This window comes from Schistocerca americana, chromosome X, assembly GCF_021461395.2.
Source record: "Schistocerca americana isolate TAMUIC-IGC-003095 chromosome X, iqSchAmer2.1, whole genome shotgun sequence".
Classification (NCBI taxonomy): Eukaryota; Metazoa; Arthropoda; class Insecta; order Orthoptera; family Acrididae; genus Schistocerca; species Schistocerca americana.
The window spans coordinates 374873400-375161757 of NC_060130.1; the positions used below are offsets into that span (position 1 = coordinate 374873400).

At 40.6% G+C, this 288358-nt stretch overlaps 1 protein-coding gene and 1 pseudogene across 6 annotated transcripts; both read right to left on the bottom strand.

Moving 5' to 3' along the window:
• Positions 1–42248: 42248 nt before the first annotated feature.
• Positions 42249–227319, bottom strand: LOC124555187. 6 transcript variants are annotated; one of them, XM_047129029.1, is made up of 11 exons: positions 227027–227319; positions 208864–208962; positions 208221–208526; positions 174646–174789; positions 147463–147721; positions 141752–142267; positions 115945–116258; positions 115652–115792; positions 106592–106929; positions 77614–77810; positions 42249–42775 (listed from the first exon to the last, which is right to left on the bottom strand). In XM_047129029.1, exons 4-11 carry the CDS (start codon positions 174649–174651, stop codon positions 42606–42608), a joined length of 1941 nt encoding a protein of 646 aa, XP_046984985.1. In that variant the 5' UTR covers positions 174652–174789; positions 208221–208526; positions 208864–208962; positions 227027–227319; the 3' UTR covers positions 42249–42605. The 6 variants fall into 6 exon arrangements, with proteins under 6 accessions (XP_046984985.1, XP_046984982.1, XP_046984984.1 ...); XM_047129026.1 differs by lacking the exon at positions 174646–174789; XM_047129028.1 differs by lacking the exons at positions 174646–174789; positions 208221–208526; positions 208864–208962 and adding an exon at positions 172170–172284.
• Positions 227320–265386: 38067 nt separating this feature from the next.
• Positions 265387–265505, bottom strand: LOC124557605 (annotated as a pseudogene).
• Positions 265506–288358: the final 22853 nt, after the last annotated feature.

Below are 288358 nucleotides of genomic sequence, written 5' to 3' on the forward strand. Positions count from 1 at the left end.
GTCAGAAAGTGTATCAACATGGTCACTGACTCTGCCAGCCTGTTCTGCCATGAAGAGACACTATGGTACAGCACTGCAGCTGGGTGCATCTAGATGCAGTTGCAGCTGGCATTTGAGTGCGCACAGTGTAGCCGGCAATTAGCCATGTCATTGCTAAAGCGGGCATGGTACCAGCAGAATTGATGGCTGCTCTGACATTGGTGGAATATGAGAATGGCTGATGGTGCATTGCAAGTTGTGCACACTTGGCTGCCTGTAGCTGGATAATCTGCTGCTATGGTGCCCCCTGTTCTCTGTCCATGAGAGCACCAGCTGGTTGGCCCTGTGTGCTGCCACCTAGGTAGCCTTGCAGTAATATATAGTCTAAAGATGTATTGAATAGTAAGCTACACGCTACCACACTTTTCAATACAAGATCTGTAAATTAATTGCAAATGCTTGAGAAGCACATCATTTCACAATGTCTACAATATTATGAACTATGAAAAGGTACATGGTTTATTAAGAAGTTAAGATGTTACAGTACCATGTGTACAAAATCAGAGTTTTTAAAGACATACTTTCTTCAAAATCGAGTGGGAAACATAATGGAACCAAAAACTCATGACAACTGGTAAGTAGGTGCTTCGCTTTTTCACAAGAAAGGTACGGATTTTAAGGAAAATGTAAGTTCATAAAATTGATATGCATAACCTAATATGCCCTCAAGTGATTTTACAGTGTGAAAATTAGAGAAATGGATTTTCCCACTCTACCCCATCCTGGACTATAGTATCAACAACCTGGACAGCAACTTCAGCTAGCTACACATGCACCAGTTCAGTATGCCCCATCCTGGTGTGCAGTGTGAATGCAGCCTAAGGGTACATTTATGCTGCAGTCACGCTACTGCCACATCGCTGCTCATATCTACATCTGCATATACAAGGATACTCTGCAAATCACACTTAGGTCCCTACAGAGGGTTCGTTGAACCACCTTCACAATAATTCGCTATTATTCCACTTTCCAACAATGCACAGGAAAAACAAACAACTGTACCTTTCCGTGCAGGATCTGGTTTCCATTATTTTATTATGACGACTGTTTCTCTCTATGTACACTCCTGGAAATGGAAAAAAGAACACATTGACACCGGTGTGTCAGACCCACCATACTTGCTCCGGACACTGCGAGAGGGCTGTAGAAGCAATTAATTACACGCACGGCACAGCGGACACACCAGGAACCGCGGTGTTGGCCGTCGAATGGCGCTAGCTGCGCAGCATTTGTGCACCGCCGCCGTCAGTGTCAGCCAGTTTGCCGTGGCAAACGGAGCTCCATCGCAGTCATTAACACTGGTAGCATGCCGCGACAGCGTGGACGTGAACCGTATGTGCAGTTGACGGACTTTGAGCGAGGGCGTATAGTGGGCATGCGGGAGGCCGGGTGGACGTACCGCCGAATTGCTCAACACGTGGGGCGTGAGGTCTCCACAGTACATCGATGTTGTCGCCAGTGGTCGGCGGAAGGTGCACGTGCCCGTCGACCTGGGACCGGACCGCAGCGACGCACGGATGCATGCCAAGACCGTAGGATCCTACACAGTGCTGTAGGGGCCCACACCGCCACTTCCCAGCAAATTAAGGACACTGTTGCTCCTGGGGTATCGGCGAGGACCATTCGCAACCGTCTCCATGAAGCTGGGCTACGGTCTCGCACACCGTTAGGCCGTCTTCCGCTCACGCCCCAACATCGTGCAGCCCGCCTCCAGTGGTGTCGCGACAGGCGTGAATGGAGGGACGAATGGAGACGTGTCGTCTTCAGCGATGAGAGTCGCTTCTGCCTTGGTGCCAATGATGGTCGTATGCGTGTTTGGCGCCGTGCAGGTGAGCGCCACAATCAGGACTGCATACGACCGAGGCACACAGGGCCAACATCCGGCATCATGGTGTGGGAAGTGATCTCCTACACTGGCCGTACACCACTGGTGATCGTCGAGGGGACACTGAATAGTGCACGGTACATCCAAACCGTCATCGAACCCATCGTTCTACCATTCCTAGACCGGCAAGGGAACTTGCTGTTCCAACAGGACAATGCTTGTCCGCATGTATCCCGTGCCACCCAACGTGCTCTAGAAGGTGTAAGTCAACTACCCTGGCCAGCAAGATCTCCGGATCTGTCCCCCATTGAGCATGTTTGGGACTGGATGAAGCGTCGTCTCACGCGGTCTGCACGTCCAGCACGAACGCTGGTCCAACTGAGGCGCCAGGTGGAAATGGCATGGCAAGCCGTTCCACAGGACTACATCCAGCATCTCTACGATCGTCTCCATGGGAGAATAGCAGCCTGCATTGCTGCGAAAGGTGGATATACACTGTACTAGTGCCAACATTGTGCATGCTCTGTTGCCTGTGTCTATGTGCCTGTGGTTCTGTCAGTGTGATCATGTGATGTATCTGACCCCAGGAATGTGTCAATAAAGTTTCCCCTTCCTGGGACAATGAATTCACGGTGTTCTTATTTCAATTTCCAGGAGTGTAGGTGAGAATCAACAAAATATTTTTGCATTTGAAAGAGAAAGCTGGTGATTGAAATTTCATAAGAAGATCCCATCGCAACGAGAAACACCTTTATTTTAATGATGTCCAACCAAAATCCTGTATCTTGTCCGTTACACTCACTCCCCTATTTCTCGACAATACAGAACACGCTGTGCTTCGTTGAACTTTCCCTATGTACTCTGTTAACTTTATCTGGTAAGGATCCCACACTGTGCAGCGGAACTCCAAAAGAGGACAGACAGGGAAGTGTAGGAACTCTCTTTAGTAGATCTGTTGCATCTTCTAAGTGTCCTGACAATACAGACTTTGGTTCACCTTCCCCATAACATTTTCTGTGTGTTCTTTCCAGTTTAAGTTGTGAGCCTTTTTACATATATGCAGTAGCCTCACCGCTGGCTAGGAGTAATTACTCTGCAGCATAGCCAGTGGGATGTTACCAGAGTCAAACATGGCATGGCTGGAGTGACCTTGAGCAGCCAATTATGACTGAAGTTTCAGGATGCATGGTGATGGTTGTGGCATGAAACAAGAACCAGCTTGATATCATCACCTAGTGAGGATCACAATTGGCAGTGGGGCAAGCAGTGATGGTGCAGATTAAATCAGCCTGTAATACTTAGTGTGCTGCTTTCATCATCAGCAGGCCATGCCAGTGAGCAGCGAGGTGGCAGCTCGTAACAAAGAAAGCGGTATTCCCACACATATATTCGATCTGATGGAGACACTGAACAAAACCACTTTGCCCAACATAACTGCACTTCGCAGTAATCTTACAGGCAATGTCGTAATGGATGCGGAATATGGGCATGTGGTGAATGTTTGGCAGAAGCTTAACAGCTCTGATTTTAGGGGGCTATGCAAGAACTGTTATGAAAATGGCTGCATGCTTACTTGGGACATTCTGGAGAAATTCCGGAATGTGCGCATGGAAACATATACGGTGAATCCTGTGCTCTACTACACCATACCAGGGCTTTCGTGGGACACAATCTTGAAGAGCACAGATGCGAAATTGAACTTTTAACAGACATCGATATGCTGCTGATTTTTGAGTACAGGAACTTTGGCAATGTTTCAGTAGGTACGCTAAGGGAAATAAACAAACAGTTCAGTGCATCCAGCAATTTGAGTTACATCCTATATTTGGGTGCACACAATTTTAGTGGCATGTCATACAAAAATCCTACCAATTGGAGGGTTCCTGTGACTTTCCAACAAGGAAATCGTCAGATTAAGTGTTTTCAGTGATGTGGCAGTGGATTCTGATGTAGGATATGTAATGGAGGCGGACATGCATATCCTAATAGTCTGCATGCACACAGCGATTTGCAGCTATGTTCAGAGTACCAAGTTCTACAAAATGGTTCAATCTCCAAGCTGATGAGGACACTGGGAGATAAAAAGGATAGATACTGCTTTATAAAAACCTCCAGCAGTGTTGCAGTTTGGGAACAAAACAGATTAGAGACATCCATACAACTAAATTCGATCAGTCAGTCTGGTTGAGGAAATATATGAAGTTCATTGAGAAGGCTTCCATGACGTGTGATTTTGAGAAAGATTTTTACAAACTTATGAATAATGCAGTTTTCGGGACAGCAATGGAGAATGTTAGAAACCACTGCGAAATTCACTTAACTGGGTGGGTTGGATGGCGCAAACAATTATGTCGCTATGCCAAATTCTAAATAGCTCGCAGTCTTCACCAAAGAATTCCTCACTCAGGAGATGGCCAAGTTTCTCGTAGAGATCACAAAATCAGTTTATGTCAGTATGTATATATTTGACCTGTCCAAGCTCCACATGTACCAGTTTTGTTATGAGTACGCAAAATTATATTTTGCAGACCCAAAATTACTTTAGATGGATACAAACAGCTTCATCTACTGGTTAAAAGTTTGGAATTCGTAAAAAGTAATAAGGCGCCATTCCAATACATTTGATATGTCTGGATATATAGTTGATGATCCTTATGACATATTACCAGCAAACAACAATGTTATTGGTGTAATGAAAGGTGAATGGATTGCAGATTGAGGTAGGCCTTAGATCGAAAATGTACGCATGCCATACAGTGAGAGGTGCCACCCAAAGTTGGGTGACAGGTGTGTGGCATGTGGGCTCAATTGCTCTCACCACTAACAATTACTTGAGCAGTGGTGTTGGCAGTGCTCCAACTCCTCTTTCACACATGGTTCACTAAGTTGAATATTCTACATCTACATAATTACTCTGCAATTCACACTTAAGCGCCTGGCAGAGGGTTCATTGAACCATTTTCATACTACTTCGTTACCATTCCACTCTCGAATGGCACGTGGGAAAAAGGAACATATAAATCTCTCCGTTCGAGCTCTGATTTATTTTATTATGATGATCCTTTCTCCCTACGTAGGTGTGTGCCAACAAAATATTTTCGCATTTGTAAGAGGAAGTTGGTGATTGAAATTTCGTAAATAGATCTTGCCACAAAGAAAACCACCTTTGTTTCACTGACTGCCACCCCAACTCACATATCATATCAATGACACTCTCACCCATATTGCGCGATAACATGAAACGTGCTGCCCTTCTTTACACTTTTTCGACTTCCGCTGTCAGTCCTACTTGATAAGGCTCCCACACCACGCAGCAATATTCCAGCAGAGGATGGACAAATGTAATGTAAGCTGTCCCTTTAGTGGATTTGTCGCATCTTCTAAGTGTTCTGCCAACAAAGTGCAGTCTTTGTTTCGCCTTCCCCACAATATTATCTATGTGGTCTATCCAATTTAAATTGCTCGTAATTGTAATTCCTAGATATTTAGTCGAATTGACAGCCCTTAGATTTGTGCGATTTATAGTACACCCAAAATTTATCTGATTTCTTGTAGTACCCATGTGGATGACTTCGCACTTTTCTTTGTTTAGTGCCAATTGCCACTTTTCGCACCATACAGAAATTCTCTCTAGATCACTTTGTAATTGGAATTGATCGTCTGATGATTTTACTAGACAGTAAATTACAGCGTCATCTGAAAACAATCTAAGGGGGCTGCTCCGATTATCACCTAGATCATTTATGTAAACCAGGAACAGGAGAAGGCCTATGATACTACCTTGAGGAACGCCAGATATCACTTCTGTTCTACTTGATGATTTACCGTCTATCACTACGAACTGTGACCTCTGTGAAAGCAAATCACGAATCCAGTCACACTACTGAGACGATACTCCATATGCACGCAGTTAGATTAATAGTCACTTGTGAGGAATTGTATCAAAAGCCTTCTGGAAATCTAGGAATATGGAATCGATGTGAGATCCCTTGTCGACATCATTCATTACTTCAAGGGAATAAAGAGCTATCTGCGTTCCACAAGAACAATATTTTCTGAATCCATGTTGGTTACATATCAATAAGTCAGTTTCTTCAAGGTGATTCATAATGTTCAAGTACAGTATATGCTCCAAAATCCTGCTGAAAATTGAAGTCAGTGATATGGGTTTGTAATTCAAAGGGTTACTCCTATTTACTTTCTTGAATATTGGTGTGACCTCTGCTACTTTCCAGTCTTCAGGAACAGACCTTTCGTCAAGTGAGCGGTTGTATATGATTGCTAAGAAAGGCACTATTGTGTCTGCATACTCTGAAAGGAACCTGAATGGTATACCATCTGGACTGGAAGACTTGCCTTTCTTAAGTGATTTGAGTTGTTTTGCAACATCTAACATATCTTCCTTTATGTCACTCATGCTAACAGCTGTTCTGGTTTCGAATTCTGGAATATTTACTTCGTCCTCCTTCGTGAAGGAATTACAGAAAGCTGTATTTAGTAACTCCGCTTTAGTGGCACCATCATCGGAAACATTTCCATCGCTATTGCTCAGTGACAGTATTGACTGTTTTTTTGCCACTGGTGTACTTTACATACAACCAGAATATCTTTGGGTTTTCTGCCATATATTGAGACAATCTCATGAAGCCATGAGATGCATACTCTGCCTGAAAACTGCCCTGTCATCTCATGTCGATAAGTGGGTCATTTGTGAGGATGGTGTAGTGGATTGGGGATGCTGTGACTCCTACTAGTTGGTGGGTTGTGTTGATTCGTTGGGAGACAGGAGTGACATTGTGGGAAGCTGCAGTGAATATAAACAGTCCTTTATTAATCAGCTCAACGGTAATAGACATTAGAGTATTCCATCATATCTGATGTTGTTTCACATTGCAGTGAATGCGACAGGCAGCCAGTGGTCCTTTGCAAGCAGCTGAGAGACAATCTGGTTCCATCGGAAGGGAACGTGCTGACTCAACACTGGCATCTGGCCACAGGGTGCGACTTTCGTGAGGACATGAGGTGGCCAGTGACATCCTCTAATGTTGTGGCATGGAGGTGAAAGCCCGTAATTTCGTGCATCAGACCAAGGGGTGGCAGCATATATATCGGTGAACAGTCTTGTGGAGACAGCAGTATAGTGTTGGCTGTCACAGGCCTGGACAGTTGGGCAGTGGCCGTTGGGTGAAACCAGGGTTTGGTGATGGTGGCTGCCTTGTGGTTACAGCATAAGCTCCAAGGCAGCAACCGACGCCGGATGGGTGCAACAGAATTGCCCAGCCAGTCAAGCACCAGACCTGACAGATAGCTTTTATACACACTTTAGCATACCTCGTTGCAGTGATCATGTATGTAGCCTGCCAAAGGCCATCACAATGTCGTAAAATACCAGTATGGCCTCATCAATGGACGGAGCTTCAGACATGGTGTAAGTGCTAAGCTTGCAGTGTCAGCAAGAGTTCAGATTTCGCCATTGGGCCCAAGCTTGTGGCTCTGCTACTACACTCCTCCCCTCCAGGGGTATTTTTGGCCCACAGAATTCTTGAATTGCTAAAATTTGGCTGCAACAAAGGAGCTGCTCCTACAGTTCATATTTTAATACACTCTAGTCTGGAGTACAAGTTCTGTCAGCTTCCTGTATGCGTGTTTTCTTTGTTTGCCTACTTACATTTATACTGTTTTCACTGTTCCAACTTCTTGGGCTGAAATACAGTTATTAATGGTAACAAGTCTCTCTATATTTCGTGTCAATGGCTGGTTCTGTAAACTATAGACAAATGTCTGACGCTACGACACTGCTATATCTGACATGTGTTACTACACTTGACTTTACTTGTTCCTCTTGTCCACACCATTCATGCTGCAGTTCCCTTTTCAGAGGCCACTCACTAGTTACTGCAAACTTTTCTATGGTGTCCCACTGAGTCTCTACCTGAAGCTAGTTCATAAAACACGCATGACCCATGACATTCACTTGTCAATTCTACAGTAGTGTTAAACTATCTCATACGGATAAGAGTACGGGGATATGGGAGGCATCCTAATGCTTTAAGAAACTATGTACCCACTGTTATTCATGTGCTGTCCTCTTTGGCTCTTATACTTAACCTTAAAAACTTACCACTTATCCTGATCTACCAACATCACACTCCTAACATGACCAATATGTCACAATACACAACATCAATGCTTCCCTACCAAACTAAATTGAACATGCTAAAACACACACACACGCACACACCAACACACGAACACACACACACACACACACACACACACACACACACACACACACACATACAGAATTACACACTCCTGGAAATTGAAATAAGAACACCGTGAATTCATTGTCCCAGGAAGGGGAAACTTTATTGACACATTCCTGGGGTCAGATACATCACATGATCACACTGACAGAACCACAGGCACATAGACACAGGCAACAGAGCATGCACAATGTCGGCACTAGTACAGTGTATATTCACCTTTCGCAGCAATGCAGGCTGCTATTCTCCCATGGAGACGATCGTAGAGATGCTGGATGTAGTCCTGTGGAACGGCTTGCCATGCCATTTCCACCTGGCGCCTCAGTTGGACCAGCGTTCGTGCTGGACGTGCAGACCGCGTGAGACGACGCTTCATCCAGTCCCAAACATGCTCAATGGGGGACAGATCCGGAGATCTTGCTGGCCAGGGTAGTTGACTTACACCTTCTAGGGCACGTTGGGTGGCACGGGATACATGCGGACGTGCATTGTCCTGTTGGAACAGCAAGTTCCCTTGCCAGTCTAGGAATGGTAGAACGATGGGTTCGATGACGGTTTGGATGTACCGTGCACTATTCAGTGTCCCCTCGACGATCACCAGTGGTGTACGGCCAGTGTAGGAGATCGCTCCCCACACCATGATGCCGGGTGTTGGCCCTGTGTGCCTCGGTCGTATGCAGTCCTGATTGTGGCGCTCACCTGCACGGCGCCAAACACGCATACGACCATCATTGGCACCAAGGCAGAAGCGACTCTCATCGCTGAAGACGACACGTCTCCATTCGTCCCTCCATTCACGCCTGTCGCGACACCACTGGAGGCGGGCTGCACGATGTTGGGGCGTGAGCGGAAGACGGCCTAACGGTGTGCGGGACCGTAGCCCAGCTTCATGGAGACGGTTGCGAATGGTCCTCGCCGATACCCCGGGAGCAACAGTGTCCCTAATTTGCTGGGAAGTGGCGGTGCGGTCCCCTACGGCACTGCGTAGGATCCTACGGTCTTGGCGTGCATCCGTGCGTCGCTGCGGTCCGGTCCCAGGTCGACGGGCACGTGCACCTTCCGCCGACCACTGGCGACAACATTGATGTACTGTGGAGACCTCACGCCCCACGTGTTGAGCAATTCGGCGGTACGTCCACCCGGCCTCCCGCATGCCCACTATACGCCCTCGCTCGAAGTCCGTCAACTGCACATACAGTTCACGTCCACGCTGTCGCGGCATGCTACCAGTGTTAAAGACTGCGATGGAGCTCCGTATGCCACGGCAAACTGGCTGACACTGACGGCGGCGGTGCACAAATGCTGCGCAGCTAGCGCCATTCGACGGCCAACACCGCGGTTCCTGGTGTGTCCACTGTGCCGTGCATGTGATCATTGCTTGTACAGCCCTCTCGCAGTGTCCGGAGCGAGTATGGTGGGTCTGACACACCGGTGTCAATGTGTTCTTTTTTCCATTTCCAGGAGTGTATGTTCAAAAGAAGAGGTGAACCCAGCCTATTCACAAGAAGTAAGTAATTCATGGTAGAGTTACTACAATTGCATTATAATGCTCATTGGAACTGGAGAACTATCACTTAAACCTTAAATTGTATCTCTCATCCTGGGATACTCGTCCAGTGTATCATGTTCAATGAGCCTTGCGATCTCTCTGACACATTTCACTACAGGCACTTTCCAAGCTATAACCTGTGTCCCTTAATACTACTCAACAATACTCGATAATCCTTCTTCGTCATAACTCCCAAATAATCACCTTCACTGTCAGTCCTGAATAATTCACAATAAACCTCAATGTCTCAACTCACATTTACGTGAGAGGCTAGTCCAGCATATTGTGATGCATGAACTCCTGATAATACACCCACGATTGTCCAAAAACCTCTTAGTACTTAATACAATCTCCCTCACTCTAATTCTAACAGCTATCCTACGCGGATTTTCTGCTATCGTGTGCACAGTTTCTTGCCAAACATAGAGTGGTTTTATTTATGAACTAAGAGCCATTGTCTTGTCTCACATTCATGTGTGGCCTTCTGTATATTGCTGCTTTGAGTCAGTGCCACATAATGCAAAGACAAAAACCCAAACCATAGGAAACTGTTGTGACACTGATCTATGTTTCAGCTTGTCGGTGCTGTTGTATAGTTTTCAAATATCTAACTAGAAAATGAAATAATCAATATGAGTGTGGCATGGGAACAAAAAGGAAAATGAATTCTGCTCATGACTCAGGCACTCTGTCGATGTGAACCACATATCTACTGGTGTAGACCACTGGACAAACCTTTACCTTGTAACCTACAAGGACATGCTGAAAAGTAATGCCTCCAAAATTCTTATGTGAACATTCTTAAAGCTTTTCAAATAGAACAAATGTTATTAACATTATGCATCTTTATTCTTCATGTCAACAAATTTATTTCTCAATATAGTCACCCCTGGCGACCAACACATTTCTCCCAATGAGAGACCAGTTTGTTGATACTGTCACTGTAGAATGTTTGACTCTGTTGACAAAGCCACAATGACACCTCTGCTTGCACTACTTTGTCATTATCAAAGTGATGTCCTAGTAGGTGTTCATTAAGTTTTGGGAACAGTTGAAAATCGGATGGAGCCAAGTTGGGACTGTCAGATTTTGCAGGTGTTGCAGCCCTTGTATGTGGTTTGGAAATGTCATGCTGAAAATGAGGGTGTTCCATGTATGGATGAACTCTTCGAAATCGAAACTCCATTACAGCACGCTGTTTCTCATGCACTGAAGTGGTTACGTTACACACCGCCGTGTTACACAGTACAATTTGGAGCCTTCTAGCAGTAGAGGTCTGCAAATATGTAGACGTAAATGATAATGACATAGGATGTTCATAACATTTGTCATATTTAAGAAGCTTTTAAAAGTTTTCACATAAGAAATTTAGAGGCATTACTTTTCATGACGCCCTGATACATGACAACAATAAATAACATCTCCTCTCGCCTACTATTTACGTGGTACTCTTCTACTTACACTTAGGTATACTTCATCAACATACCCTTACCTTAATTCACAACATATTATACACAGAAAGGAACAAAAAGGAATGGATACAAAACTAAGAAAAATGGAAACAAGAACCTCATGAGTGATTACAATAAACGCATGCTTCTACTTAGTTGTGATGCCAATGATCATAGCACTTTTTCCTGGCCCGCTGCTGTCATCAAATGTAGTGGTGCAGCAATATGGATAGTTGTGTGTGCGTGTATGCCCCATATTGTGTGCCAAAATGTAGCAGGTCGTGTTTGCAATGATCACTTCTGGTTGGTGGGTTCTCTTGATAGCTTGGCAGGCAGGAGTGACATTGTGGAAAACTGCAGGCAAACAATCAGTGAACAAAAACAGTTTGTTATTAATGCATTAAGCCCAAAAATCATTTGGGTATGTCCTCATCTCTGGCACAGTTTGTCACTGCCTCATAACATCTCCACTTAGTGTGGCAAATGAGGCAGGTGGCCAGTAGCACTTTGAACACAATATGGAGGTGAGCTGTTTAAACAGGAATGTGCTGATTCAGCAGTGACGTTTGACCATTGGACATGACTTTACTACAGACACAACGTGACCAGTGGACTCTTCCGATGCTGTGGTAGGCCACAGCACAGAGTTGAATACCCATCTGTTCATGCCTCAGGCCAGGAGATAGTGGCAGATACATCAGCGAGCTGTCCCATGCATACAATGGTATAGTGCGGGCTACCGTGGGCCGGACAGTCAGGTATTGGTTGTTGGCTCAGAGCAGTGTGTGTGTGTGTGTGTGTGTGTGTGTGTGTGTGTGTCTGTGTCATTTAGTTCTCACCCAACTTAATAATAGTTTTACATTATCTTAAGTACACAAAAAAGTTTGAAAAAATATTTTCGTCTACTTTTTTCATACTTCTGCTTAAACCAACAGAGGGATTGGCACCCATACGATTCCAAAGTACAGTGTGATTGTAAATATTATGTATCCATAAAGCCTTCTAGATGCCTTTCATGTAAAAATTGTGTCTATATGATCAAATATATCTCAGTAATTTATCCTGGGATCATTCCAACGTATTCCATGAAAATTATGCATCAACCGTAATGCAGTTTCTTGTGTCTTGGCACACTTCATTTCTCTGTATGGTTACTGTCAGGTAATTATTTGGGGAGAATGTTATGAGAACATGTCAAAAATTTGTGAATTCGATCAAGGCTGTATCCTTAAATACAAACTGTCTGCATTCATCACAGAAACCTTGATTGTCTGTAATGATGATTGCACCTTGAGGCATCATCTTGAAATGCTTCAGATGTGATGCAACGCCTGTTCCTTCACTCAACTCGTTGCACAGTTCCAGTGAGACGTGAATAATTATTCACACTGGCATGTACTGTTAATGTTAACACTGCAATATCACTTTGGGGGAAATTTTCTGAAGATTCAAATTATCTATGGAAATCTATCAGTCCTGATTTCACAGTTTTATTCTGCTTTGAGCAATCCATGACAACAATAGGTGCAAATACCTTAAATTTCTGTGAGCTCAGCATGCAGCCAGGTTGGTCTTCAGTAACACTCTCATAGTAAGAAGGGTGAAACCTTGCATACATCTCAAACAATAAGCTGTAAACGTTATTACCACAGTTCACCAATTAATAATCATATGGGTAGGTCTCCGAATTGAGGTAAATTTGAGTACTGATTTGACTACAATAGTCGAATTTCCTGAATCACATTTCGAGCTCAACTTCCTGTCAGTCTGCAGGGCTAGTATAATGAATCGATGCATTTCTAATTGAACAGCTGTTCTAATAGCCCATGTCTCTAGGGCTGTAGGCGGTAGTGTGGGGTATCCAAACACTTCCTATGAATTAAAAGTTAATGGCTGTTGAATGCTGACATTCAAAACCTTTAAAAATTTTAAACAAACTTTGCCAACTACAGAAACAGGAGGTATTTTCCATACTGGTTTGGCAAGCACAATTGTATTCTCTTGTACGTATGAATTATTATCTGAAGTGGATGCAGAAACATTTGTTTTACGAGTTGATGTGATTCCAACATTTCTTACATGGTCAATGTCGACACAGTTCACGTGGTATCTTACTTTTTGAACAGGGAGATGAAAGCATTATGAGTCAGTTGTGCTGTCACTGTAGGGTGTCAATCCATTTTCGCAAATTATCCTCCCAAGTATGGAAAACTACTGCTTGGAATTGTTAAAGCATCCTGGTGCTGAATGAGAATCCTAATCTCATCATTATTATTAAATATCGTTACCACATTGTGTGTTCACTGGAAAGTGATGCACTGATGGCTGTGTGCATTTACATCCATTCTGCTCGTGCTTTTTATGTAGATGTATTGTGATTTTTTTCGCCCCCAAAAGTCAACTACAAGCCCATCCTGCTGTGCAATATTCAACTCAAGTTGGTTTACAGTCTGGACAGTCACTAGAATGTGCATCAATGAGCCAAAAACATTATGACCACCTATTCAATAGTGTATTGTTACACTTCTCAAACTTAGTACAACAGAGATTTTGCTTGGTATGGATTCTGCAAGTCCTTGACAGGATTCTAGAAGCATGTGGCACCAGATGTCTATGCCTAAGTCAAGCAATTCCTGCAAATTACAGGATGGTGGTTTAAGGGAACGCAGCTGGTGCCCAATATGTGTTCCAGTGGGTACAGATCAGGCACATTTGCTGGCCAAGACGTTTATTTATTTATTTACATTTTCTTTGCGTGGAGCCATCATAATGATGGCTTTTGCAAACGTCAGACTTAATACTATGGTTATATTTACACTTATAAAATAAACTTTATTCTGTAGCTGCTGATTCTTATGTCTATTTTTTTACACTTATCACATTACAACTGGATGTTACAATCACTATCTTAAAATTCGTTGAAAGAATACACATTTTTTTCTATTAGAAAAGATTTTAATTTTGTTTTGAAAACATTTCCCGTGTACGTTCTTTGAGAGTTTGGTAGCTTGATATACCAAATTAAGCCACTGATATATGGAATTCTATCAGTCATTTTTAACATTGTTCTGTTACGGAAATAGTTACACTTTGTTCTAGTGTTGTGATCATGTACATCACTCCCCTTGATAGCTTCTGTATTTTGTCTTATAAAAAATACAACTATTTTGAAGATGTTCAGAGAATATATTGTCAGATATTTGTGCTGCACAAACACTTCACGACATGAATTTCTATGTCCCATCCCATGTATATGTCTTATTGCTCTTTTCTGTAGTAGTAGTATTCTTTTTAAATGTACATCAGCTGCACTGCCCCACAGTTCAATTCCGTAATTGAGAAAGGGGTAAAGTGTTCCATAACATACTAATTTCAGTTCTTGGCTAGGAACTATCCTTGCGAGCTAGATGAGGAGATATATGGCACTACTGACTTTTCCGCATACGAAATTAATGTGGTTTGTCCACCGCAAATTTTCATCAACATACACACCAAGGAATTTACAGTTACCATTTTCTGTTGCAGAGATATTACACACACTACTCATATTGTTGTGGTGAGAACTGCCTGTTTCAAATGTCAATAGTTGAGATTTGGTGACATTCACCTTGAGCCCCCTGATCGTTGAAGTATTTTGTTACTTCTGTTACACCACTAGTAGCAAGACATTCTAGCTCATTAGATTCACTCCCATAGAATAAGATTGATGTGTCATCTGCATGGCTTACAATATGGGAGTTAATGGGTTGTGCAATGTCGTTAATATATATAAGGAAGAGAAAGGGTCCTAGGATTGAGCCCTGTGGTACACCTTGTAATACAGGTTCACTGGTGGACTGGGAGTTCAGGATTTTATTATTTAGTTTGTATGACAATTTAGTGCTTTGCTTAGGATTCAGCAGGTATGTGGTTAGAAGATTCATGGCTTGGTCCCCAATACTGTAAGATTTTAGCTTATTAAGAAGTACCCTATGGTTTACCGTATCAAATGCTCTTGTCAGGTCCAAAAATATACCTGCAGTCTGCATCTTCTGGTCCAACAGACAGTAAACTTCATGGATGAACTGTATAACTGCTGTGGTTGTACTTAGCTCTTTTCTGAAGCTGTGCTGCGAATCTACAAGCAGTTTATGTTTTGTGGAAAAGTAATTTAGATGAGAAACGATAATGGTTTCGAATATCGTACTAAAAGTGGGAATTAATGATATTGGTCTATAGTTGGAGACATCTTCCTTACTTCCCTTTTTACACACTGGTTTAACTACACTTATTTTTAGAACCGTTGGATACATGTTTTCTCCAATGCTGCAATTAACCAGGTGAGTAAGATGTTTAGTGATTTCTTTTAAGCACTCTTTAGTAATGGCGCTGGATATGCCATCCAATCCAGATCAAATTTTTTTCTTTTGCATGTATATTGCCCTGCAAACCTCCTGCTCATTCACTTCCACAAATTCAAATTCGGTGAGATGGCATTGGGTCTCTATCTGTGAATCTACAATATGGGTTGATTGTTCACCAGAAATGTACCAGTTATTAAAAATATTACATATAGTATCTGGGTTTTTTTATAATGTTACCACCATGTCTTATGCTGAGTGGTTCCATGTTCATCTTGTTGGGACCTTTTCAGTGTTTGTCAATCAGCTTCCAAGATGCTTTGCTTATGTTGTCAGACTGTTATATTGTTTTGCTATTAATCTGCTTCCTTAGGTTAACAATTTCAGTTTTAAAAGTTTGCTTAGCCCTATTGTATTTTTCCTTGAAAACCTGCATAGTAGTAGCTTTGTAAAGCTGGTTTAGATCATGTACTTTCTGCCTAAGCCTAACCAGATTTGTTGGGAGTTTTAGTCTAGGATTACTTCCATTTTGACAGTGTTTAACTACCTTCTGGATTTCTCTGACTGGACAAGTATATTCATAATGATGCAGCAGGGTTGAGTAGAATTCATTCCATTTCTCATTCGACCCTTTTACCTGGTACACAGAATCCCATCTCTCCTTCGCTAGTTTCTCTTTAAGAGCATTAATATTTGAGGTATTCAGCATTCGTTTCTGTAGCACAATTTTTGTTATTTTAGACACAACTGAATTTATGTATTCTATCACCTGACAGAAGTGGCCAGAATAAAGGAAATCTAAGTTACTGTAATTTACCTTATCTATAACATATTTGTTGATTATAGCATAATCTATTCTAGTGGAACATATGTCCGTCACTCTGGTGTCAGAGTTCACCATATTTACAAGATTGTATGAGGTCAGTACATCACTGAGTTTCAAGTTTACTATGCTATTTGAGTTTGCATCTGTATTAAAGTCGCCTAATATAGTAAGGTCGTTAGAACTGGCCTGACCAGTAACACAACAAAGTTTATCCATAAGCAGCATTACATCAGCATTTGGTGGCCTATACACTCCAATCACGTTATGCTTTGGTAACTTAAGATCATTACTGTGGAGTACAATACTTGTCATTTCAATTGATCCTTCTTTGGTGTGGTGTTCAAGAAAGGAAATTTTTTTAGCTTCTATATCCTTATTAACATAAACTGGCACGCCACCACCTTTATGGTTTTGCCTACAATAATTATTTGCTAGTACGTAACCTTCTAATCTATAATATATTATTTCACTGCATTTTAGCCCATGTTCTGTTATTACTAGTACATGTGGCAAGTGTTCCTCTATGAATATTTGTAGAATGTCTAGTTTGTTTCTGAGATATTGCACATTTAAGTGCATTAACTTTAAGGGTGTTATCCATTCTTGTTTATTTACCATCTTGCACGAATAAAAATTGTTTGAGTTACACTTTTTACATACACTGTTTTATTAGAACTGTTATGCAATGACTGATCACTTATTTCACAGCCTGGGTTTCCTTCGCGAGAACGGGACTCAGTAACATCCGAAATACGTCCCTGAAAACTATTATTATGGCCCTTTATTCTAAAAAAGTCTCCTGGTTGTAGCCCAGAGCAATTGGAGCTTTCTCCACACTGTCTTTCTCGCAGTTTGCTTATGTGGGAAACTAGCTTGGCCTTCCCTTTCCTATTTAAGTGGAATCCGTGTTTTGTGTGTTCATCATGACTCATCTTACTTAAGTCTATCAAATGTACATGGCTAAATTTATCACACAGTTTCTTTAGCTCGGAATTGTAGTATCGAATCTCTTTGTTTACAGACGACCACAGAGGTAAATCATGTCCACTAGCACGTTTGTGATGACAATGTTCGTTTGAAATAGTTTTGGTAATATGTTCATGAAACAGCATCGCAGGGCTGTCTTGCCTTCGTTTTTGTATACGTCGTTGCCTCCGCCAATAATCAAAACGTGAGCGTCTTTGTTCAATTGACTTGTTTCTGTTGTAATATTCTCCACCACTGCATTTAACAATGCACCAGGCTTGATTTTCGCAAAAACTGAATGCTTTGAAGGCTTACTTTCGCGAAAATGTTTGGATAGATCTTTTCCATGACTGTCAGTCGGCATACAGGAGCCGTTTGGTGCATCTTAAGGTTGGCAAGTTCTTGGTTCTTTAGCGGGAGTTTTGTGATTACTTTCTGGTTCGTTTGTATCTGTTGTGTTACCACAATCCGCTACTAGTGCTGAGAATTTGTTTGATAATGTTATCACTGAGGCTGTACTTACTTGTAGTTTGTTTTTTTCGGCACACGCCACATTTTCTGCGCGGAATGACTATTAACAAAGGGCGTTGTCTTGAGTTGGGCGATAATTCCGATCCACTGCTTTATGTTTAGTTTCCAGCTCTTAATATTTTGTATTGATTGACACTAAATCTCCTGTTAACATGCTTATTTATTATCTTTTTTTTGTCTTTAGCGTGTTCGTTATTTTGTTTTCCGCGACACTTACGAAGCACTGTCGGCATGTCCAGTCATGTTCGTCTTTTATACATTTATCGTGGTACCAGTACTTGCAGTTGGCACACAGGATACCTCTTTTGATCTTCTTCACGCAAATTTTACAAACCTCACTATCACTTTTTAAAGAAACTTAGACATCACTACACGAAAAATGTTCACTCGACGCCATCTTACTCGAGTCAATGTGACTTCACTATAATGCCCCTCAAACCACTGTAGCACGATTCTGACCTTGCAAACATGGATATTTATCCGAATGAAAGATGTCATCTCCATATGAGGAGACTTCAAGCAAGAAGCGATACAGGTTGTCCGCAATAATGTTCACATAGTTCACTGCTGTCATGGTAGCTTCAGTTACCACTATAGATCCGCCGGGAGTCCAACTCAATGTACCCCATAACATAGTTCTGCCCTCACTGGCTTGCATCTGTGGGTGGTGCATGTTTTGTGGAGCCATTTGCCTAGATGACGCCATGTAAGAACCCAACCATCAACCTGGTGTAACAAGAAATGCCATACATTCGACAGGCAATGCGTTTCTGCTGATCCACAGTGAAAACTTCAATCATAACTGACAATGTCACTGGGTCAACACAAGAATACATAGGGGCTGGGTAATGTGGAGCTCCACATTCAACAATGGTCTCTGAACGGTGTTCTCCACAACACTTGTGCCTGCACTAACATTGCACTCTATCATTAGATCTGCTACAGATCGCTACCTATCCTGGTTTACACAGTGGGGGATCCTCTGACCTCTATGTTTTGTGATGAGACATGGTTGTCTAATACCATATGACCTACTCATTGTTTCACCATCCTTCAACCACTTTCCATAGGTCCTCACAACAGCAGTACACCAATAGATGACCAGCTTCGCCGTTTCAGAAATTCTTGTATCCAGCCACAACACGACAACAATGTGCCATTTGTCAAAACCACATACATAAGTGCGATTTCCGCATCTGCGGTCCATATCTTCACTATAATGACTGCCAATTCATCCCTCTTTCGTTCACATTGTTTCTTTATTCCATCACGTGCCAGCAACACCACCTCTACCAGTGGGCGGTGGTCATAATGTTTTGGCTCATCAGTATATACGGCATCTCAGTTATTGTATATCCTGGACCTATTACAGGGAAGAATCCATATCTTGTGTGAGTCAGTTTACCACAGAAAAACCCAGTTGTTGCAATATTACACTTGACATGAGATGTGCTAAGCTGTATCATCTCTACTAGTTAAGTTGAACCATGAAATTTATTAGAATTCTTCTCCAAAAGTTGATGTCTTGAGGCACCTAATAGTTGGCCTATTGAACCTTTATATCAAAAGTCAGTTGCCTGTTCTGCTTTTTTTTTTAAACTCTGTTTTAAATGTACAAAAAAAATCGCAGCACCAAGAAGGAGTTGTGAGACATAAATGAAAGTTGGTAGGGTGTTTCTACATCTGAAAGATGATGTCGATTCATATTTTGTGTAACCCGAATGAGAGTGGCACTAGCAGCGACACTAACTGGATGCAACTCAGGTTTGCTTTAAACACACGCTGTAATGGATATGAGCATTACTTTCAGATTGGACATACTGAATTGATGATAGTCAAGAATGTCCTTAAGGCGACAAAGACGCCATTACCAGCACCTCACTGAGTTTGAATGGGGTCATGTAACAGGGCTACAATGATTGCTGGCAGTGGTGGTCATGATAAAGTATGATCGCCAGAACATAATGCTCTAGGTGGCCACATGGCTCTACTGAGAGGGAAGATAATCGTGTTCAGCTTATGGCTCTGGTACGTTGTACTGCATCTGTGGTAGCAATTTCATCTGTAGTTTTCACCACAGTGACACAATGAAGTGTTACAAATCAGTTACTTCAAGGACAGATCCGAGCCAGATGCCCTGTAGTGTGCATTCCATTGATCCCGAAACCACTGCAATTTGTGACTTCAGTGGTTTCAAGTGAGAACTCACTGGAGAGCAGGGTGGTCTGTGATGTTTTCTGATGAAAGCTAGTTCTGCCTGGGTGCCAGTGGTAGCCATGTGCTGGTTAGAAGGTCAGCTGAGAGCTTGTAACCAATCTGTCTGTTTGCTAGACACACTGGCATTGCACCTGGAGTTATGGTCTGGGGTGCAATTTCATATGACAGCAGGAGCACTCTCGTAATTATCACACACACCCTGACTGCAAATTGGTATGTCAGTCTGGTGATTCGACCTGTTGAGCTGCCATTCACAAACAGCATTCCAGGGGTGTTTTCCAACAGGATAACATTTGTCCACATACCTCTGTTGTAACCCAACATGATCTACAGAGTGTCAACACATTGCCTTGGCCTGCTCGATGAGCAGATCTGTATTCAATCAGTATTGGACAACAACTCCAGCTTCATCGATGAACAGCATTATTTTTTGTGTATTGATCAACGAAGTGCAACACGTGTGGAATGCCATCCCACAAACTCACATCCAGCACCTATAAAGCACAATGCGTGCACATTTGCATTAAATGTTCTGGTGGTTACACCGTTTATTAACATACCTGCATTCCACATTTGTGCAATGGCTTTTCTCACACTTACATGAAGCTGTGATCTTGCAACATTAATCACTTAGATGTATGACCTAGACAAATGTATTCGTGAAATTTCATTACTCTACATTAATTATTTTTTGATGTTTTGATTTTTTCCATCAGTGTATTAACGTTTGCACAAAATTCAAACCCTTTTACAGATCGTTTTATAAATGCATTTAAATCATTAATATTTTATCAGCAAGGAGGTATTCCCACAAATTTACCACTTTCTAGACTTGGTTTGTTGTTTGCCTCAGCAGTATTACGAATGTTTCCAGCCTTATGAGTGCAATACACCATTCCTCTATACTTAAGTCAGCTGATGTAAAGTAATTCACACACAGAACTAATTACCGTTTCTTTAAAAGTCAGTGTGTACATCACATCTAATCAACAAATGATGCAGCGACATGTATGGTGCTCGTTTTTATGCACTCATCAGGAGGACGACGAGGCATAAATATACACACAGATAATGCTGTGGTTCTTCAGGCAGATATAAGTACCTGAACGAATCAAAGTAACTGGCATAAGGCTGTTTTTTTTTATTTTTTCAAAAAATAAAATATTCAACCTAGTCAGCTCCAGGTCACCCCACATTCTTAAATTTCCAGAGTCATAGGCACGTACGAGGGTCATTCAGTAAGTAATGCCCCACATCTTTTTTTCTCAGAACACATTTATTGTTAAGAGTCAGAATTTGGTGACAATATACATCAACATGTCTTGTCCATGTCCTGTTTTTCTACGTAGTCTCCATCACGTTCTATGGTCATACACCAACATTGTGGAAGAGCATATATTCCCTGCTGGTAAAAGTTCCTGTCCTGTAGGCATAGCCATATTTTCACTGCATGGCTGACACTCTCTTCATCTTCAAAGTGTTTTCAGCGTAGAGAATCTTTAAGTGGCCCAAAGAGATGGAAGTCCGAGGGTGCAAGGTCTGGCCTGTAGGGTGGATGAGGCAATGATGTCCAGTCCAATTTGGCGATGTGTTCCCGGGTTCTCATACGTGTGTGTGGGTGTGCATTATCATGTTGGAGCAAGATTTCTGCTGGATTCTTGTCTGATTGAACATGTCAGAAACGATTCTTGAGTTTATTCAGAGTCTTCACATATGCCTCTGAATTGATGGCTGACCCTCTTGGCATTACATCCAAGAGAATGACGCCATCACAATTCCAGAAGACTGTCACTATGACTTTACCGGCAGAGGGGGTTCTCTTGAATTTCTTCTTTAGTGGTGAATCAGGATGATGCCACTCTGTGGACTGCCTTTTTGTTTCCGGCACAAAGTTTATATATTCCATAATGAAATTTGTCATTAAAAATATATAACTTTTTCAAACCAACAGTTTAATTCATGGAATCAATACTGGAAATAAGAATAATCTTCACAAGGATTTAAGTGTGCATTATTCAGGAACACACATTTTCAATAACTTGCCAGCAACCATAAAAAGCTTAACAACCAATGAAATTCAGTTTAAGAGAAGCCTAAAGGATTTATTGGTGGCCAACTCCTACTCCATTGATGAATTTCTCAGTAGAACCAACTGGTTTGTGTGTGTGTGTGTGTGTGTGTATGTGTGTAAGTACAACCTAACTTCTGCACCATTTCAGTGCAGTAATGTGTTCATTGTAAATAAGTGTTATAGTAGTTATATTACATGTTTATTACCCTCTAAGTAAAAAATAACCTTTTTTATTATAAATTCAGTGCATTAGTGTTTGTAAAATGAGTCTTTCATACAGTGTTCACTAAAAAAGAATTACGATCATTCCACTTGAGACCTGTGGAATGGTACATAGCTTATTTGTTTGAGTTGTAAATATTTGTCATGTATTATTCCTTTTCTTACATGTTCTACATCCTGGAGGAGCTCCTCACTATGGATCAATTTGAATGAAAGCAAATCTAATCTAATCTAATAGTAATTCATTCATCTGGGGGTATTCTTCCTAAGTACGTTAGTCAAACTTAATATTTCAGCATCAGAGGTGTACACATTTCACTGTTAATCTGACCAAGCTTGTGCGTTAGCCACGCAGGCAAGTTGCTGCACCTTATCAGCAGGCCCTCTACTCCCAACTGAGCCAAGCTGTGCCCAACCCCAGCAGGCTGCAGAAGTCTTGCTTGCCTGCCAGTTTTTCCGCTGTGGTACACTATGTAGCAGTTTATTCAGTATGCATTCATTGTAGTGTATGAGTGGGGCTTGAAAGTTGATGGAAAGTCTGTTTTTACCTAAGTATCACAAGACGAGGCTCAATGAAATATATATTAATTTTATGTCAATGTAGATCAGAAAATGGTGGATTTTATTTGTTCTTTTTTCCTTTTTGACATATTTCAGGATTATTTATTTATTTATTTCGATATGCACAGTTTTCTCTGCAACTTCACCCTCTTCTGACTAGTGCTGGATATTCTCAATTTGAACCATCATCAGGTCATCTCTAATACATGTTTTCTGTAGTAATGAGAACCACATCTGAAAGTCGAGATACTTTGAACCAAAGAACCTGAAGATATGTATTTTACTGCAAGGCTAACTAAAGTAAGGTTTGGAAGTCTAGTTTCTGTAACCTTAGTGTGATCCAGCCACATATGACTCCAGTTACACCAATTTAATAACTTTTTTCTGGATGCGTATTGCAGTTTCTCTGAATTCATATTAAGTAGCCATTTTTAATTCCCCAAATGCATTTTAGCAAACACAAAGTTAGTCTTTCATATTATTGTACAGGATGGGCATAAGGGAAGGCGGTGGACATTATGGAATGAATAGGATAACTTTTAGATAAAGGCCATTTATTGGCGAAAGCATGTTATAAAGGGGTCACATAGCCAGGCCTAGGGAGGTGAGGGTGAGCGAGTGTAGAGTTTGGCGAAACATAGTTCGCGAAGCTAACGAAAGTTGGCGTCAGCCAATCGAGACAGTCCGAGCGGCATGTTGGCTGTGAAAACTAAGTCCCCGGTGCCGCAGCACCGGGAGAAGCAGATGTTCACTGCTACACGGCGCATGTCCGATAGAGCGGGCCTGGCGACGGACATCTTCAACAAACCACGCGGCTTCCTCCGCCCTGATTGGTCACGACAGAGAAACCCGCGGGGGTGGCAATGGAACTTTCCAGAGCAACGCCTGCTATGCTCCGCATAGCGTACCCTCGTCAACACACGAGAGAGGCGTGGTCAAGGTGCCCTTTCTCAGTGCTGACTTCCTGTTACTAGACCGTGGGATGAAAGAATTTCCAGGGAGCCGACTCTGCTGGCCGAGGCTTGGCCGTTATAGAAAAATGAAGTTACCTCTGGGAGCTAATAAAATAAATTAAAATTTCCCTACCAAATGGCTCATCCTTTATACTCCTCCCCCTTCCGTGGGAGCGGAGAATGTAATTGAATTCGCTCAATGTAATTATTATTTAAATGTAAACAATTTTAGTTTGCAAAACATAGTACACATTACTTGATTATGAAAGACCCTCACAGAAGATGGCAGGGGTCTAAACCTATGGGAGGGAGTAGAGACTGTAAAGACCTCCTAGGGGTCGCAAAGGGACTTACGTACTTCAACAATATTATATGTTTTCAAAAACAAGAACAAGTATTAAAAAACATCAAAACAAAATTACAAGTGTAACAAAAACGCAAAGAACAGGGTATGAATATTCTAAAGTAAATAAACATTACAAAGCATCACTTTAGCGTGAACGTGAAACAAGTGTCTCCGAGTGTGAATCAACGGATCTAAACAAGTGTCTTCAAGTATATTCAAAGATACACAGAGTTCACCACTGATGTCCACACGTGAGAAATACGTTGAACAATAATAATAGTTTGTATGTAGCATTTATGCGAAAAAATGTTTTTGTTTTTCCCTTTTAAATGAGATTCAGAGATACATATCCCACTGGTGAGTCACTGCAGCGGCGAGTGGCGCGAGGCAGTGTTGCGTTGAGTTGTCCTTAGGGGGAAAAGTGCAAGCTGCCGGCGAGAAGGGGGGCATGGTTGTGGCCAAACCTGCTCACTGGAACTCAGTGCAGGGGGGGGGGGGGGGGGTATGAGGGGAGATTAATATGTTTGCACACATTTAGAAAGGGAGTTATCACTAAGGTAACACTTCACGATGCTATACTAGTTTTTCCACATCAGTTGATATCACAATTGCACTCTTAAAACTAAGGGAGGGCACATGACTGATAGGTTCTTGTTTTCTCTCTCTCCCTCTTTTTTCTTTTTAGGTTCATATCAGTACAATAATAAGAATAACAGTGACTGGGGTTACCGTGGCACAGTGTATAATGGTTGTATATAGTTTAGTGGCTGTTTGCCATTCATTTAAATGTGCAAACAGGCGAACGTAAGAAATTTGTCCTTTTTCATGTTTTAGAAGGTCATAAATTGACAATAGGAGGTGATCATTTGATACATTAGACAAAACCAGCAAGTTAGCTGACAAGGAAATCATGAACAAGCTTCCAGGTATGAAAAACATGTGAATATTAGGTGAATAAGCCACAGTGGCATGAAAGGTTATTAGCAGCAGAATAATATCACAATAAGAACGGTTGTAACAAAGTAAGGCAAGTGTGTAACGCTGTGGTAGCATTAATAAGGCAGGTGGGAGTGCAGCAGCTGACCGCAAGGCTACATTGTGTCAGCCACGACAGCTGGCTACAAGGCCGAATCTTGCGCTACGTCAGAATGGCACACGGCAGATGATTTCCAAGGCCAGCGTGGCAGCTGAGAAGCGATGCTGAGCATCAAATGGGAAGCGCACGTACTGTGCTGTGCGAGGAACACAACACAACGCTGCACAAAAACTTCTGGATTGGAGTAGAGATTTATGGGATTCAGAATGGATAGTGATGAATATAAATGTCACAAAAAGGGATATACATTACTGAATAAAGGGGAATAGATATGCGTAATTGATATGGTTTATTCAATGGTGACCAACAAAACGATAATTATGGCGCTACGTCAGAGCGGCACGCGGAAGAAGTTGGATTATGTGTGACATCACACTAGACGTGTTGTTACAGTGGGTTCTGTTTAAAATCACATTATGCATTAGTAAACTGGTTCATAAGTGACAGATATGGCACAACAATTATGTAGTTAGGTGTTATGCATAAACATATTCAAATAAATTCAATATTTTCAATAGTGCAGATATGCTAGTTTGTAACCCGGATCCTCCTATATAATAGGCTGTAGTCACTTCAGAAAGATGACACGGTAAATGGGAAGGGTCTCAGCAATAGAGACGTATGCATGTGGACAGAGGGAAGGATAGCTTGGTACTCTGACGAGAAGTAAGAAATGAAATAGAAGATTCGGAGTGTTGACGTTGAAGAACAAAAGATGACAGACCCCAAAGACAGGAAACCCCCACCCCAAGATCCCCTACTGTTCCAGTAGTTCACTGTGGTGCCGGAGGGAGAAGTGTGTTCAGCATTCCCTGCAGAACGACTTGTCACAGCTTCACCTTCCTAGTCCCCGAAAATTTACCCCAACACTCCTTATTATCTGACCATTGAAGGGTAAACAATTAGAATTCTGCAAGACTAAGTAATTAAAGTTTTTAACATTATGTCATCCCGTTACAAAAGTTCTATGAAATCCATTTTAGCCTAAACATAATTGTTACATAAACATGAAAATATAAAAATGAAGTACACTAATATCATATTACATGGCTGCACATTGCTAAAAACTCTGTCTATCCTTGGGTATATCGCAGTGTCCTGAGACATGTCGTACAGTTAAATGTTACTACTTCAGTAGTCGGCATGCAACACAAAAACAGTTTCAAAGAAGGCTCAAGGTTTTGAACGGTGATTTCCGCTTACTGGCGGTTTAGCTGCAGGCTAGACGCGGTTCATGTCTGATGATGCCTGATCAGCTGTTGTCAGAGAGCACAGAACACTATTCTCGTGAACTCTTCTTCAACATGAAAGATTAAAGTCTAACTGTGTTAGTACACATGGGCTGGGTAGTTTTGTGTTAGGATACACCTGGATAATAAACTCCAAAAGGCGCTGTTCTGTTGAAAGTTGGCAGATGAAAGTGGTTAGGATAGTCTATGCCGCGAAACTGAAATGTGAAGGAACATATTTAGACAGCTAAGGGTCCACACAGGCGCCAGTCGCGTCACGTTAAGATATGTGCCCCTGCGGGTGTGGTTCTGTTGTTCATCCAACTGCTGGCGAAACTTTACTACAATTCTCTAACTGCTTGGTAATAAAACTATATTCAAAATTAACAATAATAAAATGATACATGGACCTAAGTAATTGGAAGCAAGTAATTAGACATAAGTAATTGGCAACATGTCAGTGATGCAAGCGGTGGCAAAACCGCAACAGAAACAAAAGTACAAAATATCATTTCCTTTACACAAAATTCCCTTTTCCTCCAGTTGCATTTCATAGCATAATAAGTGTAAGTATTCTCTGTTATTCCCTTATGCTCTTGTTTATATTTCCATACCAATTGATAGTCTTTGGTTCTTCTACCTACATGAAAACTGTCGTTAAGTCATGGTAATGTTATGTATAATGGTGTGGAATAGTGTAATGTCACGTTAATACTTCCTTTAATAAGATTCTGATGAAAAGTGGTTTTATGTCTCCTTTAATGAAAAGACCAATAATTATTAAACATGTGATATGCTGTTTCCTGTGTTGATTTGTATTTGCAAATATTGGTGATTATCAGTCTCCCAGTCAATCGTTCAAGGGTATGGTATGATTGTTGTTCCTTTTGTTAATTCTCTCACCTACCTGCTTCCATATAATCATTATTGGTGGCTCGACGAAGCTAGTTGCACCTCGAAGACGTCGATATGACTTACCTGTCGGCGCTTTTATTTTTAATAAAATTAGAGTCCAATTGTCATGTGTAAAGTGTATAGGGAGGAAAGTAATTTTCTTAGTACTGCAAATGGGTGTAAAGTTTGTCAAAGTATTCATCATATAATGGTTAAGAATTCTGTGTTGAGATTCAGTGCAGCTGGAGGTGCTAAGGTGCGACAGGCGTCGCCCTCGTGAGATTGTAAGTTGCTGACACTACAGCTGACAGTACGGCTGCATCCGGTTTCAACTGGCTCAGCGGCAGAAATGGCGTTGACGCTGGGTCTGTCCTCTTGCTATGTGTGGAGTTTAGTTCCTCAGTATGGTCACAAAATTTCTTTCCAGAGTTAGCTCATGTTGTTCACGACAGTTATGCATGGAAGATGTTTTCAAAGAACTCAGATAACTCACTCGTTAAAGTTCACAAAACTATCATGATGCATTTATACACTTATAAATACTCTGTTCTTCTGAAATGTACCTAATTTATGAATTTTTATACTTCTGTATGAATTGTGAGGACGATTTTGGTCTCTCAGAGGTCACTTACTCGAAACTAGTGGCTAATAACTTCTGAACTAGACACTAATGTTAGGGTTGTTACTCTGAATTAACATTAACTTGGTTTTTACGGGTCTTTACTTTATGGTACGATGGCATCTCAAATTTGTTCCTTTTGCTGACGTGGTTCCCACACAGTGGTCACTTACAGAATAAATATCACGGCAAGGGCTGGCTTCCTTGACGCCATATAGACCTGTTTATTAACCGCGAGAGTGGTAATACAACACAGCTGGAGACCAGTTTGAAATTCCGATGTCTCCTACTTCTGGGCGGTATAGGCAATGTTTTCAAGGAAAAACTTATTTTCTCTCTTGATTTTGTTCTTTACTGAAAATTAAAATAAACGACACGAATAGATTTTCATAACTATCTTCCTGGATTTACAAGTTACGTTGCAACCGTAAGATCGCAGGTACGGGAACACAGCTGGGTAGCTTACTTCAGCGTGACTGTGGCACGAGGCCTGCAGAGCGTGGGGGGGGGGGGGGGGGGGCAGGTGGTGGTGTTGGCCGTGGCTGAGAGGAGGGGCGAGGGGAAAGGTGCAGTTGTTGCGCACGCCAACAGCTGAGGTGGGGGCCGGGGGAAGGGGAACTGTAATGGCCGCTCACTCATCTCCATCTACTCAGCGAGAAGACGTGCGGGGAGAGGAGTGGGGGGCGCGGCGTCGGTAAGCGGTGGGGAGCAGGGCTTGCTGTATGTAAACAAACTGCATTGACTGGTGTTAACCGAGTGACTTCCTCCTTGGCATTTAATATGCAGTAACATATATTATCATAAAAACTTACCTTGTTGATTCTCCATCACTGTCTTATGATAACATTAAAATACCACTTAAGGAAGATTCCTTCACTTTTAGAGTAACATATTTGTTGTTTAACTTGGACCTACCCATTCTTGTTATTATCGTTGTGTGATCATATTCTTGTTACTATCGTTGTGTGATCATTTAGCAAAACATACATGTAATGGGGCGTATTTCAAATGGCAGGTAGATGGCAGCATGTAGTCACTGATTTACTGGAAGTTACAAAGGCGTGTTCCTATTATGTTTTTATGGCAAAGTTTCATCAACTGTGTCAGTTCACTATTCTCTAAATCAACAGGTGAAGCGTGAATCCATTGAACATATACAAGATTAACTGATTCCTGCGTGTTCTTTTGACAAGGACAACTTCCCCCTTAATTCCATGATCAAAGAATATTTGTGTCTTTCATTCTCGACTGCTACGATAACATTACTGGAGACGTTAAATGACACAAGACAAAATTATTACAAAACTTCAATCACTTCCATTAACATGTGACATCATCAATTACCAATGGTTGCCAATTCTTATGTGTACTTATAACTAACATGCACAACATAAATAAATGTATAGTAACGACGGTGTTTTCCATCAATTAATTGCCTTACTTCACTCAGGAATTTTCCAGCTGATTACATGTCACGTTGGGCCTAGCGGCAGCGGCCGCAAATTTAGTGAGAAAATAGTGACTTTGTGGGGCGAACATTATTGGTATTGCTTACAGTCTGGCACCATTGACCAATAGGTCATCCGGCCAGGCATACGTGCGACCCACATCGTGAATATTCTCTAGGAACATGACCACATTTTCATGGAATTCCCAGAAAAGGTGGGAATGAAATCAGACCCAGGAAAATTGCTTACAGTCGCCATGTTAGTAGCAATTGTGACATTTGCATTAGAGACAGAATTAGTGTTGGCACTGTTTGAGCATTTGTTACAGGGGTGGAGCTAGCCACAGGTACGGAAGTTCGCACACTAGCTTCCAGCGTCTGTTTCAAGACGCAGTTTTGTTCAAGTAGCTCCTGATTTTGTGGGAACAACTGGTGCATTTGTGGCTTCAAGTGGGTCTTGCGAGGTTGGTGCCTCTGCGGGAGTGTCTCGTTCCATCACTCGTGTTCCCATCGGCATGTTTACAAATTTAAATATGCGAGTGAAAAAAATAATAATAATAAATATAAAATAATAATAATTGTTACAAAAAAGGGTGGCCACAAAGTTTCCTAATACAGCGGCGGACGATCGATGAAGTTAATGTGGAAAGCATCGCGACGACATACATAGTAGTGGAGTCGGCGCACCTGGCGGCGATGGTGTGGCGGGTGACAGTGGGCAGTGGCGGCATCCAGACCCTCGTCAGCACGGAGGATGCTAAGTTCACCGGACTAGGATACCATGTGACGTCATTATGACGTATACACGCTACATCGAAAACGATAGAAACCGTATATCGACTATTCGACTTTTGTGAACTTTCGAAAGGTTGTGACAGGGTAGCGCTGTGCTCTGTGCCGTTCATTTCAATGTGTTTTGCGTTCCTTGCGTTTAAATCGTGTATTGTATTGTGTTTGTGTCCTGTGCGTTGTTTTTCGTTTGCTCGTGTCTAATTATGTGTTCAGCATTCGAGAGACTAATGAGAGAAAAGCTCAAAAGAGTTCAGCATCGATGACGACGGGCAATTGTCTGGTTATTGTGAATCTCAAGCAGAAATTGATGTACTTCTGACCCAGCTGAAGTGCATCGGTTATTCGTACTCGGTGAGAAGAAGCACTCAGCAGGCAAAATCTTTAGATGCGTCCAAGACACTAACCTTTGGTTAAGATTACATTGAGAAATCCACTTCCCCTCGTATTTCATCTCCGGTCAACGATTTTTCTTCAACAATGCCTCATATTTTTCTTTTTAAGTCCGAAATTCAATCATGCTACACACCACTCATTACTGGACACTAAGGTACCCGTCTCTGCGTTCCGAGTGTAAAATTACTTGGAATTATGGTTGATAAAAGACTATCTTGGGATGGACATATAAATTACTTAGCTAACAAACTTGCACGAGTTCTCTTTCAGCTATATAAATTAAGAAAAGAAAGTCAGCAACAGTATGCTGCCACAATCTAATATGTACTGACAAGACCAATTGTATGAAACCATACAAAAATATTGATAATAAATAAATATTATTTTCGGCGTAAGCGTTCAATACAACAATCACATAATCTAATCTGGTCGGGACATAAGAAGACTTCACTTTTTTACGAAACGTGTTGTCCGTGGTGTTTTCAAGGCCGCGGTCAGGAATATTTCTATTAATATCCAGCTCTTTTACTTTTATTTTGGCGAAATACATATACGCTGCCACACTGAGCTGTTATAAGAATCGCACGTGTCAAAACAAACCACTAGCTGACAGTTTAGAATCTCGAACGTTCGTAAAAGTCGATAGGTGTGTTAATCGACTAAAGCGTATTACGTCACATCATATCCAGGTTGGGTGAACTTAGCATCCTCCTCGTCAGCACACGAGAGAGGTACGTGGTCAAGGTGCCCTTCCTTACTGCTGACTTCCTGTTACTAGACCGTGTGTCAAAAGAATTTACAGCAGCCGACTCTGCCGGCCGAGGCTTGGCCGTAATGGAAAAATGAAGTTACCTCTGGGAGCTAATAAAATAAATTAAAATTTCCCTACCAATTGGCTCATCCTTTACATTATGTTAATCTAAAAAGTACATGTTTGAAAGAAGAAGATCTTCTTTCATACTAAGGTTTCTTTGCACTATGTTGCATACCACCAGAATATGGTTTTTGATATTCACTGACTCATACTTTTTTCATTTTCAGTCAATGTCTGGCGTAATTCAGAAAGACTATATACTGCCAAAGGGTCTCAAGTCTTTAGCACAGATTTCCACACACTTGTAAGTCACAAAGTCTTTGTCTTCTTTCAAAATATTTATGGCTTTAGGAAATTGCTGGTCAAATTTACAAACACGTCATTGGTCAAATTTACAAACACGTCATAACATACTTGAGCTTCCTGAATGAGTGTATAGTAACTGTTTACAAAATTTACATTGTGAAAGACCTACCACTTTATCTGAAGCTGCGGCATTAAGATGTGACAACTTTTCCCCTGCGGGACTTGTTCTGTTTCATGACTGGTTTATATTCTCCAATTCTTAATTTCTCCTCAATCCCCTTTAAGTTTGGTTTATTCACTTTGCTGCTTCCGCCGTTATGATAAATGAGATGCAGTGAAACTACCTATGAAAACATACACCTGGCTGTTCTGCAGTCATGTTGGACTGATAGTGTAACCTGTTATCAGGTGCAGCAGGCTGAACAGGTCCTGTGATGCTTGCCAGACTAGTGGAAACCCGAGCTGGTCTGCTTCAACCACAGTGCTTCAGTACACATGCACTCTTGAGTTCCTGTTGCAGCAGTGTGAGCTGTTTTAATGGCTGAGGTGGAGACAGAGGCAGGCAGGCTGAGAGGAGAATTCCTACACCTCTGTTCAGCATACATTTATACCTCTCTTAGAAAATACTTGTTGGGGCTCCAAGTTTTTAAGAATATTAGATCCTTTAAACCAGTTGTTCTTTAATTCTCTAGTCCCAACCTGTATCGCATGCTTGGTTAAACTTACAGGTTACGTACCTAGCATATACAGTTCTTCCCTGCTGATCCCATATTTATGTTCTATCTAGCTCAGTATCTCTGTGATGGTTACCGATATCGGTAATACTATATGCCTATCCTCTTCCTTCTTCTCTTCTGCCTTCGCCCATCTTATCAGGTGTATGCAGGAGTCACTTAGGGCTTTCAGCTGCAAGCTTAAATGTTTCCTAGAGAGAATGAATCATTTCAACTGTCCTAATTTTAGCAGTAGTAATTTCTGCTGAACTCCATGCCTCAACAACTTTGCTCTGTTGTTTGTTGACATACTACTGCATACTGAACTCACTTAAGGTATAATCACATACACTCAGACTAACCATGTGGAAGGTCTTTCTTTATATCTTCCAGAATTTTTTCAATTTCACAAAATTCTGCATTTACTGAATTATGTCCATTATAATTATCCGGGCTGTTATGCTGTGGTCGGTTGATGAATTCTGAGGCGATTCCCAACGTTTCGTCTCCGCTGCGGGAGACATCTTCAAGGGGGTCCGTAGCTTGATGGAAGGTCCAACACACACACTGGCTCGCTACTCAAGCTACGGACCCCCTTGAAGATGTCTCCTGCAGTCGGAGACGAAACGTTGGGAATCACCTCAGAATTCATCAACCGACCACGGCATAACAGCCCGGATAATTATAATGGACATGATATTTCCGGCCGTGAAAGTTTACATTTTAGTATTTACTGAATTCATGTGAGCAAAAACATCTCAGGTATTGTTCTCTTCTCAGTTTATAGCCCTAAATCTCCAAGTGATCAATGTAACCAAGCTAGAATGGGTTATGAGAATTTCAGTGTTGATTTGAATCTCCGTATTATGATATTTAATATTTGTGCTGAGAGTTTCAGTGATTTGAATTTTTGTGTTACATTTTTTGATACTCTCACTCAATAGGTTTCAGAAGTTCACTGATTGAGTTTTTGGATTTTGCCTTCCAATAGTATAATTCATTATTTGCATTTCTGTAAAATGATACATTCAATTTTTGCATCAACATACAAACCCTCTCAGAATGAAACCAGGAAATTTGTGCATAATGTAATGAATAATTATGTAATTACCTTTTATTGTTAATTTCATATGTAGATTAAGGTCTGCAATGTATTGATACAGTTATGCATTGGTACATTGAATTTTCACAAGAAACTCCTGGGAGTATAGTCTATATTGTCTGTCATTCAATTTTTATGTTTTATCAATACCCAGAAACCTGTAATGTGTGATTACTGTCATCTTCACATACGGTTACAAATTAATTTAATGACACATCAGTTCCTACATGTGTTTGAAATTCATATTGTCTTGTTTGAAAGCTACAATAAAGTTCATATTATCCCTTACCAGCTGCTTCAGAAGCCTAGACTATGTCTGACTCAAATAAACAAAGTCAAACCTCATATGATGACTGAAACAGAAATATTTACTTAATTGATCCTGGTTTTCCACAGCAATGTCATGAAATATAAACAACATGTTTGAAGTTACTCTTTCCAGTGGCAGGATATCGCTGCTTTACCAGAATTTTGTGCATGTTACATCATCAATGCTGGACATTATTTTTTGTAATAGCAGGTAACTGGGCACAAGTATTGTTTTTGAAATTATACGTACATGCTCGAAACAAATGTTATCAAGGTGACTTAGCAATGACAAAATAACATTCGTCTTTCTGCTATCTGATGGATTAACAACTACTGATAATATATAATCAGGAATGAGTGTACCATTCTTCTTCTTCTTCTTCTTCTTCTTCTTCTGCTTCTCCTCCTCCTGGTTTTCACTCGTATTGCAGCACCAGTCAGTTACTACAAAGTCCTTGTTGATGACTATATGTTTTCATAAGCATAAAAGTGATTTATAGAAAAAAGCATGTACCTGTGGCTCATACACTTGATCTACAAACTGTTACATATATTTTGATATATGAACACGGGTGAATAAGAATATAATTCAGTGCCTACATCTGGCATGGTAGGTTCAAAGATATTTCCAAGTGTTAATGCCCAGCATTTGTCACAAAGTTCAACGAGCATCTCTTCTGATGGATGTTTGATGCACTATCTCAAACAAAATTGGTCCTTAGTTTCCCACATAACCTGTACACATATAGTTGACGGATTAATCTTTTGTCTAGAGCATACTGGAATAATAACCAGCAGACATTAAATTTTGAACATTTAGTCTTACAGATGAGTGCAGTGTCTCTCTTTAAAAGGTTTAATTGATTATGGGAAGTTCCCTCTGAAGATCGTATGATCATATAGTTTCACAGAGGGAGTTTGAGCACTTCTGCTGAACATGTCAACAATATGCATTTAAGTATCACATAGACGAATTCACTCACCAAGGATAATGTCACTTTTGTATCACTACAGTGAGGATTTTTGTAAACTACCACTGGGTAGAACTCACGACCTGACACCGCCACTGCAAACTATATATTACATTATTTTCACATTAGACAGTTTTAAGGATTTTCCATCACCTGCACAAAAGAAAAAGAAAAAAAAGCAATAATGAGTTGAATATATACATACTACATTCTGCTGCTATCACCATCATCACTAATACTTACATGATTGCTGTGTTTAGGAGGGGATCTATGTTGCTGCTGCAAGTCTCAATATGTTCACCCTTTGTGAGTTTTTATGTGACTGCAAAAATGCTTATTCAGCTATTGTTAATAAATATCATTCACAGCAGTTTATGCCACTTTAAAACACAGAAAATTTACAACTACACCTCTGATTTGGGTATCAGAGACACAGAGGCCAAGCTCTACAGCCAGTTCATTGCTATTGCTCCACTGTGACTATAGATACTGTTGAAAATGAATAAGGTTACGATTCTCAATGCCAAATGTGAGAAGCAGAGAGCAGTAGTATTAAACTGAAGCATGTTTCAGTATTTTGAACTCATTCATTAAGTCATTGCTAAAAGAGAATGATGACTGCAAGAAATTGGTGTTTTCATGAAATCTACTAAGACCCATCATCCCAAATATTCTGCAACAAATTATTCCCACATAGGTAACAATGCTGCAACTTGAAGACTATGGATTTTATGAGGAGAAGAGTTAATGCTTACTCGAGTGGTCTAAATCTAGGAATGTGCGTAAGCTGCATTTTGAAAAAATTATTAAAAAACTAACAGAAGATTGTCATAATTTGAATGTGATTGACAATTATTTGTTTCCTAAACAAATGATGCTGTTTTTGTATATTATTTCATGCAGCTTTCAGAAGTTACCACAAGTGTTTCAGAGTGATGTTCTTATTTGTAAGTAAGATTACTGTTATAAGCATTATGATTTGAATGGAGAACGCCAAATTGGCAGATTTCCCCTTATTAAACTGCACAGTGTGGGTTGTAAAAATTTTTTTATTCATTGTATTGTGAACGTTTTTCTTTCTTAAAATCCTTACAAAAGATAAGCAGTCGCTATAGCTTAGCCAGTGGGGACAGGATAGTAATGACACAGCTGTATTTTGAGTAAACATCTGCAGTTGCTTTACTGAATGAGGTGCGATGACTGCAACAGGATCACACAAACACATTGTCATTTGACTGTCACACACACTCCCACATGGAGAACAAAGAAACAGACATGCCTGACAGAGAGAGGCAACCGAAAGAGTTGAAAACAAATAAGTCACCAGATTCAGATGGAATCCAAATTAGATCCAGATGGAATCCAAATTCGGCGACATCAACTCTTTACTTAGCTTGCATTTATCGTGAATCTTCTGCCCAGCCGAAAGTCCCAAGTGACTGGAAAAAAGCATAGGTGACTTCTGTATATAAGAGAGTAAAAGAAAGGATCGGCAAAATTACAAACCAATATCCTTAACATTGGTTTGATCCAGAATTATGGAACATATTCTCAGTTTGAATACAACAAATTTCCTGGAGGTGTAAACGCTTGTGTTGACACATCACAAACATGCAGCGTTCTAGAAAGCATCACTCATGCAAAACTCAGCTTGACCTGTTCTTGTGATATCCTGTGAACCATGGATGAAAGTTAACAAACAGACGTTTTATTCCTAGATTTCCAGAAAGCGTTTGACATGGACTCCCCATTGCAAACTGCTAACGATGGTACGAGCGTATGGAATAGGTCTCATATATATGAGTTGCTCGAAGACTTCTTAAGTAAAAGAAACCCAGTATGTTCTCCTCGATAGTGGGTGATCATCAGAGACAAGGGCATCATCAGGAGTGGCCCAAGGAAGGGTTATAGGATCACTCTTATTCTCTATATACATAAATGATCGAATTGACAGGGTGAGCAGCAATCTGTGGTTGTTTGCTGATGATGCTGTGACATATGGCGAGGTATTATCATTGAGTGACTGCAGCAACATACAAGATAACTTTGAGAAAATTTCTATATGGTGTAATGAATGGCAGATTGCTCTCAACGTAGAAAAATGTAAGTTAATGCAGATAAGTAAAATATCTGGGTGTAACATTGCAAAGTGATATGAGATTTGAATAAGCACATAAGGACGGTAGTAGGGAAGGTGAACGGTCAACTCCATTTAATTGGGGGAATTTTAGGGAAATGTAGCTTGTCTGTAAAGGAGAGGGATACAGTGTATAGAATGCTAGTGCAACCCATGCTTGAGTGCTGCTCGAGTGTCTGGGATCCCCACCAGGTCAGATTGCATCAAAGGAATTCAGAGGCGTGCTGCTAGATTTGTTACCAGTAGGTTCGATCAGCACACAAGTTTGGAGGTGATTCGTAAACTCAAACTCAAACAAGAATCCCTGGATGGAACACGACATTATTTCAATCAGGCAGTATTGAGGAAATTTAGTCTAGTAATAGTTTGGCGAGACAGGCTCATATTTGAGAAACCATTGTACGGAGGAGTTGAGAACTTTTCAAGACAAATATTTTTTTGTGGAATATAAAACAAAAACCATATGTCTGATATGTGGGCCTTGTTTTCAATCAACTGAACTAAATCTTTGTGTTTCCCAGCCATTGCTGGAGCACCATTCATTGTTAGCCCCAATAGGTTGTTAAGTTTCAACGAAAAGTGACTTAATGTCAATATAACTGTTTCCAACAAATCTCGTAACTTCATGGTATCCTAAGTGGATACAATACCACAATTCTTCTGTTTTATTAAAATGGCTGTCAATAATGCTGACATAAATCGCCAATTGGCCGGTGTCCGCCATATTTGAGCATTCATCCAAAGTTAGAGAATAAAACAAACTCAGGTGCACGACTTGTTAAATTATCTTCAATTTATCTTCTCATGTTGTCCACATGTCCAGTAATAGTTTGGCGAGACAGGCTCATATTTGAGAAACCATTTTACGGAGGAGTTGAGAACTTTTCAAGACAAATATTTTTTTGTGGAATATAAAACAAAAACCATATGTCTGATATGCAATGAATTTGTCTCAGTTCCAAAAAACTTAATGTCAGACGGCATTATGAGACTAAACACACAATTTCAATGACAGTCTCTAAGCATTCCGTAACTACTGATAAAGGTTTCTCGGGTCTACAGCCAGGTGGTAGTGTTGATATATTGCAACATTTCAGGAAGAGTCATACCACCCATCTTCTGGTGGAGATGGGTAGTATGATCTTCACCAGAAGATGGGTAGTATGACACTTCCCGAAATGCTACCACCCAGCTGGAGACCCGAAAACCTTCATCAGTAGTATATGCTGGGAAAGCCTAGTCACATATTCCTTAAATATTTCGCCATCTGAATATGGCTTTGATTTTTTTGCCAGTATCAGAACTACTGCGTAACTCACTTTCATACAGCATGTTGACTATGAATTTGCCCTTGTAAATATCTGCTATTCAGCAGAAAGCTTCCTTTTTAAGTTGTTTACCTGGTCTTGTTGAATTGACCCTTGTACTTATCAAACATACCTGCATGTTTAGTCTCATAATGCTGTCTGACATTATGCTTTTTTGGAACTGAGACAAATTCATTGCATATCAGACATATGGGTTTTGTTTTACATTCCACAAAAAATATTTGTCTTGAAAAGTTCTCAACTCCTCTGTAACCTTCCTCTTCTTAGGTCCTATTTGTTTACTAATAGATACCACACCAAATTTATGCCTTGAACTGAAACAGACTTTTCCTGACAGAGAGACCACACAGTAATCAGAGTTTCATAATTTTTTATATATATGGTACAGGAAGTTCAGAGTCAAATATTGGTTATCTAAAGTAGTTTGATGCAACTCTCAAAAATTCCCTAGAAAATCGACCGTTAAGTTTCCCGAAGTTGTTTAACACAGTAAAGCAAGCTGACTGTTTGGATGGGCCGTATGGCTCAGTTATAGGATGCCTGGTGGGCTTCGATTCCCAGTTTTGGTAGATTTTTAAACAAAGGTTCATGTTCCATGGGCATTTCCGTGTAGTGTAGCATACGATACATGACGATGGAAAAAAATTAATTTGAAAGGTTTTTCTTTTTTTTAAACAACCTTATATACAAAGGACCCGTGATTCAGGATTTCTATCTCCAATGAAAAATGTATATTTCTGTATGATATGTAATTAAAAATAAGAAGACATGCATTTTTCATAAAATGACTATTAAATATGTGCTCACAAGCATATATTTGTATGATGTAGGTATTCGAACTGAATGTAAAAAAAGTAATGGCAGAAACTAGACCTGAACCAGCAATCCAGCAATGCCAAGTCTCAAGTGCTGGCATTTTTTTCCCAATATTTATGTATTGCACACTTCATGGAAATGCTTATAGAGCATGTGACTATGTTTAAAAATATACTTCACTATGCATCTACATTTAAAAATATAACCTACTTGGGAATTGAACCCTGACCCTCCATATGAAAGGCTAGCATCATACAACACAGATACACTGCTCATTGAGTTGTCGGTCTTTCATTTGAGTATTATACGCACTTGGAAAACTTCATAGGTTGTTCTCTTGAGAATTTTTGAGAGTGGTATTGAGCTGCTCTAGGAAATTAATATTTTACTTCTGAACATCATGTATCATATAAAATTACATATGCTTTGCTTAACTTAGCAGCCTAACTTTAAAATTTCAACCCCACTTCTTTCATTATGTTTATTTCTTAAAACTAGTCTACACTTCAGGTCGATAAATAAGAGAGAAAGACAGATGGATGAAGTTGCACTTTTATTTTATTTTGTCCTACTAAAATTAAAAGAAGGTACTGAGGCAGAAATCATTGCTAATGTCTATTGGTGTACCTACTCACCATAACTGAATACATAAAATAAATGCAAGCCTACTAAAATTAAAGACAAGCATCACAGATTAATTGTAAAAAGATAAAAGCTGGCTTTACTTTGCTGACGTGATGATATAGGTCTATTGCGATCAAATGTGCACCACATACACACATGAAGGGCTGTAACTTTATGGCCGGTAGTTTTTTGAGATTGCTGTCAAATTAAATAAGGAATATATTGTATATGCCTGCCACTCGTCTCACTCACGCAGTGCAACAAATGTATCCGGTTGCGCAGTCCATACTCCTGCTGATTGTTGGTTGCATATTGCCAAGGCAAACTGTATTTTCTTCAAGATGGCACACGGGCTTATCCAATACAGTGATTTTTTTCATACAGGAGTATAGACGAAAATTTAATGATAGCTGAACCAATGAACTGAGATATTCCTATTGTAATTGGATATTGTATGAAAAACACTTGATGGAATGCTCTTTTGGAGGTTTGATGTGAAGTTTTTCTTTCATTTGAAACATATCCATGGGACAAAAATTAGTGTCCCGCGGGTCACAGCTTGGCCACCCCTGCTTTGGATCATCTTACAAAATTTCAATTCTTCATCAATGAACTGAACAAAACTTTTATGAAAAAAATATTATGATCCTGCCAAAATACAAAGTATCGATGAATCTCTAATACACTTACGGGGATGAATTATATTCAGCCACTATTTGAAACAAAAGAGACACAAAAATGGCACCAATTAGCTAAACTGTGCTGTGATAATGGATACTGCTTTGTGGTATCCTTTCACTAAATCACTAACTAAATCCCAAAGAAATTGTAACAACGAAATTGAAACTTGTTATTTTAAACTGCAGGCAACCACAGCCAAACTTCCACATTTTCAAAGAAATAATTCACATTGGCTGTATAACACTTTTAATAAAAAGTTATGGATGGTTTTGCGCCACTAGAAGACACATCCTCAGATGATTGGCACACATAATAAGAAAAAATTCTTTTACAAGGAATCCTTAACAATGGTGCAAAGAACAAAAGGATAATGAAAAGTAGTATTATAGAGCTGTGCTTGAAGAATACTCACAAAGATTCTTGTTAATAGGTCACTGCCTTAGAGCCACTCCACAGCATTCATGTCATGTTTCAAACAAATTGCGCTCTAAAAGCTACCCTTATTTAAAACAAAGGGAGTACCAGAACCTATAAAAATGAAATGTGGATAAAAAATTGATGGGCCAAGCCAAGCTGTAAACTAGTAATGCACTGAGACAATATTAAAGTATGAACCCAGTAAACAAGAAGTGGTTTGCCACACCACAAGCAGGAAGGTCACTGAGCAGCAAGCAAGTCAGTACAGACTGCTATTAAATGGAGAACATCTTTACAGATAGCGTCAGAGGTGATACAGACAAAACCAATACCATAGAGGGTGTGAATGATGGGGTGGGTGGGGGGGCTGCACATGTGCTAAACTAATTAAAAAAATGAAAAGGAATGAGTCACATTTACAAAAATACTGAAAGCAGACAATTAAAATGCAGCACATTGATAAAACCAGAGTGATGCTATAAATTCCCTCTTTCACAAATACAATTTATAAAATACTGAAAGTGATGAGTTAAAATGTAAAATACTAATAAAGCCCAAGTGGTAATACAAATTCCTTCTTTCACAACTACAATACCATATTAGCAGTCAAATGTAAAGGGCTAGTTTGGGAAACTAAGGACATGTGATAGTAAAATAGTGGCCTATAGCAATAATGTGTATGTGTCAAGAACTGGAGATAGTTTATTATAAACATTCTTGGATTGGGAGGATTTTTGTTTCTTTCCGCTCAAGAGTTGTTATCTTCTGGGAGACCACTCCCACGGTTTGTTGCTCAGTACCAGCCTTATTTCTAGCCTGACAAGAGTTGTCACTGTGAAGGACTGCTGATAAACACATACCTAGCATTTGTTTGCCTACAGTCCTCAACTAATGGGAGTGTGGGAGAATGATCAAGTGAGGACTTAGTAGATGGGAGCGGAGTGCTGGGCCCAGCTGGGCTCGCTTTCTCTGCAACCAGCTCCCGACCTAACAACACGTTTTTCTGCACCCTCTTGATCATTTAGCCATAATGGCTCCTGCCCAACTGTTGGTGTCTTTCCCAGGCGCACCCTATGCACCCCTAAAAATGAGATGCACATAGATAATTACTGAACAGTCTGCTCTTCAGCCTGACTCCTCCCATCCTGTACAATACAAAACAAGATAATATTGCCAAATTTTGTGGAATACCCAAATGTAGGTCACAATTTTTCATTTTGTGTGAATTAAGCCATACACAGAACACCTAAACTTTCAAAAATTGTAAAAAATACACAATACATATCCTAATGTCAGCACAAGGAAGGTCTGGACTCTGCTGGAGACAAATGTTTCCAATTACAGGCACAACTGAGTCATACGACTCTAATTTGATACAACTTACTCATAACACAGGGTTACAGTACAAGACTGCATAATTTCATATGTGACACACATTTAAACATTGTAGTCTTCAAAATGGACATTGCCCATAACTTACACATGCATATTTAGGATATACTTTAAAATCTGAGCATTATCTGTATTTCATGCAGTACATAATTCAGTCTGTATCACTCTATAGCCTTGATACAATTTCATAGTCCTGCAATAAACTCAAGTCTCTATATGAGCAGGCAAATTTCGGTTTTTTCATTCATTTTTGTCAGATTACAATTACAGACAAGAAATTTCAGGACATTCAAAATAATGACATGTTTACTCAGGGTACTGAAAGATGGTGATAACAATGTCCTGTACCAAGAACCATAACTTCAAAAAAATTTTGAGTAATGCTTTCCTTTGAGAAGATACATTAAAGCTGTACTCTTGCAGTCTTCTGGCAGAAGATTCATGCTTTCCTCTGAATCACTCACTGGGTGGGAAACATGACCCACAGATCCAGTTTGCATTTTTTGATACAGCATAACAGCCTCTGGATGCCCTGAAAATTGAAGAGAACATAATTTTAACACCACTGGCATTACTTGACTCTCTCTCTCTCTCTCTCTCTCTCTCCCTCTCTCTCTCTCACACACACACACACACACACACACACACACAGAGAGAGAGAGAGAGAGAGAGAGAGAGAGAGAGAGAGAGAGGGATATCAGTGTGCAACACACAGAATTTGTACCAAATAATATGAAAGCTCATATAATATGGTGTACAGCCAAGCTTTGGCATCCAAAATTAGCTAAAGCCTCCTGGGTATAAATGCATGTAAATCCTGGATACAAGCCAATGGGATTTTTTATATTATTTTCTACAAAGAAACTGTTTCAGTCCTTTGTCAGTTGTAAAACTATGACAATGAACCCTGATTGTTTTTGAAGTACAGAATTACAAAGTCTCCATACAATCAAAATCTGCTGATTATGGAGATCAGAGAAGATTTATTATTTTAGTGGTTGTCACAAAATCAGTCTTTGATATTTACAACCCTATGAGGAAAGGCTGTATCTTGGAAAATGCAAATTCCTACTGGGAAGAATACCACTGTCAAAAACAAACTGTTCACATAATATTGTTCAACAGACCTTTTAGCAGCAACCTCTACTTCCTGTACCACCATAAGATCAACAGACAAGATTGATATGACTGGTCAAATCATCAGAGAAAAGCTACATTGTTTCACAATTGAAAAAAGGCAATCTGGATTTAATGCTTCATATGTAAACATACACAGTAGTAGATAACAATGTAGAAGCAGAGGTGCTGCTGTAGCGTAACCAAGTATCAAGACAATTACACCATGTCTCCTACCACTCACTTTGCAGGCAATCATATGTCGTAAGCAATCTACAAGCATAATGTTAGATTATTGTCAATATTATTTCTGTGTTTTTAAAATTAGAAATGTGTATTTAAATGGTTTGTTTTGTATCTGTTTCATGTCATGGGAGAGTGCAGTAACACAACAACAGCAGCAATTTTGGCACAGCTGCCAAGCACAGAGCAGACTGTTATTGTCCCCCAGATGAAGGTCATCGTGCAGTAGAACATACTGTTGACATATGTTATCATCTTATGATTTAAATAAAATAAATATGTTTAACTGTAGGTAATTAACAAAAATGGTTTATCGATGTTGTTCAGTGTAGTTCAGTTCTTGTTCTGGTCTTGACCAGTTATGATCAACATTGATGTTATTGTAAGGGCTACGTTCTAATGGAACACACCATATATATATATATATATATATATATATATATATATATATATATATATAAAAAATGAAGTGAACATTTATGTGGAAGAAACTTATTCACTTTTCAATCTGGTTTCATGATAAGAAGATTGATTTTTCTTAATGATTGAGTTCTGTTGGGAATACTAGAATTAATGGAGTTTGAAAAGAATCAGTTATTAATATCTAAAGGCAAGAGCGGAGATAATAAACCAAATGTCAACTTTTAAGAAGCCATGGAACTTTTATGAAACTGATGTTACACAAATGATTCAATTTTGTATCTCTCTACTTGAGGGTTAGCAGAAAGTTAATTTGACCAGTTCATTGAAGTAATTCGAATCTGTTGTGGTGCACGCTTTGGAAAAGAAGCTGGAACAGTCAAGCTCAATCATTACATGTACCTGATTGAAAGCTTTTGTCACTGGATGTTAGGTACGATGTCTGCTGATGTTGTCTATTTAAATAATAATATTTAAAATGGGGGTGTGGTGCTGCATGTGGTGACCGATACAGTGATGTGTGAGCATAAATTCAATCGATCGAAGGTCATTAGAAGAGAGAAAGCTTATGAAATGCAAGAATAGACACTGTTTGAGACATAAGTGGAGAGGAGTGAGTGTGAGTTCACGGAGAATGCTGCATTCCTTATGCGGCTGGTGAGTGATGGTATATATATATATATATATATATATATATAAAAATGAAGTGAACATTTATGTGGAAGAAACTTATTCACTTTTCAATCTGGTTTCATGATAAGAAGATTGATTTTTCTTAATGATTGAGTTCTGTTGGGAATACTAGAATTAATGGAGTTTGAAAAGAATCAGTTATTAATATCTAAAGGCAAGAGCGGAGATAATAAACCAAATGTCAACTTTTAAGAAGCCATGGAACTTTTATGAAACTGATGTTACACAAATGATTCAATTTTGTATCTCCCTACTTGAGGGTTAGCAGAAAGTTAATTTGACCAGTTCATTGAAGTAATTCGAATCTGTTGTGGTGCACGCTTTGGAAAAGAAGCTGGAACAGTCAAGCTCAATCATTACATGTACCTGATTGAAAGCTTTTGTCACTGGATGTTAGGTACGATGTCTGCTGATGTTGTCTATTTAAATAATAATATTTAAAATGGGGGTGTGGTGCTGCATGTGGTGACCGATACAGTGATGTGTGAGCATAAATTCAATCGATCGAAGGTCATTAGAAGAGAGAAAGCTTATGAAATGCAAGAATAGACACTGTTTGAGACATAAGTGGAGAGGAGTGAGTGTGAGTTCACGGAGAATGCTGCATTCCTTATGCGGCTGGTGAGTGATGGTATATATATATATATATATATATATATATAAAAATGAAGTGAACATTTATGTGGAAGAAACTTATTCACTTTTCAATCTGGTTTCATGATAAGAAGATTGATTTTTCTTAATGATTGAGTTCTGTTGGGAATACTAGAATTAATGGAGTTTGAAAAGAATCAGTTATTAATATCTAAAGGCAAGAGCGGAGATAATAAACCAAATGTCAACTTTTAAGAAGCCATGGAACTTTTATGAAACTGATGTTACACAAATGATTCAATTTTGTATCTCTCTACTTGAGGGTTAGCAGAAAGTTAATTTGACCAGTTCATTGAAGTAATTCGAATCTGTTGTGGTGCACGCTTTGGAAAAGAAGCTGGAACAGTCAAGCTCAATCATTACATGTACCTGATTGAAAGCTTTTGTCACTGGATGTTAGGTACGATGTCTGCTGATGTTGTCTATTTAAATAATAATATTTAAAATGGGGGTGTGGTGCTGCATGTGGTGACCGATACAGTGATGTGTGAGCATAAATTCAATCGATCGAAGGTCATTAGAAGAGAGAAAGCTTATGAAATGCAAGAATAGACACTGTTTGAGACATAAGTGGAGAGGAGTGAGTGTGAGTTCACGGAGAATGCTGCATTCCTTATGCGGCTGGTGAGTGATGGTGATGAGGTGCAGTGTCTTGGTGGTGCCAGCCAACACTGTGAACAGTGACCGAGAGGCACAGCGCCCTGGTGGTGGCAGCTGACATCAAGGGCAACTACTACAAAATGCAGTGTTTGTGTGGTGGCAGCTGAGTGCAGTTGATGGAGAAATTTAGCAGTCTACGTAGTAACATCTGGGGGTTCATGGCATCAAGCACTGCATCCTACTGAGGGCCATTACAGAGCATTGCAACTGGGTAGTAAAAACCAGTTGAACTACAGGTACTGGTAAGTTGCAGATTACACCATGAGCCAATTCACTGTCAACAGAAGTTTATTTGGTGGGTGCAATTCATGTCAACAAACAAATGCAAGTGTTGGGTACTGTGTCAGGAAAACAAGCTTAACTTGGTTAGTTTGATTGATGCATTATTATAACTGTAAGTCATACAGCAAATAGATTCAAGTTTGAGTTATTAGTAATCATGTTGGAAGACAGCATAGTGAATATGGATGACTGGCATTTGTGGGCCAGAGTAATTAGTCAAAATATAACCAGTTTAAAGACCTTTTATATAGAGATGAATCAGAAAACAGAGAATTTGAATACCGAGATTAATTCTGAATTAACTAGCTTCCGTAAGACAGTGAATATGCATTACAGGCTAGAACGCCCTATTCACAAGTCTAGGGAAGAGAAGCTGCCAATGAAACAGGATATTTTTAACTTGTCTTAGCAGGCTGGGAGTATGAAACTTGTAGTTCATGTGGAAATTAATAAAAATAATATTGTCATGTGCCAAGAGAGTGTGGATCAAACTGACCATGTACATGCTGAATTATTAATATGTATTAAGGATGCTTCTGCTGGGTATGCCGAATGCGCACTATCTCTGAGTGGGGAGATAGGAGAAATCACTAATTATGTAGAAGAATAACACAGAGAAATTAAAAGCATAAGTATCTGAAAAGTGTAAAGAATTGTACAAGTTAAAACATGATAATCATGGAGAGTGTTCATACAATGGTGGAGATCATGGAATAGAAAAGGCAGCATTGCTAGGATGAGTAGAATGGACAGAGGTGCTTTTGCAGGAAGTATGTAAACAGGTCTCAGACTTCACAGTATCTAGGAACCCTTTTGCTATAGACAGTAGTATTAATGTAGAGAGGAGTGGCATCAAGTCATTTTTGATGGATCAAATGAAGTGACCGAATCAGTAGAACTTGGGATAAGCAAAATCAGTTCACTGGCTTAGCACAAACATAAAGAAGGTAAACCCTATTTGCCAAATGAATTGTGGCAGGAATTTAGTTTATCTAACATTATTCATGTGTCTCATCAGTTCCTGCATTTCAAACCAAAAGGAGAACTACACCAATAATATTTTTAAGAATTTGTGGGGGAGCTTTGCCATCTAGATGAGCTGACAGAAAGAAAACACAGTTTGTGATTGATCATTTAGAGGCTGAAGCACCCGAATGGGTGGTATTTCATAAACATGATTTTAAGAATTGGTCAGATTTTGTACAACAATTTAAACACAAATATACTTGTCAGAAGATGAGCAGCAGAGGCCTACACTGAAGTTACTGGTTCCAGACCCTTACAACAGACAATGAGGCGAGTTTAGAAAATTCTTTGCATGGTATTGAAATACGAGTAAACTGATAACGAATAAGCTTTTGCTTCCAGCAGATATCTTTTGAGATGGAAATAAACAACTTTCAAAAAATGTTACAAAGTGTGACTGAGAGAAACAGTGTTTACCACAATCTATTGTTGGTATGCGGACACCATTAAATGAATAACAACCAATCAAAAAAGGTTTTTCACAAGTACAAGGGACCGAGGGGGATGGCCAAACAACACTACTGAGGATTTGATGAGCTAAATGAAATTTCCATTTAGTGTGAATTATATTTGTGAGTTTTGTGTATTCGATACCAGGAGAGAGAACTGATGCAGAAGTGTAATTGAGCGTATTGTGTGTTTCATGTGCAGTAGAAAGATGAAGTGCACTGCTTTGATACGTTACTCTCTTATTCAAATGATGAGTGGAACGTGATTTTGGTTCATTTGGGAAACAGAATACTGGGAGTGTACAAGATTACTAGTGAATTAAGACTGAATTAACTTCCAGATTTGAGATGGGTTTATCCCCCTTAGAAACAGTAGGTAAATAGATAACAGATGAACCACTGTTATCAGCATTTCTCTGGCTGCCAATGGAAGAAGCAAATAGGCAGGTACAGGCTGAAGTATTACATAATACAATAGGATTTTTTTGAGGGGGTGGGGAATCAGGTTTCTTTATTTATGATAATATGCAGTCAAATCACAAACAAGTTTTACAAATCATTTACAACACACATAAATAGCATCATCTTGATCCACTTTACAATGTTCACGAGTCCTCAACACTAAAGGCATCACACAATGAAAACAAGACATACCAATGTCCTGTTTAAAAACTTCACCAACATTAAAAGCTTGGTAAGTAATGACATCACAGTTATCAAAACTTTCAACGCCACCAATACTCCCAACAACTCCAGAGTGAGAAATAGCCATTGTAAGCCATCTAGTAGAATGACTAAATTTATAATCCTTTATACGGGAAAATTTCAAAATATCACTTGCAAAAACACAAGGACCATCTAGGACTGCATGGGAAGCAATGTCTTTCACCTCCACTTCATTTTTCTCTTTGGCCCCAGTACTGATTTCCATGTTATCAATGGCCATTGGAGAAGTAGGTGCTCCCATGTCATTGTATTGTAATTATGTACATCATTATTTCTTTCGAACTGAAGTGGATTATTTACAACAAACTTCATGAGGGAATAAATATACCGTGAAGCAGTAGTCAGAATGCCCAACTCCTTAAACAGTTGTCTACTGCCACAGGCCATTAACACCCAATCTCACTGCACTGACCTAAGGGATACATTCGTTGTATGCCCCACGTTGATTTCTATGGTTATTTCAGGTAGTGTTGCTTGTCTGTTAGCACTGACAACTCTACGCAAACATCACCACTCTCGCTCATTAAGTGAAGGCCGTTGGTCACTGCATTGTCTGTGGTGAGAGGTAATGCCTGAAATGTGGTTTCTTGGCACCCTCTTGACAATGTGGATTTTAGCATATTGCACACTCTATCGATTTCTGAAATGGAACATCTGTTGCATCTAGTTCCAACTACCATTTCACATTCAAAGTCTCTTAATTCCCATTGTGCAGCCATAATCATGTCGCAAACCTTTGCACCTGTGTACAAATGACAGCTCCACCAATGTATTGCCCTTTTATAACTTATGCACATGATACTACTGCTGTCTGTGTATGTTCATATCATTATCCCAAGACTTTGGTCACGTCAGTGTATGATGATATGATGCACAATATTGACTGAGCGTGGTTTAATAATCATTATAGAGGAAAAAGAGGTAGCCATAATTCTCAAATAAAGCAAAAGGAGATAGTATAGTCTTATCACCTGCCAAACTGAGCTAGCAAGTGGGGGTGTTGTGTAACCAAATATCAAGACAGTTACACCAAGTCTTCTGCCACTCAGCTTGCAGGTAATCATATGTTGTATGCATTCTGTGAGCATAATGTTAGATATTTAGTAAGATTATTGTCAATGTTATTTGTGAGTTTGTAAAATTGGAACTGTGTATTTAAATGATTTGTTTTATATCTGTCTCATGTCATGGGAGATCAGAGTAACACAATGACAACAGCATCTTTGGTGCAACCACCAAGCAGGGAGCTGACCACTATTGTTCACCAGGCGAAAGCCATTGTGCAGTAGAAGATCCTGTCGGCACATGTTATCGCCCTCTGATTCAAATAAAATAAATGTATTTAATTGTACATAACATGCAAAAAACGGACAATCAGTGTTGTAAAGAAAAATGTAATGGTAGTTAGTTCAGTTCTTGTTCTTGCCTTGGCCACCTAAGATCAACTTCGATATTATTGCAAAGACTGTGTTCTAATAAAATACGTCATTGTAAGTGAGAAGTGATTTATTTATTTATCAAGAAAACTGAAGTGAAAGTTTATGTGGAAGAAAGGTGTTTGCTTTTGAACAATGTGTTTTATTAGAATGCAGTCTTTATTACCCATTGTTACAGCTTTCAGTGACTCAGAAAAAGTGTTAAACATGCAGAAATTTGTTTTTTGATTATTTGCTCTATAACATCAAATGTCTAACAGGTAGAAAAGCATGTTTTAAATCTAATTTAAAAACATTTCTCCTGGACAACTCTTTATATTCCACTGATGAATTTCTGCTTAAAAACTGGTAGCCAGTAAAAAAAGTGTTGTTGCATGAGTAGGACTAAAAATAAAAATGTGTTCATTAATGGTAACACTGATTATGTACACATATCCTGTAAACTGACTGTTCCACATCATTTCGATTAAAGAATTGTTCAAATGATCTATGGAACATGTAACTAACTAACAATAACACTCATGATGATGATAAACAGTCAAGGCAAAAACAAGGACTGAACTAACTACCATGACATTTTCCTTTAGAACATTGATAGTCTATTATTTTGTTTGTTACATACAATTACATACATTTATTTTATTTCAATTAGAGGGCAATAACACATGCCACCAGCATCTTCTTCTGTGCAATAGCCTTCGCCTGGTGGACAATAGCAGTCAGCTCTCTCTTGGCAGCTGTGCCGCAGATGCTGTTGTCGTCATGTTACTCTGCTCTCCCTCAACATGAAACAGATAGAAAATACACCATTTAAATATACAATTCCAAAATCACAAAGGCATAAATAACATTGACAATAATCTTGCAAACTATCTAATGTTATGCTCGTAGAATACATACAACACATGATTACCTGCAAACTGATCAGTAGAAGACATGATGTATGTCTTCATATTTGGTTACACTACACTCACATGCAGTACTGTTGTGATTAAGATAATAAATAGATACTGGAATTAAGTAAGTGCTAAGTTCTTGTTTTAAGCAGAAACAATTAACTTTCGACATTATGTAGGGTGTCCCACTTATCTTGACCACCCTAAATAACTGTTTGTCCAGATGCAAATTACAAAAAGTTTCAAGCAAATTTTCTTTAGCTGTCAGGGGGACATCAATCAGCAAGATTGCCTTAGTTGTAGCTTTGTTTTTTACAAAGATATGAACAGCCATATGGCTTTTTTAAATGGCACCCTGCATTTTTTATTTGGTAATTCATTTCCTCTCTTAAAGACCTATTAAAAATGTATCACAGTGTATCATTAACTGCAACACAACGTTATTAATTACATAACACAATATTGACATTGACACTCCCAGAGCTTAGTGCAGGTACTGGGGATAATGGAACACATCCATGTGCTGACGTTGACAGAGGACAAATGTAAACATAAGTAGAATGCACACCCAACATTCCATCAACCATTGTCAGTTGCAGAGTTGTGCCAGTAGAATGTACACCAATGAAGACAAGGTAGAAATGCTACTCATCTATGGGGAATGTAAGTTAGCAGAACAGTAATTGCAATAATGTTTTCTTACGTATGGGTACATTTAGTACAGTAGTTTAGTCCTTTTAAATACTGTTGTGTAGAGTATGCCTACAGTAAAGGCTATCCTTCTTACAAACTGCATCAACATAACGTTTCTTTTATTGTAGTTCTTGGTGAAGGTAGGCAAAATGCTACACAGGCAGCGGAACTGTACAGAGCGATATCCTGACGAGAACCTACCTTCCCGAAGGATGTTTTCTCATCTTGTTGCGACGCTTCAGGAAATGGGAAGTTTCAACCCACAACAACGCAATTGTCATAGTGCACAGACAAAACTGTCGAAGATACTGTTCTTGCTTCCGTTGCTACGACTCCACATGTGAGTACACGACAGCTTGGGCATGAGATTGGCATTCCTAAAGCCAGTGTACATTGTATTCTTACAAGTCACTGGTTCCATCCTTACCATGTACACCTACATCAAGAATTGCATGGAAATGATTTCCAGAATCGTGTACAGTTCTGTCAGTGGGCAAGGCACCAAATCCTCGCCAACCTGAACGTCTTCTCCAATGTTCTATTTGCCGATGAATGTTCCTTCTCTAACAAACGACAGGTAAATACAAGGAACATGCACTATTGGTCCAGCGACAACCCACGATGGCTTAGACAGGTGGAACATCAGCGTCAATGGCGAGTTAACGTCTGGTGTGGGATGCTTGGCACTACAATTATTGGCCCTTATTTCATCAACGGTAGTCTAAACGGCACAGCGTACGCCAACTTCCTCAGACGAATTCTTCCTTCTCTTCTGGATGAAGCTCCGTTAAGAACCAGAATGCTTATGTGGTATCAACACGATGGATGTCCAGCACATAATGCCTTGCGTGCACGTCGTGTTCTGAACTGAAGGTATCCTGCCAGATGGATTGGTCGAGGAGGAACAGTTATTTGGCCTGCTAGGTTTCCTGATTTAAATCCTCTGGACTTTTTTCTTTTGGGATGCATTAAAGACATTGTCTATCGTGATATTCCATTAACTCCAGAGGACATGCAGGAACGTATCATGCTTGCTTGTAATTCTCTTCAGCAGGTAACACTGGAAGTAATAAATAATTCTTTCATTCAACGAGTGCACCAATGTATCAGTGTTCAGGGTCACCACTTTGAGCACCTTTGAATGTTCTATTCCTGGACAATGGTACAGGAGAGTCAAAGTCTTAATTAATAATGTTGTGTTTCAGTGAATGGTACACTGTGATACATTTTTGAATACGTCTTTAGGAGAGGAAATGAATTACTGTATAAAAAATACAGGGTGTCATTTAAAAGAGTCATACCACTGTTCATATCATCGTAAAAAACAAAGCTACAATGAAGGCAATTATGCTGATTGATGTTCCCCTGATGGCTGAAGAACATTTGCTTGAAACATTTTTTAATTTGCATCTGGACAGACAGTTATTTAAGGTGGTCAAGATAAATGGGACACCCCGTATTATAAGCCTGAAGCACAAACCAATAGGCCTAATTTTTGGTGCTCACAAATAACAAAAGTTTATGTAGGGTAAACTGGGAACAGATTTAATTCATTTTTAAGCATCTACTCTGTGTTCCAATGTGTGATACATGTGCGTATTGTTATAGGATGGTAAAAGAGGGAACGGTATGAGTAGACTGTAGATAGGAATTTCACTGGGGAACTGATTGGAGAACTCAACAAGGCTCTCCCTCATGAAACTGTAGGCTTTGCAAGAAGGACAAGAGAATTACGGAGGAGGCGGCAAAGATTTGTGCCCTTCAGGCTGAATTAGATCATGCAAAATTTGAAAAAAAAAAATCTTGGGATCTTGGTAAAGGTAACAAACAATGGGCAAAAGGAGAAAAGCTCTTCAACTCCATCTACATTTGAGCTAACAATATCAAATAAATTTGACTTGTTGCCTGATCTAACATAAGAGAACTCTCCTTCAATAAAGCACCTTTCCTTCTGCTTCACATTCTGTTAATCCATAATTTCATACCAGCCTTGTCTATACTCCCCTTGTCATGTACATGAACAACACCTGGCAGTATTTCAGAAGGTTTCGGCATTGCTTTGTGCTTGAAAATGATTATTGGATAAAGTTTAGTACCATCAGCACAACATGAAAGGACAGCAGTGTAGTGCATTTTTTCATGTCCACTTGTTTTTATAGTTACAGTTTTAGCACCTTTCATGGCAACAGTTCTGTTACTCAGCACATCAAATGTCAGAAGAGTTTCATTCGTACTGGCTAAATAGCCAGTTCCACAATGGTTTTCTTCCAGTGTTCAATAATAAGGAAATGGAAAGATAATATTCTCTCTTCATACTCTTGTGGCATTTTCTGAGACACTTTGGTTTTGGTTCACATGTTAAGTCCATACACTTCATAAACCAGTAGCACCAAACACCTCCACCCTTACATTTTGTTAAGTCCCACTGTAGTGCTAGCTTATGAACATGTATTTGAATCTTTCTGTATTAATTCCAACGTCATTTTGACAATGTCCTTGAATATATTTCAATATGGCATCTTATAGTTTTCGCCATTTTGCATTCAGTCCTCTATTTGCACATTTAGTCATCATTTTTTTCAGTTCTTCTTTACTACTTCATCAATCATGAATTGTTTTTTCCGCTGGTGGGGGGTCGAAATGCTGCTCAGCTGCTTTGTTTCCATATGCTTCTGCAGATGCTATTAATTTCAATTTACAGACCACATGAATAACTTTTATTTTTTTCCATTACAAAACTAACTACTAACAAAAATATTGCACTGTTACCAATGACACAAATCACTTTCAATTCAAGTTTACTGGCACCATAGACTGTAATGATGCATTATAGGTGAGACAGTGTTCTGCGTTTGCGATGGCAGGGCAGGAGGGCGACAGTGTTAGCAATCTTCTGAATCCCCATAGCTTATTTTAGTCACGTTGGTGCATTGCTGCTGCCAGTTGAATCCAGTGTCACCAGATAGATATAAGTTTCCTGTGGCATCGAATATATGGCCATTTTTAAGACTGGTGAGAATTTTAAATCAAACACTGGACTTTTTTATATTAATTTAGAGTATAAGATGCACCTGAATTTTGAAGACAATTTTTGAAGAAAAAAAAGTGTCTTACAGTCCATGAAATATTGTAATCGAAAGGAAACTAAACAGACATGTAGGAAACTGTGGATCACTAGAGGAATCAAAGTATCTTGTGAAACAAAAAGGTAAATGTATCTTATGGCGAGAACAAGTAGAGATTCTCTTGCAGTTGTTCCACACTACAAAAACTACTCAAAATTACTGAGAAATGTTATTACAAAAATCAAGGATTATGTGAATAATGTCAGAAATCACTAATTCTGGCAAGAGATTAACGTTATATGGAATGTAGTGAAACAAGAGACAAGACAACCAGCCACAGAAAAGGGTAACATCACTAATTACCTGAATGGAAGGCTATAACTGATGAGTCACAGGTAACAAATGTGTTTAATAATCATTTCTTAAATATAATAGGAAGCATAGGGACAAACAATTGAAGAGAAAAATCACAGCAGTATGTTGAAAAAAGTAACACCCATAAAATTCTGTCATATGAATGTATCACCAACTTCTCCTGAAATTAAGAAACTTAGACATTCTCTCAAAAATACAAGCTTAGCTGGTTTCGGTGGTGTTTCCAATAGTCTACTAAAGAACTGTTCTCATACAACAAGCACTGTCTTACTGAAATATGTAATGTATCACTGACTGAAGGCAATTTCTAGAGAGACTGAAAATGCCATTGTTAAACGTCTCTTTAAGAAAGGTGATAGCAGAGATGACAATAACTACTGACCTGTTTCGCTGTTCACATAATTTCCCAAAATTTTTGAAAAGGTGATGTATCACAGAATAATATCTCACCTTAGCGACAATAATGTCATCAGCAAATCACAGTTTTGGTTTCAGAAAGGTTACTCTATTGAAAATGTCATTTACATGTTGAGTCACCGGGTTTACAAATGTTAAATAATAAAAGAGTGTCAGTTGGTATTTTCTGTGATCTCTCTGAGGAATTTGACTGTGTGACTCAGAGAATTCTCCTAGATAAATTGAAGTTTTATGGGACTGATTGTAGAGCCAAACAATGTATAATGCAGTATCTAAGCAAAAGAATGCAGGAAGTTGTACTTAGTAAGTCAACCAATATAGTCAGGGGACATAATTCTGACTGGGGAGAAATCACATATGAGGTCCACTACTGTTCCTCATATGTGTAAATTATCTGCCATCTAATATACAACATGCAGAATTAGTTCTTTTTGCATAAGAGACTATTATTGTAATCAATCTAAGCATATATATACAGAAACAGAAGAAATAGTAAACAACATTCTTAAAAGTATGATTGACTGCATTTCTATAAATGGTCTCACCTTCAATTTTAAAAAGACACAACATACTCAGTTCTGCACATCTAGGGGTACTACATCAATGATAAGGGTAACACGTGGTGGGGAAATAATAAATAGGGTGGAAACTTCAAAATTCCTAGGTGTTCATATCACTGAGAATTTAAATTGAAAAAACATTTTGGAACTTGTAAAACAACTTAGTTCAGCCACATCTCCACTTAGAATCAATGCAAATCTTAGTGAAAGACAAATAAGTAAGCTGGCATATATTGCGTATTTTCATTCAATAATGCCATATAATGATCTGGGGTAATTCATCTTTCATACAGAAAATCTTCATTATGAAAAATGTGCTGTAATAATAATATGTGGTGCTCACACACGATCATCTTGTAGACATCTGTTCAAGGAGTTGGGCATTTTGACTACCACTTCACTGTATATTTATTCCCTCATGAAGTTTGTTGTGAATAATCCACTTCAGTCCAAAAGAAATAATGATGTACATAATTACAATAGCAGAAGAAAAAATGATATTCGTTACTCCACATTAAGGTTATCTTTATCACAAAAAGGGGGTGCACAATGCTGCGACAAAAATTTTTGATCACTGACCCAATGATATAAAATGCCCGACAGACAAAAAAGTAAAACTTGAAAGCAAACTGAGAAAGTTTCTCCTAGACAACTCCTTCCATCCCATAGAAGAATTACTATTACTGTACATGTAAAAGGATAGGCCTTACTAACTCACAACATCTATATACCTTAGAAATGTTAGAATGCAACCATATATACAAATTAATTTGCAATGTGAATGTAAATGATTTGTTCCACATCATTAAGATCTATCATGAAAAATTATCCATGTAACATGGAACTAACTATGTCCCCACTTGCTAGCTCAGTTTGGCAGGTGGTAAGAATATACTACCTCCTTTTGCTTTATTTAAGACTTATGATAACTTCTTTGTTTTCTCTATAGTGATTATTAAACCATGCTCAATCAATAATGTACATCATATCATCATATGCTTCTGAATACAGCATCCATTATCTCTCTCAGTTTACATTAGATTCTTGAGCTTCTAGCTCATGTTTTAAGGATCACACTATATGTTTCCTACAAAGAAACATTTGGAGTTTCTGCATTCTCAGTCAAGTCAGTATCCATTACCACCTAGTTTTAATCAACCATTGAATTACACTGTTAATTAATGAAGTTATTCCAGATGTACTGACAATATTCCCTTCAGTTATAAGGTTTCATGTTACTCCTGTATCTCGTATTGGGACAGTCCTCTGTAGATTTATGTATCCAATATAAATATGATACTCTTTAATATTATAAGGTTTTCCTCAATTTTTAAAACGTCAGAACATGTAATTACGATTTTTGCTTTTACCTGGATACCCAGTTTGATCAAATAACTGAATCTAATCAGCTCTATTGAGATAGTCCATTAAAATACATCATATTACCTTCTATCTTCTTTCCACTTTTGCCATTTTAAGCAGTTGCTTCTTCACCTGCATTTCACCTACATATATTCTGAGCATTCATAATGTGATTTACAGTGCATGAAATCTTACGGTTCAACCTGTTGTTACAATTAACCTAAATAAAGCCCGAGTTAAGAATTGGTACCAGGAAACTCTACTCCCAACAATATCAAGGTTTCTCCCATACAACAATGACAATCAACTTGTAAGATCGGACGGCAACAACTTTCACATACACTTAGGTCTGACTCAGTGTGGTACTGCACTACTCTAGTACGGCTCTTAGGAAATGGGAGATGTCTCTAAACATAACTATGAGAAACATGACAATAGTGCACAGACATTTACATCCCAAATCCCAGTGGTTCTTATTATTTTCTGCTCACCTCTCGAACTGCCTTTATAGTTTTTCATTTTGCTAAAATAACTACTTTCCAGGACAGGGTCTTCAGACATTCCTCACCTTATGAACTAGACTTCATACCTGCATATGCCTTGTAATCACACTGCTCCATTGTATTTATTTACAGTTTATCAGCTAATACACATTTCTGATTAATGGTTTGGAGATCTTTTTCCTTCCTTTCATAGTTCTCCCCTACCCTTAAGCACTACAGGAAATCAGTTCTTACTCTTCTTGTATTAACTGCTTAGATTATTAACAAATTTTAATTATTGATGGTCAACTAACTTAAATCTATGAATAACTTTATTACTCTTCTTGCAAGGGGTATGCTTCGCACTCTTATTTGTTGAGAAATTGTTTAGCTTGGTCTACACTATACAGGCCTTTAATAACACTTAATACTGGCTCTTTCAGTAACAAGGCTTTTGGATGAGGCATCACTTGATCGAACGTAATACAGTTAGCAGCTTTCTATTATGATTTTGGTGTTTGGAAAATAAACTTGAGATTCAGTTCTGTGTTCCTCTGTAATGATAACATCATTCATTTTCACTGGTGGTTGGAATACCACGTCAGATACTATATTCTGCTCTCCTTTAATATACCTTATTTCATAATCAAACTCTCGTAGACAGAGCACACATCTCAACAACCTATGGTATAATAATCGACAATTTGTCAGGAATGTCAAAACTTGGTGGTCTGCGTATACTACTGTTTTCCTCCAGGCTAGTAGCCAAAAAACCTCTTAAAATCCCACACTATCATGAGTGCTGCTTTTTCTATAATGTAATAGTTTCTTTCACGTTTATTTAGAACATGATTCACTAAAGTGTAGGATGGTGTAAACCTCTGTCATTATTTAGCTCTCTTTGAAATATGACACAGGACAGTCCGTAATCTAAAGCATCTGTCAACATACTGAAATACTGTTGAAAATTAGGGTGAAACAGAATTGGTGCATCAACCAAGTCACATTTTATATTATTAAAGTGATCTCTTGCTCCTCACCCCACTGCCATATTGTTTTCTACTTTATTATATCTAATAATTTTGGGTGAGTGAGATCTGTTCCTGGTACAAAATGCCTAGAAGCCAACCATTCCTGAGAAAGATTTTAATTGTTTGCCACTCTTTGGGCTTGGGCACTGAGCAATTGCTTCTGCTTCTACATACAAAGGATCAGGTCTAATAAATGAGCTGCCAATTAAGTGGCCCAAAAACTTTACCACTCATTTTACAAAAACAAATTTAGATAATTTAAGGGTAATTCCCTCATCCTTTAACCTCAAGAACAGTTCATCTAATTCATCAATATGTTCCTCCCAAGTTTTGGTTATAACTAATACAATGTCTATGTATAAGATTAGTTAATCTAAAACCAGTCACACACTGCCTTGTGCTTTCTCTGCCACTAACAATGGACTATTAAATGCACTTCATAATCTCTCAATAATGCCCTGGTTAATCACTCCCTTGATTTATCTCACAGTTCTTCTAGTTCTACTGGTATAGGATATGGTCTCTTGAAGACTAGCTCATGATTCTTAATGTTCAGCTATGTAGGTCTTTAAAATTTGTCCCCTGTGAACACCTCTATGTCCATCATGATAGTACAGCACATAACCATATATATCTTGGCAACTCATAACAATTCCACAGGTGTTTCAGAACAAGATGAAAATAAAAGACAATGCCATTGTGTTATAGATGAGTCAGGAAACAAGCCATAGAAACAATATGTTTACAACGGGGTGCTAGTATTATTTTGTCCAAACCCAATAAAGATATCAGATCTGTATTTTTTTCCTTGCACAAAACAACACACTTCAATTTACTGTTATATAATAAGTGACAAGAAAATATTTGCAAATGACAAATAATGGTGTGTGTGTGTGTGTGTGTGTGTGTGTGTGTGTGTGTGTGTGTGTTCCATTTAAGCCATGAAGTGCTAGATCTACATGTCTAGTTCGAAAACCATGGAAGTATGTGGCACAGAGTGACATTAATTCTAACAAATACTGCAGCTTCTTTCCATTTTTCCACTCTTGGGACATGGGGAATAATTAGTGCTTTCATGTCTCTGTGGAAGCAGTAATTAGACAAATCTTATCACCAGAGATTAGATGAAAGTGATATGTAGATGACTGAAGAATAATTCAAGATTCTATCCCAAATACTGGTTTTTGGGATTTTCTATATAGGTTTTTGTGAGATTTGTAAGAATCTTTCTTCAAGTGTCTACCAGCTGAGTTCTTCCAGCACTTTAGTTACTCTTTCCTAAAAGACAAACACTATTGAGCACATCCACATACCAGTCTTCTTTGCATATATTCTACATGATAGTAATATTCCATATAAGCTTTACATGTACTGTAAGAAATCTCTCATGTAGACAAACTGTAGTTGCCCAGTATCCTACCAATGAAACAAAGCCTGTCATTTAAGTCCTACTAGGCCTAAGTGATTATTACACTTCATATTTCCATTATTGCTACTCCAGGCTAGTTGTTCTAGCTGCACATCAGTTGGAGAACAACATTCTGAGACCCTGGCATCACTGAGACTGAGATGTGTCAGCCTCAGATGATGCAGTGAGTTGATGGTACAGGTGCAGTTGGGATTAGAGTCCTGTGTGGGATGGGCCCTGCAAATGGGCATACAGGGAAAAGGAAAACATATTGCTGGAGACTTGGAGAGTGGTGATGTGAAGATAGTAGCCAGACAGCTGGCAACTATCAGCATGGATAGTGGCTTTCTTTCTTTTTAAAAAAAAAAATACATCATGGAGATGACATAGGGTAAGTTCAAGAGAACACCATCCATTGGGGCTGGACTGACAAAAACTACATGAAATTTTTTTCCCATGGCCTTGGTGGGACAAGCTATGCTATTGCTTGGTGCTAAACATGAATTTAACATTCTCAGGTCAGCCATTTGCACCATTATTATTGTGTGGCCAACACCAGCTAGCCTACTGCTTTGTATGGGTAACACCCAAATATCACTGATGTTTTCACTGAATAGCGTCCCTTATAATAACGGAAACATTGCTACCCAACACACACTGGAGGGTGACAAGTAGAACAACACTGTGTTGCATGTAAAAGTTAAAAATACTAGTCGACAACTACGTCTCTTATATGTCTTTTTGACAATGGCCATTCCCAATGTACAAACTGGTGGACTTTCTACAGTGGTGGATTCTGATCTCTCTGTAGAGCAATCTTAGGGAAATTTTTCACACATTCAATGTTCCCTGAATGATGTGTTCTGTTCTCCCTACAGGAAAGACAACACATGAGATGATAACGAATTTCATAATTGTGATCCACTAAGATGACAGTCCACCACTGAAGATGCTAAGCCATTCATTCTGGTGCATCTCTGGCATGGTTAAAAACATCAAGCAGCTACTAGTTTTCTATGAAGAGATTAAACTCTACGTCAGGGGTGATCTACCTTTTTACCTACTGGCCACTTTTGTATCTCTGTTAGCAGCAAATATTTTTAACCAGGCACCAGTTCTACAGTAATGATAACCTATGAAGTAAAAAAGTAACTTCATGTTATAAAATCCATAAAGCAGAGCTGCAGCAAATTAAAGCATATAATAATAATTATTTATCCAATATTTTATGTTAAAATTTTATGAAAAGCTCAACCCCGACTGCCTACCCTCCACCACGAAAGCTGGAACACCGACTAGTGGGCAGTACGGACCCAGTTGACTATCACTGCTCTATGGCATGAAAATGTCAGTGGATTTTAGTTTTGTGAGAAAATAATTGGTACTGTCTCTTTTTCAATTTGGGAATTAATATAGTGAGTCAGAGTATTTGAGGAGGAAGCAATATGGTGGTTTGATCTGTCCAGTTCACAATAGGAGACCACTACTCAAAAAAAGTTTGTGGCTATATGTAGCTATGGATGATTTCCCAGATATGAAATGCACTAAATACAGACCTGAGAGCAACACTTGTTTACATCAGCTGTCCGTTTTTGCATTCTGTGAACCTCAAAGACAGAGCATCCTTTTAGCAGTAGCAGTTTGGTGGAGATGATGCTGTTCATGCAACTGGGATGAATTTAATGCAACTATTTGATTTGTCCATGAATGACAGGAGATCTTTTATGTTCTGTGGTGATGATCGTTTATGAGATGGCCCAGTGAGATCACAGGTATTTTCTTTGTCCGCTAAAAGAACTTATTTAACAGGAAATAGTGTCAAATTCAAATTATCTTTGTTTCGTATACTTGCTATAGTGTCCGTTCTTGTCACAAAACTGAATATTAGCATGCCAGCAGAGCTTGTTTTTGAAAAAGCTTTGTTTTAGCTGAAGTCCCGATAATCATGACATAATTCGAAATTTTGTGTGACATAAACACAAAAAATTGTATCCAAGTTTTTTGATAGTGCAAAATTCGTTACAAAAAGACAGCTACTAGTTTCATCGGTGTCTATAGTCTCAATAAGAATGTAATCAAATGTTTCTAAATTGTGTTTAACTAACACATTTTGTATTGTTTACTAGTTAGATAGATGCAATCTAGGCCTAAATTTTCCAAGTTATAAACATTTAAAAAGCTGACTAAACATGCTTGATAATGTAAATTTTCCAAAGCTGCACATAAGACCTTTGTGTCATTTTTTGTTTACATACAGCTAATCTCGCATCCTTGACACATTTAAACATTCTTTAAACTTAATTATTCTTTTGAAACTGACAGTGAGTAAGAAATGTGGGAGCTGTCATAGTGTAGTGAGTAGAGGGATTTGTTGCCAATCTTGAAGGAAATATTTTCACTGGGGGGGGGGGGGGGGGGTTGGGAGAATGTTGGGAGAACAGAAGAGGCTCTCTTCTGGAACTGCAGAGTATGCAGTAGGAACATTTGGACTGGGGAACAGGAAAGGAAAATCTGTGCCCTTCAGGCACAGCTGGAGGAAGAAAGGAAGGAACTGATAAGGATCAATGGAGATAAGGGGAAGGAGGGTGGTTGGGAACTGGCAGCTGGTAGGAGGACAGGAAGAAAGAGAACACGATCTGACAGTTTCATCATCAATACCAAAAACAGGTATCTACCACTGTCAGATTTAAGTGGAGAAGAGCCTCAGGTAGAATGAGGAGCAGGAAATGTGTAGCACACTTCACCCGAGGCCAAGGAGCCTAGAAATGTAGAAATTGTTTGGAAGAAGAAAGTTCTGCACTAAGTAGTAGCCATGGGCGAGGTGTAGGCCCTCAGTTACAGGAAAGTTTAGGGGCAACGTACCAGGCCACCAGTATCTTCAAGCCAAATGCACGCTAAGTCACGTGATAGGACTTAGGGTCTTTATGTAAGGACTTTACAAAAGAGGACCATGTAGTGATAGTGGGTGGAGTGGGAAACAGTTTGGACAGGGATGGGGCATATGACATAGGTGGTGACCTGGACAAGATAGCTTCCCTGACTCATGATACCAACATACACTTTGTTGAGCTGTTCCAGCATCATGATCGACCACACCTTGATGGAGTTGTTGGGTGAATCAATATGGGGTTGGGAATGGCTCTGAGGGCAACCAACTTTGCTCATGTTTCTCTGGTGCCCACCGGGACTATCAGCAGATGGGGTTTCACTAGGCATGGCCTACACCTAAACAGGACTGGGAAGGGAAGATTGGTACAGCCGATTCATGAAAGTATATGGGGGTGGTTCTCGGGCCACACATGGTCAAATACCTGTCGTCATGGGTAGGAAAAGTAAGTCTTTTTTAGGATAAATCCAGACAACAGGTTCCCCTGCCTAAAGAGTATCTCCAGCAGTTTAAAAAATACTGAAACAATCACTCACAATAGAGATTTTAACACTCCTAATACCACACATACCAGATGTCACAAAGAAAAACAAACCACTGGAAAGATTAACAAGAGGCATTTCACAGACTTAACAATACTCCATCAAAACATGCACTCAATAAAAAATAAAATACAACTATTAGAAGTTGAGCTCCAGTCTTTGAACTGCACAGTAGTTTGTGTTACTGCGCACTGGTGTAGAGACACAGAAATCCAACATGTAGTATTAATATTGTACGAAAGAGCAAAATGCATTTATATCAGAAAAGGAGCACAGTTTGTAACACCATAGCTTACACACTACATACCTTTTGTTGATTCATATAGATTTCTATTTTGTTCAACATCCCATCGTTGAACTTCTGTAATTAGTGTATGATTAATTCGGTACTGTAATGAAGTGTAATCTCTGTAATATGTACAATATGAGCAAATGATCTTTTGTCTTCCTCATATAATCTCTTTGGTTATCTTTAAAATTAAATAATTTTATTTAAATAATTTTGTGTAGAACTACCAATATATGCAAATGTTCGTTTTATTTAAAATGACTGTTTGCTGTTATGTAACCTGCTGATCTTCACTTAGGGTTCTTAGTTATTTTGTATGTGAAAGGTGTTGTGGTTCCCCTTGGGAACGGAACTGTGTAGTGCACGCAAATTGTGGTTGGCCTAGGTAGAAAAGGTGGAACAAAGAGTCAGTCAGGGACAAGCTACCAAACTATCAACTGCTCATGTAAAAGTTGTGTATTGTGCTGGTTCCGAGAGAGGCTTTTCCTGACGCTTTCCAATGCCTCGGATGGATGGATAAAGAGCTGGAACTATTCTGGAATTGGTATCATCATCGCTACCAAGAAATGACAGAGTTCAGCAATTCTACCTGCAAATCCACCTACCAACATGCAATCGCCACCACATTGCACAATCACTGTAATGGAACACTATACTAATGCACAGTGAAGGATCAGCTCATATGATGTTATAGTGTACCCAAATATAAGGTAAAATTTGACTGAACTCTTGCACCTACCATGATTTATCCTTAGTCACATATCCACTTAGGGTCCCTCCCACGCTAAAGTGTTTGTCGTGTGTCCTTTATTGAAGGCATATTAAAATTAATATGGCAATAGAGTGTGCTAAAATTAATATTGTTTGTTGAAAGGATCTTACGAATATCTCAAATTTGTGTTTCACTGCAGTAAAAGTTCAGAACTGCAACTGTTGAGAGTTATATGTTCATGCTTGCTAAGTACTTGTTTCTCTAGGGTATTGAAAATGTGTTTACTTTGCTCTGCTACAGAGGTCAAGATTAAGGGCCCCCTCCATAGAAAGTAGTTCAAATGCACCAAGTTAGTTAATTAAAGAAAGTTTTAATTACTCTTGCTATTCAAGTCAAATTCTGTACAATATTGGATTCCTCCTGTGTATTAAAAGTGCATATTAATGTTGTAACAGGATCAACAGTTTGCCTATTGTGTTTGTGCTAGGTAACAAGTAACAGAAAAACCACTATCTATGAAAACAGTAACTTCTTTATTAAAAGGACAGCGAGAAGTAATTTGTTAGTGAACTCCATTTAATTTTCATTCTAAGTAGAAACGTGTTTGGTAGTGAGAGAATTAATCTATGTGCAGTAACTAAATTTGCTGTGAACCATATCCATATTTCATGTCAGATAGGAATTTGTTTGAAAAGTAATACTAAACCTATGTCCAATTTACAATTCTACAGTGAATATTAATAGTAGTGTTATTGAGACCATTCAGTTTGACTAAGTCCTCAAGGTAATAGTATGTTTTATCTGTTATATTTATGCAAATAGTTTGTTCTGATCTGTTACCTCCAAACTTAACGTGAACATATTGTCTTCAGGTGCCACAGTTCATTACACTCACGTGTGGCAAAGTATAGGTTGTGTTTGTCCGTTAAAAGTTACTCATACCTACTTTCTTGAACAAGAAAGTCAATCATTCTCTTGCCTAATTAGGCTGGCAACCATTTTCTTTATTCTTTGGACAATGTAGCTAGGTAAAATATTGTTTGTTACTGAAATATTTATGTAATTCTGACTTTCACTTCCGATAAGCCACCTCCGTTAGGTACAACCCGGTCAACATAACAAAATTCCTCTCAGAGGGTAACACTGCTCTGTTGCTTTATACCATAATTGCTTTAATAAGATAGTTTTATTTCACGACCTGACTCCAACTTTAAAGTTATGATATAACAGTAGCAGACAGTAGTGTTGTAAGTTCAAATCAAGACCTAACCTCAGTACAGTACGTGAAGACAAACACTTTGAAATATCAGCTATTGAATTAACAGGGCTTGATATCACCAAGAAATTAATCATTTTGTGTGTGTATAGATCTCCCAGTGGTAGTGTGGACACTTTTTTCAATAAATTAACAGAAGTTCTAGATAAAGTCTCAAGTACGAAGGTCAACATAATTCTGGGTGGGGACACTAACATCAACACTAATATCATAAATGAATCCAGCAGCACCCTCATAAATATCCTTCAAAGTTTTGGCATGTCCCTATTGGTTAATAGTGCAACAAGGGTTACTATAATGACTGCATCAGTAATTGACCATGTCGCCACAAATATGGACAGGTAAAAATGTGATGTAGCTGTAAAATAATAACAATAGTACAATCAGGCATCAAATCATTCCCTAAACTACAAGCCAACAAACGACATCTATCAGAAATCAAAATAAAAGATCTTTCAAAAGAACTAGCAAAACAAAGCTGGGATGAAGTGTGTAAGGAAACCAATGTGAGTATGAAATTCTCTAAATTCTCCACATTATTTAAATTGAACTTTGAAAAGGCATTTCCACAAGGATACATGTCTGTATCAACATCTCACAAAAACAGATGGACAACAGCAGGCATTAAGAAGTCCTCCCAAACACTTAAATACCTCAGTTCCATGAAAAAGAGTCACAATGATCCAGAATTCTTAAATTTCTACCATAGATAAAAAAGATCTATAGGAAGGTGCTGATTGCTGCAAAAAAGTCATTTAATGACAAAATAATATATAATGCAGAGAATAAAAACAAAGCAGTCTGGGATGTTATAATAAAGGAAACAGGGAGAGGCAAACAAACACAGAATAACATCTTGCTAAGGGAGTGCGATAAGGTAATAAATGATTTGCAACACTTAGCAAACTATGTAAATGAGCATTTTTCAAGTGTTGCAGAGAAGTTACAGCAAAAACTCCCCAAAACTAATATAACACCTGTAAGTAATGTTGCACTAAATACAATGATGTTACTTACAACCACAGAGAATGAAGTCAATAAAACTGTTCAAAAACTTAAAAATAAAAAGTCAGTAGGCTTAGATGAAGTACCGATGTGTGTACTGAAACAATGCATAGAGATTATACGAGGCCCATTACCAACTATGATAAATGGATCCTTTACATCAGGGACATTTCCAGAGCTGTTAAAACAGGCAAGAGTTGTACCTTTGCATCAGGAAGGATATGCAGAAGACATAGAACATTACTGGCCCATTTCCCTGCTGTCACCATTCTCAAAAATAATAGAAGCAATTATTAAGACAGATTAATGAATTACCTGAATAAATACAATCTTTTAAAGCGAACCACAGTTTTGTTTCCGAAGTGGCAAAAATACGGAGTCAGCCATAGAAGAACTCAAAAAAGTTGTACTTGATACTCTTGACAAAGATGAGTGTGTCACAGGCATTTTTTGGATCTGTCTAAGGCCCTTGATACAGTTGACCATAAGATTCTATTAAATAAATTATAAGCATTAGGCATAAGAGGGGTAGCTAATGACTGGTTTCGATCATACCTAGCAGATAGGGTACAAAGAGTAGAGATAACACATACTTCAAACAGATCTAAACATTTAGTAAAACACTTATCAGAACCAAAATACATTAATATAGGGGTTCAACAACGTAGCATATTAGGACCAATACTATTCCTGATATACATCAATGACTTTCCCAGTAGTGTTAGTCATGGTGAAAAAATTCTCTTCGCTGATGACAGCAACATAGAGAAAGCAAATGAAACTCTCAAAGAAGTTTACGATTGGTCAATAACCAATAAAGTGACATTGAACATAAAGAAATTTCAGTTTGAAGAGGGAAAATGACAGACTGTGTACCAAATGCAAAATTTCTAGGAATGAATATTGATTCTCAGTTGAAGTGGTGTGAACACACAAAGGTACTTGCAAACAGAATGTCATCAGCATGTTATGCCCTTAGAATCCTATCATCAGTCTGTAACATGCAGTGTCTTTTAGTTACATACTATTCATATGTACACTCAATTCTTAGCTATGGCATTCTTTTTTGGGGAACAAATGCACAAAATATGAACACAATTTTCAAACTCCAGAAAAGAGCCATAAGAATAATAACCAAAAATACTAGTTGAGCTCATTGTAAAGATCTGTTCAAAACACTCGGGATTTTAGCTGCTCTGTGTGAATACATTTACCAGTCAGTCGTACACATAAAAAATAACATTGGTAATTACTGCACAAACAGCTTCTGACCATGACCATCGAACAAGAGCTAGACTCAACTTACATTTACCAATAAAAAATAAACATAAAACAGCATTTTCTACCAAGGAATAAAACTGTATAATAAATTACCGAAAGAGATTAAAGAAATTGCAAAAATTTAAAAAGGCAGCTAAAAAGTACTTGTTATGCAATACATTTTATACATTGAAGGATTACTTAGATAAAACAGAGTAGGGGTTTGATAAGAAAAAATGTTATAGAAATAAATAATAATAACGATTATAAAATATCCAACGTTCCACATAATACCTTTACAATAGGTTATTTTCCTTCTTCTTTCCTTTTCTAGAAAAACAAACCCCCAAGTTATGCATAGCACAGTACTAACATCTCTTCCTCTTTCTGAGCTCAACATCTCACTCATTATAGAGGGATGCTCACTCAGTTTTTCGGGATAGTAAATTGGAAGTTGCGGTGCAGAAAATGGCCCAGAGATCACCAGTGTGTGTGTGGTTTTGTGTGTAGTGAGTGAAGGGTTATGAAACAATGTGTATATAGCATGCCCAGTGACTGATAGTGAGACACGAGTGAACAGTGTGGCATTACATTACTTAATAGGTTATTTGCAAAAAAAAGTATTGTATACCAGGAGTAAATCTAATGATGTCTCAACTAGAAGTTAATATGAATACGAATTAGCTTATTTTAAATTGGTCTAAACCTGTAAATACTTTGACGTGTCCTATATCCTTGTAAAAAGAGATCTACGGATGAGTATAGCTACCACGACCACAACAACAACAACAACAACAACTACTACTACTACTATCTAGTTTTTTTTAAGTGTTTGGAAATTGGACAGATCCCTGTTGTGTACACAATGTGCCCCAACTACTTGGTTTCTGGGCACAAAAATGTGTTCTTAGACGGTCTGCATTTCAAGGAGAATCTTGCAAGTTGTTGAAAACGTGTTCAAGATTTTCATTTACATTCTTCCTGATTGGCACTTGTGATGATGTCATTTAAATAATGTACCCAGAAAGGAACACGATGATGCCAGCTGTTTGTTAAAACTCTGAAACATTAATGGGGAACTGGTTATTCCAGCTGGCTGCTGCTGATTTGGTTTAATGGGACCCTGAGATAATCATCTGCTAGATCCAGTTTCAAAAAGCATTTTACTCTAGTGACCCCAGTTAACAGTTCTTCAAGTCATGACCATAAATCCTAAATGTTCCAAACTGTGTCTTGATAGTGGCATTCTTAATAGCAAACTGTTCGTCTTATATGTTGCTATGTCCCTTTGAGACGCCATCAGAGGTCAACAGAAAAAATGAACAAGTGTTCTAGGTGAGACATTCATGCTGACAACATGAGACAGACAAATGAATAAAAAGCGAACAGATTCCACAGAGTGGTCAACTGAGTAACCAAGACAATCTAATATGTAGTACAGACAATCAGGAGTCAGTAAAGATGGCTATAAATATACAACAGAAACTAGCAACAGGTTGATGGATCGCTGACCATGGAGCCATATTTATCTCAGCCACGGTGAGAGATACTGGCTGCAGCATTCACATGAAGAAGTATGGAGGGCATTATCTGGCCACTGTAACACTTCACAGGTACTGCCACTACCTATTGGCCACCTCAAGTGGGCTTCCAAATTCACTGGACTGGGATACCAGAAACAGGCTGGACACTGCTTAATTGAGATATATGAATGGAAGTTCACTGTACAGTGCAGATCAGCATATGTGTTACTCAATTTGTGTAATTCTTAGAATGGAATGTTCCGAGGTACTAAATTTGCTGAGTCACAAAACGAAAATCCAAATGCTGTTAAGGCATCCATGTAAAGTGCGTTCACCATATCATGTCCCTTTATTACTTAACTGCAGGTGTCTATTGAATGCTTTATACTCTGCATCTACACTTAAGTGCCAAAGAAACTGGTATAGGTATTTGTACTGAAATACAGAGATATGTAAACAGGCAGAATATGGCACTGTGGTCAGCAACGCCTATATGAGACAACAGGTGATGGCGTAGTTGTTACGATTGGTTACTGCTGCTAAAATGGCAGGTTATCAAGATATAAGTGAGTCTTAACGAGGGTGTTATAGTCGGCCCACCAGCGATGGGACATATCATCTCAGGAATTCAGTAAAACATCAAATCTTCAAAATCACTCCGGCCAGGAAAAGATCATGCAAGAACAGGACCAACAATGACTGAAGAGAATTGTTCAATGTGACAGAAAAGCAACCATTCTGCAAATTGCTGCAGATTTCAATGCTGCGCCATCAACAAGTGTCAGCGTGCGAACCATTCAATGAAACATAATTGATATGGGCTTTTGGAGCCAAAGGCCCACTTGTGTACCCTTGATGACTGCGTGAAACGAAGCTTTATGTCTCGCCTGGGCCCATCAACACTGACATTGGACTGTCGATGACTGAAAACATGTTGCCTGGTTGGAAGAGGCTCATTTCAAATTATATTGAGCAGATGGAAGTTTACGGGAATGGAGATACCCTCATGAATCCATGGACCTTCACGTCAGCAGGGGCTGTTCAAGCTGGTGGACGCTCTGTAATGGTGTGGGGCATGTGCAGTTGGAGTGATATGTAACCCCTGATACATCTAGATACAACTCTGACAGGTGAGACATACATAAGCATCCTGTCTGATCACCTGCATCCATTCATGTCCACTGTGCATTTCGACAGACTTGGGCAATTTGAGCAGGACAATGCAGCACCCCACACGTCCAGTATTGCTATAGAGTGGCTCCAGGAACACTCTTCTGAGTTTAAACACTTCGACTGGCCACAAAACTCTCCAGACACGAACATTATTGAGCATATATGGGATGCCTTGCAACATGCTGTTCAGAAGAGATCTCCACCCCCTCATACTCTTATGGATTTAATGACAGCCCTGCAGCTCAAAAAAGAGTTGCTGGCATCATAGGGGAGGTTTTTTTTGTGCCTCTTAGTATTTATACATTGAAATAAATTATGCAAAAAGAATCTGAAGAGTAAAACTGAGATACGGCCAGTAAATGCAGGCAGTAGTGTAAATGTGATCATTCAGCTAAAAATTAGATGTGTGCACGTTTTCCTTCATATTTCAGTAGTGGAGTATAATTTTCCAAGTCAATGCAGGAGCAACCATGTCTTTGATCAATATAGTCATTTCTTAAAAATTACACTGCTCGCCTCTGCAGCTTGATAGCAGTTCCCTCTTAGGCTGTGACAATAACAGGAATCCACCCTGAAGATCAGTCATTCTACGCTGAAGAGCCAAAGAAACTGGTACACCTGCCTAATATCGGTAGGGCCCCTGCAGCATGCAGAAGTGCCGCAACATGACGCAGCATAGACTTGACTAATGTCTGAAGTAGTGCTGGAGAAAATTGACTTTTACAATGTGTATGTTAAACAGCATGCCGACAAGTCGGAACACACGTGCAAGCAAGAAGTTAATCATCTGTGGAAGGAAGCTAGGACGAAATTCATCAGTAAGAATTCTCAGAGTGATTATACAAATCAAGATACTGAAAAACTGTGTAATTATATTGTTCAAAGGAAGGTACAAACATTCTTGTCTTTCATCTGCAAAGTAAGTAAAGGTTCAATGACATTAATGTGTATGATATATTAATAAAAGGTCAACTTTTTAAGAATCTGTCAAAACAGTTAATACCATTTTTGTGTAGCCTTTTTGTGCATGTCTCTATTTGCATGTCCCTTTTCATACTACTCATAGTTGGTGTGTTAACAACAAAATATTTTTGGATATGTGTTAAAACATTGTTTAATACACTTTCTACATAAAATAAATTTCTATTAAAGTGTTTCAATTAATGTTTAAAACAAATTTTAAAAAGTAATTTTTAGATACGTTACCCGACTACAGGGTAAATCTGACATGAGGGGTACAGAGGAGGGGTCCAACCACATGCCACCAATTGGGGAGGAGGGGCGGGGGTCCAAATGAAAATAAAAAACCCTTCATGTAATTAATGGACGTCTCCTTGTGAAAATGGATGCGCACAAAATAGCTGCGTTAACCCTGTTAGCAACTGTCAAAGAACAGTGGAGGAAATCGCGAAGACGATTCTGGAATCATCAATGCCTTGAACAGTAAGTAGTGCTGTGCAACGCATATACTAGTAGAAGTCATTCTTTAACTCAACTGAATCTTCATCCCATTTTTTGTTTTAAACTGAATGTAGTTATACTGTATAATGTCAGCTTGCACACACGTAATACCCATATTCTCAATGTTACACAGATTACAATCACTCTGAAGTAATGTACTTCACCATATAGATCGAGATTTGTTCCATAATTTCATTTGAGTGGGGGAGGAGATTTTTTCAAAGCTGTGCACCATAACAGAAAACAGACAAGATACAAATGCAATGAAGGCCTTAAAAAAATATATAGCAAAAATTTTCAGTGCATAGCTTAGGTTTACTTTCTGACATAGATTGGCAGCATTTAGAGTTGTGGCTGCTGGGTAAATGTTCCAGTCAGTGGTCTTTGTAATACGAATTGGAACAAATATATTATGTACAATAAGTAACATCAGATACAGTAATCAGAAATACCCAGAATCTTTTAGAAAACAAAATGAGGTAGAAGGAAGTAGATAGAAACCTACTGTCACATGCTTTACAGTTCACAATGCTATCAACTTAGCTACAAATTCAACTTGGCCTCTGTATATGGTATACACTACCTACGGATTATATCTATAGATGTCATTACTATGAGAAATTGTATCAAAATGACACACTTTTGATGTATCATCATTGTGCCCTTGCTCTTAAATGGTATACTTTCATAGCACACAAATTACAACAGTAAAAACATCAAATAGAGGAAGCCTTTATGTGCTGATATGTAGTTGTCTTCATTTTATTACAACAAATCATAGCTAAAATGATGACTCAATTTGCTCATTTTTGAAACAGCTTATACTCACACCATGTGCTCTATGATAAAGAAATCCCGTCTCATCATACTATATGGCAGCTCGTATGTGCAGCTTGTGACATAAAAACATTATCACATCTCCAGAATGAGATTTTCACTCTGCAGCGGAGTGTGCGCTGATATGAAACTTCCTGGCAGATTAAAATACCAGACTTGCTAGAGTTTCAATGAATCTCACAATCTGCAGACTGTCCCGAGAATAGATCTGGTTCTGAGACGAGTGGAAGACTTGGACCAGGTACTTGAAATTCTGAGACAAGCTGGGCTGTGACTTTCCAGACTTATCCCAAATGGTTAAGATCTGTACAGCACCCCAAAATTGGTCAGGCGTGTACTACATATCCAGAACCTGTACTCAGGTAGCTGTATGTGGAGCGCAACAAGGTTTTTTATTTTTTTTTATTTTTTATTATTATTTTTTTTTATTTTAACAATTGAATGGCAACAAATAGACCTGGTCTCTTTGAGAACGTCCACATCAAAACTGGTTATCAGTGACCCTGAGGCATTTATGGCACAATGATTACTGATGTAAAAAGGGCAGCTAAAACAAGCAGAAAGATATATCTGTTCAGTAAACTAGATAACAAAAACAGTAAAACAGTTATGTCGTATCATAATGAGGAACTTGAAACTTTTATCACAGGACAGGAGCATGTAGATTGTAGAGGGACTATGGCTCATGGAGGAGGAGGAGGAGGAGGAGGAAATTAGTGTTTAACGTCCCGTCGACAACAAGGTAATTAGAGACGGAGCACAAGCTCAGATTAGGGAAGGATGGGGAAGGAAATCGGCCATGCCCTTTCAAAGGAACCATCCCGGCATTTGCCTGAAGTGATGTAGGGAAATCACGGAAAACCTAAATCAGGATGGCCGGACGTGACTATGGCTCATGTTTAAAAAATAGTTGACCATGCACTGGACAGATATGTACCCAGTAGAACAGTTCATGATGGTAGGGTCCCTTCATGGTACATACTCACTGTACAGAAACTTCTAAAGAACTGACTACTGCATAAAAAGTGTAAGACAAAACATAGGGGTACAGACAGAGAGATGCTGAACGAAATTTGTTTAGCTGTGAAGAGATCAATGAGAGAAGCATTCAGTGACTACTGCAGCAGAATACTCTCAAAATGTATTTCACAAAACCGAAAGAAATTCTGGTAAAATGTAAAAGGCTGTTACTGGAACTGAAATTAGTGTCCACATACAAATGAGACAGGAACTGATATTGCGGGTAGCAAAGCAAAAGTGCTTTAAACTCCATTTTCAAATGTTCCTTTACAAAGGAAAACCCAGGAGCATTGCCCCAATTTAATCTCCATACCTGTTAAGAGATGGATAGATATCAGTGTCAGAGGTTCTGAAAAACTGCTAAAATTGTTGGAGTTGAACAAAGCTCCAAAGCCTAGTGGAATCTCTATCAGATTCTATACTGAATTTTGGGCTGAGTTAGTCCCCCTTTTAACTGTAATCTACCACAGATTCCTTGAACTAGGAAAACTGCCCAGCACCTGGAAGGAAGTACAGGTCAAACCTGTCTACAAGGAAGGTACCAGAAGTGATCCACAAAACTGCTGTCCAATATCCTTGACATACATTTGTTGTTGAGTCTTACAACATATTTTGAGCACAAACAAAGTTACGCATCTTGAACAGAATGACCTCCTTCATGCCAATCAGCATGGATTCTGAAAACACTGATCATGTGAAACCCAACTTGCACTTTTCTCACGTGCCATACTGAAAGCAACTGATCATGGCAGTTAGGTAAATACATTATTCCTCATTTTTTCAAAAGTACCCCACCTATGTTTATTACCAAAAGCATGATCGTATGAGGTATCAAGATAAATTTGTGACTGGATTGAGGATTTTTTTTTTTTTTGATGACACAGAAAGTTATCCCAGATGGAGAGTCATCAACAGATGTAAAAACTTAGGGTGTGCCAATGGGATGTGTGCTGGGACTCGGCCTGTTCATCTATACTACTATATGAAGAGAAGTTTTAACGTGGTTACCAAAAATCTTGAAAAATATGTGACCAATCTGCTTAAAATTTTTACATGATACTCTAATGAACATTCAGTTGTGTATAAGCTACAATATATAAATATGTATGTAACATATAAAAAGGAAACATTGTTACCAAAATTTCTGAAAAATACTTGCCCGATTTACTTCAAATTTCTACACAATACTCTAATGAACATTCGGACAGACAAAGGCCACATTCTTTTAATGATGTATATTATATAACTATGCGTGTAATATATAAAACGGAAAATTGTTCCGAAAAATCTAGAAAAGTTCTTGAGCAATTTACTTCAAATTTTTATGGGATTCTCTAATAAAAATTAATACAAAAATAGGGTGTATATTTTTTTTAAACAACAATGTATAGATTTTAATATAAAACAGGGGGCGTATTTATGGCTGATCAGCTTATGATTAGAATACAACAGAATCTGAATAGTCCAAATCTTTGTAGTCCTACTAATTCACTGATTAAAATTTTATTACATACTGTCAATGAAACTACTGCCCTCACAGATCCAGCAGCAGAAGAGGAGTGTCTCATACGACATCTACCAACGTTTTCAACGAAATTTACCCATTCATTTTCAGTGACTTCAATTCCCAATCAAGGTTTGATTTGCAATAACAATAAACAAGGCTTGAGATCAGAGAGAGGGGTAAGAGGACAGAGAAATAGACGTTGGGGGAGGGGGTGGGGAGGGCAGGGAGATATGGATAATAGACAGAAGGGAAGAGAGGACTGATATATACAGGAGGGAGGAGGTGATGGACAGGGAGAGGGGAAGGTGGTGATGTACAGACAGGGGGGGGGGGGGGGGGGGGAGAAGGGGGGATGAAAAAAGAGAGAGAGGAAGAGAATATGGGCAGAACAAAAGGGGAGGGGGGGGGGGGAGCTTAGGATATTTATCAATTCCCATACACATTTAGCAATTGTGAAGCACTGCCAGGTTTGCCAGTGTTGTACATTAATGACTTTGCAGACAATATCAATAGTAACTTGACTTTTTGCAGATGATGCAGTTACCTACTGTAATGGCCTCAAAGGTTTCTGGTGATTCTGTGGAAGTCTAGTAGTAAAGCACTGCAGAGGACGGAGGCAGCTGGTGGGTGCAGTACGTCAGCATCCTGCTTGCAGCAACAGAACTATATTCATTCTGAGGCAGACCACACAGATGTTGCTGCAGCAGGGTTAGCCAGGGAATTACTACACTTTTAGGCCAGGATACTGTTTGTCCTGTAGGTGGCCCAAAGTGGTACAACATCATAACAACTGAGCTATTGACTTGTATACAAACCAATCAATTTCAGATAAAAGTATGAGCAATCCAACAGGACCTGTTGGGACTAGAGGACTACACTGTGTGACGACGGAACATGGACCAGCCAGCAGCTACCATCAGTTTGGGCCTTTGCCATTTCGTTGTCATCTTCTGGTACTTATCCTTCGCCTGGGTCTCAGTACTGTAACACTTGGGGGCCTTCTCCTGTGCCAAAGCAGCAGAAGATTACTACCTAAGGGGACAGCAGGTTGACTCCAGGGCCACACTGTCGCTCACATGTCTTCATTGGTGGAGGTGCCATGGCACCTCGTGCTGCTGTTCATCAAAGTGAAACTTCTCACAGAGAGGCTGGCTTTCCCTGCCAGCATTCTTGCCATCTGCAGCACCACCGATGCCACTAGTTTGCCATCCGGTCTGCCGTACTGGGTCGCGTGTTGATAAGCTGGGCACATGTCACAGCCACAGGCCACACAGACACTGACAAGACACTGCACGCAGCAACTGACCATGTGCCGAGAGGGGGCGTGGTCACTGCACCACAGCGGCCACCTGTAGCTACATGAATCATAGTAAGGAACTTCTCTTACTACTGTTTCACCGAAGTCACCAACGAGCAAACCGGGCTCGAGGTGGAGATCAGATGATCAGATCTGCATGCAGCATGGTGTTGCAACTGCAGCAAGGACTTCCATCACAATGTAGTGAGTGAGAAAACTGTTGCTGTTCTTGTGGGTGCGGATATGGCAGAGATGGGATCTAGACAAGATGTACATCATAATTTGAGGGTTACTTAGTTCAGGCCAACAAAACCAGTTAATGTGTTGTGGTTTGTTGGTAATTGTAAGGAGACTATTTACAGCCTGTTAGATGTATGCAGTTTAACTTTCTAGCGCATACAACACCATGTGCACTAATCTTCACCCTCCACAATTTCTTGTTTCTTGCAACTTCCTTAAGTTCTTAACAATATATTCCTTCCCCTGGAACTCTCGAGATGCCATATTTCCCTCTATGTGCCTATCTACCAACTGTCACTTTTCCTGTTTGTTTTGCAGGTGGACAAAACTGTTCTGCATCAAAATACCTGGTTTTATTTCCAGTGATCGCTGTAGAAAACAAGAAGCTTCTATCATCAAATGATTTTGTAAATAACATTCAGCAATCTGTAGATAAACTTTTGCTAATAATCCATTAAGAAGTTCATTTGCTTTCAGTTTATAACAATCTGCATCTCTACTGCTCGTTAGATTCAGTATGCATCCAACTACAGCCTCCATGGACCTGGAAAAGAAGTAAATAAATGAGAAACATGCCATTAAAATACTTGAAAATTATTGTTGTAATTGCTTGAACTATGAAATAACATCTAGGCTATTTAACTATTTAATAATTTCATGAATCTTAAGAGATTTTTATCTGCATTACTACTTCAGATCAACAAGAGTATCACGTGAGTTCTGATAGCTATGAATTACTGAAAGTAACCAATAAAGTGCATGCATAGTATGAGATAGTCTATTGCTTATCAGTATAAAGGAGAGGGTATAGTGTCTGTCAAGTGTAGTCACAAGAGAAACCCTTTCACACTTTATCCTTCTCTTCACTGAAGCTGCTCTTTTTGTAGGACCATAACTCCTTAGCTAACTGAAATTTTCTTAGTGGTGAGGTTATTCCTTATTTTTCACTCCTTTTCTTTCTGATCAGGTAACAAAGCTATGATAGAAGGGGTTTCAGTAGAGTTACCTGGTTTTCCTCACATGTTGGGCCATCAGCTGACTCACACTAAATGTTTGCTGGTGGTGTACAAAAACTAAACTGGTGGAAGGGGGTGGGGGAGAGGGGAGGAGGGGGTAAGCAGATGTGTTAGTTCTAGCACTGCTGGTCTCTTTCTCTGTGGAAGCCACACACTACAGAGTATGTGCACTGTAAATAACATAGTTCATGGGAAAACTGAGACTCTAAAATCCATATCCAGACCATACTCTAAGATGATGTGAAACATTAGTTTAAGGTACAATGGTGCAATGGAAGACAATAATAGGAATTTTAGTTATTAATAAATCTGGAAGTACATTAATATTCTGCAAACAATTGTGAAGTGCATGGCAGAGAGTGCTTCCCATTGAGCCAGTTGGTAGGATTTTACCCCATTCACATATGGAGTGTGTGAAGAATGATTGCTCAAATGCCTCTGTGAGCACTGTAATTAGTCTAATTTGTCTTCGTGATCCTTGTGGCAATGGTATGTATGGTTTTGTAGCATGGGGTGTCCATTAAGTCCTGCTAAAATTTCAAAATTCAAAAAATCAGATCTTGGAAACTATTACATAGAGAGAATCATGGTTTGCTGTAAAGCACTTAGCAGCTCTTGTCCATTGTCCTTTGTTGTTGAATTGACTTGTGGTCGGCACCATCAGCAAAAACAAAGCACAATCAGGTGGTTCAAAAACTTTAGAGAGCGAAGCAGTGAATCAGAGTCTCGCACAGTTTAGTGACCGTGTAGGGAGCAGATTTACATCAACATACACCCTCCATAAGTCAGTGTATGGTGAGTGGAGAAGGATATCCCACGCCACAATTAATCATTTCCTTTCCTGTTCTACTCGCAAATAGGGCGAGGAACAAATGGCTGTCTATATGCCTCTGTATAAGTCCTAATTTTTCTTATCTTTGTGGTCCTTATGCAAAATGCACATCAGTGGTAGTAGACTTGTTTTGCAGTCAGCTTCAAATGCTAGTTCTCTAAATTTTCTTAATACTGTTTTTTGGAAAGAATGTCACTTTCACTCCATGGATTCCCATCTGAGTTCCCAAAGTATCTCTGTAATACTTGCGTCCTGTTCAAACAACTTAGCAACTGATCTCGGAATTTCTTTTATGTCTTCCTTTAATCTGCCCTAGTGCAGTTCCCCAACACTCGAGAATTACTCAAGAATTCCATATAAACGGATGTCGACCATTCGCCTTCCCTACAACAAGCTTTATGTGCTCATTCCATTTCATATCACTCTGCAGCATTACACTTTGATATTTAAACAATATAACTGTATCGAGTAGATCACTAATGCTGTATTCGAAAATTGCAGTTTTTTTCCTACTCATCTGCATTAACTTACTTTTTTTTTAAATTTAATTTAGAGGTAGTTGCTATTAATCACACCAACTAGAAATTTTGTCTAAGTCATCTTGTATGCTGCTTTAGTCACTTAGTGATGACAGCTTCCCATACACCACAGCATCATCAGCAAACAGCCGCAGATTGCTGCCCACCTTGTCCACCAGATAATTTATGTATACAGAAAATAATAGTGGTCCTATCCCACTTCCTTGGGACCCTTGTCTCTGATGAACACTTGCCGTCGATGGCAACATGCTGGAATCTATTATTTAGGTAGTTTTCAAGCCACTCACATATCTGGGAACACATTCCATATGCTTGTAACTTTGTTAACAGCCTGCAGTGGAACAGCGTGTCAAATGCTTTTTGGAAACCTAGAAATATGGTATGGTAAGCTGAGTTTCGCACAAGCAATGCTTATTCGTGGACATAAGCTTTTTGGTCTCAAGGACATTTATGATATCTGAACTCAGAATATGTTCAAGAACTCTGCAGCAAACTCCTGTTAAGGATATTGATCTGTAATTTTGTGGGTCTGTTCTTTTACCCTTCTTATACACAGGAGTCACCTGTGCTTTTTTCCAATCACTTGGAACTTTGTGAGAGATAAATGCACGCTAATTAAGGGCCAATGCAGCTCAGTACTTTTTGGAAAATGGAATTTGGATTCTATCCGGACCTGGCAGCTTATCTGATTTCAGCTATTATAGTTGTTACTCTATGCCGGGGATGCCTATTACTATGTCACCCACACAGGAGTCTGTGTAATGGTCAAATGACAATATGTTTGTACAATCCTCCTGTGTGAACGATTTCTTAAACAGGGTTTTCTTTTTGTTGTCTTCTGCTGCCACACCAGACTGGTCAACAAGTGACTGGATAACAGCCTGAGACCCAGTTAGCGATTTTATACAGGACCAGAATTTTCTTAGGTTATTGGCCAGATCTTGTGCTATGGTAGTACAGTGGTAGTTTTTATATGCTTCATGCATATATCTTTTTGCAGCCACACGAATCTTACTAATCTTTGCCGGTCATCATTTGTGCATTCTTGTTTTAACCGAGAGTGCAACAGCCTTTGCTTCCTCAGCATTCTCCAAACTTCAATGTTAAACCATGGTGGGTCTGCTCTGTCCTTAATCCACTTGCTAGGCACATACTTCTCCAGAGCACGATTTACAATCTGTTTAAACTTTGCCCAGAATTCCTCTACATCACACATACTGGAACTAAATGATGCCCATTCGTTGCCTAAGGGAGATGCTAACAACTGCATATTTGCTCTTTCTAACAGAATTTTTCTCCTAGCACCCTCGGCTAATTTATTAATTTTAGTAAACATAGTCAATATGATGACATCATGATCATTAATGTCAGGCCTGTTTGTAGCTACAGAGTCTATACAATATTTCCACTGCGTGTGGGCTGTTGAGCTAGTTGCCCAAGACAGAATCTATAGATGCCTAGTCTACACTCGGTAGGTTAAAGTCACCTCCAACTAGTGCTGCATGATCTGGGTATTTACACACTACTGACCATACACTTTTTTGAATGACCCTAAAACTGTCACAGCAGAATTGAGTGGCCGGACAAAACATCCAACAATTAACTTGATTTCATGTAGACCTGTTATACAGAACCAGATAACGTCACTGTCACACTCAATTTCAACTTCAACAAAGACAATATTTTTGTCAATTGCAGTGAACATCCTACTCCTATGGCATCTAATTTGTCTTTCTGATACACATCTGATGACTCGCTAAATATCTCAGAGCTTTTGACATCAGGTTTCAGCAGCTCTCGGTCTCAAGGATAATCTGAGCACGAGAACTTCCCTAGGGGGCAGTAAATTTGGGAACTTTGTTACAAACACTTCGACAATTCACTGACAAAATTTTGACAGTCAAAGTGTCTTTCCTCTGAACGTGGTCTGATTTTGCTATCTGCATATCGACGGGTGAGTATTCATCAGAGTACCTCAAACTACGGCCTAGCCTAAGAAACCACCATTGCACCTATTTCCTTTGTGTAGTGCACTCCTGATCTATCAAGGGGAATCCTACAATTCCCCACCTGATAACACAGATTCCATGTCTTGCGCCATTCAGTGGAGAGGTGTTGGGATCTGTTTTATAGATCAAGGGTCCATTGCACAAAGCAGGTAGCCACACAGGTAGTAGGGGCTGTGCAGAGTGGACTGAGTGGTTTTGGAGGTTAGGGGTCTTTGGAAAATTGTTCAGTCACAAAAGATGCAAACCAAACACAGGACATGGGTTGACCTCAGAAACATCAGTATCATAGTTGAAAATTGTTTCTGTTGTGTTAGGATAGAAACAGAACTATAACTGCTCACACAAAGCATTGAAGTAGGAATCATTACAGATACTGAAAGTTGGTCAGGTTGCAAATAAGTTCAGCCAAAGTTTTTGCCAAGGAACTGATGGTTTTCAGAAAGGATAAATTAAATTCAGGTGGTGAGGTGGTGGTGGTGGTGGTGGTGGTGGTGGTGGTGAGTTCATTGCTGTTCTTGTAGCGAAACTGAAGTAGCTGGTTGCTGTGGATTAGTATGGGTAGTGGTAATACTCATCAATGCGAATAAATTCGTTTCGTTTACCAACTGTCAGACTCAGAAGATTTAATTCAAGGAAAATTTGGGTCTTAATTCAAAATGTAACCAACTCATACAGTTATAGTTGGTGGTGACTTCAATCTACAGTTGATATGATGGCAAACATCTAACGCCAGAAACTGTATTCAGTGCAATGCTTTCTCCAAAAATCAGTTTGAGTAATTAGTTCAGGACCCTACACAAAGTGCAAGCATCGCATAATGACAGAAGCCATGAGAGTAATGGAGTTTCACCACCACTGGCCCCATGTCAGGTGGAGGTGCGCGAGATCACACAAGTGAACGACCAAGGACAATGAGATATTGCAGGAGATGCCCCAGTAGGGGGATATCACATATGCAATGTTTTTACAAACAATAACAAGCTCAAGACAACAGTGACCAGTACTGCGATGACCTGAAGTTGTCTAAAAAGGCAGACAATCGGTGTCTCCTCACTGAGATAGCTGTGGAAGGAATTAAGATGAGCATGACTGGACTCTGTATCAGAAGTGACAGCACTTTCGATGTCTTTCCATGCAAAACTGGGGGAAAATGGTAGTAAATTAGCTAGCTATCTGTACAAGGAATATCATTAATTCTCACTTGTGGGGCAAAAAGGAAAAAGGTAGAAAACCGAGTCTTAGTGTCGCTAAGCAACAGAAGAAGTGGCTTCTGGGTGAATTCAATTGTCATCGGATGGTTGTCGTCAGTTTGTATAATCTGTAATGACATACTCTCAAGTAGAGTGTTGATCATGGACTGGACCACTAGAACTGTGGTCAAAAATCCAATCGCATAGTGTGCAGAGAACACTAAGGGCACAATTAACTTAGTAACACGTAAGGAAGACAATGAAATTTTCACAGATGGGCCACGGGAGCTAAAAGGTGATTTAGCAGAGGGAAAATGCATTTCAGATGAAGTCAGTCTGCCATCGGCAAGTTGTGATGGTAATTCCATGCACACAGCTGACGAAAGAGAATCTGATGAACATGACACGTTGTGGGTTAGTGATCCTCACACATATACTTTTAGGATTTAGAGGGCAAGAGGCTGTTAGGGAGTATGCTCCTATGACACCCCACATTGCCCATGTGAGTGCAGAAGACACACTCCAAAGGGAACATAATAATATGCAGGGAGAGATCACAGTTAAATGCTGTGAAAATAAATGCACCTAGATGATGACAAAGGTTGAAGGTGAAGGTCCCACAGCAACTGATGATCTCATGTGGAGTGGAGTACACCAACACACAACAATGGAAATAGACGTAATCTGCTGAATTAAGGACCCCTATCACTGACACCTATTTTCACTAGGTTTTTGAAAAATACACTATTAGATGAGAAGTATACTGACACCTCTAGATAAATGAGGAATTGTCCACTAGACATCACAAAAGGAGGACCCCACCAGTATTAAAGGATGTGGGGATTATTGTATTGTCTGTAGAGAAGCAGTAACAGCAGAACATGTTGTTTGTGAGAGCTCGGTGATTTCAAACATGGACTAATCATTGGACATCACCTGAGTAACAAATCCATCAGGGACACTTACCACAAGCCTTACCATTAGGTTATCTGAGCACGCATCACGTTCAGACCCAAACTAACACACGTTGTCAACCATATGTCTACAACATGCACTCGTACAGCCATTATGTATATTCCTGTACAGAGGAGACATTTTAATTGAAAGTCACCCAATATTGACAGATAAATACAACATTACAGAGCTTGTGTTATTCAGAAGTATTATGCAATGTTCCTTCAGATGTGCATGCATGTCCGAAGGAACAGACACTGCAGTGACTACAGCTGTTATGAAATACAAGAAATGTATTCACAATTCCGAATATTGACAACCATCATTTGTATAATTGAATGAAGACAATAAAAATTTGCGGTGGACCAGTACTCAAACCTGGACTTCCCGCTTATTGCGAGCAGTCACCTTACCATTAGGCTATCCGATCATGCATCACAGCCAGAGCCTAACTAACGTATATTGTCAACCACGTGTCTACAACCTGCAGTTGTACACTCGTTATGTACATTCCCATACAGGAAAGACATGCATGCATGTCCAAAGGCGCAGGCACTGTGACAACTACAGCTGTTATGAAATACATTCGCAGTTGTGAATATGGACAGTCATCAGCTGTATAATGGAATGACGACAATAAAAATTTGCAGTGGACCAGTACTCAAACCTGGACTTCCTGCTTATTGCGAGCGGTCACCTTACCATTAGGCTGTCCAATCATGCATCACAGCCAGAGCCAAACTAACGCATGTCGTCAACTACATGTCTAAAACGTGCACTCGTACATCCATTATGTATATTCCTACACACGAAAGACATGCATGCAAGTCCAAAGGTACAGGTACTGCAGCAACTACAGCCATTATCAGACACATGAAATGTATTTGCAGTGGTAAAATGGAATGACAAGAATGAAAATTTGTGATAGACTGGTACTCCAAACTCCAACCCGGATTTCCCGCTTATTATGAGCATTTGTCTCAAACTATCTGGGCACCCGTCATGACCACACCAAAACTGACATATATAATCAATCGTGTCTACAACCTGCACTCGTACATCCATTACGTATAATCCCGTACAGAGGAGGCATTTTGCAGCTTTCAGTTACAAGTGTCTCCTCTGTACAGGACAACACACACTGGATGTATGAGTGCAGGTTGTAGACACATGGTTGATGACATATATTAGATTGTGTCTGGCATGATGCATGCTCAGATAACCTAATGGTAAGGCGATCGGTCACAATAAGCGGAAATCTGGGTTCGAGTACCAGTCTGCCACAAATATTCATAGTTGTCATTCCATTATACAGCTGCTGCTTGTCAATACCCGCAACTGTGAATACATTTCATGTGCTCATAACGGGCGACATCACCACAGCACCTGTTCCTTCTGATATGTATGTTCAAACGAATATTGCATCATACTTCTAAAGAAAACAGGCTCTGCAATATTGCCAATAATGAAAGGTTACCAGGTGCAAACAGATAAGCAGGTAGGAGTAAATTACCCTCACTGAGTTTCCTTACAGGAGCGCTGTTCAATAAAGAATGATCATAAATTTTTTTACAGTCTCGCGCTTAAATTTAATCTTATGATATTCTGTTAGCTTAATGTGCAACAAACACGCTGTAGTAGTTTCATTGTTGGGACTCCTGGTTTCCGCCTGTGGGAGGTAGGCAAGGTCTGACATGTTCAGTATCACCTACCGCTGCAACGGAGGTAAAAAGTGTGGCACAATTTGTGGATTTGAAATTTTGCTTTTGTCTCAGCAAATCTACAGCTCAGGCAAATACAATGTTACAAGAGGCATATGGAGAGTCTGTTCTTCCCTAAAGCACAGCTAGAAGATGGTTTAAAATGTTTAAAGAGGAGAGATAACCAATTTCAAAGGAAGGGGGACACAGTCCTCCAGTTACTGCTCTTATGGAAGAAAACATCGACACTGCTGCTGTCATTGTGAAAGAGGATCGACAAATTACCTTAAGATAACTTTCTGAAATACTGAACATTTGATTGGACGCCACCCACACGTTGGCGACAGAAAAATTACACATGATGTGTGTTTGTGCGCAATGGGTTCCTAGACTGTTGATTCCCGAACAAAAGGACATTCGCGTGCAGGCCTGCATGCAGTTAAAGTTGATGTAACCACTGCTGATGAAACATGGCTACATCATTTTGATCCTGAGAGCAAATAGCAAAGCTCAGTGTGGAAATCTCCTTCATCACCACCCCCAAAAATGCAAAAGTGGTTGCTTCTGCTAGGAAAGTTATGGTTGTCTCATTCTTTGATATTCATGGAATGATTTATCAGCATGTTGTACCTGCACACACAACAGTAACTGGACAATACTACAGGGATGTCCTGAAAACATTGCAAGTCCATATCAGGAGCAAAAGACCACATTTCTCTGAAGCAGGTTGGATGCTGCTCCACGATAACGCGTGGCTGCATATTGCCAACCCTCACCCTCCCTATAGTCTGGATTTAGCCCTAGGTGACTTTTTTCTATTCCCTAACATGAAGAAACACCTTCATGCGAGGCATTATCAATCATCAGAAGCAGTGGTGAAGGGAGACTAATTTGAGAAGGACCATCAGAATTATGAGGATGAATAAAAGTATGTTGTCAAAAAAAATTAGTATCATTTGTTATTGAACAGCCCTCGTACAATCATATTACTGTGGTATACGGTTGCCTTATCAAAAGTGAGCCTGTCTTAGGGTTGCCATGGGTTTCAGTTTCAGTAAATGAGTATGGGATCATCGCACGGCAGAGAAGAAATGAATCCAGAAACCTCTGCGATAAAGGAGGACACAGAATTGCTGCATGTGAGACAGTCGCCAGAGTAAAAGGGACTGGGCATGTTCATTTCTCCGTGTATCTAGAGTGTAAGATAATGAGTCACGAAACTCTCACAGTTTTCTTGCAACCGTTACTGCAGTGCTGCCAAGCATCTAGCATGTATAAACACACTACAAAATGATTGTATAGTGTATATGGAGTGTGGAAGCATGCTCAAAACACAAATCTAAACTCAGTGTTTCACATTTTGAAGAATGTAATAATTTTCACTAATAGTTATTCAGAGGCATCAGAAGTCAAAATATTGAAATCAAATTATGAGGAATTGTCATTATTACTATCCCTGACTGTAACCCGTAAAATTTCTTGAAGTTGTGAGTGTGTTTGGTCCCTTAGGATTGGCTTTAAATAGCCATAAATGTACCATCCACAAGATTCAGGCTGCAGTTTTACGCAATAAGGGTTGGTAGCATTAAGCCACAAATTTTTGTTTTAATGATTTCAAGTAATGTGGAAACATATTTGAATTCAAGCTTTTAATTTTTTTCATATACTGTACATTATCTTTTTTGGCTGAATCATTCGTTTGGAAAACACAAAACCTTATGTCATTAACACTTTTGTACTGCTTTATGCCACACAAAAGAGCAGTAAACTCCTGAAGCAACTAAGCTTTTTCCGTCAATGACAACATCAGTGCCATCTGTAAATGACAGAAGTTTTTTTGTAGATTTTATTTTGAAACAGTCTGACTTTTCCCGTATTGCAGAAAGCCACAGGGGCATCACAGCCTGTAAATGCATGGAATGTTGGTACACTAAGACATAATGAGGATTCTAACTTTGATGCTAATTCTGTGCAGTTGATACAGTTAATTTCTTTATTGTTTTTTGCCTGAGAAACTTTATGCATATTGGCCAGCAAAATTCTTAAAACATCAATATCAGAGGAATTTACTAAAATTTTTGAAGTTGGTGGCACATTGCTAACATGAAACATAATCTGTGTACTGACTTCTTCATGTTGGCATTCACAATTTCTTCAGTGTTTACAAAATGATTTTCATTACAAAATGAGATTTTCACTCTGCAATGGAGTGTGCACTGATATGAAACTTCCTGGCAGATTAAAACTGTGTGCTGGACCAATACTCGAACTAGGAACCTTTTGCCTTTTGCGGGCAAGTGCTTCTGTGAAGTTTGCAAGGTAGGAGACGAGGTACTGGTGGAATTAAAACTGTGAGGACAGGTCGTGAATCGTGCTTGGGTAGCTGAGTTGGTATAGCACTTGCCACGAAAGGTAAAGGTCCTGAGTTTGATTTTCATTCATTTGATAAGAATAGCACTGACTTCCAGAGGTTATAAAGACTTCCTTACTTTGCATTATTGATGCCAAAAGGTCATTCTCTCAATAACTGGCTAAGAACTGAAATGATAATTCTTAAGACTTCCCTAAAAGCTGGTAGGTCTAAGTTGTTGAAGTCCTGTAACTGTAGAAGAAATATTAAACACTTGTCAATTTTAAGATTCAGTATCTTTGAAGGTGTTAAATAGCAATGAAATGTAATATGTATCTCTGCAGCTTACTTGAACAAAGTTTTATGAGAATAGATTCAGCTACTTTACCACAGCTTTGTAGCAAGGAGTATCAAAATCTGGTATAAGAAGTAAAATCCATCCACTGTTTCAAAGTTGATTTGTGTGTTCTGAACTACATGGACTTGACATTTGAATGTCTTGGCTAATGTGGACTTTGCTGTCTGCAACATTTCACTGGTAAACAAGAAAAGAGCAGGTGGCATCGGTGCTAGTGGAAATGTCAAAGAGTGTTCTATACTGATTTTTTTGTCAAGGCTAATTGTGAAATATGACCAACAATTTCTCATTCCTTTTTCCATACTGCTCATTTATCTACATTCGCCTGAACTCTGGAGGTGCACTGTGATGTGAAATTAAGAATTCTGTTTCGCGGTACCAGTTTCTCAAACATTCCAATAACAGAATTGCACTAAGAAATAAAACTTAATTTTTGTTGACTCCCAACTGACTTAACAGTACGCAGGAAATCAGTAACATCGGATGCTGCTGCTTTACCTGTAGAAATGTTAAATAAAATATTTCTATCGTTGCTATTATCATATGGGTTGATGGAATTTTTTATTTATTCTGCTATTATGTAAAGAATATGCTTTAGTATCTTTTTGTGACAAAGCAAGATCCTTCTTGATAGCAGTCAATATTTTAGTTCTCTTACCACAGCTGAGAATCCATCTTTGACGTGCAAATAAGGAGTCCACGGTAATTTTATTAGCTGAGTGCAGATTTGCATTTTGAGCATACTTCTACACTCCATATACATAATACACAATCATTTCATAGTGTGTTTATACATGCCACTCACTTGGCAGCACTGCAATAATGGTTGCAAGAAAACTGTGGGAGTTTCACGAGTCATTATCTTGGACTCTGGTTACACAGAGAAATAAGAATGCTCAGTCTCTTTTACTCGGTGGCTGTCTCACACACAGCCGTTGTTCTCTGTCTTTCTCTATCGAATAGGTTTGTTCATTCAGTGTTTCTCCAGTGCACCACCCTCTCATACTCAGTTACTGAAACTTAAAACCATGACAACCCTAAGATGGGCCCACTTTTGCTAGGACACCTTTATACTATAACATTTGCAATAGAATCATATACATTTTATGTATGACTGTATAGCTCCATGGGAATAATTTACTCCTCCACACTTGCCTATCTGCGCCTGGCAATCTTTCACTGTTCATTACTGCCTGGAAAAAGGTAGGCAACCTTATTTTGGCATTTTATTTACCTCTTTTACTCTTGACTGATGGTAATTTTTTACCAAAAAATGTAATTAAACAATATTTAATTAAAAATAACTGTGCATGGATATGGGGCGGTAACCCTAGCAGTTATGTTTATTTATGCATTATAATGTATCACATATACATTTGATTAGGAAACTTGATGAGGGAAGGTCAGTTTAAGTCGGGATGTTAAGACTATTTCTGTAGGCCATGCTAAGCTATGCTTGTGATGGTGTAAAGACTGGATATGAGTGATTTGGAGTGATGAATCAAACTGCACCACATAGCAATCTGACAGAAGGGTTTGGGTACATCAAATGCCTGGAGAACATTACCTGTCAACACGTGTAGAGCAAAAAGTGAAGTACAGAAGAGGTTGCATTAAGGTATGGAAGTATTTTTGTGCTTAGTGTGGAAGGATATGAAAACTTTTTACAGCACCATGTACTGTGTGAAGTACAGAAACAGTTCAAGGACAATAATTTTTATCAGCATGACAATGACCCATGTCATAAAGCAGAATATGTGAGGCAACGGTTTGTTGTCAAAAACATTTCTTACATGAATTGGCCAGCACAGAGTCCTGACCTGAACCCAGTGGAACAGCTTTTGGATGAATTAGAACACTGACTTCACTCCAGACCCCATGTCAAACACCACCCTTGTTTCAGCTCTGGGCTGCCATTCCTCCACAGACATTCAGATATCTGATTGAAAGTGTCTCCAGCAGAGTTCAAGCTGTCATAAAGGTGAAGGATGGACACTCCCCATATTACTGTCCACTAATAGAGGTCCAGATACTTTCGATCAGATAGTGTACCCCATCAGTCCGATATGTTTTGAGACTGGATTAATAAAAAAGATGAGGAAAGTTAAGTTGGTGGTTGTAATGTTTCGGGTGTTTTACATAGTCTCTGTCCAGTTGAGTACACTGTATAGAATGATCATACAACCACGTGAAACTGCCAGGAAAGTCTTTCTTTAAGATGATGTGCATCACATGGACTTGAATGTTGGTAATGTTGTGGAAACAGTGACCCTTCAGGTGAATTTCTGCACTTTTGTCATTTGTGGTAAGTTCATATTAATAACACCAAGTTGCTTCCCCTGTGATAATTTTTTTGATAACACAATTGTCCGAGTTTAGTCAAGTTGTGGCAGGTGGTTCAGTGTTGTTGGTGATGTCTCTGATGCATTCAGTCAATTCATAACTTTTCTTTATTGAGTAGTTGGTTATAAACCTATAGGATTTACTGAAAATTCATTAAGTTTTTTAGTGACTTTTTACCTGGGACTATTTATTGAGTTAACAATTGGACATATTTAGTGTCCATGTTTATGACTTTTGGGCTGTGATCTGAGCTTTCGGGCTGTAACTTATTAAAGAACAGCAACTTCCTTCTAACATCCACAAAAGCCAAATGCTGCATAATAATAAACCCCACAGCTCCAAAGCTCAGTTCACAGCCCAAATGTCATAAACATGGACATCATACCCAGATCAGGTAAGTTTACATCCATTGACAAGGTTAATCTGTACACCAACATACTTATGACACAATCCGAATAATAAAAGACAATTTATTGCATCATAAGGAGCTAAGTAGTGCGGAAATCTACAAACTAATGAATTCACTTGAGTTAGTGCTGTCTCACAAATACTTTACTTTTGATAGCATTATCTGTATTCAGAATGACAGTTTAGCAATTGGCAGCAGCTTAATTGGCCAACTTGCTGACATTTATATTAATGAAATAGAAAAAGACAAAGTCATTTATTGAAAACATTATGCTGATGATACTTTGATGCTACACAATGGAACGATCACTGAAACAGAGAGCATAGCTGATAAACTTAATAGCGTACATCCCAAAATACAGTTTACAGTTGAACACCAAGCGCAACATTGAATTATTTTTCTTGACTTAAACAGTAAATATCACACCTGTATCTATATGATTACTCCACAATTCACTGTTAAGTGCCTGGCAGAGGGTTCTTCGAACCACCTTCAAGGTACTTCTCTACTGTACGACTCTCAAACAGTGTGCGGGAAAAAGAACACTTAAATCTTTCCATGCAAGCTCTTGATTTCTCTTATTTTATTTTGAAGATTATTTCTCTCTATGTACGCGGGCACCAACAAAGCATTTTCCCACTCTGAGGAGAAAGTTGGTGATTGAAATTTCATGAAAAGATCCTGTCACAATGAAAAATGCCTTTGTATTGTAGCAAAATGGGAGAGAGTGCCAGAATTTCTGAGTTTAAAGACTTCCGCTGGCCACCAAACTGCCCAGACATGAACATTATTGAGCATATCTGGGATTCCTTGCAATGTGGTGTTCAGAAAAGATCTCCACCCCCTTGACCTCTTACAGATTTATGGACAGCCCTGCAGGATTCATGCTGTCAATTCCCTCCATCCCTACTTCAGACATTAGTCGAGTCCATGCCGTGTTGTGCTGTGGCACTTCTGGGTGTTCGTGGGGGCCCTACATGATATTAGACAGGTGTACCAGTCTCTTTGGCTCTTCAGTGTATAAAGTAACTTGTGACAACTGCTCCTGCTACTACATAGGGCAGACGGGAAGAAGATTTGAAATCTTATACAATAAGCATAAATAGTTTTGCTGCCCGACTACCACAAGACAGTCATTCCACTAAAATTTTCATTCGCCGTTTTAACTGTGTTGAGTGTTCAAGTGGATGTTGAATTTTCGGTTTTAGCTTATAATTTTGTGAAGTTTTGTTGGTATTTGTGTTAGCTATGGTGTAGTAATATTAATGCAAGTAGTTGCTTTCTTAGTAGACAGAGAATTTTGAGACTGCTATTGTTAGTTCTATCAATAGTTCTACTGGTTTGACTGAACTTCAGTAATGTAGGCATATAGTTTTTCAGTAACTGTAAAATTTTACCATGAGTGAGAAGTGTGGGCCCTGTCATAGGTTTGTGAGCAGTGGGTTACGGTGTGGGATTTGTTCAAAGTATTTTCATGGGCGGGAATGTAGTGGGGAAGCCCGTGGGCATTCTAGCGAGATCTTCTCCTGGGAATGCAGAATCTGTAGTAGAAATAAGTCGATAGAGGAGCACGTACGTAAGATCTGTGCCCTTCAGGTGCAGTTACAACACGCAAAGGAGGAACTAGATAGGTTGAGGAGGGTGAAGGGTGGTGGGGAATGTGAACTGGCAGTTGGCAAGAAGGCAGCTAGGGAGAGGAGGTATTCAGACAGTTATACTTTGTGTATATACGTAAAAAGATTTGACAAACTGTCACAGCTGAGTGGAGAAGAGCCTTGTGTAGCTGTAGATGAAGGGAACATGCAGCAGTCTTCAGCAGTTAGAAGGCCTAGAACAGTTGCAAAGTCTAACAGAAAGAAGAAGGTTCTGCTGCTACGTAGTTCGCATGGTAGAGGTGTGGGCCAGCAGTTGCAGGAAGTGTTGGGGAATGAGTACCAGGTCACCAGCATTGTGAAGCCTAGTGCAGGCTTGGCTCAATTGACTGACATCATTGGGGAGTTATGTAGGAATTTTACGAAGGAGGATCAGGTAGTGATAGTGGGTGGTGCAGGGAACAGTTTTGATAGGGATCGGGAATATGATGTAGGTGGTGACCTGGTAAAGATAGCTACTCAAACTGGTGGCACTATGTGCATTTCGTACAACTTGTTCAGCGTCATTATCAGCCTCATCTTAATGTGGCTGTTAGGCGCATTAAACATGGGGCTGGGGAGAGCGTTGACAGCAGATGGCATGGGTCACATCTCAGTGGTGCCAGTTGGGTCTATAAGTAGATCGGGATTCACTAGGCATGGCCTGCACCTCAATAGGTATAGGAAGGGGAGGCTGGCAAACCTTACAGGTGACAGTGTAGTGGGTGGTGGTGGTGGTGGGATCACTCACAGAAAAATTCCTGTAGTAGTCGGTGTTAGAGTTGCACATTTTTTAGACTGGAGTCAGCTGATAGGTATACCTGCATAAAGGAAGTCCCTCTAAGGGCTCACCTTCTGAGGCTGTAACATTTCCAAGTAGAGAGGGAATTAGCACAGCCGGCCGGAGTGACTGAGTGGTTCTAGACACTACAGTCTGGAACCGCGCGACCGCTACGGTCGCAGGTTCGAATCCTGCCTCGGGCTTGGATGTGTGTGATGTCCTTAGGTTAGTTAGGTTTAAGTAGTTCTAAGTTCTAGGGGACTGATGACCTCAGCAGTTAAGTCCCATAGTGCTCAGAGCCATTTGAACCATTTGAATTAGCATATTTCATCAAAATATAAGAAGTATTAGAGATAAAGTTAGTGAACTGCTTATAGATGTTGACTCTGAAATTATTGGTACATCAAAGCACCACTTAAATAATTTGACAATTCAGAGGCTTCCTTTACCAGGATACAGATTAGCTGGCTATTTTTCAAGGAGTTCCTTGAGGGGTGGGGGAGTGGCTACGTATGTAAAAAACAGTATTCCATTTGAGTCCACAGATGTATCGTGGCACTGCACTGAACAGATATTTGAATGTCATGCAGGGGCAGCTGAATTTAGTGAAACTAAATTTCTAATTGTTGTTGTTTATAGGTCCCCTAGGGAAACAGTAGCACAGCCATAACCATGTTTTTATTCATTCTTGATTACTAGATGGGCATTCTGTTAGTAAAAGGGTGAATGGCCTTTCAGACAATGATGCACAAATTTTAACACTAAAAGGCATTAGTACTCAAACAAATGTCACATTTAATTATAAACTTTGTAGGAAAGTTAATCCAGAGCGATAGAGAGTTTTTTAAACCTTGTACAGGAACAAGTGTGGCAGGATGTTTATAGTGCCAATAACATAGATGATAAATATAATGCTTTCTTTAACACATTTATCATGCTCTTTGAGAGTTGCTTCCCATTAAAAAGTTCTAAAAGGGGTACTAGTAGTATTAGGCAGCCCAGGTGGCTGACTAGTGGGATAAGGACATTTTGTAGAACAAAGTGGGAATTATATAAAATGTTAGAAGTAGTCACAATCAAGCTACAGTAGCCTATTAAAAACAGTATTGTAAGGTGCTTAAAATGTTATTAGGAAGGCAAATGGTATGTGGTATGCAAATAGAATAGCTGATTCACAGGAAAAAATTAAAACCAAATGGTCAGTTGTGAAGAAAGTGTCTGGTCAGCAGCACAAGGTAGACGATATAAAGTCAGTTCGCAGTAAAAATATTTCTGTTACTGATAAATCAGATATATGTACAGTATTTAACAATCATTTTCTGAGCACTGCTGGTGAATTAAATAAAAATTTAGTTTCTACGGAGAATCATATAATTTTCTTGGCAAATGTTTTTCTGAGACTGTCTGAAATACTCCTCTGTGATACAGGCAAGAAGGAGATTGAGTCAATAATTAAATCAGTGAAGACTAATGACTCTCATGGTTATGATGGAGTGCCTAGCAAAATATTAAAGTACTGTGCTGCACATGTTATCCCTGTATGTAGCCATATTTGTAATTTTCCCTTTAGGAATGGTCAGTTTCCTGAACGATAACAGTACTTAGTAGTAAAGCCGCTTTATAAAAAAGGAGAGAGGGATAATGTAGATAATTTTAGACCTATTTCTATGCCATCAGTGCTTGCAAAAGTTATTGAAAAGGCTGTGTACGTAAGGATAATTGATCATTTTATATCACATGATTTGCTATAAATTGTACAGTTCGGCTTTACGAGTCATTAATCAACAGAAAACGCTATATTCTCTTTTCCCTGTGAGGTACTGGATGGGTTAAACAAAAGGTTTCAAATGCTAGGCACATTTTTTTATTTAACTAAGGCATTTGATTGTGTTGATCACAAAATATTGCTCCAGAAGTTGGACCATTACACAATACGGGGAGCAGCTCACAATTGGTTCACTTTTTACTTTAGCAACAGACAGTAAAAGATCATTATTCACAATGTTGAGAATGGCTGTGATGTGGGGTCTGAGTGGGGTATGGTCAAGTGGGGGGTGCCCCAGGGATAAGTGTTGGGGTCACTCCTGTTCCTTATTTGTATAAATGATATGCCCTCTAGTATTACAGGTAACTCTAAAATATTTCTGTTTGCTGATGACAATAACTTGGTAGTAAAGAATGTTGTGTGCAACACTGGATCAGTTTCAAATAGTGCAGTTCATGACCTAAGTTCATGGCTTGTAGAAAATAAAATAACACTAAATCACAGTAAGACGCTGTTTTTACAGTTTCTAACAAACAATTCAACAAAACCTTGACGTTTTAATTTCACAGAATCGGCATATGATTAGTGAAACTGAACAGTCCAAATTTCTAGGTGTTCAGATAGATAGTAAACAGTTGTGGAAAGCCCACATTCAGGATCTTGTTCAAAGACTTAATGTTGCCATTTTTATTATTCGAACGGTATCTGAAGTGAGTGATTGTTCGACACGAAAATTAGTCTACTTTGCTTATTTCCATTCGTTTATGTCATATGATATTATATTTTGGGCTAACTCTTCCCATTCTAAAAGGATATTTTTGGCTCAGAAATGGGTGGTTCAGGTAATAAGTGGTGCAAGTTCGCGAACCTCTTGTCGACACCTGTTCACTACTCTGGGTATTTTGACATTGGCCTCTCAATATATGTACTCTTTACTGTCATTTCTTGTTAACAATATCAGCTTATTCTCAAGAATAAGCAGCTTTCACTCAGTTAATACTCGGCAGAAATCAAATGTGGATTTGAATCGGGCTAAACTCTTGTGCAGAAAGGTGTGCAGTATACTGCTGCATCCATTTTCAATAAGCTACCACTCGAATTCAAAAATCTTAGCAGTAATCCACACGCTTTCAAATCGAAACTGAAGAGTTTCCTCATGGGTCACTCCTTCTGTTCTGTCAAGGAGTTCCTTGAAAAATTAAGCTGATACTTGTTGTGTTGTTGATTGCGTTTACTTAAACTTATGGTCTGACTTTTTTGGGGTTCATAAACATTTATTTTTATTTGTTATTACTTTTATTTTATAATTTCATGTACTGACACATTCCATGACCTTGGAGATTTGCTCCTCAATTTGGTCCTATGGAACTTGATGTGTAAATAAACAAATAAAACATAAAGCCCAATATCCATATTCTACACATTGTAGACAAGGGAATACAACATGAACCTTCTGAAACAATTGGAGGTTTTAACTCATAACCGGTGCCCGCTCGTGAGTATACATTCTGGGTGTTCACAAATGTTTAGATTCAGATAAATCTGAGAGTTTGAAATTAAGAGCATCTGCTGTACTGCATTTATCAATAAGTTTATACAGCTACAGCCACTGCCAATAATAACAGCTGCAGTAATAATAATAATAATAATAATAATAATAATAACTTATCTGGCAAAAGAAAGAATTTTATTGTTTTGTACATAATTAAGTACAGTTTAAGACAGTAACGAAATAATGTGTAAGCTTTCACGACTCTCCGGTTCGTATTTTTGTTTAAGTGGGCAAATGTACAAGATCCCTAACATGTGTATTAATTCACGAATTTACTTCCGGGATGAACATCAGATATTCTTACGCTACACCCAAACAACAACTTGTGCTAACGGTACACTCCCTTGTTAAATGATGGCTTGTAGTCACGCTTATTTGATTTTGTCACTATCTCAGTCCGTTCTCGGAGGCCCTGGTTCCTTTGAGGCAAACTTTTCCTGGTAATTTACTTTTCTGTTCCCAGAATGAGATTTTCACTCTGCAGTGGACTTCCTGTCACATTAAAGCTGTGTGCCGCACTGAGACTTGAACTCGGGACCTTTGCCTTTCGTGGGCAAGTGCTCTACTGACTGAGCTACCCAATCACGACTCATGACCCATTCTCACAGCTTTACTTTTCTGTAAGTATTTAAAATAGATTTAAAATAGTTCATGTTTACACTGAACACGAAAGCCGATTACCGCACAGCAAACAATCAATTCCAAACGCAAACTGCCGTTTGTGGAAATGATTAAGCTCAAGTAGTGATGTCTACTAACATGCTCACCTGAGTAGAATACAAATGAGGTGCTGAGGTCCATAAGGCACACAGCCATCGATCCCACATTTAAGTGAATACCAGAGAAACCAGTGATACAGCTTTTCGTGACTTTGCAAATATAGATTATGGGCCTGCAGCACAAAAAATCTGATTCACCATAAGATCAATAGATTTCAGAAGCGTGAATAAATGCAACATTCTAGCAATAGATGGTGATGAGCTTGAGGCTCTTATGATTCTCAGCGCCTCAAATGGACTACTGTATGATAAAATTCATAACGTAATGTACTATAACTCATTCAGAAACCAACAAAATAGGTTTACTGTCAGTACAACTTTAACCTATACTGACATCCAATCTAATTTTAGTATATAGGGAGTGAATTAGTACATCTGAGGAATTTTCTATCATCTAGGAGGATTTATGCCAAGTGAAGGGGGATAAAAATCTGCTGCAGTGTTCTACCGCCTGGTGGCACTGACGTAAACTTCTACACGAGTGGCCAGGGCTACCTGTGCACATTGTTTATCAGATCCATTTGCATTTGGCCCGTAAGACAATTACATCACATGAGTTGCGCATGTGCAGGAGCTCCTTAAAACGTGCACAGCTGAAGGTGTGCTCACGACACTGTTGCTAAGTTTCAAGGAGTCTATAGGAGCGATAGCATGATAGATTATGTGCCGTGTCTGTCAGATTGCAGCATCTGTTATGTTTAACAGCATTCAAAGAAAAATAATGAATAAATTCACAAGGTGTCGAAAGTTGGGGTGTTCACGTGCTCCTGTGCTCTTACACAACAGCTGCCACTGATCATAACCATACATCACCTCACACCATCTTAAGTGAACAAATTGACCCAGCAAACAGCCCATTTTTTCAGGATTTTTAGGGAAAAAAAAACACCTCCAAGCCCACTTCCTCAGAACACCACTGTCCATGGCGCCTCTACTTACCGCCTCCCTTTACACAGACTCTCTCTCTCTCTCTCTCTCTCTCTCTCTCTCTCTCTCTCTCTCTCTCTGTCTATACAACCCTCCAAAAAGCACACATACTTTAACATAATTTCAGTACAAAAAATTATAGAGGAAATATCATCCTAAACTTAAGTTTTATAGATTTTATAAGTAGCACATATTAATTTTCCAATAATGACTACAAAGTATGTCATGTTACTTTTGTAATAACGAATGTAATTTAAATCAGTATATATATATTTAGTGTCATCAATGTGCAACTTTCGAAAATGCAAGTGTTGAGCAAAGAAAATCTCTGCTCTAATGCAATTCCTTTGACCATCATCTTCAGCCACACTGTTTGCTTTGGTTACATATGTAAAGCACATGGGAGTTGTTGCTGGTGGCAAAATTTGTGTAGTGCTGAAGATGTAACATAAATTGTGTTTTCCAGAGTAATGAGTGCACTAGGATGAAACCCATGAATGCTAGCAAACGTAAGTAATGCCTTCAAATTAATCTTATTATGTAAATAATTCCAGATATCGCACTGTAGTTAATACGTATTTGATTTGTTTTTCCTATTTTGCCACAGCTACATGACCCTGCAAGGAGAATGGTACAATAAAAACTGAGCTATTACAAAAGATGACTGGTTGTAGTTTTTCTGAAAACCTTTATTGGTTGGCTCTGAGCACTATGGGACTTAACATCTGTGATCATCAGTCCCCTAGAACTTAGAACTACTTAAACCTAACTAACCTAAGGACATCACACACATCCATGCCCGAAGCCCGATTCGAACCTGCGACCGTAACAGTCACACGGTTCCAGACTGAAGCGCCCAGAACCGCACGGCCACACCAGCCAGTAAAACCTTTATTCATCACGGTTACAGTGTTCCACATCCACAATGGATATAAGTTTTAAAGAGGCATATGTTCCCAGGGAGGAGACATAGTGCTCCAGGCATTCTTCATACTGTGTTTTTTATTAGATAGTGAGACTTACTACAAAGTCTCTTTAAAGTGAGGAGGAGGGTCTGTGAAATATGTCACTTGAGATGTTGCAGGGCTCTTTCGCAATGCTCAACAGCTGTTGCAAAGTCTTTTGTCCACTATGGCACCACCTGGTGGCAAATGGGGCAATGTGGATGATCACACTGAAGACATCTTCTGTAACCTTACTGACGCAGTCTGACAGAGAGGGGGCGAAGGTGACAGCAGAGGTATACAACTACCAGTTGGTTCTTTGTAGCATCAAATGGGGTAATTGGCCAAATGGGGTGGTGACAAGGAAGTGAAAGGATCAACGAAAAGTGGTCACTGTCACAAAGATCATCATGTAGTGATCATTGTACCCACGCCACAAGATTGGAGAAGTGATTGTAAGGCCAACAGCCGAAAAGGTGCCATGACCTGCATTGAAGTCTGTGGAAGAACTGTCACAGAGGCAACACCTATCAAGATTGGAAATAAGCTGGTCATTCAGAAGGCCCCTACCAGACAAAGGGGTACTTCGGCACATTGTGTGATGTAAACTGAAATCCATAAGTAGGAGAAAATGGGGGCCAGGGAGGGGGTAGCAGGGTGTGGTGGGGTGAGGGCTGTTGGCTTAAGATAGTCATCTCAATGTAAGTAATTGGCCTGGCGGGAGGTAAATAAATGTTACAAATAGTGATGGCTGGTGTTGTTTGCGCTCGCCCTGCTATTGTGTCCAACATGTTATGAAGAGGAATCCACTGACTGAAGACAATTGTGGGAAACAACGCACTGACCCCCCAGATGCCCTCTCAAGGTCAGTATAGTTCTGACAGAATGGACGGTAACCGCAAAGCATTGGGGAATAGTCATTAGTGAAGCGTGTTTGTTAAAGAGCAACATGGCAAGTGATAATAATATCCATTACAGTTCCAGTGGACCATCACACTGAGGTTATCCTGGATAGGTGTGAAGGTTCCAGGAGGACAAATCACATCCCAGGACCACTGCCTGTCACTAATGCGGGCAGAAAAGTATCAATGAACATTGGTTAAGAACTCGATGGTGTGGGAGGTTCTGGACCCCATACCCTGAGATTTCCTTTTTTTTTTCTATTTTGCAGCTTTTGGTGGTCGAGATTCTTGTAAGGGCCTATCCATTGTGGGTGTAGAAATGGAGGAGAGGAGGCAGCCCAGGGACCCACAATCCACGGCTCTTTCAACCATGGGCTGGTATTGGGTCTCTGATCTATGGATTTCTAGGGAGAGAAGTCCCGAAAGGGAGACATTTCACTGATATGTGCCAGAGAGGGACACTGCTTCTCTGGTTGGGTTTGTGGAAGATAACTGGTCATCCTGTATTCAGAGTTTTACGTCAAGTGATGGTTACTGGTATGTCATCCACCTTTTAGTTGTCTGAAGTGCTTGAGATTGTACAGCAGAGGCAGCTTTAATCAAAAGTGATCTGTTTCAAAATTTTCCCAAGGAGTCCACTCCAAATTCATGGTCTATTTCTTCCAAGAAAAGTAATGATTTTGTTGCTGTAAAAGTATCTCCATCTGCTATAGTACACAACAGTACATTGTTTCATTGCCTGTATTCTGACTTGTCCCTCTTCCCATTGGGTAGTCAGGGTAGGGACTACAGTTGGATTGTAACTATCTGCATTGAAATATTTATACCTAGACAGCTGTTTCAGTACAGCCATCATGTTGGTTAATTTGATGTGTGAAATGTCAGCACTACTACCATTTACTTTAATTAAGGGCTCTCCCCATATGCACCACCCAGTTGTAGCACAGGTTATTTGGCAAGACACCTGTTGCCAGGAGTTCTGATGCCCCACGAAGATGGGCACTGACTATCTGGCGAGCATGGAAAGCAAGTGGGGCTCAAGCATCAGAAGTGTCAGCACCGCATTGTCAGTGGGTACCATGGAAAAGGTACATAATGATCTCACCATGTAATATTGACTACTGTGTTGGCTTTTAAGTGCAGTTACTATACCCAGATAATCTTTAACACTGTATGCAGTTGGTGTTAGTTAAGGTGTTCTTCCCCAGTTGGTCTACACTACAGAAAAAAGTTTGGAAAATGAGGTCAAATGCAAAAGTTGATAGAAAGTACTTCAGCCAAAAAATTATGTAAGTGGATAAAAATGTAAATTAAAGAATGTGGAACCTAGAGAAGTAGGTGCTTCAACAACAAATGGTGCCACTACGAGAAACAAAGTAACAGGAGTAAGGACTGCCAGAGATGGGACATTGCAGAACAAGGAAGGAAGTAGATGCTGCAAAAGCCTGGGCCCTCATGTTGCCACATACATACTCACAGAAATCATGAGCTCCCTGAGGGGGTACTCTTGTATCACAAGGCAGGAGCCTTGTGATGTAAGACATTTGTACTGCATAAATTTATGTCATAATCTGAATTTTTGAGGTCAACAGAATACAACAAAACTGGGAGACCCATCATCACAGAGTCACTTTGATGTTGAATCGTTGGAAATGAGAAGCAATGATATACCAGTTTCCCAGGGCATTTAACATACAACTATGAATTCAACTTCTTGATGAGATCAAGGCGAAACAAATTCCTTTTGATCACAATGCAAAATATCAGTACCAATGAACTCCTATCAGTACATTCTTGTAGGTGAAGAGAAAATGAGAAATTGCCACACAGCTATGGATATTGCTTGCACAGCTCACCTTCAATTGAGGTTGTAAAAAGGGTTTCCTTGAGGCCATGTTGTAACCTCACTTCTGATACTGAATGATCCATTATAGATCACTGTTACACGTGGCGCAAATTGAGATGTGTATAGCGCGTGTGGCATGGCGCAGTGCAGTGCGCATTTTTGTAACTTTGCAGGTTGAAAAGGGACCACGCAAATTGCGACGTGACACAACTGGGATGTGACACATGCCTGCATCAGATCACGCGGCATTGTGATTATGGCACAGTTCCTTGTGGAGCGCGTCACGCGAGCACTGCCATATGCTCACTTCGGCATGGTGCATATGGGTGGTGGAGGTATTGCTCATCTGAAAAATATAGCCTTACAGTATACTTAATTTTATTGTCACTGAGTGGTGTTTTGTTTTTGCCGTTTACATGCTCCATCTCTTTTCGTTAGTACATAACAGTACTGTATAATTTTTTGTTTTGTTAATACTTCTGTCAAGGCCAATGCACAGTTCAATAACTGGTAAGCTATTATCCACTGGAATTATAACTTTTGCCTCGACAGCGTTTTCTGATTGTAACAAGGGACAGATGATTCGTTGTGAGGGTAGGGAATAATGAACTAAGGAATATTATAAAATCATATTGTCTAGAAGCAAGGCAGAAAAGTAAAACAAGGTTATGCACTTGCTACTTAGTTACTTTCATATTCCATGGATCATTTTGCACGATAAATTGTCATGATGTGTAATGAGTCATTTTACATTCATGTTGTAAATTAATTTGTACAGCTACTTGTACTCTAAACATCACCATATAATTATTTTATATTAATTTTTTTGCTGCCTGTTATGCTGATGTATCTCTACGATATGTTACATAAAATCGAAAAGGCATAATTTTCAAAGGTATGACCCCCTTTGTGCTCCTGGTAAAAAACCTCCAAGATATGAAGTACGTAAGTTTCACAATCATTATTTGGATAGGGACGTAATAAGAGACATTATACTACATACAGGTGGATGCAGGTGAGAAGCCCCCACGAATCATGATCTTTTAATCGGCTCGTCATGACAAGAGAAAGAATTTCTGTGGTTGCATACACACTATCAGCTTTAATAAACTAATTATACAACAGGCTACACAAATGAAGTAATGGTCGGTATTATTCCAAACGTGAACTGTTCCTCTCACAAAGCGCACTTGGATAGCTTCTGCATTCCTGTCCCGCACATTGATCTCAGGTGCTGACGATATTCTGACCATTGTGTTGTCCCACGTATCAATTGTCGTACTTTTCTCAATAACAATTACTTTTTTCATGAATCACACGTTGTCAGTTTGGCAAGCCACAGGTGAGCAACCAGCATTTGACATTATGCCTGAAGGGTACGCTCGTCATTATTTTAATACTGCGAAGATGAAGAAAAGGAATAAAATCCTTTGGTAAGTTTCCATTCCAGCAGTTCAGTGTTAAAAATACGATGGGTTATGGGATTCAACCAAAATTCCAACAGAATTGGCAATTTATTTTTGTGTGGATTGTTAACCTTTTCTCATCCAAAGAAGCATCACCATTTATGAGTAATGGCCACATTTCTCTTGTTGACAGGTTTCACAGTACTTCATTTGCCAAAACACAGTAAAATTTCCACAAACTCATTTTTGCAGCAGCTATTGTGAAAGAATTCTGGAACAGAGTGACTCATTAAACAAGTAATTGGCGACCAGATAGCACAATAGCTGACAAAAAACCTCATTGTGTCAGTTTGTGGTAACATAAGAGAAGAAATTTCATGTTTATTTTCATACTAGGAAACTCTTGCCTCACCATCTTTTGATAACTCTTAAAGAATCAGACATGGGAATGAAAAACATAAAATAGAAAGTACAACTTCTGATATATCGCCTCAGATAAGAAAGTTCAGTGTGTTTGCGAACTGGCAAAGGACTCTCCTCCCTGTGTGCCGTCATTCACCAAAATCTCGTTACAATGCCTTGAGTGGTTTAGGAGATATGAGGGATGTTCTAAATATTTCATTCCCATGGGTGTGAGATTGGGAGTGAACGTGCTACATAGGATCCATTTTCTCGAGATCGGAGACAGATAGAGACCTCCTCCCAAGTCTACACAAAAATTCAATATGTTAGCTAAATTTCATACGCAGCGACATATGGTGTAATACACACCAAACACAAAATTTCATTGCAAACTTTTCGAATTTTGTGTAGTGTCTTACTAAAATGTGTATATTACAATAAGTGTGACCATTGGCGAGATGATGGGCACTTTGCCACAAAGCTCACATATAATGCCACCAGTAAGGCACAAATCAATTATTTTCACTGAATAGTTTCTGTAAAATCGTTTGAGGAAGATTTCTGGGTGCATGCACTTCGGTTCTGTGAGCGCAGAGCATCGCCATCCGGCGGGTGCGAAGTATGTGTATGTGTTGCAATATGCACAGGGCTACCACAACATGTGTGGAACGTGTGCATCGCGCTGCAGTGTCATGTCACATCACATGTGCTATACATGCCTCAATTTGCACTTAGCCTTACTCTAGGGCTACAATATATAGCATAACAATAAGGGAAAGTCTTGGATGGAGCAGTACATAATATGGAAAGACAACCACTTCCCTACAGTGGACCAGTGTGTGAAGCATAGAAACATGTAACGGGAAATACAATTTACACTACCTTTTGAGCTCTTGACTTTTTCTAGCAAAAGTATACACATTCACACATGTACCCAACTATAACCCATAACCATGGGAGTGATCATCTGGGTGCCTGTGTTCTTGTGTGTGTGAATGTGTGTACTCTTTCTAAAAAAGAGCAAGAGCTCAAAAGCTGTGGATGCTGTTTCCCTTTCGCTGGTTTCTGTGCTACAATCACACTGGTCAGCTATAGGTGAGAGATTTCTTTCCTTCAATATGTAGCATAAATTGTGTTGTAGTCTATTTTTTTAACTGTTGCTCTCATGTTGGTAGTCTACAATACATTTATACTCACTGATGGCACTTCAAAACTCTGCCATTTTTGATAAAAACATTTTCTGTTTTACTTCAAGTCAGGACAACTTTATGGATTAACATATCATACACTGCAGCTAAAAACGACAGCCATAATGCCTGAATTAGTGTAACCACCTCAGACAGCTGTCATTTTTCAAAATCTAGATTTTCTCGTTATTCCGATAACCACTAGTATTTATTCATAATATGTGCTTATTTAAACTGACAATGTACGAAGACCGAGTTACTGTTCAAATGCACCGCGAAATGGACGAACGAGGAATACTGTTATAAGATGAGGTATTAAAAACTGAAATTGCCCAGGAGGGCGAAAACTTTTATGCAATTGTCGGAGACAGGAGGAGGCGGAGGAGAAGTAGCAAGAAGTGTCATTTGCAGAAGAAATTCACGGTGACTATTATGACGATAGAATAATTGGGGCACTCAATAGCAATGTTAGCAGTGCCTTTACTAAAATATTTTAAGATGCACATGGTTAAAATGTCAAGAAATCACACATCCACTACCTTCATGAAAACCTGGCATTACCTCACATTTTAATTTACTTGTTTCTCTGTTGGGTACATGCTAGGTTGAGTTACTTGAGAGGTACTCAAGAAGTTGGAGATGATACGGAATTTCGGTGTACACTATGTGATCAAAAGTATCCTCACACCCCCAAAAACATAAGTTTTTCGTATTAGGTGCATTGTGCTGCCACCTACTGCCAGGTACTCCATATCAGCAACCTCAGTCGTCATTAGACATCATGAGAGAGCAGAATGGGCCGCTCTGCGGAACTCATGAACTTCGAACGTGGTCAGGTGATTGGGTGTCACTTGTGTCATACATCTGTACGCAAGATTTCCACACTCCTAAACATCCCTAGGTCCACTGTTTCTGATGTGATAGTGAAGTGGAAATGTGAAGGGGCGCGTACAGCACAAAAGCGTACAGGCCGACCTCGTCTACTGACTGACAGAGATTGCTGACAGTTGAAGATGGTCATGATGTGTAATAGGCAGACATCTATGTTCTCTTTCACTCTCTTGGAGTCCCAAAAATAGTACATTTAAAGACACAGTTCACCTGCAGGTTATATACTGACAGTTACAGAATATAAAGACATTAATATAAACTACAGAGTATAAAGGTGGTAGGCTGAAAAGATGTCTAATGTTACCTGAGGCACAGAAAGAAGGAACAATTAAAATTTAGTGTCACTGATTATCAATATGTCCAACAGAAAAAGCCTTTGTAAGTATTCATAACAGCAATACACGATGTACACTTTCAGTGGAGCAGTACGACATTGTATTTACTAATTTATTTTAACTGTCATGCTACATTTTAGTAGAATGTAAAAATACAATGACATGAAGTAACAATTAGAATATGCCAACACATTCACATAAAGAAATGTAATAATGATATGAAATAGAAATAAATGTGACACTGGGCTTTTCAGAATCAGAACTAGAGTCTTTGTACCTCATCAAGATGTCCTTCGCTTCATTAGTTTTCCCCATAACCATGTAGACTTCTGCAGTCAGCATCATTGCAATGACATCATCTTTCATACGCAGTATAAAAGCTTCTGCAGATTCTACTCTTGTGGCAGGGACCGATTTCTGATCTGTGCACAGCCTGCATAATAAGAGCGCAGTCTCCAACTGTGAACTCTTCATATGCACTAATATTGCATCATGGATGATCAAACGAATATTTGTAAAAATATCTTGTTTCTGTGAGAGTCCACTGGCATTATAATCCTTTGTCAAGATACTTCCAAGCAATGACATGTACTCTTCCGATGCAGACAGATAATTCTGTAAAAAAACAACTTACTGCTCTCAACTGAAAAGCATCAGGACAAATCAAAAGTCATTAAGTAGTAACTGTGTTACAGCACAGTGGCAAATAAAATTCGATGTAGGATTATACTTCTGTAAGTGGATCTCAACTGTAAACAATAAAATTATGGTGCACGCAAAAAATATGGATATTATGGAATCAAACAAAAAGTTTACTGTTACCAGCCACTGTGTGTCTTTTTAACTGATAACAGTGAACTTGTTTCATTTGATATCAATAACATCACAGAAAAGCATTAGCTAAAAGGTTTGCATTTAATTGATGTTATGATCATACAATACAATAGTGGAAAAGGAAAAAAAATTAGATTGTGGCTTACTATACCAAAAATTTTTTTCCGGCAACTGTCAACAGCGTTGATATACACTACGGGGTCAAAAGTATCTGGACACACCCAAAAACAAATGTTTTTCATATTAGGTGTATTGTGCTGCCACCTACTGCCAGGTACTCCATATCAGCAATCTCAGTAGTCATTAGACATCATGATAGAGCAGAATGGGCCACTCCGTGGAAGTCACGGACTTCGAACGTGGTCAGGTGATTGGGTGTCACTTGTGCCATATGTCTGTACGTGAGATTTCCACATCCTAAACATCCCTAGGTCCACTGTTCCCAATGTTGATTAACTCTCTACAGTAAATTAATTTCTTAGGATGGATAGGATGTGTGACTGCTGTGTACGGACGCAGGAGGAGCTGGCCACTGTTTGCGAACAGCTGAAAGTGTTGATGGCCGCGGTCAGGGAAGAAGGCCAGTGTTCACTCTGTCTGTTTGCCGGAGGGGTCTCATCCAAGATGTGGAGGAGGCCCTGCTGGCGGCGATAGAGAGCACTGGGTGCACCCAACTGTAAACTGTTGCTCATGTCGGCACCAATGACTCCTGCCGTCTGGGTTCAGAGGTCATGCTCAGTTCGTACAGGCGGTTGGCGAAGTTGGTGAAGGCAGAAAGCATCACTTGCGGGGTGGAATCTGAGCTAACTATTTGTAGTATCGTTCCCAGAACCGATCGTGGCCCTCTGGTTTGAAGTCGAGTGGAAGGCTTAAACCAGAGGCTCAGACGATTCTGCGGAGACCTGGGGTGCAAATTTCTCGACCTCCGCTATCGGGTGCTGAAATGTGGGGTCCCCCTGAATAGGTCAGGCGTGCACTACATGCAGGAAGCGGCTACAAGGGTAGCAGAGTACGTGTGGAGTGCACATGTGGGTTTTTTAGGTTAGAGAATTCCCTCCCTAAGCCCAACAAGACGCCTCCTGAGATGCGGCAAGGTAGGAGTAGGCAAAATGCAACAGGGAATAACAATATTAATGTGCTAATAGTAAACTGCAGGAGCATCTATAGAAAGGTCCCAGAACTGCTCTCACTAATAAACGGCCACAATGCCCACATAGTACTAGGGACAGAAAGTTGGCTGAAACCAGATGTAAACAGTAATGAAATTCTAACCTCAGATTGGAATGTATACCGCAGGGACAGGCTGGACAGTGAAGGGGGAGGCGTGTTTATAGTGATAAGAAGTGCAATAGTATCGAAGGAAACTGACGGAGATCTGAAATGTGCAATAATTTGGGTGAAGGTCATGGTTAAAGCAGGCTCAGACATGGTAACTGGATGCCTCTATAGGCCCCCTGGCTCAGCAGCTGTTGTGGCTGAGCAGCTGAAGGATAATTTGGAAAATATTTCGAGTAGATTTCCCCACCATGTTATAGTTCTGGGTGGAGATTTTCATTTGCCGGATATAGACTGGGAGACTCAAACGTTCATAACGGGTGGCAGGGACAAAGAATCCAGTGAAATTTTTTTAAGTGCTTTATCTGAAAACTCCCTTGAGAAGTTAAACAGAGAACCGACTCATGGCGATAACATATTAGACCTTCTAGTGACAAACAGACCTGAACTATTTGAAACAGTTAACACAGAACAGGGAATCAGCGATCATAAAGCGGTTACTGCATCGATGATTTCAGCCATAAATAGAAATATTAAAAAAGGTCGGAAGATTTTTCTGTTTAGCAAAAGTGACAAAAAGCAGATTTCAGAGTACCTGACAGCTCAACACAAAAGTTTTGTCTCTAGTACATATAGTGTTGATGATCAGTGGACAAAGTTCAAAACCATCATACAATATGCGTTAGATGAGTATGTGCCAAGCAAGATCGTAAGAGATGGAAAAGAGCCACCGTGGTACAACAACCGAGTTAGAAAACTGCTGCGGAAGCAAAGGGAACTTCACAGCAAACATAAATATAGCCAAAGCCTTGCAGACAAACAAAAATTATGCGAAGCGAAATGTAGTGTGAGGAGGGCTATGCGAGAGGCGTTCAATGAATTCGAAAGTAAAGTTCTACACACTGACTCGGCAGAAAATCATAAGAAATTTTGGTCTTATGTCAAAGCGGTAGGTGGATCAAAACAAAATGCCCAGACACTCTGTGACCAAAATGGTTCTAAAATAGAAGATGACAGACTAAAGGCCGAAATACTAAATATCTTTTTCCAAAGCTGTTTCTCAGAGGATGATTGCACTGTAGTTCCTTCTCTAGATTGTCACACAGATGACAAAATGGTAGATATCGAAATAGATGACAGAGGGATAGAAAAACAATTAAAATCACTCAAAAGAGGAAAGGCCGCTGGACCTGATGGGATACCAGTTCGATTTTACACAGAGTATGCGAAGGAACTTGGCCCCCCTTCTTGCAGCGGTGTACCGTAGGTCTCTAGAAGAGCGTAGCGTTCAAAAGGATTGGAAAGGGCACAGGTCATCCTCGTTTTCAAGAAGGGACATTGAACAGATGTGCAGAACTATAGACCTATATCTCTAATGTCGATCAGTTGTAGAATTTTGGAACACATGAAACTTCCTGGCAGATTAAAACTGTGTGCCGGACTGAGATTCTAACTCGGGACCTTTGCCTTTTGCGGGCAAGTGCTCTACCAACTGAGCTACCCAAGCACGACTCACACCCCGTCCTCACAGCTTTACTTCTGCCAGTACCTCGTCTCAGTTGGTAGAGCACTTGCCCGCGAAAGGCAAAGGTCCCGAGTTCGAGTCTCGGTCCGGCACACAGTTTTAACCTGACAGGAAGTTTGATATCAACGCACACTCCGCTGCAGAGTGAAAATTTCATTTGAAACACATATTATGTTTGAGTATAATGACTTTTACGGAGACTAGAAATCTACTCTGTAGGAATCAGCATGGGTTTCAAAAAAGACGATCGTGTGAAACCCAGCTCACGCTATTCGTCCACGAGACTCAGAGGGCTATAGACACGGGTTCTCAGGTAGATGCCGTGTTTCTTGACTGCCACAAGGCATTCGATACAGTATCCACAGTCATTTAATGAACAAAGTAAAAGCATATGGACTATCAGACCAATTGTGTGACTGGATTGAAGAGTTCCTAGATAACAGAACGCAGCATATCATTCTCAATGGAGTGAAGTCTTCCGAAGTAAGAGTGATTTCAGGTGTGCCGTAGGGGAGTGTCGTAGGACCGTTGCTATTGACAATATACATAAATGGCCTTGTGGATGACATCGGAAGTTCACTGAGGCTTTTTGCGAATGATGTTGTGATATATCGAGAGGTTGTAACAATGGAAAATTGTACTGAAATGCAGGAGGATCTGCAGCGAATTGACGCATGGTGCAGGGAATGGCAATTGAATCTCAATGTAGACAAGTGTAATGTGCTGCGAATACATAGAAAGAAAGATCCCTTATTATTCAGCTACAATATAGCAGTTCAGCAACTGGAAGCAGTTAATTCCATAAATTATCTGGGAGTAGGCTTTAGGAGTGATTTAAAATGGAATGATCATATAAAGTTGATCGTTGGTAAAGCAGATGCCAGACTGAGATTCAATGGAAGAATCCTAAGGAAATGCAATCCGAAAACAAAGGAAGTAGGTTACAGTACGCTTGTTCGCCCACTGCTTGAATACTGCTCAGCAGGGTGGGATCCATACCAGATCGGGTTGATAGAAGAGATAGAGAAGATCCAATGGAGAGGAACGCGTTCATTTAGTAATCGCGAAAGTGTTACGGAGATGATAAACTCCAGTGGAAGACTCTGCAGGAGAGATGCTCAGTAGCTCAGTATGGGCTTTTGTCGAAGTTTCGAGAACATATCTTCACTGAGGAGTCAAGCAGTATATTGCTCCCTCCTACGTATATCTCGCGAAGAGACCATGAGGACAAAATCAGAGAGATTAGAGCCCACACAGAGGCACACCGACAATCCTTCTTTCCACGAACAATACGAGACTGGAATAGGAGAACCGACAGAGGTGCTCAAGGTACCCTCCACCACACACCGTCAGGTGGCTTGTGGAGTATGGATGTAGATGTAGATGTGATAGTGAAGTGGAAATGTGAAGGGACATGTACAGCACAAAAGCGTACAGGCCGACCTCGTCTGTTGACTGACAGAGACCGCCGACAGTTGAAGACGGTTCTGCCTGCCATTCCCCAAGAAACCTTCCAGCACCTGATGGAACGTATGCCTGTGAGAGTGGAAGCTGTCATCAAGGCTAAGGGTGGGCCAACATTATATTGAATTCCAGCATTACCAATGAAGAGCGCCACGAACTTGTAAGTCATTTTCAGCCAAGTGTCCGGATACTTTTGATCATGTAGTGTACATGGAGAAATGCAGGATTACTGGTTTTGATCACGGCTCATGTTTGTGTCAGCTTCACATGTCATACATGCCATTTACTCAGAAAAGTATATGCCACTGCTGATTTGAAAACACAAGACAATTATACTTACTGTCATAATACCAACTTAAGAAAGCAGAAAACACTGAAAAGATAAAAAGATGTAACTACATTAAGTGCACAGCACCACTGCTTAAGCAATGCTGCAATGCAGTTAGTAAAGTATACTACTTAGGTGATTTCGCAAAAATCGCAAGAGAAGTTTTGCATATCTATGATGTACTTGTGGGTTCTGTCACAGAGCACAACATGGTGGTGGTCATGTGGTCAGCATTCCAGCTCTACGACTGGTGGGTCACTGGATCAATACCCTTCCTCCTCCTCCTCCTCCTTCTTTCTCTCTCTCTCTCTCTCTTTTCTTTCTTTTTTTTGTGTGTGTGTGTGTGTGTGTGTGTGTGTGTGTGTGTGTGTGGGTGGGTGGGGGGGGGGGGGGGGGGGAGGAACCCCTCGTCATATTATTACATATATATTGCATCCGAAACGTAATATATTGAGGCAACAGATGTATCAGCATGAATTTTCACTGATGTTACAATGTTATTTGGTTGTTTACTAATTTTCATTAATACAACAAATATTATATTTATGATTATCAACCAGTAAATGATCAAACACAGAAAGTTTTCCTGAAAATCCACACCTGGTGTGATTCACGAACTCTCTTTCACCTGCAACGAGGTAAGGTTGTTTTTCCTTAGAAACTGTGAAGATTCCTTGTGCATGCTGGAAAACTGCATTCATTCGATGTACTAGATGTCACGTTAATTTACGTGTTCTGTGTCTGCGTGAAAAATACCATCCAGCAACATGTAATGTCAAAAGCATGTCCACTGATTAATCATACATTATCTATATATTCTGTCATATTGTGAGTCATTGTATTAACGAATCAAGTTATTTGCTCCTTTATTTATCAATGTTTGACTTGGGCTTTCCATGCCTGTCCCTCATGCTTGAAACTTCAACACCTACATACATACTCAGAAAGCCACTGTATGGTGCGTGGTGGAGTTTACCGTGTTCCACTACTATAATTTCATTTTCTGTTCCACATATAAACAGAGTGAGGGAAAACTGATTGTCTACATGCTTCCATGAGCCCTAATTTTGCTTATCTTATCTTAGTTGTCTTTACACAAAATACGTGTTGGCACCAGTAGAATCATTCTGCCTTTAGCTTAAGGTGTAGGTTGTTTAAATTTTCTCAATAGTGTTCCTCGAAAAGAACTTCACCTTCCTTCCAGGGATTCCCATTTTAGTTCCCAAAGCATCTTTGTAACACTTGCATGTTGTTTGAACCTACTGGTAACAAAGCTAGCAGCTTGCCTCTGAATTTCTTTGCTGTCTTTCTTAAATTGACCTCGGATCCTAAACACTTGAACAGTACACACAAGAATAGGGCTCACTATTGTCCTATATGAGGTCTTCTTTACACATGAACCGTACTTTCCCAAAATTATCCCATTTATTGGTCAACAATCACCTTCCTTACCACTACACTCACATGCCAGTTCAATTTCATATCACTTTGCAGCGTTACACTCTGATATTTAAACAACATCACTATGTCAAGCAGGAATCTATCAATGCTGTGCCTGAACATTACAGGTACATTTTTCCTACTCATCTGCAGTAACTTACATTTTTCTGCATTCAGAGCTAGCTGCCATTCATTGCACCAACTTGAAATCATGCCTAAGTCATCTTGTATCCTCCTACAGTCACTCCACTTCAGCACCTTCCACAGCATCATCAGCAAATAACTGCAGATTGCTGCCCTCCCTGTCCACAAATCATTTACATATGTAGAAAATAAAAGCAGTCTTATGACACTTCGCTGGGCCACTCCTACAGACACCCTTGTCAGTGATAAACACTTACCACTGAGGATAACATACTGGCTTCTATTACTTAAGAAGTCTTCAAGCCACTCACATATCTGGAAATGTATACCTTATGCTCGTACCTTTCTTAACAGTCCACAAATTCTTTCTGGAAATCTAGATATAAGGAACCTGCCTGGTGACCTCCATCTGTAGTTCACTGTAAATCATGTGAGTTTTGTACGAACAATGCTTTCTAAAACTATGCTCATTCAGGGACATAAGCTTCTTGGTCTCAACAAAATTTATTATATTTGAACCAAGAATATGTTCAAGGATTCTGTAGCAAACAGATGTTAGCGATATTGGTCTGTAATTTTGTGGGTCCTTTCTTTTACCCTTCTTATAGAGATGAGTCACCTGGACTTTCCTTAAAGTTGCTTGTGCCTTTGCACTGGACAAGTCACAAAAATGCAAGCCTGCAAGGGGCCAATGCCGTAGAGTACTCTTTGCAACATCAAATCCGGATTTGATCCGGACCTGGCAACTTATTTGTTTTCAACTCTTTCAGTTGTTTATCTATGCCAGGGATATTTAATACTGTGTTGTCCATGTGGGAGTCTGTTCAATGGTCAAGTGATGGTATGTTTGTATGGTCCTCCAGTGTGAATGATTTCTTAAATGTGAAATTCAAAACTTCAGCTTTCATTTAGCGACTTCACATAAAACCAGAATTTTCTTGGGTTCTCTGCCAGATCTTTTGCTAAGGGGTGGCTGTGGTAGCTGTTGAATACTTCACACACAGATCTTTTCACAGATGCATGAATCTCTACTAACCTTTGCTAGTCGTCATTTGTACATTTGATTTTGAACCACAAGTACAACAGCCTCTGCTTCCTCAACATTTTCTGAATTTCTTTGTTAAAACTTGGTGGCTCTTTTCTGTCCTTAATCCGCTTACTGCGCGCACAGTTTTTCCCACCTTGATTTACAATTTGCTTAAACTTTCCTCATAATTTCTCTATGTCCTTTATACTGGAACTAAATGATGTTGATTCATTGTCTAATGAGGTGCTAACAACTCCGTATCTGCTTTTCCAAGCAGACATTCTCTCCTAGCCTCCTTGACTAATTTATGAAGTTTTATAACCACAGTTGCTATAATGACACCATGATTACTAAACCTGTCTCTATACTGACATTGTCGATAAGGTCCAGCCTATCTACAGATACAAGGCCTAAGATATTTCCACTGCATGTAGGCTGCCAAACTAGCTGCTCAGACAGTTTTCAGAAAACATGTCCAAACGTACTTCACACGACTGTCTGTCCATACCAGCAATGATTCCATAGACATCCCAGCCTATGCTCAATAGCTTAAAGTCACCTCCAACTGGAATTGTATGATCAGAATATTTACAGGCTATTGACTGCAGACTTCCTTTTAACGACTTTAGAACTATCAGGAATCAGGTGGCTGGTAAAAACATCAAACCATTAACCTGTGTCTGTGGGTCAAAGCAACAAGGTGCCAAGCAGTTCTGGGTACCTTACCCGACTGCAGATCTAAGAGGTTTTGCAAATCATAATAAACATACATTTTCACAAAAAATTATGTGTTTGGTCATTTACTTGCCAATTATAATAAATATAATATTTGTTGCAATAATAAAAATTATTAAACAGCCAAATAACATTGGAAATTCAATAAACGTTCATGCCAACACACGTTTTTTCACTGCATTATCTTTTAAATGTAACACACATGAAATAATATGACTAATGTTGGAAAAATATAAATTTAAAAAACACATCAAAAACAAAAGTAATGTGTGGCACACCATCTTGCGACCCACCAATTATGGAGCTTGGACATTAACCATATGGCTGCCATCATCTCATGCTGAGCAAGCCAATTCACCAGTACATCATTGAGGCATAAAACTTCTCTTGCAATTTTCTCAAAATAGTCAAAGTAGTACACCTTACTATTTGCACATCACATCGTACTAATGGACTACTAAAAGTTCACAAAGTTCAAAGAAAATACATGATCCAAAGTTTTGACCAACCCTTGTTAAAACTGGATTTATATACTTTATGATATTTGTCAAAGTGAAAAACTTACCTGACACTTTGTGTAGGCCCTGGCCAAATCATACTGTAGGGAATACTCTGAAAACTTCGGATCTTCATACAAATAACTGATAACTGTGAATTCAAAGTTCACATTATGTTTCGTTGAACTTATCCAACTTCCACGCAAAGCCTGAATGACAAAAACATTAAATTGAGGGACAAACATACATCTATTTCAAGAGTAATGCTATTTGTCACTTCATTAACAACATATTTACTATCTACAAGCATAACTGTAATTTTCTTTGTGATTACAATAGCATAACCAATTTAGTGACTCACACTTTTTGATGTTTTTAACAGTTGAATGTAACAATCTAAGAATCCTGAGGGGCTGCTTCCAATCTTGTCTTTAATTTCTGTTATGAGAAAACTGTAATTAGAACAGAGAAGTTGAAGAGCTATCATCATCCAGGCACTTTCTATTGATTTGACATATTGCTTATGGGCAGATGAGTAAAATCCACTGTTCTGTAAGTAGTAGCCATGCAGGATGTGAACTGCCGCTTTCTGGCAATCATCTAAATTCAACTGGGTAATGGCCCATAACTGAACTGAACTCTGCTTCAGTTCTGCCTGGCAGATAAATGCAAATGCTGAAACAAAATGTTTGGTGGGGAACATGTTACATTGGTTACGCGCATTACTAAAAACAATATAAAAATCTTTTCAAGTTAAAATTGAATGACTTGTCCTCAAACATTACAGTGGCTCTTTAAGAAAAAATATCATGATCAACAACTATTATGATGAAAACGTGTTGAATGTGAAAGAAATGTACAGATATAAAGAAACAACAACAGTCAAAAGGAAAAACAGGAGGAAGCACTGCACTGAAAACATTTAATTTTTTGACAAAATACACACTGTCTGATGATGAGCAGATAACAACACAGGAGGAGCTAACAGTGTTTTTAGTTTTTAAATTTTCTTAGCATTTGATCAACAAAATGACCAGTTATAAGAATACAAGCATTTGACAATTTATAGTAGCAGTTGACATATAAAAGAATTTCTAATAAATACTGGCATTGTTAACACAAACATGGAAAGAAAAATACTAACAAAGACGTTTTAAAGAATCGTTATTATGATATTTGATGATAGCAGCATACAAAATGTGTTTATCACCATGCTTGCAAAAACTATTTTAAACTTGAAATGTTAACACACTAGAACCAATGAAAATAATTACAAAACTTGTTATATATAACTCATACAACACATTGTGTAAAGATAAGCATTAACTATAAAGTGGATGTATTGAGCAGTGGACAGGTATCGAAATCAAAATATGAACATTTTAACTAAACACTCAAATTTGTGTTGTTATTCAGACAGTGAACACGTGTGCACGTGCATGACAATCCCCCTGCCCCCTCTAACGCGCGCACACACACACACACACACACACACACACACACACACACACACACACACTCTCTGACTGACTCTCTCTCTCTCTCTACACACACACACACACACACACAAAACAACTGACATCCACAGGTGTATATATTCTACAACTAGACTTTCCCATGCATAAGAATGTTCATCCTGAATGTTTTGTACTTTCATCTGTTACTCTCCATTATAATGTATCATACTGGTCCTTTTTTATCTCTTTGATTCTAACAAATAGCTGCCTTGGTCCATCTAGCATCCAGTCAATAGTTTACATGACCACTTCCATTTCATTGTCATCACACTTGTACACACATTGCCTGATTCAGTTTCTTTTCTTCTCCGTCCATTTTTTTGTTCTCTCTCCTAGCAGTAATTCCTATCGTACACCTTTCCATTCACTGAAACATAATAGGTTTTACAGCAGTTTTGAATTCACTGCTGCAACTCAAAACTTGGAACACACACAGATTATTCACTTTCCTTTTCAAATGCACAACAAGCTTAGTACTGAATACCGTACTTACTGTTATATATTAAGAGAATAGATAAATAAATAAAAATTACAAAAGAGGAGGAGAGGGAAAAACAGTGTGGATGAAGGAAGTAAGATTAGGATCTAGCATTTGATTGACAACAAATTCATTACAGACAGACTGGAGAAGAAATCAGCTGTGCCCTAACAAATGAAACTTCCCAGTATTTACTTTAAGCACTTCAGAGAAAACATAGAAAACCTGCATTTGGATGGCCAGACATGGATTTAATCCACTGCCCTTCCAAATACAAGTACACTGTCTCAACACTGCACCACACCGCTCTGGGTGTGTCGATGATCATTTATAGAACTGATTTATGGATCTAACTATAGACAACTGAGATTGAGGCCTGGATGATCATACGACTAAAGGATTTACATTGTCACTGAAGTTGACCATGTTGTGATAGGATGCATGCTTTGCCACTGTTGTTGTTGTTGTGGTCTTCAGTCCTGAGACTGGTTTGATGCAGCTCTCCATGCTACTCTATCCTGTGCAAGCTTCTTCATCTCCCAGTACCTACTGCAGCCTACATCCTTCTGAATCTGCTCAGTGTATCCATCTCCTGGTCTCTCTCTACGATTTTTACCCCTCACACAGCCCTCCAATACTAAATTGGTGGTCCCTCGATGTCTCAGAACATGTCCTACCAACTGATCCCTTCTTCTAGTCAAGTTGTGCCACAAGCTCCTCCTCTCCCCAATTCTATTCAATACCTCCTCATTAGTTATTGATATACCCATCTAATCTTCAGCATTCTTCTGTAGCACCACATTTCAAAAGCTTCTATTCTGCTCTTGTCTAAACTATTTATCACCCACGTTTCACTTCCATACATGGCCACACTCCATACAAATACTTTCAGAAACGACTTCCTGACACTTAAATCTATACTCGATGTTAAAAAATTTTTCTTCAGAAACGCTTTCCTTGCCACTGCCAGTCTACATTTTATATCCTCTCTACTTCAACCATCATCAGTTATTTTGCTCCCCAAATAGCAAAACTCCTTTACTACTTTAAGTGTCTCATTTCCTAATCTAATTCCCTCAGCATCACCCGACTTAATTCGACTACATTCCATTATCCTCGTTTTGCTTTTGTTGATGTTCATCTTATATCCTCCTTTCAAGACACTGTCCATTCCGTTCAACTGCTCTTCCAAGTCTTTTGCTGTCTCTGACAGAATTGCAATGTCATCGGCGAACCTCAAAGTTTTTATTTCTTCTCCATGGATTTTAATACCTACTCTGAACTTTTCTTTTGTTTCCTTTATTGCTTGCTTAATATACAGATTGAATAACATTGGGGATAGGCTACAGCCCTGTCTCACTCCCTTCCCAACCACTGCTTCCCTTTCATACCCCTTGACTCTTATAACTGCCATCTGCTTTCTGTACAAATTGTAAATAGCCTTTCGCTCCCTGTATTTTACCCCTGCCACCTTCAGAATTTGAAAGAGAGTATTCCAATCAACGTTGTCAAAAGCTTTCTCTAAGTCTACAAATCCTAGAAATGTAGGTTTGCCTTTCCTTAATCTTTCTTGTAAGATAAGTCGTAGGGTCAGTATTGCCTCACATGTTCCAACATTTCTACGGAATCCAAACTGATCTTCCCCGAGGTCGGCTTCTATCAGTTTTTCCATTCGTCTTTGTCACTAAGTGGTCTAATTTACACTTGGCCATTGTTCGGCAACTAGGTTGCGACCGTGCTCACAAACCACATGAAACCTGGCAATCTGCAGCACAATATAACTGAACTGATCAATAAAAGTAAAGTCTGTGGCACAAGCCTATAACCAGGCTACTGGCCTGACTGTAGTTACAGTGAAGCCTTTCTTCACCATGGCACAAGGAGATGGAGGTGGCAGGCTCCACCACCCAGGCCACCTTTTAAACGAAGGAAGATACCTGGGACTCATTTCATAACAGGCCGAGTGTGCCTGGGGCCGTCCTGCAGGAATTGGAATGAGGAAAAATCCTGCTCCTGTCCAAGATCGAACCTGAGCCATCCAGGGGTGGTGTCAAGTGTTCTACCCACTAGATGAACACAGCCATGACTGGATCAATGGAGGAGGATAAAAAGTGAATTCCGAAACTAAAATTCTTGAGGTTGGTTCTATACAGATCACTTAGCTTGGATTGTGCAGTAATCTAGTACAGGCTTCAAAAGTGGGAAACCACAAGATATGTCTGACAGTGGGAACACTTTAATAAATAACAAGCATGAATTGTTACATTCCATGGTTCCGTATCATCAACGAATAGAGTGTTACACAGAAGCATGTAATAAAGAAAATGCATGGTTGTTACTCTAGAATCTCTTGTAGAAAGCTCCTTAAACAGATGGGCATACTGACAACAGCCTAACAGTATATTTATTCCCATATGAAGTTTGATGTCAAAAATAATTACAATTTGAAAACAACAATAACTTTCGTAACCATCATATCAGAAGAAGACATACAGTGGATTGTATTTGAGCACAAATGGAACCTGTGCAATCTCTTCAATATATTTCAAGTTGCAGCTGTGGTCAGAACAGTTATGTCGGAGTTCTGTGCATTCAAATGCTGGCAAATTGTTGGTGCTAACATGCTGGGTGCTTCTGTAACCAAGACAGCCAAAGTATTTGGTATTTCAATAGGCACCATATCAAAGATTTACACTGCATACATGGAAAGAGGAAAAAGATCATCTGCTAAGTCACAATGCAGACAAAAGTGACAGTGTAATTGTGACAGACAATCACTGAAGAGTATTGTGACAGAAAATACGAGGATGACAGTTCCAAAAGACACTGTGGAACAAAATGTCTCACTCGTTAGCACTCAAACAACATGAAAGGAGTAACATAAGCATGGAACAGCAGGGTGAGGTAGAATTCTAAAGTCCCTCATCAATGATGCAAATGCGAATAACAGGAAAATGTGGTGCTGAAGGCATGAAACCTGGACTATAGAGCAATGGAAGAAAGTGATTTGGTTTGATGCATCTTCTTGCACACTGTCTCTAACTTCTAGCTAAGTTTATGTTACACGAGTGACACATGGCGGGGCTTTGGCCATGGTTTGAGCTGTCATATTGTGCTATTTCTTGGGCCCCATTGTTACTCTGCAACATTGCACTACTGCCAAGGTGATCATTTTGGCTGATTAGGTCTATCCCATGGTAAAATGTTTGTTCTACAATGGTGATTCTGTGTTAAAAGACGACAGGGTCCCTATTCACACAGCCTGCATTATCCAGGACTGGTTCTGTGAGCATGAGGATGAACTGTTGCATCTCTCTTGGCCACCACAGGCAGCAGATCTTAATATTATTGAACCTTTCTGGTTTACCTTGGAGAGAAGGGTGAGTGGTTGCTACTCATCTCCATCATATTTACCTGAATGTGCCACTGTTTTGTAGGGAGAATGGTATAAGATTCCCCTGCAAACCATACAGGACCTGTATTTATCCATTCTGTGATGACTGGAAGATGTTTTGAATGGCAACAGTTTTCCTTTGCTGTATTACGCATGGTAACGTGTTGCGTGTTTGGTGTTTCCGTATTTATTTTTGTCCAACCATTGCATATCAGTCAGTCTCAGTGTGGCACAGGAATGAGTGAAATATTAATCCACAAAAACCTTTGGACACTTACCAAGTGATGTAAAAAATTTAATAATCACAATCAAGGAAATGGTCAGCGTGTTGTCATTTTTTCTTTCAGAAGTGTATCATAATTGTAAAATTGACTTGCTCCACTTCAAATCTTCAAATGTGTGTGAATTCCTAAGGGACCACACTGCTGAAGTCATCGGTCCCTAGACTTACACACTACTTAAACAAACTTTTGCTAAGAACAACACACACACAACCGTGCCCGAGGGAGGATTCGAACCTTCGATGGGAGGGACCGTGCAATCTGTGACATGGCGCCTCAAAACGTGTGGCCACTGCGTACAGCTGTTTCACTTCAAAGTGAGATGTCAAAATTATGATCCATGAAACATGGAAATAACTAAACTGTACAGATTCCAAAGTAGAGTAAAAAATCTCATTTTAATTGTGTGCTTCACACACAAGCACGGTATCTCTCTGTTTCTGTTAATATAAACTGTGAAGTTCCTAATTTGTGTGGGCTGGTAACCGAAAGACCTTTCTTCTGCTGCATTGCTTGTAAAATTATGATCTACAGTGTGTCAAGCCTTAGTTCTCAGTGTATAGAGCCTATCTGCAAACTAATTATTTGACACTGCAATTACACAAGTGTTATCACAGAATTACACAAAAATATGAATGTGGATCCATAGCTTTGCATGCTCATTGAACACCAGCAACCCATTCTTTTTTAATCCCTTTTATAAGGCCTTTACATGTAGATGCACATCACATCAGCTTACATTTTCACTGCTCAATTTAAGCATACAGTCCAGTTATGCTGTAATGGTTTGGTCATCTCAAAAGAATGTACCCTTCAATAACGGCTAGAGTGTGGTTTGATAAAGAATTCTAATGCATGAAGCCAAGAGGGTGTAAAACGAAGAGATGGATCAAACACATAAAAAACAATGGATCAAACACATAAAAAGCAATGGATCAAATACATAAAAAACAATTTACCAAGCCAAAGTCTGGATTTGCAGCAGATTATGAATGCAGATACCTAACCAAACTCATGTAATTGGAGCATGTTACATGTTATTGACCACTCCTGCAATATTCGAGCTGGTTCAAGATGAGGAATTGTTGCTCCACAGTAGTACAAGAATATACAGCTCTGAAGTGCTACAGTGCAATCACAGTAAACTGAGACTTGAAAGTTCAGCTTGATGGAGGGGACATCGTGCCACTGACTAGGTGAAACCAATGACGAGCCAGTTTCTCTTCTGCACCACAGTGAGATCAACAGGTATAGTGTACCATGCTGCTGGACCATTAGAAAAGAGTAGTATGTGATGTTAAGCACCAAATCTTTCCATGTTCCCCAGTTCTTGTCGTGAAGTTTCGTGTTTTCGAACAATGGAGTGTGTTGCATGTGTTAACTCTGATTGTGAACTAGTGTTTTTGTACTGGTGTTGTTCTAGGAACAATGTGACATGTCTTAGCTCAGGTTTGTCAGAAAGGAGGTAATCAGTGAACATGTTCGTGGCATTAGAAGGTATCAAAGGTTGAGAGGGGATTTGTAACCCACAAACATGGCCGTGAATGTGTGAGCCTGTTGGCAAGCACATTGAACTCTACTGCAATTATGTGGCTATGATTTTAGATGTTTCAAGAGTGGTGGACAGTTGACGCACTAAACATTCATAGAATTATGGTGCTGAGGATTGGAAAACAGGAAAGAAAGGAAAACGAGAAACACCAGACAACAAAGAAGTTATGACAGATTGATATCCAAAATGGACACATTCCAACAGGATGCTGTAAAAAGACATTTATATCATTACTAGCTGTGCACTGTTACCCATGTTAAAGAGTTGTTTATGAACATATGCCTGGCTATGTATTTATTCCAGTCTTTTAATAGTCCATATCCTCCTTTGCTCTCTCTCTGTCCATACCCCACCTGGTCCATCTCCACCTCTCACTCTCCGTCTATCTCCTCCTCCCTCCTTTCTTTGTCCATTTCCTCCTCCCCCTCTCTCTGTCCATCTCCTCCTCCCCTTCTCTCTCCTCGTTATCACCCCTGTCTCTGTAGGAGGCTCTGGTGGTTCTTACCCCCCCACAGTATTTCTTTCCAGATTGTAACTAATATTAGTACCAAATTTGGTTGAAATCATTCCAGGAGTTTAGGATGAGTTTTTTAATCATGCTTTTGCCCATGTACACATGTCAAATACATTTCACATGTATTTAACATATTTCATATGTATTCATACATGTATTTCACATGTATATCTAGTGAATTTCATCTGGTAGTTTCACTTTTATGCAGCTCAATGTTTATAACATCATATCACCTGAACTATGTAACAAACAATGATATATTTTTACATGTATGTTCAGTGGCATATGTGGACACTGTCTGCAAAATGTATTGCAAATAGAATTAGTAAAGAAGTAATACATGAAAATTCTTCATTTGTGTGGCCATACTGTCCATAGTTGCTTTACAGTTCCTGAGGTTATTTTTGTTCTGTCGTTGCAACTACAAGAAAATGCGTGTTTTTTTCACCAGAGACATTTTGCTTTATTGAGGTAAAGCATCACCAGTGGTTTGTAATTAAAGATACAAACAATATGTTAACATATTGTTAATGAACTGTTTTCCAATCTTAAAAACAAATCAAACTGTAAATATGTTTAATTACAGGCCACTAATAATGCTTTAACTCAATAAAGTGAAATGTGTCTAGAAAAAAACCACACATTTTCTTGTAGATGCAAAGACAGAATGAAAATACCATCCGGAATAAATCAAAAGGTCATGCATGATATGGCAGCTTTTTGCGTATCTCAGATCTCAGTGTTTGACATCTTAGCTCCCAAACTGTGTGTTGTAAAATTGTAAAATAATGTATTTTTGTATGTATGTTTAGTGGAACTAAGCATGTGGATGTGGATACTGTCTGCAAAACGTGTTACAAATAGAGTTAGTAGCAAAGAAGTAATAAATTAAAACACCACGCATGATGCAACAATTTTTCATGAATCTCAGTATTTGACATCACATGTCCTGAATGATGTATTGTACAATGATATAATTTCACTGGTACAGTCAGTTGTATATGTGAATATTATCTGCAAAGTGTGTCATGAATACAGTTAGTAGTACAGAAATAGTAAATTAAAATTTCATGCTTCATGTGGCACATTTACTGCATGAACAGCAAAAATGTAGTAAGCAAGAAACTTTTACCCTTTTCATCATTTTGTTGGGGTTGTCAATGAGAAAAAAGTTTTGTAAAGGTTTGATATTATATGTAAAGTATGTTGCAAGTCACTAAAGGCTCTCATTCTCAAACACTGGATGAATAACGTATGGGTATTCGCGTGTCATGGGCTACACTTCGTTTTTGCCCCAACCCCAACCCCTTTGACATGTAGGTATATACAGGGTGCGGCAGCGTTCATAGCGTAATTTGACTTGCGTAGTACAATGATGTACTGCAGGAATGCGCGCCAGCTCGTGTTGCATTCGTGTACTAATGAGCTGCCATTTCGAATGTGACAGTGATATGGAGCGGTGGAGTGCACAGCATCGTGCCTTTGCTGTTGAAAGTTATTTCAAGAATAACAACTCTGTTATTGATATGCAGCATCTATTTCAGCAACATTCCAAATTGGGACGGCATGGGAAAGTTCCAGATGGACGGACCACTGTGAGGTGGGAACGTGCATTTCAAACAACAGGTTTTGTTTGCAATGGCAAACTGGGAAGAAGCGAAAAAACTGTGCGGACACCAAAAGCCGTGGAAGATGTTCATGCTGCACTATTGCGTAGCCCAAAAAGATCTGCTTGTCGTCATGCACAAACTGTGCATATGTCCGATCACCCATTCAGGAGTATATTGCACGAAGATCTCCATTTTCACCCATATAAGCTGCAGATTATTCAGGAAATTAGGACTCACGATTGGGTTGCACATGAAACATTCTGCTTAACCGTGTGTGATCTTCTTCGCCAAAATCCACAAATGTTGCACACCATCCTGATGTCAGATGAAGCTCATTTCGAGTTATGTGGTTCAATGAATAAACGGAATATGGGTTATTAGAGTGACGTAAACCCGCATGAACTACACATCAAACCCTTGCACAGTTCTCATGTCACAGTGTGGTGTGGAGTTGCTTCCTTTGGGGTTATTGGCCTTTACTTCTTTGAGGATGATAGCGGTGTGGCTGTAACTGTCACCAGTGAACGCCACCTAAAGATGCTGCAAGACTTCGCTCTTCTGCAATTAGGTATGGTCGATGTGGATGTGGAACAATTATGTTTTCAACAAGATGGAGTGACCTCGCATACGGTCAGAATTTGCATGGATTTATTGCTACAGACATTTCCCGGTAGAGTAATTTCCCATTTTGGTGACATTTCCTGGCCGCCTCGCTCAACTGACCTTTCAAGTGCAGACTTTTTCCTTTGGGGCTACCTGAAGCAAGAAGTGTTCTGAACACATTGTGCCACCATTCCTGAGTTGAAGGATCGCATCAGAACTGCCGTCGGCAATGTCTACATCTACATCTACATTTATACTCAGCAAGCCACCCAACGGTGTGTGGCGGAGGGCACTTTACGTGCCACTGTCATTACCTCCCTTTCCTGTTCCAGTCGCGTATGGTTCGCGGGAAGAACGACTGTCTCAAAGCCTCCGTGCGCGCTCTAATCTCTCTAATTTTACATTCGTGATCTCCTCGGGAGGTATAAGTAGGGGGAAGCAATATATTCGATACCTCATCCAGAAACGCACCCTCTCGAAACCTGGTGAGCAAGCTACACCGCGATGCAGAGCGCCTCTCTTGCAGAGTCTGCCACTTGAGTTTATTAAACATCTCCGTAACGCTATCACGGTTACCAAATAACCCTGTGACGAAACGCGCCGCTCTTCTTTGGATCTTCTCTATCTCCTCCGTCAAACCGATCTGGTACGGATCCCACACTGATGAGCAATACTCAAGTATAGGTCGAACGAGTGTTTTGTAAGCCACCTCCTTTGTTGATGGACTACATTTTCTAAGCACTCTCCCAATGAATCTCAACCTGGTATCCACCTTACCAACAATTAATTTTATATGATCATTCCACTTCAAATCGTTCCACACGCATACTCCCAGATATTTTACAGAAGTAACTGCTACCAATATTTGTTCCGCTATCATATAATCATACAATAAAGGATCCTTCTTTCTATGTATTCGCAATACATTACATTTGTCTATGTTAAGGGTCAGTTGCCACTCCCTGCACCAAGTGCCTATCCGCTGCAGATCTTCCTGCATTTCGCTACAATTTTCTAATGCTGCAACTTCTCTGTATATTACAGCATCATCCGCGAAAAGCCGCATGGAACTTCCGACACTATCTACTAGGTCATTTATATATATTGTGAAAAGCAATGGTCCCATAACACTCCCCTGTGGCACGCCAGAGGTTACTTTAACGTCTGTAGACGTCTCTCCACTGATAACAACATGCTGTGTTCTGTTTGCTAAAAACTCTTCAATCCAGCCACACAGCTGGTCCGATATTCCGTAGGCTCTTACTTTGTTTATCAGGCGACAGTGCGGAACTGTATCGAACGCCTTCTGGAAGTCAAGAAAAATAGCATCTACCTGGGAGCCTGTATCTAATATTTTCTGGGTCTCATGAACAAATAAAGCGAGTTGGGTCTCACACGATCGCTGTTTCCGGAATCCATGTTGATTCCTAGATACTAGATTCTGGGTTTCCAAAAACAACATGATACTCGAGCAAAAAACATGTTCTAAAATTCTACAACAGATCGACGTCAGAGATATAGGTCTACAGTTTTGCGCATCTGCTCGACGACCCTTCTTGAAGACTGGGACTACCTGTGCTCTTTTCCAATCATTTGGAACCTTCCGTTCCTCTAGAGACTTGCGGTACACGGCTGTTAGAAGGGGGGCAAGTTCTTTCGCGTACTCTGTGTAGACTCGAATTGGTATCCCGTCAGGTCCAGTGGACTTTCCTCTGTTGAGTGATTCCAGTTGCTTTTCTATTCCTTGGACACTTATTTCGATGTCAGCCACTTTTTCGTTTGTGCGAGGATTTAGAGAAGGAACTGCAGTGCGGTCTTCCTCTGTGAAACAGCTTTGGAGAAAGGTGTTTAGTATTTCAGCTTTACACGTGTCATTCTCTGTTTCAATGCCATCATCATCCCGGAGTGTTTAGATATGCTGTTTCGAGCCACTTACTGATTTAACGTAAGACCAGAACTTCCTATGATTTTCTGTCAAGTCGGTACATAGAATTTTACTTTCGAATTCACTGAACGCTTCACGCATAGCCCTCCTTACGCTAAGTTTGACATCGATTAGCTTCTGTTTGTCTGAGAGGTTTTGGCTGCGTTTACACTTGGAGTGAAGCTCTCTTTGCTTTCGCAGTAGTTTCCTAACTTTGTTGTTGTACCACGGTGGGTTTTTCCTGTCCCTCACAGTTTTACTCGGCACGTACCTGTCTAAAACGCATTTTACGATTGCCTTGAACTTTTTCCATAAACACTCAACATTGTCAGTGTTGGAACAGAAATTTTCGTTTTGATCTGTTAGGTGGTTTGAAATCTGCCTTCTATTACTCTTGCTAAACAGATAAACCTTCCTCCCTTTTTTATATTCCTATTAACTTCCATATTCAGGGATGCTGCAACGGCCTTATGATCACTGATTCCCTGTTCTGCACATACAGAGTCGAAAAGTTCGGGTCTGTTTGTTATCAGTAGGTCCAAGATGTTATCTCCACGAGTCGGTTCTCTGTTTAATTGCTCGAGGTAATTTTCGGATAGTGCACTCAGTATAATGTCACTCGATGCTCTGTCCCTACCACCCGTCCTAAACATCTGAGTGTCCCAGTCTATATCTGGTAAATTGAAATCTCCACCTAAGACTATAACATGCTGAGAAAATTTATGTGAAATGTATTAAAAATTTTCTCTCAGTTGTTCTGTCACTAATGCTGCTGAGTCGGGAGGTCAGTAAAAGGAGCCAATTATTAACCTAGTTCGGTTGTTGAGTGTAACCTCCACCCATAATAATTCACAGGAACTATCCACTTCTACTTCACTACAGGATAAACTACTACTAACAGCGACGAACACTCCACCACCGGTTGCATGCAATCTATCCTTTCTAAACACCGTCTGTACCTTTGTAAAAATTTCGGCAGAATTTATCTCTGGCTTAAGCCAGCTTTCTGTACCTATAACGATTTCAGCTTCGGTGCTTTCTATCAGCGCTTGAAGTTCTGGTACTTTACCAACGCAGCTTCGACAGTTGACAATTACAATACCGATTGCTGCTTGGTCCCCGCATGTCCTGACTTTGCCCCGCACCCGTTGAGGCTGTTGCCCTTTCTGTACTTGCCCAAGGCCATCTAACCTAAAAAACCGCCCAGCCCACGCCACACAACCCCTGCTACCCGTGTAGCCGCTTGTTGCGTGTAGTGGACTCCTGACCTATCCAGCGGAACCCGAAACCCCACCACCCTATGGCGCAAGTCGAGGAATCTGCAGCCCACACTGTCGCAGAACCGTCTCAGCCTCTGATTCAGACCCTCCACTCGGCTCTGTACCAAAGCAGCCATGTCAGGCCGAAGATCAGTATCAGCCTGAGACAGAGCCTGAAACCGGTTCGTCAGACAAACTGGAGAGGCTTTCCGTTCAGCCCTCCGGAATGTCTTTCGCCCCCTGCCACACCTTGAGACGACCTCCCACTCTACCACAGGTGAGGGATCAGCCTCAATGCGGGCAGTATCCCGGGCAACCACAGTCGTAGTCCGATCAGGGGATGCGTGGGACGAGCTGGCCGTCCCCGACAAACCCCCATCCGGACCCCCACAGTGATGCCCATTGGCAACAGCCTCAAGCTCTGTGACCGAAGCCAACACTGCCTGAAGCTGGGAGCGAAGGGATGCCAGCTCAGCCTGCATCCGAACACAGCAGTTGCAGTCCCTATCCATGCTAAAAACTGTTTAGCAAAGAACGTCTGAACTAATCTACAGAGAGCGCAAACAAATCGACAAAATTTAAGCGGTTATTAAAATACAAGATTGCCTAGTAAATGCAGTAATGCTGCTACTTGCGCACTGCTGACACTGCTCGGCGGCGGAAGGAGACTATGTGAATTTACACTATTCAGGTACTAAAACGCGATGCTACACTCTCAAATACTATAATACACCCGAAATTTATGAATTAAACAATGCAAGTACCAAAAACACGCAAAGAAATTAAGAATTAAACTATGTAACAAATGCGTGAGCTAGGAGTATACGACTTGCTGCTGCAGCTGCTTATCCAACGGCGGCAGGGAGCACACTCCCATGGAATACGTTACGCCGAATTATGGAAAGCTTCCAACGTTGCCTAGATGAATGTGTGGTGCAGAGGGGGCATCATTTGACAGGAGTTATATTCAAAAAGCAATCCACACAATGGACAATGACTTACACATTAGTAAATGGCATACCTTTAACTATTAATTGACATAAAAGGTAATAAATAAATTACAGTTACTGCCTGATGGTGTGTTTTTAATATCCAACTATGAACGCTGCTACACCCTGTATAGTATAAGGTAGCCTATGTGTTAACTCAGAGTACAAGATATCTCCATTCCAAATTTCGTCCAAAGCCATCTCTCTCTCTCTCTCTCTCTCTCTCCTCTCTCTCTCTCTCTCTCTCACACACACACACACACACACACGCACACACACACACACACACAAACACACAAACTTTCGCATTCATAATACGTCCTCAGCTGCCGCCTATTCACATCTCCAGAGTGGAAAGTTATGTATTTAGCTTTCTCTGTTTTTCGTAACAGCAGATTTTTCAAATTTCATGAATGTTTTTCTATTTAAAAAGATTAATCTGGCATTTTGTAACTGTAAGTGTAAATTCAGGCCCTCTGTAGTGTAGCAGTTGTTCATTTATTTTGTTTCGAAGTGAAACATCTGTCATTTAGTAAACCAGTCAGTCAGGCCCTCAGCTGTTGCCTGTTCATGTCTACAGGGCAGTGAGTTACATATTTAGTTTTTCCTGTGTTTTGCTAGTAGTATATTTCTTAAAGTTAGTGCAGTTTCCCTGTTTATGAGGTTTAATATCATGTTTTTAATTGTAAGGGTAAATTCTGGCAGTCCGTAGTGCAGTTTTCATTCCTTCTGAGCAGCCAGTTACACAGCTCATTAAGGCTTCAATGTCCATTGGTGACACATCAGGAGGGTAGCAAGTTGCATATCTACGTTTCTGTCTGCTATTACAGTTTGAAGAGTCTTTCTAGGATGGGTAGGGTGTGTGCATGATGTGCATGGACGCAGGAGTTTGCGAAAAGCTGAATGCCTGTTTGGCTACTGTCAGCTGCCTTCAGTCGCGTCACATGAGACACCTCAGATTTCACTTTTTTTGCCCACAGGCTCTGTTGCCGAATCACCTTCTAGTGTAGATGATGCGGTAGATCTCCCTCTCCCCACAGCTGAGTGGGAGGCTGGTGGTAAAGAATCTGCATCACTCAAGGCAGAGGGCCAGTGTGGAGGCTGACCATCTGGCCTTGTCTATTTACTTTCTGAGTGAACAGGTGGCCATTCCTTCAGCAGTGCTTGAGAAGGCACATGTGGGTGGTGGTTTGCTAGTTATTGGGAGCTCCAACAGCAGGAGTGTTTGGAGCCCCTAAGGAAGTGTGCATTCAGGGCTGGAAAGAAAGGCAATGTGCACTCGTTAAGTCTGTCATGGGACCTTGCCTGCAGCTATCGAGCATGCAGTGCACAGTTGTCTGCAAGCTGTGGTTCATGTCGGCACCAATGGAGCTTGATGCATGCATTTTGAGGCTGTTCTCAGCAATACAGGTGGATGGCTGTTGGCCTCCTGCACAGGGCACATGCAGAACTCACAATTTGCAGCTTTGTTCCCAGAATTGATTGGGGTCCTTTGATTTGCATCTGAGTGGAGGTTCTCAACCAAAGGCTCTGTCGACTCTGTGACGGACTTGGCTGCAGATTTCTGGACCTGCATTATTGGGTGGAGAATTGTAGGACTGTACCCGGTAGGTCATGGGTGCACTACACAAAGGAAGCAGCTACTCGGGTAGCAGAGTACTAGTGGAGTGGACAAAGGGGGTTGTTTAGGCTAGGCGGTAGTTGGAGGTATTCTGATAAAACACTCACCAGTTGATACGCAGATAGCAAAATCATACTGCATTCAGAGTAAAGACACTGTGACTGTCAAAATTTTATCAGCAGACTGTCAGATATTTGTAAGGAAGTTTCCAAATTTATTGCCCTCTATTAAAGTTCTCATGCTTAAATTATTCTTGGTACTGACAGATGGCTGAAACCCAAAGTAGAAGGCTCTGAAATATTTAGCTAGACATGGAACGTATATTGGAAAGACAGATTAGATGCCATAGGAAGGGGAGTGTTCATTACAGTTGACAAAAATATTGTCTGCACTGAAATCGAAATTGAGTGTGACAGCAAAGTTATTTGGTCCTGTGTAACTAGTCTAGGTGAAATCAAGTTAATTGTTGGATGTTTTTACTGGCCACCTAATTTTGCTGTAACAGTTCTAGAGTCACTGAAAGAAAGTCTACGGTCAATAGCACATAAATACCCACATCACACAACACTAGTTGGAGGTTACTTTAAACTACCGTGTATAAAAAGGGATGTCTATGGATTCATTGGAAGGGGTATAGACATACAGTCTTGCAAAGTACTTTTGAACAAATTTTCTGAAAACTGTCTTGAGCAGGTAGTTCGGCAGCCTATATGCAACGGAAATATCTTAGACCCTGTAGCTACAAATAGGTTGGACCTTACTGATGGAGACAGTATAGGGACGGAGATTTATGATCATGATGTCATCATGGTGACTATGTTTGTTGAAGTTAATGAATTAGTCTAGAAACCTAAGAGAGGGTTTTTGCTGGAAAGAGCAGATAAGCAGTTGTTAGCATCACTTAGACAATGAGGAGATATCACTTAGTCCCAGCATGATGGACATAGAGGAATAATGGACAACATTAAAAAGATCATAAATCATACTTTGAAAAAGTACCTGTATGTGTCTAGTAAGTGGATTAAAGACAGTGAAGACCCTCCAGGGTTTGCCCATGAAATTCAGAAATTTCTGAGGAAGCAAAGGCTGTTGTACTCTCACTTCAAACAAGAATGCGAAAACAAAGAGCGCAAAGGATAGCAGAGATTTGCGTGCCTGTGAAATGAATTATGTGTGAAGTGTACAACAACTATCACCGTCATACCTTAGTGAAAGATCTGGCCAAAAGCCCAAGAAAATTCTGGTCCTATGTAAATTCACTGAGTGTGTCTAAGACTTCCACCCAGTCACTCATTGACCAGTCTGTTGTGGCAATAAAAGATAGCAAACGGGAAGCCAAAGCTGTAATTTTCTCATTTAACAAATCATTCAGATAGAAGAATCATACAAACCTACAATTATTTGACCATCACACAGTCTCCTGTACAGACGATATGGTAATAGGCATCCTTGGCATAGAGAAACAATGGAAAAAGTTGAAAACAAATAGGTCATCAGGTTCAGATGAAATCCAAATTCAGTTTTACAAGGAGTACTCTGCGGCAATGGCCCTCAATTAGCCTGCATTTATTGCGAATCTTTCACCCAGTGCACAGTTCCAAGTGACTGGTAAAAAGCATAGGTGACTACTGTATGTATGAAGGGTTAAAGAATGGACCTGCAAAATTGCAAGCCTACGTCCTTAACATCAGTTTGCTGCAGAATTCGATAATCTAAGTTTGAGTATCATAAATTTCCTTGAGAACAAAAAGCTTATGTCTATGAATCAGCATGGTTTTCGAAAGCGCCACTCCTGTGAAACTCAGCTTGCTCTTTGCTCATTTGATATACTGCAAACTATGGATGAAGGGCAACAGGCAGATTCCATATATTTCCATTACCGTAAAGCATTTGACACAGTGCCCCACCGAAAATTGTTACCAAAGGTATGAGCATATAATAACAGAAGCCAGTGTGTTGTTCTTGACACCGAGTGTTCTTTAGAGATGTGGGTATCATCAGCAGTGCCTTAGAGAAATGTGATAGGACCACTATTATTTTCTATATACATAAATGATCTTGTGAGACCTTAACTTTTCCGGGCAAACTGAATGTTCAAATAACTTACGGGTTTACTGCCGGGTGACATCCTCGAACACTGCCGATATTTCGACAGGAGCACACCCTGCCATTCTCAAGGCACAAATGCAAGGAAGAATAAATGTGCTAGCAAATTTAATACCTCGGTCCACAGAGGAGAAAAAGGAAGACACCACACACAGAACAAGTGTCAACACAAACAAAGATAACCAACATCAGAAAAACCGATAGTTACTATTAATCAACAGGTGAGGTAGCACTAATTCTGTCCTTCTGTTCATCAAAAAACAAGTTCAGGTAGAATCAATGTCGAATTCATACACAGTCCTGCAGCAACTGTCCTTGTGATAATTGCTATCTGGTAGCAAGAGAGTAATGTCAGTCTGGAGTAAAAAGATTGGCTCTATGGCCTGAGATGACCATCTTTATACGGAACTTGTAGTTCAAGTACTGGTGTTGCTTGACCCAAAGAGTCCAGTTAATACAGAATGTTGTGTCACAGGTGGTGGTCATAGTGCCATGACTGGTGAAGCTTGGTGACCTTATAGATAGCACACTACCTGTATCAGAATAATATGTAATTTTACTTCTGATTGCGATGATAGATAAAATAAGAAACATATTATTATGATTTGCTCTGCTTCACTTCAGTAAAACATTAGTGACGGCATCTATCGGAAATTTTTAGAAGGGAATTTAAATAGCTAAAATAACTACAGGTTTGGAGTTTATAAGTTGCAAAAGGAGGAAAATATTAGTCACTTGTGATGTCAACTGAGAAGCTATTTAAACGAGAAGTAGTGGCACCTGCAGTAACCTGCACATTACTCCACATCTGCCACCACTACTGTGGTGCATGCCAATGACCATGTCTTTTATTGTATTTGGAGTTAGAATACAACTGACGATGAGCAGAACTCAACTGAAGTCACTGTTTTTATGTGTAACTTATCCATAGAAGCAGTACTTCAATCACTTCTCCAGTAGCAGCAATTTACTATGGCCACCTTGGAAAAACTCGTGGTTACGTTGACATTCCAGGCTTTACTGTCTCATATGCACCCGTTGCTGTTTCCATCACACAATGACTCTGCTGAAGATTGGGAAGCTTCTGAAAAATGGCTCCACCAGCACTTTGTTGCATTTAGGGTGACAGATGAAGAAATTTGAGAGGCTGTGTTTTTATCATGGAATCCTTCTTACAAGTACCAGTTGTTATGTCAATTAGCCTCTTTGCAGGAATGGGTCTCACTCTCTTTTGATGAAACATGTAGTTTGATATCTTCTCTTCATTACAAGCACATCAATTTGTAGGAGCTCAGGCATTCCTTGATAAAATAGCATACTATCACATGTTCTGGTTGCAGCCACTCTGGCTTGCCTGCTGCATCAGTTGCTTGATAGAATTGTTCATTTCCAGTGGTCACCCGCCTGTGAGCATACACATGTCCAACTTAAAAAACAAATTACACTCTGTACTTTGCCTTGTGGCAAACATTTAGTCTTGGCCACAGGTACATCCCAGTATGAGGTGGAGGCAGGTATGGCACATAATCATATGGGTGACTCTGTGAAAACTACTGGTTTTGTATTAAAATGCTGAATGCAGCTTGGCAGCACTATTTGCAAGTGGAAAACAAAGCCCTTGAGATCGTTTATCCCCTAAAAGAATTTCATGCATTCTTATATGGTGCAAAATTCCCCTTAGTCACAGACCAATAACCTTCAGTTTCCTTGTTTCGCCCTTCAACTGCATTACCTAACAAAGCCACTCATTGTCTTCAATGATAGGCCTTATTTTTGTTGAGATATAATTATGAGATCCACTTCTGTCCCACACTGAAGCACTCAAATGCATATGCATTGTCTTGGCTGCCCATGGAGCCCGATTCATTGTTTGATCACGAAGAATTGTTTTGTTTTCAACATGACAGCAAAGCAAGACAGGTCCTTGATAGTTTCCCCATTACTAGCTCCAGGATTGAATTTGCAGTAGCTGCAGACACAGCACTTAAACAAGTTGTGTGGGTGATCCAACATGGGCATCCAACCCATTGCGGAATTTCTATGCTATCTGTCATCATCTTTCCCCATTAGATCCTGCCATTCTCACGACGATCGAAGGGGGTACACCCATATTGTGATTCCAGTAACGTTGAGTAGAGAGGTCCTCAACCTGTTATATCTAGGTCATTGGGGAGCCTCCTACACTAAATTATTGACACGTCTGTACATGTTCTGGCCTGCTACTGACCATGAGGCAGAGCACCTTGTTGTAACTTGCCCCAAGTGTTCAAATCAACAGGCGGCACTACACACTGTTTTTCCCCTTTGCCAGTGCCCACACTATCTTGGGAATGAATTTATATCAACTTTGCTGGTACTTTTTAGACAGTTTTTGATTATTGGGTGTTGACGCCTTTTTAAGTACCCTTATGTTGTTTGTTGTCCATCTACCACAGCAGTCGGGAGTGCCAATGCACTGTCAATTTTTTGTTTTTTTTTTCAGTTGGAGGGCTAGAACATACAGTGGTTTTGGACAATGGTCCTGAATTTTTGTCTCAATCCTTTACAGATTTTTGCACCCACCATGGCATCTGCCATGTCATGGGGCCCTCTTTCATCCACAATCCAATGGTGAGGCAGAATGTCTTGTGCAAACTTAAAAACGCAAATATGTAACGGAATTTCCAGTGGAAGAGGCCCTTATGTTCTTTCTCAGTTCTTACAGAACGACTCCAATTGGGGACAAGAGCCCGAGCAAACTCTTACATGGCGAGCAGCCGCAGGCTCTGCTCCATCTCCTGCTGCCAGACAACTACCCCGAAGCACCACTGATATCATTGCAGTTTGAATCTAGAACTCCAGTCTGGGCTCAAGGATTCTGATAACACAGGTACTCGATTCCAGGCACCATAAACAGCCGGTGCAGGTGTCTTGTGTCCATGGGGCATATAGATGAGTGCCCTGTTGAGCGCGCTCAGTTGACCTTGGATGGGCATAGGCCTTCCTTCCACCATCATAGCAGTTCACAGTGGGCAGCACACTGCCTGGGCTCTGCTTGTCCACCCTCCCAAAGTGGTCTCTGGTTTCTCCACCAGTGGATTAGCCCCACACAGACAATGTTGCTCAGCCTCTTGATGTCCCTGCAATGCCATCTCTTCCAGGGGAGGGCATACTGGGGCTCTATCGGTGTGCCCACAGGTGCCTCCTACACTAATGACACCCACTTGCTGGCATCACACATGCTATCTTTGGACAATGTGACTCTCTAGCTCACAGAACCTAGAGAAGAGTCCGATGTCAACATGACTGCTGCCGATAGGGTGTTGAGGTCATCCGCCTGCTCTCCTTGTGGGGTGTGAAGATGTGCACATCCATGCTTACACCACTTCGATCACCACTCGCTGGTTCACATGGACTGGGAACTGTTTGCATCCAGGATAATCGCTTCACACAATATGAATGTATCAACCATCAATGTACCGTGGAGGAGCCAGCATTTGGTCACTCATCCTCCCACAGAAGGATGTGTGAAGTAAACCTCACATTACTGCATATCCGTCACTACGGTGCATCTCGATAGGGGCACTCATTTGAGCAACATACCCTTCAGCTGCTCTGGGTTGCTACGAAAGACCGCCGACCTCGTTCCAGCATCTCTATCACCTGAATCCGATAGCAAGCAGCCCCTGGTACGCAAATGCTTCTTATACGGCCATATACTAGCTCCCACCAGCAGTCTTCTGTATGTTCTCTAAACTGTACTGTACTGTACTTATGCTGTCATGCCATGATTTAATAAATAGTTTGTTTCTCACAACTGTGCCTTTTATTGTATTTGGAGTTAAAACAGCTCCAAAGTCTGGAAGGCTGACAATGGCAGGGATAGCAGAGTGTTCACCCTATGCCCCTCAATACTGCACCCAAATGATGCCATCTGCAAGATATGGCATGGCAGCTGGCCACCACTGCATGGACCTCCAGGTCTGATCACTGAATTTGTAATAGACTCTATGGCTGAATCTAAAGCCTTTACAGAAGAGCAGAATAACAGTAAGAGGTCATTTCTTCATTGAAAGACAAATATGGGACAGTTACTGGTTACATATAAAGCATTACAGTCTTTTCTGTATCTTTCACTTACGGGATAGATACAAGTTTCATATTTATGCAACTGAATGCTGCTCTGGCATTCACTGTCTCTACACGATTTACATTATTCTATGTATCAGTAAGGAGCATGATTAGTATCATACCCTATATTATTTTATAAAAAGCATATTACAAGAAGTTATAACAAATATAAAAAGAGCATAACTGTAAAACTGCTTCTTTTTTCAATGAGACTAAGCAATGTTCTGTCTTTTCTACATGTCTGCCCACTGCTCAGAAATTCTTCTGTTTGACGAGTAGCACTCTATGCTTATATATACATATTATATTCCATCCTGGAATTTCCAACAACGCACATTTGCTTGAGATCTGGCATTTTTCACCCATCCAATCAAGAGCTTTTCTTCCCACTCCATTTGCCATTATTTAAAGTGGAAAAAAAGAACTTCTCTATTCTTTGCTATTGCTGTACCAAAAAGTGTGACTGTGACTAAACTACTACCATTTCATCTAAATTGCATTTTGATAGTACAATAAACTGCCAATGTTGTACATCCAAGTTTAATCATGTAAAAGCAATATTAACTGAAGTCTTCATATTGTCTCATCAGATCAACAGATTTAGGTATTTTTCTTGCAATATTTGTATGTACATTAAAAAGAACAAAAGATTTATATCACTGCATTCTGTCTGATCGACTTTCCTGTCAAATATACAGCTAGAATTTTCCTCACACTGTAAATTTCAGTTACACATTGTTCCATAACTAGCATTTCCTTTACTATGGATTCTTATCTATCAATTTTCTTTTGTCACAGCACAGCATCTTTAAAATCTTCATCACATGGAAGCTATGATTCGGAAGTTAAGTTCCCCAGAAATGCTTAAAATGCCTATAACAATCATTAATCAGGTCAGTATAGCTTTTATGTTTCATTCTCTTTCTATTAACACTGAACATTCTACAGTCATTGAAACCTTCTAGGGTGGGTGATAAGACTGCTTCTTCATAAAGATGTGGAAGGAAATTGCTAAAGTTTTGTTTAAGGAAACATTACTGCACCTGGAGTAATTTAGGAAAACATTAAAAATGATCAAGAGAATAACTGTAACAGAATTAAAATCTAACACCTCCTAAAGAGACTATAGTCAGCATAATTGTCTTGAGTAATTCACCCCCTGTATACAAGTAGATACTCAAGACAATTCTTATTCATTGTTCTGTCTCAGTTGCACACTTTTATAATTTCATTACGTGTTTTGATCTCACTGTATCATCTGATCTAAAACAAACTAAAACTAAATACATACCATCTAATACTTTATAATAGCAGAAAAGAAAAGAGTTATACATAAAAGAAGAATTACCTAAGTAATTACATCTTGTCTATTCAGAAAAACATATCAGAGTACGGTATTTTGCTATTGCAGTTGATGTTTTAAATGGGTAGATGTCATTGGAGGTACAGGGCAGGAGGGGGGAGGAGAAATGGAGTAAGGCTGATTGGAGGAGGTGAAAGGAAGCAGGGAGGAAGTGGTGAGGGTGTGACGTAACAAGAGAGGTAATATTAAAATTAAAGAACACATAATTATTTAAAAATTCTCATTAAAACACTAATAGTGTAGAACAATGTATCTGTAAAATGTAAGCGGTATAAAATAATGAAGTCATAAAATGAACTGAGGGGAGATTGACAGTGGGCAAAGAAGGCAAGGGAAGGGGTGGGAGGACAAGGATTCTGTGGGATCAATAAAAGAGAGTCTTACACAAAAGTTCTAGAAAGTCAATACGTAAAAACTTTCTGTTAAGATACCAGAATGGATGCATAAAGCTGTAAAAGGGGATGAAATTGAATAAGCCTCTAAAGATATTCAAATTGAGAAACTTTGGAAATATGAAGTCATAAGTTCTTACTCTGAATGTATATAAACAAAACTGTAAAAAGATTTTTTTTGTTAAAATATTAAAAGTATAAGCCTAGAAGAATGGATGTATAAATAGTGAAAGACTTGTCTACTCAGAACAACATATTAGAGTACTGTATTTTGCTACTGCAGTCGATGTTTTAAATAGGTAGATTTTGTTCGAGGTAGGGGGCAGGAGGGGGGAGGGCAAATAGAGTAAGCTGATGGCAAAACTACAGAAATGGAATTATGTAGAGGACCTAGAACTGTATGAAGTGTCATTAAATGTTATGCGTTAGAAAACGGAAACAAGCTGTAAAAAATTCAACAAAATTAATAATAAAAATGAAACTACATTCAGCAACTGAAGTTATAGGGATGGAATGTGACAGTTATGGTTAGTTGCATTTCCTTCTGCTTGGTGGCATTGTATGGCACACAATTTTGCAGAATTTATGGAAACCAGTCTGCATGCCGTCCTGCTGCTAGGACATTGTCTGAGCCAATGCACTGCTGCTGTCTCTTCTTAATGAGTGGAGCTGTTGATAACACATGGGCTGCGGTGAGGTGAATAACTGGAAGAGGCTTTCAAAGTTTCTAAAAAATTGACGAATTTGGAAGTGCCACACAATGAACCGAAGGGACACCATGTGAGAATATTGGAAGACATTGAGACTTTAACACAGCGTCTGCAAGAGCCTGGCATCACATCACATCAGCACAATTAATTTATTAACAGCGCATTTTTCCAGATACTCTGAAAGCCTGTCAGTACAGCTACATGAGTAGGCAGGATGACTGCTATCATCAGCTGGCTGCATGTCATGAATCACAGTTTTCACAAGATTTACAGGGTAGTGCAGCTATAAGTAGCCCACCTCTCCTTTGAATGTGAACGCAATATTTTGACTTATGAAATAGAATAAACAGCTACAACAATGGGCAGTTTTAATGAATACTCGATTGTTCGCATTCTTCTGTCAGCATTTCAGTGCATTTCATCAGTAAAGTTAGATGTTTCTCTTTGCAGTATGCAAAATTACATTCTCAATAGAAGAAAGAACTGAAATTGTGGAAGCATATGTGAAAACAGTTTTGACCCAGGAAACTCCCAAAATTTTCAGGGTTAGGTATCCAGGTAGAAGACTACCAGCAAGGAGAGCAACACAGAGTGTGTATAAAAATTGGCACACCTGTGGATTTGTGTAAAATGTAAAATGACAAAGAATTCCTTTAGTTTGCAAATGCCAAAAGTTATGGTAGACATTTGCCAAAGAAATATTCAGAGCCAAAATAAGTCTACAGGTAAATTGGCCCAACAGGTGCCTTAAGTAGGAGGAGTTACCAGTGGATATCGAAAAGTCTTAATCTGAAGCCACATTGTGTGTTGGTTGTGCAGCAATTATGGGAGGATGAGAGTCAGAAATATGTACATTACAGCAAATAGCTTTTGAATAATATCAACGATGGTTTGTTAGACACTTTGCATTACATCATGAGTGATGAAGCATGGTTTCATCTTTCAGTCATGTGAATTCACAGAACATGAGGTACTGGGCAAAAGAGAATCCTAACACCGTGTGTCAGAAACCACTCCATGATGAAAAAATTGGCACTTGGTGTGGTGTAACAGGAATGTGCATCATTGAACCGATATTTTTTGACACTATCCTCAACATGGTTGCGTATATGGAAATTTTGGATACACGATGGGGCAACACGCTACACACCTAAGATATCCCTGGAATTAGTCCATGACGCCTTCATTGAGGAATGAACTGTTAGTAAACATTTATGGCCACCATGTTTGCTGTGACACTTGAAGAGCAAGGTCTACGAAACAAATCCACACACAATACAGGAACTGAAAGACATCAGTCATGAAGTTGCCGTCACCAGTTTCCAGACTTTACACTGGATGTATCTGAATATGCTTAGACATGCACAGCTGTGTATTCTATAAATGCATATTTCATTGTAAATAAATAGTAAGTCCATTTCAGGTCTATGTTTCTATAATTTCACTGCATTTCCTTTATACTTACATGGTCTACTTTTATCAGCATTATCTTGTATTAGCAGAAGGATTTGGTTTCCTGTACTGCAGAGCTTTTACCATAAACCCCCCCCCCCTCTCTCTCTCTCTCTCTCTCTCTCTCTCTCTCTCTCTCAAGTGTGTGTGTGTGGGAGGGGGGGGGGGCAAGAACAAACATATGCAACTTCTCTTTTTACAGGAATAAAAAAGAGACATCATAGCAAAATATTTTAAATTTCTGACTCAGTGACTAACAATAATAAAAACACCCAAAATAAAATCATGCTTACCTCTTACATATAAATTGATGTAGTGGAAATAAGTCATATTTTCAACAGGCAATGTTAAGAAGGCCACAGCATTCTCTCTGTTTTTCAGTTTAGTGCAACACAAGTTCCGTAGGACTTGTAAGGTCTCACTTAAAACTGTACAGAAACTCTGGTGATGAGCAGCACACTGGAGAAAATCAAATTGTGAAATAGGTAGTTTCTTCTTGTCATCAGTCCCAATTACCTTTGTCTCCTTGGGATCAGACCCCAATGAACAATGAGCTTTTTCTGAAAGTTTTTTTGATATGTTCCATGAAGTAGTAACCAAATTAATGCATTTTTCTAATAGATCATCTCCTGGATCAAATTTCAAAATATACAAAACACTTAGTATGCACAGTTGCAGTACCTTCCTGGCATGAATGACTGGTAATGACAATATTTTCTCCAGAACAAGTTCCATGTAACTGATAATAAATGTATTTCTTCCATTTAAAGCATCAGGCCATACTTTAATCTCACCAAGCATCCCTATGCCTGGAAAACAAAAGTAATGTACAATTAAACTCAATTCCTTCATTTTCATCATTTATTAAGACGGGCGAAAACTACGAATAGGTAAAAGTAAGCTAAAGCCCATTTTACACAATTCATGAATGAGTGAACAAGAGACCAGATCTCACAACTGTGTTCATTGGAAAGCTAATTGGCCAATAAGCATGAAAGCAAAGCTATCTTCATGATTATTGGCCAGTCTGCGGCATATAACACCCTACTATGAGGTCTTCTCATTGATTTACTGAAACAACCTTAAGGAAACTTTATTGCATAAAAAATTCACAGTGATGATTTATTTACTTATTTTTTTGCTCAAGAATATCCTATAACATAAATAACAATATAAATTCAAAAATTCTAATGGATAAATATTCAGGTAACTATTTCCATAGTTTTTATTCAATTTGATTTTGAATGGTTTTGAATTCTTCATGAGCAACTGCAAAATCAGTTATTCTATTATGGTTCTTTTATCATTTCATTCATAATAAAAGCAAAGATTTGCATAATAATTCACTCCATCAAAACTCTACATCGCCATAAGTATCCAAAAAGTCCAATCAGCACAGCACCTGTCTTACCTAGAGACATCACGGTAACCCCTGGAATCATGTATGTCCCATCAGACTGTTCAAGTTTTGAAAGGTTGCTCTTAATGTGCAGGGACTCACTAGATTCATGCCCATCTCTGACAGTCATAGCAAGGCTCAGCAAGCGTGTCAATTTGTTCACAGCGATCAGACACTGGATTTGTGGAATAGTTACTAGTTCACTGAGGACTGGTTCTTTACCACGAAGAGTAATTTATTCACGTCTAAATCACGCTGTCATTCATGGTACCAAATAGAAATTCTGTTCAAGTAATTCTGTACCCCACTAACACCACTCAACATTTTCCCATTTCCAACAGCATCATCAGCAAACAGTCTCTGACTACTATCCCCACGCCACGAGAAGTAACAGCAGCTTGTAGGCATGTCAATTGGTGCCAACACTATAGCCTTAACTGCTAACATTGACCCACTTACCACACACATAATGAGAAGGCAAATTTTTGTTACCAGGGCCTGGCTACTTGTGTTGCCCATGTGCACAAGGCACATTCCTCTTACTGTGCCCATCACTCATCTGAAAGTGGACATCTTGTATCATGAGCATAGTACTGGCCACCCTATCCAACAGATAGTTTATGCAGATGGAAAACAAGAGTTGTTCTATCACAGTTCCCTGGGGTACTCCTGGCACTACCTTTGCCTCTGATAAATGCATTCTGTTCAGGATAATGCACTTGGTTGCATCAATCAAAAGTCTTTGAGGCAGTTACATATTTGAGAATTTCTCTTGTACACAATAATTGAAGCTGTAGACCTCAAACTTCTGAGACTGAGTGCAGATGGGAACTTCTTATGAGAGGCACAGATTAATAACCTCATGCAAATAGTTCGGTGTCTATATTGTCACTGTCAGAACCTGCAATAAATTCACCAGGTTTGCTTTGTAAATTTTCATTTCTAAATATCATTTGCATCAATATTTTGGGGCACCTCGAGCTGCACAAAAAGTTTACATCCAGGGTATATATGGTATCAAATCATGAACATCACGTGTACATCTACTCTCTTATAAGCTTTGTTGTTTACAACATCAACTTGTTTTAAGGGAACTGCTGCATACATTGACAGAGAGAGTGAATGAGCGAGCGAGCGAAAGAGAGAGAGAGAGAGAGAGAGAGAGAGAGAGAGAGAGAGAGAGAGAGAGAGAGTCTACGTGCAGAACATGACCACGCCTGTGGTTCAGAAAAGTGTGTGTTACTCAGCAGTATGCATTTTCAACAAACTTTCCCAAGAATTAAAGATGCTCTGTGATGAACAGCACATTTTCAAGCTCTATTAGAAGGTTTCTCTCTTTGCAAGCACCTTTCCCCTAGCAGCAATAGATGACATCAATTTAACTGTGATTGTTTTTATTGTAATGTACTAAAATAAATGACACTAAGGAAATATTGTTTTTGTACTGTAACTTAAAAGTATAAGAACCTGAAAAAGCAAACTATAGACCTGACCATAGCGATAATCCAATCACATGACAAGAAAAACTCACTTTCAGCTAAAAGTTGTCCTTATCATTATCTCAGCTAAAAGGTGTACTTATCATTATCTTGCAGTGTAAATGAAAACTAAACTCTAAAAAGTCTTCACGGACAGGTAAGACAGCTTAATATTAACTTCATTTCATTTACTGATGATGAGAAAGGGGTGATGGTGTCAACAGCAATTAAACAGAGACCAGGATTATCTCCTGATATAGTAATAAATCTTGAAAATGTTACATATCACAACAATAAGAATAAAACACCTTTCTCTAGTTCATAAAAATATACAAATCCATTCTTGGTTGGCTAGTAATCATATGCTTTAAATCTAAGAAAATATGAGACTTTGGCATCAGCAAAAGAAATTCAACCTTACCTTCTCCAGCTTAAGCTTGGGCTTTCCAGGCTTTCCCAGTGAATCAACTATTTGTACTGCTGTCGGGTGTCCATCTGGGTGCAGTCATTTTCGTAACAGGATATTTTGGCAGTGTACCTTGACATCAGCTTTCAGTGATACCTGGAGAATGAGTGTCTTTGCTACATCCCACCTTCTTTATACTCTTATCCCCCCCACCCCTTCCTCCAATGCCACTTTCATGCTGCAATGCGTGGAATGGTAAGGGGAAGGGGGGGGGCGGAGGGGGACGTGCTGCTGGATGCTGGGTACGGATGCTCATTCCTCGCTATTCCTTGGCCTGTGTCAGGCGTGGAAGTCTCTCTAAGCTGACACTGTGATTTTAGCTGGGTAAGTGCTGGGTCCCAAGCTTTGCTGAACCCAGTGTTTGTGGATCAGCCACTTGTATTTCAATAGCCTCCTTCAGAACACAGTCCCAATGTTACGAGGCCTTTCTTAGCACTTCCATTTTTTTGTACTTCATGGAGACCCCTGTAACCATACAGTGTTCTGCAACTGCAGTTTTTGTTGGTTGCTTAGGTTCAGTGTATCTTCTGTGTTCCTTGCATATTTCTTTGATTGTATGTACAGTCTCCCCAATATACGCTTTACCACATTTACATGGAATACGGTAAACTCCTGGTTAACAGAGCCTCAAGCCATCTTTCACTGTGCCTAACAGGGCATGCATTTTTGGAGATGGACGGAAAATGCATTTAATTTCGTGCACAATATCGGACGAAGAAAGCCTACTGAGGGAATTTAACCACCTTAAGCATGTTTTCAAGAAGAATGGATACGATGAGAGAGAAATCCAAAGTGCTTTCAGGTAGAACGTGGCAGCCCAGCAGACAGGAAATTCTGACTCTACATAAGATAAAATGTGTTTTCTGCCCATCTCCAAAAACGCATGCCCTGTGAGGTACAGTGAAAGATGACTTAGAGCTCCATATCGTATTCCGTTTGAGTGTGGTAGGGCGTATATTGGGGCGACTGTACAGACAATCATACAAAGATGCAAAGAACACAGGAGACATACTGAAGTTACACAACCACAAAATCTGCAGATGTGGAACACTGCGTGGCTACAGGGGACTCCTTGAAGACATGGCAGTTGAAAGGCAGACCTTGTCATTTTCAGTTGTGGTGTGCGACTGGCAGTAGAGGAAGGGGTGGGGGTCGAGGGGGGGGGGGCAGCGGGGGGTGTGATAAGAGTATAAAGGAGCCAGGATGTAGCAAAGACACTTATCTACAGGTATCACTGGAAGATGACAGCAAGGTAAAGACACTCATTCTACAGTTATCACCGAAAGATGATGGCAAGGAACATTGTTGAAATATCATGTTAAGAAAATGACTGCACCTGCTAGACATTTGACAACAGTACTAACAGTTACCTTTTCCTGTTTGCAAAATTTTGCAAGAAAATGAATTATATAAACGTGATGTAGAATGTTGTAAATAACAAAATATGTAGTCATAACATATTACACATCTCAATCTCAGAGCTGAAAAAATAATGGCTGATACTGTGAGGAAAGATCTGTCATTATTGGCTGTAATTTAAATGGCAGATCATGAATTCACACACACTGCAGGTGAAAGCAGTGATATTGCTTTGGAAGGTAGTTGTATGTACATGGCCAGCAAAATATCATGTGCAGTCCATAAAAGATAACTATATACCTATTCTTAATTTTGTTACAAATGAGCATTTCATTCAGTGAGAGCCATCTACACACTTTGTATGTAATGGTGCTCTACTTGTAAGTATGCTGAAGTGTATTCAGTTACTATTTCTCCATTTCTCTCTTTGATGTAAACACAGCAGTGATGCTACTCTTGTCACATCTTCAGTTGGCTTTGTTGATTCAGCTATTCTGATTTCCATTTTTCAAATAATTCGAGGTTAATGCTTCAATAACTTTTGAATGACTTCCATGCTTCCTGAACATAAGTTGATTTGATGCAGTTTGAGTGGCATGTCATGACTCTATTTAATCACTTATCTTGAAATACTGTTGCAGATGTCTGATTTCACAGGTCTCTCATATTCATAAAACTTGAAACAATGTGCCATAATGAACCAGGAAATGGATAAGTTCATCAAAAGCTAAGGCAGGAGTGTTATGAGAAGTCCAAATCCAACAAAAGTCCAGTGTCAGAGAATACACATGAAGTATGAATAGCAAAATAAACACAGTCCAAAGACTGCATAGTGTGTTACAAAGGACACTCTGAGATCACTGCAGAACGCTGGCAGAGGAAAACAGTGAAATGGCTTACAACATCCTGTGGCTGGCCTTTTACTAGTAACAGCAGCTAGCACACGCAGTATGGTGCAATCAGTATCGTACCATGTGCTTGCAGTGTCCCAGCCAGACATTGTAGCAGTGACACAGATCAATGATGTATTTTTCATGCCAATTTCTGTTGGGACTACTACAATTTACATTGCTTTTTACTGCACAAAGCTTCCAATGCACATTATGTCATCATTCCCATGCTTCTGCTATTACCCTGTGATACAAAAACCTCTCTCGCTTTTGCATTAATTTCATCATATGCCACTACACTCTAAAAATCTGTAATATCATATACAGTATCTACAAGTCACTTTAGGCAGCAGCACTACTTCACAGTGACTATCAATAAAACATATGAAAAACATTAGATTGCAATACTTACTAGACAACAATACCATCTTCAAATTTTCATCAATTTTGGTCAAAAGAACAGAATCATACAGTTCGTAAAATTTGTTGTATGTCCAGCATAGCCACAAGATATTGCACATCACCCCTAACTTTAAGTCAAGGTATTCTTTAGTTACTTCTTCCTTATTCTGGGTTCTCTCGTGGACCTTTAATCTGTCCAGCAAACATAGGAAACCATTTAATTTCAAGTTTATTTCCTGCCGTTCAGTAATAACATGGCTATATTTTTCCTGAAAGAAAATAAATATTTTAACTGTGAGATATTAAACCTTCAGTCAAAAGAAACTAAGTCAACATGATATACAATGTTTCCTAAAATTAAGAACAAAGATTAGGGTTTACTGTATTATCAACAACGAGGGCCTTAGAGACAAAGCACAAGCTCAGATTGGACATGGGCAGAGCAGGAATTTGGCTATGTTCTTTATAAAGAAATTATCCCCGCATTTGCCTTAAGTGGGCCCAACATTACAAAACCAGAATCTGCCTTTCACAAGCCTGGATAAAATGTCAATGATAGGGGAGTAACACCTCTCTAAAAAACCTGGTCCAGCTGCCTGGCTGGCAGTATCTTGCGAAGGGCCCTTGTTACAGGCGTGAATGGTAAACGTTACTGAAGACAGAAAAGGACCCTGCATTCCATTGATGAATAAAGTGGATGAACTATCTTCTTCTGCTTTCTTGCTGGTTTGATAGGGGACTATCAAAGGCTAAGATAAAAAATCCCAACAAAAAATCAAATGCTGGTCTGTATAACAAATCTGTAGTACAGGGACTTCTATTCCAAAGTAACATTACAAGAAATATCATATACATGTGAATAATCCATGCCATCAAATAATCCCCACACCCTAATTTTAAGAGGACAGAGAGGGGGGAGGGGGGGGGGGGGAGGAAAGAAATATTGGTTTTAATTTGTGTTTGTATATGTACACCATCTATTGCATATACTGCTGTTTATGTGTACCTATGAATGACCGACTCATATACACATAGTAGTTGCAGGACAGATGGTAGACCTCCAGGGATAAGACCAATTCAGTTTTCCCTTCTTGTAACATGTCTCACACCTCCTCAGTTATTATGTCTGACCGACACGTTACATAAATTCAGTAATGCACTAAGGCAATGTTGCCAAACATGTGTCACCCAGTCAACCATAAGGTCACTCAAAGCAGTCCATCCAAGATTTCGGATTCACTCTAATCAGTATCTAAGGCTCTCACCAATATTCCTTTCACTGATATTTTTGAAACAGTTTTCCTTCTAAATATCACATAAGGTGGTAGATTTCGTGCATCGCTAGCTACACACATCGCTCTACAGCTTTGCTTTTCACTACCGCCAGTTTGTATCATGATGCTGGATACCTCTTTTGGTCTGCATTACCAATTTGCGATAAAATACAGAAATGTCCGTGCCATAAATTTATCACAGAGCAATGAAAATTCACTACTTTCTCCTTGTAATTGCCTGGAATCCATTGAGAGTTTTCCTCCAGTAGCCAAACCCATTTTGACTGAAAAATCTTTTATAGCCAGTCCCAGCTAGCTTTGAAATGGGTGATGCCTAGTTCTTTGGCTAAAGCTAATGCTTTGAGTTGGCACATTTCACTGGTCACCTTGTACCCATACTGTCACTTCTCATTTACATAATCACACAGCCTTTTTTCGAGGTCTGGATGCTTTGCTTTTTGGCTGTGAAATGCTTGGCGGTTATCATTTATTTCTTGAAGTCGTATTTTGTTTTTTCACCAGTCATGAATACAACACTAGCTCACACTGCACTTCTTCCTGCTGCACTGTTTCCAATGTCCTCTGCCTTCGTCAATAATCTGAAGTTTTTCTTTAACTGTGTATGAGCAATAACGAGAACTTGTAGCCATAATTAACAAGCTAATACAAGGTTAATACATCACTTATATCGTGTTACTGACATATCACAGACTGAGACTGCAACAACGCTGTAGTATAATGCGATCTGTTGCTGGAGGTGGAGCAGTACCCAACATTACTGCAATTTATCTATGCACCCCAGTTTTTTGTCCTTAAATTTGGGAAAGAATATGTGCAGATTATTTGCATGTATATGGTATTGTGATTAATGAAATCTACAATTCAATCCATTTTAATCTACAATTCAATCCATTTTTCAACTCTATTTTTTTGGATATTTCAAATCTCATATTCAATAGTGAAACCTCTGGTATCAACGTTTTGTATATGAACATTTATTTGAAATTTCTTTCTTTTTCATATTTTCTGCAATATTTTGGAAATGCATCTTCATCTTTGACTTTTAAAAATGTTAACTATCTTTTAAATTTTAATTATTTCTTTCTACTGAAACTGGCACATATTTTACATTGTGAATATATAACTCTGAAAAATCTATCGCATCATTTCACTGTTAATAAAAATAAAAACTGTTATAATTTAGCGCAAATACCAGAAAAAACTGTAATGTTAATATTGAAAAAGTATGACTTAGAAGCTTAGCACCAATGAGTTGTGCTATCTTTGGTTAGTTTCAGATCCACAGTAGTCTTTGAAAGTAATGGAGAGAGGATAGTTGTAAAAAGTCAAGTGTTGGACTAATTTACATGTGAAATGGAGTGAAGTTATATTTTTGTGAACTGATAACTGTGAATATTGCAACCAAGAAGAACAATCTTTTTTTAAATTCTACCTCAATGAAAAGAAATATAATACTGTCGCAGAAGAAGTCGAGTAGCACCGTGGTGTAGTGGTTATGATACTAAACTGTTGCATGAAGGGTTGTTAGTTCAAATCTCATGTGGACTGTACAATTTTAATTTCTATATTCAGTTCGAGTACATTCTAGAAGTATCCACAAATGTCAAGAATTATTGTACTCTAATGTTCTGTAGCTGTATATATACTGTATGTGTTCTGGCCGGGGGCAATTTGCTCCGTGCTCTTGTATGTGTAAGTGCTGAATAAAAGATCATTAAGTGAAGTTAGTGTTGGTCATTCATCTAATTACACCTTCTTCTACATGACATTATTCTGGTGGAGGCACTGGGTACTGGAGCTTGTGATAGCGCACATTACCGACGACACAGTGGCTCCCATCAGGCCATGACAGAGCCGCGGTTTACATGGCGAGAAACCCGAGTTCATATTCAACATATCGCAATCTATCAGAGACAGAAGAAGAGGAGGACGTTACGATGACAGCAATTGTGTGCCATCACATGAGATATCCTTCCGGGTTCTCTAGTGATCATGGCCAAGATCGAAACAAGTGGCTGAAGGCATATGAGTGTATAGCCAAATTTAACAAATGGGATGACACCGTGTGTTTGGCTAACGTGTTGTTCTACTTCGAAGGCACTGCCGAGCAATGGTATGAGAACAACGAGGAGAAGTTCACACGCTGGGAAGTATTCCAGGCATAACTGAGCACGTATTTCAGAGACACACAATGACAGAAGTCCAAGGCTGAAGATAAACTAAAGTGCAGGGCACAGCATCCAGGAGAAACTACAGCATCCTACATTCAAGACGTCTTGGAGCTGTGTAAAATAGTGGATCCTAGAATGAAGGAGGAAGAGAAGGTTGCAAACCTCATGAAGGGTGTTGCTGAGGACATGTATCAAGCCCTACTCCTGAAGGAGGTTTCGACAGCAAACAACTTCATAAAATGGTGCCAGTATATCGAGAGAAAGCATCAAAAAAAGAATTACATGCAAGAAGTTTGAACGGCTTCCAAACGTTGTATCGATGCCTGTGATGGAGGAAGCAACTCAGTTCACAAGAGTTCTTCGTCAGATAGTGAGAGAGGAAGTTCAGAAGGCACTTGGATTGCACGGCGAGCAAAAAAACCGATACACTTCAAGAGGTCATAAGGGAGGAAGTGTAAGAGACATTGAACCCAATCTCTCATCCTTCATTTCCCTTTAAAACGGTGAAAAAGTCAAGACCCAGGCGATGTTATGTTCCTACAATGTCACATGAGGAACCTGTTTGGGCACCAAGGAAGACTGACATCTGGAGGACCCAGGATAACCAACAAGTATGTTTCCACTGCGGACGACCGAGACATGTGGTGCGCTATTGTCGAGAAAGGCAGTGGATATTTGATGATGCCCGCTCCAGAAGACAGCAGACCGATCTTAGACGACGCCAACTCCTGGACGACGAAGATGAACAAGAAGATGTGGGTGTAGGATGACATAGGTCACCATCGCCACAAGGTAGCCGCTGGAGAGGATGCTCCCCAACATACCAAACAAGGTCTCCATCACCGTTTAGAAGCTCCAGCCAATCACCTAGCCGCCGCAACCTGGAAAACTAAAGGGTGCGATCTTTCTTGGAGGTGAGGCCGTCGAAGAGAAAAATCCTCCACCATCGATCACTACAAAGATGATAGGAAACTACGTCGATATCCTCATGGATGGCCGACCAGCCCAAGCTTTTGTGGACACTGGAGCATCATATTCAGTCATTTCGGAGAAGTACTGTCACCAGTTGCAGTAAACCGTATTTGTCGACAACAAAACATCTCTGCTGAAGGTGGCTAATGGGAAATATGTGAAACCTACAGGAAGATATGTCATTTGTGTGGGTATAAATGAGATTAGATTAATTATTTATTCCATAGACCCATAAAAGAGGGAATACTCCTGGGTGTGGAACATGTCAGATAAACACATTACAAAAATGTAATTATAAAAACTTGAGTCTCATTAATTTTAATGATCCTCAGTCAATAAACAGTAAAATTATGTACATGAATGAAATTTAAACTTCTAATATTTACAGGTTTAATACTCACATCTGCTTTCATTAAATCCATCATTCAGACATTTGCTTGTTTCTTGGCTATTGCAACCAAGTATTGTCAAAAATTAAAGTAAATTATTAATTTCAGTGATCCTCAGTTAAGAACAGTCAGATTATGTAAAAGATTTAAAATTAAACTTCCACTATTTACAGACTTAAGACTTACATCTGCTTTCCATACATCCATCATTCACACAGTAGGTAGTTACTTGGCTGTTACAATCAAGTATTGTCAAAAATTAAAGTATAATAAATTTTCATTAGAATGGTCTACTGCACTTGTTGATAAGCTCATGGATGGAATAGAAGGAGTTGGCCACCAAAAATTCTTTTAAATTATGTTTAAATTGTGCCTTGTGTGAAACTAAACTCTTAATGGTTGTTGGTAACTTATTGAAAATATGTGTTGCTGAATACTGGACTCCTTTCTGGGCAAGAGTAAGTGATTTTAAATCTTTATGCATATTGTTCTTATTCCTAGTATTGATACTGTGTACTAAGCAGTTAGTTGGAAAAAGAGATGTATTATTTACAACAAACTTCATTAAGGAATAAATATACTGAGAAGCTGTGGTTACTATGCCCAATTCTTTGAATAGGTTTCGACATGATGTTCTTGGATTTACACTACTCATAACTCTTATTATATGCTTCTGTACTCTAAACATTTTTTCTCTGTTTGTGGAGTTTCCCCATAATATGATACCACATGACATAATGGAGTGAAAATAAGCAAAATATGCCAGTTTTTTTATATTTATACCTCCTATGTCTGACATCATTCAAATTGCAAACACAGACTTGTTTAGGCGCTTTAGCAGTTTGTTAGTATGTTGCTCCCAACTAAATTTATTACCACGTTGTAATCCCAAGAATTTTTCACTTTCAACTTCTCCTATTTCTATGTCATCATATTTTATACACACACCAGAAGGAAATCTCTTGGAAGTTCTGAACTGCATATAGTAGGTCTTTTCAAAGTTTAATGACAGTGAATTAGCTATGAACCACTTATTAATGTCAGTAAAAATTTGATTAGCTGCCCTTTGTAAATTTATATTTGATTTACTATTTATCGCAATGTTTGTATCATCTGCAAATAAGACAAACTTGGCATCTGGTAATGTAACAGATGACAGGTCATTAATATACACAAGAAACAGTAGTGGGCCTAGTATAGAACCTTGGGGAATACCACATGTAATTTCTTCCCAGTCAGATGATGTCTGATTGCCTACTGTTGAAATGTTACATAATGACACCCTTTGTTTTCTGTTAGTAAGATATGACTGAAACCACTTTGCAGCACTACCAGTGACCCCCTAATATTTTAATTTACTTAAAAAAATGCTGTGATTCACCCAGTCAAATGCCTTTGACAGGTCACAGAATATGCCAGTTGCCTCTAATTTGTTGTTCAATGAATTAAGGACATTTTCGCTGTAAGTGTAAATAGCTTTCTCAATATCGGAACTGTTATAACCTGTAATCACCAATAATTGCGTGGATATTCACACATACTCACTTAGAAACAATAGCTGGTTACATAACAACTCAGTATCTCTCATTCGACTGCTGTGCCGTGACATGCGGCCGGCGCCATTCGTAGCTAGGTGGCGCTCCCGCACTCAGCCGAGTTGTGGAGTGCCTCTATCGCCGTTTGCGCGTACTGTCGTGGCGGCACTGTTAAATGTCGTGGCACTGTCACAACACTGGTGGCGTCGCGACTGGGGCCGGTTCCGGCGTACCCGGAAGCGGTAGCGACGTCCGCTGCATCAACACGTACAGTAGATCGGCAGCAGCGACAGGACTGGCTTCTCGGGCTGGTGGAGGCGAAGGAAGGGGCGGTGGCACCGGCGTGGCCACCACTCGTGGGCGCATCTGGTCGTAATGGCGAACAACCATGCCGTCGTCCGTACGTATTTCACAAAGCCGGCGGCCGCGAAGTGCCTTGACCACCCCTGGAATCCATTTAGGGCGAGATCCATACCCTCGTGCCCACACGTTGATGCCCACCGAGTATTTTCCCGCACTACGGGACACAGCACAAGGCCTGACAGGGTGAAGCAGGTGCAGTAGAGTGCGCGGTCGGCGGCCATGCAAGAGCTCAGCAGGGCTGCGATCACTCAGAGGCGTGAAGCGATGAGAACTCAGAAATTGCAGCAGAGCGTCATCTGTGGAAAAATCACTAAGGAATTTCTTCATCTGGCTTTTGAAAGTGCGGACAAGGCACTCGACCTCCCCATTCGATTGCGGATGGAAGGGCGGTGCTGTAACATGATGAATCCCTTGTCCAGTACAAAACTCATGGAAGCCCTGCGAAGAGAACTGAGGGCGATTGTCCGTGACGATCGTGGATCGAAGACCTTCTAGCGCAAAGATTTTGGACAAAGCCAGCGTCGTTGCCGCAGTGGTGGGTGACGGACATTGAACAACAAACGGAAACTTCGAGAAGGCGTCAATCAACAGTAGCCAATAAGTACCAAGGAAGGGGCCGGCAAAGTCAGCGTGCACCCGTTCCCATGGCTGCGCCGGATCAGGCCACGGAGAGGGCATTGTACGAGGTGCAGCCAGTTGTTGAGCACACGGACCACACGCAGCAACCATGTGGGCGATGTCCGAATTAATACCGTGCCAATAAACGTGCCTGCGGGCCAGGGACTTAGTCCGAGAAATCCCCCAATGGCCTTCATGCAACAGTTTGAGAACATCTTTGTGAAGAGAGGCTGGCACCACGACCCGTGGAGATGCGCCATCCGTGGCCAGAAGAACAACACCATCACGAAGAACAGACAGATGAAGGCGCAAGGCATGGTAGTTGCGAAGGGGATCCGATGCCCGGCCCTTGGTCCTGTCCGGCCAACCCCGTTGAACAAAACCAATCACCTGACACAGGACCGGGTCACGCGCAGTAGCCGACGCGACCTGCGAACCTGTAAGTGGAAAACCCTCGACCGCACGACGTTCTTCCTCATCAATGTGGAAACAGAGTAGTTCATCACGATCGAAAACCGGGTCGGGGCCCATCGGCAATCGCGACAACGCGTCAGCGTTGGCGTGCTGGGCCGTGGGGCGATAGTGAATCTCATAGTGAAAATGAGACAAGTATAAGGCCCCACGTTGCAGGTGGTGAGCTGCCTTATCCGGAAGCGACGCCGATGGGCTGAACAGAGAGACCAGCGGCTTGTGGTCGGTGATGAGGTGAAACTTAGAACCATACTAAAAAACGATGAACTTTTTTAGAGCATAAATGATAGCGAGCGCCTCCTTTTCGATTTGAGAGTAACGCCGTTGCGCATTGTTGAGGGTCTTGGAAGCATAGGCGATGGGACGTTCCAACCCATCCTCATACCGATGGGCGAGAACAGCCCCTAGGCCATACTGCGACGCGTCAGTCGCCAGAACCAAGTGCTGACCCGGAATGTGGCAAGACAAGGCGTCGACTGCAAATGAGCCTTCAGGCTGACAAAAGCCTGCTCACACTCATCGGACCAACAGTAAGGGACGCTTTTGCGGAACAGCTGATGCAGAGGATGAGCTACTGCCGCCGCGGATGGAATGAATTTGTGATAATAAGCAATCTTGCCTAGAAACGCCTCAAGATCTTTGACCGTAGACGGCCGGGGTAGATCGTTAATGGCCGCAACGTGCTGACGTAGAGGACGTATACCCTCACGGGACAAGTGGAAACCAAGATACACAATGGAGGGTTGGAAGAACTGTGACTTGTCCAGATTGCACTTCAACCCAGCCGAATGCAAAACCCGAAACAGTGAATGCAAATTGCGAAGGTGCTCCTCAGTGGAGGCCCCCGTGACAACAATGTCATCCAGATAGTTCATGCAGCTGGGAATGGACGCCGTGAGCTGTTCCAAAAACCGCTGAAAAATGGCCGGCGCGCTAGCGATGCCAAATGGTAACCGCTGGTACTGACACAACCCACAAGGAGTGTTGATGACGAGAAATTCCTTGGAAGAAGCATCCAACGGCAACTGATGGTATGTCTCCGATAAGTCAAGTTTGGAAAAGAACTGGCCCCCAGCGAGCTTGGTAAATAACTCCTCAGGACGGGGAAGAGGATAAGTGTCAATGAGGCTCTGAGCGTTGACAGTGGCTTTAAAATCACCACACAATCGCAGACTCCTGTTTGGTTTAGAAACCACCACGATTGGTGATGCCCATTCGCTGGAGGTAACAGGAAGGAGAATCCCTGAAGCTGTTAACCTGTCTATCTCAGCCTTGACAGGTGCACGCAACGCCACCGGAATAGGGCGTGCCCGGAAAAACTTAGGGCGAGCTGTAGGTTTAAGAGTAATGTGGGCTTCAAAATCCTTGGCACAACCCAGACCAGCAGAGAACACGGGCGAAAATTCAGAACACAATATATCCAGCTGTTGATACGGAATATCCACAGATATGAGGTACACATCATCATCAATGGAGAACCCGAACAACTGGAAAGCATCATAACCGAACAGGTTTTCAGTGCCCGCATGATCCACCACATAAAACGCGAGGGGCCTAACAACAGACTTGTAGGCAGTGGAAGCATCAAACTGGCCCATGATAGGAATTTTCTGTTTATTATAAGTTCTCAGATTTCGCATAACTGGAGACAAGGGAGGGGAGCCCAACTCCAAATACGTGCGAGAATTAATGAGAGTTACTGCAGAGCCAGTGTCCACTTGCATGCGAATGTCTTTATCCAGAACACGAACAGTAACAAACAACTTATTTGTTTGAGAAAGCACACAGTTAACATCCATGTCCGATGCCTCGTCCTCGTCAACAGGAACTTTAGGGGACTGACACACAGAAGCAATGTGGCCTTTTTTCCTACATGAATTACACGTGGCCCAACGTTTTGGACACGCGGCCCTGTCATGCTGTACGAAACAACGTGGACAAGAAGGAAGTGCGGAACGAACCTGCTTCTGTGGTTGCTGTTTTCATTGCGAGTGTTGCGGCCCAACGTGACATTGTTTACGCGAATGAACCGCCGCCACATCTTCGTTCTCCTGTGAAACAGGCAAATTGTCCGTGTCGAAAGTTGACTGTACAGTGCCTACATCACACCACGCGTCTATTTGCGTGCCAGCAGCGTGAGACACTTCAAAGGATTGAGCGATGCTTAGAACTGCCGACAACGACGGGTTTGGCAGTTGTAGGGCACAATCTATTGGTTATGAACTGTAGATTAAAACTGAAAAAACTGCAAAAAGGTGGGAATTTAGGGAGATGGGACCTGGATAAACCGAATAAACCAGAGGTTGTAAAGAGTTTCAGGGAGAGCATAAGGGAACAATTGACAGGAATGGGGGAAAAAATACAGTAGAAGAAGAATGGGTAGCTTTAAGGGATGAAGTAGTGAAGGCAGCAGAGGATCAAGTAAATAAAAAGATGAGGGCTAGTAGAAATCCTTGGGTAACAGAAGATATACTGAATTTAATTGATGAAAGGAGAAAATATAAAAACGCAGTAAATGAAGCAGGCATAAAGGAATACAAACGTCTCAAAAATGAGATCGACAGGAAGTGCAAAATGGCTAAGCAGGTATGGCTAGAGGACAAATGTAAGGATGTAGAGGCATACCTCACTAGGGGTAAGCTAGATACTGCCTACAGGAAAATTAAAGAGACCTTTTAAGAAAAGAGAATCACTTGTATGAATATCAAGAGCTCAGATGGTAACCCAGTTCTGAGCAAAGAAGGGAAAGCAGAAAGGTGGAAGGAGTATATAGAGGGTCTATACAAGGGCAATGTACTTGAAGGCAATATTATGGAAATGGAAGAGGATGTAGATGAAGATGAAATGGGAGATATGATACTGTGTGAAGAGTTTGACAGAGCACTGAACGACCTAAGCCGAAACAAAGCCCCGGGAGTAGACAACATTCCTTCGGAACTACTGACAGCCTTGGGAGAGCCAGTCCTGACAAAACTCTACCATCTCGTGAGCAAAATGTATGAGACAGGTGAAATACCCTCAGACTTCAAGAAGAATATAATAATTCCAATCCCAAAGAAAGCAGGAGCTGACAGTGAAAATTACCGAACTATCAGTTTAATAAGTCACAGCTGCAAAATACTAATGTCAATTCTTTACAGACAAATGGAAAATCTGGTAGAAGCCGACCTCGGGGAAGATTAGTTTGGATTCTGTAGAAATACTGGAACATGTGAGGCAATACTGACCCTACAACTTATCTTAGAAGAAAAGGCAAACCTATGTTTCTAGCATTAGTAGACTTGGAGAAAGCTTTTGACAATGTTGACTGGAACACTCTCTTTCAAATTCTGAAGGTGGCAGGGGTAAAATACAGGGAGCGAAAGGCAGTTTACAATTTGTACAGAAACCAGATGGCAGTTATAAGAGCCGAGGGACATGAAAGGGAAGCAGTGGTTGGGAAGAGAGTGAGACAGGGTTGTAGCCTATCCCCGATGTTATTCAGTCTGTATATTGAGCAAGCAGTAAAGGAAACAAAAGAAAAATTCGGAGTAGGTATTAAAATCCATGGAGAAGAAATAAAAACTTTAAGGTTTGCCAATGACATTGCAATTCTGTCAGAGACAGCAAAGGACTTGGAAGAGAAGTTGAACGCAATGGACAGTGTCTTGAAAGGAGGATATAAGATGAACATCAACAAAAGCAAAACGAGGATAATGGAATGTAGTCGAGTTAACTTGGGTGATGCTAAGGGAATTAGATTAGGAAATGAGACACTTAAAGTAGCAAAAAGGTTTTGCTATTTTGGGGGTCAAATAACTGGTGATGGTAGAAGTAGAGAGGATATAAAATGTAGATTGGCAATGGCAAGGATAGTGTTTCGGAAGAAGAGAAGTTTGTTAACATTGAGTATAGATTTAAGTGTCAGGAAGTCGTTTCTGAAAGTATTTGTATGGAGTGTAGCCATGTATGGAAGTGAAATGTGGACGATAAATATTTTAGACATGAAGAGAACAGAAGCTTTTGAAATGTGGTGCTACAGAAGAATGCTGAAGATTAGATGGGTAGATCACATAACTAATGAGGAGGTATTGAATAGAATTGGGGAGAAGAGGAGTTTGTGGCACAACTTGACTAGAAGAAGGGATCGGTTGGTAGGACATGTTCTGAGGCATCAAGGGATCACCAATTTAGTATTGGAGGGCAGCGTGGAAGGTAAAAATCATAGAGGGAGACCAAGAGATGAATATACTAATCAGATTCAGAAGGATGTAGGCTGCAGTACATACTGGGAGATGAAGCAGCTTGCACAGGTTGGAGTAGCATGGAGAGCTGCATCAAACCAGTCTCAGGACTGAAGACCACAACAACAACAACAACAACAACAACATAAGGTAATATATCTTCAACCTGTTTATAAACTGGTTGAAATTTCCTGAAGGTGCTCTGTATATAGCTACTATTATAAAGGACCTATTATGAAATTCTATCTCTGTTGCACATGCTTCTACGTGCTGCTCTAAGCAAAATTTATTGATCTCAATATTCTTAAATGTAAAACTGGTTTTAACAAATGTGGGAACTCCTCCTTTCCCCATATTTTGTCTACAGAAGTAGGAGGCAACGTAAATTCCGTAAGATTTAACATATCTATACCAGTGGTCACATGATGTTCAGAGAGGCAGATTATATCAACTGGGTTCGATGACTCTCATTCATCAATGCACATAAGTAGTTCATTAATTTTACTTCTAAGCCCTCGAATATTTTGATGCACTAAAGAAATTTGGCATTTCACATTTACCGAGATGAAATAGGGTGGAAATAAAATTTCTGTTGTTTGCTGTAAATTTTTAACCAACAGCTGTGTTCACTGATCCAATGTGCCAGGATTATGCTGTCTGATTTCTTTATCAAACTGAAGGCTTCTTTCAATCTTTACTTCTCTCAGAACTTGACTTCGTTCTGTCCTACTTATCCTAAAAAAGGTGCTGCTCCAACACCTATGACCACTGGTATATTACCACTCATGGCAGTGCTTCCCCCCTTTACATTTACTTCTATTAGCCCAGCCAGTTTACCCTTCCCTTTCCCGTTGAGGTGTAGGCTATGTCTAGTATAATCCCACCTACTGAGAGAATCAACAGGAACCAAACCAATATGTGACCACGCACCCAACCCAAGCAGCCGTTCCAACTCCAAATTAACTCTCCTGACAGAAGAGTTTAAATGAGGTTGGTCATGGTGTCTCAGAACAGACACAAACTCAACACTGGTATGTCTCGTTGCTGATGCCATCTTTGCCAGGTCACACTCTATATTGTACCCAGTATCTCTGTCAATACTATTGCCCAGCCCACCCAGAATAACCACAGTGTCTTCCTTGGTAAAATTTTACAGAGTGAACCTAAATCCTCTGTCACCTGACCCAGACCAGCACTTGGTATAAAAAAATTTGTGCCTGGCATTCTGATCCTAACTGGTCCTACGAAAGTTGGCCTACACTTCTGGCATGTGAACTACCTAACAACAAAACTTTCTTGCTCTTTGCTGACTTCCCTACATTCTTGTTCAATTTTCTACTGAAAGTGTGTTGTGCCCTCTCTACACCTACCTCTGTCTGAGGCTCATCAGCTTCTAACTGAAGCAACAGGTCAAACTTATTCATGGCCATACACAGCCCTCAGAATTCATCATCTTACAAGAGTGCAGTCAGGACATCATTCTCAGATGGGACTTTTTGAAAGCTTCTCAGGCAATAATAGATTGTGGTCGCTCGAAGATTATGCTAGACGACATGAGATACTGTGGACAGGAAGATGAGCATCCGAGTTTGTGGAGACTATGTGTGCTGGATGAAGTGATCATTCCTGCAGTCAGCACTAGAAAGGTAACTGTCATGTGTCATGCCATGCATCAACCCATGGATCTTGTAGTGGAATGTAAGAGAAGCAGACCACTGACGAATAACTTGGTCATCCCAGCCTCTGTCGTCTTGTTTAAGAACGGAATCGGTGAATTGTGGATAGTTAAATGTCGCCGAGAACCGCAGATCCTTCCAAGACACACTGAGCCGTTAATTGAAGAGCAGCTGAGCATAATAGAAACCTCCCATGCCGAGCCTGTGGGCGAAATTAGCGCTACCACTATAAGACAAGATCTTCTAGCTCGAGTATCACCAGATCTCACTAAGGAACAACAAAAGAAGCTTCTTGCCATTCTTCAAGAGCTCTTTGAATGCTTCAATCCACAGGTGAAGAGCAAATTAGACAAAGCGGCGGTGAAGCACCGGATTAGCACTGGAGACCATCAACCGATAAGCCAGAGAGCATACCATGTGTCAGCAATGGAATGTCAAATAATTCGCGATGAGGTACAGAAAACGATGAAGAATGACATCATTCAGCCTTTGCAGAGCCCGTGGTCATCACCAGTGGTCCTTGTCAGGAAGAAGGGTGGCAGTTGGCGCTTCTGTGTTGATTACAGGAAGCTTAATAAGATAACTAAGAAGGACGTTTACCCTCTTTCACGAATTGACAATACTCTAGATTGTCTGAAGGGGGCTAAGTTTTTCTCAACCATGGACATGTACTCAGGGTACTGGCAGATCAAAGTAGATGAGGCTGATTGTGACAAAACTGCATTCATCACCCCTGAGGGCTTGTATGAGGTTAAGGTAATGCCGTTTGGTTTGTGTAATGCACCAGTAACTTTTGAACAGATGATGGATAATCTTCTAAGGCACCTGTAGTGGATGATGTGTCTTTGTTATCCAGAGACATTTGATGAACATATAAAAATACTGAGGGCGGTTCTTAAGTATCTCCAACAAGGCGGACTGAAACTTAATCCAAGAAAGTGTCTCTTTGGAGCAAAAGAAATCAAAATACTTGGACGCCTTGTGTTAAACAAAGCTGTGTGGTGAGACCCAGAAAAGGTGAGATCTATAACGGAATTTCCTATTCCTAAAAGTATTAGAGATGTGAGAAGCTTCCTCGGATTATGTTCTTATTACCATCATTTTAACAAAGACTTTTTTTATCAAAGCCGGGCCACTCCAAGAGTTGTTAAAAGCTGATGCTAAATTTATCTGTGGTGGTGCTCAACAAGACTCTTTTGATGTGTTGCAAAAAGCCCTGATGACTGACCCTGTACTTGGTCTGTATGATGAGAGAGCACCTACAGAACTACACACAGATGCCAGCGGGTATGGCACCGGTGCTGTTCTAGTGCAAATTTCGAATGGAAAAGAGAAGGTTATAGCCTATGCTTCTAGGACACTTACAAAAGCCGAGAGAAACTACTCAGCTACAGAAAGAGAATGTCTTGCTGTGATCTGGGCCATGTGCAAATTTCGACAGTATCTCTATGGAAGGCCATTCACAGTTGTTACAGACCATCATTCACTTTGTTGGTTGACAGGTCTCAAGGATCCAACAGGACGACTCGCCAGGTGGGCACTACGTCTTCAAGAGTATGACATTACCAGTATAAAAGTGGAAGAAAACACCAAGATGCTGACTGTCTCTCAAGAAACCCTGTGCAAAGACCATCCAGACTTTGATGAAGATAGTGACTGTCTCGCTGGACTCCAGGATCTCTCTGCTGAGCAGAAGTACGCCAAGATATCTCAAATTATGCTTACCTTAAATCGGTCAGAGGATGTGAAAGGACAATCAATTTAAGGTAGTTAATGGATTACTTTGCAAGAAAAATTTTGATCCGCTTGGAAAGAGGTGGCTACCAGTGATTCCTAAACACATGCGCTTAGATGTTCTACAGAAATTCCATGACACACCTGAGTCTGGGCATTTAGGATTTATTAAGACATAAGATAGAATCTGCAAGAGATTTTTTTGGCCAGGTTTATTTAGGAGTGTCCATCATTATGTGTCGCACTGTCAAGAGTGCCAAAGGAGAAAGGCAGTTCCTCAGAAACCACCTGGCCGACTCATACCAATTCCACCAGCCGAAACGCCTTTCCAGCGTGTTGGGATTGACCTCCTCGGACGATTTCCAATGTCTGCTAGTGGCAATAGATGGCTTATTGTCTGCACAGATTATCTGACCTGCTATGCCATTACAAAAGCCGTGAAAACAGCCGAAGCATCCGAGGTAGCCAAATTCATCGTGGAAGACATTGTATTAAAACACGGAGCCCCAAGGTCGTTAATTACGGGTCTGGGGAAAGTTTTTCAATCGAATCTTGTGACAGAGATAAACTGTCGGTGCAATGTAACTCATCACATGATGACTCCTACCATCCGCAAACTAATGGGCTTACTGAACGCCTTAATAAGACCTTGGCTGACATGCTATCAATGTTCGTCAATGTTGAGCAGAGCAACTGGGATGAGGTGCTACCTTTCGTGACGTTTGCCTACAACACTGCCAAACAAGACACCACAGGATTTACACCATTTTTCCTGGTGCATGGGCGTGAGGTGACTACAATGATGACACTGTGTTTCCGTTACATCCCGATGAAGTGGACGACGACTACATCGGCCAGGTGTTAACCGGAGCTGAGGAAGCTCGGCAGTTAGCTCGACTCCACATGCTGCAGGCTCAAGAAAATGATCGCTGAAGGTATTACGCGAGTCACTGCCCTGTTGTCTACCAGCTTGGTGATGTTACTTATGAAGTTGAAGATTTCGACCCCGACACAAGAAAGATCAGAGATACGATCCACTTTCTTCGAATGAAGCCCTATAAGGATCCTGCAACCCAGGGTAAATTCAAAGCTCCAGCGACAGGCAACAAGTGGAAAGTGATGAAGAGCGTAGCAGCAAAAGAAGTTCTAAGAAGATGACTGCCAGTGCGAGAATCAGTCATCGGGAGTCCAAGCATGCAGGACCGATGACTCATTCCCGGACTAGAAGGATGTAACACCGAGGCGCTGTTCCCTTAAGGAGGGAGCAATGTCATGGAAGAAGGTGAGTAGCACTGTGGTCTAGTGGTTAGGTTCAGTCCGCTGTTAGCAGCGGTGGGGCAAGGTCGTCGTGCCTGTGTCCCCCTGTTAGCGTACCGCGTGCTCGAGTGTTTAGTCCTCACCTTCCGCTGCGGCGAGTGTCACGCGCCCGTGTCTCGGTAGTGCCATGGCGCACTCGTACCGCGAGTCCACAATTAAGATCACATTTCAAGCGGACTACGCAAGATCTCAAGCACTTGACATTGAACGTTTCATCCGGGAAGAACTTCATATTGCACCTCAAGACATCATTGGGATCCACTTTTCTATAACACAAAGTGTCGTCTACATAAAACTGATCAATGAACAGGCGTGCACTGATGTTGTGTGCCGACACACTCATGGACTTAAATTTAAGCATCCTGATGGTCACATAGAAACTATCACGATCGACCACACTGGATTAGGCCTTTGCACTCTGAGGGTCTTTGAGCTGCCATTCGAAGTCCCGCCAGATGTTGTGATGACACCTTTCAAACCATACGGCAACGTGCTAAGCCACTTGGCTGAAAAATGACAAATGTTTGAGACGTACCCCGCCTTAAACGGAGTGCGACAAATTAAGATTGAACTGACGAAGCATGTGCCATCCTATTTAGTAATTGGCGGCTTCAGAGCCATTGTCATGTACGACAAACAACCGTGTACTTACGGCGGCTGTGGCCAGGAAGGACATGTCCGATCGGCCTGCATTCAGCGCCGACTGACTCAGACACTGGTTGGTGAAGTTCCATCCCTGGTGACGCCTACTTCACTCCCCATCACGTATGCAGCGGCTGCAACCGCAACAGCTATTCCTGCCCTGGACTGTAACACCATATTGCAGTCAGTGGTCGATGACAGTGTGGCGGACAGCATATCCCCCTCTACGACGTCATCGGCAGACTTGCCTCAAGACGGCGATAAATTGTGCCACCAAGACGAGCCTAAAGAGAAGATGGAAGTAGAAACGGAAATTGTCCCGACTTCTGCCTTCCTACCAATGGAGACCCGCACTCTGACACAGAAAAACAAATCCGGAAACAACGGTACCCTCAAAAACGCAAGAAATGGCGCCATACGCCATCTGATGATTGCCTGCTTCAGGTGTGTGACCCGGCCGAACATGCAGCATCGGACGACACTCAGGACTCAACCACAACTCACCCTTCCCATCACGATGCTACGGCAGATACAATTTCTGAGCCTCGGTCTGACAACATCACTTCTGCTACTGAACATGCGCACAAGCGCTCTACTGACAGCACTAATCAACAGTTACCAATTCTTGGGCGGATGATGTCGAGGATGATCCACAGCACCAGGAGGATGCCGAAGGCAGAGATGCTTCCTCAGCTGTACCCAGCAGCGACCAACCAGTGACTATGGCTGTATCGTCAGCCTCTGTGGGGCCGCCCCTGCTGCCCACACCTGGCCTCCTAAACAACCCAGTTGCCGTCCTGGCTGACCAAAAATACCGTCTAGCGACTATTAACATCAACAACATACATGCTCAGCATAAACTAGCAATGCTACAGGATCTGCTCAACACAGCAGATATCGACATTGTGCTCCTTCAAGAGGTGTATGTTGCAGACTTCAAGGAACCCTATGGCTACAAGACTTGGGTCTCACATGCGTCTGCCAATGGCAGTGGTGTGGCGATCCTCCGCCGCGAAGGTATATCCGCAGAAGTCGTCGAGTATCTCCCTGATGCCAGAGGCTTGGCTCTTACTATCCAAGGAGTCAAACTTATTAACATCTATGCACCGTCAGGATCTGGTCAGCGTCGCGAACGATACACCTTTTTCGCTCATAAAATCACGCCCCTCTTTATGGGCTGTCAGGACGCCTTGATAATCGGAGGGGACTTCACTGTAGCCAAGCACCTAAGCACCACATCATTCTCCCTGCGCAGAACTTGCGACAATTATAAATAATCTTCAATTGGTGGACTCGTGGGAACATGTTTGTGGCGATTGGCCCGGATTTACTCACTACACCAGCCATTCCTCCAGCCACATCGACCGCATTTACATCTCGCACTCCATAGCTGTGGGAACAAGAGCTGCCGAAGTTTGGCCCACAGCTTTTTCTGACCACGAGGCCTACATCTGCGATACTACCCTCGGCCGCCAGAAGGTATGGCACAGCTGTGGTCCTTGGAAGTTTAATGTCGCCCACCTAGCTTCTCAGGAATGCCGCCGCCTTATAGAGAACACGTGGGACTCATAGCCGCCGGCATGGCACCTACTGGTCTACACTGTCGTGGTGGTTACTCTGCGCCAAAACAGCCCTCCGGAAGACCTTGATAGGCTACAGCCGAGATGTTGCAGCATGGAAGAGACATACCATGGACTTTTACTACAGCATCTTAAGGGAATGTACAACACTGGCGTACTCACCTGCATGGCAGGTGACGGTGAACCGTGCCAAGGCACAGGATCATCAGATTAACACGTTTCCACCTTGAGGGTGCGATAGTCAGAGCGCGCACTAAAAGACAGAGCAGCCGAGGAGGAACCGTCCATGTACCACATCATTGCAGAACGCCAACGCCGACGCAGGACACTGATCCAAGCTATCACGACGAAAGACGGACGACGCCTCGATACCCAGTGTGACATAGGAAACGCCCTTAATGCTCACTACACTAGGCTGTACTTGGAACATCGACATCCCCTAGAGGTGATCGCCAAAGTCTCTCAACTCACTTATGGTACGATCTCTCCGACAGCGGCAGCGGATTTGACTGCAGATGTAACGGAAGAGGAAATCATTGAAGTAATACAGGCTGGGGCTGCTCATAAGTCCCCGGGACCCGATGGCCTTCCTCTGGAATGTTAACGGACATATCAACAATTGCTGGCACCAGCATGGACTGATATTTGCCACGATCTTATGTCTCCCACGACGCAGATCCCTGGGGCTTTCCTAGAAGGACTGATTGTGCCTATACACAAACCACGAGGCGGATCCAGGGTCAGTGACTATCGGCCCTTGACCTTACTCAACAGTGACTTGAAGATTTTCACCCGGCTTCTGGCAGCACGCCTAAAGCGATCGGTACGATGTGTTGTGTTGCAGGACCAGGCATCGTTAGGTGGTGACCATAATATTCGCACTGCACTGTGCCAATATCGAGATATAATCGCGCTAGCCAAAGCTCACCAACTGCCAGGAGTTTTGGCCTCGCTCAACTTTAGCCAGACCTTTGACAGAGTTGACCACACATTTTTGATGGAGGTACTGCGACACATGGGGTATCCGGACATCATAGTTAAGGTACTGATGCGTCTCCTACGCGGCTCGACGTCCAAGGTGTTATATAATGGCCGTCTCATGCCACCGATACAGATCCAGCGATCGGTGCAACAAGGCTGCCCTCTTTCGGCGATATTGTACGCCCTCCGACAATGCCTGACTGGGATGTCCCCTGGTGGACACACTTTTTGCTGCACTGCCTATGCGGATGATCTGGTATTCCTTCTTCGCAGTAATGACGATGTTCGTGCAGCACTGGCGTGAGTGGCGACCTACGGTGCGGCATCGGGGAGCCATCTCAATCTCCACAAATCACACGCCCTGTCTATAGGCAGAGGTCTACCCGACGAGAGCGTCGCACCGCTACGAATCAGTGACACAATCTGCTGCCTTGGCATTGAATTCACATCTGACATGAAGCGTTCAGCAGCCCTTAACTACAGGCGTTTATTGAATCAGATGAGAGCAGGAATAAGTGACCACCATCTTAGACGTCTCGACCTCCTGCAACGGACACTATATGCTAACGTCTATTTGGCGTCACGTGTCCCCCATTTTGCACAGATACTCCCGATACCACCTACCCTGGCTCATCGCATGTTGGCGGTTTTGGGATCCTTTGTTAATACAGGCATGTTATTTAAGATTCATTACGAGTCCCTAACCCTCCCGAGGAGCAGAGGGGGTTTAGGCCTTTGTCATGTTCAGAACAAAGCGAAGGCCCTGTTCGTCAGCTGTCACCTGCAACGGTGGCGACGAAGTCCGACGTGCCTCACAAGTCTCTTACTGGAAGCCTTATGACCAATCTCACTCGCACCCCCTGTGATGATATCGGACATCCCAGCACCTTTCTTCTACATTAGCCAATTCTTCCTTGAATTAAACTACATCCGCACCGCACTACTACCCACACCCTTGATGACGAGGGCGATATATGCTGCCATGCAAATGAACAGGACGCCAAATGTGATTGAAAGCAAATACCCCACTACAAAGTGGCGCGCTGTGTGGCAGGCAGTGAATGCCACCACCCTTGATACTGACGTGCAATCTGCATGGTATGTCACTGTTAACCGGAAACAGTTGTGCCAGTCCCGCCTCAATCACATCCACCTCGCTGATTCACCCTTGTGTGCCACATGCCAAGTGATTGACATGGATGAGCATTGTTTTGAATGCAGGTCGGCAAAGGACGTTCTGTTTTTGGTGCGTCAGATATTGGCTTTTCTCACACGCATGACTCCCGACAGGATAACTACCCTATCACTTCTTTTCCCTGATGAGATGTATTTCCTAAGAGCAAAAACAAACACTGTGACGTGGATCAGCTGCCACGCTGTTCACTACCTATTCGGTAATGGTGAAAAGACAGTACCCGATTTTTGGTATTACCTCAATGAACGACATTGTGCGATCATCAAGAACCCTAAATATAGGCAATATTTTTCTAATTTTCTTTGGAGCGCTTTCCATAATCCGCCTCGCAGCTGGATTATCGACGACATGAGAAAATAACCATAGCACCTCTTCCCAGTTACTTTTTTTTATGAGATTGAACAAACAACGGAAACAACACAGCAACGAGACGACAGCCATCAAAAAATTTGCAGCGGGCTATAGCATGGAGCATCCTTTGTCGTAAGGGGACGACTTCCTATTATTCTGTTTATGTAGCCAAAGAGGAACGGCCTTCCTTTTATCCATTTGTATAAAAATAAAAAAAAGCAGAAAAACAAACCTTCCAAAATCCTTGTTCCTTTTTTTTTCATTTTTGTTAAAAAAGTGGCTAGGATAGTTGGGGGGAGGGGGGGGGGGGGGAAGAAGTGGTTATGATACTAAACTGTTGCATGAAGGGTTGTGAGTTCAAAACTCACCTCGATTGTACAATTTTAATTTCTATATTCAGTTCGAGTTCATTCTAGAAGTATCCGCAAATGTCAAGAATTATTGTACTGGAATGTTCTGTAGCTGTATATATACTGTATGTGTTCTGGCTGGAGGCAGTTCACTCCGCGCTCTTGTATGAGTAAGTGCTGAATAAACCTTCGTTAAGTGAAATTAGTGTTCGTCATTCAGCTAATTACACCTTCTTCTAGATGACATTATTATCTATTACTGAACAAGTGTTAATCTGAAAGTGACTCTGTGTAACAGGACTCCATATAACTGTTGGATATAATGAATCTGGCAATAAACGACACTGATTTACTGTCTATAAATTAATATCTTCTTTAAAATCAGTAAAAACTGGGCTCTTGAAGAATCATAACTCAAAATGTATTTGACGATGAGCTAAGCCACAAGTTTCTTCGAATAATCCGGATGAGTATTCTTGTTATTGTTTTCTAGCATATGCAACAACCACCTTCAGAACATCTATTCTACAGTGGCATTTCCCAACATTTACTTATATACATTTACAAATCTAGTTGTTCAAAAAAAGAAATGTTTATATTAAAATTACTCTTTTATTGGACAGTAGGGACAGTACTGTACAGTTTGGAAATGGAAATGAGGCAGCCCACACTGCCAGACTTGCTACCTTTTGGCTCGCAACCAACTGGTAGGACTAAATACTTTGCTTTCGAGTCTAAAAGAAGTAATAACAGGATCAATACTAATAATGATAACTATGGCAAGAAAAGGGACAAGCACTGGAAAAATAATAAAAAAATGTTCGATACATGGAACGTGCAGGCAATAACACATGTAGATGAGCAACTGGATGATAACGTGGGAGGGAGGGGGGGGGGGAGTGCGTGTGAAGACAACAGTCATATCAGAACCCAAATGTAAACTGAAAGGCACAAAGGATAAAAACAACTACGTTCAGACACTCAATAGAGTCAACAGAAATATCAAAGCACAAGCAGGAGTTATGATCATGGTACACAAATCAATAAAACCAAAAATAAATCACTACACATTTTGGAATGAACACATTGCAGAAGTAAGACTAAAAGTGCAACAAGGCTTCCTGACAGTCATAGGCGTATATGCCCCAGAACAGCGTCTAAATGAAGATACTGATAAGATGTATACAAAACATAAGAAATCCTCTATCTACCTTTTTTTAATCGGTGATTTCAATACGAGATTTGGTGACACACAAATAGAGAACAAAACAAGACCATACAGAGAACACGTAAAATATAGCAAAGGACAAAAACTGATTGATACAGCCATTTATAACAAACTCTTCACATGCAACACATATTCCCACACAAGGACTTGCACTAATACATTATACATCTGGTATCACAGACTACATGGCAACTGTGACGCTTGACCCAAGAGTCCTTAGGGCCAAAAGAATTGAATCAGACCATCATCTTTTGGTAGGTAAAACCAGATTTTCACCCCAACTGTTGAATGAAAACACAAAGAGAAGAGATCCACGTAAGTCAAACCCTCTGCACTATAGAGTTGAGCTCTTAAAAGATCAAGTGTCAAATATGTGTATCAGAGAAGATGATGAGAAATTGAGAATTAGTATGAATTAGAGGAAACTGTTGAATTAGAATAAGAAAATCTGGCCAAAATTTTGAAAGAAGCAGCAAACAAGAGCATATGAATGAAGAAACGTTTCAGGTAGGAAACAAGGATTTTGAGTTTGGGAAGAGGATACCAAGACAGAGATAGATACAACAGAACTGCTTATTATAAGCAATATCTGGTAACAAAAAAAGCAGAACATTTTACTAAATATAAAAGGAAAAGTGGAATAACTATACGAGAAACTAGAAAAAGGAACAGAGATGTAACAAGATTGACACTCTCAACATTCAAAATCAGTAAGAAATTAAACAGAAAATTAAGATGTGACTCTAGACATTCAAGTGGTAAAAAAAGACACCTGGCTAAAATATTTTCAAGAGCTACATACCCAGAATCAAACCAGAGATCAATCAGAGGAAATATACCTCACAGGCAGTAACATACCAAATGAAATCCACCACAAAGAGTAAGAATTGGTGTTGAAATCCAGTGACAGTAGCTGATCTCCTGATGATGGCATTAATATGGAACTTTTTTAATTCAGTGACAGGACATTCAAGTAACAATAGCTGAAATTTACGAAGAGAATCTGGAGAGGAAAAACTCTACCATAAAAATGCAGAGAGTAACTGTCATCCCAATCCATAAAGAACAGAGATGTCAGGGACTGCAGTAACTACAGAGAATAACCTTATTCAATACTAGTTATAAAAATTTACTCCTGCATCATAAAATGAAAATTACAAACATTCTGTGAAAAACTCTTGGGAGAAGAACAGAATGGATTCTGAAAAGACACATCATGCATAGGTGGCTACTTCACACTCAAGATTTATAATGGAAAAATGGAAAGAATTCAGTCTGAAACACAACTGCCATATACTGATTTTAAGAAAGCTTTCAATACAGTTGACAGAAGAATACTTTGGAAAATCCTGGTAGAAAGTAACACCCAACATACATCATAAAAGCAATTCAGAACACATACAAACAAAATGTGATTGCACACAATAACAAAAAAGTACAACTTTCAGATCTCCCTCAACAAAACCAAAGTTATGGTCTTCCTCTGGAAAGACACAAGAGGACCAAAATTCCAGTAGAAAGCACTGATCTTGAGCAAATATCAACATTCGAATATCTAAGGTACAACCCCAGCAACATTCAAGAAAGTGATAAGCAAAACAAAATCACAAACTTCACAAAACTCACAGGATTAATGAACAGCATCTTCAGATCATCTCTTGTTCAATGACACACCACAGTCAACCATACAACACCCTGGCCGAACCTAGCCTCTTGTACAGCAGAGCGAAGCTTGGAGAGTCTGTAGAGATCACAAACAGAGACTGATGAGTACTGAGATGCAGTTCAAGAGAAGAACAGCTTGTTACACACTATGGGACAGGGAAAGATCTATGGACATCCTTACTGATTTCAAAGTTAAATAAAATCTCAACACACTACAGAACTTCTTGGAAAGATTATGTACTATGAATATAGACTGATTGGATCCCCAAAAAGTTATCAAATAACAACCCAAAGGAAAAAGAGATGTAAGCTCAGCAAAGAGATGGATTGACATTACACGAGGGGGAGATGGAAAATAAGTTTCCCCTGTCAACTGTGGTCAGAGTTGTGTGTGAAAGGAAAAAAAAGAGAATGAGACATTAAAGATAAGACATATCTTTATTTTTCTACATAATTTCCAAGTACATTGAGACATTTGTCATACCGCTTTATAAGCTTCAAAAAGTCTTCCAGGAAAAAATCAGGGCGCTGCATATGGAAGAAGTGTTGAACGGCTTGTTTGATGTCAGCATTGCTGCCAAAGCACCTTCCACCGACAGTCTTCTTCAAAGAAGGAAACAGATGGAAGTCACTTGGTGCGAGATCCAGACTGTAAGGTGGATGGTGTAGGTAGTCCCAACCAAGAGTTGCGTTGACGTCACCCTGTGTGGTCCTGCATTGTCATCCAACAGCAGAACAACAGATCTGAGAAGGTCAGGCCGCTTTTTCAAAATCGCCTCTTTCAATTTCGACAGAGTGGCACAGTACCGTGCAGCATTGATGGTTGCATCCTCCAGAAAGTCCAGCAGCAAAACTCCTTTGGCGTCCCAGAAAATGGCAAGTAGCACTTTACCTGCAGATGGAGTGCTTTTGAACTTCTTTCGGACAAGTGATGATGGATGTTTCCACTCCATGGATGTGGCCTTCGATTCGGGTGTGTAATGGTGGACCCACGTTTCATCCCCGTCACAATCCAAAACAGAAGGTCACTGCCAGATTCATTGTAACACATGAGCTGTTCCAGCTGAATGCCATGCGTTGTTCCATGTGTGTCGGGGTCAGTTGGTGGGGTACCCATTGTGCTGACACCTTCCGGTATTGAAGAATGTCGTGGATGATCTTGTGACCTCTGCTGCTACTCCATTGATGGTGATACGCCGGTTCGCTTTAATCATGTCATTCACCTTCCCGACATTTGCATCTGCAGTGGCCATGCGCATCCATCCAGGTCTTGGTATGTCCTGCACTTGCTGACATCCGCCACTGAATTGCTGGCACCATCTCCTAACCATTTGCCTTGATATCATACTTGACCCATACACCTCAACAAGATGTTTGTGAATTTCTGTGCCTGATACTCCACGTGCCCATTCATAACGGATAACAGCTCTCATTTCCGCCTTTGACCACGACTCAAAAACGCACCTTCTCTCCCCAGCTCCGAGAAACGACAGAGCAGATGGCCTCCGCTTTGTGCAGGCACTGCGACAGGGCCATCTGCTTGATCGCAGTTGACCTCTGCCCAGTGGTGTATCGGTGTCTTGCACGTGCATGTTCACCAGCCGTATCGTCTTTCACCCATATCACACAACTCTGCCCACAGACGACAGGGGAAACTATTTTCCAACTCTCTCTCGTAGTATGCCACTTGGCCTAATACTGGATAACAACAACATGAAGAAGAAGATACAGGAAAATCACAGAATACTGAGAACTGGATGGTTGAATCAGGATTTGAATCTTATTCCTGCCAAATGAACCAATATGGTAACTCACTCAGTCACTTACAGCTACAGTTTTGTACTCTAACTTGGGATAAACATTAAAAAAACAACATAAAAGACATACACATTTATCCCTGAGAATGCAGGAAAATCAGAATATTAAAGCTATTCTGTAAGATACTTCTGTTCATGGCAATAAACAGTAATAATTTATGTGAGTGACTTACTTCCAACAAGATCGTTATGGGCATACCAGCTATAAAAGCATTAACTTAAGTGATGAAAGTGATAAAAAGACAAAGGTTAAATTTTCACAAAAGTCTCTCTCTCTCTTAACTTATATTTTTCTGCCTATAAAGCAACTTGCCATTCATCACACCAAATAGAAATTTTATCTACATCATCTTTTATCCTTCTACCGTACTCACTGATGACACCTTCCCGTACACCACAGCATCATCAGCAAACAACTGCAAATTGCTGCCCATCCTGTCAGTCAGGTCATTTATGTATATAGAAAATAAGAACAGTCCTATCACTCTTCCCTTTGGTACTCCTGATGATATCCTTGTCTCTGAGAAACACTAACCGTTGAGGACAACATACTGGGTTCTATTACTTAATAAGTCTTTGAGCCACTTAGATATCTGGGAACCTATTACGTACGCTCGTACCTTCATTAACAGTCTACACTGGGGTACCGTGCCAAATGCTTTCCAGAAATCTAGGAATGTGGTATCTTCCTGTTACCATTCATCCACGCCAGAAAAGGGCAAGCTGAGTTTCACAAGAGTGATGCTTTCTAAATCCATGTTAATCTGTGAACAGAAGTTCTTTTGTCAAGGAAATTTATTGTATTAGAATCAAGAATAGGTTCAAGAGTTCTGCAGCAAATCGATGTTAAGGATATTGGTCTGTTATTTTGCAGGTCTGTTGTTTTACCCTTCTTATACATAGGAGTCAACTACATTTTTTTCCAGTCACTTGAACTTTGTGCTTGGTGAGAGATTCATGATAAATGAAAGCTAAGTAATGGGCCAGTGCCATAGAGTACTCTCTGTAAAAGCGAACTGGGATGCCATCTGAACATGGTGACTTATTTGTTTTCAAATCCTTCAGTTGCTTCTGTACACAAGGGATGCCTTTTACTATGTCCTCTGTACAACTGTACATTTGTGCGATCCTCCTGCATGAAATATTTCTTAAATGCAATATTTAAAACTTCGGCTTTCCTTTTGCTGTCCTCTATTGCCACCCACACTGGTCAGAGAGTGACTGGATAGAAGCTTTCCAACCACTTAGAAATTTCATGTAAGGCTATTATTTTCTTGGGTTCTCGGAGAGGTCCTTTGTTAGGGTATGATGGTGATAGTTGCCGTACTCTTTGCGCATTTATATTTTTATAGATACACGAATTTCTATAAACTTTTTCCTGTCATTGCAAAAATCCCAACAGTGCTGAAACCAGACATACAGGAAGAAAACAATTACATATATGTCAAACATAATACAGTGGTTAAATCACATCCTCAAGTATAAACCATTACAAACAGTTGGGAATAAATGACAGGTAAGTGCAACATGTCAAAATAAGAAACTTCAGCATGATTAAATCATACAGACTGGTATAAAACAATTACATGAAAACCAGTCAAAATAGTGGTAAAATCACAGTGTCAGGTATAAAACCATTACATAGAATTGGACATAAATTAAAGGTAATGAACAAATATTAGAGATACTTCTGCCTTTGAGCTCATGGTAACAATGCCCTATATTTACAACAAGGAGCATATATTCACACAAATCGCAAATTATCATACAGTTTCTGTTTCTTTCCCATTGTGGTTTCAATACTGCTGGGGTTTCTTATCTTGCCATATTGTACTAAGCTGTGTGTTAAAAAAAAAAGGCTATGGATCTATTTGTTGGTGTTTCAAAAACTTGTTTTTGTATTGCTAGTATCATCAAGGTGTTCAAAATTTGTTTCATCGGCATGTTGAGTATAGCCATGGTATGATAAGGTACAGATACCTTTTTGCACATTAAATATCTTCTTGTAAAGATTTTTGTTGTATTTGAAATATGTATTCCTGTACCTTCTACACTACAATGTCTTTATTAGGTGAATGAAGCTCAGCCCTGCACTAATTTACAAGATGTGTTCAATTGGAGTTTATAAAGCATGTCGCTGTTGTAATTAATGTTGTCGCATAGCTTAGTGGTATGTACAAGCTGTCATCAGTTAACATTGTATTGTGGTAGTGTTTGTGTAATGTACAAAGCACTATTTGGTTTCTGTTTTTTAGGATTATTCAATAATGAACATAGACTCTAAACTAGTCATCAAGTAACTAAGAAAGGTAATATTGCTGTTTGGGTGGTGCTCTGCAGTTTATTGCACACTTCTGTAATAGTAGCCATCATTACTATGTTGATATAATGATCACTAAATCCTGTCTCTGTACAGACACTGTCGATCCGGTCAGGCCTGATTGTAGCTACAGTGCCTAAAATTTTTCCAATGCACATGGGCTCTTGAACAAGCTGCTTAAGACAGTTTTTTAAAAGCGTGTTCTAAAGTGCTTCACAAGACTGCAAGTCTGTACCACCTGTAATGATTCCATAGATATCCCAGTTTATACTTGGTGGGTTCTACATCTACATCTACATCTACGTATATATTCCGCTAGCCACCAAGCAGTGTTTGGCAGAGGGTACAATTCGCGCCAAAGTCATATTTACCCCCCTCTGTTCCACTCGCGGATCGCATGAAGGAAAAACGACTGTCTTAATGCCTCAGTATGAGCTCTAATTTCCCTTATCTTCGAATGGTGATCATTGTGTGATTTGTAAGTTGATGGTAATAATATATGCTCTACATCCTTGGCAAAGACTGGATTTCGGAATTTAGTGAGCAGCCCCACCCGTTTAGCGCGTCGTGTGTCTCACTTCAAACTTTCACTAACATTTGTAACACTTTCGCGATGGCTAAATCTGCCAGTCACAAATCTTGCCGCTCTTCTTTGGACCTTCTCAATCTCTTGAATCAGACCCAACTGGTAAGGGTCCCATACAGACAAACAATACTCTAAGACTGGATGAACTCATGTATTGTAAGCAATTTCCTTTGTTGAAGGACGGCATCGCTTCAGGATTCTACAAATAAACCGCAATATAGAGTTCGCCTTGCCCGTTACTTGTGTAATCTGATCATTCTATTTGAGATCATTTCGAATAGTCACACCCAGATACTTGACGGATGCTACTGCTTCCAAAGACTGAGCGTTTATTTTGTACTTGTACATCAATGGGGATTTTCGCCTTGTCGTATGCAGTAGGTTACACTTACTAATATTGAGAGATAACTGCAAGTCATTGCACCACACATTTATTTTCTGCAAATCCTCATTGATTTGTTCACAACTTTCATGTGATACTACTTTCTTGTAGACTACAGCGTCATCGGCAGTCTAATGCCGCTGTCAATACCATCAACCATCTCCAACTAATACTGGACGATCAGAGTATTTCTGCGCTACTGAGCAGAGGCATGGTGAAATTGGGTGCCCAGTTAAAGCATCTAATAATAAACTTGAGTTCACCTAGATTTGATACGTGCATCCAGGTAACTTCAGTCAGACTCAATTTTGACCTTGATAGGCACAATATTTTTGTCAACTGCAATGAACGCTACAACTCCTATTGCATGTAATCTGTATTTCTGATATATGTTCCATGGCCCACTAAATGTTTCACAGGTTCGTACTTTGGGTTTCAGTCAGCTCTCAGTTCCATGAATAATCCGAGTGTGAAAGGCAGTAAATTCAGGAATTTTGTTACAAATACATCAACAACTCACTCTTAAAATTTTGAGAGTCGAAGTGTCTACTTTGTATATGGGATTTGCCTCTCTGCGTACTGATTGGTGAGCATTCATATCAGAGGATCTTGAACTATTGCCTAGACTTTTAAACCCCCCCCCCCCCCCCCCGTGCACCCTAAAAATAATCTGGTACCTGACCAGCTGCTTCCTTTGTGTAGTGCAGTCCTGAACTACCAAGCTGAGTCCTAGAATTCTTCTACCCATAATGCAAGTCCAGAAATCTGTAGTCAAGACCATCACAGAGTCAACGGAGCCTTTCTTTGAGATCCTCCACTCAGCTCCAAACCAAAAGACTGTGATTAATTCTGGAAATGAAGCTGCAAATTGTGAGGTTTCCTTACAGCCTGTGAGCATGCCCAGCAGTCTTCACCACTTCCACCAGCTGCCCGTATGAACTGAGGATGTCCTCAGAATCCAAGCAATAGACTTCACTGGTGTTGACATGAGCCAAAACTTGCAGATGACTGCACCCAGCTTGATAGCTGCAGGCAGGACCTCCTCCACATCTTAGATGAGATGCCCCAGCAGACATACTGAGCACACATTCAATTTCTTTCAGGCCCTCAATGTTATTTCTCTACGGAGCTCCATAATGTGTCTAATGTAGGAGCTCCCAATAACTAGCTAACCCCCTCCCGGTGTACATGCTCAGACCTTGCTGAAGGGGCGGCCACCTGTCCACTCACAGGGTGAATGGGTGACGCCTGATGGGCAGCCTCCACACTAACACACCACAACGAGCGACACAAATGTGTTACCATCCACCACTCACCTTGTGGTGAGGGTAGATCCATCACATCAGGTACACTGCAAGGTGCCTTAGTAGCAGAGCCCATGGGCAAAACAGGTGACAAACAGTGTCCCATACAACACACCATATTGTCTGCCATTGTTACACCCTAAGGCAAGTGTCCAAAAGAGTCTTCAGCTGTTCACGAACTGTGGCCTGTTCCTCCTGCATCCGCATACAGCATTCACACATGCCATCCATTCCTAATATTACTAACTTAAGAATTAACTACAAAAGCCTACGCAAAAAGCTAAATATGTAACTTGCTACCCTGCTGACATGCCAACATTAGAACCTGATGCCTTCCTGAGTTGTGTAGCTGGCAGTTCAAAAAGGAATAACAGTTGCATTACAGATTGCACATATCTATACTTTATAGTTAGTAAAGCTCAAGATTACACCTCTTAAACACAAAACACCTGCACAGAATTTAATAACTGAAGCAAGAAAAACACAGGAAAAGGTAAATATGGAACTGGCTGTTCTACTGGCAGCAGATGGAAACTAACTACTGTAGTCTGAAATGATGGTTGCAGGCTCCAAAACAAACAAATTACAAATGCCACCTATGCTTTACAGTTACAGTATAGGTATGCAGATGAAAACATCATTAGGTAAGTTGACAGGAAGGGGGGGGGGGGGGGTGGAGGGGATTTACAAGACTAACAAGTGATAAAGAGAAAGTTCAAGAGACGGTCCATCTGAAGATAGTGACATCAGCTACAAATTTGATCTAGTTATGATAGCATGTACAAGTGATGAAACAGAGGCACTGAAAGCAATATTAATGACACATATGATAAATAATTTAAAGAGAGATAAAAGTATATGGATCGGGCCGGTATGCAGGTCAGAGGACAGATGGGATCCTCCAGGCCTTATCTTTGCTGAGAAACATCTCCTCCCCCTCCCCCATCGATCTGATGCAGCACTAAGGCAGTAACACAAGAAATAATGTCTTATAGGTCAGGAGATTTGCAACAGTAAACGTGAGAAAGCTGAAAATTAAATCAACATAAACAGGACTGACAATAGTAAAATAAATTGAGAGAAATAATCACATTAGTTGGTGGGCGAGCACAGCTGATCGTCCACTGAGGCTCAGTATGCAGCAGGGGACATCTCTTACACAACTGTCCCACCTCCAATTCATTTTGGACCAAGTGTTACAGATGGGAATAGAACACTCTCTCTCAGAGGATGCATAAAAACCAGTTCAACTGCTCTTTTGTCATCAGCTAGTATCAAGGATAAGGAATTCTTAAGGTCTTGCTTTCATTGCAGTACTGTATGAAGGGACACTGATAAAAAGTAACATAGCATGTGGCAGAATAAAGGGCTAACTGCAGCTAAAAGCAACTAAAACAAAGTAAAAGAGGGATGGTCACAGTAGCTGGCAGAGCAGGCAGGGTTAAGAGCCCCTTACACCCAGCACGTGGCGGGAGACACTCAAACCCCAATCACCCAGTCCTTGCCTCGAAAGCAGTTTAAAATGTCATATCTGAGAAAAAAAGACCACAATCAAGGCTGAAACAAAGAACCAGTTCACCTGTCGTATGTTGTCTGCCAGTATTAGAGGTAAGGAGACCACGCCCAGCGCACAGCGCAAGACGACGACATTATACAAGAATGTGAGCTACTGGTTGTAAAGCCCCGTGGATGTGGATGAGGTGGCTCATTATATAAGCTAAAACTACCAGTTAATTTGGTACGATCAATTCAGAGGCAACATAGAGCGGTGGATTCCTTTCAGGGGGAAGAGGAGGAGGAGCACCATAGTTTCCTTGATAATATGGAGTTTATTGGAGGGTGGCAATAGCTCACCAGATGTTGTTCTATCTCCGAGTGGCTAGAGGTCTTATTTACACCAACAAATCTGCTTCTGGAAATGTCAGAGTGAATGTTCTGTAACCTTACAGTCAGCTAGTTACTCCCCAGGGTATCCATACGACCTGGAAACCTGAGAAATACAAATGGGCAGATAATACTACTAAGGTCAGAGATATTAGATTAGATGTACTTTCCATTCCAATTGATCCACAGTGAGGTGATCCTCCGGGATGTGCAGCACATCAGAAAACAAGAATACACAATAAATATTTACAAAATAAGAACAGATATGCTAATGTACCTTCCACAGATCCCAAATAAAATGGCCCTTGTGGAAGTGGAATCAGTCAAAAAAATCTTAAGTTATTCATCAATGGACTAGAAGGAGTTGGTCACTAATAAATCCTTTAGATTCTTCTCAAACTGCACTTTATTATTAGTTAAACTTTTTATGGCTCCTGGCGTGCTATCGGAAATGTGTATTGCTGAATACTGGACACTTTTCTGAACCAAAGTAAGTGACTTTAAATCTTTGTGAAAGTTATTCTTATTTCTAGCACTGAATCTATGAACTGAGCTGTGGCATTATAGAATGAAAGTAAGCATAGCATGCTAGCTTTTTTGTTTTTACATCACCAGCTGTAATCTCTAGAATTTAGCACTTTCAACATCTTCTAACTGTTTGGCATCATATTTTACACATATACTGGCAGCAAATCTTTTAAAAGCTCTGAAGTTCAAGGTATAGTAACAGAGGATTAGGTAGGAACCATTTATTAATGTCCATGAAAAGTCTATCGGCCGACCTTTCCACAGCTACATTTGATTTGCTATTTATTGTAATGATTTATCATCTGCAAACGAACCTTGGGGGAAACCACATGTTACTGGTTCCCAATTGGATGATACCTGATAGCTTAATACGTGTCTCTTTCCTATTGACACCCTTTGTTTTTCTTTAGAGGTATAGGATTTGAACCATTTTGCATCATTTCCTGTTACACCACAATACTCTAATTTACTTAAAAGAATATTGTGATTTAAACAATCAAATGCCTTTGACAGATTACAAAATATATCAGTAGCCTGTAATTTACTGTCTAATGAATTAAGTACATTCTCACTGTATGTGTAGATAGCCTTCTCAGTATCAGAATGCTTTAGGAATCCAAATTGTGACTTGGATATTATTTTATTTGTGGTTGGGTGGTTAAAAAGAATCTATCTAAAATTTTTGAGAATATGAGCAAAAGTGAAATTGGACAGCAGTTTGATGGTATTTCTTTATCTCCTTTCTCATACAAAGGCTTAACTTCTGCATATTTCAACTGTTCAGGAAATGTTCCATTGATAAATGACTGGTTACACAAATACCTTGAAATGTCACTACACTCAGAGGCACACAGTTTAATCAACTTTGTTGCTATATTATCACAGCCACTACAATTGTTTGATTTTATGGTGGACATTACTTCTACTGGTGTTGTGAGGGTAATACATTACCGCAGTTATTTGTACTGACAGGTTTGACATAGTCCATGGCAGCATCTACTGAACCTGACAACCCCATCCTTTCAGTAACAGTTGTGAAATGCTTACTGGAAAGTACTGCGACACTGCACACATCTGCTACCCATTTACCATTTACTCTTAATGTTATGTGCTCCTCTTCGTCTCTGGTTCTACAAGTCTCTTCCTGCACTATATTCTATATTGCCTTTACTTTGTTATCTGATGTGACTATTCTTTTTGACAATGCATTTGCTCTGATGTCCACATTACTATCTTCAATATTTTGCAATATGTTTTGTAATGATCTATAGCATTTACTTCAGAGCTGTTTCTGACTGACAGATACCGTTCCTTTCTGTCTTGCGGGGATACCTTTCTTGCTTGAGTAATCCATAGCTTTTTTATAGACCTTGGTCTAATCTGGGTTTGTTTTGGGGGGAAAACAGTTTTCAGATAAGTTAGGGGCATTTTATTAACAAAAGTGTGGTATTTCTCATTTATGCTATGAGCATTGTACACGTCACTCCAATTCATGTCTTTGAGAAGTTTCCTGAAACAATCATTTTTTGGCTTAATGACTACCCTCTTGAACTCAGCTTTAGAAGATTTTATATCCTTATTAGTATTAACATTTAACAAAAGGAACTGCATATCGTGGTCTGAGGGACAACTTATTATTAATTTTGTTACATAATTTTGTTCATTACATATTTCTATAAAATATTATCAATGATCCTCTTTGAGCCCTTAGCTACTGTAGTTGGAGAGAACATCGTGACCAGCACAATTCACAGGGTGACGAGAGTAACATCGATCAACAGCCTGAAGAATTCTCACAGAGTCACTACACATTAAGACACATTTGAGGAAGGTCTGTTTAGTAAAATGTAGGGCTCTGTTAATGGTTATCAGCTCCACCATAAAAAACTACACAGTGGCAATAAATGTTGTTCCTGATTTGCGTGAGATGTACAGACATATCCAGTCCTATCCATGGTTTTAGAGCCACGGATGTAAATGACACTAGCACTACAATACTCTTGAAGTACCGAGAGACAGAAATGCAGGAAGGTCATGGGGCCAACTGAAACTTTAAGTCCTTGAAATATATTGGTCGTAATTAGAGGTCTGGTTGTTAACCAAGGAGTAGTGTGTGAGACTATACAGGGAGCACATTCTAATGAGGAACGGTGTCGGGGTCGAGTTGGTTAAGTCGGATGATGTACAGCAATTGTGTAACTGGGCACACACACACTCATACCGTCAAAGCACACAAGCAGTGCTCTTGCTCACATGCCATAGTTCTCTCGCCAGGCTGCACACTTCTCCCACTGCCACACCATACTGTCTAGGCGTGTGGAGGGCGAAGGGGTGGAAACTGTGAAATCACTGCATTTAAATGGCATTGCAGTCGCACAGCATATGACATGATTTCATATTTCTCAACAACATAGATCACAAACAAAGAAAATCTGCACTATTATTAAATCATTTTTGACACACTGAAGACATATTATAATTTTTATCTGATACAAATTGTAGGCATACAGACAGATGCAGAAAATTTCACAGATTTTTACACTCAGGTTGCCATGTAATCTGACTTATTTAGTTTCATAATCAAAAACAGCCTGTCGCACACAGATGTTGATCAAAATATTTATCACGTTTGCAACCTCATTATGGAGACATGGAAACTCTTCCAGCCAAAAACAACATAGACCTCCTGAACAATTTTAATGTGTCAGAATTTGCCTTTTAAATTTGAATTATATTGCAGATCAATCACTGCCATCCACACATGCACAGAGGCTTTCAGTTGAAACAGCAAATGGTCTTGGAAACAGCTTGAAAACATATGTAAGATTAGCAGTATCCTCAGAAAGCTTAGAAAAGTATCCTTGTAATTCAAGGCCACAACAAATTCTTCAAAATTTGAATTTTCTTTAACAGCAGTGAGCTTCGGGAAATTGAGAGTGCTTTTTGTCAGAATTTGTCCCTTTCACAATGGGATTTTCTTTTTAAGTTCATCCCCATCAAATCAGAAATAAGTTGCTTTTCACCTTGCAATGTCTTACTGGGTAGTGTTCACTCAGGTCCACTTAAAATACGAGTTCTGAAATCCATTCCGGATGGTCTAAGTTTTGTTCCTCCTCTCCTTTTCCCTTCATAAATTCAACAATAGAGTTTTAAATCAAAAAATCATCCCAGGCATGGGTCCTGACTAGACTAATGTACTCTGTAGTAATATATAGTCTCCATAGTCTGCAGTCAATTCTATCACAGACTTTTGCAACTGACACTGGAATAATGTGTGCAACATCAGAAAATTTACTATTTGTACCACCAATTTCTTCATGTGCTCCACACCTGCAAATTTAGCATAAACTGCTTCTTCATTAGTGAACTCTGAATTCTGTCTGTTGATCATTGTAATTTTTTGCTCTTTGTCAACTAAATCTTTATAACTTCTTTCTGAATGGTAATGTAATGTCGTTCTACAACAAATTTGTTCTACCCGCACATTATGCATCTGTATATTGCATAATAGATATTGGGAATTCTTATCCTTCTCTTCTGTCATTACCATTCATTTTTAAAGGTCTGTGATGATAGATCACTAGATTGCCTCTTTTTGTGCAAACAGCCACCATACCTGTGAACTTCTTTGTACCACAAACAAACAGTGAAGGGTGAAAAGTGCTGGTACCACAATTCTGCCAAACTGAAGAAAGTCATGCTGGCCGAAAAATGCTGCACCGCAATGCTAAATGAAATGTCATGCTGTACGGAGTACTTCCAAAACGTACGGAGCGAAGCTACGACAGGTGAAGCCTCAGTCCGCACATCGTGCTCGCGTGCAGTGTGACACACTGTGGTTGACCCTGGTCTAAGGTATTTGTCTGGAAAAAACCAGTGGCCAGTCTTAGTCCACAGTGATATACTGGATCCAATAATTTCAATGTGGAAGGGGCCGCTGAAACATAAACCTGACTAAATATGGAGTAAAGTAGCACGGTCTGAACCCCAGTAGGTGTGGGCAAGTAAGTGGAGTGCATTTAGCTCTCACATGCAGCTAATCTTCAATTGACAAACACACAGGGCATCCTTGTCAGCTTTTTATCAAAAAAGAGTCCCAAAAAAATAAGGGATTGCACAACAATGCACAAGTTGGGGGGTTGTTTGGGGAAGGAGACCACACAGCGAGGTCATCGGTCTCATCAGATCAGGGAAAGATGGGGAAGGAAGTCGGCCCTGCCCTTTCAGAGGAACCATCCCGGCATTTGCCTGGAGTGATTTAGGGAAATCACGGAAAACCTAAATCAGGATGGCCGGACGGGGGATTGAACCGTCGTCCTCCCGAATGCGAGTCCAGTGTCTAACCACTGCGCCACCTCGCTCGGTAATGCACAAGTGCTTGGTACTTAAGTCGAGTTCTGGGTCAGGATGAACCATGTTATGACTGATACACAACTCCATATTCACGAGAAAAAATTGGAACCCATGGGAAAGGATCCACACAGAGGCCCTTCAGATGGCTCTTTGGAGCTGGCATTCAGCCAAGGTTACAGGTTGGGAGCTATACAAAAAGCAAAAAGCATGGACATTGAGTGTAGGGGTAACCAGTGGTCTGATGGAGATCACTATCTCACTGATGGTGAGAAGGACAGAACCTTGATGAATACGGTTCTCTTGGATCCGTGGGGAAATGTGTGATGAACCACCTACAACTCAAAATAACCAGGAGTTATTGGATTAAAGTAGCCATCTCAAGCTTTAAGTCCCTGCCCAGAAGCATATAAATGTTACAAATGGTGTCACTAGGGTTGTTTGCACATGAATTGCTGTTGCTTCCAATGTAGTACACTCACAGATAACATCTGTCCATATCAGTGTACAGATCCCTCCAGAATCTCTATCGGAAGCAGTACGATTCCAACAGAATGCACAGTAGCCTCAAAGTGCTGGAGAATGGTCATCAGCAAAATGCATTTCTTGAAGAGCAACACAGATTGCAGAATAGATGGACAGTGACTGATACAGTTCTGGTAGGTGATAGCAATATTCTCTGTAGTTCCACCGAATTAGCACATTAAGGGTGTCCTGGTATAACATGAAGGGGGTCAAGAGAGCAGGTCGCACCTCTGGATCACTACCTGTCACCAGTGAGGGTGGAACAACATCGACAAATGTTGGTTCAGAGAACAATAGTGTGGAGGAATTTGGCACTTCTAGGATCAATGAGGTAGCATTCTTGCAAGATTTCTTCTTTTTTTCTCTCTCTCTTTAGCTGCTTTATACAGTCAGGGCTCTTGTGATGGCTTATCCGCTGTGGGAGTATGAACTGTAGAGAAGTGGACATCACTGGGAGCTGCAGTTCAGTCCGCGACTCCCTCAGCCAATGGCTGGTGAAAGGTGTGACTGCTCCATAGATTTTTGGGGAGAGGGTTCCTTAAAGGGAGGACATTATGACTACTATACACAACTAGCTAGCTGAGGTATGCACAGTGTGGTGTAGAATCACAGATGAAGGTAGTTTGCTGGATTGCATTCATGCACTTCCCTCCTGTAAACTGAAGGTTGAGCAGTTGATTCCCCACCCAGTCTAGCTCACTACATCACAAGAAGCAACTAAAGTGTGTTTCATAAACTTATATGGACCCTCCGCGGTGCACTCTATGAATTACTGGCGAAGTAGTGTGCAGACTTGCCCGGGGAGTGTTTATTTCGAACAAAATGCATTAAAACTACATACAGTGCACATATGAGTTACTAATAACATAACCCAAGTAATGCAAGTGAATCTCTGCACACTGTTCTACACTGCTTCTATTTTCTTGGTCATCTTGTACGGCAGCTGCAGTGTTCTTCCTGGAAAAGGAACTCCCCCATCATGAGTGCTGCTCACTTTTCAGTTAGTTCTGCAGTTGTTAAGTGAGCTATTATGGGCAGAAAAGGGTGATCTGTCCACCACAATGAAGAGCCTATTCCACGTGTAACATGCTCTCAATATGTATTCGATTTATTCGACAATGTTGATTTCATTGTCTCCACAATCAATGGCTGGAAAACTTTTTGCAGCTTGAAGGTAGCAAATGCTTTACCCCAGCCTCAGCTCTCCCAAAATCTGAAGAGGCACAGAGGCTTAAACTGTCTCCCTCTGCAACAGAAATTGGTTACCAATGTGTTATAGAACTTCAGGTATTTCAACATCTATCAAGCAGTGCATTCAACAGGTTACCATTCTAGACTTGGACATGATCAGTATCATTCCATCGGACATATTTACGCCCATCTTGGAAGATATACTGTGGCTTTATCCTGTGAAGTAAGCACTACAAGTGCCAGCAATTCCTAAACAGAAAATATTTTTTTCAGTCTATCAGTAACACAATTAAGGGTGAGAGAAGTGCAGTAACTTTCCATTTATTCACCATCAAGTGACTAAAACACAATTACAGGGCTTTACAATACATTGTCGGTGACAGACAGCTGCCAAGATGCCACGTTTACAAATTCAACCCCTTTCCCAACAACACTACATAGGTCACTGACATCACACTTACAAATTAAACACAAAGGAATGTATTTTACACGAAAGCTCTCTTAAAAACTGCAAATTATAAACTAGTCATTCAACAAACTGAAAATAACTCCACTACTAAAACACGTGATTGCAAAGTTGTCTATTCACATACGACAACCGGACAGGAAATGATGGGGAGATACAGTCTGTCAGTAAACTGAAAATGGAGCAGCAGTTGTAGTGAAAGAAGTCACTTTTCTCAGAAGCACACTACAACTGCCACACAGGATGAGCAAGAATCAATTTCAACTCTAGCAGCGTAGACCAGTGCGCAGAGATCCACATAGATTCTGTTCATACACATCTCTTGCATTAGTATTATTAGTAATTTATATCTGTGTTCCATGTGGTGTTAACACAAGTTGTGCAAAATAAACACTCCTTGGGGACGTCTGCACACTGTGTCATCAGTGATTCATAAGGCATGCAGTAGAGGGTCTGTATAACTTTGTGAAACACGTAATAGTTGCTTGTTGTGATGTAGTGGGATAGATTCCACAGTGGGAATCACCTACTCGAATTTCAGTTTGCACACCTGTAAAGGAGGGAAGTGCCTGAACACAATCTGGTGGCCTACTTTCCCACACACTTCTATCCTGCACCCCCCCCCCCCCCCCCCCCCAATCCACCCTGTTATGCAATTGGAACACAATTTACCTATTAATACAGCTCTACTGCACTTAGCAGTGGCACACAGAATTAATATTTGTTTTTAAACCATTTCATTTAAAGATAAATGTTAATTTTATCCTGTTAGAACAGTATTTTTAATAATCTGCGATTTTTTTCCATCCCCAGCAATGTGGAAACTATTAGCCCTAGAGAAAAAATGTATAGGACCTTTTTTGTTCGAAATGTATTGTAGTTTAATTTTGTACTGGGAAACATTTTTCATAGGAGCTATGGGTTTTGAGTTATTTGGGAAAAACATAAAAAGGTGACCTTTAAACCCCCCTCCCCCAATCCAACACTCGCACCCCTATGGTCAAGATTTTTAGTATGTTGTTCAGGACACTTGCTCCCAGCACTGTGAAAAAATTTGTGACTACATGATTTTTTTCCCCAACTGACCTTTTTTGGTCTATGTTAAATGGGCTAAAGAGGCAATCCAGAGGAGGTGATAGCATCGCTGTGCAAGTAGCTCACCATCAAAGTGCCTGGGCATCATTTGTTGAATCAAAAGTTCAAATCAGTCGTCTGGCCAATATTCTTTCTATGTCCCCGCTGTGGTAGGTCCCAATGGTCATTCTGTGGTAGCTTTTCATCTTGATCAGTACACTGCTGATACATACTATATGTAGTCTTTAATTGAATAAGTATTAAATTCTTTTGTACAAATATAATTACTTTTTTTCTCAAACTGCATACTCAAATGTATCTCAATGTCAAAAACAATGAGGTCCGAATTAAGTTGCTGAAGAGAAAGTTTTGTCTGTATGCATAAAACTATTCAAAGAAGTAGCAAACAAAATGGGAGAAAGTCAATGGAGCAGAAGAACTCATTAAAATGATATTGAGTAACAGAGAATAAATGTTTAGTGATGAGCTCTCAAAGTAAAATTAGAAATATGCTGGGAAACATAAGTTCATTATTCATCGTAATGGATCTAAATACATTGTTTAAATTCTGTTACACAATAATTATTAAATTCTGGCTGGACATGTACAATGGTCCAAAAGTGGTAAGTAAGTAAGTATGAAACTGAATGACCTTCCAATTAACAGATAAAACATAGAACACAGTTTTCTGACAAAAATTATGGTTCATTTCTCTGCAATTTTAAAGGAAACTAGAACTCATTAATTTTGTGGTCTGCAGGCACGAAATTACAGCACCAGATGATGGTATACACTATGCTTTGCCTTATTGCAGTTAGAATTTAAATTGAGAAAATGACTATTTGTATTCTGATCTGATGTCATTTTTAAGCTATGCAACAGATACTATCATTCCTGAAAATTATTTGAATATAGAGGAAAGGTCCCTAAAGTTCCTAGCTCTGTTGGGAACTATCAGAACTTAGTTCTTGCAACACATGAGGCATAGAACAGTGACAATAAGCTCATTACTGAGCTGGACATTGTCGACAATCCTTGATTTTAAAATTGTTGACCTTCAAGTTTTTTGATTGTATGTGCTTGCATGGCTTTAATAGCCAAAGTCGAATAATCATAGCAATGATATTCATATAATTGTATTCTCCACAAGCTACTCTTTCATTTGCTACAACTATGCAGTATAACTATGAGGCTAGGTTTCTATTGCAAGATGACTTATTACTAGTATGAGATACCACAAGTATCCTAAAATGTGACAGTATCACATGTTAAGACACAATCTCCCATATTAGGATAACTTCATCTTGCCACCATAGTAACTGGGTTCAGATTCGTATTTTTACTAAGAGGTTTGACAGTTCTGTGAATTTTGTGAAGTCGTTTGATGATGATTCTGTTGAGCTAATACTTAATGGGTGTATCACGTCACGTTTGAGTGATAGGCAAATCAAGAGAAAACTGTGTTCACATCATTTGCTTATCGCCACATTACATGCATAAAATGCTGTCTCTTGTGAGGGCTTCATGGGACTATTATCCCCAAGAAATATAAATCTGGTGTGTAAGTAGATCAAGCAGTAACTTCAGTTTTGATTATGAGATTATTTGGAGCATCCTACTTGAGAGCAGTAACAATGGAAAATGCTGTAAACAGCCTCTGCAAGAGGCGACTCTTCACATGTAACAGGCATATACTTGGAGACAACAATGCAGCAGTATACCAGGAGTCTGACAAACAAGACACAAATAATGGAGTAAATGTGATTCCAAATAGTATCCGGCCAGTTTCCAAAATCAGTAATCCACACCAAGAGTCAAAGAGAATGTTTGAAACAATTCAAAGAGAACAACTCTCTAGTAGACTCAAAGGAGATAGAAGTAAAAGTTTTATTCTTGAAAAATAAAAAGAGAAAAACATCAAAATCTTCCATTCATTTGGAATCTGATACAAATTTAACTGAGGACAATGCTTTAGATGTACAATTTGAAGAAGAAAATGCTTAATGCATATTCTGCAGTGGTCATGTGTCTGAAGATTGACAGAGAGAAATAAGCACAGTGCATGAAATGCTATCCTTTGGCTTCCAAAGAAAGTAAACCTGAAAGAGCTCCTGGATACCCTGACTGCACTTTTTTTACACAATAAATGCAAAAAATGTCAAAGAGGTAGTAAGGAAAAGAATATTATTATTTGACGGTTTACCAGTTCTTATAGCGATTGATATTGTGTGTTCTCTCTGACTATCTCATATTAGGACACCATTTCTATTTTGATTCAAACTGACTTGTTTGTGTTTTTTTTTATTTTTTATTTACATGTTTTAGGTGGTTGGTATGAGAACCAAAACCAAGGCCAATTCAGGTATTATGGAGCAACTACACTTGTTATCTTCAATGCCACTATTTCCCTGCCAATTGCATGGTGTAGCCTGCGATGTGCCATCCCCGCTGCCACCACCTGGTCAACTGCGAATGAAGGTCACTGAACCAGTATTATACTGGATCAATGTCACCCCCAACACATGACAAGGTCATCGCACCATGGCGAGAATTCCAGGACAGATGAGGTCCGGCCCCCCTGGATCAATAGAAATCAGTTTCCCCTCCCCCCATGTGCCACATTAATAAGGTGGGAAACCCTCCTTCTCTCTGTCTCTCTCTAGATCAAATCACCCTTTGTGCTCAGTAGTGAAAGGATCAGGGTCTTTCTTCATAAATAATAACTGGCACATAACAAAATCTGGTTTATTAACAATAACTGCCTTAATTTTTTTTTTTTTTTTTTTTTTTTGGGGGGGGGGGGGGGGGGGTTGTCAAGCTGCTGGAAAACCATTCTGGAGTGTAATTAGCAGTCTTCAAAAGGGAGGTAAGAAGTAAATGACACATATTTTGGACAGGTCAGGAAAACCGCTGGTGAATCCTGTGGATTCCTTGGGCAGATGGAAGGAATATTTTGAAGAGTTGCTCAATGTAGGTGAAAATACGATCAGTAATGTTTCAGATTTCGAGGTACAATGGGATAGGAATGATGATGGAAATAGGATCACATTTGAGGAAGTGGAGAAAATGGTCAACAGATTGCAGTGCAATAAAGCAGCTGGGGTGGATGAAATTAAGTCGGACCTCATCAAATACAGTGGAATGTCAGGTCTTAAATGGCTACACAGGATAATTGAAATGGCCTGGGAGTCAGGACAGGTTCCATCAGACTGGATGAAAGCAGTAATCACACCAATCTTTAAACATGGAAACAGAAAAGATTGTAACAACTACAGAGGTATCTCTTTAATCAGCGTTGTCGGTAAAATCTTCTCAGGTATTGTTGAAAGGAAAGTGCGAGTATTAGTTGAGGACCAATTGGATGAAAATCAGTGTGGGTTTAGGCCTCTTAGAGGTTGTCAGGACCAGATATTTAGCTTACGGCAAATAATGGAGAAGTGTTATGAGTGGAACAGGGAATTGTATCTATGCTTTATAGAACTAGAAAAGGCATATGACCGGGTTCCTAGGAGGAAGTTATTGTCTGTTCTAAGAAATTATGGAATAGGAGGCAAACTTTTGCAAGCAATTAAAGGTCTTTACATGGATAGTCAGGCAGCAGTTAGAGTTGACGGTAAATTGAGTTCATGGTTCAGAGTAGTTTCAGGGGTAAGACAAGGCTGCAACCTGTCTCCACTGTTGTTCATATTATTTATGGATCATATGTTGAAACCAATAGACTGGCTGGGTGAGATTAAGATATGTGAACACAAAATAAGCAGTCTTGCATATGCGGATGACTTAGTTGTGATGGCAGATTTGATTGAAAGTTTGCAAAGTAATATTTCAGAGCTAGATCAGAAATGTAAGGACTATGGTATGAAGATTAGCATCTCCAATACGAAAGTAATGTCAGTGGGGAAGAGGTATAAACGGATTGAGTGCCAAATAGGAGGAACAAAGTTAGGACAGGTGGACAGTTTCAAGTACTTAGGATGCATATTCTCACAGGATGGCAACATAGTGAAAGAACTGGCAGCGAGGTGTAGCAAAGCTAATGCAGTGAGCGCTCAGCTACGATCTCTTTTCTGCAAGAAAGAAGTCAGTACCAAGACTAAGTTATCTGTGCACCGTTCAATCTTTCGACCAACTTTGTTGTATGGGAGCGAAAGCTGGGTGGATTTAAATTACCTTATCAACAAGGTTGAGGTTAGGATGTGAAAGTAGCTAGGATGATTGCAGGTACTAGTAGATGGGAACAATGGCAGGAGGGTGTCCCCTGCTTATACCTCCCGAGGAGATCACGAATGTAAAATTAGAGAGATTAGAGCGTGCACGGAGGCTTTCAGACAGTCGTTCTTCCCGCGAACCATACGCGACTGGAACAGGAAAGGGAGGTAATGACAGTGGCACGTAAAGTGCCCTCCGCCACACACCGTTGGGTGGCTTGCGGAGCATAAATGTAGATGTAGATGAGGAAATCAAAGAAAACATGGAATGAACTCTATAGATGTAGCAGTCAGGGCGAACAGGCTTAGATGGTGGGGTCATGTTACACGCATGGGAGAAGCAAGGTTACCCAAGAGACTCATGAGTTTAGCAGTAGAGGGTAGGAGGAGTCAGGGCAGACCAAGGAGAAGGTACCTGGATTCGGTTAAGAACGATTTTGAAGTAATAGGCTTAACATCAGAAGAGGCACCAATGTTAGCACTGAATAGGGGATCATGGAGGAATTTTATAAGGGGGACTATGCTCCAGACCGAACACTGGAGGGCATAATCAGTCTTAAATGATGATGATGATTGTTTTACCACCCCAAAATTATTACACAGTACAAATATTTTATAGTTAAAGTGGAAAAAATTTGTACACATAAATACACATAGAGATGTTTCCAAAGGGTTATTTGCATAATTTTTCTTTATACAATTTATTTTTTTCTACAGACAATACAAAGGAAATGAGACTACTGGTGCAGCAGGTGAATAAAGGAAACTGACATGTGCGAGCAGGTCTAGTGCCCTGAGGGTTCCGTACAAAATTAACTACACTGATCAGCCAGAACATTATGACCACCAACCCAATATCGATATAAACCTGTCCAGGCGACAGCAGCATCACCTGGCGAGGAGACTGCAAGTCAGACACACACATGGTGGTGCATTTAGTATCAGTGAGCGTGCTGTCCGTGTGTAGAATGGGGAAGGCAGGCGATCAATCTGAGTTTGACCGAGAGCAGACTGTGATAGCCTAGAGGCTCAGCACGAGCATTCTAGAAACCACACGACTTCCAGATGTTCGAGGAGTGCTGTGGTGAGTGTCTTAAACATGTGGTGAAAACAAGATGAAACCATATCCAGACATCATGGGGTTAGATGGTCATCCCTCATTACAGATGTTGGACACGGTAGGCTGGGCAGATAGGTAAAATTGGACGGGTAGTAAACTGTGGCAGAACTAACATTAGACTTTAATGCTGGGAAGAGTACATGTGTGTCGGAACACACAGTCTGGAGAACATTCCTAATGATGGGTCTCTGCAGCCGATGACTCAGGGATGTGCCAATGTTAACACCATGACATCGCCACCGGACACTGGCACAGTGTTGCATGGCCCAGTGAATCCCAATACCTTCTTCATCATACCAATAGGATGGCACGAATTCATTGTCTTCCACAGGAACACCTCCTTGCACCTGTACTGCAAGTTGGAGACAAGCTGGTGGTGACTCCATTATGCTCTGGGGAACATTCACGTAGGCATCTATGGGTCCAGTGGAGCTGACGGAAGGTACCATGACAGCCAAGGAGTATTGTACATTGGCTGCAGACCATTTACACCCTTCATGACGATCATGATTCCCAATGGCAGTGGCAGTTTTCAAAAATATAATGCACTATGCCACAAAGTCAAGAGTGTGATGGAGTGTTTTGAGGAACACAGTGGCAAGTTCCAATTGATGCGCCGGCCCCGCAACTCACCGGCAGATCTGAACTCAATCGAACACATCTGGGATGTGACTGAATGTGGCATCAGAGCTCATAGCCCTCTCCCCTCCCCCCCCCCCCCCCCCCTGAATTTATGGGAATTATGTGACTTGTGTGTGCAGATGTGGTGTGAACTCCCTCCAGTGAGCTATCAAGGTCTCATTGTTTCCATGCCACTGTGTGTCACTGCTGTTATCCATGCCAAAAGTGGACATACAGGCTATTAGCTAGGTGGTCATAATGTTCTGGCTGATTGGTGTATTTATACAGATAATAACTTGGTGTGGCTTAATGGCCTGGTGAAAGTCTTTCTACTGCATGCCACATCAGCGACATGCATGTCCCTAACCCACCCCAGTTATCCAACCAGGGATAGGGGACCTACAGTTTAACATGGAATCCAAACCAAATGTTGTTTCTGGCAGCTTCTCACATCGTTGAGGAGAGGTCAAGGACACATTAAATTAAAGACTGAAAAACTTGAGGACCAATAGATTCAATCCAATGGCCTCCTGGTTTGCAGGCACACACTTTACCATTAGACCACAAGGCCTGACATTTATATAGGCAGCTCATCTGTAAGTTTTCATAAATGAGTTCACATCAAAATGTGTGACTGCATTCACACAGCAGTCAAGGGACTCCAAATCTTACTATTTTACATAAATTGCAACATGATATCTCTTCCTGTTCCTGAGAAAAAGGGGTCTGAACAGAGAGAGAGAGAGAGAGAGAGAGAGAGAGAGAGAGAGAGAAAGAGAGAGAGAGAGAGAGAGTCCAGCCGAGCAGAGAACAAATAGCAAAACATATTTTTTTAAATGATAGAATTACAAAGTAACAGTTTTTGAATTTTTTCCTATGAAACCTTGCTTCTTGTAAAATTTCATGACCATAGGCCAATGGGAAGTACCCTACACATTTTCATGAATGAGTTTGTGAATATCTGAATATGTGGCATAAATGGCCATACCTTTTGAATAAAATTACTTAGAAACTTAAATTTTTCACAGCCATGGGACCATAGACCTTAGTGTGTGGCATAAATTTCAACTTGATACCTCTACCCATTCCTGAGTACACAAACAGTCAATACTACTATGCCCTTCACACACACACACACACACACACACACACACACACACACACACACCACTGCAAATACATTCAGTCTCTCACTATCACTCAATTTATTTTATTTAATCATATGGCTAGGACCCCCCGTTGGGCAGACCGTTTGCCGGGTGCTGGTCTTTCAATGTGATGCCACTTTGGCGACTTGCAGTCGATGAGGATGAAAGAATGATGATGAGGACAGCACAACACCCAGTCCCTGGGCAGAGAAAATTCCCCGACCCAGCTAGGAATCGAACCTGGGCCCAGAGGATTGACAATCCGTCACACTGACCATTCAGCTACCGGGGGCGGACACTATCACTCAATAGAATACTGTGAGAAGAGGAGGGTGCTGATCACATCAGCGCAGATGAAGCATTTGTCATCATGGTGCCACAGACAACATATATTACATGACCTCACGCTCGAAAGACTACTTGGGGCACTAAGTGTTGTAACTGAGGCACAGCATCACCAACACCTTTGAGCAGACACTCCTTGAAATCTTGAATTGTTAGAGCCAATGAGAATGCACTATTGACATTCTTAGCCAGTCTTTGGCGGCACCTGTATCTGTACGGTATACTTCCAGTTTCGATTTGAGCTCCACAAATTCCACAATCTGTGACCTGTTCGGCTCATCTTTCATCAGGATGATAACCTTCTTGTTTTGATGTGTAATACCATAAGGATTATCCAGATGTGTCGAATGTGTTGGGATGGAACTTTATTACTGAATGGATCACAGCCTTTCATCCAATAGATGAAACTGACTGTATGCATATAAAGTAATTTAAACTGTATCCACATAAAGTAATTTGACATCAGTGAAGTTTGGTTTTGCACACTCGTAGTGCAATCGGTATCTGTGGAGTCTGGAATGGTCCAGTATACACATACCAACACAGACAGATTTAATGAAATGTACTGAAACCTTAGCAATCTCTAGAATTTCCAGTGCGACTAATCCTTGATACAAGATAGACACCCACTTAAAATTTGGCCTCACAATGTAATCTTTTGTGCATTAAGGTCCCTCCCAATGGCAAACTAAATGAATTTCATGAGGCTGTCTAAAATCTTCCAAAGTTTTTCCATAAATTGAACTGTTCTTTAAACTAAAAAAATTCTTTTCGAAATCACACATCACAGGAGCCCTCTTTTCGGTACTGAAATCTAATACTGCTTCAACCAATGTGACTGTTTGAAAGAGATGGGCAGGTGGCTACTAAGCTTCATCCCCAAACTGAGGCACTGCTGGAGGTTCCTATAGTGCACTTTTATCTCCCAGCAACATCACCAGCTTGGGGATAGAACCACTGTGTGAGACTACTTGTCCCAGATATGTGGCAAGTTGCAGGGTTCGTCATGCAAATGGGCAGGATATGCCATATCTGCCTCTATGACATATCCTTCATCAGAACCCACAGCCACATCTTGGAACTCATTCAATCTGGTGATTTCCTTTTCAGACAACCCTCAGAGCCCTGCTATCAACAGAGATAGCTGCATGGCATGCCCATGTATATTGTGGGATGTAACTCAAGCTGTCTGATGCTTTGAACTTCTCAACCATTCATCGGTTATATAAAAAGAGTAAGATGTCCACATTGGTCCATGGTTCGATGTTGACATGTGTCCTTTTTAACACTGCATCCCATTAAAACATTGGAGTGGTGTAATAAAAGAGAGGAACCAGAGAGTTTTTGCTTATGCATAAACTCCTGAATTTCTCAAAAATATCTACGAGCAGGTGAGCATTGTGTGCAAAGATCAGGGATGCCGAACTCCTGCCAAACATTCACCACATGCCCACATTCCACATATTCTGTTATTGGCAGTGCCTGTACGTACACTACTGAATGGAGCTTTGACATGCACTGTGGTTTTGTAGAGCATCTCCTTCAACTCCAGATATTCAAAGGAAAAACCCCCTTCTTTGTAACAAGGCGAAATTTTTCATCATCAGGATGTGCAGCTCTAGTGATATGCATGTCGTCCTGATACATTGTCTCACCAAGTTCCTGAAGAGGTGCACACATAAAACATGGTGAGTACAGGCAAAGGAGCATTATTTTGGGTAAAGTTATAATGCTTGCAGACATTAGATGTAAGGTATGCACTCATACACTTACCATATTTCAGCCAATCCTATTGAATGGCAGAAGCAACCATCCAAAGCAAAATTCATCCCTATCTTCAAGATTCTGGACATTAATACAGGCACGTTGGCAGAGTGGTAGTGCGTTAGCATCAGTCATCGTGGAATGTCAATGTGGAGGTTGGGGGTTGGGCCTCAACCATTCACCCTGTGAGTGGTTCAAATGGCTCTGAGCACTATGCGACTTAACTTCTAAGGTCATCAGTCACGTAGAACTAATTAAACCGAACTAACCTAAGGACATCACACACATCCATGCCTGAGGCAGGATTCAAACCTGCGACCGTAGCGGTCGCTCGGTTCCAGACTGTAGCGCCTAGAACCGCACGGCCACTCCGGCTGGCCCTGTGGGTGGACAGATGGTCACTTCTCCAGTAGGAGCCATGCAACTGCAGGGGGAGGGGAGGGGGTTGTTAGGCATGTTATGCAGCCCATTTGGGAAATAGCGTCCAAGGACAGACAGAACATAGAACATAACAGCAACCAGTCACTTTTTACAATGCCATTTATTTATTTAAATAGCACCGTTACCAGTTTTGAACTGACAGGTTCATCTTCAGATAGTTATTTCACGTTACGATCATTGTACATTAGCTTTCACTTTTTGTTTTCACAAATGATGAAATTTCCTTGTGTTGGCGGTGCCCTACAATCAAAACAAGATGTGAAACAATGCCTCTTTAACAGTAATTGTCCCTACAACGATTTTAAATGATGCAAACAAAAGCAATGATGTTTTGGTTGCTTACTTTAAAAAATCTGTGCCATTAGGTTCCAGTGCTGACTGCTTGTGATCATGCAGCAGCTCCGAGCGAGGTGGCGCAGTGGCTAGCACACTGGACTCACACTCGGGAGGGCGACGGTTCAATCCCGCGTCCGGCCATCCTGATTTAGGTTTCCCGTGATTTCCCTAAATCGCTCCAGGCAAATGCCGGGATGGTTCCTTTGAAAGGGCACGCCCAACTTCCATCCCCGTCCTTCCATAATCCGATGAGACCGATGACCTCGCTGTCTGGTCTCCTGCCCCAAACAACCCAACCCCATGCAGCAGCAAAGACTGTATGATGAACTTTTTTTATGTATATGTATACACATAATCTAAAGCACCACTCACACACCAAGAAGTTTCACCACATGGAAGTATGGATACAAAGACGGTGATATCGCAACTATAACAATACCAAAGACTTCCACTCTCCGAGATATTTCGATACATACATATGTGTGACAGTAGGAATTTACAAATTACTAATGTTCCATTACTTACTATTTATATTACAAGACAAATGATTAAAATTAGGATAAACAAATAAAGCAGCCAGTTTGTTCTAAAGCATTACTACAGTGATATTATGTAAATATTATGGTATAGACTGGAACCAAAGTAAATGATAAGGGATAGATGTACATAAACAAATATTACAACTGTGGACATCATACATCGGAAGTAAAGTAAATGACTTGGAATGAATGTATATCAATGAATATTAGAAAAGTGGACATTACATTGAATTTTTTTAAAGATATAGCTAGTAGTAGGTATTGTATGACAAAGCAAGCTGTTATATATTATTCACTATTTCACGTTGGGTTAGTATCGGCATGTTGTTATTGTTAAAGGGAGTAATGTTTACTTTAAACTGGGAAGCAGGTGAATGAAATTTTGAAGAAAGGCTGCACTGGCTAACTCAGTCTGTTCATTGAGGAGATTTTGTGGCAATTTGCTTTTACGGACAAATATTTCAATCTCTTCAAGCAAATTCATAAAGTTACCTTTCTCAGCATAATGCAATACTTGTACATGGTCTTCAATGCTCTTTAATCCATGATACTTAGTAGTTGCGTGCATGGCAAATGTGGATTTTGACACATTGTTCAAATGTATGGCATCTATATGCACTTTGAGCCGAATCTCAATGCTTCTCCCAGTTTGTCCAAAATAGCAGGAGGGGCAACTTTGACAACTGAGTTTGAGTATGTCAGATTTTTTTGTATGGAGGGTTACTGTTCTTTAAAGGTTGAATTGCTATCTGCTGAAGTTTGTTGTTTGTGTGGCTGTTGTTGTTGTGGTCTTCAGTCCTGAGACTGGTTTGATGCAGCTCTCCATGCTACTTTATCCTGTGCAAGCTTCTTCATCTCCCAGTACCTACTGCAATCTGCATCCTTCTGAATCTACTTAGTGTATTCATCTCTTGGTCTCCCTCTACGATTTTTAACCTCCACACTGCCCTCCAATACTAAATTGGTGATCCCTTGATGCCTCAGAACATGTCCTACCAACTGATCCCTTCTTCTAGTCAAGTTGTGCCATAAACTCCTCTTCTCCGCAATTCTATTCAACACGCCCTCATTAGTTATGTGACCTACCCATTTAATCTTCAGCATTCTTCTGTAGCACCACATTTCGAAAGCTTCTATTCTATTCTTGTCCAAACTATTTATCGTCCATGTTTCACTTCCATACATGGGTACACTCCATACAAATACTTTCAGAAACGACTTCCTGACACTTAAATCCATACTTGATGTTAACAAATTTCTCTTCTTCAGAAACGTTTTCCTTGCCATTGCCAGTCTACATTTTATATCCTCGCTACTTCGACCATCATCAGTTATTTTGCTCTCCAAATAGCAAAACTCATTTACTACTTTAAGTGTCTCATTTCCTAATCTAATTCCCTCAGCAACACCTGACATAATTCGACTACATTCCATCATCCTCGTTTTGCTTTTGTTGATGTTCATCTTATATCCTCCTTTCAAGACACTGTCCATTCCATTCAACTTGTTTCGACTTAGGTCTTTCAGTGCTCCGTCAAACTCTTCACGCAGTATCATATCTCCCATTTCATCTTCATCTACATCCTCTTCCATTTACATAATATTGTCCTCAAGTACTTCGCCCTTGTATAGACCCTCTATATACTCCTTCCACCTTTCTGCTTTCTCTTCTTTGCTCAGAACTGGGTTTCCATCTGAGCTCTTGATATTCATACAAGCGGTTCTCTTTTCCTCAAAGGTCTCTTTAATTTCCCTGTAGGCAGTATCTATCTTACCCCTAGTGAGATAAGCCACTACATCCTTACATTTGTCCTCTGGCCATCCCTGCTTAGCCATTTTGCACTTCCTGTCGATCTCATTTTTGAGACGTTTGAATTCCTCTTTGCCTGCTTCATTTACTGCATTTTTATATTTTCTCCTTTCATCAATTAAATTCAGTATTTCTTCTGTCACCCAAGGATTTCTACTAGCCCTCGTCTTTTTACCTACTTGATCCTCTGCTGCCTACACTACTTCATCCCTCAAAGCCACCCATTCTTCTTCTACTGTATTTCTTTCCACCATTCCTGTCAATTGTTCCCTTATGCTCTCCCTGAAACTCTGTACAACCTCTGGTTTAGTCAGTTTATCCAGGTCCCATCTCCTTAAATTCCCACCTTTTTGCAGTTTTAATATACATTTCATAACCAATAGATTGTGGTCAGAGTCCACATCTGCCCCTGGAAATGTCTTACAATTTAAAACCTGGTTCCTAAATCTCTGATTTACCATCATATAATCTATCTGATACCTTTTAGTATTTCCAGGCTTCTTCCATGTATACAACCTTTGTGTGGAACCTTATGTTAGTATTTGTGTTTTTAAATAGATTGCTTATTTTATAGGATATGCTCCCTAAGAAAGGTAGTGCAACATATTTTCTGCTGTTTTCTACTGTGTCTTGTGTTAACTGCATGGTTGTCTAGTGTGCAGCTTTGTTGTACGATGGTTTTTGGATTTTTTGTGATAGTTTGTCTATCACGAGAGGGCTGTTCCATTGTTTGAGGCTATGGTTTTAATGATATTGACTTCTTTTTCTTTTTGAACGGGTTAAAGTGGAATTTTTTGTAGGCAATTTAATGAGGATCTAAAATATGGCATCTTATCTACATCTACATCTACATTGATACTCCGCAAGCCACCCAACGGTGTGTGGCGGAGGGCACTTTACGTGCCACTGTCATTACCTCCCTTTCCTGTTCCAGTCGCGTATGGTTCGCGGGAAGAACGACTGTCTCAAAGCCTCCGTGCGCGCTCTAATCTCTCTAATTTTACATTCGTGATCTCCTCGGGAAGTATAAGTAGGGGGAAGCAATATATTTGATACCTCATCCAGAAACGCACCCTCTCGAAACCTGGCGAGCAAGCTACACCGCGATGCAGAGCGCCTCTCTTGCAGAGTCTGCCACTTGAGTTTATTAAACATCTCCGTAACGCTATCACGGTTACCAAATAACCCAGTGACGAAACGCGCCGCTCTTCTTTGGATCTTCTCTATCTCCTCCGTCAACCCGACCTGGTACGGATCCCACACTGATGAGCAATACTCAAGTAAAGGTCGAACGAGTGTTTTGTAAGCCACCTCCTTTGTTGATGGACTACATTTTCTAAGCACTCTCCCAATGAATCTCAACCTGGTACCCGCCTTACCAACAATTAGTTTTATATGATCATTCCACTTCAAATCGTTCCGTACGCATACTCCCAGATATTTTACAGAAGTAACTGCTACCAGTGTTTGTTCCGCTATCATATAATCATACAATAAAGGATCCTTCTTTCTATGTATTCGCAATACATTACATTTGTCTATGTTAAGGGTCAGTTGCCACTCCCTGCACCAAGTGCCTATCCGCTGCAGATCTTCCTGTATTTCGCTACAATTTTCTAATGCAGCAACTTCTCTGTATACTACAGCATCATCCGCGAAAAGCCGCATGGAACTTCCGACACTATCTACTAAGTCATTTATATATATTGTGAAAAGCAATGGTCCCATAACACTCCCCTGTGGCACGCCAGAGGTTACTTTAACGTCTGTAGACGTCTCTCCATTGATAACAACATGCTGTGTTCTGTTTGCTAAAAACTCTTCAATCCAGCCACACAGCTGGTCTGATATTCCGTAGGCTCTTACTTTGTTTATCAGGCGACAGTGCGGAACTGTATCGAACGCCTTCCGGAAGTCAAGAAAAATAGCATCTACCTGGGAGCCTGTATCTAATATTTTCTGGGTCTCATGAACAAATAAGGCGAGTTGGGTCTCACACGATCGCTGTTTCCGGAATCCATGTTGATTCCTACATAGTAGATTCTGGGTTTCCAGAAATGACATGATACGCGAGCAAAAAACATGTTCTAAAATTCTACAAGAGATCGACGTAAGAGATATAGGTCTATAGTTTTGCGCATCTGCTCGACGACCCTTCTTGAAGACTGGGACTATCTGTGCTCTTTTCCAATCATTTGGAACCCTCCGTTCCTCTAGAGACTTGCGGTACACGGCTGTTAGAAGGGGGGCAAGTTCTTTCGCGTACTCTGTGTAGAATCAAATTGGTATTCCGTCAGGTCCAGTGGACTTTCCTCTATTGAGTGATTCCAGTTGCTTTTCTATTCCTTGGACACTTATGCTGGTTTGGATGACAAGATGAGCTGTTGATACATTCATTAGTGGATGTTGGTTTTCTATAAATCTCAAAATGATGTTTATGGTTTTTGTTGATGACTTTTATGGCTAGGAAATTGATGCTGTTGCTGGTCTCATGTTCAATAATGAATTTAATGTTTTTTGTGCATGCTGCTCAGATTTGCTATTAATGTGTATATTTCCTCATTGCTGTTATCTTCTCTGTAAGAGTCAGCCTATAGTTTGTACACATACATGTGCTCAGAATATCAGTTTTCGATAAAACAGCACAAGTCAATGCTATGTCTGATTTGGGGGGGGGGGGGGGGGGGGCATGCAGGGTGCAGTCATCTTCAAGTTGTGGCTCACATCAGCACCAATGATATCCATCACTTCGTTCTGAGGGCACTTTGCTTCATCCAGGCAGGTGGCGGAAATGGTGAAAACTGCTGGTCTCACACACTGGTATGAGAAGAGCTCCCTATTTGCAGCATCATTCCCAGAATTGATTGGGGGCTTTGGGTTGGGGGAGAGTTGAAGATTTCAACTAAAGGCTCTGTCAATTCTCTGACAGTATTGGCTACAGATTTCTGGACCTGCGATATGGGGTGGAGACCCGTAGAACCCACCTTCGCAGGCCAGGGGTGTGGAAATAACTTCTTGGATAGCAGAGTACTTTTGGCATGCACATGGTCTTTTTTTTTATAGGCTAGTTGGTAGTTTGAGGTCCTCTGATAAACAGTCGCCAGTTGATATGAAGAGTAAAATCACACTATGTACAAAGACACTTCAAGTGTCAAAATTTTAACAATAAATTGTTGAAGTATTTATAACAAATTACTGAGTTTACTGCCCTCTATGAAAAGTGTCACACTCAAATTACTCATGGAACTGAGAGCTGGCTGAAACTCGAAGTAGAAAGCTCTGAATTATTTAGTGGGACACGGAACACATATCAAGAAGACAGACAGTGATAGTGTTTATTGCAGTTGGTAAAAATATTGTGTCTATCGAGGTCAAAATTGAGTCAGCCTGTGAATGTACTGTGGAGGAAGTGGGGTCACCTTCACAATGCGACACAGAAGGTAGCAGGCGCTCAAAATCTGCATATATGAATGCGCAGCACTCCTGATGGTGGGCATTCTTAAACTCTAACGACCTGCTTGCCTCAGTAGGCATTTCCACACCTATCAGTTGCTTGCTAGAGCAATCAATCAGACACTTTTATAAGCGCTCACTCTTAGTAAATGAGTTTAGACATTTATGATAAAAATGTCATGCACTTTTTCTTGTACTCAACTGGGTGTAAAGAAGACAGGACATGCTTTTGATCCAGACATAGTGTCGCATTTCACCCACAGAAAATAGCTACAAATCTACGTGTTTGAGGCACTGACTGGCTACTTTTGAAAAAGAGGGGTCCAACTGCTTTATGCTTTACATCTTTTTGTTCTGCAAAGTGTGCTCTTTATCATCTCCTGACTTACTTTTATTTATGTGCAGGTCATAAACATTAACTGAATAATTTGGATTCTACCTCTGAAATTTCAGCAGATTCTCAATTTTAATGCCAAATGTGATGCTGGTGACATTATAAAGCTTGCTGATGTTACATATATGTTATGTTCTCACACATTCTCCGTATTTCAGGTAATTTCTATTGCAAGCCAGAAGTGACCATGCAACGCCAAATTTATCCCCTTCTTCAAGGTCCTGGACATTAAAACAGGCATGTTGGTAGGGAGGTGAAGTTATCTGGATGTGTAACAAGTCTAGGTGAACTCATGTTAATATTCAATTGCCCACACGCCATGGAAATATTTTAGATCTTGCAGTTACAGTCAGGCCTGACCTTATCAGCAGTGTCAGTATAGAGACAGGGATTAGTGATCATGATATCATCACAATGATGGTGGTTATTATATTAATAAATCCATCAAAAAGGCTAAGAAAGTATTTTTGTCATGAAGAACAGATAAGCAGTAAATAGGATCCTACTTAGACAATGAATGGACATCATTTAATTACAGTATGATAAACATAGAGGAATTATAGCCACAGAGTATGTTGCAGAATCAGAGACTGGCACTCTCGGGTCAAAAATGAACACGCTAATGACGAAAGGCTTAAGTCAGTAGAAATTTGTGCATCTGTAAAAAGAGTGATACACAAAGCATACAGCTACGGCTGTCATATGTTAGCAAACGATCTTGTCGAGAACCCGAGAAAATTCTGGTCCTACGTAAAATCGCTAAGGGGTCGAAAGCTTCTATCCAGTCACTCATTGATCAGTCTGGTGTGGCAATAGAAGACAGCAAAAGGAAAGCTTAAGCTATAAATCTTGCATTTAAGAAATCTTTCATGCAGGAGGATCACACAAACATACCATCGGATAGAGGACATAGTAACAGGCATCCCTTGAATAGAGAAGCAACTGAGAGAGTTAGAAACAAATAAGACGCCAGGTTCAGATGGCATCCCAGAGTACTCTACAACATTGGCGCCTTACCTGGCGGAGGGAGGGAGGGAGGAGGGAGGAGGGAGGGAGGGGGAAACCAGTTGACTCCTATATATAAGAAGGGTAAAACAATGGACCAGCGAAATAAAAGACCAATATTCTTAACATTAGTTTTCTTCAGAACTCTTGAAAATATTCTCAGTTCCATTATAATAAATTCCCTTGAAACGGAATAACTTCTCTCCACAAATCAGTAGGAATTTAGAAAGCATCACTTGTGCGGAAATCAACTTGCCCTTTCCTGACACGATATCCTGTGAAACATGGGGCAACTGGAAGATTCCATATTCCTAGAGTTCCAGAAAGCATCTGACATGGTACCCCACTGCAGACTGTTAATGAAGGTATGAACGTACAGAATAGGCTATCAGATATTTGAGTAACACAAAGACTTCTTATGTAATACAAGCCAGTACTCTGTCCTCGACGGCAATTGTTCCTCAGAGACAAGGATATTGTCAGGAGTGCTCCCAGGAAGTGTGCTAGAATCACTCTTATTCTCTGTATACTGTTTGGTCCCCTCCCCCAAATTGATCAATCAATCAATCTCTGTATACATAGACGATCTGACGTACAGGGTGAGCACCAATCTGCAGCTCTTTGCTGATGATATTGTGGTGTATGGGAAGATGATATTGTTGAGTGACTGTATGATGGTTCAAGATGACTTATACAAAATTTCTAGTTGGTGTGATGGATGGCGGTTTGCTCCCAACGTCGAATAATGCAAATTGATGTAGATGAGTAGGAAAAACAATTATGCAATGTTCAACTACAGCATTCGTAGTGTGCTGCTTGAAACTCTCGCGTCGATTAAATGTCAAGGCCTAACATTGCAAAGATACAGGAAATGGAGAGAGCACTTACGGATGGTTGTAGGGAAGGCCAATGTTAAACTTTTGTTTATTTGGTGAATTTTAGAAAAGTGTGATTCACCTGAAGATCACATACAGAACACTACTGTGACACATTCTTGAGTACTGCTAAAGTGTTTGGGATAACCATCAGGTTGGATTAAAGAAAAACATCAAATCAGTTCAGATGCTTGCTGCTAGATATGTTACCGGTAGATCTGATCATCACACAGGTGTTCTTGAGATTCTTTGTGAACCCAAATGGGAATCCCAGGAGTGAGTCAACACACTTTTTGCAGAACACTATTGAGAAAATTCAGAGAACCAGCATTTGAAGTTGACTGCAGACCAGTTCTACTGCTCTCAAAGTAATTTCACATAAGGACCACAAAAATAAGAAAAGCGAAATTAGGGTGGCATGAAGGCATATAGACAATTACTTTTGCCGCTATCTATCTGTGAAGGAAATGACTAGTAGTAGTAGTAGTAGTAGTAGTAGTACAAGGTACTGTGTGTCTTGCACCATACTGTGGTTTACAAAGTCTGTAGATGTGGATGCTTAGCACCTATATCTTTTGGAAGAGGTATAAATTGGACCTCCCCCCTACCCAAATTCTAATTACTCCTTAGTAGACATGTGAATCCACATTGAGGTAGAGTACATATCTGAGTGCCTTTACTGTACCTCCTTTTCTGCATTTCGGAAAAATGGCCCAGAATGACAATCTTGGTGGTAAAAATTCTGAACAAATCTGAAATTCAGTCTCCCAGTGATATCACACCAGTTTTCCCCTGAATGTAAACAATTGACCTTTTCTAACCACCATTACTACCCTTTTTTTTTTTTTGGGGGGGGGGGGGTGCAAGAGTTTGCAGCATGCAGCATAGAATTGTGTTGTGCTTAGTGGCGGGTAGGCACATGTTAACAAGGAAAGTAATAGGCTCTCAGTAGACTGTCTGCAATTGGCTATGGGAGCATGTGAGATGTGATCCTCAAAAGTGCCAGCAAACACAGAGTAGTCCAATGCAGGCATGTCATTTATCTGGTTATCATTAACAGGGTGGGCTGATGGTTTGCTGATAGATCCAGGACAACAAAATTGACATGGTCCAGGGTGCAGGGAGCATGTCTGCATTGTACCAGACCATGGCAAATGTGCTGATGTTGTCAGTCCATACCAGGATGACACTGCTGGGTTCACATGTGGTGATGATAGCCCAGATGCTGAAAAATTCTCCAATGTCGTCAGTTTGTACCACAATAATGATGACAAAGGGTCTACACACAGTGACTTAAGGCCAGACCACAGTCAACATGCCAGTGTTTTCAGTCTGCACCAGGATGACAATGTCGACAGGCCTGTGCTCAGTGCTAGTGATGACAGCATCACCGAAGGTGTTGGCACAGGCCCACCTTCCAATGGCTCCAGTATTCATAAAGAGGAATGCTGATAAGTATCATGTATGTGTGTAAGAGACATATGCGGGCATCAATAATAATAATGATAATAATTCCTGGTACTTACATGGAAAATCATTGGCATTGGTTAGCCACATAGGGATTTCCATCATTCAGAATGATAATCAGAAAATTGGATTTTAATATTTATCCATCTTTGCATAAATATCGATCTCAATGTGAACAGGGGTGGCATCATTTGGAGTAATGGCTTTCAATATTTTACCCAGCTTGGTAGTAACATCCCCATCTGTGTGAGTGGTCTATTCAGGCCTCACATCATCATCCTTATTCAAATTAATAGATTCCAATATTTGATCTAGCTTGGCATAAGCATTGATCTCCTTGTGAGTGCGTGTGGCATCAACAGCACCTAGAACAGAGAAAAGAACATCTCATAAGTAATGCATGCAAGTGTGAATTAATACTGAGAAATATAAAGTACATACTTGTGATAGGAGCCCATTCGTGTGTAGCAATTTGTGTACCTATCCTTAATTATTATTATATCTAGGTCTCCTAGAAAAACCACATGTCGTAAGCACCATACGCATGTATAAAACACTCTTATGTGAAATATCATTTATGGAAGTCAAGCATCTGTCAAGTCCTTGGAGGTCACATGAGCAACTTGATCAAATCCAGGTATTTAAAAAAATACATGCACACACACGGAAATGGGCCACATATTACTTTATTTTTGTACTAACCTTGATGTGTTGCTGCAAGCAGAGTGGTGGGTGTCATAGGCTGCCGTTCTTCCATTCCAATGGGTGCAATCTCGGTGACCTCGTATTGAGGTCATCTGCCTGCAGCAGCAACATCCATGGCACTGTGTTTCATCTTTGGAAATGTTTTCTCAATACAGACTGAAAACTAAGTCATATCTCACGCCACAACGTATTATATTTATTAGCAGAGAGATACCATCATCTTGTCAGTGGAGGCAATGATACAAGAAGACAATATTAGCTCATGTCGTCTCAGCCACTGCATCACTATCTTATCTTATTCTCCATGCCACTGTGCTGGTTCTGGATCTCGGGCAAGATCAGCACATCATACCTGGGCACGTGTCTGGCAGCTGCAGTTGGTGCATGGTAGGGACACTCCCCACACTATTGCGAAGAGCATCTGGCTTGCTCCATGGAGGACTTGCCTCCATCAGTATAAAGGAGGACTGGGAGAGAGGTGGTTTATAAAGTAAGTCTCTCTCTCTCTCTCTCTCTGTGATACACACACACACACACACACACACACACACACACACACACACACACAGAGAGAGAGAGAGAGAGAGAATCCTACATCAGTCAACTCTTAATAATATGATTAAATTCTGATCTTAACACTTCCTTTGACAAACTGGTCAAGAGCAGGGAGTCATGATCTTAGTGCTGCAGTTTTGTCAATGTGGACACTCCTCCGCAGGGTTTTATTCCATGCAGTGTGCCACTGGTAAAGCATTCGGGTCTGTACCATTTGTTAACAGCTGCATCATGAACTCGGTACAGCACACCAGAGAAATGTGTGCTAGGGGCAACATAAAGGTGTAATCTCGATTCATTGATTTAGAGGTACACTCAGAAAAGCATTATACAGAGGGAGTAATCAGGATTTGTAGGACATTTAATGCCATCACTAGACATAGGAGAAAGAAGACAATACAGGGTGAGACAGCTAAGACAGGCGACCTCAAATATATCCAGAAGGAACAAATATAGAAATGTGCTGTTTTTGATAAGCTACAGTGGACAATATGGTGAATTTACTGATGTTTGCAACTAATTTTTATCATTTATAGTTGCCAAATTACGACACACACTTTACTTTCTAAATGGAACTATATGCTGTTTTTTTGTGACATTTGAAAGAAGTTTTTGAGATGACTTCAGTGAAATAACATGTACGGAATATGATCAAGTAGTATCATGATAACAGTGATGCAAACTACTGTCATACTGCTAGGAGAAGAGGTTCCACAAATGACTGTCCCATTATACCAAATGTAAGCAAGCACGGAACTCAGGTACAGTTTGTGTATTTATTATCACAGACGCCATACCAGGTACTCAAAATGTTGACACTGAGCATTCCTACATGCTATAAAATGATTCTAGAGAAACAATACTGCACATTGAATTACATAAAGAGTTAACGGGAGCATAAGGCATTTCATGCCTTCAGAAGTAGTCAGTGTTTCCTAACATTCTTGTTTTAATTTTCACCGCAGGTAAAAGTATAGAAGTGTTAAATTCGGTGAGTGTGCAAACTGTTTTGAGTTTCTTGAATGACCATTCCAATGCTCTCAAAATGTTCTCTTAAGAGAGTCTGTCATTACACGTGTGGAATGGGGGAGACATCTGTGATGTTGGTACCACAATGACTGGCTTATGTCCAGTAGGATGCCTCCTAATAACTGCAGCAGCAGCATATTTTAGGAAATCACGATACCTGAGTGTATTTAGATCCCCATTAATCAAACAGGGACCAATCATGCGGGTCTGAAAATCCAGCACCAAATGTTGATAGACAAAGAGTGTTGTTATTATTCACTTCGTTGAGGCAGTGCAGATTTTTGACTGATGATTAGTGCATACTGCAAAGACTGACTTGCTCATAGTATATAAACAACGCTTCTCCCTTAAACAAAATTTTGCATAGATATGCAGCATCAATTTGCGCTTTTCACAGATAACATTCAGAGGACAGCAACTAATTTTAAAATAATTGTCGTGAAGCTGTAGATGCAATTAAATGTGAAGAGGATGAAATACGGTGGAATGTGTTTGCAGAACACTCATTTGGTTAACCCCTCTCATATTTCGAGTTGCCTCTTAGTGAGATTTGCATTGTGTGTTACTGCTGCTGTGCACGTACCTTTATGATAGGCTAGGTTTTTTGCTGAACGGTTGGTTAGTTTAACATCACACGGGGAAAGTTAGATGGGTAGATAGGTTGGCACATACAGATTTGTTCACCACTGTACCCTTTGGGTGTTCCCTGGTGACACAATGGTTTATTTGATTGATATTAGACTTTAAAGTTCTAGCACTTTTAATGTTTTGTTTTTTGTTTTTTTAAAAAATCTAGAGCTCTCCAGTATCCCGATAGCATAGGTAGGACTCGGACAATTGTCGTGCCACTAGTTTATATAAGGAATGTATGACGCGTGTGTTTTGGGATTTTATGAAAATGCTCTTCCTCTCACCATTAAAGTCTTTGTTTGAAGGCTTCTATTTGGGCAATCATGTCCCATGAATATCACTTGGCTGTAATTTGATAGGCGGATGGCTGCTGCCGATGTGGTTGTTGTTGGCTTTAACAGATAGCACCTAAGATGTTTGCGTACGCGAGCTGATCACAGGTTTTAGTTTATGATGGATAATGTTGGTTATATTTAATTTGGTGGTATTCTTTTAGAGATTTGATAGGTTGAAAGATTTAATCATGAAGGAACTCCCCTCCCTATTATTTATTTTATACTGACACATGGTTTGAGTTGTGTTTAGTGCCACTACTGGCTATAGGCACAGTATGGCAATGAAAAAGTTTTGGAATTTTTTAAAAATATTTTAGTGTTAACGTATACGGAAGTACTATTCTGATTGCTAGTCATAACTGATAGGTTTCAGATAGATTATATAATGGTAAGACAGAGATTTAGGAACCAGGTTTTAAATCGTAAGACATTTCCAGGGGCAGATGTGGACTCTGACCACAATCTATTGGTTATGAACTGTATATTAAAACTGAAGAAACTGCAGAAAGGTGGAAATTTATGAAGATGGGACCTGGATAAACTAACTAAACCAGAGGTTGTACAGAGTTTCAGGGAGGGCATAAGGGAACAACTGACAGGAATGGGGGAAAGAAATACAGTAGAAGAAGAATGGGTGGCTTTGAGGGATGAAGTAGTGAAGGCAGCAGAGGATCAAGTAGGTAAAAAGACGAGGGCTAGTAGAAATCCTTGAGTGACAGAAGAAATACTGAATTTAATTGATGAAAGGAGAAAATATAAAAATGCAGTACATGAAGCAGGCATAAAGGAGTACAAACGTCTCAAAAATGAGATCGACAGGAAGTGCAAAATGGCTAAGCAGGGATGGCTAGAGGATAAATGTTAGGATGTAGAGGCATACCTCACTAGGGTTAAGATAGATACTGCCTACAGGAAAATTAAAGAAACCTTTGGAGAAAAGAGAACCACTTGCATGAATATCAAGAGCTCAGTTGGAAACCCAGTTCTAGCCAAAGAAGGGAAAACAGAAAGGTGGAAGGAGTATATAGAGGGTCTATACAAGGGCGAAGTACTTGAGGACAATATTATGTAAATGGAAGAGGATGTAGATGAAGATGAAATGGGAGATATGATACTGCGTGAAGAGTTTGATAGAGCACTGAAAGACCAAAGTCAAAAGAAGGCCCCGGGAGTAGACAACATTCCATTAGAACTACTGACAGCCTTGGGAGAGCCAGTCCTGACAAAACTCTACCATCTAGTGAGCAAAATGTATGAGACAGGCGAAATACCCTCAGACTTAAAGAAGAATATAATAATTCCATTCCCAAAGAAAACAGGTGTTGACAGATGTGAAAATTACCGAACTATCAGTTTAATAAGTCACAGCTGCAAAATACTAACGCGAATTCTTTACAGATGAATGGAAAAACTGGTAGAAGCCGACCTCGGGGAAGATCAGTTTGGATTCCGTAGAAATGTTGGAACACGTGAGGCAATACTGACCCTACAACTTATAAAATAGATTAAGAATAGGCAAACCTACGTTTGTAGCATTTGTAGACTTGGAGAAAGCTTTTGACAATGTTGACTGGAATACTCTTTCAAATTCTGAAGGTGGCAGGGGTAAAATACAGGGAGCGAAAGGCTATTTACAATTTGTGTGGAAACCAGATGGCAGTTATAAGAGTCGAGGGACATGAAAGGGAAGCAGTGGTTGTAGCCTCTCCCCGATGTTATTCAATCTGTATATTGAGCAAGCAGTAAAGGAAACAAAAGAAAAATTCGGAGTAGGTATTAAAATCCATGGAGAAGAAATAAAAACTTTAAGGTTCACCGATGACATTGTAATTCTGTCAGAGACAGCAAAGGACTTGGAAGAGCAGTTGAACGGAATGGACGGTGTCTTGAAGGGAGGATATAAGATGAACATCAACAAAAGCAAATCGAGGATAATGGAATGTAGGCCAGTTAACTTGGGTGATGCTAAGGGAATTAGATTAGGAAATGAGACACTCAAAGTAGTAAAGGAGTTTTGCTATTTGGGGAGGAAAATAACTGATGATGGTCGAAGTAGAGAGGCTATAAAATGTAGACTGGCAACAGCAAGGAAAGCGTTTCTGAAGAAGAGAAATTTGTTAACATCGAGTATAGATTTAAGTGTCAGGAAGTTGTTTCTGAAAGTATTTGTATGGAGTGTAGCCATGTATGGAAGTGAAACATGGATGATAAATAATTTGGACAAGAAGAGAATAGAAGCTTTCGAAATGTGGTGCTACAGAAGAATGCTGAAGATTAGATGGGTAGATCACACAACTAATGAGGAGGTATTGAATAAGATTGGGGAGAAGAGGAGTTTGTGGCACAACTTGACTAGAAGAAGGGATCGGTTGGTAGGACATGTTCTGAGGCATCAAGGGATCACCAATTTAGTATTGGAGGGCAGCGCGGAGGGTAAAAATCATAGAGGGAGACCAAGACATGAATACACTAAGCAGATTCAGAAGGATGGAGGCTGCAGTACGTACTGGGAGATGAAGGAGCTTGCACAGGATAGAGTAGCATGGAGAGCTGCATCAAACCAGTCTCAGGACTGAAGACTACAACAACAGTCATAATTACACCCTGTTAGATGTTATATGCTAAGTATATTATTATTAAATTACATGTGAATGCATGGAGCACATGACCATGCAGCGCCCCCTACCGAGGGCGCTTCGCTGCTAGTTGACTTTTTTGGCATCAGTATATACTCTGCTTGAAGACTGCTCGTGTCGCAGTCATATGTTATTCGACACTTCCTTTGAGTTGTCAAGGCTGTACGCCTGGTTGGTTAGGAAGAAGTTGAAGTTTGTGGTATGTAACTCATATGACCTGATCTCATTTTCTGTAACGTTGAGACGTGTTGAGTGTGCTGTTCACTTATGTTTTGTACTTTTTTGTAACAGATGTCTGAAGATGGGTGTAATCCCGAAATGCGTAACGTGTTCTAATAAAAGAGTCAGTTGAACATCTCATGACTTTATTGTGATTGTACAGCGCTGGTTGCCAATTATTAACATAAAAATGATCGCAGGCCTGAGACGGTATTTTATGTCCTGTATATCAAAATTTTCATTGCCTTCATTCCATTCTACAGTTGATGGTAGTTACTATTCGCAATTGCGAATTCATCTCATGTGTTTAGTAATAGCTGCGGTCGCCGCAGTGCATCGTCACCAGAATAACACTGGCACTACAATATCGTATTTATCTGCCGATACCAAGGTGTGCGACTTTCAAGCACAATGTCTGATCTGTACAGGAATACACATAAAGGATATTTGAGTACAGATCGTAGACGTATGGTTGACAACATAGGGACATTTGGGTTTGGCCATGAGCCACGCACAGGTAGCCAAATGGTAAGGTGACCGGTTGCGATAAGCGGGAAATCCAGGTTCAAGTCCCGGTCTGGCACAAATTTTCATTGTCATCATTCCATTCTACAGCTGATGGTAGTTATTCTTTGCAATTGCGAATTCACCTGATGTGTTCAGTAACGACTGTGGTCACCACAGTGCATCATCATCATCAGAATAACACCGGCACTACAATATCCATGGTTCTTCACATCTGATGAGGAAGCCATGCAAAAGGGGGCTGTGTCCTATTCAACGACGTGTTAAGCAGATCTCATCAGTTATAACTAATCAGAAGGAGGTGTGTCACAGCCTTACAGTCCTTTCTATTGATCTCAATGTGTTACCCATCATGCCCAGCTGCTCTCCCTTCCAGAGACACATTATGAGCCTTCTCAGCAACGACATCAAAGCACACAGTGAGATAGGGCAGTGGATTACATTTAGAAGGGCACATCTCCCTGGCTGTTGTATCGGCTAACTCACTCCCATGAATTCCCAAATGTCCTGGTACTCAGTAGAATGATACCTCACTTCCCTATCTTTGTAGCTGGAGAAGAGAATCCTTGTTGGCTTTATCTGCTGGACAAATATGCTGGTTGGTCTACAGGATACTAAGAGAATATGAGCAGATCAGGAATTTCAAACCATGATCATGTTTCATCTCAGCCACAGTTTTACGAATCACACAGAGTTTAGTGTCAAATACAGTAAACTCTCTGGGCAGGCAAACTCTGAAGACACAGGCAGGAGAAACAATTGAGTAACTAGTAGTCTCCCCATTTTGAAGCCATCTGTATATACTGTGTCGAATTATGGTGCTCAGTTAAAAAAAAAAAAAAAAAAAAAAAAAAAAAAAAAAAAAAAAAAAAAAAAAAAAAAAAAAAAATTATTCCTAAAAACAGTCTGGAGTGAGCAGTTTGTTGCAGACTGTCATATCTAAAATTATCCTGGGCTTCATTAACAACCAGGGTGGTGCTTTGCTCCAACCCTGCCTCTGTATGTTTATTAGAGACACTTCTATATATGTTAAATGTTGCAAGTAGGATCTATCTTGCAGCACAGTTCCTCCTATTTGAGCATTTCATGATGTCCAGTGCTTAAAGGGCTCTTATTTTTAATTCTGTGAGATGCGGCATCCAAGTCAATTCTCTATCAAATACGAGTCCCAGGAACATTACCATGTCATTAAAATGTAAAACAGCATCCCACACACTTAGTTCAGAGGAAGTAAAAACAGCATCCCACAGTATTAGTTCAGGGGAAGCAAAAAGAGAACAATCACAATTAAAATCAACACACACAGTTTTCTCATGAAAAAAATTAAAACCTGTTCTAGCAGACCATACTTCTTGTCTCATAAGTGTCAATGGTATGTAATTGATGGGAAGAATATGTCAGATTACAACAGAAGCAGAAAATGAAGCAGGCACGCAAAAACAATGAGCAATTCTCATAAAACTCACAACAGATGATATGCTCCTGAGTGTAACTGTGACTGAAGTCATGAATAAATTCTTCCCTGATAAATACAGTTAACTAGAGACAATCTGTTGGAAAGAGCATTCCTGACTCTGAATCTAAGATGATGTTCGGCAAGGAAGGGTAATAGAACAATGAGGAGACGAACACAAAATCCCCATTTGTGTAATTAACAGATGATATTGTGTCTCCCTACAGTGTCACTTGCCTTTTCAGTGTCCAGAAAGATTGACAATAAATGCTGAATTTTTTGGAATGACTCCTGTATAGCAGTGTCCAATTGGGTTGGGTTATGAAGAGTGGAACAACATCTTCTGGAAGTGACTTACAAGATTTCTGGATTGTTGAGTCTACACCATGCAGAAGTTGACCATCCACTCTAGCATTTATCTAAATTTAGATGCCTGCTGAACATGGGGGCAATGGTAAATTTTTGCACAGCAACATGGGGTCTTTCTATGCCATTGACATGAACGCTTGCATTCATGTTCTTACAGACTCTTTACAGTGGAAAGTGGTACACGACTTCCACTTTAGCAATCGCTTCCCAATTTCTATTCACCTTATACAAAGAGCAGAACTAAAATTAAAATCAACCAAAAACAGGCAGCGTGCAGAAGACTCCAACATAATCCACACATCTGTAGGTGGCAATGTGTTTGGAATCGTGAGGGTATTTCAAAATCAAATGCCACTGGGACTGAAACAGGAAACAATAAACCTTCATTGAGTCAGCAAATGTGGGATCTATGGTGTTCAAAAGCACATATCCAAACTCGCTGCAACAAAAACATGAGCACAGAACAAACATGAGACTTCGTATCAGCAGCAAAAATAGAAAGCACAGAAGTGACAAGTGGAGAAAGCGAATTTATCTTTAAGTTTGGGTTCGAGGAAAGGTTAGATAATGAGGAAACTGAGCTTTTACATCTGCAGACTGGGTAGGTGGAGGCCCACTACATGCGTGAACTGTTGCTTCATGGCAGACTGCTTAGCGAATTCCCATGTTGGCCAGTAGGAAGAGTAAAACAAAAGCCTGCCCTAAGCAGCCCAGATTTTGATCAGATGGCCATAGTTAATGGCCTGCGAGTTCCCCTTGCTGCCAATGTAGATCCTACTGCAGTAAGTATAGGTAGTTTGAAAAGTAAATTATTAGTAGATATCGGTTCCGAGATTTTAGTCATTGCGGAAGAGTATTTGCAGGTCCACCAAAGAAAAATATGGCATTGTGGAAAGTTGCTAATGTGAAAATTTTTCGAGCTACTGGAAAGATATCCAAAGTTATTCATCATGAAGTGACATTATCTGTGAAAATTGTGAATGTGACAATGGAGCATACACACTTCTAATAATTCCTAAACTCAGGGTAAACCAACTGGTTGGCGTCGATTTTCTAAATGTATATTACTCTGAGGTAAATTCTGAACTGTGCTCTATGAAAATGTAGAGTGGAGGTAAGATCTCAGTGGTACCATCCTTACAGAAAAGGAGTCAGATAAGGGAACCTGTGAATGTGAGAGAAAGGCCAAAAGTAATTACAAAAAATATACTCAAAATATTAAGTTGTATAGCTTGAGAGTTCAGAGAGCAGCAGGAGAGGTATGTAGGGCTTATCACAGTGAAAAGGTTATCAGGGAAAGATAAAGATGAAGCAGATGAATGGAGCACAGTGGGCAATATGTGGTTCTAATGGAAAAGGGTAGGGGGGGCTCTCACACTTTGAGACTTCACAGCCTTGCAACTGTGCATACCTCAGCTAGCTAGAGCCATTCTTCCTTTCTCGTTCTAGGCTCTTCTGTGATCTATTTTCTGCATTTTGCTCTTAAAAGTGCAAGGAGTTTCCCACTTGGTAATCTATCTTGACATTCGGGGGAAATATGAAACAGGGGTGATATGAGTCAAGCTGTAGGTGTAAAGATTGACATGTAAGCTGTAAGCAACAAACAGTTGCCAAAATTCTGAGATACAAAACTATGAGTGTAGCTAAACCAGTATTTGGGCGGCATAAACTGAAGGAGTGAGTGAGCGAATAACTTTGGGAATATGGTTTAAAATTAAATGGTTGATGGTGTTGTAATGAGGTAAGAAATGTGCTAATGCTAAAGTAGAAGGCAAAGTGTTGATGAGGTGTATGCACTGTAATGATTTTGAATTTAGTGCTTGGAAGTGCTGAAGCTATGTGATAAAGAACTTGTATATAATGTGAAGTGAGTAGGTAACAGAAGCTGAGGTTGGCAACAGGCCAGCCAATATTAGATTAAGTATCTGTGCGAGCTGGACGGAGATGCCACTAGTGAAAAACATAAAAGTTAAGTGGAGTAAATTGTCAAGGTTACAGTAGGCCTATGTGTTAACAAAGACTGAGCAGCCATGAGCGCTGACCTAAGAATTGTTTAGACTAACATACAATATCATACAATACACCGATGCATGTACACAAAGGTAAGGTGGAGAAATGTCACACTCTCCAAAACATGCAACATACAGTAGTTAGGAGAGCAATCATTACAAACATTAAATAATGAAGTTCATGGCAACAAATTGTACAATTCTGTCCATGTAAATAATATGAATGATACATAGAAAAGTTTCCAGTGTTTTCCTGATGTGAAGGAAAGTGAGCATTACGGCACAAATTACAGAATAGTTTAAACAAGGAATCTGGGTCACGACTACTGAACTTGGTGATAGGTTAAGATGGTAGGTGGTGATCTGACACCATGGAAAAACTGATTTAGATATTGTACTGCCAACAAGTTGGGAACAAGAGCCAACAAGCAGACAACAGCACGGAGAGAGTGGGAGGAGTCAATGACATCACCTCAATGCACTGACTGCCATTGTTGTCCTGTATCCCACGAGTATGGTGGTCCTCAAGATGAAGGAAAGACTACTTTCCCAATTATTCCCAGTGTTCAAAGTGATGACGTGTGTGAGAAAATGAACAGACATGACTGTAGGAAATAAAGCGTGCAAAGTGCTGAGCCTTAGATGTGAATACTTTGTGAACAATGTTTATGGTGTGTATGATGCAGTACTGCTGTGTGTGAAGGTACATGAGCATGGCATACTGTGGCAAGCTGTTGATCACTCAATTGTTGTGGTATTATCATTGCTGATGACGCTCTGGCTGACTTGGAGAATATCAGATTACTTAATTGCAGCTGTCCTAACTATCATGGCAAGTTGTGAGAAGTCTCACATGGCAAAGAGCATTAATGGTATCTTTTCAACAAAGACTAGCTGTATTGTGGCATTTATAAAACATAAACCCTTATGCAAGTCATGATGTCTGAGCGAGCTACGTAAATTCTGCTAGGTGCCATCTCTGAATTTGTTTTGATGTAATGACGAATGTACAAACACTTTAATTTGAGGACACTGGGCCTCCACAATATAGTTCAGTTCTCTATCAGAACTATTTGTTGGTAGTCATACTCAAAATCCCGAAGTGTGGTTGTGTTGAAAGATTCATTATGCAAATTCATATGTTGGAGTGCAGTATGTGGATAACTGTACTAGAGGTCAGCTCAGGTGATTTGTACAGGTTGAAGCAATGTGACTGACTGGCAAAGATGCAGTACTGGCAGGTAGATCAGTACTAACATAGTGCTATGCAGCCTTGTAAACTGGCATCTATTGTAACAGTGAGTTATGTATAACAGTACATAGTCAAGTACGGTAGGGTTTGCCATCCCGTATTCTCTCACAGATGGCCGACGTAACTTTGTTGTATTCTGCACCAATACAACTGTTAAATTCACCGTGTAAATTAATCTGGTCGCAAGAGGACATTGAAAGTGCTACAGGTTGCCCACTAATGATTGTTTCACTTCAACAGCCACTCATCAAATCAGTGTGCAGCACACCTTGATTCTGAATTGTTCTATATATATTTTTGCCTGTTACGTACAATGTTCCACTGACATTGGTCACTGAACCGTACCCAGACCTTACGGTGTTTACAAGAGCCCAGCTCAGTAAACTGTGGTTCTCCAGACTTGTACCCAGCCAACCAAGACTAAGCTCTCTAAGGCGTTTGCCGTTTGGCATGACTCAGGAGGTACATATGGTTTATCAAATTCCATAGAGGCAGTGAGTATTACCCCCCTTCTGGTAGAGACTTACCTTTTATTGTTTATAATTTTACTGACAGACACTAATTGCTCTGTACAGAACTCGTACGTCCATCTCTTTTGGATGAATGTTAAACATCAACCAACAATCTGTTTGAACCAATGGAAGTTTTTTAGTTTAAAGAATCATGAGCCATTTCGGTCCCATGACAGGAAAGAAACTTCCACTAAAACTGAGCCTTGGATACCCAGCTAACCTCTATAAACAGCACTTAAAAAAGTGTCCCATATTGTTACACGAGATGGAGGATAAATCTCAGAAATACATGACCCAAAGACTGGAAGCGCAGTTATTAAGGTAACACAGACTTAGTAGTAAGACTTTTTTTATAAGTAAACCAAAGATATTCCACAGAAATCATTCAAATATATGTATTAATGTGCTCGCTTTCTGAAGAGGAGGTATAAGATCTCTATACAGAATCATTCCCTGATAAATAACAGCAAATCCCACTACGAGATGATACTGGAGAATTTTAATGGTGAAGCAAGACAAAAAATAATAAATGATTCTTGAGTGACTTTGCTGAGAAAAACATGTCTGACCTCGACAAATTATTCTAATAGAAAAAAAAAAGATAAGGGGGAAAAAATTAAATTCACAACGACCAGATGGCATTAAAGATCAAATCGGTTACATTTTGCTAGTCATAAAAAAATGTATCATTCTTGATTTTCAAGTGCTTACAGAGAAGTAAGATATGAAAACTGAAAACAGATACATATCTGGGGCAGTGTGACAGGCAGTAAATGAGAAACACAGGTGACAAAATTTTATTTAACGCCGAAGAGACATACATAATTAACCAGACACAGATGAAATGAATACGTATTTGACAAAGACATGTACACAAAAGGCAACAGAACCTACCAATACCGAACACTGACTCTGTCCCATAACGTTATGATGATGTGGCATGTGACATTACATGCGTGCAAATAGCAAGAGAGCAGAACACTGAAAATATTTCATTTTAATTTGTATTAATCTTTGGTACAAATGTTGTGGTGACAGACAGTTCTGCAGCATAGGCCAACTCCTAAAATACATTGTAAGGTGACAGTTTGGTTGTGAGATGGAAAAGCCAATGCACATGAACAACAAATCTTGCATGTGCTGACATAATGACCTGTAGTGTAGCCCAAAATCTATGTTTGGCTGAAATGTGATGATGATGATGATGATGTTTGGTTTGTAGGGCACTCAACTGCGTGGTCATCAGTGCCCGTACAAAGTCCCAATTTTTACACAGTCCATTTTTTTTCACAGTCCAATCTAGCCACTGTCACAAATGATGAGGACAACACAAACACCCAGTGCTTGGGCAGAGAAAATCCCCAACCCGGAAAGGAATCGAACCCGGTACCCTGCGATCCGGATGCAGCAATGCTAGCCACTAGACCACAAGCTGCGGACAGGCTGAAATGTGACAGTACGGTTGCAAGTTGTAAAGAAGTAGCAAACATTTCAGCTAACAAAAATATTTTGCAGGTAGAGAGAAAGCAACAGAATGACAACAATGTGAGAGATCAAATCAAACAATAACAGGAAGATGAAAAATTATGCTGAAGTAAACAAAACTATTCAAAAAGGTCTTTGATATGAAACTGATGAGAAACTTAATTGGAAGAAACACACAATTGATGATCTGCTGAAACGGTTAGATTCAGCTACTTAAGCTATTAGGGTTATTGCAAATTTTGTTGATAAACATATCAGTAAATTAGCCTACTATGCCTATTTTCATTCACTGCTTTCATATGGGAACATATTTTGGGGCAATTCATCATTAAGAGAGAAGGTATTCATTGCACAAAAGCGTATAATCAGAATAATAGCTGGAGCAGCCCACCCAAGATGACCTTGCAGGCATTTATTTAAGGAACTCAGGACATTCACAGCACCTTCGCAATACATATATTCGCTTATGAAATTTGTCATTAATAACCCACCTCAATTTAAAAACAACAGTGAAGTGCGTATCTACATATACATCTACATACATACTCCGCAATCCACCATACAGTGCGTGGTGGAGGGTACCTCGTACCACAACTAGCATCTTCTCTCCCTGTTCCACTTCCAAACAGAATGAGGGAAAAAGTACTGCCTAAATGCCTCTGTACGAGCCTTAATCTCTCTTATCTTATCTTTGTGGTCTTTCCGTGAAATATAAGTTGGTGGCAGTAAAATTGTACTGCAGTCAGCCTCAAATGCTGGTTCTCTAAATTTCCTCAGTAGCGATTCACAAAAAGAACACCTCCTTTTCTCCGGAGACTCCCACCTGAGTTCCTGAAGCATTTCTGTAACACTCGCATGATGATCAAACCTACCAGTAACAAATCTAGCAGCCCACCTCTGAATTGCTTCTATGTCCTCCCTCAATCCGACCTGATAGGGATCCCAAACGCTCGAGCAGTACTCAAGAATAGGTCGTATTAGTGTTTTATAAGCGGTCTCCTTTACAGATGAACCACATCTTCCCAAAATTCTACCAATGAACCGAAGACGACTATCTGCCTTCCCCACAACTGCCATTACATGCTTGTCCCACTTCATATCGCTCTGCAATGTTATGCCCAACTATTTAATCGTTTTGACTGTGTCAAGCGCTACACTACTAACAGAGTATTCAAACATTACGGGGTTCTTTTTCCTGTTCATCTGCATTTATTTAAATTTATCTGTATTTAGATCGTACATACACACACACATTAATATTTGTTCCATAGATCATGAGTATGACATTTTGTAATGATGTCGAACATGTAACTTTGACATAAGTTTTCTTTACACAAAATAATTAATTAATTAATTAATTTTTTTACAGTTACTACTTTTTATCTAAGAATTCATCTATTGAGCAGAAGGAGTTGTGATCCAGAAATTCTTTTAATTTGCTTTTAAATGTTGGTTGGCTATCTGTCAGACTTTTAATACTATTTGGCAAATGACCAAAGATTTTTGTGGCAGTATAATTCACCCCTTTCTAGCTACAACACTAGAATAAAGGATGACCTTCACTAGTCTGGATTAAATCTCACTTTGGCACAGAAAGGGGTGAACTATACTGCCACAAAAATCTTTGGTCATTTGCCAAATAGTATTAAAAGTCTGACAGACAGCCAACCAACATTTAAAAGCAAATTAAAAGAATTTCTGAATGACAACTCCTTCTGCTCAATAGATGAATTCTTAGATAAGAAGTAGTCACCATAAAAAAATTAATTAATTAATTAATTTGTGTAAAGAAAACTTATGTTAAAGTGACACGTTCCACATCATTACAAAATGTCGTATTCACGATCTATGGAACAAGGATTAATGCATGTATGTACAATGTGAGAAGACAATGATACGATAAAACAAACAACAGAAAACAATAAGTGTGTGAAGAAACTTACGTTGGGTGGGCACTATGTCATTGTTAAGATGCTAGATAGTAAGTGACAAGAGTAACGATATTGTAAAAATATTCAAAGAGTTCTTTCATCGTTTGTGCAGATCAAGAGATGAATCAGAAACATGTACTGACAGCAATGACACATATGACATTCCAGAGGTAATGATAGATGACATGTATGAAGCCATTTGAACACAAATGATTCAAATTGGAAGCGTAGTACCTTGCAAAATTATTTAAAGATATCTGCAGTGATCAGCAATTCCTCAAAACTGGAACAATCTTATAATCATCATATTTCATAACATAGAGAAAAAACTAATACATATTAGCCTCTGACTCATAATTTTTTGATCTATCAATGTTCAAATGGCTCTGAGCACTATGGGACTCAACTTCTGAGGTCATTAGTCCCCTAGAACTTAGAACTAGTTAAACCTAACTAACCTAAGGACATCACAAACATCCATGCCCAAGGCAGGATTTGAACCTGCGACCATAGCGGTCTTGCGGTTCCAGACTGCAGCGCCTTTAACCGCACGGCCACTTCGGGCGGCATCTATCAATGTGCAAGGACTAGAATACAAATACAAATGTTGGCGGGATTCAATACTCCATCTGTCTTACAATTTTTTTTCTGTCACTTATAACTTCATTCACCTCTGTCAAAGATTTGCTAGTTTGGAAAATGCCATACTGCATCACACTTCAGAGTCTGTGTTAAACTGTGGTACCCTCTATAACTGACTGGGAAAGTCAGTTCAAACATCAGACAAAGGAAAAGGCATTTCACCTCCAAAAGAACCATGCATTGTAAAGAGATGCAATGTTCGAAGGAAGGGCAGTGTCGCTAACACATATACAATAATATATTCACTAAAATCATCATCAATTTCATAGGAAGGGGGTGGGGGAAGGATTTTAGTCAATCAAAGTGACACGCTGGCTACCAAAGTGGATATAACTCAATGGATTATTTGCTAGTCAACAACAAAATTATGGAAAAGGACAATGACAATGAAATACTAATCTTTGGACTCAGATTGTGAAACAGCTTTTGATCGTAGTTCAACAACATTTTTAGAAACAAAATACCAATTCAATTTATGTTAACATACTGAAGAATACATATGTCAATGATACAGCTTCCACTAGACTTCATCAGGTTAGTGGGAAATTAATAATTGAAACACGAGTCAGGTAAGGAGATTCCATATTACCAAAACTGTTTGCAGCAGCTAAAGAGGAAGCTTTCAGATCCTTAAACTGGCTGAGAGAAGGAATGTGTGTAAATGGAATATACCTGAGACATCTCTGTTTTGCTGATGATGTGTCATTTGCCTCTAGTGCACAGAAATTATAGCAACAAATAAAGAAACTTACAAGGAAGGTCGGAAGTAGACCCAATAATTAGTTATAAAAAGAAGTCACTACAATAATGCATAACCAACATCTCAAAAGGAAAACAGTATGGTATACATTAACAATGAAGTGTTAGCATCATCTGACCTGTTATAAAAATTAGGTGTTACTCAATGAGCAATGGAGATGCATCGTGGGAATTACTAAGTGAGATACAAAAACACACAGATAGATCAGGATAGAGTCTGAAATGGATGATGTAGTTATGATTGTAATGAAAGTAAATGGAGACTGGTAGGACACACAGCTAGAAGAATTGGCAGTGGATGGACCAAGATAGTTCTTCACTAGCTTTTAGGAGATAAGCAAAAACAGAAACGTTTACATAATGGAAAGTGGGTTGATAGAAGTGCACAACAGGCAGTAGAAACATAAATGTGTATGGGTGAAGACCATAATACAAGGAAAATCTAAACGAAGCCTTTTCATGATTATGAAAATCAAGTGACACATTTCATATTGAACAGTTTCTTTGTTTTGTGATGGAAATTTGTGTATGGCAGCAACAGACTTGTTGGCATTTCTTAACTGCGTACCACCCAGCTACCAATTGCTCACGAGATCTAATAAAACAATTTCTTATGCTGCTATTAACAGGAGTGGTTGCATGGAAACCTGTACATCTGTCTATTAACAGGAGTGGCTGCATGGAAACCTGTACATCTGTCACATTACCTCATACATACAGCGTGTCTCATTAAATTTTTCATATGTTTAATTCTATATTGGAAAGAGAGACACACAATGTGGCTAGGATGAGTGAACAGAGTGTGTTTCAAACAGAAACTGCGATACGTCTTTCTGGGTTGTCAGTACTAACCCAAGAACAAGAGCAAATCCTCCAGTTATATCTCATCTATCCACCTGACTAGTACATTTAACTGATTTATTCGTCCCTTGACCATTTGGCACAACTGTATAGGACATGTCACATACATTACAGAAATAATATATACACACATAAATGTATACAACGTATGATAGGATTAGGCAAGAATTGAGCAGGAAGTGAAATGGAACACGAACTTTAAAAATCTGAAACTTGATGTAACCAGTATTCCCAGCAATCATGTAGGCCTAGGTCTATTTCATATAGTAACAGATTGAAAATTCGCTGAGTACAAATACATTCAGTCCGGTTGATATTATTAACACATGATATCTGATATATTACAAAGATATAACACTAGATAAATAACAATTTCTTCACTCCTCATCTACAACAGGAAATGGAAGAAGCCCTTTCACACCCTTCAGCAGCAAAACAAAGACAGGAGCAAATAACGCAATAGCAATGGTAAAATAAATGTAGATTTCTATATCACCTCAACAAAGACATAACTGCAAAATACAGATGTATTTTTTTGCAGGTATGATTACTACAAATTTATAAATAGTATTACCAAAGAGCTTCAATTTGCATATCAGTAGTTCACTCCTTAATATTTGAATCTGGGACTGAATATAGAGACGTTCAGAATACGGTGATGTAACTCAACTGGAAAACTTCTCACAATGATACCCGAATAAAGTACGGTATAGTCTTCAAACAGATTACTGTTCATATGTCTGACAGATGACTTTTATGTTACATGAATTGCAAATATGAGTGGCCTTTCATTTCTATAGGATAACTCTTAGGATCCCTTATTCCCATAAAAATGCACAGCTAGCCCAACCCCACAAGGAAATACAAAAATCAAGCTGCTGTCCAAAATTAAATCTATATGAACAAAAGCAAAATTTCGATGAAATACTGAAATTTCATGTCACGTAGTTATACTTACTTTTGTTTGAGAAACCAATGCGTTGTTTTCGGAAATAAGAGCGTCTATTTCCTCGCACATTGCATCCATCGAAACATGTAGTGAGGAGCTACAGCGCAAATGTCACCGAAGGTTATGAATTTAGTCAAATTCCTCGTTACTGCAAGGCAATACAACTATTCAACATTTACATCACAACAGACTCCATAGAATCCATTATACGGACTGACATTCACAATACACAAACAGTACACTAATTTTCTTCTACTGACACATTCTCGATAACAATAATATTTACAAACGCTCAGTTTCTACATGGCGCCAAATTTTCCAGAGATATAACTGCAAATTTCCTCGACCATAGAGATATCTATATCGAAGGCACATACCATACCCTTCTCATTACACTGGGCAACAAAAAAATAATTTTTGAATGTTTCGAGCACTTCATGAGGCAATTCCTACTAATGAATAATTTTTATTAGCTCTAGTTTCTATGATATACATAAGGTGGAAGTATTACATATTAACAGATTGAGAGAAAAGGATACATTTTAATTACATACATGATAACAACAATGAAAGTGCATTTGATTTTTTAAACTGGTAATTACATGCTAAGAGTTCTAAATTGCTGGAAAATACTTCGCAGATGGTCGTGTCTGAAGAGAATCATGTGGAGGCCTGTTGGCTTCGTCGCTTTTAGCTTGCCTCTTGTAATGGAGTTCTGCAGAATCCCTACACAAAGACCTACAGTAATCCGCACGCATTACTTCATTCCAACGTCCCTGATATCTTTGTTCCATAACAGAAATGTCCTGATGGAATCTCTCACCATGATCATCACTAACAGCTCCACAAGTAGGAGGAAAAAGTCTAGGTGGGAGCGAGGAAAATGGATCTTAAGGGACATGTTGCATCCAAGGTTATGGTATTTTTGCAGGAGCACTGTCACCAAATGCTTGTAGTTGTCATCTCTTTTGTTGTCTAAAACCCCATGAACAACACCCTTGAAGGCTTCCCAAGCTTCCTTTTCTTTCCCCACCTAAACTTGGTCAAATCCAGGATCCTTTACAAGTTCTCTTATTTGTGGTCCGACAAAAATGCCTTCCTTAACTTTTGCATCACTTGATTTCGAAAATTTCTCTCTTATGTACTTAAAGGCCCTTCCATCTCGATTCATAGCTTTGACAAAGTTTTTCATCAAACCCAGCTTGATATGTAGGGGTGGAAGAAGAACGTCTTTTGGGTCCACAAGAGGCTTGGCAACGACATTTTTCTCGCTAGGGTGAAGATTTCTTGCAGGCCAGTCTTCTTTAATATAATGCAATTTCCTATCTCTACTGTCCCACATACATAAGAAGCAGCAATGCTTTGTGTAACCCAGTTGCAATCCTAAGAGTATGGCAATGACTTTTAGATCACCACAGATATTCCATTTCATGACCAACAGGAATAGATGAAAGAAGGTTCCTGTTGTGAAGTAACACAGCTTTCAAACTAAGCTTGGAGGAGTCTATGAATATCCTCCATTCAGTTGGATCATGGTTCAAGTTCAAAGATTTCATCAAGCCATTAATGTCGAAGCAAACAACAAGATAATTTTTCTTCTCAAACAAGGGAAGCAGTTCCATGTGACGTTTTCTGTACTGTGAAATTCTCACATTACTTTGGAGAAGATTCCATTGCTATAGTCGAGACCCAAGAACTTCTGCATTCTCCTTTGACAGGCCAAGGTCTCTACTAAGATCACTCCATTCCGCTAGACTCAGTCTGTGCGGTTTATCATCTTTTCCCTCAAAATCAGGGTCATGGGATGTGTGGTTCTTCTTGTTTCACACTGTCTTCACTTTCGATTTCAAACACACTATTTTCGGGTGGAGTAGGAATTGGTAAACTATCCGAATGTGGAATGGCTCGAATAGCAGATGGAAGATTCGGGTACTGAACTGTTCTTCTTTTCTTCATAGAGAATCCTGTCTTTATAGGTGGAGTCAGGCAGAAAAAGCAGTCATCTGTATGGTTTGGCAGGCCGAAGTGGCCGTGCGGTTCTAGGCGCTGCAGTCTGGAACCGCGAGACCACTACGGTCGCAGGTTCGAATCCTGCCTCGGGCATGGATGTGTGTGATGTCCTTAGGTTAGTTAGGTTTAACTAGTTCTAAGTTCTAGGGGACTAATGACCTCAGAAGTTGAGTCCCATAGTGCTCAGAGCCGTTTGAACCATTTTTTTGTATGGTTTGTAGCCTCCCGCCAAATCATAGGCACAGCGAAAGCCATAGATCGTTTCTTCTTTTTCAGCCATTCTCGCAGTATAACTGAACATGCGTTGCAACATATAAATGTGGAGCCCAAGACTTATCCTGGTCTCCTACTTTCATACCTAAATAATACTGACAGGCAGTCTTTACGAGAGGCGTCAGATTGCGTTTCTGTGAGGAAAATGTTATTTCAGCACAAATATAACAGAAGTTCTTCACCATATTTACACATTTTCGTGGCATTTTTACAAATTTTACACTAAAAAAGCACTCGCGAACCAGAAATTTTCCATTAATTTGAGTAGAAACTACATGTAATTCACAGTTACAGCAACTATATCTATGTTCATGACTTAACAAGCAGCTGAAGAGCATTTGTGTTTTGTTATTTGACAAGAGTGTCAACTCCCCCCTCCCCCCCACAAAAAAATTCCCACAAATTTAAAATCTTCATTCTAAAAAATAAAATTTTTATGGTAATTTTTGAATTCAGCAGATGGAAATACGTGTAAACATTTTCATTGTTGCCCTCTGTTATTTGTGCGATTTAATTTTAGTAATTACGTAGCTGACACAATAAAAAAATTCGAACAACTTTTTTGTGAACTCGAAATTGTTATGACATATACACAGCCTGAAATTAATGTGCGCTACTAGTTCAAGAGACATACGAATAGTCGTTGTAAGGGTCAGACCACATGATACTTTTTTCGGCACAACTTTGAAGATGCGCTTACGATGACTAAATTGATAACCTTCGGTGACATTTATGCTGTTTCTCTTCGCTACGTGTTTCGGTAGATGTTACATGCTGGGAGGCAATAGGTCATTTTCCGAAAACAACACATTGATTTCCACAATAAAAGAAAGTGTGAGTAGGCCTACTTATAATTAAAATGCAGCGTTTCCTCGAACCATTGCATTTGTACACATGGTTTTAGTTTTGTATAATACCCTTGAAATCAATTTCTTGTAGAAACTTAGACCATTCTGAGCTGAAACCATGGCTCAAACGTAATGAGACATCTTGGACAGAATAACCTCTTCCACCCCAATCAGCATGGACTCCGAAAACAACGATCATATGAAACCCATGTAGCACTTTCTCGTGTGACATACCGAAAGCTTTGGATGAAGGCAATCAGGTAGCTGTAGTATTTCTTGATTTCCGAAAAGCGTTTGAAATAAACGGGACATTTTAAAAAAGTTTAGAAAAAGTCATGGGCAATTAAGGGAGAAGTCTGAGACCTGTCTTGTTCAGCACGCATGTTCCGAAGGAACTTTGCATCGTACTTCTGAACAACAAAGGCACTGCAATATTGTATTTATCCTCCGACATTCAATTAAAATGTCTCTCTTTACGAAAATATGCATAACGAAGGTACGATGCAGGCGGTAGGCAAGTGGTGGATGAGATTTGTAAGTTTGAGTCTGACCATTAGTCGTGCACGGATAGCTTACTGGTGCGGCGACTGCTCGCGCTAAGCGGGGAAATCCAGATTCGAGTCCCCATCCAGAATGAATTTTCATTGTCATCATTCCATTACACAGGTGATGGTTGTCCATATTCGCAACGACCCACACATCTCACAAATTGTATAGACAAATTTTAATGGACATAGAAGTTAACGTTTGCATTGTGCACTCAGACTATCCTAAATGATATTTTACAGTTATTCTGCTGCACTGCGACCGCACCTTTTACTTTTATGTACTTTATCAAGAAGTGCGTTTTTTGTTTGGGGTCTCATGCGGAAGTTCGTTCGAGAAGCTGTCAGGGGGCTCATGCGCATGTGCACAGCTGAAGTCGCATTTGATCAGTGTCTTCCCCGTTTCCCGTTACTTGGTGTATGTCTGTCAGCTCTTTGAACATTGAGTAGCAAGCAGTCAGAATCCATACGGTCAATTTTTTCTGGCGCTCTCAAGATGCCAAATTTGCGAGTGCCTAGAGCAGTCTCAGACTGAGCCATAATCGGAGATAGTCTCCACGTGACCCATGTTTATGTTTCATGATCTTGCTGTTTTCTCTGCATGTACAACTCTCATATCGAATGAAAACAAAACGGATTTCTTTGTCTGAGAACTGTTAAGCCAATTAAAGTGTATTCACACAATCGACTAAAATAATGTTTTGTTACTGACATTTGTTTCAGTTTTCTGATTTTATTTTATCTCCACTTTTTAGCAGATCAAACATTAATCGTCTTACGGAACAATGAACTAATTTTTCTCGGCTTACTAAAGGAATTTTTCTTTTATTAATCAACTAAAATAAAATATTATTTCCTGCAGAGACAGTCAATTTATTTGAAACAAAGTATTTCTTTCCACATTATAGCTAGTTTCAACTATTCGCTCAATTGCACGTGCACATTTAAATTTTGTGGCACATACGGCACTATGCCATAACAAAGATCCAAAAATGATTTAACACCGTACCGATACTCCAAGGAAATTTGCAACTCGAAAGCCACAGTGTAAAGCTTAATACCAGGCACTTCAGTGTGAATCTGGATATAAGAATGTGCACTTTAAGCCGAATTATTCTTTTTAGTATGGTTTATGAAATGCCAATGCTCTTGGTGTTTTCTCCACTGTGCTGTTTTTTTATGGCATAATGTAAGATCTCTTAATGTTATACATACAAACATAAGTGAATGTTCACATGAAGATAACTAAGCAGGCGAATTTTATCAGCAGTATTGAATAAAATATTTTCTTTCAAATACACTGATAGCTTCAGCATATTAAATGGTTCCTTTCACAAATCTGACTTGCACGAAACACAATGCTTTCGATCACAGGACATGTTTCGATACTTGTCTGGTCCTCCCTCTAGGGTTCAAGTTATTCTTAATTTGTGTTGTTTACATCTTAAATTTGCATATTGCCATTCTGCGATAAATTATATTGGTGTAGGTTAATTCTTACAAAGAAGAAGACAGCAACCAGACTGGTAGCACAACTTGTTTCATCATTGTAACTCCCCACATAGCTTTATATTTATTCCTAGAGTAGAATATAAAACGCCAATTGTGTAGTTTCTTGGGGTCACAGATAACCTTGTTAATATTTCAAAAACAGTTTGAAATAGTCACAAACTATCCTAATGTATTTAGTTCTAGTATATACAAGCAACTGCTGGTCTTTTATATTAGCAAGAAATATGTTTTCCTTCTTACTAGCTTTTTGTAGTACTGTGTACATGTAAAATGACTGAAAATGTCACATCATAACAATACTGCAGAGCACTAATAAAAAAACCTGTGTTAGTCACCACGTAGCAAAATATTGTACTATAGTACTTTGAGCTACAGAGTCTAGATGGAGTGTCATCTACAGATGTAGAAATAACTTGTGGTGTGCTCCAGGTAAGTGTGTTGGGACCCTTGCTGCTTATGTTGTATATTAATGACCATGTAGACATTTATCAATAGTAACTTCGGGTAACCTGAGTGTAACAGCTTGTAGAGATATGAAATGGAATGATCACATAGGCTCAGTCGTGGATAAGGCAGGTTAGGCTTCGATTTATTGGTAGAAAGCAATCATTCAACAAAAGGAGATTGCTTAGACATCACATTTGTGACCAATTATAGAATATTGGACAAGTGAGTGGGATATGTACCAAGTAGGAATAACAGGAGATATTCAACCTTGTACAAAGAAGGGGGCATGAATGGTCACAGATTTTTTTGATCAGTGGGAATGACATAGAGAAATTGAAGATGTTGAACTCAAACGTAAACTAACGCGAGAAAGCCTACTTACAGGGTGTCAAGAACTGTATTTAAGCGAGGACTCTAGGAATATACTATAACCAGCTACGTTACATCTCATAAGGATCGTGAGGACAAGGGTAGATCCGTTACAGCACATAGGGAGGCATTTGAACAATCATTCTACACATGCTCCATATGTAAATGGAACACAAAAAATCCTAATCACTGGTATAGTGGGATGTACCCATTGCCATACACTTCGTAGTGGTTTGTAGAGATTTCCAACAGTGTAAACATGCATGCACATGTGTGCATGCATAATTTCCTCGAAATGAAGGCTGTGCGTAACTATGCATTGCTTCCATAGTTAGGTGGGAAACTCCTGTACTGTGTAGCACCTCTCTCTCACCTTGAGCCTCGTTTCTGTTATTACAAACAAAACTTTGGTTGGGAATTGAAGTCGCTTAAAATGAGTGGGTAAGTCCGTTCGGATCGTTGGTATAAGGGGCCCGAATCTAGGTGGTGGTGGGGGGTGGGAGGGGCAGACTGGGGTATTTGCTCTGGGCGACAATTTCAGGAGGAGCCAAATTCATATTCTTGAAGAAAAAAACCTTGTTTCACAAAGTGCCTAGCAACCAGCGAATGTCTGTCTATCGATTTTTCATATGATTTTGAAATGAATCCCTGTTGATTTTGAACTTTTTCGAACACATTCTAAGTTGGTTTCTGAACGAATCGTAAGTTGGTTTTTGAATTCGTGCGTAGTGTAGGCATTCGTGATGTCTCTGCCAGGGGAATCCCCCCCGCATAAAAATAAAAACTTTTCCACAGACAAAAGGGGACAGGGCTACACAAGCCGAGCCGAATAAACCTGAACGGGTGAATGCCAATCGCTATTTGTTTATGTGGTTGATTGAGTATGCAAATGATCAGCGTTGTTATAATTTATGCGAAATCCATAGATCCAGACTAGCTGAGTGGAAATAACGACTAACAGGAATAACAGGTAAGAAATGTTACATATTAATCTTCTCGGTGTATCCAAGAAAACGAAATTTAGGCAGAAAATTTTTGCCACGTCGCTACTCTACTAAAGGCCAGCTGTATAGTTCCCAGTTAGCAGCCGCTTAAGTTCTATTCTCGGAATAGCGCGGAAACGCGTTGTACGAACACTTTTAACGCCTAACTGGAGAATAAGCGTGGGTAACTAAACTAATGATTCTGGCAGGGTTAGTGAAGTTAACTGTAGAATAAGTTTTGACAATGGCAGGGACAGTTATAGAATTAGTGATGACAAGATTGTTTCTTAGAATGAGGAAGGTCAAGAACTGGGAACATCACACAAATTATATGGAAGACGATGACCATTCGAAATTTATATAAAAATTTCGCACTAGTGCTTTTCGACCTCATGCTAGAGAAACTGGAGCGTATGAATGAAATTTGAAACTATTTCCTAACACAGAACCTCGTGCCTGTAGTAGGCCTAATAGGCATCTGATACTGGTACCTCGTGAATTATATTTTGTCATGTTATTTATATAAATAAGGAAGATAGAAATGACTATTTGTGTCAAAAGAGTCTCCCTTATTTGGACTACCTTACAATTATTGCAATATTAAAAAGGCCTATTTCTTTTTATGTAGCAGACAGTGACAAAATAGACGTAATTGAATCGAGAAACCACACCTGTCTTGAGTAATGTTTGTATTAACAGCTTTTTCAGTATTAGACAACGACATTTTGATTTTTCATATAGCTAAACGTTAACGAACTTTGATGAACTAATAGATTATTTCGCTGAATGGAAAGGATGCCCTGCAAAGCTGTAGCAAGATTACAGAGAAAAAAAAATGCTGGGACCTAATGACTGAAGAAATGTGTGCTGTCTTGATTGTCTCTTGTTTTTACTGGTTTTATGTTTCCTTTATTTAATTTTATCTCGCGCAAAACAGAAAGTTATTAGCTAGTAGGCTATAAAGAGTGCAACTTTTCTCCCGGTTACCAATAATCGCATCCAGTACTAACAATGGGTGGTGTTTTTTTTAAATTTTTTTTACAAGGGGTTGTAGAATGTCAAACCGGCCGACTGGGAGCAGCAGAGCACAAGAGAACATTTTATTTTCCACTGTCCTGAATATAGGTTTGATGGCTTCCATTACAAAATACACACGTTTGAATTTCACAGAGCAATGTTTAGTGACGTGTGATAGAAGAATGCTGTATGAAGAGGTGTGACACTGCACTTTGGCACATTTAAGGCCAAATAACATGTCTTACATGTCGTCGAACATACATGTATTATATATCATACTTTTCAGAAAGATGTGCACTACAAAATGAACATATTTTTGAAAAATCAATTTTTAAATTTTTTTTGACATTCTATATCCCGAAAGCGGTGGGGGGGGGAGGGGGGAGAGGGGAGGGGGAGGGAGGGCACTACAAAGTTTTTGCCCCACTTCGGACATATCATAGAGCCAAACTGGCAGTGCTTCACAATTGCTGAACACAATTTGGAATTGGTTATAATGTCGTAAACTCCTTCTCTCCGTCTCTCTGTATATCTCCTCCTCTTCCACTGCTCTTCCCATCTCCTCCTCCCCATCTCTCTCTCTCTGTCCATTTCTTCAATCTTCTCTCTTTTCATCTCCTCTGGCCGCCTCTCTCTGATCTTGAGCCTTGCTTCTGTTATTACTAAAAAATAAAAACCTTGATTGCCAACTGAAGTTGCTTAAAATGAGTAGGTAAATCCGTTGGGAACGTTGGTGTAAGAGGTATGAGAGAGGCGTCTCCACTTGATAGATCTGTGAGGACAGTAACTTCAATGAGAGTATTTTGCATAGCTTTAATCTGTGAATGCATAGGTTTAGGAAGATTCGGACAATTCAGATTCCATATTAGTACTCTAATCATAAGCGGATAAGCCATAAGCACAACATTTTTTTAATATTATATACAGGGTGAGTCACGTAAGACGTAACACCCTTTTTATTTCGTGAACAGTTACACATAGCGTCTAGGTTCAAATGGTTCAAATGGCTCTGAGCACTATGGAACTTAACTTCTGAGGTCATCAGTCCCCTAGAACTTAGAACTACTTAAACCTAACTAACCTAAGGACATCACATACATCCATGCCCGAGGCAGGATTCGAACCTGCGACCGTAGCGGTCGCGCGGTTCCAGACTGAAGCCATAGCGTCTAGGCTAGGGCCACATGAGCTTTTGTTTGGTTATTTTTCTTACCGCTGGTATCAACTGAGATACTGAAGCCAAGTACTTTTTTTAAAAACATCGAACCGTACACTTTTCATAACTGCATTCGACAGCTCTTGAGAATACAATTACAATGATATACCGTTTGTTAATGTTGACGTTGAAACCTGTAGTAAAAAAAAAGGTCGAGAAATGTCCTACAATATGAGAGCACGGTGGCTGGAAACAGCATTTGCGATGCAAACACTGTCAAGCAGGCGTCTCGGACCGGGCTGCGTAGTTGTATGTGATATAGATGAGAGCCGGATATACGTCATAATGTCCTTCTCCCCCCTCTCTCCGTCAGTCTCCTCTTCCCCCCTTATCTCTCTCCACCTCCACCTCCCCCACCTTTCTTTCCATCTCTTCCATCCCCCACTCTATATCGATTCCCTTCCCCCTTTCTGTCCACTTACGATTCCCTTCCTCTCTCTGACCGTGGGGCTTGTTGATTGTTATTGCCAATTTAACCTTTATTGGGAACAATTAATGAGTCAATTGATTGGAATCATTGGTTTACAGGATATGAGAGACCTCTCTTCCTGCGGGATCTCTGTGTATAGAGGCTTATATGACGGTATTCCGCATAGTTTAATCAGCAAATGGTTTGGATTACAAAGTTTCGGACGATTCCGATTCAATAGTAGTATTCTAATCACAAGCCGATAAGCCGTAAGTGCAACTTCCCTGTTTTCTGTTAAAACAGATTGCGAGGAAGATTGGTTGATTTTGGAGAGGTGACCAAACAGCGAGGTCATCGCTCTCATCGGATTAGGGAAGGATGGGGAAGGAAGCCGGCAGTGCCATTTCAAAAGAACCATCTGCCTGAAGCGATTTAAGGAAATCACGGAAAACCTAAATGAGGATGGGCAGACTTGGATTTGAACCATTGTCCTCCTGAATGCGAGTCCAGTGCGCTAACCACTGCGCCACCTCGCTCTGCGAGGAAGTAAACAAAACAGTTGATAGTTGTATATACAGTTATTGTTTAAAACTAGGAGAATGAATATATATGGGGAAAACAATGTGTCTGACATTTTAATGCGCTGCTGTCGTCGTTAAAACTGAGTGGGAGAAACAAAACGAAATAACACTTTTCTTTCAGCATGGCACAGCACAGCATTTTCTTTCTCGCAGTTGGTTTTAACACAAAACCCTTACTTTGTTGTTTAAGATATGTATTGTAATTTGAAGATTTGTTAGACTATCGCGTAAAAATTTGAAGTGAGCCAATCAAGAAATTTCGAGATTTTTTTCTGACAACTTTTCCCTGTTGTGTATTATGTACTACATATAGTTGTATACTACATATGTATATATATTAAAATATGTAGCCTATGTTCATCCGACAGTTTATCAGTGTTTCACGTAAACATTTGAAGAAATTCAGTGAAGAACTCTTCAATATTTTTGCTAACAATGTTTCCAAGTTTTATAATACATATATTTATGTAGCATATACATTAAAATATTTAGTCATTGTCTCTCCAAATTTTATTAGAGTATGGTGCAAAAATTTTAAGTAAACTGGCAAACAACTTCTCGAGATCTTTGCTAATAACGTTTCCTCTCTATAAATTGGTAGCCTATCTCAGTCCATATGTTAATTATCGTTCAGTGTAAAAGACTGAACTGAATCGGTCAATAACTTTTTGGGGCTTTTGTTAACAATGTTTCCATACACACACACACACACACACACACACACACACACTCACACACACGGACGTTTATTAGAGTATCGTGTAAAAGTTTTAAGTAAATCAGTCTAGAACTTTTCGCGATTTTTGGTGACAGCTTTAAACAACTTCTTGTCTTGTCTTTATATAGCAGAATAGGTTACAGTCAAAAAACATACAGCTGGAATGCCACTTCAGAAGATTATTTGATTAAAATTTTGAGACGTGATGCCTCGAGCATCAAGTATTAGATAAAATATTTCCAGTCCCATTAACGTAAAGAATAAGATAAGCCCCTAAGTAGAAAAACAGAGAAGAAGAAGAAGACTATAAAACACATAATATGTTGCGCTCTTTGATAAAGGGCAACAGGCAGATTCCATATTCCTAGATTTCTAGTAAACGTGTGACACGGTGCCCCACTGCAGACTGTTAACGAAAGTACGAGCGTGCGTAATAAGTTCCTATATAAGTTAGTGGCTCCAAGACTTCTTGAGTTATAGAACACAGTACCTTTTCCTCGGCGGCGAATGTACGTCAGAGACAAGGATATCATCAGAAGTGCTGCAGGGAAGTGTGGTAGGGCCGTTCCTATTCTCTGTATACATAAATGATCTGACGGACATGGTGAGCAGCAATCTGCGGCTGTTTGCTAATGATGCTGTGGTGTGCGGAAAGGTGTCGTCGTTGAATGACTGTAGGGGGATGGAAAACAACTTAGAGAAAATTTACAGTTGGTGTGATGATTGTCAGCTTGTTCTAAATGTAGAACAATGTAAGTCAGAGAAAATTTCCAGTTGGTGTGATGATTGTCAGCTTGTTCTAAATGTATAACAATGCAAGTCAGTGCGAATTAGTACAAAGAACAGTCCCATAATGTTCGAATACAGCATTGGTAGTATGCTGCTTGACACAGCCAATTCGATTAAATATCTAAGCCAAACACTACAAAGTGACATGAAACGGAATGAGCTCATAAGGACGGCAGTACGGAAGGCAAATGGTCGAGAACACTAGTGCGATCCATTCTTGAGTACTGCTCGTTGTCTGGGATTCCCGCCAGGTCAATGAAAGGAAGGTATCGAAGCAATTCGGAAGCGAACTGCTAGTTTTGTTACTGGTAGATTCGATCATCACGCGAGTGTTACAGAGATGCTTCGTGAAGTCAAATGTGAATCCCTGGTGGGAAGATGACGTTCTTTTCGCAGAACACTATTGAGAAAATATAGAGAACCGGCATTTGAAGCTGACTGCGGAACGATTGTACTGCGGCCAACATACATTTCACGTAACGATCACAAGGATAAGAGAAATTAGTGCTCGTATGCAGGCATATAGACAGTTGTTTCTCTCTCGCTCTGTTTTCGATTGGAGCAGAAGACGAAATGACTAGTATTGGTGGCTTGCGGAGTATGTGTGTAGATGTAGCTACACATTTATGAAAAGTGTGTATGTAACCTGTGGACAAATATTCATGTTATGCTGATTTAATTGCGCAACAACTGGGGTACCTGACACCTGAATAAAACAAAAGATGGGTACAATAGCTTCTCAACAGACTACTGGAAACTGAAATGAAGGACACTGATGATGCAAAAAATCCAAAATTGGAAAATGCAACTTCCGTTCTAGTCGATTCTGGTGTCTGCGACATTACAGAATTTGTCGAGCGTGAGGATTTTAATCTATGTATTACCTTTTATGATTAAAGCTGTGCAGACAACTTTTTATGAAATAACTTACAAATCACCCATTTAAGCCAATCAAATTTTGCATAACGGCATAGAACTTCAGTTAAGAATTCCTCAGTTCAGGAATAATCACTGAAATGCTTTGTTTTAAAATGCGAAATAAACAGTTCAGATGATACGTAAGTTGCTGGTTAAAAGCTAACGAAATATTATTGCTGGCCTTATCGCTGCAGTTTCCGAAAATCTAAAATCCCTCTGTGGCCTCCTGCAGCTTTCAAGCAAAACGTCGACGTCGCTTTATATTTCTCATACCTCTGTTATCTAGATAATTTTTTTACCGACAGTCGCCTTCCTGTTTTCTTTTGATGTCGCCTTTTCGTCACAATATACGCAGCACCAACTCCTGACCAAAGCAGACTGCTTGTGCAATGAGGCAACGTATGGAGACGAGAACGCGCAAGCATACGTTCATTATTTCCATTGATTTCTGTGCATGCGATTTTATTCTCGTGCGTCAGAGACTGCGCCCCTTGGCATCATGTAGGCATACCTAACACGAGGCCACGCGCAAAAGCGCATTGCTTCCCGGGTTCGGCGGGAGTCTATTGTGCTATTTAAGAGACGAAAGGCAGCTGGAGCTGCTTCATCGTATAATGTGTTGAGGTTACGCTTTAAGGCGATTTCTGTGCAACAGTGTCTGCTGACTCGAAGGCATGTATGCTGAAATTTATAGGTCATTACAAACAGAAGTCATATGGAATGCTGCGTCCTATGAATATTTCAATAAAAATTTGAGACATGATGTCCTGAGTGACAAGTATCGGATAAAAAGTTTCGGCAGCCGATCGTATCACTGCAAAGAATAAGAAAATCTTGAAGTAGCAAAATAGAGAAGAGGAACCCTACAAATTAATGGAAAGTGTGTATGAAAACTGTGGACAAATATTCATGTTATGGTGCCGTAACAGCACAACAATAGAGGAGCCAGACGTCTGAACAAAAGAACTGCAGGTAAATACTGGAAATAAGAATAATATCCATAGGGAAATAAAGCCACTTATTTTGATCCAGAAAAATGTTCTTTACTCAGGAACACACATTAAGCAACTTGCCAGCAGTCATGTAAGTTCAACGACTAACCATGTCCAGTTTAAGGGTAGTCTAAAGGATTTAATGGTGGCCAACGTCTCATACTACACTGATGACATTCTTAATAGGACAGAGTGATGCGTAGTATGTTATTAGTAATATGAAACAATGGGAGTGTTACATAAAATCTGACTTTTGCACATGTTCAGTGCAATAATGTAATCTATGTACATAAGTATCATAAACTGATTTTGTGTATGATGCTGCATGCCTATGAACTATAATATGCATCCCATTGTACTGAATATATACGTGCTTTGTCACAAGTTTGTTCTTACCCCTTGAATGAAAATATATTTACATATATTTTAAGGTTTGGTGAGTTATTCCGCGTCAAGGAGGACCATTTTCCATAGGATCTGTAGAGGAGACACCAGCATATCCCTTCTTGCTGGGGGAATATGCATTATGTTTTCTTGTTTTGTAACATCTTCATCCCTGAGAATCTCCTCACAATGGGTCACTGGAAAAAAGTATATTTAATCTAATCATAAATTCATGACCACCACACTTTAAGGAAACCCTGTAACAGCTTGCTTTTTCATGTAGTGGTAATGCTGTGTGTCAAATTTCTGTCTCTCTGTGTCAGTGTTCTATGATATACCACATACCAGTTTGCTGTTTAAAGACTGAAATAAAACTAATTAAGGTTATAGCAACAACACGAGACTGATATTGAGTTTTTTGTTTAATTATTTGCGTACTAGGCTCTAAGGTTCATCAGGTTTTAGTTTACTCTAAAGCTTTCTTTGATAACCAGAAGATCGTGATGAAATTAAGAGATCCAAAATTCCAGAAAGCATACTTCTCGTGTTTAGTGAATCAGTTTCCATTATTATTTTCTGAAGTCCAAAACTGACGAAACGTCCACCCTAAATTATGGTTCTGGTGAGAAGGATGCAAGGATGTTATGAGCTTGAAGTAATACTTCAACGCTCTATTCATAATTGTATTGGAGGTATTGTGAGATACTATTCATCCTAAAAGTCATCCACATAATACAGCCCTGTGAGGCGTTCATAGAACCATTTCACAACCTTTGACACTTTTATTCATTTCAAATGATAATGCAAGTATAATTTCCTATCGTTTCTTCCCTTTATCATGTGTCTTATTAATCTTTCCTTCTACAGGTTCTGCAACTGCTGGCCTTCTCTCTCCTCTCACAATTCTTCTTTTATTTTTTTTTAATCAGACAAAAAGAAAAAAGAGATTTCAGTAGACTGGAAAATTGTTTCTGTTTCCCGGCGAGTATGTTTGTCGTAGAGGACTGTCACTCATATGTGATGCATATCACATACAAATTTTAGGTCGTCTCTCATTCGTTTCAATGTGCAGCTGAAAATTCCGTTCACCTGTGGCCAGATCTATTTTGGAGTTGTCAAATGATACCTAGTTAAAAGAACACAAAAGACCATGAAGACTGTAAAGCACAAATGTTTCCGTAGTATCAGACCGCACTCGAAAACAAAAAATCCCATCTTATTTAAGGAAATCTTTGTATTCAGTACTATAACAGAATTTCATTGTGAATCAGTTGAGATGAATAAATAGATAAAGTAATTTATATAGAAATGGGAAGGTTAAAATAAGTCTAACGGAGAGATTGTGTGGAATTTGAGACTGCTAAAACAGAAGTACAAAATTTGGGGTCCAAAAGCAACTTTCAGCCCCATACACTCTTTGATCATGTAGGGCATTATTACATTTACTGAAGATAAATAGACACAGTGGTCTACAACAAACAACAGGGACTCTGTACTACAGCAGTTATGTTGCAAACAGTAATATTTATTTTGTGTGATGCATACTAAATTCCTGAGATGAACTTCCTTTGACATTAATTGCTATTAAGGCCTTCTTACTGAAATTTCAAAACTTACAACAATATAATTTTGCCAATGCAGGCACTTAGAAATGTGAACTGTGCATGCCAAACACATACTTGTATCCATCTGTGCTCCATTTCCACAGGGATAATGGAAAAACTCCACTGCTGTCGCTCTCATCACTATGGCGGATTCTTTAAGTGTCAATGTCACTGTCACTGTTGTCATTTAATGAAACTATCATCTCGTCCATTGAATTTTCCAAAGAGCTTTGTTCTGCCACGCCCTTTCTAAGATGCTCTGCGTATGTTTGACGGCTTTCTTCCAAGCTTCAGTGGTGACGTTCATGACAGCTTCTTATTATTCTTGGCAACATAAGCTTTGATCTGGGTCCATATTATTTCTATTGTGTTGAAACTGCAGTAGTAAGGCGATAGCCTAACGACTGTATGTCCATGTTTTTTGCCAGTTCGTCGATTTCGTACAGGGGGAACTGTGGCTTATGGAAATATATTTTTTCCATAAGCTCCATTAAGGTCATCACTTACATCGACGTTACGATGTTGAAGGCAATCAGTCATATCCTCCTTTCGGTTTGCCATGGTAAATGCCCTGTCAACAACAACTAAATGGTAAGAACCATTATCTGGTACAATTGTCGAATGTCTTCCAGGATTTGGTATGAGTGAATATTCGAACTACTTTGTAAATGTAGCGTGGTTCATTTCTTCGTTATAATCTCCTGTTTTCTTTTATTTAAAAAGCAGGAGACTATTTAGGAGGAAACCCTGCGAAATGCCTGTATGAATAAGCATACGTCTGCCACCCTTGGCAGTAGGTATTGCCATTGTTGCATTAGCTGTGTCGTCTGTCCAGCCCTGCTTGACAACGTGACCGGAACTGACCCACGTTTCGTCAAGCCACACCACTTCGTCGATATTTGTGCTTCGGATATCCGTTAAAAATTGGCATCGCCATGCAGCTATATCCTCCCTTTCCATCAACAGCTTACGGCCACAGAAATGTCCGAGGTGAATGCCAAGGTTGTGTAAAGCTGTGGACAAGGATGTGCAACCGCCTTGAAAAAGTCCTGAATCTTTAAGTGTGACCAGTAACTTCCTGAGCGTCGGATGTTCCTTCCTGCGATGATAATCATAAACATGACGACGAATCGCATCCTCTGCAAACGAATCGATATTTGTATCTTGCTCTGAGTAATTCGATTTGGGGAAGTATAGCAGAGTATGGTCATTACAAGGCTAGTATTGAGAACTCAGAAGATATGAATATTTTCCTCTCTAATTGCATGCAGTGAAAAGTTGCTATTCCTTCACACGCGGACTTCCCACGCAGCGCCTCTCGTCATGCGGGTGGTTCGGTGACAGGCAGATTCTGTTGATCGTGAAAGGGTTATGCCGACGGGTGTGACGGAGCCGAGTGGATGCTGTCCAGACGCCAACATTGTCATAAGAGCGGGGGCGTCACTCCCACAGGTGCCTGAAGGAGCGGCTGGGGTAAGAGATTCCGTTACTTCGTAAAAACTTAGTGAAAACGCTTTCTGACGGGTTACGAGCGAGGCGTGGGAATGACTTGTGTTCCCAGGCAGTCTTGGAGGGCAAATTCCCTTCGTTTTCTGCAAAATCAACTGTGATTGGCTTGCTCTGGGGATAGCTCCGTGACGTAGCTAAATCGGCGCAGAAATTGGCGCCAACTACCTCCATTGGTGGAATAGTAGTGCTTCGGCAATAGAGTGGAATTTTCCGCCGGTTTTCGAGTTGCTGATTGGCACGTTTAAGCACGGTCACTGTCGTGGGGGCGGTAATGTTCTGTGTTCGGCTTGTACGGGTGCTCTTGGTTGAGTCGGCTCTCGCCTTTCGGTCGGAGTAGGTTACAAGACTGAGCTCTCGCTGCTCTGCACAGCCTGCCTTCCGTTGGTTGTCTAGTATACTTTCATTTAATTGTAACTGTTTGACGAAGCTGCTGAAGTTTCGACTTCAACGTAACTTCCGAGTACAGTTGGCAATTGAGCATTCTGCATACAAGCGGCCTATGTTGTCCGTGTTGAGCAGTTTTGGCTAAAGTTGACTGTATCGGAGTTATTGCGTGACTTCGCCTGTTAAAATCAATCACTGTACCGACAGTTCGTCTCCCCCACAGGCGCATTTGTATTGCTAGGAAGTCTTTAGTCTGGAACAACTAGAGCAGGATAATTTGTTTCGGGCTATACTCGCGACATTATCATCACCACGACGGGACGTCGAAGCAACCAGCCATCGCCTCTGGTACGCCAGATCGTGTCCTTGCAGTTAAGAAGACAGCCTGGTAATGTATGTCAGCAGCACTGGCAGACTATGGAATTTTGCTATGTGATGATCAGAGCTCAGCAGAGCGTGACTGTTCCCGTCTTTTCTAACGTTGTTCTGTCCTGGGTGTTCATTGTCTGGGTTCTCACTACTGTAGCAGCAATTAATGTTGGGTGGCTGGGTGTTTCTCTTAAGATCTGAGTTGCAAGAAATTGGCTCTCCATACCACTTGGTCATAAATGTCACAAGCTAGTTTATGGACAACTTCACCTTCACAGCATTTATTTCAGTATACAACTGGACGTATTGCAAATGTTTCATGTTTTTTGTTTATTATTTTGAGTTTAGTCATAATAAATGAAATTGTTATTTTGGACAGTACTTTCATATTGTAGATCGGTAGAGCAACCCTTTCATTACTCACTACGTTAATGAAACTTTCCTTTATCAAATTCATTTCTGTCAAATTAAATTACTGCAGGTGCCAAACTCTTTTCTACTCCACTTGCAGGGTCGATTACAATCAGTCCGTGTTTCTTCTTAAGCCATGTGCAACAGCAAAAGTCGGAGTTAGAAAAGGGGGGGGGGGGCTTAGAACATCATTTCCATATGAAGATTCTAGAAGAATCTAGTGTTAAATACGCTGCTAGCCCCGGCACCACGCATAAAATGGCGACCCTTAGCTTCGGATCTTTCCTGTGAAAGTGGGAACATTGAAAATTTTTTCACTTAATTTTTTTAATGATTAATACCCAAGATTTTTTCTGGTAGTCCCGCGTTTAGTTTTTAAGTAGCGGCGCATGATTACAGCTTTTTTTTCAGTGTATGTATTTTTTGTTTTTTCATTGTTATTTTGTGGTTCTTTGTTGTGGTGTGCGTACCACAGCACACGTTGTCGGGTTTGTGTCCGGTTTCTGTACCACAACAAATCGCGCGTTTAATTACAGCGTTGGAACGGCGTTGTAATTTTATGTCTATGTGTAAAAATATAGGGAGTAGATTATTTTTATTGTGCATTTTACATAAATTTGCTTTTCATGAATGATCACGAGAAGTAAGGCACGACTATTAGCAAGCGAATCTAAAACAAAAAGGATAGCATAATGGAAAAGGGGCACGTTACTGACGGGGATAGGTTCGGGGATGAGATGGGCACATTTTTAGCAGGCCAGGGCGACAGGGTCATTGATGAGGAAGGTGATTTGGACGCGATCTTAGAGTAACGTCGCAGCCGTGATTATGATAGTGAGGTGGAGGATGAAACAGAGACAGGCACACAGGTCGAGACGGTAGCAGAAGTTTATAGTCAAACGAACGAGAGCAGACAGAGGCCAGCTCGGCCACGCCTGAGCTCTAGCGCCCAGGTGTCCAGAGTTACATAGCCCATGTGTGACGAGGATAGAAAAGATGACATTAACCCAATACTGAGCTTCCTACGATCAATGAAAGAAGAAGCTGACGGACATCGTAAGAAGGAAAAGGAAGAAGATGAGAAACGGCGTATAAAGGATAAGGAAGAAACTGACGAATAGCGTAAGAAGGCAAAAAAAAAAAAAAAAGAAGGCTCTGAGCACTATGGGACTTAACTGCTGTGGTCATTAATCCCCTAGAACTTTGAACTACTTAAACCTAACTAACCTAAGGACATCACACACGTCCATGCCCGAGGTAGGATTCGAACCTGCGACCGTAGCGGTCGCGCGGTTCCAGACTGTAGCGCCTAGAACCGCTCGGCCACTCCGGCCGGCGTAAGAAGGACACTCAGACAATAATATCGCATATAGGGGAAAGTCGTGGGGAATTACTAACAATAAAGAAAGAATGTGGAGAAGTAAAACAAATGTCAATGGTTGCACAAAAAGTAGCAGGCCTAGCCAAAACGGCAGCAACAGGGGCAATGAAAATCGCAAAAGCAACTTCTGAACCCGCAGGGCGCTTGCGACGTGCGGCACAAGCCCACTCAAAATCCTTAGCGTTCTTAAAAACCCAAAGTAATATCGCGGTTACGATCACCACGAAAAGAATGGAAGAGGTAGAGAGTCGGACAGCAAAACTAGAGCGAAACGGACACACGAGCACTGCGCATTCGGATACAAATGGTGGAGGACACAGAACTGTGTCTCCGAGGGAAAGCCCGCCGTGCTCTAGCCCAATGACAGAGTGCGGAACTAACAATGCGTGCCGGCCGCGGTGGTCTCGCGGATCTAGGCGCGCAGTCAGGAACCGTGCGACTGCTGCGGTCGCAGGTTCGAATCCTGCCTCGGCATGGATGTGTGTGCTGTCCTTAGGTTAGTTAGGTTTAAGTAGTTCTAAGTTCTAGGGGACTGATGACCACAGCAGTTGAGTCCCATAGTGCTCAGAGCCATTTGAACCATTTTTTAACAATGCGTACGCAGAAACAGCGAGTAATAGCTCCAATAATTACAGCCCACTTAGGAGAGTGAATGCCGAATGCCACTTCCACTGTGATACCGAAGTAGCATATCACAGCTATCAGAAAGATAGATCTGGACACTCAGCAGAAGTGCGAGTATCGGAAACGAGTGACAACACCAATGCGAGGATAGGACAGGATTTTGATCACAATCACTTCCTGTAGATACTAAAATTCCAAAAGTTCAGAGATAATGGAGGGTCGATGCATCCCAAGAACTGGGTGATGCAGTTTGCAAATTCATTACCGTCATCATGACCAACCCTGACCAAATTAGAATTCATGTGTGGACACATCGAAGGCCAAGCCGCGGAAAAGATGTGGGGTGTGGCAGCGACGTGTCAGACTTATCAGGAATTCGTTGATGCGTTCCTGCGGATCTACTGGTCAAAGGTTCAAATGGTTGAAATGGCTCTGAGCACTATGCGACTTAACTTCTGAGGTCATCAGTCGCCTAGAACTTAGAACTAATTAAACCTAGCTAACCTAAGGACATCACACACATCCATGCCCGAGGCAGGATTCGAACCTGCGACCGTAGCGGTCGCTCGGCTCCAGACTGTAGCGCCTAGAACCGCACGGCCACTCCGGCCGGTTGCTGATCAAAGGAAACGCAAGACAGGATTAAAGAGGAAATAATATTTTGTCCTGAACTGGAAGTGTCCGGGCAAAGGAGCGCAACCAAATTTTTTGATGATTATTCAAGAAGAATTAATTTTTAGATAGTCCATATAGTAAGGGAGAAATCAAATTTTGTTCTTCCTAATTGCCAGTTAGGTACCAACAGACACTTGTCGGGAAGCGTGGATCTGACATAGAGGCATTCATGAGTCTACTTCGTGAACTCGAAGTAGTCTTTGACAAACAAGACGAAAAGGACAGGAAGAAGGGACAGAGTAACAAATACCAAGGACCAGCAAGGGAGGACGACAACAGATCGCATAATCGCACTGGTCACTTAGAAAACCGGGGTTACGGAAGTCAAGGAGGTTACGCTAACCAAGATTTTGGAAACCAGAGACACGGAAACCAGAACGTCAGGGAACAGGATCATGCCAGACAAGGAAGAAGTGTTGTTTGAGGCAAAGGTTTGGCAGCTTCGGGGATTTGCTGCAGCTGCGGGTAGCGTGGTATTGGAGGAAAGTGGCCCTGGCCCTCCGCGTGTGTTTTCCCCCCATGCCGCTTCCGTCGTCACCGTCAATCCTACAGTAATTTTGGACAGACTGTAGGCAGCGGCACGATTAATCATTACAAGACAGCTCTGCCGATGGCCAGTGCCACCTTGAGACACCGGACAACAAGCAAATGCAGACCGTATATAAAGCCCGTACGTTTTGCATGTTGTGGCAGCACACACAGCACAGACACACTGGGGAATAGCCACAAGGAAAACACTCAGTTGCCAAATAACCTCGAGATGGGCAAACAATATTCCAAAAACAGAGATACTGAAAGTCCAATGCTAAACACAAACAATCTTGTTTTGTAAATAAAACCGCCTTTCAGTGCTGCCATTTAATTTATTTTTCCCAGACACGTTTCACCTTTTTCTTGTCCTAAGGCATCACCAGTGGGATCTACAACGATATAGTTTTGTTGTTTTTAGATTACCAAACAGTTCACGTAGCGATTTTTTATGTAAAAAAGTAATTACTTACGATTTGCTGTGATCTGCGTTTCCTCTCATCTGGTCTGGAGGTCACACTACCACTTTATTACCGACAAATAACCACAGTTTTGAGTTCCGATCTTTTTAACACTGTTCACCATGTTTATCCTTCTTTTCTGTGGTGTACTATTGTTCTTTTGCCTTTCCATATAACTATTTCTTCGGACACTGTGCTTTTAACAACGTAAATATTGCAACTTCATTACGTGTTTCCTCCTCATTGGTGTGTTTACCTACTTGTTGCCAACCTAACAAAGTATATGTTCATAACCAACTTCTCCAACTTCTATTCATGATGTTTATATCATGCATGTTTATGAGAGAGAGACTGAGCTGAAGAATGTGTATATGTTCCTTTGTGTGTGTGTGTGGGGGGGGGGGTTTGAATTGCATGGTGTTGAATATGAATGTATGAATGTAGTAGCTGTTAGCTAGCTGAATATACTAGCACTCAAAACTGTTCTTACATGTCGGTAATAAAGTGGTAATGGCGACCTCCGGACCAGATGAGAGGAAACGCAGATCACAGCAAATCGTGAGTAATTATGTTTTACATAAAATCGAGACGTGAACTGTTTGATAATCTAAAAATAACGAAACTGTATCGTTATAGATCCCACTGATGATGCCTTAGAACAAGAAAAAGGCGAAACGCGACTGGGAAAAATAAATAAAGTGGCAGCAAGAAAAGGCGGCTTTATTTACAAGTATTTCTTTGCTTCCTGCGGAGGATGGCCGCGCAAACAAATAAACAATCTACCTAATCATACAGTTAAAAATACTTCATCTACTCACAATTCCCAGTGTACACAAACAATAGAGGAAGACAAATGTTAGTATGTTTCACGGGACTCACACAGAAACCCAATAATAACGTAATTGAATATGATAATCTTGAGAGTAACTTACGCGTAAGTAGATTAGAAAATAGGGAAATTTTCCAGACTGCTCTGCGTCTGGTGATACGCCTCAATCATGCAGAAGGGAAAACAATATGTTTCCCTACAACAGAGCAGACCGACAGAATGATACTTAGAAAAGAGCTTTGCAGACTCTTGGGACAATCATGCGCACGCGGAGGTGAAGGTTTAAACACAGATAAAGTTTGTAAGAACTTCGTCAGGGCACATCTGCGCGTTTATTACGACCCTAAAGAGGCAGCACCTAAATGCTATGCCTTTACTAGATACCCCCACTCTGAATATCTTACAGCTAAACTGCAATAGGAGCACCCTGGTTGGAGTGGAACTGGGTAGATTTATGAATGAAGTACAGGCAGATATACTCTGTCTCCAAGAGCCATATATGCGTGGCGGGAGACTTCCAGGCGATCCCAAACATCTCATAACAATTACCGGGACCCAAAATGCCAAGTCTGCGATTGTAATGGCGAACATAAGTCACACAGTCACGAAAGTAACACAATTTGTTCTGAACATGTAGCCATAGCTGAAATCACGCATGGAAAAGAATCTTGGATTATCACATCCATGTATGTGCAGTATCCATATGACGTAGAGCACTTTGCTGACTAAATAAGAGGTACAGCACAATTTTCTAGAGACAAAAGATTACTCACACTTAATGACATCAATGCACGGTCGAATCTGTGGCACGCAGACAGAACAGACAACAGGGGACAAATCGTAGTTGACACAGTAAATAAATGCAGCCTCTTTGTTCTAAACATAGCAGGACAAACACCTACATGCTGCAACAATACAGGAGGATCCGGCAATATTGACATCTCACTAGCAAATGCGAAGTCCATAATATATGTCAACAAATGGGAAGAACTAGAAAATGCCACACACAGTGACCACAACGCCGTACTCATCCACACAACCACATACACAAACACGAACACATAAACTTCACATCAACAAAAACGACTACTTCTAAAGAAGGAGCAAAAATTGAGGGACGTGGTTGAAGAATTTTCCTTACATACAGTCAATGGTAGGATAGATTACAAAGCTCTCATTCTGACGGACCTGCTTCAGAAATCACAACAATTAGCTATCCCAAAGACCGACCGTGCATCGAAACAGAAACTCCCCTGGTCCACTGAGTTACAAAACTAAGAAAAGACGCTAGAGACAAAATGAAACATTACCGAAAAGCAAAAACAGCACAAGAGAGGGATCTGAGATTCTACCCATACCGTGATGCAAAGCAAAAATATAAAAACAAATTATACGAGACCATACAGGATCACTGGAACAATTTTGTCAAAATTCAGCTACAAAACAATACACGGGAGGAACTATTTAAACTTGTAACAGGTAAGGTAAAGACGTCGACAGTACTGTCAACTCACAGGCGCACAGACGGAGCTACTACAAGGGGGGTTGCTGAACATACTTCATCCTGATGATGAAAAGGCGAGTGACCAGCAACATCACCCAGACTTACGAAGACAAATGGAGGACACCGCCGCAAATGGCCCCGTTCCTGTTCCGTTTGTCCAAGAACGTTAACAATAAAACAATTAAAGAATAAGAAGACTCCCGGTCCAGGTGGCATACACTCAGGAACACTAAAAAGTACTGTTGCACAGGTGACCCCCTTTCGAACAGAGTTACTGAATGAAGAACTGCTGCAAGATAGGGTCCCTACCATGTGGAAAACAGCGAACATAGTAATAATCAAAAACTCAAAGGATCGGAACCCAACAGACACCAAGACTTACAGGCCCATCTGCCTCTTGAACACTTTGGCTAAGGTGCAAGAGAGGCTCCTGTGAAATCGGCTACAGTCACACAGGACACTCTACGTCCTAGTCTACATCAGTATGGTTGTAGACCAAAAAGCTCAATAGGCGATGCAGCTAACCGCGCGCTGCAAATAATATAGGACACACAAGAAAAACACGCAATACCAACAACAAAAGATATAGCAGGCGCCTTCAACAATCCCTGGTGACCTGCCTTGTTCGCAAGGCTACGAGAGATGCAGACACCAACAGTCTCATACAATAGCTTACTCAACTACTGCGAAGATAGGATGGTGCAATGGCAAGCAGGAACATGAAAGGTTATCAAGAAAATAACAAAAGGATGCCCACAAGGCTCAGTTTGTGTGCCCAGTTTCTGGGGTATTGTTATAGAATCGCTTCTAAACAATGTACACGAAAAAGATAAGGCGATGGGTATAATTCCTCTGCTGACGACTTGCTAGTAGTAATAACTGCAAACTCGAGAATGCAACTCGAAAGCAAGGCTACACAACTCCTTATAAAAATTAGAGAATAGCGCAACCATAACAAGCTCACAAGTGCGGCAAACAAGACCGTATAATTACTTAGAGTGAAACTCCACTATTAAGTTGAACAACACTAGCATACAGAAGAAAATAACAACAAGATTCCTAGGGATACGCTTCGACGAACGACTGACATTCAACGAGCACATAAAACATGTAACTGAAAAAATGACAAGACTAATGCACAAACTGCCATACAAAACTCAACACACTACAGGCTACCATTGCAGACACTACGAATGTGTCATACAGCCCTCTTTGAATCTATAATGTGTTTCACAGCAAGTGCCTGAGTACATCGACTATCACTCACGATCCAAAAAATCATTTTGAGTCGTGGACAAGGAGGTGTACTGCTCAGAATGTCAGGGGCACTTGGCACCACTTCCGTGGAAGCCCTGTGCGTTTACTCTATTGACATAATCATTAGGCACAGAGCAGCAGCATACTGGCTCAAAAGGGGCAGACTGGATAAGGTATATGAGATAACAGGGGAACATATTACAGAAAAACAAAAATTAAACTCTGGAGGATTGAGACATGGCAAAAAGAATGGGATACATCTGCCAAGGGCCGTCGGGTTTTTTCCTTCTTACCGAACATCCTGGAACGGTTGAAGCTCAGACAGGTTGACCCAAGTTGCGATGGCCTACACACCTGCACCGCTTTGGCCTTAGCCAAAGTGATATGTGTGAATGTGATCCTCCGAACACATAGCAGTAAAATGTGGCACCTTCACACACGTAAGAAAAAATGGTTCGAATGGCTCTGAGCACTATGGGACTTAACAGCTGTGGCCATCAGTTCCCTAGAACTTAGAACTACGTAAACCTAACCAACCTAAGGACATCACACACATCCATGCCCGAGGCAGGATTCGTACCTGCGACCGTAGCAGTCGCGCGGTTCCGGACTGCGCGCCTAGAACCGCGAGACCACCGCGGCCGGCACACACGTAAGACCAACGCCAGAAATAGAAGACATAGGGCAAGCCTTAAGAGACCTAGATAACTGGAGCATGCTTAATTGCATCACTAATGACATATCAAGAGCGCTGCACAAGACATACAAGCAGCAACGACCATATACAAGGTCAGAAGTGGTTTACCTTGTAGTGAAACTGAAGTAGATAGTTCCTCCGAAATAGTATGGGTAGAGGCTATACTTAACAATCGGACTTAACTATTAATTGGATCGTTTTACCGACCCCCGTCTCAGAAGATATAGTTGCTGAACAGTTCAAAGAAAACTTGAGTCTCATTTCAAATAGGTTGTCCACTCATACACTTATAGTCCGTGGTGACTTCAATCTACCATTCATATGCTGGAAAAATTATACGTTTAAAGCCGACTGCAGGCATCAAACGTCATCCGAAATTGTACTGAATGCTTTCTCAGAAAATTATTTGGAACAATTAGTTCATGAGCCCATGTTTGCTAAAGCACACTTGACCTCTTAGCAACAAATAATCCTGGACAGATAGGGAGTATCATGATGAATACAGGGATTAGTGACTACAAGGCAGTTGCTGCTAGGCAGAATACCGTAACACCTACAACCATCAAAAAGAAACGCAGAATACATCTATTTAAAAAAATTGATAAAATACTCTTAACGCCATTTGAAGACACAGTCTCCACTCCCTCCGATCAGATAAAGTAAGTGTAGAAAAGATGTGGAATGATTTCAAAGAGATAGTATCGTCGGCAGTTGAGAGATATACATGGTTAGTCACTAACGATTGCCACCAAGAATAACTCCGAAAGTATGATAGAAGCTGAAAAGTTTGTGGGACAAAAGTTGCACGGGACAACGCGGGCCATAATATGACGTTGGTTTTTTGTTGCTAGATGGGGTCGCTTCAGAGATATGAAGGTCTCCTTTTTTTTTCTAAATGTGATGCTATAGTTTGGTACTTATTTTCTGATAGCGGCTATCGAGACGAATCCAATGATGTGTAACAGTAAGGTCCTTGAAGGTCAACGAAGGTCAAAAATGTGGCATGAACGTCCATTTACAGAAGGTGTTCGAACTGATGACCACTGGTATCAATGCAGTACTGCAATCTTCTTATCATGGATTGAGTGATATTCCTTATCACTTTGGCACTTACCGAAGCACATGCTCTGACAATTATATCTCACATATCTTCAGGTGTAGATGGATCGTCTTTACAAACAATGTCTTTTGCGAATCCCCACATGAAAAAATCCAGAGGCGCCAAGTATGGCAAACGAGCCGCCCACGAAACATCTTTCCGCGTCCAATCCAACGATTTGGGAGTTGTCTCTGCAACTCATTTCTAGGCATCAGCGAAAAATGTGCCGGACACCCATTCTTTTGATGCCACATTCTGTTTGTTCCTCGTTCCTAAAGGTATTTCTTCCAATAACAGAATTAATGTTTCTTGCAGGAATGTGGTGCACTTCCTACCTTTAAGATTTCGTTCGATGAAATAGGGGCCTATAATTCTGTCCTGCAGAATCCCACGCTATACATTCACCGACCACGGCTTTTGGTGTGCAACATGCCGCAGCCAACATGGATTTTCAGTTGCCTAATAATGCATGCTATGCAAATTAACATTTCCGTGGTTCGTGAATTTATCCTCCTCAGTAAATAAAATCAAATTAATAAATAAGTCATCCATCTGAATCTGAAGTTGAGCCCATCGACAGAATTCAGTGCAACGCGTACAATCCGTACCAGTTAATTGTTGGTGGAGACTGATGCGGTAAGGATGATATTTATCGCGATTCAGAACACGAACAACACTCCTCTGGCTCATGACAGATTCCCTTGCAATTTGACGCGAACCAACGCAAGGATCTCGAACCACAGTAGTAAGAGTACCAATTTCCGTTTCCTCGTTAGTAACTTTTCTTTGACGGATATGTTTCCGATGCTTTACAGATCCGGTTGTTCTCAATTTATCATACACATAATTAGAGGTACGACGTGTAGGGTGAGTACATTGAGGATATCTTTCAGCGTGTAAGTCTCTAGCTCTCACTGAATTTCGTTGGCATTCTCCGTAAATGAGAAGCGTATCGACTTGTTCTACAAAGGAATATATCATTTACATTAGCTTGATTCGAGGATACTAGTCTTACCGTTCCTATTAGTGTTGTATTGCGAAACAGTCGAATATTTACTATTCGCACGATATCCGAGAGAGAATTGTCAGAGCATGTGCTTCGATAAGTGCCGAAGTGATAACGAATGCCACTCAATCCATGATAAGAAGATTGCAGCACTGCATTGATACCAATGGTCATCAGTTCAAGCACCTTCTGAAAATGGACGTTCATGCCACCTTTTTGACCTTCGTCGGATCTTCAAAGACACATCATTGGATTCGTCTCGATAGCCGATATCAGAAAATAAGTACCAAACTATAGCATACCATTAAAAAAAAAAAAAAAAAAGGTAGACCTTCATACCTCTGAAGCGAACTCACCTAGCATAAAAAAACCAACGTCATATTATGGCCCCCGTTTTCCCATGCAACATTTGTCCCACAAACTTTTCAGCTCCTATCATACTTTCGGAGTTACTGTAGGTGGCAATAGTTAGTGACTCACCCTGTATACCAGATAAATTGATAAGTGATGGTACTGATGCCCTATGGTACACAAAACGGGTCAGATCACTGTTGCAGAAGCAAACGAAAAAGGATGCCAAATTTAAAAGGACGCAAAATCCACAAGATTGGCAAAATTTTGCAGAAGTTCGAAATATAGCGCATACTTCAATGCGATATGCTTTTAATAACTCCTACAACGAAGCTCTGTCTCGGAATTCTGGTCATCCATGAAGCACACCAGTGGAAAGACGCAATAAATACCTTCACTGCGCGATAACATAGGTGAAGTCACTGATGACAGTACCACTAAAGCAGAGTTATTAAACACGATTTTCCGAAACTCCTTCACCAAAGAAGACGAAGTAAATATTTCCGAACTCAGATCAAAAACAACTGCCAAGATGAGAAACATAGAAGTAGATATCCTCGGTGTAGCAAAGCAGCTTAAATCACTTAATAAAGGTGATCACTTTTGTGTGATAAATCACTTCGGTCCAGTTTGTATGAGTCAGGTTTCTCTCAGAGTATGCTGATACAATAGCTCCATATTTAGCAATTATATACAACCGCTCGCTCACAGAAAGTTTCGTAGATAAAGACTGGAAAATTGCTCAGGGCACACCAATACCAAAAGAGGGAAGAAGGAGTAATCCGCTGAATCACTAACGTCGATATGCAGTAGGGTTTTGGAACATATACTTTATTCGAAAGTTATGAAGTACGTCGAAGAAAACGATTTATTGACACATCGTCACCAAGTGACCACGGATTCTGAAAACATCGTTCTTGTGAAACACAACTAGCTCAGAAGTAATGAGTGCTATCGACAGGGTATGTCAAATTGATTCCGTATTTTTAGATTTTCAGAAGGCTTTGGACACCGTTCCTCACAAGCGTCTTCTAACCAAACTGCGTGCCTATTGAATATCGCCCCGGTTGTGCGACTGAATTCGTGATTTTCTGTCGGAAAGGTCACAGTTCGTAGTAATAGACGGAAAGTCATTGGGTACAACAGAAGTAAAATCCGGTGTTCCCCAAGGAAGTGTTAAAGGCCCTTTATTGTTCCTGATCTATATTAACGACATAGGAGACAATCTGAGTAGCCCTCTTAGATTGTAAAGTCATCAGATGACCAAAACTAATTGCAAAATGATTCGGATAAGATATCTGTATGGTGCGAAAAGTGGCAGTTGACCCTGATTAAAGAAAAGTGTGAAGTTATTCACATGAGTACTAAAAGAAGTCCGCTAAATTTCGATTACGTGATAAGTCACACAAATCTTAGGCTGTAAATTCAACTAAATACTTAGGGATTACAATTATAAATAACCTAAATTGGAACGATCACATAGATAATGTTGCGGGTAGAGCAAACCAAAGACTGTGATTCACTGGCAGAACACTTAGAAGGTGCAACAGGTCTACTAAAGAGACTGCTTACACCACGCTTGTCCAGCCTATTCTGGAGTATTGCTGTGCGGTGTCGCATCCGTATCAGGCGAGACTGACCGATGACATCGAAAAAGTTCAAAGGAGGGGGGCTCGGTTTGTACTATCGCGAAATAGAGGAGATAGTGCCACAGGCATGAAACGTGAATTGGAGTGGTAATCATTAAAACAAAAGCATTTTTCGTTGCGACGGGATCTTCTCATGAAATTTCAATCACCAGCTTTCTCCTCCGATTGCGAAAACATTCCGTTGGCGCCCACCTACATTTGGAGAAATGATCATCACGATAAAATAAGAGAAATCAGGCCTCGCACAGAAAAAATTGAGTGCTCGTTTTTCCCGCGCGCCTTTAGAGAGTGGAACGGTAGAGTGAAGCTTGAAGGTGGTTCATTGAACCCTCTGCCAGACACTTTACTGTGAATAGCAGAGTAATCACGTAGATGTAGATGTAGATGTACACCACAACATGATGCATGGGACAACAGAGATTCAAATCCTGATATGGCAGCAGATGAACATATAAATACAGGTAATTACATGAACACTCCAATATCACCAGTCACACGACAGCAACGAGACTACAAGTGATACAACCATGGAATTTAGAAATAAGTCAGTAACAGAAATAAAACAACAAATTTTCCTGTTTGTACAAGTAAAACAAGTAATTATTTAGTTGTTTGGATCACTATTTTCAAACATGTAAATACACTCCTGGAAATTGAAATAAGAACACCGTGAATTCATTGTCCCAGGAAGGGGAAACTTTATTGACACATTCCTGGGGTCAGATACATCACATGATCACACTGACAGAACCACAGGCACATAGACACAGGCAACAGAGCATGCACAATGACGGCACTAGTACAGTGTATATCCACCTTTCGCAGCAATGCAGGCTGCTATTCTCCCATGGAGACGATCGTAGAGATGCTGGATGTAGTCCTGTGGAACGGCTTGCCATGCCATTTCCACCTGGCGCCTCAGATGGACTAGCGTTCGTGCTGGACGTGCAGACCGCGTGAGACGACGCTTCATCCAGTCCCAAACATGCTGAATGGGGGACAGATCCGGAGATCTTGCTGGCCAGGGTAGTTGACTTACACCTTCTAGAGCACGTTGGGTGGCACGGGATACATGCGGACGTGCATTGTCCTGTTGGAACAGCAAGTTCCCTTGCCGGTCTAGGAATGGTAGAACGATGGGTTCGATGACGGTTTGGATGTACCGTGCACTATTCAGTGTCCCCTCGACGATCACCAGTGGTGTACGGCCAGTGTAGGAGATCGCTCCCCACACCATGATGCCGGGTGTTGGCCCTGTGTGCCTCGGTCGTATGTAGTCCTGATTGTGGCGCTCACCTGCACGGCGCCAAACACGCATACGACCATCATTGGCACCAAGGCAGAAGCGACTCTCATCGCTGAAGACGACACGTCTCCATTCGTCCCCCCATTCACGCCTGTCGCGACACCACTGGAGGTGGGCTGCACGATGTTGGGGCGTGAGCGGAAGACGGCCTAACGGTGTGCGGGACCGTAGCCCAGCTTCATGGAGACGGTTGCGAATGGTCCTCGCCGATACCCCAGGAGCAACAGTGTCCCTAATTTGCTGGGAAGTGGCGGTGCGGTCCCCTACGGCACTGCGTAGGATCCTACGGTCTTGGCGTGCATCCGTGGGTCGCTGCGGTCTGGTCCCAGGTCGACGGGCACGTGCACCTTCCGCCGACCACTGGCGACAACATCGATGTACTGTGGAGACCTCACGCCCCACGTGTTGAGCAATTCGGCGGTACGTCCACCCGGCCTCCCGCATGCCCACTATACGCCCTCGCTCAAAGTCCGTCAACTGCACATACGGTTCACGTCCACGCTGTCGCGGCATGCTACCAGTGTTAAAGACTGCGATGGAGCTCCGTATGCCACGGCAAACTGGCTGACACTGACGGCGGCGGTGCACAAATGCTGCGCAGCTAGCGCCATTCGACGGCCAACACCGCGGTTCCTGGTGTGTCCGCTGTGCCGTGCGTGTGATCATTGCTTGTACAGCCCTCTTGCAGTGTACGGAGCAAGTATGGTGGGTCTGACACACCGGTGTCAATGTGTTCTTTTTTCCATTTCCAGGAGTGTATGTAATTTGTGAAATGTATAAGATCTAAACTGTAAAACAGGTGAACTTTATAAAACTATGCTTAAGCGTACATATGAAGGGCTTATTTCAATAGTGGTACAAGTCCATTTTTGTTCATTCTGAGATACAGAATCCTAAAGTTAAATGACTTAATTTTAGGACTCTGTATCTCAGAATGAACAAAAATGGACTTGTACCACTATTGAAATAAGCCCTTCATATGCAGTATAACAGGACGTAAATCCACAAACGCAAGCGCACAACATAGATAAGAAGCGCCCTTCGGGGAGACCAGGTCGCCTTCCGAGGCTCCTCTCCCACTAACGGCGTCGTTAAGTGGAGGAAGCTATTGTAGTAACAAATAGTACTGTCATACCTGATACACAAATCACGTAGAGTGAATATCACAACTTACATACGTATAGTAGCAGCTATAATAGAATCGAATATGCTAATTCAGGTGAGACAGCCTCGAAGTGTTTACCGAAGCCCTCCCACTTGAAACAGCAAGGTAAAGGGAACTCCTTTTGCTACCTAAATCTTTCCTTTCGCGTAATATTTTCTTTTTAAGAGTAGAGTATAATATGTTTCCTTCCCAATTGTACTTTCTGTATCTTGTGGGTTTTTATTTTACTTTTCTTTTTTAATTAACTATTTAATTATATAAAAAATATGAAAAATGCTACAGTTCTAAAAATTGTCTAGTCTATAGTAGCAAATGACCCACTATAGTTACTAAGGTGGTGGGTCACTCTATAATGTTAATAAATAAATAAATAAACTAACTTTCCAACCCGGGAGCGGAACTTTAAATCCACGTTCAGGACGAATTGTGTTTGTGTCGCGGACTCGGCCTGACTTTGTATTCTGGACGTGTATGGACTATGAGAACTCTGTTCACAGTCTAGATACGGCTGTTGTCCTTCAGGAAGGATTTTTGCAGGGTAGCTTAAAACTTCTTATACTACTTTTTTGTTCTACCTATCAACTGATGACGTTAGCATACACTTCAATCCAGCAGATCCATACCATTGTTTATAACATCATTTAGCTTTCATTAGTGAGTCAGCATTATACTGTGTGCATGAGAAAACTTGGTTTGCTGCAAATTGATTATTTGCCGGAGCGTCTAGCTGATGGGTAAGTATGCACATGTGTAATAGAGAAATAACTGTACGTTTATAACCTCAGACAGTCATCTTAATATAGTAGACGATAATTTGGGTATTTGCATACAATCTCAGTGACTGCAGCTTATTTATTTATTTACTTATTTGTTTATTGCTTATTTAGCATGATCAGATTAGTGCTTTAAGGCCCTCTCTTACATTTGACCGAGAGCAGCACATTCGAGAGATATTACAATACTCAATAATAATAATAATAATAATAATAATACCCGTGGAGGCCCGGGAAAAGAATAGACCTCCGATATGTTCTGCCAGTCGTAAAAGGCAATGAAAAGAACGAACCACTAATAGGGCTAACCCCACTTTTGGTGTGATTAGTTGGTTCAGGACAGAACTAATGAAGCCTCGGACAAGCGCTGTCATGGTCGAGGACGACGCTTGAACCCTATGCCCGTCCACAATGGTAACGACACTGCTAGCCACACGGAAAATGATTTAAATCCAAATAGAGGTGTTTTGCAGGGTATGCTTCCTGCAAACACTCTAGAAGGAAAACAAAGACAGAGGATGAGATGGTCAAATGAAGTTAACAGACATCTCATGTTCTGTTATTACCAAGCAACAAACATAGGAACCAACACAACTGGATACAGATCACAAGTATACACAACATTTATTACCAGATACCCAGAATTAAAATTTTTAACAGAACAACGACTAGCTGATCAGATCCGTGTAATAATCAAAAATAACAGGATACCCCAGTCAGAATTAGAAAACATTAAACAACAAGTACAACAAATACTGGAACAAAATAATGTGCAACCAGAAGAAGAAGAAAATACAGTAATGGACTCAAACATCCCAGAGCAAACAAACAAAGAACAACACGCATCAATTAAACAATCAGAGGAAAACGAAATCTTAAGACAGCCACCAGAACAAGCACAAATAGAACACGAAGTGACACACATGTTAGATATAGAAGAAATATTTCAGCTGACACATATAGAATAAAAAGACACAAATACAGACATTAGACCATTCTTGCATAGACCACCAAATAACCCACAAGTCGAAACAACAATAACAACTATCAACACAATCATACCCAACAAAATAAATGAAAATACAACTATGGAAGAGTTATAACTACTGGTTTATATAGGAGCACTCACTACACTAAATATACGCACTAGGCAGAGATCAGAACCAACCAACACACAGAAGAAACCCACAAAACCAGCATGGCAACACAGGCTATAGTCCAGAATAGAAAAAACTGAGAAAAGACATCGGACAGCTAACACAATTTATATGAAATGAAATGTCAGACAAAAAAACGAAAAAGGTTAGGTAAAATCTCACGACAAGAAGCGATAGAGCAATTAGATGAAAAGAAGCAGAAATTACAAGCATTGGCCAAACGACTAAGAAGATACAAAAAAAGTGGAAATAGAAGGAAACAAAACCAAACATTCAACACAAATCAAAAGAAATTTTACCAGACAATAGATAACACACACATTAAAATAGACAATCAACCAAACATAACAGACATGGAACACTTCTGGAGCAACATATGGTCAAACCCAGTACAGCATAACAGGCATGCACGGTGGATACAAGCAGAAACAGAAGCCTACAAGATGATACCACAAGTGCCTGAAGTGATAATTTTGCAACATGAATTCACCAAGGCAATTAATTCTACTCACAATTGGAATTAATGACACATACAACACAGAACAAAATTATAAATGAAGAACGGAAAGGCTGTTGCAAAGGAGCGTGAGGATGTAAAGAGCAACTAATAATAGATGCATATCAAGCTAAAACTAAACAAAGGTCGCTACACAACGCATCATTTATTACCAAAAAGCTTTTGATAGTGTACCCAACTCATGGTTACTACAAATATTGGAAATATACAAAGTAGATCCTAAATTGATACAGTTCCTAAACATAGTAATGAAAAATTGCAAAACCACACTTAATATCCAAACAAATTCAAATAATATCACATCACAGCCAATACAGATTAAGCGTGGAATATACCAAGGAGACTCATTAAGTCCTTTCTGGCTCTGCTTTGCTCTGAACCCACTATCCAACATGCTAAATAATACAAATTATGGACACAATATTACTGGAACATACCAACACAAAATCACACATTTGCTATACATGGCTGATCTAAAACTACTGGCAGCAACAAATCAACAACTCAATCAATTACTAAAGATAACAGAAGTATTCAGCAATGATATAAAATGGCTTTTGGAACAGACAAATGTAAGAAAAATAGCATAGTCAAGGGAAAACACACTAAACAAGATGATTACATATTGGATAACCACAGCGACTGCATAGAAGCGATGGAAAAAACAGATGCCTATAAATATCTAGGATACAGACAAAAAATAGGAATAGATAATACAAATATTAAAGAAGAACTAAAAGAAAAATATAGACAAAGACTAACAAAAATACTGAAAACAGAATTGACAGCAAGAAACAAGACAAAATCTATAAATACTTATGCTATACCAATATTGACCTACTCATTTGGAGTAGCGAACACAGACCAAGAAGCACTCAATACGCTTACACGATCACGATGCCACAAATATAGAATACATCACATAGATTCAGCAACAGAAAGATTCACATTAAGCAGAAAGGAAGGAGGAAGGGGATTTATCGACATAAAAAACCTACATTATGGACAGGTAGACAATTTAAGAAAATTCTTTCTAGAACGAGCAGAAACTAGCAAAATACACAAAGCAATCACTCATATAAATACATTGGCTACACCACTGCAATTTCATAACCACTTCTACAGCCCTTTAGAACACATAACATCAACAGATACAAAGAAAGTAAATTGGAAAAAGAAAACACTACATGGCAAGCAGCCGTATCATCTAACACAGCCGCACATCGATCAAGACGCATCCAACACATGGCTAAGAAAAGGCAATATATACAGTGAGACGGAAGGATTTATCATTGCAATACAGGGTCAAACAATAAACACCAGATATTGCAGCAAGCATATTATTAAAGATTCCAATACCACAACAGATAAATGCAGACTTTGCAAACAACAAACAGAAACAGTAGATCACATCACAAGCGGATGTACAATACTAGCAAAAACAGAATACCCCAGAAGACATGACAATGTAGCAAAAATAATACATCAACAACTTGCCATACAACATAAACTAATAAAACAACACGTTCCCACATACAAGTATGCACCACAAAATGCACTGGAGAATGATGAATACAAATTGTACTGGAACAGAAAAAATTGAAAAATACATCCAACTGGCTGAGGAAGTCAAGGACATGTGGCATCAGGATAAAGTTGACATCATACCAATTATACTATCAACTACAGGAATCATACCACAAAATATCCACCAGTACATCAACGGAATACAGCTACATCCAAACTTATATATACAACTACAGAAGTCTGTAATTATTGATACATGTTCAATTACCCGAAAGTTCCTAAATGCAATGTAACATATACCGTACGGTTAAAAGGAAGTCACGCTTGATCAAGGTCCGCGTCACTTTCCATTTTTGACCAGACATAACGTCTGAGAAAAGAAAGAATAATAATAATAATAACATTATCAATAATTGTAAAGAGCATTTAGAATGATATGGATCAGCTTAGCACATTTGAAGCCATATTTTGTATTATCAGAAGCGGAATGGCTCAGGAAGAACAGAATGGCAATTAAGAACTCTGCCGGCAAGAGGTAGGCAGAAGTTCTGGGAGAGGGGGACTGACGAGACTGAGCAGCGCAGAATGTAGGAGTGACGGCTATTGTGATAGCAGGTAGACCATTTTGAAATTTGGAAGGAATTTAATTTCTCTGATATTTCGAGGAAGATTATTCCAATGTCGGATTCGTGATGCAGAAAAGATTTAGAAGACATGGCAGTGCTATGTGATGGTACAGAGAGAATTTTATTTTTTGAGAACGAGTGTTTCTGCTGTGCTGTTCAGATATTAGAATAAGAGTTGAAAACAAATAAGAGAGGCTGCAATGAATGAGAAGACAATAGAGTAAACAAAGAGTATGACAGTCTCTATTCTTATCGACACGTAGCCATGACGGTTGTTTGTAAGCTGGCGTTACATGGTTGAAAAAGCATACGTCACAAATGTATCGTACACAAGGATTCATCGTCAGTTCTAGCTTGCGTGAGCTTTCGTACAAAAGTCCTTGGAGAATGGCATTACCATGGCAAGTATGGGGACTATTAGTGTATCTATGAGCTTCTTTTTAAGCTCGGAAGGAAATACTTTTTTATGTTTCTGTAATGAGTGAAGTGACGCTGACACCTTCTTGCAGATTGCAGTCGTGTATTCAGCCCAGTCTAAATGATTTTAACAGACCTCGAAAGGCCCAACGAGACCGACTGACCGCCGTGTCAAATGGGTCAAATGGCTCTGAGCACTATGCGACTTAACTTCTGAGGTCATCAGTCGCCTAGAACTTAGAACTAATTAACCCTAACTAACCTAAGGACATCACACACATCCATGCCCGAGGCAGGATTCGAACCTGCGACCGTAGCGGTCACGCGGTTCCAGACTGTAGCGCCTTTAACCGCACGGCCACACCGGCCGGCTACCGCCGTGTCATCCTCCGCCGATAGGCGTCACTCGATGCGGATATGGAGGGGTCAACACATCGCTCTCCCAGCCATTGTCAGTTGTCGTGACCGCGGCCGCTACTTATCAGTCGAGTAGCTCCTCTGTTGGCCTCACAAAGGCTGAGTGCACCCCTCTTGCCAACAGCGCTCGGCAGATCCAAACAGTCACCCATCCAAGTGCTAGCCAAGCCCGACAGTGCTTATCTTCGATGATCTGACGGGAACCGGTGTTACCTCAGCGATAAGGCCGTTGGCCCAGTTTAAATGATGGTCCAGAATTAGCCCTAAGTTTTTTGCATAAGAAGAAAAAGTTATTCCTGTGCAGTTTTCAATTAATAGTGCAAGAGATTGTCTGAACTGAGGGATAATAAGTCTTTTGTCAGCGACTAAGATTGCTTGCGTTTTAAATGGGCTAAGTTTCAAACCTATGCTCTGCGCCTATACTGCCAGGGCAAGATCATCGGCATTTACATGCTGGACGGCTGTGCACAGGTTTGTTGGACTTTGTGCTTAGTTATAACCGAATGTCGCCAAAGTATAGACGATATCTTCAGAGGGAGACAATAGCTGACACATCATTAACGTATAATGAGGAGAGTAATAGACCCAATACTGATTGTTGTGGGAACCCTGATACTACATCCCTCGATTATGACATTGTTGTCTCAATGATTACACACTTTTGGCAAGATGTAAGGTCTGAATGGAACCACTGTACAGCACTTGACGAAAAATATCGACTTGCGAATTTAGCAAGTGGAATGTCAAAATCGATAGTGTCGAAAGCTCTGCTGAAATCCAGAAAGCACATAATAGTTGCCTGTTGTTTATCCGCAGCTTTTAAGCACATCATTCTAGAAGGACATTATCTTTATGCTTATAAGAACCAGATACAATTTATTCTGCAATTTTTCTTTGGTCGTAACATAAGTACACATGTAGTTATACTATATTTCAGCAACAAAAGCATACTACACCGGCATAAGTAATTGAAATGTATATAAAATGTTCTTAATCACATTTACATCATTCAAGGTGTATGAATTTTCACTATTTGTTATAGAAGAATTGAGAACACAAATTTGTTTTGCTATTATTTCATAAATACCCTATTTATGGATGTTTGCTTTTCAAACTACACTTTTTAATAGGACTAGTGTTATATCGTTAAGTAAGAAAACAAAATACAGCAGTAAGAATTAAACTACTGCGAAAAGCAATGCTGATGTAAATAAAAGCTGACACTTCCTGCACAGTTATTTGCAGGGAACATTAGATGATCTGCATGAAATACTGGAGAAACTGACGATGCCATAAAATGGTTTGGATGTTGTTTGTTACTACCCACCAACGCTACAAACGATCTGAGAGGTGAAGACTCTTGTGATGAAGCTCCACAATATTGATAATGTGGAAACAAAACAGCTGAAAGCTCCAGCAATAATCTGTTATACAGATTTGTCCAACAATGAAAAATTTTCAAATCCAACACTTTTAACAAATGGCGGTGGTGATAACTGTTAACAAGTGGAGATTCCCTGCGTTCCACATAACATCCTATGTAACACCAAGAAAATCCGCTGCACCAAAACGAAGAAAACCATCTCATAAGTATAACTGGGTTAAACAATCACTTCCAATCACAAGCAAAGTCTGGCCACGAATGAGTACTGTAAAACACTGCTTGAGAGCACCATTATATTTTAATATTCAGACCACAGGTGGAATAAGACCCAAACGAACTAGAATAGACTGTAATCTACACAAGAGAGATGAAAAGAAATCGAAACCTAGAAAGACATTTGACTTCAGAATGGCTCTGAGCACTATGGGACTCAACTGCTGTGGTCGTAAGTCCCCTAGAACTTAGAACTACTTAAACCTAACTAACCTAAGGACATCACACACATCCATGCCCGAGGCAGGATTCGAACCTGCGACCGTAGCGGTCGTGTGGTTCCAGACTGTAGCGCCTTTAACCGCTCGGCCACTCCGGCCGGCCATTTGACTTCAGACCAGACAGTTCAGCCAGTATATTAGTGGCTTCATGGAGTGACATCAGATTGGTGGCAGTGCAATTAACATTGATAGTATAAATCCAATTCACCCAGTAATGCGATATTCACTTTATCAGCAAAGACGGATAGCAATTCAACAACCAAGAGTCATTTACTTCTATAACAAGTTTTTGGGTGGAACTGATAGAGCTGACCGAAATATGTTACTCTATAGAATATCTATCAGGAATAAGAAATGTTACATCTTCATTATTGCACATTTTGTTGTTGTAATCGAGCACAAAGCATGGCAGTTCTACAGAGGGGATGGTGGTAAACCGGACAACATGGCATTTCATCGAAGAAACTGGCGTCTTGCTACGCAAAGAGGAAGATCACCTTAAAGTGCAAAAATTGATTCTTGATATGAAAAGTTGGAACATTATGTCGCAGATTTTCCACTAGATACTGTTTCAGGGAAGAAGAAACAACTTCACTGTCGCCATTGTCAGTAAAAACCTACAACACGGGGCCAGTTGTACAATGTCGGGATAAATCGATGGCTAGTTAACCAAGGAATAGTCTAACTTGGAATGCGCGTTGTACGTCCCTATTTTATTCCTCGATTAGTCATTCCCGTACTAGCGTTCATGTCGAGTTACGATGGCAACAACTGAAGAGCACTCTGGGTATTTCCGCGTATGTCATTTATATTTACGTGGTCGTCGCCTGCAGAAACAGCGTGTGAGACATGAGTGATAAACGTTCCAGATAGCAAAACTGATAGCTTGAGACTGGTAGACACTGTGAATGAGTTCAAGAGTATAGTAGAAAACACGAAAACTGTTGCAGTCTCATTCACTGAAAATATTAGAACATAATATTTAACTGAATTGGTGGGGTACATATATATATAACTTCCTATCTTTAATTTAGATAAATGACCAGGTGTTTGTTATTTGACCAGTAAGAAATCTTTGTGGATTTCCGAGTAAAGTATACAAAAAAATATAGAACAGAGCAGCTGTAACAGACGTACGATTTTTTTTAAAGAAAGAAACACGGTAATGTTAGGCACAGAAAAGGTAGCAGAGGCTGTAGATTGGTGGTGCCCCATATGCGGAATGTATGTATAATGAAATACACGATTTGATAAAGTTGTCAACAGAAGGACACTTAGTTCGATTGAAGTGCAACATTTCTACACGATAGTATTCCATCAGATGATGATGATGATGATGATGATGTTTGGTTTGTGGGGCGCTACACTGCGCAGTCATCAGGGCCGTACAAAGTCCCAATTTTTACACAGTCCAAGTTTTTACACAATTCAATCTAGCCACTGTCATGAATAACGATGACAACACAAACGCCCAGTCCCGAGGCAGAGAAAAATCCCCAACCCGGCCGGGAATCGAACCCAGGACCCCGTCATCCAGAAGCAGCAACGCGAGCCATTAGACCACGAGCTGTGGGCATCAGATGCTGCGGTAGGGTAGATGGTGAATTGAAGACACATAAATAGAAGCAACTGTGCGGTCTGCTTTGTGAAATAGTTGGTCTTTACAGTCTCTCCAACAAACTGTGACAACATATACAACATGGAGATTGATTTGACTGAAATTTCTGAAAGGTGTTACTGGCTAGCTTGCTGTTGTATTTACGTCTTAGAATGATTAATTCACTACAGCAGTAATGGGTACCTTTGCTAAATTATTGAACACTATTTATGCAACCACTTTTGCAGTTCTTGGCATATATAAAACATGCTTCTGTGATGTGATGATTATGAATCACATTAAGAGTATGTATGAAGAATAAGCTGCCAACATTTACAATAAGCATCAATTATATTTTTTATAATCTTAGGGTGGAAATGTACCCATGGCACATACCAAACTGGAGACTGCTGTCATTGTATCTCACCGTAAATGGTTGAGAAACTGTTTCATGCATCATTTTGGGTTGTGCAATCATCTTTAGCACCTGTACTTAATCTGGGAGAGGAAGGAGAAGTAAGCAGAGGCCTGGCACCTTAGTTGTGTTCTTCCTTCTTTTCTTGTCATCTCAGCTTGTAACGGTCAGTTTTGTTTTCAGAATAAAAATACCTGTTCTCAAATGTGAACGAATTAGCAGAGTTGCAGATGGTGCTGTTTTAGAAGTACCTTGATAAGAAGGAGAGAAGGGAGAAAGAACTGTATTGGTTAAAAAAGGATCATAAAGCTCAAAATTAGAATCAGAAAACAAAAATTAATACAAATGGTTTCAGAATAAAAATATATTAATCCATATACATTTGTGTATTTTATTTTCGTTTCGTTTAATTATATCAGAGATCTGAAATAATTAAAAAACTGTCTGTTGCACATGATGTTCAGTTTCATACACATCCTTTTAATAATCATGCTGGCTGTCCCCTTGCCAGTACCAATAAAGTCTCTGACGGACTGAAAGAAATCACCAGAGGCAAAATATTTGAGTGTCTGTAGTGGCTGTTTCATTGAACAGAGTCACTTCTGAAAGAAAGAAAAGAACGACATGAGACAATTCAACAGAAATTTAAAAACATAATTTGCAGAAACTCCTTCCGCTGTTATGATTACGTAGATCCAATAGCTAAAGATTCCTGTTAACTGAATGAAAAGTACCTACGTTCTTGTCACACAGAGATAATTACTTTGTGATAAATATATATGTGGTCATGTGGATAATACTGATAACTGAATAATGCAACAGCTATCTGATATAGCTTTCTTTCTTTTTTTTAAAAAAACTACTTTGCTATTAATTTTACTGTGTTAAACATAGCTTGAGTAAAAACAAATAATTTACTTGTTTATGGGAATAATGCTAGGTGATGGACTATTTTGTTGTTCTGAAGCATTCACTAAAATATGGAAAGTTATTGTCCCAATGCGATATAAGAGTCAATAATATTTTCTGCCATAGATTTGGCTGAGTGACATAATGACATTAGTATACTATTAAACTTTTTGTTACATTAAACAATTATAATAAGCCATCATTTCAGAAGAATGGTACTTCACGCAAGTACAATATAAGATTTTTCAGTTTAACTTACCTTCAACTAGCTACAGTTTGACATAAGGGAGAACAGTGAAACTAGCTTGACATTCAAGGAAATTTAAAAACATAGTATTCCAGGCATTCCTTCCACATGCTACAGCTATGCAGTCAACTACATTCCTGTTCTGTTCTTATAGCATACAAATACAGCTATTATTTTATGATAAATATGGGTGGGCTTATGTTGATAATACTAATAATAGACAAACAACAGCTACGTTCCACAGTTGGGGCAGCATCATTTAAAAAAATCTTAGTTTCCTCTTAATCTTACTATGTTAAACTTAGCCTAAGTAAGAACAAATAGTTCACTGGCTTCAGTGAATAATCATAGGTGGGAGACAATCTTCTTGCTTTGAAGCATTAATAGGCCTATAATCCTAATAGTTTCAATAAAAGGTGGAAACTTGTTTTGACACTGGTGTAGTGTTTACAAAAAGGGGCATTCCCAATAGAAAATTGAGTAGAACAATATTTTCTGCTATTGATGAGATTGGGACACTACTGTTTTGTCAAAATGTTTTGCAATACGAAAAATCGATGTTTCTTCAAAAACAGAAAAAGCTGTTAATGCAAATTATAAACATACTTGGTGTGGTTTTTCGATTTGGTTAAGTCTGTTATGTTACTGTCTGCTAAATAAAACGAAATAGTACTTTTCGCTACTGCAGCAATTGTAACACACGCCAGATAAATAATATTTTTGTACGAATCGTCATTTTAATGTGCCTGATTTAAATAAATAACACGACAGAATTCACCAGGTACTAAAATCGAATGCTACAAATAAACAGTATTATTTAAGGAAACAGAGAAATAGTTTCACCTGTCCGTTCTGTGCTCCAGTTTCTCACGTACAAGACTGGCAAGACGAAGTATGGGTTCCTTTGATAAGAAAAATCTGGATATAAATTCGGAATTCTTTTCCTTCCTCATTCTCATGAACAGTTCAGCCAAAATCTCGTCACTGCTGGCTGCATCTGTCACTATCCCTGCCATCTTGAAACGTTATTCCCCAGTTAAGCTCGCTAACAGGTCAGAAATCGCCGGTTATGTTATCTCGAGTTTATTCTCCGGTTAGGTGTTATTCCGGGTTCGTACAACGCGTTTCTCACGCTATTTCGAGAATAGAGCTTAACCGGCTGCTATCTGGAGATTGTACAAATGGCCCTGGTGCGTCAAGTATAGTGTACCACTTAATCTTTCTTGTTTCATACTGTTCCATAGAAAATAGTAAGACAGTACTGATTTGGCGCTTAAATGGTGACATTGTGTTAAGTGCATGTATATACAGCTGAAGCCCTTCCAGACGGATGGGATATTTTTCAAAAACTATGCAAACGTGAAGTATAAAGCTATTACATATGTGTAACTTTTATTGCAGATAAGCGATTAATTAAAGTTTTCATTAAAATGCAAGGAAATAACAACTGAGCCTTCTCTGGGTTAAATTGTTTAGAACATTCTGTATGTTCTTATTTACGTGGAGAATTACAACTCGATTGGCAACGAGGATGACTGGACGTTTCACGTTTGTTTCTTGCCCATCTGAGGATGACGTCCAGCACGTCCTTGGAGATGGTGCTTCAAAGTTTGTTATAGAAGCAGATGGAAAGTCAGTGGCATTTGGAATTGCAACAACAGGAACCCATAGCCATGTTGGACAGGGTTTTGACGAGATTACTGGCAGAGCTACAGCAACTACCTGCTCATCTCCTCCCCTTCCTCACCTATTGTGAGTCTGCAGAGGTGTGGGAGGCATACGAGAAGCGATTGCAGCAAAACTTCACCGCCTGCCAGGTAACGAACGCTGCTGCCATACATACAAATGGCAGAATGGTATTTTATAGGAAATAACTTATTGATCGACAGGAAGAAAACGATGTGTACAAGATGTGAAAGAAATAGAACTAACAGCTCAGAGGATTTTATTCTGAGCTTTGGGTGTGCAGACGAAGTGAACTGTAATAGGTTTCTGGGAACAGATGTGGTCACATTTCTGACCTGGGAAAAACACAATGATAATATCCGTTCAAAAATAAGTAGAGATATATTATTAATGAAAAAAATTCTGTGTGGTGGAAACAGAAATCTCGCTAAAAATACACTACAGATTTATCTTCCTATTCATATTGCACTGTATACCAATATGGGGAGGAACAGCCGATGTACACATTCGGAGAACTTTGAAATTTCAAAAAAAAGAAGTCAGCTGCGTTGCAAAACTAACACCATGGGAATCGTGCAAAAGCAAATTCAAAGGATTCAAAATATTATCTCTATCAAATGTGTATGTATATGAAACAATACTTCTTGTAGTGGTAAATTGTACAGTTCCTCTAAACAGAGATTTTCATGACCACAATACTAGAACTAAGGAAAATTACCATATCTACACCAAAAGACTGAATATGATAGAAAGGGCTCATACAATTGCAGGAAGATAATTTTATAACACAGTGCCACTTCGCATAAAGAGCATAAAGGAAATGAGCATCTTAAAAAAAAAAAAAAAACTGAAGGAACATCCCATCTCTGAATGTTGGTATAAGGTGAAGCAGTACTTGCAGACAAATGCATAGGAAAAATGTAAATTTGAAGTTGGGAATGGAGTAAAACATTCCTTTTTCATTATGGTTGCAAATTTCCTGAAAGAAGGACGAAGAAAGACAAAGTGTAATGCTGAAAATACAGAAGAGAACATATAGACAAAGTGCATTGATGCAAATGTGGTTTTAATGAGTTCTCACTGTGTACAAATGTCTGAATACGAGAGCATACTGAAAAGTAATGCCTCAGAGTTTTTTATGTAACAACTCTTCAAGCTTTTTAAATAAAATAAACATTATTAACATTGTACAGCTGTATTCTTCATATCTACATATCTGCAACACTCTGTTAATAGAGGGCTCCGAATTACAGTGTATAACATAGTGGTATGTAACGAAACTATATAGGTGCATGAGAAACAGCATGTTGTAATCGAGTTTCGAATTCAAGGATTCATCCACATATGGGGCACTTTCTGCTTCAGCATGGCAATGCCAGAACACACACGAGGGCTGCGACATCTCCAACAATCCGACGCCTTGAGTTCACTGTCATCGTTCACCTTTCATACAGTCCCGCCTACGCCGCAACCGATTTTCATCTGTTTTCAAAAAGTAAAGAACATCTTCAAGGACTTCACTTTGATAGTGACGAAGCAGTGCAAGCGGAGGTGAGGTTGTTGCTCTGTCAACGAAGTCAAATGTTCTACAGTGGCAATATCAACAAACCTGTCTTTCGGTGGGAGAAACGTGTGCCTTGCCAGAGTTACTATGCTGAGGAATAAATCTGTAGTCACGAAGAATAAAGATGCAGAATATTCCAGAATGAAATTTTCACTCTGCAGCGGAGTGTGCGCTGATATGAAACTTCCTGGCAGTCGGTAGAGCACTTGCCCGCGAAAGGCAAAGGTCCCGAGTTCGAGTCTCGGTCGTAATTTGCCAGGAAGTTTCATATCAGCGCACACTCCACTGCGAGGGAAAATTTCATTCTGGAAACATCCCCTAGGCTGTGGCTAAGCCATGTCTCCACAATATCCTTTCTTCTAGGAGTGCTAGTTCTGCAAGGTATGCAGGAGAGCTTCTGCGAAGTTTGTAAGGTAGGAGACGAGGTACTGGCGGAATTAAAGCTGTGAGGACGGGTCGTGAGTCGTGCTTGGGTAGCTCAGTTGGTAGAGCACTTGCCCACTAAAGGCAGAGGTCCCGAGTTCGAGTCTCGGTCCGGCACACAGTTTTAATCTGCCAGGAAGTTTCATGTAGAACATTGTAGTGTAGTGCCGGTGTTGTACTATACAGGGTGAAGAAAAATACGCTCACTCGGACTAACACCAGGTAGTCGCCAGGTTCTTTTAGAGAGCGGGAAAAGCATATACACTACTGGCCATTAAAATTGCTAAACCACGAAGATGACGTGCTACAGACGCGAAATTTAATCGACAGGAAGAAGATGCTGTGATATGCAAATTATTAGCTTTTCAGAGCTTTCACACAAGGTTGGTGCCGGTGGCAACACCTACATCGTACTGACATGAGAAAAGTTTCCAACCGATGTCTCATACACAAACAGCAGTTGACCGGCGTTGCCTGGTGAAACGTTGTTGTGATGCCTCGTGTAAGGAGAAAAAATGCGTATCATCATGTTTCCGACTTTGATAAAGGTCGGATTGTAGCAGTCGAGATGACAGGCATCTTATCCACATGACTATAACAGATCCTGCAACCACGTCTCGATCCCTGAGTCAGCAGATGGGGACGTTTGGGGATGTTTGTGAGTTTTTGGTAAGATTTATCAGCTCGATTGTAGCTATAAAAGGATGTACAAATACTTGTCATTATTTTTGTAAACTTAAATACACCACTGTTCTCTTTCATACTCTCCCAGCCATTCACTGTTTTTACATTACTGTGCTGATACATGGATACGCCAGCAGTTCAGAATGCAATCATACTAAGTTTGTTAAATTGATGATTAATTTGGCTTCTGAAAGTGACCGCAACTAAGGCAACAAAAATGCCATGAGTAAATTCACTATCTTCATATATTATAAAAATTAAGGGTGTAGCTCACAATTTGAAGATTGTTGAGAAGATAATACTTTTCTATATGTAAAGATAATAACATTTAGCCACACTTGGACTTGTGTTTATGATAAAGCAGGTGACCTCTTGCAAGCACAGTTGGACCTGTTGTCAGCTTGAACTTGTCGCGAACTTCGTTTGAACCGCAGTTTGGCTGTCATTGCTCGAATAGTAAGCCTTCACAAGCCCCATACGCTCAGGCACGCTGTACCGTGACATTTTCACGTGCAATTGGCCTACAATAACAAGGCGCATACGCATGTGCATACTAATTCCTATCATGCCCTGCGACCAACCGTGCAGTTTGAACGTCCTAGCGCAAACCGTTTAGAAGTTATGACGATTTTATTTCATATGCTTCAATAATTGTCACCCTGTACAAGAGCAGCATGAACATGCGCTGTCAGTTTGTCCACATGTAGTTGGCTGAGGAGAATACACGTGCTGCTTCAGATGTTCCCACAGGAAGAAATCCAGGGTACTTAGGTCAGGTGAACGTGGAGGCCGTGCAACTCGTCCTTACCGTCCGAGTCATTTCCCTGGAACTGTTCTGTCTAGATACCGTCGCACATTAATCCTGAAGTGTGATAGTGCACCATTATCTAGGAACCATAACCTCTGCCGAACATGAAGCGAAACATTTTCCAGAGCGACAGGCAAATAGTTTGAGAGAAATGCATGATACCTTCATGCAGCCAGCCAGTCAGGCAACAAGTAAGGACCCAAGCTCCTGTCTAATATTCCGTCTTGTCTGATAGCCCCGTCTAACTCCGGTCCAATATTTCGGTCGAGACGTTGATGCAAAAGCGAACTTGATATGCACGGTGTCGGGTGACGTGTCCTCGGGCGTGGATGTGTGTGGTGTCCGTAGGTTAGTTAGGTTTAAGTAGTTCTAAGTTCTAGGGGACTCATGACCTCAGCAGTTAAGTCCCATAGTGCTCAGAGGCATACCATACCCTCACGAGTGAACGCTGCTTCATCCGACCATAGTACAGCATTTATGAAGTCATCGTTGGCTTCCTGTTGTCGTTGGAACCATTCATAGAATTGCAACAACAGGCGGTGGTCTGCAGGATGCTGGTGTTACGTTAAAGAATAATGATAGGGATGGAGCCCACGCTCGTGCAGCACGTCAACGACCGTGCATTGCGAGACACGTAGCTGCCTTGCTACGCTACGTGTGCGCCGCTGGGGTTCTTGGTATATGACCTTCCAAATAGCTTCCAGAGCTGCTGGAACAGGACGAGTCCTTGGACGACCTCTGCCATACGATGGTGGAAAGAGAGAATCTGTCTCCCGAAGGCGAAGCTCCAGGCGAGGAAACACATTTTTATCTGGATGATGGTCGATCAGGATAAGCAGCATATTCACGAGCGGCAACACCATTCCGGTTATGAGACGTACCAAGGACCAGAAGCATATCCACATATTCATCGTTTGTGCATGACATACGTTTGACACACTGTTTCAAAATAACGCATGACATTACTCCCCTAGGAATTAGTCTCTGTTTGGTGAACAACACGCACAGTATAAATTCGTCATCAATCACAGCAGGCTGTTCCACCTAAGGTGAATTACCTCCCTTACAGCTTTTGTTCTACGCGATTCACCCCGACACTGCTCATTGTGAAATGTTTGTTTTTCAATTATAGTTTCCCTAACGCTAATGAACGTGCTGTTTCCACATTTCCATCGATAATAATAATGGTAATAATAAATGATTATTAGTGAGTGAATATTTATCAGGAGATTGATTTGCAAACAGAAACTTGGGGAAGTTAGCCAATGTGGAACTATGCAGTCTACTGTAAGTTTCGTGTGCCACAAAATTTTCTTCGGTCGCCACCCAGTTCAGTTGGGAAATTTTAGTACAAGAACTGAAATAATCACAGAAGTGGTAAGCGTAACTAACGTGTTAATATTAATAAAAAGATCCAAGTGAATATATGGAATGAGGATATGGGAACAATTTAACTACAACCGAGCCGGCCGCGGTGGTCTAGCGGTTCTAGGCGCTCAGTCCGGAACCGCGGGACTGCTACGGTCGCAGGTTCGAATCCTGCCTCGGGCATGGATGTGTGTGTTGTCCTTAGGTTAGTTAGGTTTAATTAGTTCTGAGTTCTAGGCGACTGATGACCTAACAAGGGAACCTCCCCATCGCACCCCCCTCAGATTTAGTTATACGTTGGCACAGTGGATAGGCCTTGAAAAACTGAACACAGATCAATCGAGAAAACAGGAAGAAGTTGTGTGGAACTATGAAAAAAATAAGCAAAATATACAAACTGAGTAGTCCATGCGCAGGATATGCAACATCAACGAGAATGTGAGCTCAGGAGCGCTGTGGTCCCGTGGTTAGCGTAAACACCTGTGGAATGAGAGGTCCTTGGTTCAAGTCTACCTTCGAATGAAAACTTTAATTTTTTGTTTTCAGACAATTATCAAAGTTCAGGCACTCACACATAATCAACTTCGCTCTCCAAAATTCCAGGACATGTTCAGTTTTGCTTGGACATATGTAGGATTTGACGGTCTACACACGGAAAAATTTGAAAACGTTAAAAACATATGTTTTGATAGAGCACAGGGAAAACTGTGCGACTGTGAAACTGTTGCATTCATTTGTTGCAGTTTATGTGACAAACTCTTATGTTTTCATCACTTTTTTGGAAGTGATTATCACATCCACAAGAAAACCTAAATCGGGCAAGGTAGAAGAATCTTTTTACCCATTCGCCAAGTGTACAAGTTAGGTGGGACGACAACATATTCCTGTCATGTGACGCACATGCCGTCACCAGTGTCGTATAGAATATATCAGACGTTTTTTCCTGTGGAGGAATCGGTTGACCTATGACCTTGCGATCAAATGTTTTCGGTTCCCATTGGAGAGGCACGTCCTTTCGTCTACTAATCGCACGGTTTTGCAGTGCGGTCGCAAAACACAGACACTAAACTTATTACAGTGAACAGAGACGTCAATGAACGAGCGGACAGATCATAACTTTGCGAAAATAAAATCTTCACTCGAAGGAAGACTTGAACCAAGGACCTCTCGTTCCCCAGGTGCTCACGCTAACCACGGGACCACGGCGCTCCTGAGTTCACATTCTCCTTGATGTTGCTTATCTTGCACATGGACTACTCAGTTTGTATATTTTGCTTATTTTTTTCATAGTTCCACACAACTTCTTCCTGTTTTCTCGATTAATCTGTGTTCAGTCTTTCAAGCCCTATCCACTGTGCCAACTTATAACTAAAACTGAGGGGGGTGCGATGGGGAGGTTCCCTTGTAAGAAGTTAAGTCGCATAGTGCTCAGAGCCATTTAACTACAACCGTTAGATGAAATAATTCAGAGCAAGCAGGAGCTTAAGCCGCTACAAAAAGTACGCTACTGGCCATTAAAATTGCTACACCAACAAGAAGTGTAGATTGTGGTGTCACCGCCAGACACCACCCTTGCCAGGTGGTAGCCTTTATACCGGCCGCGGTCCGTTAGTATACGTCGGACCCGCGTGTCGCCACTATCAGTGATTGCAGCCCGACCGCCGCCACACGGCAGGTCTAGAGAGACTTCCTAGCACTCGCCCCAGTTCTACAGCCGACTTTGCTAGCGATGGTTCACTGACAAATTACGCTCTCATTTGCCGGGACGATAGTTAGCATAGCCTTCAGCTACGTCATTTGCTACGACCTAGCAAAGCGCCATTACCAGTTACTATTGATGCTGTAAAACATGTACCGTCAAGAGCGATGTTCACCATTTACGGATTACAGTTAAGTATTCCAACAGCTACGTCCTTTTTTGCTAAAGTCTAACTTCCTTGTCCTGTTCCAGACCTCACGCCAGCCTGCGTGAGCTAAAACGCGTGCCTTTCGGCTTCCTCTCATAGTGGGTTGGCTCTCTTGCCAATCCACAACATATTGGCGACGAGGCCAATTCACGTTCGTAACTATACTGCCCTGATTTACTTGTGTAATGGCTTCGCCACAATCTCCAGATGTACTGTCCTAATTTTATCGCTTACAGAACCAGCAGACGCAGGCCTTGCTGGATGCCCTTGGACAGCTCATCCAGGGTCAACGTGCAATGCAAAACGATGCGGCGGCCGCCGCTCCACCGCTCACGCAGCCACAACACGCAGTTGCACCAACTTTTCGTCCTTTTGATGCTGCACTGGAAAGCTGGACGGGGTGGTCACGCCAATTTGGATTCCATCTCACCGCCTTCAGAACTCAAGGTAACGAGCGGCAGCCTTTCTTATTATCATCCGTCAGAGTGACCACGTACCGTGTGATAGTCAAATTATTTCCCAAACGCGACGTAGCAACTCTGTCCTACGAAGAAATTTTGTCTGCATTAGATGCATATTTCAAAGAATCAGTCAATGTAGTTGCCAAACGGTATACCTTCTTTCGTACAAAACGTACGGCAGGTCAGACTAATCGGGAGTGGGTTGCAACCTTGCAAGGCCTTACTAGGGATTGTGCTTTTGAGTGTCAATGTGGACTCCCTTATTCAGATACTATGGTACGTGATGCAATTGCACAGAACGTTTCTGATGTTCGTATAAGGGAACAGATTTTGAAACTAGTCAATCCCTCCCTTCAACAAGTGATGGACATATTCGATCGACAGGACACACTTGACTTTGCTCAGGAACCATTTGAAACTTCACCAGCCGTGTGTCACATTAACCGGCCCGCTGGGCGCGCTGCACGGAACAGTAAACAGCCCTCGCGCCCGTCCGCGCAGTGGCCACCAGGCTCTCAGCCACGTGTGCCGCAGAGGCAAGTAAATGCAGTGCTAAAATCATGCCCGCGGTGTGCTACTAGACATTCGCGTGAGAATTGCCCGTCACGCCAGGCTATTTGCTTTTTCTGAAATAAACAAGGACATGTTCAGAGTGTTTGCCAGAAAAAGCTCAGATCGGACACTCACAACCATTCCAGGCCCTTTGCTTCACACCGGAATCGGAATCGAACCAAGGATACTCCAGCTCGTGAAACTTCGCCTATGGAAATTCATGTAGTTCATTCCACTCCGCCCAGTGCCACTCTCTCTAACAGTGACTGTGTTCGTCCCACAAATAGTGTGCATCGACAACGACGGAAATCCCATCATGTGACAAGTGATTTTGTACCAGTGTCAGTTCACGTTGCACGAGACAGTCGCTCTTGTCGTCAGCAGGACAATAAATTTTTTGTAGACTTGGACATTAACGGCAAAGTGATACCATTCCAGCTCAATACCGGAGCTGCAGTTTCACTGATCAATCAAGACACGTACAAACAGCTGGGCACACCTCCGTTGCGTGCCGCAAATGTTAAGCTAACTACATATTCAGGTCACGGGCTCCCTGTGTTAGGACAGTGCAGCCTTCTTGCAACATACAAGGGACAAGCAAAACTTGTGTCATTGTACGTCCTTCGTTCTTCTTCTGCAGTGAACTTGTTTGGTTTCGATTTGTTTCAGTTGTTTAACTTGTCTATAGTCAATCAGGTCCTATCAGTGAACCAGACTGTGCCTTCAGACAGTGTTTCTCGTCTATGTGAAGAATTTGCAGACATTTTTGCACCGGGCCTCGGTTGCGCTAAGAACTATAAAGCACATTTGGAACTGAAAGTAAACATGCAACTGAAATTTTTCAGAGCGCGCAATGTTCCCCACGCATTGCGTGATGAGGTCGCAAAAACATTACACGATTTGGAATCACAAGGTGTAATTGAACGTGCGCAGGCTTCTCTCTGGGCATCACCCTTAGTAATTTTGCAAAAACCTCCCGGAAAATTGAGGCTTTGCATGGACTTCAAGGCAACAGTGAATCCACAACTAGTGACTGAAACTTTTCCTTTACCCCGCCCGGAAGATCTTTTTGACAAACTGTGCCCGGGTAAATATTTTTCGAAGTTGGACCTAGCAGATGTGTACTTGCAAATACCGGTGGACGAAGAATCCCAGCGCGTTTTGGTGGTTAACACGCATCTTGGTTTGTATCGATTCAAAAGACTGCCATTCGGGTGTGCATCCGCCCCTGCGTTGTTTCAGCAATATCTGCAAACTGTTTGTGCGTCGGTCCCTACTGCAGAAAACTATCTGGACGATATTGTGATCTCCGGAAAGACAGAAGAAGAACATTTAGCCAATCTCAGGACATTATTTCAGGTCTTGCGACAAAATGGTCTTCGCTTGCGGAAGGACAAATGTGTGTTTTTTGCTCGTGACTTACCCTACCTGGAACATGTACTCAATGCCCAAGGCATTCATCCTAGTCCCGAGCACCTCCGTGCCATACAAGACTTGCCTTCGCCGCAGAATTTGAAGCAGCTACAGAGTGTGCTGGGAAAAATCAATTATTATCATCGCTACGTGCGCCACGCCTCTTCCATTTCATCTCCGCTTCATCGCTTACGCCGTAAAGGTGTTCAGTTCGTCTGGACGACGGAATGCGAACGCGCCTTTCGCCAGTTGAAATCGGCGTTACTTTCCAATACTTGCCTTACGCCATTCGATCCCCGGAAACCCCTTTTGTTGATGGTGGATGCATCGGATTTCGGGATCGGTGCTGTGCTTGCGCACAAAGATGGATCGCACGATCGCCCTATTGCCTTTGCGTCCAAATTGCTCTCGTCTGCGCAAAGAAATTATTCACAGATCGAGAAAGAAGCATTGGCTCTTGTATTTGGTGTTACTAAGTTTCATGATTTCTTGTATGGTCGTCACTTTACCATCATCACAGACCACAATCCTTTGACATCGCTTTTTCATCCGACCAAGCCTGTCCCTCCACGTACAGCGCAGAAATTCATTCGCTGGTCTATTTCCCTCTCGCAGTACCGCTACGATATCTTGTATCGGTCCACTGCTAAGCACGGAAACGCCGATGCGTTGTCCCGTTTGCCTGTTGCTGAGGATAGAGCATTTGATTCCTCCGATCTTGCTTGCATGTTCATTGATTCGGAAACCGATGACGTGGTCGAATCGTTTCCGATTGATTTTCGTCGTGTAGCTACATCCACAGCTGACGACCCTGTACTTGCTACCGTTTTGCGTTTTGTTGCTACGCAATGGCCCTTGTCAAAGTCACGGATCGGGGATACGTTGGTTCGCCGATTTTTTGCTCACCAGGAGAGACTTTTTGTACGACGTGGTGTTTTGCTGTTACGTTCAGATAATGATCAGTCCAGAGTCGTGGTCCCACGTTCGTTACAGTCCTCTGTCTTACGGCTTCTCCACCAAGGACATTGGGGTATAGTGAGAACGAAACAACTTGCTCGTCAGCACTGTACTTGGTTCGGAATCGATGCCGCGATTACGAATATGTCCTCTTCTTGCATGGTGTGTGCCGAACAACAATCAGCACCACCGCAGAAATTCTTTGCATGGCCAAAAGCCACTTCCCCTTGGCAACGCTTACACATCGATTTTGCTGGTCCATTCTGGAATGCTCGATGGTTGGTTGTGGTAGATTCATTCAGTAATTTTCCTTTTGTTGTCCGGATGTCTTCGACGACGTCATCTGCCACCATCCAAGCGTTATCTGCTATCTTTTGCATTGAAGGTCTTCCGCAGACTATTGTTTCCGACAATGGCCCACAATTCATGTCCGCAGAATTTCAGTCATTCTGCAAGGCCAATGGTATTCAACATCTGACATCCCCGCCGTTTTCGCCTCAGTCAAACGGTGCCGCTGAACGATTGGTCCGGACTTTCAAGTCACAGATGTTGAAGTTAAAAGCGTCGCATTCTCGGGAGGACGCGTTATTGCTCTTTTTGTCCTCGTGTCGCTCTCAGCCCCGAGATGGTCGCTCGCCGGCTGAGTTGCTGCACGGTCGCCCTCATCGCACCTTGATGTCTTTGCTACATCCGCCGCATCAGGTTCCTGTGCAGCGGCAGACACCTGCTTTTGCTCCAGGCGACGTTGTCTACTATCGCAACTATCGAGGTCCACGGCGTTGGCTCGCAGGGCGCATTCTTCGCTGCCTTGGCCGCGCTATGTATCTGGTTTTGGGGGCCTCTGGTGAGGTGCGTCGGCATCTCAATCAGCTGCGCCTCTGTCGTCGCACGGGATCTGCCGCTCCCCGTCTGCTTTCAGCGACGGTGCCGTCCGGTCAGCGCCCTGGGGACCCATCTACTGGCTCGCCTCAGCCCCAGGTGTTACCGACGCTGCCTTCCATTTTGCCCCATTGCGACGCGCCGCCGCCGCCGCCTGTTCTCCCGCCGGCGACGCCCACAGTGGACGCGTCGCTGCAACCGCCGGGCGCCTCCCTGGGTCACGCGCCGCCGATCGCTTCCCGTGACCAGTTGTCCTCCGCCATGGAACTCTTGCCCGCTCCGGACCATATGTCGTCTTCGCCCGTCGGGTGCCCCGGCCCGATGGAGGTCGACCCTTCGGCCCCTCCTGTCTCTCTATGGGCGCATACACCGCATGTTGACGTGCACCCTGGAGCAGGTTTTCAGGCGTTTCCTAGCTCCCCTCGGTCCGAATGACAGGGTGCGGGTGGCACAGCCTCGCCTGTTGTTAGGCTCCACACCTTGTCGCATACGTGAACATGGGGTCCTTCCCCCGGCGGGCGGAAGCCTTATGCCACAACCGTCCGCCGATTTGCGGGGGAGGAATGTGGTGTCACCGCCAGACACCACACTTGCTAGGTGGTAGCCTTTAAATCGGCCGCGGTCCGTTAGTATACGGACCCGCGTGTCGCCACTATCAGTGATTGCAGACCGACCGCCGCCACACGGCAGGTCTAGAGAGACTTCCTAGCACTCGCCTCAGTTCTACAGCCGACTTTTCTAGCGATTGTTCACTGACAAATTACGCTCTCATTTGCCGAGACGATATTTAGCATAGCTTTCAGCTACGTCATTTGCTACGACCTAGCAAAGCGCCATTACCAGTTACTTTTGATGCTGTAAAACATGTACCGTCAAGAGCGATGATCACCATTTACGGATTAAAGTTAAGTATTCCAACAGCTACGTCCTTTTTTGCTAAAGTCTAACTTCCTTGTCCTGTTCCAGGCCTCACGCCAGCCTGCGTGAGCTAAAACCCGTGCCTTCGGCTTCCTCTCATAGTGAGTTGGCTCTCTTGCCAATCCACAACATAGATGATAAACGGGTATTCATTGGACAAATATATTATACTAGAACTGACATGTGATTACATTTTCACCCAATTTGGGTGCATAGATCCTGAGAAATCAGTACCCACAACAACCACCTCTGGCCGTAATAACTGCCTTGATACACCTGGGCATTGAGTCAAAATGGTTCAAATGGCTCTGAGCACTATGGGACTCAACTGCTGTGGTTGGTTGGCTCTGAGCACTATGGGACTCAACTGCTGAGCTCATTAGTCCCCTAGAACTTAGAACTAGTTAAACCTAACGAACCTAAGGACGCCACACACAGCCATGACCGAGGCAGGATTCGAACCTGCGACCAATTACGGTCGCGCGGTTCCAGACTGTAGCGCCTAGAACCGCTCGGCCACTCCGGCCGGCGGCATTGAGTCAAACAGAGCTTGGATGGCGTGTACAGGCACAGCTGCCCATGCAGCTTCAACACGATACCACAGTTCATCAAGAGTAGTGACTGGCGTATTGTGACGAGCCAGTTGCTCGGCCACCATTGACCAGACGTTTTCAATTGGCGAGAGAGCTGGAGAATGTGCTGGCCAGGGCAGCAGTCGAACATTTTCTGTATCCAGAAAGGCCCGTACAGGACCTGCAACATGCGGTCGTGCAATATCCTGCTGAAAGGTAGCGTTTCGCAAGGATCGAATAAAGGGTAGAGCCACGGGTCGTAACACATCTGAAATGTAACGTCCACTGTTCAATGTGCCGTCAATGCGAACAAGAGGTGACCGAGACGTGTAACCAATGGCACCACGTACCATCACGCCGGGTGATACGCCAGTATGGCGATGACGAATACACGCTTCCAATGTGTGTTTACCGCGATGTCCCCAAACACGGATGCGACCATCATGATGCTGTAAACAGAACCTGGATTCATCCGAAAAAATGACGTTTTGCCATTCGTGCACACAGGTTCGTCGTTGAGTACACCATCGCAGACGCTCCTGTCTGTGATGCAGCGTCAAGGGTAACCGCAGCCATGGTCTCTGAGCTGATAGTCCATGCTGCTGCAAACGTCGTCGAACTGTTCGCGCAGATGGTTGTTGTCTTGGAAACGTCCCCATCTGCTGACTCAGGGATCGAAACGTGGCTGCACGATCCGTTACAGCCATGCGGATAAGATGGCTGTCATCTCGATTGCTAGTGATACGAGGCCGTTGGGATCCAGCACGGCGTTCCGTATTACCCTCCTGAACCCACCGATTCCATATTCTGCTAACAGTCATTGGATCTCGACCAAAGCGAGCAGCAATGTCGCGATGCGATAAACCGCAATCGCGATAAGCTACAATCCGACTTTTATCAAAGTCGGAAACGTGATGGTATGCATTTCTCCTCTTTACATGAGGCATCACAACAACGTTTCACCAGGCAACGCCGGTCAATTGCTGTTTGTGTATGAGAAATCGGTTGGAAACTTTCCTCATGTCAGCACGTTGTAGGTGTCGCCACCGGAGCCAACCTTGTGTGAATGCTCTGAAAAGCTAATCATTTGCATATCACAGCATCTTCTTCCTGTCGGTTAAATTTCGCGTCTGTAGCACGTCTTCTTCGTGGTGTAGCAATATTAATGGGCAGTAGTGTAATACAATAAGACAAAGTTGAAAAAATATAAGGGCCACCTTTTGCGCTTCAGAAACGCCAGGTTGGATGTACTAAAAATAATCTTACAAAAGTGGATGGGTTTGTCCGAGAAACAGTCATCACAGTTTAACATAGTTTATTAAAATAAAACATCATACTAAAAATTCACAACATAATTGCAAACAATGATCTGTTGTTGCCTATTACGTGACTTATTAACTCACTTATGTTATTATTATACTGAGTGCTGTGGCACGTTGCAGTGATGCATGAAGGAATCTTCGTCGCGCATGGGAAAAGTTTATACAAACATACATGGTTCACACACAAAAATAACATAAAAAGAATTTTGCCCGTCACAGTAATTCGGAGGCTGAGAAATTCATCCCTATCGCTATGACTGAATTATTGTAACTAAGATTACTATTGAATATCTTCCGACAAAGAAATTTATCTGCATCATCTTGCACATCAAACTAAGCTACGCCGGTGTGAAACACCGGCAAATGCTGTGAATATTCATGAACAAAGCAAAATTATTAAGGCTCGTGGAAACTTAAAGAACACGAATGGAAATCGTATAGACATAACCAGCAATAAAATATAACGCGGAGTTAAGGATACAGCTTGTTCAAGATGTTACTGAAATTACACACGGTGAAATTACCACCACGTGCTACAGAGTCTTGAAACTGAAACGAAATGAAAAGTAGGGAGAAACACACACACACACACAAGAACAGTCGAGAGCACGCTCTCCCTGCAATAAACTCCCCCCCCCCCCCGACGCGTCTCTACCGTCATCAACTTAACTACTGTCGAATGACTTCCGAAAGATTACAAATCTCTTTGCCTTAACTGAGAAAGCTACATTGGCTGCACTGTTGCTACCACAGCAGACAGCCAGATGCCGTGTTGTTACCATATATAAGACAAATTCAACATACACACTCACTCACTCATGCATACAGATGATAAAGAGAGAAAGCAAATTTGGGAGCACAAAATACAGGTAATGTACATAGGATTAGATGCTTAGTGGAAAAATTGATACTTTAATGTGATTGTGTACCAATGAATGGGGACAACCACGAAGTACAAAACTAAATTACAAATGACCATGCGTGACAGCACGAGATTCAAGTTAAACAGTATGAAACGAATCTAACAGAGACGTTTCAGTAATAATAGTAACGAATGAAGATATTTTCTAAACAGTATGCGCCTATCACTCAATGTTCAAAGGCATAATTAGTGGATTGATAGTGATAATACATACAAATGGTAACCAAGTTTGGAAATTATTTGCAAACCATGTGGCTAGCCCTATTGGTGACGTAAGGCTCTAACGAAATGTTACGTAATGGACCTGAACGTGACAAGGATAATAGTCGGTACTAGTCGATAGGCGCCGGCCGCTGTGACCGAGCGGTTCTAAGAGCTTCAGTACGGAACGCGCTGCTGCTACGGTCGCAGGTTCGAATCCTGCCTCGGGCACGGATGTGTGTGATGTCCTTAGGTTAGTTAGGTTTAAGTAGTTCTAAGTCTAGGGGACTGATGACCTCAGATATTAAGTCCCTTAGTGCTTAGAGCCATTTGAACCATTTGAACTAGTCGACAGGACCACTGAGGGAGGGTACAAAAAAACTAGGTTTGGGATCTAGTAGGTGCAGTGGTGCGAAACGATTGGCGTCCATGACGTGCAAAAGGCTTCTCTAATGGCTGACCAGTGAAAACGATTGTACTTTCATTTCTGCATTCGTAGTACGTAAGTACAAATGTTTTGTAGAAGACCCTCTGTAATCTCTTTATGACGATTAAGACGCCAGATAGTGTACCATTCTGACTACACTTAATAAATAAAAACAAATAGTCGTCGACCCAGAATCGAACCCCCGATCTCCGACATGCTAACTTAAAACGCCATCACCTGTACCAACTGCACAGCACTTTTAATTTATTATGACAGAGGCAGTCAGCTTGCATGTGGTTACAGCGTTACCCGACGGCCAATCCTTAACGTCCATTTACAGTCGGAAATATTCGCCAGACGAAATTTTGTGAGAGACAATTTTTTTTAATTGCTGATATGTGAGGAATCGCGCTACGACGTCCGATTGCGAGAATTTTTCTTCAACCTGAGTAGTCCGAAGCAATCTTCCTTCCGTGATGCATACATGTCAGAACTAACACTGCTTCGGACCATAGAATACAATACAGGCACTGCATTACAGTAGTTCATGCCACGGCAAGGCAATATACTAAGAGAAAACACTGTCACAACCTGTGCAGGAATCGCAGAATACAGTGTGAACACAAGCGAATGTAGAGACACCAGGACAAATGGAGTTACAAGCCACTCATGAGAGTGTTCTTGGATGGCAGAAGGGCTTAAAGCGACCGCTCATGACGAATGGCAACTTAGACTTCAGGAACCAATTTTCATTTGTCCTGAAGTATTCTACAATTGATGCTGAACTACATTGACAGAAAAATTGGCAACATTAAAAATAATTAATGCAGAGTAGAGAAATTTTGGGAATACGTTTGTCTAAATAACATACGTAAGTGATTAACATGGCAAGATCATAGGTTAATGTAAGTGCGAGATAAGCCCTTGCAAATCCGAAAAGTTGGTACATTAATAACTGGTGTAACCGCCAGAAGGCT

Bases quoted from the DNA above. Each gene is read 5' to 3' on its own strand.
- LOC124555187 (XM_047129025.1), bottom strand. From the start codon at position 227,095: ATGGATGCAATGTGCGAGGAAATAGACGCTCTTATTTCCGAAAACAAC. The intron at 142,268-147,462 runs GTAAGTATTGCA...TTTGTTTTCCAG, and splicing joins GAAGATGGTATTGTTGTCTA to GCATAGGGATGCTTGGTGAG. The intron at 115,793-115,944 runs GTGAGTCACTAA...TTTGTCATTCAG, and splicing joins TGTTAAAAACATCAAAAAGT to GCTTTGCGTGGAAGTTGGAT.